The 282,460-nt window shown below is 37.9% G+C and overlaps 6 protein-coding genes across 9 annotated transcripts; 2 read left to right on the top strand and 4 right to left on the bottom strand.

Annotated features, from left to right (window-relative positions):
* The first annotated feature begins 17,062 nt into the window (after positions 1 to 17,062).
* On the top strand, positions 17,063 to 38,057 carry LOC149068569 (lysine-specific demethylase 4A-like). The gene is made up of 3 exons (XM_089250484.1): positions 17,063 to 17,171; positions 24,026 to 24,137; positions 33,582 to 38,057. The coding sequence occupies exon 3, from the start codon at positions 33,610 to 33,612 to the stop codon at positions 36,964 to 36,966; it is 3,357 nt and encodes a 1,118-aa protein (XP_089106610.1). The 5' UTR covers positions 17,063 to 17,171; positions 24,026 to 24,137; positions 33,582 to 33,609; the 3' UTR covers positions 36,967 to 38,057.
* A 29,257-nt stretch (positions 38,058 to 67,314) lies between these two features.
* On the bottom strand, positions 67,315 to 77,225 carry LOC149068568 (uncharacterized). 2 transcript variants are annotated; one of them, XM_089251133.1, is made up of 2 exons: positions 76,977 to 77,225; positions 67,315 to 68,219 (listed from the first exon to the last, which is right to left on the bottom strand). In XM_089251133.1, the coding sequence occupies exons 1-2, from the start codon at positions 77,186 to 77,188 to the stop codon at positions 67,478 to 67,480; spliced, it is 954 nt and encodes a 317-aa protein (XP_089107259.1). In that variant the 5' UTR covers positions 77,189 to 77,225; the 3' UTR covers positions 67,315 to 67,477. The 2 variants fall into 2 exon arrangements, 1 of the variants encoding a protein (XP_089107259.1); XR_016195147.1 differs by lacking the exon at positions 67,315 to 68,219 and adding an exon at positions 68,245 to 70,463 and having other exon boundaries at positions 76,977 to 77,104.
* Positions 77,226 to 81,415: 4,190 nt separating this feature from the next.
* Positions 81,416 to 82,075, bottom strand: LOC149068567 (E3 ubiquitin-protein ligase RNF34-like). Its single transcript, XM_089251149.1, has one exon. The coding sequence runs from the start codon at positions 82,073 to 82,075 to the stop codon at positions 81,416 to 81,418; it is 660 nt and encodes a 219-aa protein (XP_089107275.1).
* A 9,837-nt stretch (positions 82,076 to 91,912) lies between these two features.
* LOC149068566 (uncharacterized) lies at positions 91,913 to 113,240 on the top strand. Its single transcript, XM_089251356.1, has 6 exons — positions 91,913 to 92,003; positions 98,339 to 102,800; positions 102,924 to 103,130; positions 107,310 to 107,533; positions 108,847 to 108,925; positions 111,493 to 113,240. Exons 2-6 carry the CDS (start codon positions 98,340 to 98,342, stop codon positions 111,694 to 111,696), a joined length of 5,175 nt encoding a protein of 1,724 aa, XP_089107482.1. The 5' UTR covers positions 91,913 to 92,003; position 98,339; the 3' UTR covers positions 111,697 to 113,240.
* Positions 113,241 to 119,207: 5,967 nt separating this feature from the next.
* Positions 119,208 to 242,739, bottom strand: LOC149068565 (uncharacterized). 3 transcript variants are annotated; one of them, XM_089251354.1, is made up of 19 exons: positions 239,671 to 242,739; positions 219,976 to 220,060; positions 172,188 to 172,427; positions 171,593 to 171,762; positions 167,699 to 167,862; positions 166,510 to 166,677; positions 160,376 to 160,573; positions 158,295 to 158,518; positions 156,867 to 157,177; positions 148,476 to 149,201; positions 141,705 to 141,756; positions 140,975 to 141,196; positions 140,741 to 140,860; positions 137,928 to 138,098; positions 137,319 to 137,510; positions 132,277 to 132,459; positions 130,630 to 130,733; positions 129,602 to 129,707; positions 119,208 to 122,982 (listed from the first exon to the last, which is right to left on the bottom strand). In XM_089251354.1, exons 1-18 carry the CDS (start codon positions 242,377 to 242,379, stop codon positions 129,612 to 129,614), a joined length of 6,135 nt encoding a protein of 2,044 aa, XP_089107480.1. In that variant the 5' UTR covers positions 242,380 to 242,739; the 3' UTR covers positions 119,208 to 122,982; positions 129,602 to 129,611. The 3 variants fall into 3 exon arrangements, with proteins under 3 accessions (XP_089107480.1, XP_089107479.1, XP_089107481.1); XM_089251353.1 differs by having other exon boundaries at positions 119,208 to 129,707; XM_089251355.1 differs by lacking the exon at positions 160,376 to 160,573 and having other exon boundaries at positions 119,208 to 129,707.
* Positions 242,740 to 255,911: 13,172 nt separating this feature from the next.
* Positions 255,912 to 264,970, bottom strand: LOC149068564 (uncharacterized). The gene is made up of 3 exons (XM_089250767.1): positions 264,890 to 264,970; positions 257,717 to 257,797; positions 255,912 to 257,357 (listed from the first exon to the last, which is right to left on the bottom strand). The coding sequence occupies exons 1-3, from the start codon at positions 264,899 to 264,901 to the stop codon at positions 256,206 to 256,208; spliced, it is 1,245 nt and encodes a 414-aa protein (XP_089106893.1). The 5' UTR covers positions 264,902 to 264,970; the 3' UTR covers positions 255,912 to 256,205.
* Positions 264,971 to 282,460: the final 17,490 nt, after the last annotated feature.

Genomic DNA, 282,460 nt, shown 5'->3' with positions numbered 1-282,460 from the left:
CCATACGTATTGTATACGTGTGCGTTTGGTTTTTTATTACTGACACGACTGGACAAATTTTTTATTAAGCCAGGGCCACACTCTTGGCAAGGCTGTCCCAATACGTTCCAAGATTGGTCATGGCAAGTAGCGTGGCCGCTCCACCATTGGCAATGATCATCAAATGTTGGAGGCTGGAAAGTATTGGAAGGCTGGTCGAACAGAAAGGCCAGCACCTTCCAGCCTCTGCTCCTAGTCAAAGAAGCCGCCTTCCTTTCCGATCTCCCAATTCGTGACGGCCATACATTATTAGAACGCCAACAGTCACAACATAGAAAGTGTTCTGGAAGCAAAGATTCGTGAGGGAACATTGAGCCAGTGTCTAGCTAGCCTATGCTGCTGCTGCTTCTTTGCATCGGAAGAAGGCAAATATTGGAAGAAAAATATAAGCGAATGACTATGGGTCAGGCTTGACTCAGGTGTGGTCCTGGCTTTACACGTGCTTTGGCAACGTAGACCTCAGCAACTTTCATGGCGCAGGGAAGAAACGGAAAGTTTTTCCTGTCAATTGTTTTTCTTGCTCGAAGTAATCTATGCAGGCGATTTTTATTTCTGAATTAATTCTATTTGGGTGCTCTAACCCGTGCTACAAATATGCGGTTGCTTGGATCACCAACGGCAACCCGGCTCCGACGCCATCGCATCCGATGCAACTCGTATTCAATAGCACATAAACAGGCCAATAACGCGGGGAAAAATGCTTTACAGTGCTTCATCGCATCACCACCCCTAACATTTTGTACCCCTTGAGTTTAGAATCATTCTGTGTACGAAGAGGTGAAACGGCAAAGACAACGTGAACTTCAAAGAGCTAAATTCGATTGCATACAGACTGAGGCGAATACATCATCGGTATTGGTGTAATATCCTTTACTGAGCTTCTCAAATATATAGATAACGAAAACCGATTAAAATAAGCAATTTGGTTCATACTGAAGCACCGGATGGATACCGATTTAGCACGGTCTGATTAACTATCCCTAGCGCTAGAATTGTTCACCTGTAGTTGTTGTGGCCTAGGCAGTGGCTGCACTGAACTCTCGAGCACTTAGGATAACCCGTGCAATCTTTGGTCATCGAGTGTGGGCAGTTTAGTCCGTAGTAGTTTGTACCGTGAGTGTGCTCCACCGCGTTTCCCAGCAGATACCCCCTGGTGTCGAGCATGCGACCCCCGAAGAGCGTTTCCTGCTTCCGGAAACCCTTAGGAATGTAACCTAAGTAACCTTCGGCGTGGTCCACGATCAGCGGCTTTTTCAGCTCGTTGTTCTCGCGGTCGTAGAGCACCAGGTCTCCGAGGGGTAGCTCCTTACTCTTGTAAGCGGGTTCGCCGCAGCACCGGTGGCCCTCGAGGCCTGGCTCGTAGTAAACGGAACACGGTTTGCTTGGAACCTCGGATGTTCCCTTGTGCCTGGTCGAAGTGCGCGGACCATGCCGGTACGTGTCTTCCGCGACACCGTAAACGTTGCACCCGGGATTACGGCCCAGACCGGAGTAGCGCGTGGTGTATTCCGAATCCGGAAATGAGGCGTTCGGATCGGTTATGACGCACCTGGAAAACGTACTGGTCGGGCCTCGAGTGAATCTCTTCTCCTCGTCGAGTTCACTTTTGATCCCGGCCGTGGCTAAGCGGTGCATACAATAGTCGGGCTTCAGGTCCGCGTCTCCGCAATACGCACAACAAGCGTACAACATCGTGTCGCCACCTGGTCGAGAGGGATCCGGCAGACACACGCCCGGCCCATCGCCCCGGCAACTGCACCGACGATCTCTCCAAAACCTCTCGCAGAAAGCGTTGCTGTACTCGCTGTTGGGCAGAGCCGAATTCGGGAACATGTGCATACACCGCCTGAAGGTGTCCTTGCAGTCCTGGAACTCACAGGGTGGAGTCCGCACGTTCGGACATGTGGAGGGGGAATACTCGCCGTCTCCTGCCGCCGGCTGTATCCGAGGAGGCGCGTACAGGTGGAAGTCGTTGGCGCAGTCGTCGGGCTTGCTCGGCCACTTCACGTAACCGCCTCTCCTCGGGAAACAGTGGTTAGTGAAGACCCTCGTGTAATCCAGGAGCGGTCTCCGGTCGGAAAGGCTCCAGATCTTGTTGCCAATCCGATTGCATAGTTTACCCCTGTTCCAACTGAAATATGAATCGTACGTCGGGGAAAGGTAGTTATGCGCGCAAAGTCCTGCCATATCGGAAAGAATCTCTCTCTCACCTGAAATTACTGCTAATCGTATTATCAGACGAGTTTTAAATTCTCACTGAGGTGGGGCCCAAAATATGGTGATACGGATTGAATTTACGCACACGCTGCTGCTGCTCATTAACCAAATAATAATGCTATTATGGTACAGTAGCGATCCTCAGGATGCCGTGAGACATTGCCTGAAACAATGCCATCAACAATAGAACCTAGACCAGAGTTTACCAAATCTTTTTTCCTTCCTACTGCCTTCTTCCGAATTTTTTCCCACATCGCTCCCCCCCCCTAACACGAAGTAGTCTATATTTTCACTTCGTTGATCATATTATCCTCCAATTTCGTCCCCCTACCCCAGAAGCAAGAGGGGTTCCAGACCCTTTTCAGCCGTCACCCAAAATCAACTGCAAGGTCACCTTCACGATCCATGGACCCATAATGTCTTAAGAGCATTATGGGTCCCCGGAAAAAAATTATTTTTCCAAGTCCCCCCCCCCCCCCCCCCCCCCCGCCGGCTAGGAATGATTCTTTGTCAATTCACATGCTCAATCTCGAAATCTCAATATTATCAAGAGGGCCCCAGGCCATGCCCGGGTACGCCAATACGTTTTGACGGCACTGCCCACGTGGACTGTTTGTTCTTCGAAATTAATGAAAACCAGTGACGCAATAACTGCATTTATAACAGACTGTTAGTGGTTTCGTACTACTCATCTGGGAAGCCCCTGCGAAAAACATTTGGGTCGTGATCCATAGCTCAAGAATCCACCGATGACTGAACTCACACCGTGGCTTATGTGGTGATATACTGTGTGTGTATGCTGGCAATTAATACACCGTAAAAAGATATTTATTCCACTTATTTGCAGTAAACATTCCAGGAACTTTCCCGATTGCGTGTACATTTTTGAAGAGTGGTAAAGCTTTAATGTTAGAGAGCACTTGATCCACGATAATTGATGTTTTTTCTTTCTTTCAAATCGAGCACAACTCCGGTCTATTGCCATGGGCAATTTACTACCGATTGAGTTGTGCCGGAAGAGCGTGAATTAGTGCAGCCATCTTATATTTCAAATCGTGAGTGAAGTGTAATGACTGAATACTTGTACTGTTTGTAGGGCTGCTGCTCTCTGTGGCGAAACTTTTTGAAGGGAAGATCGGCTCGCATTCACCCCTTGAAATTGGGAACCTCAGAAAACCAACTTCAGCTGACCACGCTAATTGATGCTGCACATTTTTTTTTTTCGAATGGCATGTACATTAAAAAAAAGTGAACAGGAAATAGTTGATGGTTTTTTGCGGTATATCGACAGTGGCGTATTTGCAGGGGGCCTTAGCATGCTATAGCCCAGGGCATCAAGTTTGACCAAGAAAATTACTGTAGCAGAATGAGAGAAGGGCAGAAAAATTTGTATAACCCTTAATAAATCCGTCTCTCTCCAGACAGCCAAGGACTTGGTCAGTGAGTGACCAAAAAAAAGTGACCTAAAAAGCAGGGCCATCTTAAGAGTGTTATGGGCATCCGTGTCGTGACTTTTCTGGCAAGTATCTGGCAAATTTACTTGCTTCCTCCAGAAAATTTCAACCAAATCTCATTTTTGTGACGCTCCCAAGCCATGCCCAGGTGGGCCCATGCGTTAAGACACCACTGCTAAAAAGTTCACAAGCACGTGAATGTACTAAAGAGTGACTTAGAGCGTGTGCAAGCAAGCAAGTGAATGACCAAAAGAGTGGCCTAGAGAGTTTGGAAGCTTCTGAATGACCAAAACAGTCGAGAGCAGTAAACGTGTGCATGATTAAAACGTGACCAATAAGGAAACATGTCAGTGACCAACCAAAAGAGTAAACTAGAGAGTGTGCAAGAGCATGTGAGTGACCAAAAGAATGACTTAGAGATACAGGTATAAGCGGATTTCCTTGGCAACTATGTGCTCAAAAAGGTTGCAGCATGTAGAGGTGATAGCGACTGGTCGGAAATTAAGGGAATTTGAATGAGAACCCTATTTATGAATTGGGATAATCTTATTAATTTTCCAGTCAGAGGACAAGTTAGATGAGTTTAATGAGACGTTGAAGATAATTAATTAAAAGGTAATTAGAAATTTCATCGGCGCAAAATTTCAGAATATGATTTGGAATCCCATCGGGCCCAGTGGAGTAGGGTTTCAATTTTTTTGAAAGATTCAGGAGGCCTACTTTAGTGAAGAAGATAGGATAAGCACATTGAATAATGAATCGGAAAAGGAGTACTGAGAGGGAGTGGAGTCAGACGAAAAACAGAAGAAAAGGCCCGTTTAAATTTTATGGCGATATCAAAGTGAGAAGTCAGATCAATGTTATCAATTTTAAGGGAAGAAGGACCAGCTGATTTAGCGCGAAGAAAATTCCAAAATTTTGAGAGGTTAATTTTAAGGTATTGAGGCAAGGAGTTAGTTAGGATATTTGTTTTCCGGTGAGAGATGAGATCTTTAAAGTTACGTGTGGAGACTAAGATCTTATTTCTGAGAAGGGAGTTATTGAATTTGTGTTTGGAGACATTTCGGCGAATTTTCTTTTTTTAAAAGATAATATCACGATTGATCCAGGGGTTAAAGAGACATTTAGAAGAGGTTATTTTGATAGGAACAAAGGCTTTGCATTTTTCGATAACCGCTTTGAATTTACTCCAGAGAATATGAATATCATTTATACACAAATACAACGCCACAACAGGCAAAATACCCAACGAGGTGGCTGAGAAAAAGATGCCCATAAAAATATGGATGTCATATATTTCAAAAATACAGCAACCCAATTAAAAATGCAATTACAAACAATATATATACATGATAAAATATTATACAATGCCCATAAGAATACTTATTATTGTCTTATTCTAAGTATGGATAACTTCTGGATTTACCCCAACATGTTTATCGTATTTCTTTTTAAACGTGTCAAGTGTGTTACAATTTACTACCTCCGGGGGTAAGCTATTCCATTCATTAACAACCCTATTAGAGAAAAATTCCCTGCGACACCATAACTTCGCGTTGTCCCTTACCAATCGATACTGGTGTCCCCTTGTAAAAGCAGTCGATTGGCGGTGTACTGGAAGTTCATGGTCCATCCTATCCATCCCGTTGAAAATTTTAAACACTTCGATCATATCTTCCCGACACTTGCGTTCACCCAATGGGAATTTGAGGGAGATGATGAAACGAAATCCGGGAAATGGGCGCGAAGGCTTTTTTGCATAAGGGGAAAATCGGCCTTGTTAAAGTTGAGTTTTGTAGCGTGTTTAAAGGAAGGAAGAGTGTGATGGAGGGAAAAAATTTACAAAAGGAATTTTGTGGTCGGAAATGGCATCAAAAACTGAGAAATCGGAAACCGGGATTTTGTTTGAAACAGCAATTAGGTCTAACGTAGAGCTAAAATGGTTTGAGGTTTTTGTTGGTTCTAGAATAGTTTGAACGAGATAAAACTTCAAGAAAAGAAAAAGAACTCTATTATTAATATAGTGGTTACCCGAGAGGGACTCCATTTTGTGCCAGTCAATTCAGGGTAGGTTCCGGTCACCGGCTTTGATTAAAGCCGGGTTTTCCTAGGAGTAGAATTCTGCGCCGTGTGAAGCGTGCTGATAGGTTAAAAACCTGAAATTCAGGTTTTTTACCAATCAGCATTTTCACGCCGTAAATGGCGTATAGAAACCTGCTCCTAGGCGGTGTGAATTATAAAATCTATATAAAATTGATTCCAATTCGACGAAACAGTAAAGATGTGGAGCGGGGGGTAAATAAAGAGAAAATATTGCAAGAGGAGTGCAGCTCGGGTAACGTCACTCGGCACCAATCATTTCAAGATTGGTGTCCAAAGGAATTTCAAGAAGAGGGATGGAGCTATTAAAAACGAGGACAACGCTCCCTCCACGGGAATTTCTATCTTTACGAAACGCAAGGTAGTTAGGTTGTAAGAATTCGAAATTGTTGATATTACTATGTAACCAGATTTCAGTTACAGCAAGAAAATTGGGATTATGAACTAACAATATGGATTCGAAAGAGTGAAGTATTAATAATTCCGATTTTGAAGTGGTTCTTTTGAGGTGCTACAAGGGAATTTGAAGTGGCGAAGTTCGCGGGGCTAGGCCTAAAAGGGCAGTGGAGGAAGATTGATGGAATTAGAAGTGGGGGGGGGGTGAGACTTCAATGACATAGGGAAATCGGGGAAATATCATTAGTGTTGGGATTCCAAATGTGTTTAGTGTTGTTGATAAGGGCAAAAAGTTATAAAATAATTTAACTTTCAAACCAGTATCGCGGAATTTTTGGGAAGCCTTCCAAATCTGTCCCGGCAGTCTGCGGGTCTCCGGCGAGAAATCCTCGGAGATTGAAATGCCACTATTTTTTAATTTGAAGTCGCTTTTAAGGATTTCGGATTTGACTTTGAATTTATTAAATTTAATTATTGAGAGTCTCAATATTAAGTTGGCACGACGAGAGCGGTCCTCGAGATCAATTACTTTGCCGACAAGGGAAGATTTCAATTCAGAGAAGTCCGATGAAAGATCAAAAACCTGTTTTTGGTCTTCGATGGGGAAAAATGTCTCTTCAACCGCACTTAATTGTTGAGTTAAACCGTTTAGTTGGATAGAGTATATACTGAAAGAGTCCTGTGAGAGAAGCGCCAGTTTATTGAGAATAGCTATTTGAGTATCTTGTATATTAAGAAGGATGATAGAATATCGGAGTTATCGGGTGCTTTGGCTGCCTCGGAAAGGGAATTGGATCTGGTTTGTATTTGAGAAGGTGTGAGAGAGCGAATAGCTTTAGGACCAGGATTCGACTCGATATCTCCAGAAAGCAAGAGAATAAGGAACAGGTGGGAAGTGGGAGAGGGCGGGGAAAATTCAATGATGGAACAACCTCTAACAAAAAATAGCGGAGTAGGGTCGATTCAAAACGGGAAAAAAATATAGGCGGAAAATGGTGAACAAAACATAGGTAAATACACATTAAATGATCAGAAGATGGACTCGGGATCGCCGGAAAACTACCGACAATATAAGTGTAAAATAAAAATTACGGTACAGATTATATATAGGAAAAGGACTAACACCTGAATAAAAAGTAAAACAAATAGCATCATAGTAGACGAGAATACGACGGTCCCGCATCCAACGTGGTACAGTAGAGCGACGAATTTATCGGGAAATATGAGATGCATCGGTTGCGTGTAGTTACAGAGACATATCTTACACAAGGGACGGACTTTATTTCACACAACATCCTATATACATGACGAGAAACGAACTGCGCAATAACTAGAATAATCACCTGATGGCGCTTTGAGCGCGTACATCAATCCTCGCTCTGAGGAAGTGGCTTTCTTTTCCCACACATCGGCGGCGACGCCACAGACTATCCCCCCAGTGAGCGAGCGAACGCTAATGTAGGAAATACTAGATTGACATTCACATATTGATGATACAAAATTATAACAAATAATAACCAATGTGCATGTGTGTATAAATACTTGCGACAGCTGAGAATTCAATATTTTGCTAAGACGAATGAAAAATACGAATATATACGATGTTAACATGTTTGCAATGATTTGAAAAAATAAATAATGTAAATTAACACTTATGCGAGAAATGCGAAAATAATATGTACACATATGCGAAAATGTAAAGGCATAACACAAGAATATAAATGGGTGTAAAACATATGCAATCAAAAATACGAAACAAATCGTTCTGGAAAATGAACTCTTCGTCCATAACGAGTTGTTACTGTTTTTTCTGTCGTTGACACTGGACTTTTGGAGTCCTGTTTAGAACTGATCTCATTTGGTAGTTCGGTGACTGCAGGTGGTTCTCTGTCATCCATGGCGAATGCAGGTTTGACTCTGTCAATAGACACTGAGATAGATTTACCATTTACTTTGATTACAAAAACTTTGTCGGTCCTTCGCACTACAGGATATGGTCCAGTGTAGGGTGCGTTTAATGCAGGTCGAACTTTGTCTACGCGTAAGAACACATGAGAACAAGATTTTAAGGAAGGATGAACATAAATCTTGAAAGTATTCTTATGAGATGGAGATACGGGTGATAAACTCCTCATGAGCGAAGACAGCATTGATGCATAGGTAGCGTCTGGTGTAGATTTGGACACCTCATCTGAAAGTAGGTCAGATGGCAATCTAATAGTGGTTCCATACACCAGTTCGGCACAGGTAGCTTGAAGATCCTCCTTGAAAGCGGATCGTAGACCCAGGAGGACTATCGGAAGCGATTCTGACCATTTGGTATTGTCGTGAGCAATGATGGCACTTTTTAGGGTGCGATGAAATCGCTCGACCAGACCATTGGCAATTGGATGATATGCAGTGGTTCGTATGCGATCTGTTCCTAGTAGTGCTGCGAGCTGCTGGAAGAGATGAGATTCAAATTGAGTTCCACGATCTGTGGTCACTGTTGAGGGACACCCAAAACGACTGATCCATGAATCAAAGAATGCTTTGCAGATGGTTTCGGCGCGTATGTCCGGTATCGGTGTTACTTCGGGCCATCTTGTAAATCTGTCTATCATGGTAAGACAGTAGATGTTCCCGTTTGATGGTGGATAAGGGCCTATAATGTCAATGTGCACATGTGAAAAACGAGCGTCGGGAAGTGCGAAGGTGCTCAGAGGTGCTTTTGTGTGCCTCTGGATTTTCGATAGCTGGCATGATTGGCAGCAGCGTACCCAAGCTGTGATGTTTTTGTTCATGTTTGGCCACACATATCGTGAGCAAATGAGGTTTTTTGTTACAGCGATTCCGGGATGCGATAGATTGTGAAGGTGGTCAAAAATCAGCTTTCGATACGAGTCTGGAACGAAAGGTCTGGGTGAGCCAGTTGAAATGTCACACCATAATTCACCATCTGTTAGATGACATGGCTTCAGTTCCAGCTGTAGAGATGTGTTGTTACCCTTCAAAATTTCTTTCAGTTCCGGGTCGCTTGATTGAAATTCCCCGAATTCTTTGAAATTAATGTCCTTAGAACCAGTTATTGCGTCGATTTCGATTCTTGACAGTGCATCTGCGACATAATTTTGAGAGCCTTGGACGTGACGGATATCGGTTGAATACTGGGATATCAAGTCCAAATGACGAAGCTGTCGCGGCGAACATTTGTTTGGATTTTGCTTGAAGGCATAAATTAGGGGCCTCTGATCTGTGTAGATAATGAACTCCCTGCCTTCGAGCATATGCTTGAATTTTTTTATAGATGAATAAATTGCAAATAGTTCTCGGTCGTATGCGGACCATTTGTTTTGACTTTTGGACAATTTCATAGAGAAGAATGCGATGGGTTCCCATTTGTCGGCTAATTGCATGAGAGCACCACCCACTGCGACATCTGAAGCATCTACCCAAACACTTAATTTAGCTCCAGGAAGTGGATGTCTCAGGAGTGTGGCATTTGCCATGGCATCTTTGGCCAAAGTGAACGACTTTGTTGCTTCATCGGTCCACGCGAGTTGGTCGTTGGCACGAGCAGAACGAGGTGATTTTTTATTTTTATGACCTTCGAGAAATTTTATTAACGGATGTAACAAATCGGCAGCTTTCGAAATGAAACGTCGATAAAAATTGTACATACCGAGAAATCTTCGAAGTTGTGTCAAGGTCGTTGGTTGTGGATAATCCAAGATACACTGAACTCGATCTGTCAGAGGTTCGATGCCGCTTGTAGATAGCCGGAATCCAAGGAAGTCGATGGTTTCTTTACCGAAGTTGCACTTGGAGACGTTGACGCAGAGTCCATATTCTTGAAGTCTGTTGAAGAGAGTCTTGAGATGATGGATGTGTTCATCAGGATCTTTTGATGCAATCAGGATGTCGTCGACGAATGCGTAAACTCCAGGAAGTCCTCTGGTCACTTCATCGATGAATCGCTGGAAGGTTGCAGAAGCGTTGCACAATCCGAATTGCATCCTGGTGCTCTCAAACAATCCGAAAGGTGTGCATATTGCTGTTTTGTGGATGTCATCAGGATTTATTGGGATCTGATGATAGGCTTTTATGAGATCCACATGGCTGAAAATTTTAGTACCATGCAGTTCAGCAGTGAAATCAGCAATGCAAGGAATGGGATATTTGTCTTTTAACGTTTGTGCATTTAAAGCACGGAAATCTCCGACCGGTCGAAATTCCAAGGTACCCTTTTTTGGTACCATATGAAGTGGTGAGGCGTAATTACTCCTCGAAGGTCTCAAATGCCCCAGTTGCAGCATGTTGTGAAATTCCGATTTCGCTATTTTTAATCTGTCTGGAGCTAACCTACGAGGTTTCGCCACCACAGGCGGTCCTTTTGTGGATATATGATGGATGGTGTTGTGCTTTACTGGTGCATTTGGATTAGGAAGTTTAGTGATCTCCGGGAATTCAGAAATCAGCTTGTGATACGCCGAGTCACCGGTAATCGTTTTCACCGAATGAATGCACGTTGCGTTTGAGACGCGTCCGGGACGTTTCAATTTCGTTTTCAAGTCACGTAGGAACTTGTTGCGAAGGTCCGGGACTAAGTCGAAATAATGAAGGAAGTCCGCACCCAGTATAGGAGTTGACACATTGGCGATGTAAAATGGCCAGGAAAAATTTCTTCTCAAGCCGAAATCCACGGAAAGAATACGTTGGCCGTACACCTCGATGGATGATGAATTCGCGGCTGCGAACGCTTGAACAGGCCGTTGTTTGCGCTGAGAAAGGCTTGCCGGCAAGATCGAAACATCACTGCCCGTATCAACGAGGAAAGATAGATTTGTTTTCATGTCTTTCACAAACAGGCGACGTGACGTAGATGGCAAAGAGCAAGTCGCCTCTACTCTTTGCTGAGTTCGTTTCCCGAATATTTGCAGGGACATTGCAGACACATTTCTTGGCATCGGTGCCGAATCGTCGATGATACCAACACTCATCACGATTTTTCGATCTGCTACGCTGTCGCGGGTAGCGATTTCGGTACGGGCTACGACTTCGCCCTCGGGAAATCTCGTCGATTCGCAGATGGAGCTTTTCGATTTCCGACAACAAACGTTCCTCGATGGAATTCGCGGAAGAGTTAGAACAGGCACTTACCGCTTGTGGTGCTACGTCCATGACGCGATCGGCGATTTCGGCCGCGTTGTCCAACGTTAGTGGTGTGACTGCAGCCAGGATAGATTGCACAGATGTTGGCAAATGCTGAAGAAACAGTTCCAACATGAGCTCGTCCGGAACGCTGTGTGATTCCGCGCGACGCCGCATGACGCGCAAAAGTTCACTTGGACGACGATCACCGAGTTGCTCCCCAGTGAGAAGTTTCCGTATCTCTTGCTGTGACGATTCACCACTGCGCTTGATTAATTCCGATTTCACGTGTCCGTAGGGATCTGTTGCCGTTGGATTCGTGATGACATCGCGGATGACGGAAGCTGCTTCCGGTGGTAGATGGGCCACTATGTAGTTGAATTTTGTGCGACTGTCCGTTACCGGTTTCGGAATCCCCAGTTCGAAAGTTGATTCGCACATCAAGAACCACAGTGTAGGATCGGCGAAATTGTACGATGGTATCTTTACCGCTGCCACGTCCGCCATGCTTTCGCTTTTTTGCGTGGGCGAGAATGTTCAACAGCACGTGTTGTTTCCGTTGAGATGCGTCCGCTGTTTCTTTTTTTAGATATAATGTCTCAACTGATGATCAGACTTTCCAAGGTCACCAATATCGGGAAATATGAGATGCATCGGTTGCGTGTAGTTACAGAGACATATCTTACACAAGGGACGGACTTTATTTCACACAACATCCTATATACATGACGAGAAACGAACTGCGCAATAACTAGAATAATCACCTGATGGCGCTTTGAGCGCGTACATCAATCCTCGCTCTGAGGAAGTGGCTTTCTTTTCCCACACATCGGCGGCGACGCCACAAATTTATACAAGCAGGGAAACGCCCTTTTAGCGGAGAACGGGTTCCAAGTGACAACAGGTGGCTCAGGAAAAATTAGTGCACACCAATACAAACAATTGTTATCAAAGAATGCATGATACAACGTGAAACGCAAACGCGCTAGCGAGTTTCGAAACTTCCGCTCCGTAAACGTTAAAACGGTATTCCTGTTGAAATTTATCGGGAGAAAAAGAACACCACATGCATGCAAATATAACCTGGGAAGAAGAAGAACCCGTATGCAAATCTGCGTCACGGTGAATAAAAGGCGTGGATGCCAGCCCTGTGAAGTTATTCCAGCGTCGTGCAACCGTTCTAACAGTTGTAACGTACGGAACAATGGCGAACTTTAGTAATTAATACTGAAAAAGCAGACATGCATTTCATTTACGGAGCTGCAAACGGAAGTACCACAGAGGCAGCACGAATGTACGGTGACGTTTTCTCCACACGCGGTTGCCCATTCCGAAAACATTTGCGCGCATCGGCAGCTGTACTGTGCGAAACGGGATCCTTTCTTGCTTCCCGGTCTGATGCAGGTCGTACCAGAACACCAGGTGTGGAAGAAGAGATTTTGGAGATTGTGGCAGATCAGCCAACTACAAGCTCACGAGCTGTGGGAAGTAGCCCTGGTGTGCCACAATCCACAACAGGTGGTTGTAGTTGGCTAATCTGCCACAATCTAGAAAATCTCTTCTTCGACACCTACTGTTCTGGTACGAACTGCATCAGACCGGGAAGCAAGCAAATATATTCACTATATCTCATCGAGAAAAATACAGGAAAAATGCAATTGCGACCCCCTAAATACTGGATATTTAAAATATGAAACTCACGACAAATTTGCTAAATACTGCTAAAATTGTTGAAGGGTGGAGGAAATAAAGAGTTGTTACAAATCGTAAGCCACAATCAATTTCACGAAGAAAAAAACATTCGAATGACTAGGTGAGCATATTTCATTGGGAAAAATATGGGAAACTGGGATACGCGCGCGCAGGTAAAGTACGGGATATCACTCCATAAATTTTGCCATAAGTCGGCAAAATCACCAGTTGTTAAAATAGCTGAAAAATCACCAATGGTAGGCATGGAGCTATGAACACACGCGTATTATTGAAATGCTGCGCTGGGAAAATCACGTTGAACCAGACAAATTATACGTGAGATGAATATTTACAATCTTAATATAGTTTTAAGATGAAACTCTCTTTATTCGGATTTCAGTAAATGTTACAAATTCAAATAATCATCGTTTAAAAAACAGGACAAATGTGTACAAAAAATCGGAACCAAAAATACAGGAATGTCCCGTAACACGGGACATATGTGGTCCATCGAGTTGTTATATGCATTTTACTCGTCCATGGGCTCAGAAAGGTTGGGAAACGCTGGTCTATCGGTTACATTCACTCGAATGCAACCGATTTGTTTTACAAATTTCATAAAGAACTTTTCTAAAACGTTTATAATGTAATGCTTGCCTAAGACATCTTCATAGTTTGTGATCTTTACTAGTCTTCTGTGTAGCCTACGCGCCATACGAAGCGTCAAATCAGAGGTGAAGCAGAAAAATAATTACAAAAATTGAAAAAAAAAATTTAGAAAAAAAAGTTTTTATCCAAATTTTAAACTATGAGAGTACAGGACTCTGAATGATTAGCATAGACAACCGTGATTTTTTGACGAATTTAATCAGGCTGGGAACACAGCAGCTAGTTTTCAGGGTTATTTTACTCGCGCGACTTATAAACCAGAAGGGCGGCGAAACCGGCTCGCCTTTCTAATTAATTAACGATAAGACAACGCGCCTAAATTCATCACCGCCTATTCGCACCCTATTCATCGCATCACATCTCAAACCAAGCAGTTGGTCCTCTATACCAGTGGTTCTTGACTTTTTCTGGCTCGCGGAGTCCTTTCCAGTGTATAATAAATCTCAACACAGCCCTCATGACAATTAGATCTGTTTACAATTTGTGACAAGAGGGGTAGTAACATAGTGCACGCTTGTTTCCGATTCTCGAAATCGGCGCTGTTGCTGATTGGTTAAAAACCTGAATTTCTAGTTTTTTAACCAATCAGTAATGGCGTCGACTTCCAGAGTCAGAAACCAGCGTGTAGGCCTACTATGTCCGTACCCTTAGTATGGAAATCGGTCAACCAGTTATAAGCTGGGGGAAGGGGGGAGGGACTCAGAAAAATCATCACAGGACCCGGGGTCCTATATATTCCAAAAACTCAGCATTAACATTTTATCTAGTTTGCAGTATTATTAGTTTTCCTGCATTTGTGCCGTCTCAACTGTACAATCGAAACTTGAACGGCGCCTAATCGACAACATCAGAATTTTTTTTTGTGGGGCAAAGATAATTTCAATGCCCCCTCCCCCCCATTCAATTATGTATTTTATTACAGTATTTTTTATTCTCACCTAAAATTTGTCACCCTGAAGAAGCAATGATTTCGTGACTTGGCTCCCAACTAGAATTTTACCGAATCTTAGATGAGACTAAACTACAAGTGCATACTTAAATTATTACTTGTAGTTTAGATTTCTAACATCAATGTTTTTCACAAAACGAGGTGACGTAGAAAATAAGGTCATATTGAATTTTCTCACATTATAATAGCTTTAAAACCTGCCTTTAGAGTTACCATACTACTACTACTTAACCGTACATGCACCTCGTACACATTCCCCTACGGAATGTTTCAGGAATTGGTGCACGCTAGAATGCGCGTGTACGTGTTGTGATCGGTTCACAACACGTGTTTGGTTCCAAATGGTAAATATCGACATCGTAAGGGCGTTTGCTGCCATCACAAAATTGTTTTCTTAAATTTTGCTCGAAAAATTTTATAATTTTCGAATGGGCTATAGCAGTTTCCTCATCGTTATATTTTTAAATCGGGGGCGAACTTTCACCCACGAAGAAATAGTACCTCTTAGATTCCTCTATATTTTTGTATTTGAAATAATATTCAATGTTTCTGTCAAATAGTATATATTTGGTAAAATATTTAGCGGGGTTACGGTGTCCTTGAACTAATTAGAATGTTTCCGCTGACTTCTTCACTAAATAATTTAACTTTAATTTGGAATTATGAAAAGATACATTCCATAGCGTTTCTGCCTTTGACCTTGTAACTGATTTACCCACAATTCTCACGTAACATAGATGGTACTTGGAATGCTCATCGCCCATCGAGGGCCAGTTTCGATTTCGCTGATTTAGTTTTCCACTTGATTTCTAATGGTATCTTGTCTTTCTGACGGTGGTAAGGCTCCATTATACTTCATTAGCTACATTATTCCCTCCCATTCTAAAAAAAAGAAAAATGCATCAATAATTAAATTCTGCGTGCGAGTATTCTCTCTTCAAAAAATAATAATATATGTATACAGGGTATCCCTGAACTCACGGGCCAAAAACTTTAAGGGAAGGTAAAATATTCATTAAGAAGCGTTTTTTGTACGGCAATGTAGTGTCGGAAATAAAAAGTGTTGGCGGAAAAATGCGAAATGCTGAGGAAATGGAAACTTTTTATATTTACATGAATATAATTACAGTAGTTACTAAAATGTGCCACTACCAACATCGATACAGGCCTGGCAACGTCTAGTAAGTGAATGGCGTACCCTTTCGAAGATGTGTCTGCACCATTCTTAGCAAGACTTCCATACAATGATGTAAATGAAAAGCTTTTTTTTCATTTCCTCAGCATTTCGTGTTTTTCCGCCAACACTTTTCATTTCCGATCCCAGATTGCTAAACAAAAAAATGCTTGTTTATGTGTATTTTACCTTCCCTTAAAGTTTTTCCCATGAGTTCAAGGACACCCATATAGTATTTATACAGGATGTCCTGCTGGCACGGCGTTTATCTCATCAACCGTCCGTCGTAGAGGTATGAGTCCAGTTTAAAAAATGCGCAACAGGTGTTCAAAAATTACCCTGTACCAGTTTTGAGAGTGAAAACACGGTGTGTAATAATATAATAAAATCTGAATTTTTATACTGTTCCCGTGCGCTCTACCTTCCAACTAGAAAGTTGTCGCCCTGTCTCTCCTGATGCCAACAAAAAAGATTTCATGTTTCCAAGTGCAATATTCACGGAGATATTCGAATTTTTTTTTAAAAATTGAGCAAATTTAGGAAGGAACAGCGTTAAATGTGAGTAAATCGGAAAAGTTCACCTATTTTTTGTGACACAGTATCTATTCTAGATTAACGGACACCATAGGTCGTAAGTTGTTTTATAGATGGCAGCACGAATTCATATATTTTGGGCTACTTTCGAAGATGATTTTGGCTGGAAATCTTTGATTGGTCTGGCAACTCCGCTTAGATTTGTCCACTTCGAATGAAGTTTGTGGCTACTACCCTGCCCTGAGCCAATACCTTCTAGAGCAGGTATCTGCTCTAGAAGGTATTGCCTGAGCCTAGTTTCCAGTGGCTTTTTAACCAAGGGAGATAACGGTTACGAAAACATCACAATTTGCAAGAAAACCAAAGAAAAAATTTTATCAAACATAAAAACATATCGAAATAATTTTTTAATTAAAATTCTTCGCTAATCTATAGTAAAAATTAAATCAACCAAATAAATAACTGAAAGAAAAAGAATTGGAAATGTAGCGAGAAAATTATAGACTACGTTTACATATATGTGCTAAAGACTACATGAAAAATTGAATCAATTTTATTTGAATTTAATTATGAAAGCATAACGACTATTAATTGAAAGTTAAAAATTTTTCTAAAGTTTATTTTGTTTTTTTCCAACCTATTATTGGTTGTTGTGACTTTCACTTTATTTTTTACTCCTTGCAAAAAACCGAAAGGGTTTATGTCGATATCGTGAGAATGATAATTTTTTTTGGCATTGATTGTGAGTAATCTCCTTGAAAATAAATGATATTGTTAAGTCAATTTAATTTCGTGAATTGAAATTGCCGCTATAAAGGTAAGTATTATTTATAAAAAATAGTTGTTATATCCGATTATTTCCTTGCTCGTTTATAACGATTGTATTAATAATGGAAAGTCTGTTCATTCATTTCTCTTCTGGTCGTTGCGTGTGTTGTTGGTAGCGTCTCTTTTTTTTTTTTATATTCCCAATGGAGGTATCCCTTCCTGTATACATTGACAGTTATTTGAATACTAACGCGGTTTTCATCTAAAACTTGTAAACAATATTTGTTTATAAATCTTGTATAGGTATGCGGCGAGTTATTTAAAAAATTGATTGTACGACTTATTGTTTTTAAGTTTGTAAACAAGCGGCGCGCTGTGTTTCAACGTGCTCCATCGAGTTTGTTTACACTTGCTTTCAGATACTTGTGTTCGTGAAGCGCATGTTTCAAATGGAATCATTCATGATCCATGCGTTTATCAGTGTTCTATTTTATGCATTTGTACTCAACCCGTGGCCCGAATGTGGCCCCTCGACCTCAAACCTAATTTTGTGAAAACGGACTTAGCGGTACATTTCGAGATAATTTAACTGACCCTCGGCACAGTTCCAGATCGTGACTCGAGGTATATTTCCGGATCACGTAAGTGACCCCGCGATGCAGTTTCGACGTTACTCGTGTGGCCCGCAGCACATTCTCGGATCACTTAATCAACCCGTTGCTCGCGACGGTGCTCCCCATAAAGCACCCAGGGTGCTCGATGCTCCTATTATGTGTTTGATTTTGTGCTCGCAAGCACTTGATCAACGTCCCAAGTAAACACCTTGTACAAATTGAGTTGAAGGATTGAAATCATCTTGATTTCATGCAGTCGTATGTCAAACTTGCCTGTAAGGGTGCTCTTTTTTTGATGATGGGTACAGGCAGTGCTCTCGACTAAAAAAAGGTTGAAGACCTCTGATTTAAGTGAACCGCAGCATATTCACAGATCACCTGAGTGACCTGTGGCGCAGTTAAAGATCATGAACATGTCATAGTTCCAAATTGTGACTCGTGCTACAGTTCCAGATCACTTAAGTGTCTCACGGTGCAGTTTTCCTCACGCAAGTGTTCTTAAGGGAACCACAGCACATTCACAGATCATTTGAGTGACCTGCGGCACAGTTCCAGAGCACTTGTCCTGCAAAAATTTTTCAAACTAATGAAGTAGTCTGCACTCTCTCTCGTAAAGGTTGAGCCACCTTGCTTTAATGTAAATGTTTAAAGATTAATGTAGTTATCTCTTAATTAATGTATTTTGTTATTAATGGAGGAACAGGTGCTGTATAATCCAGAGATTGGCGATTTCTGGCGCCAAACATGTCCGACGACCCGACCAAAAGTCGCCAAGGCCGTTAGACACTGCGGACGCTGGAAAAAAAATCGCCAGCATGGAAAACAATAATAAAAACCCATTCAAATATGAAAAATATCATGAAACACAAATGAAATATAATAGTATATTTAAATAAACAACGGTCATGCATGGTGTAAAAATAAGCATATTCTACGTAAAAAAAATTAAAGACTATTTCCGGGTATCCAGATTCTTTTAAATAAATAATGGAAATAAAATAAAATAACGAATATTAATAAGAAAAATAAATAAAAAGGATACAGCCCTACCGGTCGACGAAAATGTAATCCTAACGCTCGGAACGAAAAACACTAAATGACTATTCAAACATTTGAAAAGACACGCTAAAAACAACTAACGAAAGGTAATCGCATCGGGAATAATCCAAGACAACGACGCTACTGCACAAAGGGAAAAAACGCTGTTATCCGTTTGAATCGCCCGCGCTTTAAGCGCCATCTATAATGGATGGGTAATGGAAGCTATCGTGGAAAAATCTAGAACAATGACAACCCGGCAAAGCAAGTGAGAGCCCAATCGGCATAACTGAGAGCGCCGGCGCTGGCGACTTATAGCGCCCTTGGCAATCTGGATTATATTGGATTTGGCGGTCTGGATTATTTAATGGACTTTAGTTTGTATATTAACCCAAGATTAATATACAAATTATTATGTATTAATGTGATGAAAATATTACTTAAGACTTTGGATGTGCAATTGTTTCTGTATATCGGCTTGCTTGACGTTTATGTACAGCAGAGGTTCTTAATCAGTGGTCCATGGACCCCGTGCAGAGTCCTTGAACAGGTTTTGAGGGGAGGGGGGTACATGTACTTGCTGGGAAAAATGATTGTTTCTGCATTTGGAACAACTATGACAGTATTTTTCAACCTGTGATCTATCTAAGTTTATAAGGGGTCCTCTGGATGATTTTTTCATTTACTATTGTATGAATGAACACATTTTGTGCTTTGAAATTGATTAATTTATTTTATTTTTAACGGTATGTAAATCAGGAACAGCTATAAAAAAAATCCCTTTTTGGCGATGTGCTGGTAATTTTTTTTCTTTGGTGAAAAAACATCCAAAAGCATGACAAGAAGTCGCCAAGAATGAAACAGAGTCATGCTTTCGGTTGTCTTTCTTGCCAAAGGAAGGGAAAAAAATCTCCAGAACAGCTGTAGTATTTTTTTTTTTTTTTCAGATTTATATTTTCTAGTTCTTTGCTACTTTTCTTCCTGGTCTGCGATGATCATTTTCTTTTGTTTGAATTTTTTTCCACCGGCTATCATTTGCTTTGGTGTCTGTGTTGTCATTTCCTCTTTTGCTATTGGTTATCGTCTGCAGGTGACATCACCTTTAGAGGTTGTTAGTAACAATAGGCTTTAGTATAAAGAGCGTGCGTTTGAATCAAGTTTGTTAGCATTTTATAGTTGTTTTTTTGTTCGTTTATAGGTTATATGGTACATACCATTTTCCTAGCATAACACATTGTTTTTCTTGTTTGAATATCTCATTTCAGATTTGTTTTATCAGGTCGTAATTTTGTATTTTCATTTTTATTAGTTTTTTGCATACCACCCATTTTAATCCCGCATTTGTGTTTTTATTGAACCCAGAGACTGTTTTTGACCAAACCCAGAGCATAGCTGCCAAGTCTTCCGAATTTTCCGGGAATCTCCCAAATTTTAGCTTCATCCCTCGACCTCCCGAATTTTTACGAAAATCACAAAAAATCCCTAGTCATCCCTAAAAAAACTCTACTTCATTTAAAAATAATCCCCGCTTATGAAAACAATCTTTAAGAAATTTCTTGTGGGGCATGAAGCCTCTTTTTTTTTTTTTCCTCTCCTTTCAAAATGACGTCAAACGTCGTACATGGCGAAATTCCCTTTTTAATGAAGTTTTACAAACCCTCTGATGGTAACAAGAAAGTTGTTTGTCTTATCGTGCAGGAAAATAGCTTAGCAGCCAATAGTCCTGGATAATAATTGAAGATTATAGTGACGCACATATGGTCAAAATTTCTTTTGTTGAAGTTATTTACGTGCGATATAACAAAACATGAATATTGATAAGCAAAAACATATTTAATCAATTTTAAAGATACTTATTCCGATGAATTTCCTTTCATCAAACGTTCCAGAAAAGGGCAGACTTTTCCTTTTTACAAGTTGTGTTACGGACATAAACATCGATCATGAAAAGACTGTCATCATCACTCATGTGAAATGGGGAAAAAAAAAAATCAAGCAAGTGTCACAAAAAGTCAGTGTTGTAGTTTTGGGTTGGTAAGATATGGAGTTAGAGATGTGAAGAGTTCAGGGTACATGGGTTCAAACCCGCCCACCTACAAATAGTTTGCCGCTGTGGTGGTCGAGTGGTTACAGTGACGGACTCGCGATGCGAGGATCCAGGTTCGAACCCCACAGTGGTGGTCGGCTGAAGTTGGTTTTCTGTGGTTCCCAACTTCAAGGCGCAAATGCGAGCCGATCTCCCCGTTAAAAAGTCTTGCCACAGAGAGCAACAGTCCTACAACGATAAATCATTCAATCATAACACTTCACTCATAGTTAGAAAAACTGGTGGCAGATGGCAGCTCTACACATAACAAGCATTACAGAGAAACAAAAAACTTCACGTCAGGTTTCACTACACGTACACGCACATTCCCGCATGTACCGATTCGTTGGGGGTTCCGCGGGGGGGGGGGGTGCATGTGTGGTGTAGCAGTAGTAGGTAGGGCTCGGGATCCATGATGTACTTACGTCAGCCACCTCGTTGCGCAATTTGCCTGTTGTGGCGTTGTATTTGTATTTAAAAATAGACGGTTTTTTTTCCCCTTCATCTTCCGATGATTTTGGCGTCATTCACGCAGAATGTTTGTTCACAGCGTTTCTGATTGAACACATTTTTTAGATCACCATTTTGAAGTTTTGGCCTCCCATTTCACTTGTTTTTTGCTTAGGGATTTTATTCCCAAGGGTAAAATCCCTATTTTAATTAGACTTTGGTTTTTCAGTAGGGATTTTATTCCCTACACTTTAACTTTAATTTGTGGAAAATACCTATTTTATTTGGAAAAATCCCTTTCGTATTTATTAGGGAGTGGTTTTATCATAAAATACGGGTTCGCTCAAAAATCGCCCGAATATTCATTTTCAAAAGTTGGCAGCTATGCCAGAGTTCCCCCCTACTGCCCATTGTATTATTTGAAGAGAGTTTGTGGGTTTTTATTACTTTCAATCCTGTATCTTGTCTAAAATGTTTTATTTTAAATGTTGATCCCTTATTTTAGTATAAGAAACTTGTTTTTGGTGTTAATTTTTTTGTTTTAACAGCCATATAGTATTACTATTTCTTTTAGTGATTCATTTCATTGGCAAAAAAGATGTTCAAAAGCATGGCTCCATTTTACTCTTGGCAAACTTCTCGTCATGCTTTCGGGCATTTTTCTCACCAAAGAAAAAAATCTTCAACACATCACGCAAGAGGGATGAATAACAAAAAATTTATCGAACATGGCTGTTAAAACAAAAAAAAAAAAAATGATAAAACGGAAACGACAAAAACAATAACACACAAAGCAACATTCTAGACTAAATGAGGGATCAAGATTAAGAATATAACATATCCTAGACCAGATACTGTATTGAAAATAATAAAAATCCAGACTATTTTGAATGATACAGTGGACCTTTGGTTAATAAGCAGTTCACATGATGTGCAAAAATTTTGAGCAGATTTTGACTGTTAATGAGCGGTTATTTGCATTACGAGCAAAATGTTTTGTGCTTTGATTATTTTCAAGTTATCCCAACTGAGTTAATGGTTTTCACTTTTGTCTATACATGTATTGTGGGTAATATTCTCCCTTGCAGTCTTCAGTAGCGTACCTCATTCGAAAAATGAACGTGTGCGAGCGTGACTGTCTATGATATGAAACGCGTATGTGCACTTGGAGTTGTTTTCAATTCTGCTTGGAGAAAACTGGGCTGATTGCATTATTCAATATAACTTTGATGGGCAAACTACGGTCCACCAAATGTGTTCCAGTAGAAAAGTATCAATACACACAACAGGATCTAGGCTGACCATATTTCTTACATAAAAATACGGAAACAGAAAATCGGGATCCATATGGGATATCACAAATTATCGCCAAAAAAATTGTCAAATGCAAGTAAAATTGTTTACTATTGCTAAAATTGCTGAAAAATCGTCAATGGCGGGAAGTAGAGCTGCAGATGCAATGGACAAAAATTTATAATTCACCAAACAAAATGCATATGTTTGACAAATATGTGACATGAATATGTTTATGTGACATGATAATCTGGCGAGTGACAATGTAGTTTTTAAATTCCGAGAAATCCTAAAATGAAGGCTGAAGCAAGTGTCATTGGATAAGTTCTTTTTCAAAGTCACACAAAACAATGAGTCTATAAATCGTCCTAAACCCCAAAGCAGAATGTTTTGCATTGTTTGGCAACAAACCTTCAGTTGACTGGAAATGTTCTGACGGTAACAATTCTCATAATATTGTTTCTTAAAATTTTTCCCGATTGTTCTGCAGTAGTATTGATTGTTTTGTGACATATGTAGCAGATTTTGGAATGAAGGCTGCAAACGCTTCTCAAAAATTTAAAAAGTTAGATTGTATTTTTCAATTAAAGATATTTGCTCCATCTTATAAAAAAAACCTTTTCTTATGAGTGACAGTCTTGTAGGAGGCCAAACCTATATTTGGTACGGTAGGCACTTTTAAAATGATAATTATGTGATGGCTTTTTCTATTCAATGCCTTTTCTGTTTAGTTTTCATCTTTGGGTATGGTTGCAGTACGTCCCATGTGTACATAATTCAGGATCGTCTACATGGGGTACCTGCTGCTTTGCATAATACAGTTAAATTGTATATCCTTAAATTCTTGGTAGGGGGGGGGGTTCCCCCCGTGCACCCAAATTGAACCTTTTGTGGTCCTCTATTGAGGTGGGGACTCTGTGAGGTATAGGACTACATTAGGAAGCAACTGTGCTTTGTTATTACGCAACCCCTAACGATAATAAGGGTCCCGTGAATTTGGCTTCTCAGCAAAACTAATAAGCTATACAAAAACATCAAAGGGCAAACGTTCAGGGGCCTTCCTCATTGTGGGGGAGGCGATATAAAGTATCAACTGTGTACTAACGAAGTGCCGAAAAAAACCTCTGGGATGCAAAGAGTTAAGGAAAATCAGCAAATTGGCTTTTTGTCATTCCAAATTGTGATTTGGATGAACTAATTAAAAGGACAAAAATGCTTGTCCTTGCATATACTTTGGCTACAGATACCTAACGCTACCAACATACTGTATTTTAAGACTTTCTGGAGGGTATCTAAACTCCATGTTACCCAAGGGAATGTAGGAATTTGATTTGGTTTGTGTATGAAAGATTGGGATTTTCAGTTGCTTAAACATTATTGTTTAAATTCCTAATTTGACTTTTTACTTGTTTTTACTGTTAGGTTTCTGATGGGCATCACCAGTTTTTTACTTTGTTATTTGGATCTGACTTGAATATAGTTGCGTTTCGTTATTGCTGCTGATCTTGAAAAAAAAGCTCTTTTGATGGTTTTGGTATGTATTTTGCAGAAGTAATATTTTTTGTGATGTGAGACATCGCTTGAAATCTTGCCTTGCATGAAGTAATACATGAAATCATGAATGTAAAAATTTAACAGATTTTGCACTAATTCTTATAAGTTATTCTCATCTGATATTGTCATTATGCATTTTCTTCCATCCTTTTTCATTGTTACAATTCATTATTTCTAGTTTACATGGAGGAAAGTGGGCAGTAGCTCAGATTGATCAGACGTCCTCAATTGTGCCAAAGGATAACCCGAGCTTTCATGAGGTCAAAACTTGCTCCGTCTTTGTTGTAAGGTATAGCCCTGTCCCCCGAAGCAGAATATACAAAAAACGGTGACATGTTGCAGAACAATCAATGCTGCTGCAGATTGATCTCGGGAAAAATCTTGAGAAAAGATGGAGAAAAACTCTTTTGTGTACAAAACACTGTTATGGAATAAAAAAGGCTTTCGTGGCCATTGTGTAAATTAGAATTGAGCTTAAAAGTTTTTGGGTCTTTCGACATTTCATTCACACGAGTGGCGAACATTTTCAAGAAATCATTACGTAACGGCAGGCAAAAAGCTACTACTTAAGCCTTCTCCCTGCTTGAGTCACACTGCCTTGTCGGGATTGGTCTGTTGAGCAAGTCTGTTTTCCCCCATTGGCCGAAGTTGTTCCTAAGGGCTCTGGGTAATGCTTGACCACAAAATTCTCTTCACAAACACCCAAGTGTTATTCAACGACATGAGATATTTTCCACGTATTTTTAGAGAAGCTATCAAAATTCAAAAACACAAGAACTGCTTCAACAGAAAGGAATAGAGGATGAAAATCAACAGTGCTTGGTTTCCCATTTTAAAAATGATGAGATTGAAACCCAAGCATTATCCAGAGTCCTTAGGAACAACTTTGGCCAATGGGGAAAACAGACTGACTCAACAGACCAATCCAGACGAGACAGTGCGACTCAAGCAGGGAGAAGGCGTAAGTAGTAAGTCTTTTGCCCGTCGATACGCAATGATTTCTTGAAAATGTTTGCCACTCATGTGAATGAAACGCTGAAAGACGAAAACTGTACTTCACGTCGGCCAAAAAACCTGAAAACTTTTAAGCTTAATTCTAATTTACTGTTATGGAAATTTTTACTGCAGAGCAATTTTCAGTCAGCTAAGGGTTCGTTTCATAACGTCAAAACATTCTGCTTTAGGGGCCCTGTCACAAAGGTATAGCCCCTCTAGACAAAAGACGAGACTTGGCTAAGTCATTTTGTATCACGTAGGATGATTCTATTCTTTTTTTTTAGAAGGAAAAGCTAAATGCTAAAGCTTAGTCACTGATAAGCAATTATTGATGCAAAATCGCTTTATTTGAACACTGTTCCAGCGACCTGAAAAAGGAGATGAAAAATGGTCAGGGAGAATGTAAAATATTTGGCAAAAGTCAGGGGAATATGCAAATCTACATATGAAATTGATTTTGTGTGTGTGTGTGTACGCGTGCGCTCTCTATACATATCTACAATTTTAGATCTGTCATCAAATTTTGCATATATACCAAATGGGACCCGACTTGAATGATAGGCACTTTAAAATTGCGTCAGAGCTGGGCAAATGCCCGAAATGGGCAGAAAACTGTTGGGCAACAATGGTTTCTCTTCCTCAACAATCACTTTAGGAATATTTACTTTGGCTATCGTGGTTCCCTAGCAATGTGTGTCAGATGTGCATATGCCTTTACAAAATGGTTTGTCATTTCAATATTGCCAATGTAATGTATAATAGTTTATTCTGTTATAATGGTTTGCCACATTATCAATCCTCTTACAGAAATTGAAGAAAACCCGGGCAGCACCAGGTATTATAGCTAGTATTTATTTATGAAATATTATTGTATTATTGACCATTCAAAGCCTATACAAGAGGACGCTGTATATTTGTACACATAAGCATAATGCTGCTGCAAAACAATTTAAAGTAAATGACTCTTCTGCATTTCGGAAAGGATGCCTAATTTTTGTTCCTGCTTGCCGTGAAACGATTCTTTCCAAGAAGAGCGTGTTTTATTCCACTGCACTTAAACTATAGAGAGAGAGAGAAGGTCGCAGATTTATTTATTTATTTTGAATCAATTTGCGGATTTTCCTGGAAGTTCCTGTGATCTACTTTGTCCTCAAAAATTGGATTGGGATAATCACGGTCCCTCACACACACACACATCATGCATTCCATCGCGAAACCTATTCGTGATCGTGCTGCTGAAGATGGTTTACAATGGTCTTTCAGCTTTAAAGTGCAAATGTGAGCCAGTGTCCGTTTTCAAAAAAAAAAAAAGGCGCCAATAGAAGCAGCAGAAATTACTGTAGTCGATCGTCATTGCGTCACATCCTGATGTTTCTTAAAATTTTCATTCCGGGAATAAAAAGAGCATGTCCGCCGAATTATGAATGGTAATTTAGAAACTTCGCTGAATAACAAGCATTAAATCGCCAATGCTTCAGAATGAGTGAATTCCCTAAATGAATTGCCAAATAACGAGTGTCAGATCACCAATATCGTCAGATAATGAGTGCTGAATCGCCAAACATTGTGTTGATTCTTCCGAAATTCTCTCCCATTTTGCAACAATTTCTTTCCGAGTATAAAAAAAAAATTGAAAACTTATAGAAAAGTTTAATTCCATTTGAAGTGCTGCTGTTCCAGACAGCAAATAGTGTCCTCAGTAAGCAAAAATCATCTTAAATAGACTGGTGTGAAAACTTTTATGACAGCTGCTCTTTCAAACAAGGTGTCAAAAGCCTGAAAAACAAAAAACAAGCTGATGCAAAGATGTTTGATAACAAAAGACAGTGCAGTTGTTTTATTTTGGAAAGGGGTGGGGGTTAACGAAAATATTCTTAATTTCGCTGCTTCCAATTTATAAATATCTGCTCCGAATCCTGAATTTTGCTGCTCCAAAACTTCTCTGAATCCTGAATTTTGCTGCTCCACCCCTGAGTCATAGTTAGAGCATCTTGTCATGCTGATTGAATTGCTAAATTGGTTCTTTTTCAAAAAATTTAATTTGAAATCATGCATTGAAATGCTATAACACTTGGTCAGTTAATAAGTTGAAATTGTTGTGGCTATTTGAAAAAAAAAATTCGGGTTACAAAAGCTGCAAAAATCTGTTCATATACTCTAATAAAAAATTTATATTTATGCCATTGCTATTTACTGAAGATAATCGGTAGCACTTTTTTGTACAAAAGTATTTGATAAAATAAAAAGAAATGAAATTATTTGATAAAATATAAAAAGCTTTCTACGGCTTGCCAGTTACGTGGCCAAGCCAAATATATTATCAACAAAATTTTTTAACGACTAATTGAAACTTGAATTTTAGGAATGACGATTATTAGAAAGTCCTTATATGCCGATCTAGGTTAAGATCTTTATCATTATTTCGTTTGTTGTGTTTTATTAATTCATTTGCTTTTCTTTATCCCATTGGACATGACACTTTATTTGATTTTATCCCATGTTGTGATTCCATTTTCAAGATATTCTTTTATTTTAGTTTCCAGATTAATAGCACATATGCCTAACAGTTTTCAATAAATTTGCATTATTTCCAATTGTTCAAAAAGATTTAGGGAAAAATATATACTTAATACTGCTTCTTCCCTCCTTTTGTAACAAGATTTCAAAGAAAAACTGCTTTATTATAACGATATTTTATGCATTAAATTGATTGAAAAAAATTTTTTTCTTCGTTATAATAAAAAAATGTTATTAGTATTTGGGGCTTGTGACGAATTTCTGCAGACAGGTTATCAAGTGACTAAGAAACACAATTTTATGTGTGTACTATTCAGTTAGAGTTCAAAGAGAATACAAAATCTTTTAAAGCTGTCAGCAGAGATGTTAAATACAGGAGTTCCCACTTTTCCTACTTTTTGGTAAAATGTCCTACTTTCTGGTTTTGTCTTACTTTTTTTACAAAATCTTGTCAACAAAATCTGTGTAACTTTTTTTTAAATGAAAAGGGAATCACAGATCAAAATATTGTCAAATAATACAAATGTAGTAGATTGCAATTAATGATTCTGCCAAAGCAGAAATTGTATCGTTTTTTGAGGTTATTTGGGGGTATATGTGGTTCATAATTTTTCCTTTGCTTAGTTGGAAGGTTCAAAAACTCATTTTGTGTCAGTGTTTTGAGTAGTGTTTGAGTAGTAGTAGTAAAACTTCTATCTGGATAGAAAAAATGATTGTGTATTTACTACTTAATGGTCTTAGAATATATTGATTATATCGTCGGCATACATGCAAAAGTCGTTAACTCCAGTTTTGATATTTTATCAATTTAAACTTTTGAGTCATTATAAAAAACAATAAAAATTATTTTAACGATTTCTAACTGCTACAGTAGGTTTACTGATCTTTTGATAACTGGAACGTGGTTTGTAGTTGTTCATATCATGAAATAATTTACAGGGACCTCTCGTCCTACTTTTTCTACTTTTTGGTAAAATGTCCTACTTTCTCGGTTTTGTCCTGTTTTCTAGTTTTTGTCCTACTTTTCCTAGTTTTTTACCAAATCCTATTGACAAAATTTGTGTAATTGATTTTAATTGAGCATGGAAATCATTGATATATTGCCAAATATTACAAATGTTGGAGAATGCAATTAATGATTCTGCTAAAACAGAAATTGTATCATTTTTAAGGTTATTTGGAGGGGTTTATGTGGACCATTTGGTCGATTAATTTTTCATTTGCTTAGTTTGAGGGTTCAACAAGTATAGTAGTCATTAAAAACTTCTGTCTGGATGGAAAAATAATTTTGTATTTATTACTTCATGGTCTTGGACACTAACATTCATAATTAAAAATTACTGTGCAAATAGGTGAAACAACAGTTTGTATTTCAAAGCAGTTGGATACATAGACCTATTCTAGGTTTGGTGATTCTGATGCTACCCAATAGCATTCAGTTGTCTTCTGTATTTTTAAGACTTGAAGAGGTATAAACAATATTTACAATGCTCAGCAAAGAGCTAGAAATGGAAGTGCTTCATTTGTCAAAAATGATTATACTGGCATTGAACAGTAAAATGTGAACAAATCCCTTTAAAAAATGATGGACAACACAGTAAAACTATCTGGTTCACCTTGCCTTATTTACATCTTGCTTGTAATCTACACATTTTGCACTGTGCTTTTGAAAGTGACCCCGAAGGAGCGTCATTCTTAAAAAACGTACTTCTTCAAAATTTGCTGTGCATTGTCGAAGAGAGTTGACAAACTCTGCACTTTGGAAGACTCCAAAAAAGAATGTAATATATGTGAGGAGAGACAGAAAAGAATTATCTGTGGTGTGTTGTTGCACTGTTTTGGCCAAAAATTGGTTTTGTAACCAAGTCATTTATAATTTTGGTTTGGCTTGAGTCAATCTTATAGGAAACTGAAATAGTGCTATGAAAAAAATAAGTTAATTCAAAATTAATTTTTTTTAAATTATTTGAATTTTTTGTTTGGAAAAAAAAAGTTTTTTTAGGAATTTTTTTCCATTATGCTATGATTATGTTGTCTAAGGGGGGTTATCCTCCCCCATCCTACTTTTTAGTCCTGCATTTTCTTACTTTTTCTCATTTTTTGAGTGGGAGCCTTGAATTTATTGGAGATTCCTTCCAGTCAACTAGTAGTACGTCAAAAGGTTTTTTGTTGACTTGGTGACATTTGCTTGAACTTTGACAATAACGTAACTAACATTCATCATTCAAAATTATGGTACACAGTCAATCTTATAGGATACTGAAATAGTGATGGGAAATTTTTTTTTCAAAAATAAATTTGTGTTTTTTCCTTCATAAGGCTATGATTATATTGTCGGTAAGATGGTTATATTGTTGGTTATATTGAAATGTAGGAGGGGGTACTCACCATCCTACTTTTTATAATTCTTTGAGTGGAAGCCCTGGAAATACCAAAATGGTAAAGAAGTCATCAAGTCATGGGAAAGTTTAAAAAACAAACTATTTCAGACTGTTTATTAGAAAATGTATACTTTTTCCTAAGAAAGTTCATCAAGCCATGTTGGTATCTGTTGCAATAAGATTCTGCTGTGCATTAGTACAGCCAAACTCAGATATAACAAATTGAAAGAAACCAACAATTTTATTCATTAAATCAGGTAAATTGTTAAATTTGAGTCCGATTTATATACTGTTTATATATTGATCAGGAGCATAAACACGCTCGAAATGGAAAATTTTAAAAGCTACATACTTTAGGGTTGCTACAACTTATTTTTGAAAACAATTGAAAAATATATATAAACTTGAGAATATAAAATCATGATGCTTGAAGAAATTGCTTCATAGAAGTTTGGTATGTCCAACATTTTTATCAAATTCCGTCAAAATTGTCATTTTTTTGCAAACCGGAAAAACATTTTCTGTTTAATTTATACAAAATATTGACACGTCTTTGTATAAATTAAAACCAGGCAAAGTTCTAATTTTTGTGATAATTTTCTGTTTAGATGACTCGCTGTTCTTTGCTTGTCAAAACAGAGTACAAACTCTACTTTAATTTTATTTCTTTAGTGAAATCTAAACATGCAGACAGCAAAATGTTTCATGATATTGGCCACTGAAACCTTCCCAATCTTACACTCCCTAATGGCTTTATTGTCTCGTTTACTGGAAAGAACAGATTCTAGCTCCCTTTTTTTGTCTGTCCCTAAAGAAGAGATGAAGATAAAATTCTGGAAAGCAAAATCTTTGAATTGTGGTTTTGGGTGACAAAAGCAAAAAAATGTAGGATAGTTCAAAAAAATCTTTAAAATCAAAGGTTTTTATTTTTGTCAAAATTTCAGAAAAAAATTGTTAAATTGAGACATTTGGTAAATCAGTTTGTTAGATCAGGTTTTACAGTATATTTAAAATGTTGCCATCAAGGTTCACGAGTTTGAATCCAGCCAAAAGAACATCAGAAAAAGTTCTTTACCTATCGAGCCTGGGGCCACCACCAATAGACGCCGCCTTCATTTCCCACTCAACTCTGTTAGTTGGAAATTTTCATACGGTGATATATGACTGGAGTTGGTATGCAGGGGTGCAAGAGCTGCTCCAATTGCGCCAAACTGCGCCTAAACGGTTCTCTTGCTACATGGTGCGCCAAGGCGCCGAATCCCTGCGCATTTGCGCCAATTCTTGTTTGTGGTTCGCGGAGGTACCGCTAATGCACTGTAGTGCGTCAAATATCCGGAATTTAGGAAAAAGAAGCATGAAAATTTTGTTCAAAGGACGCGTTCTTTCCGAGACACGGAAAAAGATATGGAACGAGAAACTTCAATTTTTTTCACTTCCCACCATCTACCACAATCGCGTTATCTCGTGACCTTGGAAAGTAGTTCTACTGCCTTGAAGTATAAAGTCCTATACTGTTATTGGTTAACTGGCGGGCTATCAAAGTCCCTGAATGAATATGTCGAATTTTCCGATTTCTTCTTCGGGTTATATACTGAAAATAACGGTAATTTCGCGTCTGCCAACCTGCATTCAAAGACAGCATACATCGAAAAGGGGATTGGTTTACTCGTTTAAATTACCGAATTTTTTCGGAGATCGTTGGAAAAAAATAGGATCTGTAAAAACTGTTAAAAAAAATTCAATTCAAATAAAGACACGAATTTTTTCATACTAAAGTAACACATCTATTTATTTCAAATCCTTAAGCTCAAAAACCTTATCAATCGACATACCCGTATCGGCCTCCGTCTTCATCACCATATGATCGGAGTTCACATAATCTTTTTTATACAATCTTACTACGTCATCTGACGCGGTACTTACATTTGCATATCTACTCAATATGGAATTTGATCGAGCAAAAACATGAAAACCAACAAAAACTCCAGCTGAAAAAAATATTCATAGTTTTGTCATCTAGTCACTATGTGGTCGTGTGGTTATCGTCGGCGGTTGCCGATCGTGACAATTTCACATTGCGAAAATCCGGATTTGGTGAACAGGAGCAGCTCGAGGAAAAAAATTTCTACCCTATTTTCTAATCTATTTTTGGCGCTACTGACGACTCTTTTTTTTGGTCAACAAAGCTTTTTTCGCCCTTTCAACTCCATTTGGCACCCCTCCTAGAGCGGCACCCATAGGAGCTTGCTCATTTTACATAACTTCTGTGAGATACCTTTTTTATATTAATGTCCTACCTTTCCAAAACATGTTGGAGAGAATGAAACGTTTGCACCCTTTGTTGTTTTTCGCTGTCCCTCTCGTGCATTGCTGGGATGGTACATTGCTCCCTCACGTATTGCTGGGATGTTGCTCAACATTGTAGCACTATTAATTATGTGTGATGGATGGGTTGCACTACAATGCAAAGAATTACAAGAAGTGAAATCAGTTCAGAGAATAGATAGATATTGGGCAGACATATTCAAACTTTGTAACCTTGAAAGCAGCCCAAAGTTCATAATTTTGCGAGTTTTGGTGAAGGCTGTTTCATCTTTAGCACATGGTAACGCAGACAGTGAAAGAGATCAGTGAAAGAGTTCATTGTTAACAAATAAATAAGTCTGTTCAAACATTGAAAAATTTGTCCATCCAATGCTTTAATGGAATAAGACATACAAAATCTTATGTTCAAGGGCATGAAAAATTTGAAAAAAAATTGTCATTGAGATGCTGAACTTCTGAAAGTGACTTGTGATTAGTAATCTATTAACATGATATTAGGTTGAGAAATTATTTAAGTAAATAAGGTATTTATATTTTTCTTGTTTTTTGCATTTTGATTTTAAATTTAATAATTCCTTTAAATTCTGTGAGAAGCTAATTTTTTTTTCACTGAAACCCTTATTATATTCTGCACACACTTTTTTGCTATATCAGGATGAATAAGATTTTGGTGTTGAAGCAGCAGAAATTCTTGCTGCCTAGGTTTTTAGTATGCATGTTGCTTAATTTGAAAAGAGTCTAATAATTTTTATTCGTCATTTCAGTAATGCATGTTTAGTAGTGACAGATAAGATAATTCAGAAAAAATTTAAATGGATTTTAATTTATGAAGGAAATTTATTTAGAATTATTTGTTTCAACCATTTTTGGCAAAACTTCTGGCATTTCACAGAAAAATTACTTATATTACAGATATAGTTCATTTTTAGTTCTGCTCCATTTTTAAAATTTCTGCTCCAAAAATGAAATTTGATGCTCCAAAATAGATGAGGGGCGCTTGCACCCCTGTATGCTGTAAAGTAGTGTATTTAAAATGTTACATCTTCAATTTTAATTTAATGATGATTCAATGTAGTTCAAAAGCTACAAGTTGTTAAATGAACTGAATTATTTCCAGTAATGTTTGACCAAGCTTATAATCTTGATTGTATGTTGGCTTGATATCATTTGTTTTTCCTCACTAAAATTGTTTATTATCGTTACAGACTTGATATTCAATAGAAGAAGTGCACGATGGCTGGCAATTCGATACCACGAATTCAGGTTTTCAGACCTACGATGGACGAGTTCAGAGATTTCTCTGGATACATTGAAAAGATTGAGTCTATGGGCGCACATAAAGCGGGTTTAGCAAAGATTATACCTCCTGAAGAATGGTGTCCGAGAAAGAGTGGTTATGATGACATAAATCTTGTTATCCCTGCTCCCATACAGCAAATCGTCACCGGGAGGGAGGGACTGTTTAATCAGTATAATATGCAGAAGAAAGCCATGAGCGTGAAGGAATTTCAGAAACTCGCAGAGAGCCCAAAATACAGAACTCCTTCTCACTTCGATTATGAGGATTTGGAACGCAAGTATTGGAGGAACATTGCATATAATCCGCCGATTTATGGAGCTGACATATCTGGTTCGTTGTATGACAAAGATGTCAAGGAATTCAACATCCAGCATCTGAATACCATTCTGGATTTGGTGAAAGAGGATTACGAGATACAGATAGAAGGTGTTAATACAGCATATCTTTATTTTGGGATGTGGAAAACTACATTTGCATGGCACACTGAGGATATGGACCTTTACAGCATTAATTATCTTCATTTCGGTGCTCCGAAATCATGGTATGCAGTTCCGCCAGAGCATGGTCGTCGCTTGGAACGCCTTGCTCAGAATTATTTTCATTCAAGTTATAGTAGTTGCGCAGCGTTTCTGAGGCATAAGATGACAATTATCGCCCCTCATATTCTGAAAAATCATTCTATTCCATATAACAAAATTACTCAAGAGCCAGGTGAATTCATGATCACTTTTCCATTTGGCTATCATGCAGGATTCAATCACGGATACAACTGTGCAGAATCTACAAATTTTGCTCTTCCTCGTTGGGTTGAGTACGGGAAAAGGGCTTCGTCTTGTACTTGTCGCAATGATTGCGTGAAGATATGCATGGATATGTTTGTGCGAAAATTTCAACCGGATCGTTATGAACTTTGGAAAATGGGACGTGATATCGGCCCACACCCTGAGGAGCCTTCTAAAGTATATGCGGCTCCACCTCCAAATAAATTGGAACTTGCTTTAGCAGCTCAGAGGATAGAACAGAAAAAGACCAAAATGGGTGGAGGAGGCTATCAAAAGATAAAACGGCATCCTATATCAAAGCCAAAAAGAACAAAATTTAAAATTAGTTCCGTTGCTAAAGCGGATGAAGAAGATGGTGATACGAAAGAGACAGAAATATATGATGTTGATGATATCAATGCAGAAAATGACAATGCAGATAATTCAAACAGCTGCGATGATATAGAGCAGGATCTGATTAAAATCAGAGGGCATAAAAACAATAGTCTTGTGAAAGAGGACGAGATGTTTGAAGATTATGAATGCAATAAACCAAGAACATGTTATGATGAAGATACAGAAGAGATTATCCTGCCAAATGTAGAAGATGAATCATTAGATTTATCGCCCCCACCATTGATTGCAGCCGAATCACCTGTCAGTGAAATTTCATGCTTGGAATCAGAGACAGCACAAGCATCAGTTTTGGACGAGGAAATACTCAATAAATTTCCAAAATTTAAGGAAGCCATCAATTGTGGAACGCTGAAGTTAACTTGTATTGACCAAAGTTATCGTTCTTCTACTCCAAAGCAAATGAGTGTCATAACTATAGGAATTTGTTCGAATTCTAAAGAAAGCCCACCAAAACTTGTCAGAGAAGGCTCTTCAGGTGCGACATCAGTGAAAGGTGCCGATTCTGCTGGTGGCTGGACTTGCAAGCAGACGCAGGGATTGAAAGTTAAATTTGTGCAGCCAAAACAGTACACAAGTCATCCAACCTTAAAAAGAATGGGAAACATTACAATTGAACCACTCAAGATTCAAAGAAATAAAATGGTCTCAAATGTTGCTTCAGTTGCCAAGGAAGCATCATATTCAAAAATTTCAGAAAGTGACACCAATTCTCTGAACGCTCACATCAAGCAAGTGATTGATAATTCAGAAAAAACTGACATGACAACTGAAACAAAAACAGGTGAATCAAGTGAGATAGATAAGCCTAAAGAACGTAAAAGATATAGAAGGGATTCCAAAGGTTCGTCTAGTAAAGCAGTGAAAGCTGCATCTGACAGCTTGGGTAACTGGGCTTTGCCTATTCTCGAACTATGGCATCATAGGCCTTTTGACTTTGAAGAAGAACAGAAGTTCAACATGCATTGTTCTTCCATCAAGCCTCATTGTTGTATCTGCATGATCTTTAGCCCCATAGAAATAACTAAAAACTACCCAAATCCACCAAATGAATCTGTTCATCGCAGCAAAGTCAATATGCCTGCTTTCTGTTTTGGAAACGGCATAGATAACCAGTGCATTCTTGATCAGAATCCCATGTTGTCCAAAGAAGGTATCTCTACTCTTCTGGTCTGCGAAAGCTGTAAAATATCCGTTCACGCAGCATGCTATGGCGTCACAATGCTTCACATGGGTCCTTGGATGTGCACTCGGTGCTCAAATAATGCTTTAGACGCACAGTGCTGCCTCTGTGTTCTCAGGGGTGGTGCCCTGAAGCCCACAGATGATGGTCGTTGGGCTCATGTGCTGTGTGCAATTATAATCCCAGAAATTTACTTCGAAAACATCATTCTCAAGGAACCCATCAATTTGTCTAAACTTACACCTACGAGATGGAAACTCAAATGCAAATACTGTTTAAAATCGACTCAGAGCCAGGTTCCAGTTGCAGGTGCGTGTATTCAGTGTCTTTCTGGAAAGTGCTACCTACCTTTCCATGTAACTTGTGGATATGTCGCAGGAGTTGTATACGAAGCTAATGACTGGCCTTCTCCTATACACGTCATGTGCACAAAGCACGTGGGGGCTCGTAAGAAACCTCCAAAAAGGATGCTCACCCCAGTCAGTGTCGGCGATAAGGTACTAGCGAAGCATGGGAATCGCAGATGGTACTGGGTTGAAGTGCAAAATACCTACGTACAAGAATTTTACTCAGTCCTCTTTGAGGATAACTCCACGTCTATCAACACTCTACCGGAAGATATCGTATACAGAGAATACACCACAGCGGGAAATCCAGACATCAACGAGAAGATCAGAGTTAAATGGACTGATGGTAAAATCTATAGTGCTCTGTTCAAAGGCTCTCGCTCTTGCGAAATTTATGTCGTGGAGTTTGATGACGGTAAAGTACTTTCCTTGGAGAGGAGTCAAATATATGCACAGGACGAACATATTCCAAGGATGGTTCTCACCAAAATGTCCCATTCATCAGAGAGACACGATCATTTCCAGATTCCCAGCGAAGGGAAACGCAGAAGAATCGCTAATCAAAAATACTGTCAGGATACATGAATGTTTAGATGACTGGATTTTTTTCCTCCTTCATATGCTGAGTTTTCGATTTTTTTTTTCACATCCATCACATTATTCTTGTGAAACTGCCATTTCTCGAGAACGAGATATTCATAATTTCGTGTGTGTAAATTGTGCCATGTTCGTGGCAGGTGAACTTTGTGCACTCAGAGTAAGCTGCTCAGCGTTTTAATGTTAAAGCCAATATTACAGTGTATATAAAAATTATTATGTATGTGTATATATATATGTACGTACGGAGCAGCTCTTTTGAGTGTTTGGAACTCTGGTTAAGCTCCAGCAGATTGTATTTGTATCGAAACTTTGTCAAAATGTTCTTGAATTCATGATATATGTGTTATGTAGTAGTCCTCCCTCTGGTTTTTTTCCTCCTCATATATTGCATTTTTTCATCAATTATTTTTTTTTGTTTGTGTCCTAGTGTGAAAAAAATAGATTTAATTTATATCATGTAAATAAATGGACATAAGAGAGGAAACTTAATTCTTATCAGTACTTGGATAGAATGCTGTAGTTTCATGCATGTTCATTGCTTTAATGTTTCTTGTATCTTACTAAACAATGACATTTTATGGTTTCTGCACTAAGATTATAAAAGACAGTTCAGTAAAATTTAGAATAGTTTTTTTTTTTAATTGAAAGTTGGTGAATGATTATAATTTGATAACATTTTTCCCACTGACACTTTTAAGTAATTTTCATTCGATAATCATTGTCTCTTCATAATTTGGATTGTAAAGTTTTGAAATAGTTTTTATGTGTTCTCGAAGAAAAATTGAATTCTGTACAATATTGCAATCTGGATCGGTGAGTTTAAAATTCTTTGTAGTGGAAAATAGATCCAAAATATTTGTTCTATTCATAACGATATGTTTATTTTGGAAATGACTGTACAGAGTACAGTGCAGTAATATGGATGCAGATTCTTAGTGCTAAACAAAATGCTGAAGTAAATATTGTCAATTTGATGCTTTGCTTAAGAGTTATCTTTCTTTTATAAGTGATTTTTATGTGATACAAGAAGATTTCTTTTTGAGATTTAATTTGTCTAATAAAAAAAATTTGTTGAGAAGTGAGGCTTGAAAATTTGTATATGTTACAGCCAGCGTCCAAAATCTGGCCAGTTCGTGAATGGGTTGACCAAAGCCAGATGTTAAATTTCTAATCTAATCTTTTAATCTAATTTCTCCTTAACTTTAATCAAATGGTTTGATCAATTTGCAAAGTGGCCATACATTAGCCATGACGCATGCTCTTACCTTTAATTGATGCGGAACAGTACCTGCACATAAACGGTGGTGACGATTATCTCTTTTCATGTCTGAATATGCTGGAGTGCATTTCTCTTAAAATTATGAAATTCCGTTTTTTATGCAACAATATTAGCATCTTCAATCACTCGATGGATAGGTTCTTTGAGTAGTTCATTTGTATGGGGTTTACTTCTGCCTACAAAGTTCAGCTGGCAGCTGATCTGGATGACCAAAAGATTTAAACAATTAACAATGGAAGTTTTCCAGAATTTTTGGGAAACTCATTCAGGTGTTCTTGGATTGATGTCGAAAGTTTGACACTTTTCGACATCAATTTTGAGCATGTCCTGTTGAAGATGATTTGCATACTGCAAATATTTTTATAATTCAACTTTTTTAATGCACTGAGTGGCCAATATTATGGACACCTGGCAGTTTTAAGCAAATGGGCTATGGTATCACACCACTCTGCGATTTTGGGTATGTAAACATAATACTTGAACTCACGCTTTCTCCAGTGTAGATTCAGTCACAAATGTTTTTAGGAGACTGAAAAAAAATTTAAGTGAGAAAAAAATGTTTTTGATCAATCCTGTATCATAAAAGCTGCTTATCATTTGTAACTTTTGCAGAATATTTTATTTCGTTTATGCAGTACTTGTGTGTATTTTCGGGAAAATAGCACGTATATTCACAAAGATATAATTGTTTTATAAAAATTCCAATTTTCATAGCATATTTCTTACAACGTGCAGAGTTTTCAACCAGTTTTTACGAAACTTACAGAAAACTTGACACTATACACGAGACACACTGTTAAGAAATTAAAAATGTGCTATCCCAGTATTCAGTGAGATAGGAACATTTTAAATAAATGATTGTTAATTATGCATGCACAGAAAATATCAATTTTATTTTTTCATGATTTTGTTGTCAGATACATAGTGCAACTTATATGAAAATTCCAGCTGAATGTCATGAAAGTTCAAAAAGATGCCTGCGATAAAGTGAGCTGTAATTTGTGACTTTTTGAGAGTATTTGGATGATAAGGGATTTTCCAAAAATTGATATTTTAATTATTTTCTATTATCTGATCATTTCCCTCAGTTTTTTTTCTCCCCATTTTGATAGCATGCAGATTTTATGCTCAAGCATTTCTCATATATAGCATCAGACACATGTCTTCTCTCATTTGCGTAATGCTGTGGGCTTGTTCTCAAAATGAACAAATGACAGAAAATAATCATATTAATTTGTGGAAGATCTCTTATCCAGCTAACCTCAGCAAGTAACTTGAGTTATTGCTCACTGTATCGCAGACATCTTTCTGAATTTTCATGACATTCAGCTGGAATTTTCATATAAGTTGCGCTATATATCTGACAACCAAATTATGAAAAAAGTAAATATTTCCTGTGCATGCGTAAATAAAAATCATTTACTTAAAGTAGTCGTATAGAATATTAGAGTGTTACATTAAAAAAAATTTTATAGCGTGTCACAGAAATATTTTACACTATACATGAAAGTTTCGTAAAAATTTGTTGAACCCTCTGCATGTTATAAGCAAAAAACTCTATGAAAATTAGAATTTTTATGAGAAACGTATCTTTATGAACATAAATGCTATTTTCATGAAAATAAAAGTATTGCACAAAGGAAATAAAATATTCTGTGAAGGCTATAAATCATTTGTAGGTTTTTACGATTCAGAAATGATGAAAAAATTTTTTTCTTTATTAGTTTGTTGATCCTCTAAAAGCATTTGTGGCCGAATCTGCACTGGAAAGTGAGTTCAAGTATTAAACTCACATTCCCGAAATTACAGAACAGCGTGACATCATAGCTCATTTTCTTAAAACTATCAGATATAATAAAGTGGCCACCTCAGTGTAGAAATTGATTTTAGGGCCTGTAGGGAGAGAATCATTCTGTGTATGGGCTGTTGTCATTTTACTAGGATTTTATTTCAAATACATTGAACTTTAAATACCATATCATTTATCAGACATAGCTTATATTACAGTTACTATCATAAGCATCTGGAAATTTATCTGTATTTTTCAAAAACTCTGGGTTATCAATGCTATTCCTATGATCGCTCTATAATTCTCATTGTTCAAAAAATTATGAATCTAAATTTGACATGAACAAATTTCATATTTGTTACATGATCCATTTTTGAATTGTTATTATCAACGGTAAAATTATCAGTGTGAGATCGAATGGAGCCTCACAGAACTTGAATTGCTATGTGAAGAAATGTGTCACATCGTTTTAGAGAAACTTGGAATTTGATGGAAAAATATGTGCATATTAATTGGTAGCCAAATTTCTGTTGTGCCTTTCGATGTATGCATGTATTTTTCTTGTTAATGAAGATTCTTTGACGCATGATTGCAATGATACAGTTCTATATGCTTTTGAAATGAAAATTTATGGATTTTTGTTATTTAGTTTATTAATGAGTTGAATGGAACTCAGACGTTTTTTATTTCGAAAAGTTCAATACTGTAGTTAATAATTTAGTTTTTCTTTTTTTTTTGTTATGTGAGTCAGACTTTTGTTATTTTAAGAATTTGACAAGTCTGTCATTTGCGAAGGTGAACTCTTCTTCCCCCCATGCCTTTATACTTATACAGTAAAACCCCTTTTAACTTAACGATCACCCCTGCTTTATGGCCAAATCAAAATTTCCCGGCAAAAAGCCTATCTAAATAATGTATTTTGAACCCCTGTTTAGCAGACACTATTTTCATCATTTGTTCAATTGGACTGAAACCACTGTGTGGAATACCAATAATTGCAATCTTGGTTCAAATTATGGCGACTAGATGGCATCAAAATTTTTTATATTTGATCAACCTCTTTATACTGTATTTGGCTACTTTTGAATGAAATTTTGGCTTGAAGTTTGTTAACTCTGATGTCAGTTTAGAATCTGAAATTACATGTTGCTGGTGTTGTGCTCATATATTATACATTATTCCATGCTGTTTAATATGGCCACTCCGGTAATCATCACTCTCTATCACTAAAAATAAAAAATTGATGGCATCGAATACAGTGAAAACTTAAAATTGGAGTTCAATACATTTCCCTGTAAGCACAATGACGAGAAGTCATTGGATTTAGTCTCACAAGCTTAAAAGACATTTCAAAGTAGTTGGAACTCTCAACAAAACACACAAAACATAGATTGATCGGTTTTTCCAAAAGATGTAAATTTATTATATAAATTTTGCATATTTCTTTTGTAATTTTAATTGTGTATATTGTGTTTATTTCCTGGCTGTTAGGCCATGGTCTGGGATGTTTACTTGATGTATCTCCCACATCTGTGGCAGGTGTCTTTGGACGTTCAATAACGAGACCAGTAGTAGTTAGCTTTTGGGCCAAGATTATACTATAAAAGTTTGCTAAAAAGATGTTTTACAAAACTTGAAAAACACAACCAACCAGTTGATTGATTACATTTGCTTGAATATAACCGATAAGCGTATTTGTTGTATTTTTCAAGTCTTATAAAAGATTTTTTATAAAACTTTTATAGTGTCATTTTGGCCTATGCAGTATTTATGTATTTTCATCACTTTAAATGTGTGTGTCATACTGACAGAATTTCATTCATATTCAAATGAAGAACCAGTTCAGTTATTGTTAATACTGTATAATACAACAGGAACCCCTCTGATATGGTCATCCCTTTTTATGGACAATTTTTTTCTTCCCATGAATGTTCGCAAAATGGGTTTTATTGTATATACAGTAGAACCTCGATTAACTCAAAAGCCCATTGGCTGAATGGATGTTGCCACTTTAGGTGGCTGGTTCGTAGCTCCTATATCTCCAGAGACTTCTGGGGGGGGACTTTTTAATAAAGCACCATTATGTGTGTGGCATTTTTTTCTTTAAATACTGTAAACTTCTAGTTCCCAAAGCAGAATGCATCAAAAACTAATGTATATCGCGGGAAACAATCTGTGAAAGAACTTTTGCGTTTTCTCGACTATTATGGGAATTATAGAAATCTTGATAAAGATACCAAAGAATAGTTATAAATATCATTTTAGGCTTTAATGGCTGGCCTTCAATGAAATGTACGGTAGGCTCTTGATAATCCAGTCATGCACTAGTCTGGCCCATCCAGTCCTGGTGTTTTTAAGTGGGTTTTCTTCGAGTATAGAAGAGGAAAGAGTGTGCACAGGTGGTCATATTATTTAAATGGGCTTTCCAACTACCATTAATCCAACCATTTTGATAATCCGGCAACCTCTGGTCTGATGTGTGTCAAATTGATCAGAGGCTATTGTATTTTATTTCCTGGCTGTTAGGCCATGGTCTGGGATGTTTACTTGATGTATCTCCCGCATCTGTGGCAGGTGTCTTTGGACGTTCAATAACGAGACCAGTAGTAGTTAGCTTTTACATATATACATGTCTGTGTGAGGTTTGATCAAGTGCAGAACAGCTGTATTGGCTTACTTATTTACTGAACATGGCCAGGCTCTGTCGCTTGCACAATTTAACCACATTGTCCAGAGGGCATGGTTGTGTCTGAAAAAAATTCTGTTCAAAAATTTGATTGGCTGCCTGTAAAGTCTTGGTAATTGCGGTCATTTCCACTCTGGCTCTCATGAAAGTCCTGTCTTGTGTCCCTGCTCTGTCGGAGAAATGGGCCCCAGATGGAATTCCCTTCCATAGTCTCTTCCTAATAACCAATCACCATCAGACTTAACAGGCAGTCAACCAGAGCCAGACGCATCTAACCAAACCAACCAATACAGCTCTTCACCTGATCAAACCTCAGACATATATTTAAGTAACAATTCTGCACTGCATTCTCGTTGTTGAACCTCAGAAGATATTTGCAACAGATATGGGCAAATCTTCAGTAAATAACCCAGACCATGGCCTATGTCTTCCCCCCCAACAGGCAAATATATTTCAATTGAATAAGTTAAAGAAAGTATGTTAAATATAATAGTGAGGTAGGAATTTTTGCAGCAGAACATTTTTAGTCAGCCGAGGGTTAGTTGCTGAACATTCTGCTTTAGGGCACACAAACTCTCGTGGTAACTACTTTTTTTAAATTCACCTGTGTCTCGATACATATTGAGTGTACAGGTGGCACAATACTGACTTATTTCGAAGACTTCTGCTTTGATTTTCTGATGAGAAACAGCTCAGGTTTGTTACCTCCACTGGTGTGTTTATCTCGAAGTTGAGACTCCGGTAGACCATTACTAATCAAGGTTCTACTGGGTATATCTCCATTGCTCAAAAATAACGGCTGTATAGGAGTTCACTTTCATTGAACAAAAAAAAACTGATTCACCATCATATATTCTGTAACATAAGTTACAGCTTCAAAGAGACTATTATGTTTGTAAAGTACACTATATAGGTATCTATTCACACAGTTCCATGTAATCATATCGTTATTACTTTTTATCATTCTGGCGAAAATATTGCAAATTCTATATAGATTATAAAAACACATTGCTAATCTAGTCTTTTGAGATGTATATATTTGTCTTGGTTTTTTATTGTCTTTATTTTATTTTTTATGTTACCTATTTTTGAATGGGACTCATGTAGCGGTCTTGCCCTCCACAGTATTGAAAGTTGGCAGATGAGAGAAGGAATATATTATGTATTACTGTTATATACTATTTTGTAATGATGAAAATTTCTTTTTCGGAATTGAATTCCATTCCTTAATTCAGTTGCTATTACAGCAAAGATAAGCATGCATCTTACCCTCATCTTATTATTACATTAAAAAAAAGTTTTCAATATGAAAGAATCAGTAGGAATGTCTGAAACGATGTGCAGTAGAGTCTCGATAATCTGAGGTGAACGGGACCGAGACCACCTCAAATTATATGAAAAGGGATAGAGAAAACTAATTTTTAAGTGGGTTGGGGAACTTACTATGTGTTTTGTCCTTAATTCATTACACAACTGCCAAGACCCATGTCCTCTTATAAGTGAAACTGACAGGAGCCCGTATGCCCAGTATTAATGATTTTTCTTTTTGTAAATTATAAACTTATTATAGGGAGCCTGTGAAAAGTTCTGACCTGAAAGGCTGGTGAAGAGCCGTGTCTAAGAATCAAGACTCCTTCAGACTTCCTTAACATAGAAATTACTGTATTTTATTAAAAAAATGAGATCAATCTGCCAAAACTCTTTATTGGCAGAAAACAAAGAGGCTTCAAAAAGGGAATTTTGAAGAATCCAACGATCACAGATTATCTGAAACCTTCAAGTTTTGAAATTTGAATTATAAAGACTTTACTGCATTTTGTTTCTGATGTTATTTCAATTCTGCATAATTTTTTTTCAGGCAAAAGAGGAAGTTTTTGTATGTTGAAACAAATCAAGGGCGTAGCCAGGGGGGGGGACTTGGGGGTCTGGTCCCCCCCCCCCGAAATGTGAGAAAATGACCGAAAAAAGGGAAAAAGATGGCCAAATCCATTGTTCTGTCAGTTTGGTCCCCCCCCCCCCGAAATGAAAGTGGTTCCCCCCCCCCCCCCCCGAACGAAATTTCTGGCTACGCCCCTGAAGCAAATGGTTATTTTTTGAGATCAGATGTTAATCACATGGAATAATAGGGTGAATAAAGGTTTTCCCTGTTTCGTGATGAGATTATCCCAGAATTTAAGTGGAAGTCAAACTTCTAGATGTTTCATTCTCGTCTGTGGGTAGACATCAGCATTGTTGGGAGCTGAGTTTCAGTAATCTCCTTGGTTGTCAAGAGGCGATATCAAGAGTTTAGTTTGTGGGCTATGGGTCTATGATTTAGTTGTCTCTTTACGACCAAAGAGATTGAGTTGATTTTGCTCCCATCGAAGATGTTTCTCACAGGTGTGAGCAAAATGTCTGTAAGTTTCAAATTCCTCTACCCTGGAATTATCTCATCATTACACAAATAATTTTTTCTTACATTCAATTTTGAAGAATTCAATGTAGTTTATTTTAATCAATTGCTCGTGTCCATCTCTAAAAATTGTGTTTAACTATTAGCGAGAAACTTTTCAACTTTTGAAAGCACGGCTAAGATTGCACAGTTGCCAGCTGCTACAGAGCGTCCGTAGTTTCTACAGATGGGAGACACTCAATAATATGGAAATCTGTTTAAAAAAATGGGATGTTTGAGTTTCTTGTGGTATTTTACTTATTTTATTCATTTTCTTTTAAATTGCACCCATCTTTACTATAACAATGAATACATAAACACATGTGAGAGAGTTCTAGAGAAGACAAAATCAAAGCCAATCTGTTTTGTCTGTAAAGCCGGGTCTAAACCCACTGCTCTATTCTGCCCAATTGCACAAAAACCTGTTTTGTGTCAAAACCATCCCATAGCTGTGGGCTAAAAACAGGTTTTTGAGTGGTTTATCATGGCAGGTCTGGGCCTTGCTTAATTTGCATAGTGCATGCTTGAGCTCACAAAACTTGTGTCAGAAAGAATGTTTCATCGAAGGTGCCATAGGAGATCTGATACGAAGAAAACAAGGATGGCGGTCTAAGGTTGCTAGATATCCATATGTATGACCTACAAGGACGCATGCAGGTTATGATTGCATTGAATATTCATGAATCATTAAGGAACTATGCAACCTTGGAAAGTTGCTTCGGAAGGAGGCCTCACGTGGCCTGAACCTTCTAGGTCCCAGTGGCAATGAGGTGCTGTATTTAATGAACTTTCAGTTAAATAATTAAAAAAAATTAAGTTTTTAAGTGTTTTTTTTATTTTAGTACTATGGTTATATTGTCCTAGGGCAGGCATCTTTAACCCATTGCTCACGAGCACCACGGTGCTCCCTGAAGTACCCAGAGTGCTCAATGCTCGTGACTGACGATTTTGTACTGACGAGCACTAGATCAATGTTCCAACTAAACATCTTGGAGGAATTGCATTCAAGGATTGAAGTAATCTTAATTTCATGCATTCATACGTAAGAGAATTAACTTTTCTCCTCCTTGCGTGATTAATACTATTTCATATGGGAAGAATTCATTTCGGAATTCTCAATTTACCATAATTTAAAAAATGTTTTCAGGAAACAAAATAAAATGGTTTGATTAGTATCGCCTATTTAAAAAAAAAATTGAGTTTCTCAGTTTATCTAATGAAAACTATTAATCACTGTTAGATTTCTTTGCTCAACCAATGCGACTCTGCCAATATCTTTCAATGAATGTTGACTCATGCTGAATTTTCTCCCGTCACTTTCTCGAAATGTGTAATTTTTCATTTTTGTGTCTCTTAGTAACACAAGATGGCATTGTGATGAAAAGTATAAGATTCTTTTGATCTCTCTTGTTTACTTGAATCTGTATTTTGTTTTTTTTTGGATATTTATTTCACGATGATAAATAACATTTGTGCTTGAATTATTTCAACGATGTCTGCGTAAGAATGAATGTTGATTAATTTTCAAAATATGTTATGTTCGTTAAATTGATTTGTTTATAATTCATTTGTTTTTTTTTCCTTCTCATTTTTTTGTTGTAGAGTTCATTAATGAACGGCATTGCGTGTACGAGATGTTTTTTGCTTATATATATTTTTTTCTTTGTCAAGTTGTAATGTAGAAATATGTATTAAATAACCAATTTTGCCAATGTTTTTTTAGATTAAATGTTCTGTTATGTCACTGTTGGTTTTTTTTTTGTATGAGATTGTCTTTTGAATAATGCATTGGTTGAGGATAAAAATAGTGATGTAGTTCACGCTCATTATAATGACCATATCTTATTGTGACAGTTTCGTTAAAACGATCCCCAAAGCAGAATATGCTGAAATCCCAAACGTATGTCCCAGAACAATCAGTGCTATATCAGAACAATCTGAAAGAATTTTTAAGAAAAGTGTAGAAAACACTACTACAGGAATTTTTACCACACATTTCCAGTCAATTGAAGGTTTTTTGCAGAACAATGCAAAACATTCTGCTATGTGTGTAACTCGATGCAAAAAGTCCCAATTATTTATTTTTTTGTATTCACATCCTTTTTCATCCAGTATAAGAGGATGCGAGATCATTCTAATTTCGGATAGAACTATACATTTTTTACTATTTCTACAGATGTTCTTTGTGCTCCATCGATACTTCTATACCGCTCTCTCATCAGAAGGTATATTTCCTACCATATACTGCTACCTTTTTTCTCCTCCTGGTACAAGTATCATTTGTCGTTGCCATATCCCATGGTTCAAGCCAACCCACTTTCGAAGTTCGATGTGGATCTTCCCAGTCTCTTGGTGCCACCTGGAACTCGTTAGCCAATAAGAGCACGCATAGCTCTCTGCACATCCTCAACCAAGTGTATGCCCCTCTATAGGTATGGTCTCCAAAACCTTACAGCATACTCCAGTGCAAAACAAACTAATCCTTAGAAAAGCAGAAGTAAAAGCGGGTAAAAATTATTCTGGAGCCTAGATTTTTTTGCGATTTGTCCAGCCCTGTAAAGTACTAGCATTTGTCTGATAAAAATTTTGAGATCTGGACCAAGGCTCAACCCATTGCCACTAGCAGCTCCCTTACTCTTGTAGTAATTTACTTGTAGCTTCCCTTGCCCTACAGCAACTTTTTTTTCTACTTATTGAATTGATTTTTTTTTACAAATTTATAATGAACAAGATTTTATATAAATGGTGATCAATATCTGGACTTTCAAACCAAGATTATTCCAAACCGACCTTTTATGATCCTCTGGTGGATTTCTGGATTGTTTCCTTCAAGCCAGAAAGTTATTTCATAGGCATCATCTCCACTAGTGTTTGAGCTGTCACTCATTTGATGTACTCCTGTACAGAACCTGGCATCTCAACTAATTACAACTTTCTTTGAAGATTGATTGTAGCAATGGTATCCTTTCAACTCTCGTCAAACCCAAGGAAAATCATTTATATTCCTGTGTTAAGTTTTAACACTTCGCTGTTGGTACATGAAGGAAACACTTGAATAGAAAAAATTGAAAGTTCTTTATGGTAGGCTTCATCCACAGTTTGTAAATGCGTTTCGCTCGAGTTAGAACTCACTTCAATACGTAGTTGGCAGTCATCACAGCTTCACCCCAAGAGTTTTTCAGTAAGCCTGTATGAATCAGCATACAATGTACCAGTCCTATTTTTCATACAAAGGTTTTTGAGAGCTGGCTGATGCAAAGATATGTTTAGGAAAGAGAAAACTGAACTGCCCTTGCGGGGAATCAAACCCACGTCCTCACTTGCTGGGTGAGCACTAGATACACAGGAGTGTGCAGAGTGGGGATTCAAGGAATGAGTAGTCAAGAGAATTAGACTAAATGGGAAAAGGCAGCAAAATTTGTGTAGCCCCCACAAGTGGCAAAGCCATAATCCCACCTATGGAACTAACTGCCCACAAAATTAGAGCCAACCAAATGCATGTACCCAACTGGGTATGGCCTGGGAACTAAACGTCCATGGAGAAATAGGTGAGGATACTGTATCTGGTATTATAATTTAGACAATTTTTGTAGACAGCGTTTTTGCTCATTTAGGGCATTTGCCCAGTTCTGACAAACTTTTAAAGTAGCCTATCATTCAAGTCAGGTCCCGTTTGGTATATATGCAAAATTGGATGACGATCAATCGAAAATTGTAGATTTTTATAGAGAACATACACAGACAGAAAATCAATTTTATATTTATAAACCTATTACTACATTATTATTAGAGCCCGGAAGTTTAGGCATTAAAATTGTGAAAACAGGCAGGAAAAAAGACACTAAAAATATTCAAAATAGACACTAAAAGGCATTTATAATTAATGGGAGAAGAAAAAAAACTAAAAGTTAAGATATTATGGCTTTGGAAACCGGCTACAAAATTGGTTGCACTCTTTGTCTACTGTTTCAATTATAGTTCACTTGTATAATAATGCAATTATTATAAATTGATTTCATGCTAAAAAAGGTAAATTAGAGTATAAATACAAGTGAAGTATTTGTGGTTCCCCAAAATTGAGTCAATTCCAGGGCCACAGTTCTCAGACATGGAGTCCATAGAGAATATGATTGTGGGGCTCCTTCCAGTTGCGAATAATTCTCATTTATTCATTTATTTTGTTAGTATATTATTTTGAATATTAAAAAAAATGTTAAAGGAATACATAAAAAATTTAACTCGTTTTCTAAAAGTTATATTAATACATTAGCAGGACTCCTTCAAGTGTCGAGCTCAGTGTGGCCACACCTGCCTAAGGCAGACTGCTTAATTCAATGTAATACTGAATGTGTTTCTAAAATAAATAGCCATGGTTGTTTTTGGTGAAAAAAAAATTAGAACAGCATGGGCCCAGGACTCATGAAAACCTCTTGGGAAAGTCATAGGCTAGCTACCAATATACAATGCAGTTCAATACGTGAGCAAGACATGCCATTTGTGGAGAAACAAACTTCTCTGTTTCTCATACATGGGCTGCTGTGTTCATCTGAAACAAAAATATTCATTTCTAACACCATCCGGTACAAGCTAAGTAAATGCAAGGCAGCACCAAGTTTTCTTTCTCAGACATTTTCACCCATTCATTGTTAAATGGGGCTGGATTATTAATATATAATTCAAGTGCGGGGGAGGGAGAACTTGCTGATAATGACTAATATATACTACTGAGCAAAATATTTTAAAAAGCACATTTTGTTTAAGTGTTCTACATAATATGGCCTCTGAAATACACGAACTTAAAAAATTTTAAAATGCATTTATGTCAGAAAAAAATCAATAAAGGCATTTTGCAAAAAAAAACTTGGAAAATAAACAAAAAAAGGACATTTATGGCATTTTGCCTGAACTTCCAGGTTCTAAGATGCAAAATGATTTTGCCCTCTCCTCCCCAGAATATTCTGTAATGAACCACCACTGATAAAATAATTACATAAATAATTGCCGCATATTACTAGGTCTCAGGGTTGGTAAAATAACATTGAAAAAATAGGGGGTTTTTTTTGGTTTATATAAATAGCATTCACATTAAAAACAATAAAATTTCTGAAAAATCATTCAAACTTCTGATAATTAATTGAAATAAAATTACTATTAAAGTAATTAACACTATTTCCCATATTAATCTATAAATATTTATTACTTTTTAATAAAAACTGACTTTTGCAAGTTATTTTTTTTTTGACTCAATGAATTACTTTGTTTGAAAATTCATATTAACCATATATATATAAAAAAAATCGATTTTCTGTGTGTGTACATGTTTTTTGTGAGGCCCTTCTTCGCTTGAAGCCCCCGGGCCGTGCCCGGGTGGGCCCATGCTTTAAGACGGCACTGGACTTGTTTCTTTCACCGAATCCCAGACCTGGATTTTTCGTACCTACCCCCCACCCCCCGAAATGTAAATACTGTGTTTGGTGCAAAATAAAAACTAAACTTCCTATTTCTTGGAACAAGCAGTGCGTAAGCATAGTAGTTAGTCTTTTCGCTTGTATTACGCAAGAAAAATATTTGTTAAAACGTCCTTGCTAGATGCTCAGAACTTCCCAGCATGGCCCACACAGTCAAAGGGCTGATATCCCTGAAGAGACAGAGCCCGGGCCATGTCTGGTCTGACAGATGCTCAGAACTGAATCGCAATAGCATGCATGCATTTTAGTTGATTACTTGAATTTACTTGGGGAATGGAGAGAATCATGGTTCCCCCGAATTCGGGGCCCAGAAGCCTATTTTTCCACCTTACAACAAATTCTCTTTGCAGGAACCCATGAAAAGTCTGGTCTGGGAGTCCTGCTGCAGCATGTGGGAGGCCATGTTGGGGAGGGAGGGGGGGGATACAGGGAATATCTTACGGAAATCTTGCGTTACTAACGTTAAAAAATTAGCATTTCAAGATGAAGGATTTTAATTAAAATATTGTAGATATTTTTCTTCGAATTTTTTAAACCATCTATTTGTGATCACCCGAGGAAGAGCAAGGGCCGTCTTTGTCCCTTTTTGTTTCTTCCCTGCGAGCGATTCTGGAGCCATGGTTTCATTTGAAGCGATATTTTTGCCTTTCGAAATTAAACAGTGCCGAGTAGAGCAGTGATTCCTGAAGAGGTGTGCCGTGAGATAGGTCAGGGCAGGGTGCCGCTATACAGTGTTTCCGAGGTGGAATTCAGTGGCAGCTCCTGGCAGGAAATTTTTTTCAGGATGGGGGGGGGGGGTGCCGAATCAAATATTCATTGTTAGATACAGGTGGTCAATTTTCAAAAACATTATTCTTTTAATTAACTTTGATACCGAATTTATTCTAATTAATTTATTAGATAATTTGTGAAAAAAAAATATTGCTACACAATATCTATATCCACATAAAACTTCTCGCACAAAATCAAGTCTATTTTCAGTCATCTGAATATGTTATACATACACTCATTGCCATAAAAATTTGCGCACCAAGAAATAATTGTGGGATCGAAACGAAAATTGGCCTGAAGGTACATGTAGGGCAGATATGCAAATGATTAGAAATGCAGCGTGATTGCGCATTGTGAAATGCCACTAGAGGGCGTTGAACTTCGTTCTCCTTGGAGTATGAAACAGGTAAGCAGAGCTTGCTGGCGGGGGCGCGGTAGCCCGGTCGATAAGATACTCGCCTAAAGTACCAAAGGATGTTTAGAGGTGTCGCGAGTTCGATACCCGGTTCGTCCTTGTCAGAAAACTTTCCTGACACGGGGGTACAACAAAAATACGGCGACTTGACCGCAGCAAAAAATTGCTACCGCAGGGAGTCTCCCATCGAGGGGTTAGCGCACCAACCTCTTGACGAGTATACAAAACAAGCCTGCCGTTCGGAATCGGCAATAAATTGTAGGTCCCGGTCTAATTAGCACTCGTGTGCAGAAAATGACCGTGGTGCGACAAAAATGATCAAATGATCAGAGCTTGCTGGAGTGTATTTAATCGTTTGCAAAGGAAATGCTGAGGTAGACATGCCGTTACGCCGTCGTCGAAGACCATATGAGCAGTTGTCAGAGTTCGATAGGGGAAGAATCATCGGGATGATGGAAGCTGGGTGGTCAACTAGGCCGTTCTGATTTTACTGTGAGGAGGTGTTGGGACCAGTAGACAGAAGAGACGTCATTTACACGGCGACCAGGTTCAGGACGCCCTCGACAGACCAGTCGTCGAGAAGACCGTCACATCATCCGAAACGCACGCGTAGAGCCAACTGCCTCATTGGCCGCTATCCAGACACAGGCAGCAGCTTCACTACGGGCCCCTGTGTCTTCCCGAACCATCGCAAGGCGCCTGGCTGAAGGACATCTGGTATCGCGGCGCCCATTACGTGTGCTGCCAATGACACCCACCCACCAACGCCTCCGTTTGGAGTGGTGTCGAGCACGACGGGATTGGACTGCAACGGAATGGAACCAGGTCGTCTTCAGCGACGAATCGAAATTCAACTTGAGCAGTGATGACGTTCGTGTGTGGAGGCCCCGTGGTGAACGCTTCAATCCTGCCTTCGCTTTACAGCGACATACCGCTCCCACAGCTGGTGTCATGGTATGGGGTGCCATTGCTTACGATACACGGTCACCCCTAATATTGATCCATGGCACAATGACAGCCCAGCGGTACGTCCATAACATCCTTCAGCCACATGTGTTGCCACTCATGGCAGGGCTCCCAGGAGCCATTTTTCAACAAGACAATGCTAGGACACACACAGCAAGGATGTCACAAGACTGCCTCCGCCACATTACCACCCTTCCCTGGCCTGCTCTATCCCCAGATTTGTCACCAATCGAGCATATCTGGGATCATTTGGGACGGCAAGTTGGACACCCTACGAGGAAGGTCGAACTAGAGGCTCATTTACAGCAACTGTGGAACGAGATGTCCCAGGACATCATACGGAACTTGTATGCCTCAATGCCCGCTCGTATCGCATCGTGCATTCGCGCTAGAGGGGGTCCAACAGAGTACTAAAACTTCTGTTCATCTGTACTTTTTTCTGCAATAAATGATCCTTTTTCTTGTATTTTCTAATCACTTACTTATATCAACGTAGTACTTACATGTGTAAAATTTCGTTTCATTTTGACGACTTCTTCTGGGTGCGCAAATTTTTATGGCAATGAGTGTATATATATATATATATATATATACATAGTATTATTTATATTTTCCTGGAATACAAATGCAATGCAGGAAACAGTTTTGCGTAACAAATGAATGATTGGCTGTTCATACGCTGCAGTACTAAATTTTTTGTGTTTTTAATTTTTTTTTTGTCATGCTTTATGTCATCCACACTCGAATACATTGAATTATCACATACTGAGTATTATCCTATAAGGGGGGTATCTGCGACCACCACAAAGGGTCCGTGGAATACAGAAGTACCCCTTCCTCAAACCAATAGAAATCTCGTCGTTCTTCCATTCACGTTGACTTTTAATTTTGATATTTGTGAAAAAAAGACACAGACAAAATTCCTAATCCCAATGGGAAATGTTTTGTTATGTTCTTTCATGGTCAAACATATGGTTAGCTATTTTCTCAATGCTTCTTCCCACCTCACCATCATCTGTGCATGTTGTCTTTTATTTGGCGGAACTTGCCAGCATACCAAACAAAACCTGCCGTTGCCTTCCAGGCATAACAATCACCATAACCACCCCACTCGAAAATGTCACTGACAGACAAATGTCAGTGTGCTCGTTATGACTAAACAAAAAACCAAAAAGCGGAAGAAAGAAAACTTGCCTAGGCTAATCTCCCAGACCTCTTTCGTATTTTTAGAAGAAAAAAATGTTTTGACTGTGAAACTATCTGTAATAAAACTATATTGGACTGATGATTTTCGGAGAAAACTAATTTCTGTTAGATTGGGAGCGGTAACTTCCCTAAATTACCATATAAGGATCGTTAGAAGTGTCACGAGTTCGATACCCAATTTGTCCTTGTCAGAAACATTCCTGACGAAGGGGGAACAACAGAAACGACCACATGACCACAGAAAAAGATTTCCACTGGATAAGTCCCACACCGAGGGGTTAGCGCACCAGCCTCTCGGTGAGTATAAAAATAGGCTGCCATTCGGAATCGGCAATAAATTGTAGGTCCCAGTCTAATTAGCCCTCGTGTGGAGAAAACAGTGGTGCAACAAATATACGAAATAAAAATATACGGAAAACAAATATACGATAAAACTATACATTTTATCTAGCTGAGAAAACATTTGTGAATTTTCGGAGTCTCTTTACTGATGCGCCAAAGGGACGCTGAACCAATGTTTTGCATGGATGAAAATTTTCTCTTGGCTCCCCCTGCCTAAAATAATGTAAACTGAAGAGCCAAAAAAACTGGTACAGGCATGCGTATGCAAATAAAGAGATATGGAACCAATCAGAGTACGGCGCTGCGGTCGGCAACGCCTATATAACATAACAAGTGTCTGGCACAGTTGTTAGATCGGTTACTGCTGCTACAATGGCAGGTTATCGAGGTGGTGTTATAGTCGGCGCACGAGAGATGGGACATAGCATCTCCGAGGTAGCGATGAAATTTGGATTTTCACGTACGACCATTTCGCGAGTGCACCGTGAATATCGGGAATCCGGTAAAAAATTAAATCTACTACATCGCTGTGGCCGGAAAAAGATCATGCAAGAACGGGACTACTGACGAGAATCATTAAACGTGACAGACGTGCAACCCTTCCGCAAATTGCTGCAGATTTCAATGCTGGGCCATCAACAAGTGTCAGCGTGCAAACCATTCAACGAAACATCATCGATATGGGCTTTCGGAGCCGAAGGCCCACTCTTGTACCCTTGATGAGTGCACGACACAAAGCTTTACGCCTCGCCTGGGCCCGACAACACCGACATTGGACTGTTGAGGACTGGAAACACTGGATGCCTTGCAACGTGCTGTTCAGAAGAGATCTCCACCCCCTCTTACTCCTACGGATTTATGGACAGCCCTGCAGGATTCATGGTGTCAATTACCTCCAGCATTACTTTAGACATTAGTGGAGTCCATGCCACGTCGTGTTGCGGCACTTCTGCGGGCTCGCGGGGCCCTACAAGATATTAGGCAGGTGTACCAGTTTTTTTGGCTCTTCAGTGTATATACACACACAGCAGCTGCTCTCAACTTTTTTTGTGACGCGAGCTCTTTTTAGTACATTATTTCCATGACGGAGCAAGCAAGATGCAAGCAAGCATGTTTCACCGCACACGAGCCTCTTTCTATTTATCAGATTCTCTGATTTATTTTATTGCCCTGGAGCAACCGTGAGCTCCCGAGAAATGCACATGGAACCATTAGGGCTCCGTGGAGCACTGGTTGAGAACAGTTATACAGTGTTTCGACAAAAATATAAACAGGGAAAAAATTAAAATATTTTTTTTTTCAAATACATCTTCAATTTTTTATATCCTTCAGAGAAGGGGGGGCCCCCCCCCGTACATCGGTGGGAGCACCCACGGGTTGAAAATACTTCCGACGCCCCTGCCTGGGTGGGCCCATGCATTAAGACAGAACTGATTCCGGGGCTTGAGCCCTGCCAGCTCCACGCTTGTGGAGGTTACGGTTTCTTTCACAGGCTTCTGTGGTCTACATACTGTGTTTCCCAACCGTCGGGCCGGAGCAACACCTTATATAGCAGAAGGCCTCCGCGCGAAGCTCGTGACGTCACTTAAGTCTCCCATTTCCCTTATAGTGTTGGGATATACCAAGGGCGTAGCCAGAAATAAATTTCGGGGGGGCGGGACCATTTTTTTTAAAACGGACATTTCTGTAAATCTCCCCTACATGACGATATCCATTTTACCATAGACGTACGCTGGGGGAGGGGGGGGGGAGAAGGGGGCCCGTGCTCCCCTCCTCCTCCAAGAATTAAAAAAAATTCAATATCTCTGTAAAAAAAATAAAATATCGGAAGAAAATAGGTTCGTTTTGTATGCTACACTGCTCAAAACAATTAGGGGAGCACTTGGTTTAACAAAATTACGCAAAGATGTATACCGATAAGTAACATAAAATGAATCATCCGTAATTTAAAGCCTAGCAGGAAACGGAAGAAGAAAACTTCATATGCAAATCAAAGTTCATGACGTCAAAAACCAGAAAAAGGAGATAAGGGCAGAAATCGGGATGTTGCAGAAACGTCTGTTTTACTGCCGTAACTGTGAAATTCGATTGCGCAGTATTTTTTTTTTAGACAAGGTGACTTGAGGATGTCTCAACAACGTGATTTACCGGAATCCATGGCATGGCGTGTTATAGGCAGACTGGAATCCGGGCAAACACAACGTAGTGTCGCGGACGCTGTTGGAGTCGCCAGAAGTGTTGTTGCAAGGCTGTGGAATCGATTCCAAGAAACAGGAAATGTTAGACGTCGACCAGGGCAAGGTCGGCCACGCGCCACTACAGCAACTGATGACCGGTATATACGGTTAACAGCCCGTCGAAACAGAACAGAGAATGCTACGCAGCTGCAAAGACGGTTGCTCTTGGCAACAGGACGAAGGGTGTCCAGCCAAACAGTACGTAATCGGCTTCATGAGGGAGGGCTCTATAACCCCGCATTCGTTCGTGAAAGGTCACAATACAGACGAGCTGGTTGGATGGTATGGGGTGGAATCAGCATAAGTGGACGTACGGACCTGCATATCATTCGGAATGGTACTTTGACGGCCCGAAGGTATGCAGACGAGATACTGCGACCTCATGTCATCCCTTACGCTGGAGCCATTGGAGATTCCTTTGTTTTCCAGGATGATAATGCCCGACCGCATAGAGCTCGTCTGGTGGAGAACATGCTTGAACCTGAAACAATACGGCGTATGGAATGGCCAGCGTGCTCTCCTGACCTGAATCCAATCGAGCATGTTTGGGACATGCTCGGACGACGCATTGCTGCGCGACCAAGGCCGCCTGTTACTGTCCGAGACTTGCAGATTGCACTTCTTGAGGAGTGGAACAGTATTCCCCAAAGTCTGATCGATAACCTCATCGCATCCATGGCAAACAGGTGTGCAGCAGTCTTAGCTGTTCGAGGAGACCACACGCCCTATTAAAACTCATGCATCATGTCTAAACAGTACTTTTTTTTATCGTTTACATGTAACCAAATTGTTGCCCTAAATCATCTTTTCATGTTTTTTCCATATTTTCAAAGAATTAAAGCTTAATTCCAAATTTGTTTACGTCTTTTTTCTGTATTGCGCATTGATACGCGTGTACTATCCATTGTATGCCAATACGTGGCTGTCTCGCACGGTTTTCTTCCTTTTTTTGCTTGCTCCCCTAATTGTTTTGAGCAGTGTATATATTTTTAATTTTTTGTCAATTTCGAGGGTTCTGGTCATGGCTGAGTTCAATTAAGCCCAGTGATTTCAGACGAAAAAATGCCACCATACACCAACAGGTCAGATGGAAGCTGAAATGAAGACAGTTATTGCACAAAATGATAGGTGGATCATCATGTGAATTATATGCAAGTTCCGAAGAAGGTTCACAGATCATCAATTCTTCAATGAAGTTTTTATCATACACAAATGTTTCAAAAGTAACTCGTTGTCATTCGGGTGAAATTTTTTTTTTTCATGGTTTTGGTATAAATATGGTTATATGATATAATAGATAGGTGCCAAATAGAGAACAAAAATGGATAAATGGGTGCCATGAATTAGAAGTAAAAAATACAAGATGAATATACAGGTTCCAAGGACTAAATAGGCGCCATGTTACACAAGAATCCATAAAAGAAAAAACATATTTACACACTTTGTACAGTCACTTATTAGTATCTCAAATTTTCCCAATGAAGATGGAAAATTTGTTTTGGCCTTCTATAAATTTTCCTCCGTGCGTTGGATCGAAGCGGAGGAGTTTCATCATAATTGATAATATTTTTTATATGCTGAAATTCAGAGTTATTCATTAGCTCAAATTGGTTTTTATTGAGCTGTTTTATGTTCATATACACCTATATGAGCATTATGGCTTGGAATACCAATGGTATTAAAGGTAAAATTCCAGAACTTAAAAAGGAATTATTTACAAACCAAGTTGATATCTTGCTTTTATCAGAAACGTTCCTCTTACCAAGCCAAAACATCAAAATTAATGGTTATAAAATAATAAGAAATGATCGAATTCATAACAGAGGAGGAGGTACTGCAGTTGCAATAAGAAGTAGTATACCGTTTCAAAAAATACATAGATCTTCCATCATCTTCCCAAATGGAAGCTACAGCGGTCTCAATTCATGTTAATAGAACAAATATGGTATGTGCATTGTATAAACCTCCTCGAAATTCAGTTGATTTTGCATTACTTGATTTTCTTTTTGATACTAATTTGCCAATTATGATTGCTGGTGACTGGAATTGTAAGAATAGACTGTTTTACAGTCGTGGTAGAATATTACGTCAATACTGTTTGAGAAATTTTTTATGTATTCACTCTCTAAAGTGCCTACTCATATCCCGCCTCAAAATAGGCATAGGCCTGATGTAATTGATTTTGGACTGTCAAAAAACATTCTTTATGATGTGAAAACGCATACTAAAGTTATTCTTAATTCTCCACATAATCCTGTGTTTTTCCAAATTAATTTCTTGTGTCCACGTAACAAACACATTATCAAACAAATCAACTGACCAGGGTTCAGGGACATTCTTGATAACGAATCACCTATTACCTTGGTAGACCCAGGTGCGAGGGAGATTGACGATGCTGTAACTCAGCTAACTCATACAATACAAAATGCCCTTCAAGAATCATCAACAGAAATAATTCAATCAGACAATCAATATGGTCTTCCAAGGGACATTTTACAAAAAATCAGACACAAAAATAGAGTTCGTAGCCTCTCGTTCGTAGCAGAAATATAGAAGAAGATCGTATAAAATTACTCTTAACAGACTTACTAGGGAAATAAAAACAGAAGTCACTCATTTTATTAATAACAGATTCACTGATTTTATTGAAAATACATCTGCAGAAAATAATAATATTTGGCGAGCGTGGAAATTATGTAAGAAAAAGGTATTTCCAATATCAATAAAATTCAAGGGGAGAATGGGAGTGTTTTCACTGAGGAACAAATTGCTGAAACTTTCGCATCAGTATTTGAGAGGCAATTCTCCCCTAATCATGTTCAGGACATAGAAACACAAGTTCAACTGCGACGTAGAATAGCAGAGTATATCCGACTCAATAGTGTCAACAGTTCACAACACTTTGAACCAACTGATATTATTGAGGTATCAGACATTATATCGAAGCTGAATGTCAAAAAAGCTTCAATCTTTGATTGTGTTTCTAATGCTGCACTAAAAAATCTTCCCACAGTAATTATTGTCTCACTTTCAAATATATTCAATGCATTACTTCTTGCTAACTATTTTCCAACTTCTTGGAAACACTCAATTGTAAAAACCATACACAAAACAGGTACTGACCGTTTGTTGCCAAATTCTTACAGACTCATTAGCCTTTTATCAAACATTAGCAAGATTTTTAAACGAATTGTTCTAACACGCTTTGATAAAATTATTACTGAACTCAATTTGATAAGACCTGAACAACACGGGTTCACAAAGAATCACTCTTGTGTCACTCAATTAGTAAGAGTAACCGAATACATAACCAATCATTTCAATAATAGAGACTATGTTGCAGCAATCTTTTTAGACATTTGCAAAGTATTTGACAAGTGCGATCATCCAACATTACTTGTCAAACTTATAGACTGTAATGTACCATCTTACATCATTATATTTTCCCACAATTATCTTGTTGGACAGACATTTGAGGTTAAAATTGGCGAAAAAACTTCAAAAAAAATTATACGAGCATCGGTTCCTCAGGGAAGTGTGTTGGGTCCACAGCTTTTCTCACTATATATAAATGATATCCCGGCACCTTCTAATGGAATATTAGCCTTATTTGCTGATGATGGTGTGTGGAAATAGAAGTGCTGTGCATGCAATCAACAATTTACAAGAAACGATTGATGACATAACTGAATGGTGTACTGACTCAGATATTGTTCTTAACCAAGACAAATGCAAGTTTGCTTGGTTTACACACTGCAGAAATGTACCCCTGAATAGAAGAATTCACATCAATAATACTTCACTCAGTCCAGTTTTGAAAGTCAAATATCTCGGCTGCATCCTGGACAAAACTTTATCCTTTACACACCACATTAAAAATGCACGTAACAAGACTAGCAATATCATGGATGCACTTAATAAAATTACTTTCCCTCAGGCAAAACTTTCTATGAAAAATAAAATCTTACTTTTTAAGTCAATTCTTCCCCAACATTAATTTATGCTTCACCAGCATGGGCGCACCAGGGTTTGTTAGAAATGAAAATATTCAAAAGGACCTTGGAATTCCACGTATTTTCACATACATTAAAGAACTTAACAGATCTCAATTTGACAATATGGCAAACTCTGAATACCAACATATACGTGACATTGTTGATTACCATATTGCCCCGACTCTATGTACTTCAGCAAGGAGAAAGGCCTATCGTAGACCTCAACAAATCTTTCATCTCCATTGGGAGAATGAAAGATAATACTTGTGTATATAATACTGATAATTTGGCACCTATTTATCTTTTTGCATATTTACTCACTTCTCATTTTTTATATCTCTTTCGATACATATTCTTGGCACCTATTTAATCTACATTTATCTCTTATCTTCGCACCTATTTAATCATATTTAACCGCATATATATCAAAACTATTAAAAAATTTAAAAAAAAAAATCCACTCTGGCGAACTGAGCTGGTTTGAAGTGTATTTGTGTGACCTGCTATATTGTTGTGAACATCTAATTACATGAAAACTTGTTGAAAGGTGATGGTGGACTGTTTAAGTTTATTTTTTTGAACTTCTCTATTGTTACTTTGACAGAGCTTGCTATAAAAATCGCATACGCATGTACTTGACCACTGTTCAATTACTATTGTATTTAAATTGTTCTCTCCTTAGATAGAAGTGTTGTTTTGGCATTTTATACGACTTAATCCCCGGGCAAAAATTTCTTTGGCAATGACTGACCAGGACTATTTCTCCCAATTTTGTCAATTTTTCTATTTTTTTAACCCTAAGCACACACTCACAGGTTAACACAACAATTTTTCCCTTCTTCATAGGCCCTTCTAGGCCCGTTTGTAATCCCACTGTCAGCCCTCACGGAGCTGGGAATGGGTGTAAAACTTTGATTCTGGTCTGGTCTGGCTTCTCATTGCTAGCGATGGAAAATGGCACGGATTCCCAGCTTTCCAAAATTTGCCACAGTCAGTACACGGCAAAGCCACTTGAATGGTTTTAATGCAGCTCTTAATGAAGCTTTGGTACACGGCGAGGCTTCTTGCAAAAATCACGCCCCCGAGGAGTGAGGTCGCAAGAGAATAACTGGTGAATGGTGACGGAGAGGAGCTGAATTTACACTGACGGCGTTTGGTAGCTGGATAGCCGGGACTTGTTGACGAGATGCGGGCGGAGCTGGTGCCCAGACAAGGCGCTGGGAAATACGTGTGGAACTGCTTTGGTGCCTTAACGAGGCGCCTGGTTGTTGTACCTTATCGCGAAGATCTCCTTCCTCCGCTTCATCTCTACGTCGTGGTTGTGGTGGCTAAACCGAGACATTTTCGACTGACTGGTGCTGTTTGGACTGGTTTGATGTCTCCGACGCTCTGCCGGGAGGTGGGATGCTGGCTCTCTGGGAGATAATTACAGGTGAGTGTCCTCTTTTGTTCTTGCGTTATGGTGAGATTTTGCCCCGCGGATTATGCTAGGAAGGGTGTAGGGCCGCAAAATAATTTTATTACTTTGTATGATAAATTTGTTGAACTTAAGAATAAGGATCGAGAGGCTTTGTTAGTCCTTGGGTGTAATTGACGAGGCCGAGTGTTCCCTGGCTGAAAATTTTGACTCATTAATTGACTTGTTTGACTCATGCATTAATGACATTGAAATTGAGAGGGATAAATGGTTAAATGACTTGATAGATGCATGTAATGTATATTTTGAAGGGGCCAAAAGGAACCCGTGTGCTCATATTCTATCTGAAAAATTTCGTAAACAGTCAGCTTGTGAGCCAAGGGCCCGGTCAAAAAAATGTAGGAATTCAAATGGTGCTGCGTAGTTGTGTATTGGAAAAACCAGGTAAACGAAGCAGGAGTAGAGGGAAGGCTCGGAAAACTAAAAACAAGAGTAAACATAATGTTAGTCCGTCCCCGGGGAGAGAAAATGGTGTGGTGCCTGATGGTATAGACCAGACCATTGCTTTTGAGGTGGACTTTGGGCAAAACCCGGAAGATAACGAAAATGCCGGAGAAAATATAGATACTCATGAGGAGATGGTAGAACAGCAGCAAGATGCCCGGGATGTAAATACAACTGCAAATGGGGACACGGATCCCATTATCTCTGGCCAGCAGGGCGAAGCTGAGGATGATGGGGCAGGGTTTATAGAGGTAATACGCAAGAAAAGGAAAAATAATATTCCCCCCATTGTAATATCAGAATGGGGCTCTAGCTGGCTGAGAGATTTTGCAGAAATGAGAAAAATATGTGAGTTTCCCCCAGAGTCCACTTCAAGCTCGGTTACGATAAAAACTTTCTCCGGGAACGATTACAGAAAAATAACTAAGATGTGCAAGGAAAAAAATTATAAGTTCCATTCGTACCAACTGAACAGCAACAGAAATCTAAAGATAGTTATAAGGGGTCTTTCCCCCCCCCCCCGCAGGTGTCAATGTTGACGATATTGCGGATGACATTATCAGTCAAGGACTGGAGGTGGTAGAGGTCTCTGGTATGCGGAACTATTTTAACAGAGGTCAACCCCTCTCCTTCTATCTGGTTGAATTCACTATTGCAAATAAAGACATTTTTAATATAACAGAAATAGCGGGTATCCCGATTACAATAGAACGATATAAGGGCAATAAAAACACCCTGCAATGTAGAAATTGTCTTCAGCTCGGGCACGCCCTCTACATGTGCCACGAGAAGGCAAGGTGTGCTTTCTGTGCGGGGGCCCATAGTGGTAGGGATTGTCCCAATAAAAGTAATGTGAATCTGAAAAAATGTTTTCTATGTGGTGAGAAACATTGTGGGACCTACGGTGGATGCCCCGTAAAAACGAGTCGACAAAAATGCTAGAATTATTATTCCCTCTCTACCGTCTGCGCTGCGAAATGAGCAGGATATTACAGGCAGGTTGTTCGCAGAGGTAACCAGGGGCATGGCAAATGTTGGTAAATCGGTGCCTCCGGTGAGCCTGGATGTGATGGGCCCTGTGCCCTCCCTGAACTGCTGGAACCAAATACAGAGTGCCCCCCCCCCCGGGAAAATCCCGCCCCCGAAACCAAGCAATACCCAAAAGTAGATCAAATCAGGTTGGGCCCACACCCGCTTGACAGAGGACAATCACTAACGTGTGAAAGTTATGAGAGGGAACTTGACAGGTTTATAAACAGTAAAATAAGTAATGATGTAAATATACCCTGTCAGGGGTGGAGAGAATCTTGGAGAGGGATTGCTCGGAACCTGCTAAACGTCCTATGGTAGAGGTAGAACTCCTTAATACAATGAAGGCGTCTTAGGTAGAGGCGCAGTCTGGTGACGTCACGGGTGATCCGGTTGAGTCGGCTAAAACATTGGAATTCGTCCAGACCAGAATCAAAGTTTCACTCCCATTCCCAGCTCCCTAGGGGCTGACTGTGGGATTACAGACGGGCCTTGAAGGGAAAAATTGTTGTGTTAACCTGTGAGTGTGTGTTTTGTGTAAAAAAAAAGGAGAAAAATTGACAAATTCGAGAGAAATGGTCCTGGTCGGTCATTGCATAAAGAATTTTTGCCCGGGGATTAAGTCGTAATAAAAAATGCCAAAACAACACTTCTATCTAAGAAGAGAACAGTTTAACATACAATAGTAATTGTACAGTGGTCATGTACATGCGTATGCGATTTTTATAGCAAGCTCTGTCAAAACATCAATAGAGAAGTCCAAGAAAAATTAACCTAAACAGTTCACCATCACCAGTCAACAAACAACATGTTATCAGATGTTCACAAAAATATTGCAGGTCACACAAATACACATCAAACCAGCCCAGTTCGCCAGGGTGGATTTTTTTTTTTCAGATTTTTTTAAAAGTTTTGATATAAATGCGATTAAATAGGTGCCAAGATAAGAGATAAATGGAGGTTAAGATAGGTGCCAAGAACGTGTATCAAAAAGATAGCATAAAATGAGTAGTGAGTAAATAGGTGCAATAAGATAAATAGGTGCCAAAAAATAAGAATTAAAAAAAAAAATCTTTTTTTTTGTTTTGTTTATATACACAAGTATTATCTTTCATTCTCCCAATGGAGATGAAAGATTTGTTGAGGTCTACGATAGGCCTTTCTTCTTGCTGAAATTCTTGGAGTCGGGACACGGTCATAATCAACAATGTCACGTATATCTTGGTATTCAGAGTTTGTCATGTTGTCAAATTTAGTTTTGTTAAGTTCTTCAATGTATGTGAAAATATGTGAATTCCAAGGTCCCTTTAAATATTTAGGTTCCTAACAAACCATGGCGCAAATCTCCTGAAAATTCCATTCTGTCCACAATGAAGGATTTTGATATTATTTTTGCTTACATGCGCCCATGCTGATGAAGCATAAATTAATGTTGGGCGAAGAATTGACTTAAAAAGTAGGATTTTATTTTTCATAGAAAGTTTTGCTTGAGGAAAGGTAATTTTATTTAGTGCACCCATGATATTGTTAACTTTGTTACGTGCATTTTTAATGTGGTGTGTAAAGGACAAAGTTTTGTCCAGGATGCAGCCGAGATATTTGACTTGCAAAACGGGACTGAGTGAAGTATTATTGATGTGAATTCTTCTATTCAGGGGTACATTTCTGCAGTGTGTAAACCAAGCAAACTTGCATTTGTCTTGGTTAAGAACAATATCTGAGTCAGTACACCATTCAGTTATGTCATCAATCGTTTCTTGTAAATTGTTGATTGCATGCACAGCACTTCTATTTCCACACACCATCATCAGCAAATAAGGCTAATATTCCATTAGAAGGTGCTGGGATATCATTTATATATAGTGAGAAAAGCTGTGGACCCAACACACTTCCCTGATGAACCGATGCTCGTATAATTTTTTTTGATGAAGTTTTTTCGCCAATTTTAACCTCAAATGTCCGTCCAACAAGGTAATTGTAGAAAAATCCACAGACAGATACACACATTTTACATACATGTATGGACACATACACAGTAGGCAACCCCTCTGGGAGACCAGCAAATAAGACCGGTAGAGCGGCCTAAAAATAGGTGTCGTGGGACCGGCGAACCAGTTTCAGTTCAGTTCAGGCGAGGCTTTTTGGCAAAAACATCGAAATCTCATTTCAATCCTCACAAGACTTTCTCACAGCGAAGAAATGGCTAAGCAACGCCAAGCTACTCACAGAGCCCAAAGAGAAGAGGTCAGACTTTTTCTCGGTAATCCTGAGAGCCCTGGAAAGTAACACCTCGATACAGGACATTCAGCTTGCCCTTAAAAATCTGGGCTACAATCGAGGTTTTCAGGAAAACCAAGACCTGGAGGATTACTCTCCCGAAATCAGAGCGCAACTTTGGTATTCTTAAACTAGAACGCTTACACTATCTCGAAATTTCAGTAGAGAAATTTATCAGAAATTTCCACGCATTTCAATGCCGTCGGTGTTTCCTCTTCTGCGTCAGTGATTATAGATGCATCAAGTGTACGGACATCCACGAGCCCGGAAAATGTAGCGAAATGCGGGGAAAGGACACTCCAACCTGCGTTCTCTGCCTGGGCCCATACCCGGCAAACTACAAAAAATGCCCGGAGTATCTTAAGGTGCTCCACGGCAAAAAGACTAAAACTTCTAGGAAAAAACAGCAGACGTCCACCATCTTGTCCCAAACAGTCATTCCTAGCAAGGAAAAATCAGCACTTTCTTTTCTCCCTAGGTCAGTCACTCTCAAGTTTAAAAGATACCTCGAAGAAAAGAACAAGCGGCCAGCCCTACGGAAACACCCGCCTCACCGCCAGCGCAAACTCCACGGGTCAAGACTCCGTCACAGGCAGAGCCATCCACCGTCCCTCTACACAGGACGCCGAGCCGCCTTAAGAACTTAGGTGGAATTTCCGGACATAACCGGAGCTGACTTTAGAATTCTAACTTTCGCGCGTTTCCTCTATCCACTTTCAAAAAAATTTTAAAAACCACTTCAAAAAACTTCATAATTTAAAAAAAAAAAAAAAAAAAAACTTTTTATTTTATTTAACTAACATTTACTTTGTCTCACTAAATTTCCCTACCATCTAGGATCTTTTCCTCACTTGTCTATTTTTCAGATCATCCTACGCAGTAGAGACGGAACCAGCCAATCCCAGGGCTACACCGAAACGGACCAATCGCAGACGTCCATCCTCTCCGGCTTTCTTCATCACAGCGAAATCTCTTCACTAAAAAGACTAACCCGTTGGGGTTGTGGCGGCATTTTCTCATCTTCCACGAAATTACATTCTAATTTCGTGATGACTTCAGCTATTCAAAATTTGTCGCATTGTTTTCCCATTCTTAACGCACAAAATTTACCTGCAAAAAATTAACTTTAACTCGTAGCGGATTTTTCCCAACCTATGTCGGCCCGTGGGCGTTTCGCTGCCCACAGTTACTCTTTCATCAGCCTGCCAGGCCATCTGTAAGCCGTTGAAATTGCCCTGAGGGCAGGTCTCGGCGAAGCATTCCTCGCATTCCGCAAAACTTGACTTTGATCCGGTTTGTCTATTCTCCTGATGATACCAACCACTAGTGTTGGGGAAACGTTGAGAACTAACTCAAACGGACGACGGTCTTCGAACCCGAAAAAACAATTTTTATCAAATGATGGCCGCAAAAACCTTATCAACTAATTTCTTTTTTGCTTGATTTTCATTGGAACAGAAGCACGTGTTGAATGAAAAATCAAAAATTATTTTTTTTTAATTTATTCGATTTTTATTCAAATTTTTATTTAACATGTATTTTTACTCGTTATGTACAAAATTTTGACGATAGAATAGGTATCTACAATTAAACGCGACATTCACATGCGTATTCGTGATGGCAAGGTGATGCTCGAGATGACTTTGAAATGCATTTTTTTAATGTTACCTAATTTAAATCATAGTCAGTTTTGAACTTCGTGGTACTGTTGCGCCGTACCCTGATATGGATGTGGCGCCTCAAGGTGTTGTGCATCCTGGTGGTGCTGTTCTAGCACGTATTGTACGCCTTGGTGTTGTTGGAGCTGTTCGAATGGGTTTTGAGCGTCTTGGTGCGCGACAATGTATTGTACAACTTCGTGTTGTTGTTCGTTCGGGTGTTGTTGACCTTGGGGTATTTGTTCGATAGGAACGTTATGGTATTGCTGCTGTACGACGTGGTACTGCTGTCCGAGAGGGTGTTGTTGATCTTGGGGTATTTGTTCGATAGGAACGTTATGGTATTGCTGCTGTACGACGTGGTACTGCTGTCCGACAGGATGTTGTTGAATCTCATAATGTTGTTCACCATGCGGTTGCGCACCATCATATTGCTGACCATCAAGATGGTGTCGCGAGTCGTGATGCCCATGATGGTGGTGCTGTCCATGATGGTGGTGCTGTCCATGATGGTGGTGGTGTCCATGATGGTCGTGGTGTCCATGATGGTGGTGGTGTCCATGATGGCAATGGTGGTGTCCATGATGACTGAGCAGTTTGGCTATCAGACCAGAAGCTAGCATCCCCGCCATGCCATTGGCTGCTGCGGAAGACTTTTCAATATCCACCATAACACTACCGAAGAGAAAAACTGCGACAGTGACAGCGAAGAAGGCTTTCCTGGATTTGTTTACCATTATTTTCTGCGTAGGGGGTTTCTTTACAACTCTAAAACAGAAAATATCAATGGTTTTTTTTAATTATAATAATGATTTCGATATTCACGATATTTCTAGTTTCGCTCACGAAAGAGCATTAATGGAAAAAATGCGTTTTCATAAACTTTTGAGTTATGCATGACGGGCATGGAAATGGAAAGGTCGTCGAAGGAGTGCTCTGATGTTTATATATTGTGCCCGTTTCATCTCAATGAATCAATTTCTCCATGTTCAAGGGATCCAACCAGATAATATTCTAAATTACCATTTGTTCATTCACAATATTATTACTGCCGCAGCTGTGGTTCGTTGAACTCGCATGAGAGGATTGGTTTTCAATATTGACAACAATAACGTAGACGTGCTTCATGTACAATGGAGCTGGGCAATGCCGTTTGTAAACAGCAGAGTAAATTACATAACTACCCAACCTAAGAGCACAAATGGACTTTTCCTTCACACTCATTCATATGAGTAGGGACTAGAAAAACAGAAACCATTATGAGCAAACGGCTAAAAGACAACATTGGAAATGGATAAAATGCAAATGTGCTGGAGGTCGTGCAGCACGTCAGTGCCAACGAAGACTCTAGGAGACTCGTGGCATAACTGTCATCACAGAACAGCAGCATGAGGGTGAATGCCCCCAAATAAAGGACGCTTGAGAATGCTCAAGAACATGCAGCACCAGCTTCGTCTGATGTTTTCAATTGCTTTGGTCAGGGAGTGCTCAACCAGATTCACATACAAGTCCTTGCAACTTTAAACCTAATACCCCTGAGATGAATCAACTATTTTTTTCAACATCCACTTCAGAACAGTAAACCACTCTCTATGCACACGCTAGACCAGCCATCTTCAACCTGATTGCTCGAGAATGGTGCTCCCCCGAAGCCCGAAGAGTGCTTAATGCTCACGAACACTTGATTGGCGCTTCATTGGTGTAGAAATTGCATACTAGGACTATAATTATGCAAAGTGGCCATAAGGGTGACTTTCGTTTGATGATGATGGACATAATTCTAGCAATCACGAAAAGTTGAAGAACCCCTGCCCTAGATCAACGATATTGCCATCGAATAGTACAGGTAATCGTTGAAGGCCTATGATTGCCAAGATTTACAGTATCTGGCCTCGTTCAGTCTCCGATTTGACTCTCTATACAGAGCAGGTAGACCTTCAACATGATACTTACATGACACGAAAATTCAATCATCGGCCACTTTCACTTGCAGAATGGAAGACAGAAGGGAGCACTCCTTGAACACAAAACATGCACAACACCGACATCATAAATACGTTAACATAACTTAATACATACGCACATAACACTTTTCAATATTCACCAATTTGTTAGAAATTTCCCAGAGGAGGTTCATGTGCAGAGGCGTCGGAAGTGTTGTTGACCCGTAGGCTATCGACTTGATGTAGGGGATTTTGTTTTCTGAACTAATTCTGGGATTACTCAGACTGGTGCTAAAAAATACTGCGGGTGCTCGAGGGCTAGGGCCGTATTAAGGACAGAGTGATATTTCTGAGTCCCTACCTAGAAAATTCTTGAAAATTTCAACCAAGTTTAATTTTTGTGAGGCCCTTTTTCTCTTGAGGCCCCCGGGCCGAGCCCGGGTGGGCCCATGCCTTAAGACGGCACTGTTCATGCATGGTGTAGTAGTAGTCTCTGATCTTTGCGCAGAGAGGAGATTGTGAAATTTGAGCAGAATAACAGGTAAATATCTGGAAAACGGGATGTGAAAGAGACACCAAACCTTTTACCATAACAATAATTTTGATCTTTCGGATCATCACGGTACTCACCGGCGATTAATCTGCTAATGAAATAAAATAATCCGAGAGATTCTGATTATTTGTGAGCTTTGAATTTTATTTTATTACCACATGATAATAATAAAGAAATGACAGTTTTTTTCTACAAGATTTGTTGATGAGTGACTTTATAATATGTACAAATTTGTCTGCATAATTCAATTGACTATACGATATTTATCGTTAATCTTCATGGTGATGATGATGTCCATGATGACAGTGGTGATGACCCATTTGGCTCAGCATTTTCACTACCAGACCGGAAGCCAGCAATTCAGCGATGCCGTGCCCTTTGTGGTATTGGGCGACTGCGGAGCTTCTCTCAACGTCCACCATCACGCTGCAGAGCAGAACTACTGCGACGGCAAGTGCGAAACAGGTTTTTTTGGTGATGCTTACCATTTTTAATTTGCGTCGTTTTATGTAGGGACTGCAAAATAGTAAGGCAAGTGCAACAGAACATGGTTATTTAACTCTGGAAAAAATCCAACAATAATTATACACAAACATGCGTACCTCCATTAAAAAAAAAAAGATTGACCGCAAGTAACACATAACTTCTCTAAAGTCACGTATTAATTTCCGGTAGGTCCTCAAACATTGGATCATTAATATAATCCAGAGGTTCTTAACTTATAGGTTGCCACCCAAACTTGGCTTGCGATGGCTTCCGAAATGGGTCGTACAAAAAAATCCACTTACAATCGTGTTATAATTGCACTTGTTGCTCCACTGGTGTTTTAATAATTTCGAAACGAAATTTATATTTTGTTGACAAACCGAGGCGGTTTAAAGTTTGTTTCACTGCAAGAAGTTGCTTTGGTTTAAATTGAAGTGATAAAATCATTTTAAATCACTTTATAAATACAGTACTGTACATGGAGCACCAACAGATACCAACCAAGGATTGGGATCACCAAGCTCTCCATTACGAAGAGGTACTGCAAATTTTTAAGAGTAATTTAATCCTTTTTATAATCATCTAAAGCGGAAAAGAACCGATCCCCACACTCAACCAACATTGAATAAACGACAGCACTCCGCAACCGGACTTATCCCGTGGACGAGATCTCTTCCACTCCAGCTTCGTGGCAGAGTCTGGAACAAAGTGTGTGCAACTAATAGTCTGAGCGTGTATCTAGTGTTGCGTCTACTTTTTTTTTAATACTGCCGTCTACATTTCAAATTGTGATTGAAGTGTAATGATTGAATATTTGTACCGTTGAAGGCCTGATGCTCTCTGTGGCGAGACTTTTTAACTGGAAGATCGGCTCGAAGTTGGGAACCACAGACACTCAGCCAACAAGCACACTTTCCGCAATGTCCAATAACATTGTAACAATTTATTTGTACTTTTTTGTTTAGTTTATTTTAACGTTTACATTACCAAAATTGTAAAAGTTGGACGTTGTATAATTTTTTGAAGTTGTAGATTTTTTTCCTATTTACAGTTAGAATCTTTTTCTTCTTTTTTTTAAATTTCGAAATTGTGAGAAGTTAGAATGGAATGTGTATTAGGAATACATACATACATACTTTTTATAATGTATTCCATACTTTTTATAATGTACGACACTTTTTATAATGTACGACACTTTTTATAATGTACGACACTTTTTATAATGTACGACACTTTTCATAGATTCCCTTGTGAAAGTTTTCCGTCCGAAGAGCTGCGAATGTAGTCAGATGAAAGAAACTGGCAATGAACTGAAGAAAGGACTTTCTTCTAACCTCACACATGCCTTCACTATATAGGAAAGCCATTGTGAGAACAGCGCTACATGTACATGGATCATAGTGGCTATTACGGCCCGATTAGGGAATAGTGAATTGAGTACGGATATAGTGAAAAAGGGAGCTTCCTCACCTACTACATAATCTTGCAGATTCATAACGATAGGGAAAAAATGTCTTTTTCAACCTTAGCTTCAAAAGGGTTTGGCGACAGATCCGCACGGCGCATTTCCTCATAGGGGAGAATTTGGACACATTTCCGCACAATCAAGCCCCTTCTTATAAATATCTTCTTTTTTTTTTCCTTTCTCTTTCTACCCCTACTTTCTTTTATTCCCTTCCTTAAGTAGATAGAAATTGTATGGGAATTATATGCACATCACATTGTTAAAGTTCAACTATCTTTCATCACTAGAATGTCGATTTTTTTTTTTTTTGGAATATCTAACTCCAAACTATTTTTTACTCTCAAATTTTACGGGAAAGTTGCTGATGAAAGTTGTGATTATGCATAATCACCCAACCACCTCGATTAATTCGATGAATTTTAATGTGTTTATCACTTTCTGGCGATTATCCATAATTATTAATTGAAGTCAGTGTATTTGACAAATGTAAAAAAATAATTATCACTAATGTTCTCTTCCTTAACCAGTTCATTAGTTTGCGATACGTCCACGACACGTATTTTACTAAAAAATTAAATTAAAATAAGTGTCACCCACGTTGAATGCGTTGAATGCACATTTTAGCCAGGATTGGGTTTTTGACATGACAAGCGTCAAAAACTGGTTTAAACCATCAAAAACTGTCGTAAACCGTCAAAAACCTAAATGAATGCTCTTGGATAATATTTTGAGCACAATAGGTATATAACATGAGGAGAAACTTTTTTTTTTGTATATTAAATTTTATTTTTAAACATTAATTTATCACAATAACTAAAACAAAATATTAATTATAATTTGCAATTTAAAACATTTCGGCATACAAAGTGTCTAGAACAGATAATATGTGATATTTTATGGTCTATTTTATTTAAACTACTGATTAGCCGTGTTCTGTTTATTCATATGTGCGATAGAGCATCAGGGTTAGGTTTTTGACCTCAGAGACTACCTCAGTATTAAAGCAGTCAAAAACTTATTATCAATGCTGTCAAATAGTTTTTTTTAAACCTGATGGATATATTAGTTAACAAAACACTTACTTCTAATGTAGGTTAACATGGACTGTAGCTACTGAGAAAAATTACCTATTTTTTGATGTTTTTAATGATGATTGATGATTGATGATTTGATGTTTTTTCTGATTTGTCCAAAATTTCATCGGAAATAATTTTTTTTTGTGCAGCATCTATTAATACACCAATTCATTCATTCTCACTTAAAACTTTAATGGCATAGACTGTACGAATCCAGATTTTTAAAGAGTATTTTCAATCAAAGCAAAGCTGGAAGGACTTGATACCCAAAGCATTGTTTTGCACATTTAGATACAGCTTCGATTGAAAAAACATTTCATTATGAATGCTAGTAAATATACCGTACCATATCATAGTCAAACTTAGCCATTCTGACTTGACGGAAGGGTTTTGACGTGACAGTTTAAACCGTCAAAAACCTGCCAACCCTGATTTTAGCACATCAGAATTAACTCATAAAATAAATCAATAATTTACAGATTTGAAATCTGAATATTTACCCTGATAAAGAGACATCATTGTTTTTACAAAATATTTAAACCCTTTTTTTTCTTCAAATGAACAGTTTTGTCGCTCCGACCATTTTCTCTGGAATAAATCGTTTGAAGGTGTACGTACTAAAATTTATCACACTTATTGATTCCGTGCGTAACATGAATTTGAATCCTCAACATAAATATTATAACTGAAAATAGTGCGAAGTGAAAATTTTTCACTTTCCCGTCTGAAAAAAAACTCAGAGCTCCAAGTAGAAATAACGGTTAAATAATAACCAAAAATTTGCCAGCAAAATATTTCGTTTATTAATTCGACAATAATTCGGTGCTATAATGAAAAAGCATAAAGAATATTTCGGTTGAAAGAGAGAAACACATTGTTAACAAAATCTGATTAGCTATGAAGTATTGTAATCATTTTTTTATTGGATATTTCTCTTATTTCCCGGTTATACATGATCAAACACATACTAAAATTCCGATGCAAAGTTCACTCCAATTTTTCAATATAAGCTAATTATTCCGAAAATGTTTTAATATCTTTCGTGCTCTCATAATTAAGCATAATGTTTGAAATGCGTTTGTCCAGTTTAGCGTACCTTTTGCATCTCCCCCCCCTTTCCCCCTCCCAAAATCCAGCTCTGCTCGACTCGTGAGGAAGTCACTGTATTTAGATTCCTCTTCCAAACCCAGGATACGCATTCTGATCTTTGGATTTGGTTTACCCATTATGGAATGCAATGAAAGATCATTTCAGTAGCGGCACAATTTCATGTGGATACAGCCCCCTCATAACTTCGGTCCAGGTAGAGGAGAAGAAAAACAGAAAATGAAAGACGAGAAGGGCCTTTGTTTTCGCAAGTGCGGGAATAGACTGTGCGGATTTGTCCTCAAGTTAACCATGTGCGGAAATGCACAAAGCGGAACTGTCTATACATCCTCCAAAATATGCAGAAAGAAAAACTTTAGACAAAAAAAAAAAATTGATAACAAAGTCCCAATAACCATAAACGAATTTTTTCCCCATGTTGTGATATTGGTCCGTTCCGTACTTGGCAAAAGTGATATCATTGTCCGTGATTCTAACAAGCATTTTCTGCCGTATCAAGAAAAATCATCGATTCCCAGTGTCGAAACCGAAAACTTTAAAATCAAAACCTTTCAACATTTGGGTGCTATCATCGGTCGAATTCTTTGAATATAAATACAAGGCTACAACACAGGCAAAATGCCCAACGAGGTGGCTGAGAAAAGATGCCCATAACAAGTATGGATGACATATACATCTAAAATACAGCAAATTAAAAATGCAACTAAAAAACTAGAAATTCGTATTCCGAATCAAAAATCGCAGCTGACTGCCAATCAGTGAACGACGCTCGTTAGTTCGGTTGGATCTATACGGGCTAAGCTGACCCTATTTCCTCAAGAAAAATACGGGATTGGGGGGGATTGCTGAAATAATCTGGCTCCCCAGGTTCCAGCGCCCATGGCCCCCACAAGGGGTGGGCTGACAAGGCTCCAGCCCTGGGGCCCGGGACGATTTTCAGCATTTTTTTGTTTTTTCACGCTATAAATTCATCATAAAGGGTCCCGTGAAAGTGTGGTCGGGGGGCCCGAAAAAGATCCCAGCCTAGGGGCCCTGCTCCAGGATGTGGGGGCCATGCCATCGCCTATATGGATTATGTGATGATTTTATTCGACACTAGTCTCTCCCCAGTGACTAAGAGATCACGGGCCCAGCACTCAGTGATTCTCAACGTGGGCGTTAACGCCCCCTGGGGGCGATGGAATGTTCCAGGGGCCGGTTGAAGCTACGGTTATAACATAGAATCCTATGGGTTAGATTGCGTTGGGAGCGATGTGAGAAAAAAATTTCTGAAGAAAAGACTTTCCGAAAAGCAGGAAAAGTTTGACGAGCCTACACAGTCATGGAAGTGAGCAGTGATATTATAAGCTCTCTCCCAAAAGTCTATACAATAATCAAACACATTATAAATTCTGACACACGTGTGTTAATTAATAAGCATAATTTTTCCATTACTTCGAACGATATCAAACAATCGAACTTCCATTGAAAGAACTTAACTTTGTAGGCAGGCTGCAGCCAGAAATTTCGTTCGGAGGGGGACCAAAATGATAGAACAATAGATATGGCCATCCTTTTCCCTTTTTTTCAGTCATTTTCTCACATTTCGGGGAGGGGGGGGGGGGTCAGACCCCCAAACACCCCCCCCCCTTCCCCCGCTACGGCCTTGTTTGTAGGAGTTGTGGGTCCAAATTATACCATTCCGTTTGTATGGCGTACGTCAAACCGTTTACCGAGCTGAACTGCCGACCATTGGAATAGACTTTATCAGTAATTACACAGACTTTCTATCTTGCTGAGATCTGGACTCATCAGTAGCCAGTCCATTAGAATCACATTTTTTATTTTTAAACAGGTTTCCGCAACGTTGGAAATGTGCATGGGAACATTATCATGCTGAGAAACACTAGTTCTAACCCTTCCCCCTGGTATATATCCAGAAGAATGAAATGATTATCTGGTGTGTCTCTATGTATTTTTGTGTGTATCCGTTCAATGTAGAGGCCGCCCATATCATCCTCAAATCGGAAATCGGTTCCACAAATGAACATCACCTGGGTAGACACAAAGCCTCCCAGAAGTACCTCCTAGTAGTATCTAGGAGGCTTTAGGACTTCCCGAACGTGAATAGGTGTCTTACTGGCTAAAGCGCGATAAATTATGCTTTTGCAATGATTTCCATCCTTTGAAAAATATTCAGTAGGCTTACTTTGCAACTTCGATCTCAAAATTTTGTTAATCTCGTCCACAGTAATCTACGTTGCCGCTTTTGCCGTCCTGTAAACATAAGATTTTCTCGCACTTTATTCCGTCTTTACTGCGTTTATAAGTTTCAAGCCTTCACGATCACGCGTTATGATGAATTTGCGTATATTCGCTAGGTTACACGAACTTGTGGGACACGTAATTTTAATAAATTAAGGATTGTAAATAAAATTTTTATAATTTTATGAAAAATGCTCTTTATACTATGGAAAAAATGTTTTTCATTTTCTGTGAGAAAAATTGTATTTCATTATACCACGTGCTACAAAAGTTATACAGAGAAAACAAGAGTCTATAAACTTTTGAGCCTCACTGTAGTATTGAAACCTCTAATTGTTCAGTTGGTCGACTAAATCGCTTTAATAATGCGAAACTCAATGAAAAACTATCTTCGAGACTTATCTGCTGTGACAAAAATCAATTTTCATGACTAGATTTCTGTTCATTCAATGACATCAGAACGAAACGATCCAAAAACCGTTTCAATGCATATAATATAAAAGCAATAAAAATGGAAATTCGCTTATAACGTTAAGTTAGAAGTCCGTTATAACGACAATTTTTCCTCGTGATTATGAGAACTATAGTTGTAACGGATTCTTGCTGTATAATACAATGACAAAAAATAATGGAACAGTATCACTGACGTACCTTAAGGAGAAGTTAATTGTTTGTCCTTTCGGGTTGGTGGAAATGTGGATTGTGATTGAAATCCGAGCCGAGATGGTTTTTATATATGTTAGACGCAGATGGAAATTAATCGGAGAGAGACTTTCCTCGATCGGGTTCACTTGTTCCGTTGCAGAGAATAAGTAAAGAGTATTAGTCACGCTCGGGCAACCGATCTCACATCCCGACATCATAATCCGCGGAATGCATTGATTATTGTTATTCCATAACACACTTGCAACTGCTATAATCCTCCACTTTCTAATTCCTCGGGAAGAAGAAAAATTAATACGTAAAGGCGCATGTATGTGATGTAATTTGCCTTATTAATTTCCGGAAGTACTTCCGGAAAGGAAGTTGTCACCCAATTTATTGTGTCTTTCCTATTTTCTTCTGAAAATCCGTTTGAAGCTGGGACGTCTCTGTAAGAAATTGGTTGCACGCGTATCGCGTTTCTCTTCCTCGATGTCGTCATGATTGTATTATCCAAGCCTTTTTTTCAGGCCCTGGTGTCACAAAGAAATTGTGTGGGTTACTTTTTCTCTCACTGTAGAATTATTTTTTTCTTTTGGCTTCAGAGGAGTTGAGCCCGAACTTGAAGGATTGTGTAAGTTTTGAGTTAGAAATGTGGTGAGGATGAACTTTGGGGACTTTCATCAGCACTTGAATTTCAACTTTCAGGAGGTTTTTTAAGGATGGATTACAGGAGAAAATGCTTCCTGAAAAAATGTGATTTATTGCATAAAATTTAGAAATAAAATTCTGGAAAAATTTGTATGTGAATATGAATATACCCTGCATCAACTTGGCTGAAAAAATTTGAACGAAGTGAATTATTTCTTCACGAAAAAATAAATAAAAATTGAAGATTTGATGGCATTTATGTTTTTAAGGTATTTTTTGTATATCAAAACTGCAAAAATATTTTGAAAATTCCAAAAAACGAATGCTCGGGTCTGAGAGGGTTAGAGGTACGTGAATTTCGCAAATAAAAAAATCTAAATTTTGCATTTATTCACGAAAATAAAAAAAAAAACCATTTCAAATCAAAAATTTTGCATTTGTTTGCTAAAAACGACACAATTATTTTAATTATAATTACGACTGTTAATTATGACAATGTTTAATTATGGCATGTTCTTAATTTAAATTAATGGCTGCCCTTGAAAAGTTCAAGTACCAATATGTTTTTTACATTTGAAGTCGTTTAAGTAGAGCCCAGATTATATGCACTATAAGTGCTGCAATATGCTCTAAAACTATGCGCTTAAAAATGCCGAAATATGTATAAAACCCCTCAGAATATGCACTTAAAAATGCCGAAAAATGCTTAAAAAAACCCCTTAGAATATGCACTTAAAAATGACAAAATATGCATAAAAATCCTCAGAATAATCACTAAAAAATCCTGAAAAAGTTAACAATTTCGTCCCACCTGGGGGCTATTTCCTGAAGTTAAGAGAGGCTACTAATGTTTCTACTTCAGCGCCACACACCACAGTGCGTGAAATAAGGAAAGCAGGGTCGTGTCTCCAGTGGTGTAGATGGTAGCATGCTTGCCCGGTATGCAAGAGGGCCTGGGTTCGTGTGCCGTCGGAGACAAGATGACTTTTCTTTCCGAGTTTACTTCAGCATAATATCCAGAAAATAAATGTTTCCTTGACTCCAGCAATAATTTTAAGTGCAGATAGAGAATTCCGCATGAGAGGATTATATATTCTATAAACCAGTGTTTCCCAACCGGTGCGATATGGGCTAAGGGGTGCCGCGGGATATTATGGAGATAAATCAAAAAAATATTACGGTCCACTTATATAGGGTCTTAAAATAAACAAAGTTGAATTAATTACTCTGATGCATGGCAGACTAATCGGATAAGTCGCCATCAGGTGGCAGTTTCAGCAATGTGAGACTTGGCCCGAGCTAAATCTGTCTTTAGGTCTATGCACGACCCCACTCAGTGCACACAAGCTCTGAGGAAAGAGGATTCGTTGGCTATCTGGTTTAATGATCTAGGGCGCTCACGCGGCAAGTGAGACGACATGGGTTCGATTCCCCGCACAAGGCCAGTTTTCTTTCTTAGCTTTATCTTCGTCAGTATCGTGTTGTTGGTCTGCCTGCTCTCTGCGGAGAGATTTTTTCAAATGGGAACCCGGCTTGCATTCGCACTTCGAAGCTGGAAAACCACAGAAAACCAACTTCAGCCGACCACCACTGTGCCGTCAATGAGGTTCGAACCTGTGGATCCTCAGGACGAGAGTCCAGGACGATGCCCCCCCCCCCCTACGACCGCACAGCGGCCAGGGAATAGATTGCAAGACCTTGAGGACAATTTATGTTTCGTAGCCAACTATAAGGCCTGATTTAAAGTATCTGTGCTCTAAGCATCAATCACAAGTTTCCCTTTAATGATTTAATCGAACAAAACTCTACTGATGTATTTTCACTCAGTGAATTTTTGTTGTAGTTCACTGTATTCTGTATTCAAGGAAGGGTGTCTCAAGTTTTTAATGTTATTTCCAAGGGTGCCGCGAAATTCAAAAGGTTGAGAAACACTGCTATAAACCTTGAGAGAGTTCCTTGTACGAGAGGGAGTTCGAGTAACACGAGAACAGAAGGTGCAAACATTTCATTGTCTTCAACAACCCGATGTTTTGAAAAGGTGTGGGACAATTTATATATAACCCTGATTTTGTTCTCAAAGATATTTCAGTGATTTTAGTTTATATATTGGAGCTGCTGATTGCGAATCTAGCATTGGTTTTGCCGAATTGGCTCTAGTTTTTGGGATAATGCATACTCTCATCAATGTAATTTGTATGCTGCTTCATGGCCCCCTAGACTGGGATCTTTTTTGAGCCTCCAGATCAGACTTTTACGGGGCCTCCTATATTGAATTTAAAGGGGGGGAAAACATGATGAGAATTATCCAGGGCTACAACGCTGTCAGCCCCACCTTTGTGGGGGGCCATGACTGCTAATGTATTTAACATGAGGCCTTTTGGATCACGTGATATTTTCCTCTTTCTTGAGGGACATACAAACCGTAGACAAGGTAACCAATATGGCGACTCATGAAAGACGCAAATCTAAATTAAAAAACGTAGAAATGAATCTTTTTTTCCTTTTTTGATGGGAGCTAGATATTTCGAAATTTTTTTTTGAAGTTGAAGTTATTGATCTGCCTGTTTTTGCTTCAAAAAATGTTTAATTGAAGCTGCGTAATTTCTTCAATGTAATTTAGGGGTCCATAAATAATTTCGAAACATCATAAACTATATGGATTGATGCAATTGGATAATATAAGACAATACGGAGACATTAATTTTCATTTTTGCGTTTGAGAAGATGTAAATAAAAAGTTGAAATCAATGTTATTGCCTGAATATCCATCTCAAAAGTAGGGGTCCGGTGAATTGTTTTATATATTAAATGTTCTGGGCTTCGTATCTCTAAGCGAACTTGATATTTCGAAAATCCAAAAAAATTCAATTCAAATTTCAAAATTATTGATGGGGTTTTAAAATAATTAATGGGGTTTTGAAAAATTTCCGCATTTCTACGCTAAAATCGGCAGTTTTAACATTGATTTCTATGGGGGATCATCCTGTGGCTGTCCCTCAAAGTGATGCTGATGATGATTATGACGTCTATTCATTGAGAAATTTGATTTTCATTTTATCCAAGAAACTAGAGCCAATCTGACAAAACCAATGCCAGATTCGGAATCAGCTGCCCCAATGTGCCTTAAAATCACTGAAATATCTTTGAGAACACAGAAAAAAACATTTTTTTTTTCAGCAGTGTAATAGGTATTTCACAAAAGTTATGTAAGAGATATGAGCGTGCTCCTAGTACAAATTTTTCCCTTTGACTGTCGTTAAGAGCAAACAGTTCTATGTGAGCCTCCCTCTTCACCTATGGAGGAACGGCTCGTGAACCATGCGGTCGCATTGGGTGCCGCTCTAGGAGTGGCACCAAATTCGAATTGAAAGAGCAAAAGAAAAGCTTTATCAACCAAAAAAAAGTCCCGCGAGTCATTTAAGCGATCCGTGAATATGCCACGGCTCCCTTTAGTGATCTGTACAAATGTGCCGCTTGGTTCACTTTTAAAAAATTGAGTTTGAGGTCGCAAACCACATATCAGATAACTCCCGAGAGCCACATTTAACCCACGGGTTATTAGTTGATAATATCTGGGATATATAAAAATCCTGAAAAAAAAGTTTGAAAAAAGGGACACTAATTTTCTGACAAATTTGATTACTCGAAGACATTTGATGTGAATTTTGACAATTTACAATTTTAATCTTGATATATTACATTCTCATGGAGTGGGATTTCGACGTGGATAAATTCTAATAAATGTCCATAACGAAATGCAATCGGATTGCTGAGCGGAGAGGGATGGTGCGGGCGCATCACGATTTGTAGATGCGCACCAATCGGTCGACGCGCCTGTCGCACATCGGACAGTTTGCGAACGAGCGGGCGCATGAGGTGCAGCTGATCAGGTGTCCGCATTGCAGTAGGACACAGTCGATGAAGTTCTCGTAGCAAATCTTGCACCTGTCGGTGTCGTCGTCGACGACCTCGTTCCCCGGCTGTCCGTCGGAGGGACCCATGAAGAAATCGGGCTTGTTGTCGTTCAGTGCCGCTTCTGCCTTCCTCACTAGGTCCGACTTATCCGTGCAGTCGGACACGTCCACGCCGTACTTGAGCAGGATGGCCTTCAGCACGGTGACCTCAAACTGGGAGACCTCTTTCTGGAGGTATTTATAGTGCCTGAGAAGGGCGTCGACGTTACGAGGGCCGTATGTCCCTTGCCCGAAAACCATGGAGTTCATGATCATCTGGACGACGTCTTCTTTCCTCTTGCGTCCGTAGACGGCCAGCTCGTGGACGTCCATACAGGTCGAAAGTTCTTTCATCCCGATTTTGGCGAGCACCGCTTCGTTGAGATGCAGGGTGCCGTACAGGAGGCAGGAATCGCCGTTCTCGTGTAGCTCGTCTTTTGCCCTGTACGCCGTGCAGAATGGATGCCTGCAGATGGTGGTGGAGGTGTTTTTATCGCCGTCCATGTTTCTGTTCCCGATTTCGGTGAGATTCCCGGAGATTACGCTGTACTTTATTCGGCAGGTGCACTAGCAGCGTTCGGATCCGTCTATTTCCGTTAGGTTTGGTTTTTCGAATGAACCGTCTCCTCGAGGAATCGCGTTGATTAGGAAGGATACGCGCGCTGGATGATGCGAGGAAATCGATGGTCGAGCCTCTATAACTGCTTTCTTGCTCGGATCCTGTACGAGTTTCTAAACAGGTGTTCCGAGGAACCTCAGGATTTTGCGAGATCTAGCCAAGAAGAAAAAAGGGGGTGGATTGATAGAGGTGAATTTACGGTTTTTCCCGCCTGCGGGCTACATAAATTTTGTCGCCCTTCTCCCGTTCTAGTTTAATTTTCTGGACCATTCATTCTTCAAATTTGCAACAATGAACTATAGCCCACTTATCCCCACCCCTGTCTTAAAGGCACTCTTTTGGTCACTCATATACTTGCCCGTTTTCTTGATCACTCACTGACCTGATCTCTGGATCTCTAGGTCACTCACTCTTTTGGTCATTCACATGCTTTCTCGCTGTTTTGATCGCTCACGTGCTTACAGACTGTTTTGATCGCTCACGTGCTTACAGACTGTTTTGATCGCTCACGTGCTTACAGACTGTTTTGATTGCTCACAAGCTCGTACATGCTCTAGGACAGCGGTTCTCAACCATTTTTAACGGCGTCACCCGGCGCCATTGTATTCAACTAGTGTCATGACTGAGCTGATCCTATATCTTTCAGAAAAATACGAAAATTCGGGATCCCAAAATTAAGGAAAACTGTCAAATGTAGCCAAAAACGATGCCACAAGTAAACAAAACTGTCAATTGTGACGGAAATCTCTGAAAAATTACCAATTGGTGGGAAATGAAGCGTGTGCTACTGCAGATCGTAGCAGTGGAAGTATATATGTAAAAAAAAGCTTTCCTGGTAAACACGTGTGATGATAAATATTTCTAGTCATAATTTTCATCATTACACTTGATGGTAGCATTGAAAACTCAGACATCACCGTATGCTAACTAGCTTGTGCTAGTTAAAATAGAAATAGAGGGAATGTTTAAAATTATTATTTTCAGATATATTTAAAATTTGATAGTTTGGAGTATTTTAATTTGTTAGTTTTGGATTTAACTATTTAGAACTGTAGGTCAGGCGCCGATAGCAGGCGACAGTAACCGATATACTATAGTACAGCAAACAAATAATTGAATAATAGGAACGTAAATAAGAATGGTTGTTTCTATGGATGGTAGACATGTTTCTTGAGGGTTTAAAGTAAGTGGTGTCATGAAAGAAGCTTTTTCCAAGCGGGTGGGAACATAGTCCCAATTAAAAGAAATACAATCACAGGCCGATGTAAGTAGATGGGGCAATCTCCATTCATTAGGGAATCTTTTAGTTACCGTCACAAAGCGTCTAGTCGGTTGTACTTCAGGGTGCCCTAGGCAAAAGGGATCGTCCGAGGAGTGTTTTCTTGGAGAAAAAGCGGGGAATCGTAGAAAATAAAGGGGACCAACGAATGAATAGATAAATATCAAGATTGAGAATAGATGACGGCCATTTAAGTAGAAGTAGAATCCCTTTATTTAGGGGGTTGCAATTAGAGATGAAGGGCAAACGATGATAAAGATGAAGGGACTGGGACGTCCGTAATGAAATCTTAAATGGAAGAGAAAATCTGGATACAGAGAGTGAGAGAGAAATTGAGCTCTGGAGAAGAGAAGCAAACATGAGCAGTGAAGCCAGAAAATATAATCAGGACCGAAGGGTGTGAAGCTCGGGTAATCGAGGATCGAGACGCAATGCTGCGATGGGCTACTAAGTGGAGAAGGGTCTCTCAATGGCGAGTGATGCATGGATTATATTCTCTCTCCCATATGTGAATTATAGTGTAGGTTCTAGTAATTAATTGTTTTGGGGGCGAACTGAGGTGTAATGAAAAATCACGGGTCATATAATGTTCAGGGCCAAGAACTTAAATGTTTTGGGAGACAATAGAAGAATTTGTTAAGTATTTTTGACCGGAGTTGTATTAATTTCTTTTAATAAGGATGGTAATATGAGAAATACAAATAGCATTAATTCAATTAACTACAGTGTAAATAAACTAATTAACTTCCAACATCTCGTGTATGACTACTTTGCGTAAACTTTGCCTGGGTTATACTTTATATATACACAACGCAACGCAATTGAAATCAGGGAACGGTATTCGCTTACGTACTTACGAGAACGGTCTCAGACCCGAACGGGCTGACACGTACACGCACTCAAACTGTTAGGTACACGTACTTCCGGCACAACTCACTAGGTAGTAAATTGCCCATTGCGATAGACTGGAGTTGTGCCATAGGCGGAGATAGACTTGGAAGTCTGGGGGGGGGGGCACGATGATGATGTCTATACATATATACATTAGATCAGTCGACTCCACCTTTGGCGCTAGTGTGGGGGGTGGGGCAATGCCCCCACGCCCCCCCCCCCGTATCTCTGCTCATGAGTTGTGCTCGATTTAAAACAAAGAAGGTCGTAATTTTTTCAATATATTTTTGATATAGACTCGCTACAATACCCGCCGCTGTCTGGGTTTTCTTCAAATACTGGGAGGATTGAAAAAGTGGCAAACCATTGTAAAGGAATAGACTTTTATGCATATAATATTGGCAACATTAAAGAAGTGACAAACTATTGTTACGCATGTCTGAAACGCATTGTTAGAGAATCACGGAAACTGGAGTAAACATTCCAAAAGTCGTCGTTGAGGCACAGGAACCATTGTTGCCTGACAGTTTTTCACCCATTTTGGGCATTTGCCCAGCACTGACAAACTTTTAAAGTAGCCTATCGTTTAAGTCGGGCCCCTTTTCGTATATCTGCGAAATTTGGCGACGATCGGTCTGAAATTGTAGATTTGTACAGAGAACACACACACAGAAAATCAATTTTATATGCATAGAAAGTGCGGAAAATAATTTTAATCCTTAATTTTTTAGTAAAGAATTAAAAACTTACGTAGGCTTGTTGGAAGCAGGGCCGAAACTAGAAACAATAATTTACTGTTGCCCGGAGCCAGTATCAATTTTGGCACTCTCCCCCCCCCCCCCCCACTTTCCACGTAATCTTCAACGGAAAAAGAGTAGGCTAAGTTCTATGCCCTTCCTGGTCCAGAACCGGGGGCAGACGCAACCCCACGCCCTCCCTTGGTTAAAAGTACGGGAAAAACGGGAACTTTTTTTTTTCGTTTAAAAAAAATAAGGACGGACAAAATTACGCAAAAATACGGGGATGTCCCCGAGAAATACGGGTCACGTGGTTTCTCGCGAATGAGAATAAATTCGATACGTCACGTCTCGTGACATCAGAAGTCTCTATGTCTCAACTTTTTCAACGATTATATAAACAGGGTGCATAGCAAACGGGGGTTTGGCATTTCACTTGGCGAACCATTGATCATAGAGGTATACTTCCAGTCAGAAAAAGTTTCCAAATAACGTATAGTACTCAGATATGTCATTCATGTTTCAAGGAGTTGTATAGTTATTAAAATAAAAAAAATTAACTTTTTATACAGTCCTCGTGCACCCCAAAACCCAATAATAAAGTTGTTGCCCTGTCTCTCCTGATGCCAAAAATAAGAAAAAATTCAATGCTTCCAAGTGCAATATTCACTGGAATATTCGAAAAACGGACGAAAGGTGGCAAAAAAAAGCTGTAAAAAAACCCCCTGGAAAAACCGTTCCACTCGCATTTGACGCTTTTTTCCTTCCAAATTTCAACCGTTTTTTAAATTCAAATGTCTCAGTGAATATTGCACTTGGAAACATGGATTTTTTTTTTGTTGAGAGACAGGACAACAACTTTCTAATTGTGGTTTTGGGGCACACGGGTACTGTAAAAAAAGAATTAATTTTTTTTATTTTAGTAACTACACAACCCCTTACATGAATGACATATCTGAGTACTACACGTTATTTGGATTGGATACTTTTTCTAATTGGAAGTATACCTCTAGGATCAACTATTCACCAGTAAAATACCACCCTCCCCGCTGTTTGCTATGCACCCTGCATATAGGTCTATCCCGGTGATTCCCAACGTGGGGCCCACGCCCCATAAGGGGGCAATTTGAGTTTTTCTATGAGGGCTTGGAACCTCCATTTTTTCGTATTAGTTCATATTTTTAATTTTAAACAATTTCTTGATGATTTCTTTCTTTTATTTTTCTCTTTCAGTGGGAGGGATTTGACTGAGGGTTCTTGGTGTTTTGGCTTCCTCAGAAAGTTTTTGCCAGTTAGGGGCCGTTCAAGTATTACGTAAGCAAATTTTTAGCCATTTTTGACCCCCCCCCCTTGTCAGAAAAATTTCGTCATCAGCTCTGCCCCTCTGAATCCTAACTCATATTTTCATAAGGGGTGGTTGATGACGTAAGCATTATCCAAACTCCTCCCCCCCCCTTGTCATCAAAAGTCAGCAAATCGGAAACCCCCTCCTCCCCCATCGATGATGACGTAATACTTGAACGGCCCCTTAGATAAAGTCCACGGACCCCCCGTGTCAATAAAATGAAGAAAAATGAGTTTAATTGTTTTTTCATCCAAGCTCACGGACCCCCTGAAGTCTCTCCGAGGACCCCTGATTAAGAACCACTGCTTTTAACTAATTAAAAGTAGACAGAAATGTGGAGGGAGCAAAGACCTTGAGGTGGCAAAGCAAAAAATTATGGTCCTTACATATGGGGGAAAAAACTTTGTTATGGAACTATGAAGCTTCACCAGGGGGAAGGGTTCCCCTTGCAAGAGCACGGAGAGAGGCATTAGGATTTTAGAGATGCTTTGGTGAGGCATAGCCTAAAAAAGGTTGGAAATCACTGGTCTATATCCTATACAGACACCCAAGGCTTCTATAACACAGGCTGTCCCAAATTGTTTTCGCAGCGGATATCTCAGCAACCGTTGACTTAGAAACATACTTTCAAGTACAAGAAGATTTCAAATGACGTGCGGTTACTCAAAATGTCTTAAATTTTCCGAGGGGGTTGTATACATGAAAAATTAAGAAACAAACTTTTTATATAGACCCTGTACGTGTGGTAAAACTTCCATTTATTGAAATGTAGATCCCACTGTGTGAAAAATCATTTGCAAAAATTTTCATATTTTGTTAATGCAATATTTATCAAGATATTAAATATATGAAATCCCTATGTTTTGGCAACTTATAACTGTGTTGGCAAGTTTTCATTGACAAAAAATTGTCATTTCTAGTGACTATATGAACAGATATTTATTTTGGCTCACAATAAACAGCAGTTGCATCATTTTCTGACAATATTTTGACACAGAATTTTTACTACTTTGAATTTGATTTATGTTTCATAATTTGTAAACCACACCCTCAATCGTTGGAGGCAAATGCCGAAAACTTCAAAGTCAAATATCTAAGTTAATATTGCATTTAAAAATATCCAGTTTTTGGTAAATGGCTTTTCATAGCGGGATCTACATTTCAGTGATTGGAAGGTGTGAAGCGCACAGTCTACATAAAAAAGTTATTTTTTCTATTTTTTTATGCATACGATCCCTTGAAAAATGTAAGACATTTCGATTAACCGCACGTCATTTGAAAACTTTTTGTAAGTAAAAGTGTGTTTTTATAAAGGCAGCGGTTGCAGAGATATCCACTGTGCAAACAGTTATGGGACAATCCTGTATAACTAAGGGGTATTTCAAGGGGCTCTAGGTACACCAGCCTTGCAGTGCCGTCTTAAGGCATGGGCCCACCCGGGAAGACCGGGGCCTCAGGAGAAGAGGGACCTCACAAAAATGAGATCCGGTTGAAATTTTCTAGAATTTGCAAGGTAACGCCTCAGAAAAACCACTTGGTCCGGGGGCCCACGATGCTCTTAAGGCGGCCCTGCGGTCTTGAGAACCTTAACGTATGGTGCCTCATAAAAATTGAATCTGGCCAAAATTTTCGATTGCAAGCATGCAAATTGAAAACAAATTTATTAGCTACAGACTGAAGGTAAATCTCATATCTTTCATTTTTGTCATCATCTCGAAGCAAATAAACGTTATTTGTAACACGATTTGGATTTGTTTTGGAATTAGCTCGAATAGGGCACTCCTATTCGAGCTAATTAGGCTTTTTTTTCTTCACGCATCATTGCTAAAAATGTAATTATGTTGTTATTTTATTCTCGAGATTTTGTTACCAACTCAGTAGACTTGGTAGGTTTAGACTGAGAGTTTTTTTTGAACCCAATCTAAAGTCTATCCCCCGATCGCACATTACCAGAATTTACTTCAACACAGAAACGCCCGAATATGACGTCCCTTCCGGCACCGACTGCCACGCAATCCAAAAGCTCATCAATTAACAATTACCAAAGCCTCCTAGATACTCCTAGGAGCAAAGCTGCATTAATGTAGCATGTTAATCAGTATGTTACGGGACATCGATGCTGATCTCGATGTATTTTCTCTTTTGAAATCGCTCTCTTTGTTAACTCCCCAGTATGTGTTCGGCCTAAGAGTATCTTTCAAGCGGCTTTGCCTAGGAGGCTTTACAATTACTCACCTGGCCCGTCCGCATAATTCGCAAGTGCACCGCCATTCCCCGATTTTTTTCGTAATTTTTTCCACACAGCCAATCACGTTGCTTCAGCCTCTAAGATAATTCGCGTAACTCGACGATATCTTCTTTTCGTATCGGATCGCCGAACAGCGGTGCAAATCAAAACTATGCAATCGCGCTATATTCAATGCAATATATATATATAAACGATTTTATTGTTTAAACCAACAAATTTATACACTGAGAGCACGAACTGAAATATTCCAATAGCTAAAGGTGGATCGCGAAAATCTTTGCAAATTTCAGTAAAATATATCTCCAATTTATCAATGCATTTTTCGATAGCGAGAATCAACAGAAAAATTATAGTATATATATATATAATGTTTATAGTCGTAAACACAGCTATAAAATATTCGAAATCGGAACTTCGGAAGAGAAAAGGTAACTACATTTTTTAGAGAACATTATTGACCTCCATGCTTTTGTTATAATATTTAACTGATTTATTACATATACTTGTATTTTATGAGTTGCAAAATATATCGAAAAATATATTGCATCAGCAAAGAAAATTAAAAGGTTTCAATCATTTTCGGGTGAGGAGTGGAAAAAAAAAATATGTGTGTGTATAACTTCCAACACTGGATTTGAACCTTATGGTCTTCAGGCAGGGCCGGACTTAAGGGGGTGCGAAAGGTGCGGTCACACCGGGCCGCAAAATTTCAGGGCTACAATTCTTCCAAAAGAAACCCTTTTCTTTCTCAGCAGATGTTTTGGAAATTTTTTATTAAAATTTAATTTTCTCCCCCATCAAACTATTATTGATTGTGAAAGGAGGCTTTCAGTTAGGAATCCCCTATAATATCATTTTTAGTTTTATTAGGTATGGCATCAGCGTATTTCAAACAGGAAAAGAGTGTATGCAGGTGGTCACATTCTTTACCCCTGAAAAAAGTCTGGCTTTTCTTTCTAACTTTACTTAAAGTTCATTAAGTTATTATTTTAGTTGTTGCCTTACGGATATCTGGCTCCCTTCTCTGGGAAATGTGCGGAAGACGGGTTCACTGTAAGTTCGTCCGACGAGATGTTAGCCGGAGGACGTCGTCGATGAAAGCCCAAGGCGAGCCGTCTTGTGGGGCATCGTCATCGGATGGTCGTCCCTGGTGGATGGCTCCTAGCCATAGGCGGAGATTGACTTGGAAGTCTGGGGGGGGGGGCAAGGTCATTATTGCTGGGGGGAGCACGATGATGATGTCAATTCATCTATACGTATATACATTAGATCAGTAGACTCCACGTTTGACTCTGCCCCCCCCCTTTTCCCCCCATTCTCCTAGCAGTGTTCACCGATGTTGGATGCGGATGGAGAGAGTTGGCCACGTCGTCACATGAGAGTTGGTAAGGTGGTGGCCCCTTGTAGATCGCTTCTAGCAGTGTTGACTGATGTTGGATGGAGAGAGGAAGACTCGGAAGAGCCGTCATGAGAGGTGGTGGCCCAGGAGCATCGTCTTCTATGATCTGGCAGGGTAGAGGTTGACGTTCCTTAGTATGGAAAACATTGCATGCCCCCCCCCCCCCCTCCCGCATGTTCTCGAAAGGAGACTCGTCTTTTGCGTCTCTCTACTCCGAGTAGTTTAGGGAAAAAGCCTCGTTTTCGACATCTTCTTCAAGAACTTCCCAGTTTCGACCCAAAATCCAGGTTTGATTGGTCGAGGAAGTGTCACGTGACAGCAGCGTCAGGCTTTCACTCTTTTTTTTCGGCAAAACCCTGTGAAAAAGATGACTCTCTTGGGAGGGGAGGGAGCGAGAACAAAATGGCCAATATACATAGGGTGACCATACTTCCCGTATTTCCCGGGACAGTCCCGGTATTTTCTCTTTTTTTGGCCGTCCCGACTTTTTGGCAAAAGTGTCCCGGTTTTTCCCGTATTTCACACGACGCCTACTTGAATTTTTATTCTTTATTGAAGTCGAAGATTGAAATTATTTTTCAACTCATAAATTATGTTATGATACATCTATATATGAGAATATTAATCTCCCACATTTGCCTTAGTTTGGTAAACTTTTTTTTTCGTGGAATACATTTTAATCCACTTCAATTTGCAGTAATGCATCATTTCCCGCCATTGTGATTTATCCGTAATTTCAACAATATTTGGCAACTTTGTTTGGTTTTGGCGTCGTTTTTGGCAATTATTGGCGATGTCCCGTATTTTCCCGTATTTGAAATCCCAATGTCCCGTATTTATCTCGAGGAAATATGGTCAGCCTAAATATACATTTCTAAACATGATTTTGCAAAAATCTGAAATTTTTGTGCTCCCTCACGTGGTATTTTGTGGAAGAGCCACAATCTAGGGGCCAAAGAGCCGCATAAGGCTCGCGAGTCGCGGTTTGCCGACCACTGTCTATGGGGATCATCCAGTGTATGTCCCTCAGGAGTGATGCTGATGATGGTTATGACGTCTATTCGAAAAGCCTCATTGAGGAATTTCTCAAGCTTTCAAGTAGATGGCAGGACAACTAATGCAAACAAGTTTTAAGCTCAAAAACTGATCGTTTAAATTAATAAGAAAAAATCCAATAAAATTTCCAAGGGTTATTTAGTTGGCTACGAAACATAAATTGTCCTCAAGGTCTTGCAATCTATTCCCTGGCCGCTGTGCGGTCGTAGTGGGCATCGTACTGGACTCTCGTCCTGAGGATCCAGGTTCGAACCCCGTTGACGGCACAGTGGTGGTCGGCTGAAGTTGGTTTTCTGCGGTTTTCCAGCTTCGAAGTGCGAATGCAAGCCGGGTTCCCATTTGAAAAAGTCTCTCCGCAGAGAGCAGCCACTTGAAAATATGAAAACTTAAGAAATTGGAACAAAAATTATATGTAAAATCAACGTGACCATACATCCTTCATTTTACGGGACAGTGTCATTCAAATAATTTACTGGCCATCGTTTTCGTGATTATACTCTTTTTTTTGTAATTTTTTCAGTGAAAATTATTTAATATTATTAAATGAAGAATTAACTATCAAAACAAGAATCATTTTTTAACAAAATGAGTTTTCTGCAAATAAATATGGTCAATCGATGTGATATAGAAATTGCTTTTTTCTCATTTGGCAACAAAAAACTTTGCTGAACTGAAACTAAAACTAATCTCTGTCTTATCATGTTGTTTGTGGTACCTGTTGCTAGAGATGTACGTCGCGTTGTGGGTTTGATTCAAAGCCGCTTGTAAGTTAATGCAGCTTTGGTTTGATTCGGCATCAAGCTGCTCATGATTCCGCTCCTGTCAATGAAAAGCTGGAAAATCAACTCCCATTAGCAAGTAATTATAATTATTTGTAGTCTTTGTTGAATTATCTTTTCATTGTTATAATGATCCCAGATGGCACCATACAATATAATGTACTTATCACGCAGTCCCTTACCAGTGATTCTCAACCTGGGGCCATATGGTCTTCTCTTTCGGCCCTGGGATATTCTAAGGGGATGCCAAGGGTGAAAATCAGATGAAAGTAGAGAGTCGCAGCAAGCGGTGAGGTGAAAGTGGGGTGCTACAGAGAACTGATGTGAACAAATATAGCATTCAAGTGAAGTGTGTTGGAATAAAATATGACCACCTTTCAATCCCAAAGCTGTCCGTAAAACCAGGCCATCTTCACCAATGGGACCCATGACCTCATATCAGGGCCAGATCCGTCTTAAGAGAATCATGGGGGGGCTCCAGGCCAAGTGATTTTTCTGAGGTTCTACCTGGCCACTTCTCGAAAAATTCAACTACTTCTCGTTTTTCTGAGGCTCCTCTCCTCTTGAGGCCCGGGCAGGCCCATGCATTAAAACAGCACTGATTGGGGTCTACCCGATGAGATCTAATACAAATGCAAACATGTAAGCTTTTACTTCCAGCTATGTATAGGACTTCAAGAAAATAGCTTTTCCTTAGAACCCATGATGGTGAGCCAGCTGTGCATAAAACTTCGGAACAGCTGTCGTATGGTCCGCCACTTGGCGACTCGCCGCCAAGGCTGTCAGACACTATGGACACTGGAAAAAAAAAATCATCACCGTGCAAAACATAATAGAAATCACCAAGCATAAATATAGAAAAATATATCGGTGAAAAAAAATTACATCTGGACCATTTTTTAAATAATAAACAGATCCATGCATTAAAACTAAAACCCGGACCCTTTTTTAATAAACGGATCCGGGCATGAAAAATTCTGTAGGCTCATTTTAAATAATAAACCGATAAGACAGAAGGCATGGCAATGGATGAATAAGTAATAAATAGAACGAATTAATAAAACGGTATGATACAACCTGACCAGATAATAATCCAAATGACTTGGTTTACAGAAGGGAGGAATAATAATCCAAGAGACACGATGGAAATGGAACAACAGCTGTTTTGAATTTTTGAAAAAACTCTGTGAACAAAAGAAAAATCCTGTTTGGCGAAGCCAGCGCCATCTGGTATCACTCAGCAAAAACTGAAAAGATGTTAAAAAATACGGCAACTCGGGGCCCCATTATGACGGTCTTGGCGACTTATCGCGAGAAAAAAGTCGCCAAAGTCGTGGCGGACCATACTGCATCTGTTCCGAGGGGGGCTTGGAATGGAAAAGGTTAGGAAACACTCAGCCCACTATAAATGAATTTATAGTGTGAAAAAAATGGTAGGGGTCCCCGTGGCTGGAGCCCTGCTATTCCATCCATTATAGGGGGCCCATGACTTCAGCCCAGGGTGGCTTCAGTGAATGAAGTCAGTACTTTACATAATGCCATATGGGACCTTGAATCTGCATTGGTAAGTGAGGCTTCTGCGTATAAGTGGAGATAGACTTGAAAGTGTGGGAGGAGGAGTTGCATGATGATGTCAATTCGTATATATACATACATATTAGATCAGTCAGCTCTCCCATATATTAACCATGTTTTTGCCCAGTGATTTCAGAAGGCTCCCAAATTGAAATATGGGTAAATTCTGAATATATACAGTAAACAACTGTTTGTCAACAATTTTTTTTTTATTGCTAGACTCGATTTGGGGCTATTTACTAAGGATATAAGACGAGACTAAAAATATATGTTTTAGCGCCAGAAAGGGTGATGTTGTTGGCATTATTGGTATAAGTGCCACTTGAAATAACATATATGTTTTCTTATCTTAACAATAAAATCTGCGGATTGAACTTCTGGATGTGGCAGTAGTGTTCATTATTGTAGACGAGCATCTTACCACTGTGCCAGTCGTGGGGGCCCCCTACCCCAATGTCATTCGGGCCAGATCAATTTTCACCTCAAAATCACTTTACAGATACACCTCTATTTTTCAGAAAGGATTTTGAGTCACTTCATGCAAAATGAGTGACTGACGTGAGGGAAAATGCATTTAAAAAGAAAAAACCTAAGACTTGAGGGGTTTCAGTGCATTCAATAAGACTAAAAACCAAACAGTTTGGACATTCTAAGAACTTATCGTTACCATTTGTGTATGTGTGTGTGTGTGAGAGAGAGATAGAGAAATGACCTAACTATTGCATAGCTCACAACTTTTTTTCGCTATGGCTCATGAACTTTACTAGTACTACTAAACCACACATGCACCTTGTTTACATTCCTCTTCGGAACTTCTAACAAATTGGTGCATTTTGGAATGTGCATGCATGTGTTGTGAATGTAACATGAAGTTTTTTTCTGTGTAATGCTTGTTATGCATCATGCTGCCATCAGTTTTTCTAACTATGAGTGAAGATCACGAACTTCACTGCATATTGTAGCCTACATCGTGTAAAACAAGAGATATGTTCAGTTCAGGGTTGGCAGGTTTTTGACGGTTTAAACCGCAGTTTAAACTGACATTTCAAAAACCCTCCGTCAAAAACCTTTGTCGAAAACCTTAAATATTGTTTTTCGATATAAAAATTCCTATTGGAAAATGCACACGTCAATTACATGTAATGTTTAAAGTGATTGCGTTATACAAAGAGTACATATTTAATATCATTCTAAAATAATTTTCTACTCTCTACAGAATTATTTTGGACAAAATGTTTTTTTTTCTTATAAAATATACAATTTGAATAAAGCATAGCATAAACACTGAAGGGAAAACTATGGAATGATTGGACATTCTCTGATTCAAGATGATTCTTGATCTTCCAAAATTTCTTTAACCGCTTACATATGTGTGTAAATATAAGCATCTGGTGGACTCTTTTTACAACAGATAAGTGTTTAAAAAAGTTTATTACATCATATATGCAATGTTAATTCCTGTTATTATTAAATTATCTGGATAATCACTGCGATACTCTTATTGTGCATAACATTGAAATATATCTAGCGATCAAAATACTTAATTGTAGAACTAAAATGTCATTTAATTTAGCAACACTAGCTTGTACATGAAGCTTAAGAAACTCCTGTAACTTATCCTTAATCAAACTTGACTATTCTTACTTTTGCACTATGATATGGTATACTTATAATGCAATGGTTTTCCAACTGAAGCTGTATTTGATTTTAAATGTGCAAAACAAATGCTTTGGGCATCAAGTCCTGTCGGTTCTGCTTTGGTTGAAAATACTCTTTAAAACTCTGTGAATTTATACACCCTGAGCTCTAAGAAATTTTTAGATGAAAATAAATGAGTTTAATTAGTGCATTAACAGATTCTGTGTGAGAATTTTTACATGGAATAAAATTTTGGGCAGATCAAAAAATTTAAAATATCAAAATAGATTCTCAGTAATTACAATTCCGAATATAAAACCCTTTAATCTACATAAAAGTAAGCGTTTTTTATTTATTTATCATATCTATCAGGTTACAAAAAACTATTTGACAACATTGACAAGTTTTTTACTGTTTTAATACTGATTTATAGTTTCTGAAGTCTAAAACCTAACTCTGTGATGTCCCTATCATACATATTTTGAATAAGCAGCTCTATTCCGCTTAGAAAATTGAACACGGGTAGCCAGTAGCTTAGATAAGTGAACCACAAAACTATATTTTATATGTTCTAGACTCTTATGTTGAAAAATTCAAAATTGCAAATTATAATTAATATATTTTTTTAATTATTGTAATAAATTAGTGTTTAAAACTAAAACATTGTATATTCAAAAAAGTAAGTTTTTCATCATGTTATATACCTGCTGTGTTCAAAACATTATCAAAAAGCATTAATTTAGGTTTTTGACAGTTTAAACCAGTTTTTGGTAGTTTTTGACAGTTTAAACCAGTTTTTGATGCTTGTCATGTCAAAAACTGACGTCAAAAAGCCGACCCTGGTTCAGTTTAAATACAAATCCCAAGACCACAACAGGCGAATTGCCCAAAGAGGTGGCTGAAAACAATGTGGATGTTAAATATATCTAAAATACAGCAACCCACACACAATACAAAAACATGTATCTTGAAAATAGTTAGTACAATGCACTTCCATAAAACGTATTATGGTTGTCTTACCATCAATACCAGGATTTACTGCTTGAAAAAAATTATATCCCCTAAATTTTTTTCTCCGTACTATTTATTTCGCATGGATTTTACCAGTCATACAATATGGTATATCGGTATGGGTTGGTGATTATGACTCAAATATAAATATAATAAGAAACACTCTGAGAAAAGTTGTGAATAATATATCTGAAAAAATAAATATAATCCAGGACTGTCATAATGATTATAGATTTGACATCAATAAACTCTATCTTTACAAAATATTATTCTTTATTCAGAAAAATCCCAATTGGTTCAAAATTAAACACCAGCAGAGACAAACCAGACAACACGGAATTCAATGCGCCATAACTAAACCAAACAAAACCATCATACAAAAACAATTCATATACATAGCACCTAAAGAATATAATAGATTGAATGACGAAATAAAAACAGAAAAATCACTACACAGATTCAAAAAACTACTCATAAACAAAATCAACACAATTGAATAATAATCCCTTATACATGCATCTTTTTTTCTCTCTTTACGAATGTAATGTGAGGACTGAATATTATATCTTAATTATATACACCATTGGTCTGTTGTCAACCCCAATATATACTACACTATCAATATGCCCTGGACGAATTATGTAATCCCTTGGGCTAATATATAAATGGTAATATATATGTTTTTTGTATATTGCGTCTGTAGGCCTATTATATGTTGTACATATATGTGTGTGTGTAATAATAAATTTCAAAGGTTGCCCTTATCAATTTCTTGTCAATTTCTTAGCTAAGTATGGATAGCTTCCCTTGATTTATCCCTCTATGTCTGTTGCACTTCTTTTTAAATGTGCCAATTGTGTTAGAACTCATGACCCCCCAGAGGTAAGCTATTTCATTTAATGACAAACCTATTAGAGGGAAAACTCCCTGCAACACAGCAACCTGGAATTGTCCCTTACTAAACGATACTGGTGACCCCTTATTGAAGCTTGTCTGGAAAATTCACTTCCATGCTATTCATTGCCAAGAAAATTCAGACCAACAATTCACTGAATGGGACAAAATTCACTGGCAACAGTTCAACATGAGTGAATGATCGAGTGAGTGGGTGAGTGAATCATTTACTCACTAGGTTGCCCACTCACTAACTACGATATCATTCAGTGAGTCAATCACTCAGTATTCTTCACTCTGACTGACTCGTGTCAAACTATTATCTGTGAATTTTATCAGCAGTGAATTTTCCGTCGATGAATTGTTAGTCTGTGAATTTTCCTAGCGATGAACTTTCTAGTAATGAATTGCATGGTGGTGAGTTTTCCTTAAATTTTGTTGAAGCAGTTGATTGATGGTGTATTAATAACTTGCGGTCCATCCTATCTATCCCTTTAAAAAATGTAACACCTCCATCATATCTTTCCCACACCTGCGTTTTTCCAATGTAAACATGCTCAAGAAATCAAGTCTTCCTTCATAGCTCAAGCCTTGTGTGCCAATAAGAGCAACACGTAGCTCTTCTCAGCACCTCCTCAACCTAAATACCCCTAATACCTATGTCCCTCTACGTACACTCCCCATGTCCCTCTGTAGACCTTATGGCATACTCCAGTCCAGGATAAACTAAGAAATTTTTCATCTTCCTTTAAATTCTCTTTCACCCAGTTGTGAGGTTGTTTGTCTCAGCCTTCGGTCAGTATTCGTCTTTCTTACAGTGCCTTTCAGTGTCTTATGAAAATGACTAAAATTTTGGTCAAAATCACACACACACACACACACACACACACACACACACACACACACACACACACACACACATTCGATCCTTTCAATTAACTCCCATAGAAACCTGTGGGGAAAATCATGTTTCAGCTAACAAATGTGATTCTGGAATGAATTGTCTTTATTAGCCAAGGTATCACTGTACATATAAAATCAGGGATGTTGATAGAAAAAATATGAATAAATATGTTTAATATAACCAAAAAAAAAAAAAAAAAAATGGAGGAGGAAAAGTTGTCCCCACAGTTTGCTTGAAATTTGAAAGATCAGGTGCTTCCAGAAACAAGTTGATGAAGAGGTCTTTTTACCAAACTTTGCGTCATATTTAAGTCATAACTAACTTCAATTATGCTGTATTTTTTTTAATTTAATTACATGTGTTTACTGTATTTTTGTTTTTTTTCATTCAAGGATGAATCGAAATAATAATTCAGGGTCTCGTGGTCGATGGAATCATGGAAATAGAGGTGGCTATGGTCCAAGAAACAACAACTTCCAAGAAAGGCGCAGGCAGTGTAATAATTTTCAAAATAATAACAACAATATTTCCACCAGTGAACATTTTGAGGCATGTCAGGATCAGATATTGAATGATGATTGGAGCAACATCACTTCACAGCCGATGTATGAGACAGACCAGACAAACGTTCCTAAAACCAACCCACAGTATGTGCAGAACAGGGGTCGTCCTGCTAACCGAAGAGGTGGCCGCGGTTACAAGAGGAAACCATTCCGACAGAAATCATCAGATGATCATTCGTCTGGTTCTGGTGTTTCTGCAAAAAGCAATTTTTTCTCCTTTAAAGGTTCGAAAAACAGCAGTACAAATGGGAGTCGTGACAGACTCGATTTGGACTGTGGCGATTCTGACAGCGAAAGCATCTCCTCCTCGAGGAGTTCTCAAAGTTGGAGGTCATCTAACACAAGCGAAACTTTCGAGCGAGAACAGAATCACAATAGGAATGAATTCCTAAGGAATGACATAACCCAAACCAGCGGCAACAAGGTATCTGAGATGAATTATTTTTTGACTAATTATCTGAATAGGTTGCAGTCCATAACCCCCAAGGAACTAATCAGAGATTACAGGGAACAAATCAATGAGAAAGCTGAGAATTGCTTTCACAAGTGCGAGAGTGCTCTTGAGAAGGCTTCAGAACATATCCGCAATAATGAGGGCAGAACAAGATTGGTGTGGGAAGCGCACCTGGATGTAATCAAGAGACAACAAGAGACATTCGATAAGTTTATGTCCAACCTAAAATCAGACTTTGTTGATATGTACAAACTTGACGTGGAAACCATTGCGGCGAAATGCAAAGAAATTTTGGGAGCAGTGAATAAAGAGTGTATGTTATTCAAACTATCACTGCCAGCTTATGCTTTCAAGCAGCAGATCATGAATTCCTTGAAAGAACATCAAGTGACAATATTATTGGCAGATGCGTGCTATTCCGCAAGTATTGCCATTCCGTTGTTCTTGGATGGCATGAGTAGCGAAGGTGTTATAGTATCTTGCGAGCCTACTGACGCAATGGCCATCGGTTTTGCACAATCTCTCAAGAAAAGGTTGATTTATTCTAAAATTAATGGAGCGCAAGACATCGTCGCTTATGAGACGTCCAAATCAAGCAGTAGAATTGGGGTTTCGAAAATTCTGTTCACGACCACCCATAATCTGTTCGAAACGAGTTTGAAGGATCCAGACTTCACTTTGTATTCCTGCATAGTCTTCCATTATGATCTCAGGCGCAACGTGGAAACAGACTTTCTGCTTGAATCGTTTAGATCGTGCCTTGGCAAGAGGGAGTCCTGGAAGATAGTCTTTATAGTGCAGCCCGGAATCGGGACAGATAACTTGCAATCTTATTTCTCCAAAACAGCCACTGTCAATGTGGTTACCACTCCAAACTTGATTTTACCTGTGCGCACATTCTGGAAGAAGAGCTCATATTCAGCGGATAGCGACTATCTGAAGGAAACGGCAGACACTGTAACTGCGATTCACAAGCTCAATGGTTCAGGGGACACCCTGGTGTTTTTACCAGATGAACAAGATATCAAGGTATTATCTTGTCACTTGTCATCGGTTTTTGAAGAGCATCAGTGGTATGATATCAGATGCATCGAGCTATACAAGAATAAGGTAGATGAGTCTTCGTTGGTGTCTTTGCTCAATGTAGTGGTAGAAAAACAAGGAATCCAGAAGAGAAAGATCATATTGGCCACGGCGTGGGCAGAACTGATGCCTCTCCCAACAGTATCTTTTATAGTAGACACAGGTGTTGCTAAAGACAACTGTTACGATTCAGAAAAGTTGGTTGAGGTGTTCAAAAGCAGATTAATCTCCTCAGGCAGAGCCAAGATTCGGAAACTGTGCGCTGGGCGGTACCACGAGGGCATGTGTTACCGGCTGTACAACAAGAGGAATTATGCAAAGCACATGATCAAACAGGAGTCTCCTCATCTTCTCGTCAAGAGTCCCTACAACATCATGATGCAGATGTTTCGATACAGACCTGAATATCCCATGGAAGTTGAATTTGTCGAGTCTATACCTTGTGACGTCAGAGACAGGGCCCTAGAAATGCTGAAGAGTTCCGGTGCAGTTAAGGACAGCAAGCTTTCCGCTATGGGGAAGCAGATGGTGCAGCTCCCCTATGTACCAACCTACTCCAAAATCATAGTCATGGGCACCCAGTGGGGATTTGCATTTGATGCTATCGTTGTTGTTGCTTTTTTCATGGTGAACAAGCCAATTTTCATAGCCAGCAGCGACAAAGACCGAGAGAGAAGAATCGAAGCCATGAAAATACAGCTATTGGCTTGTGACAGTGACACGTTCACGTTTCTGAACATTTATTGGTTGTGGATGGAGAACAACTACAACCGATCCTGGTGCCACAACCATTGCATCAACTTCCCTACGATGAAAGAAGTAAAGAATAAAGTTGGTGAAATATTACAGGATGTGCGCGACCACCTGGAAGAGGATGTCCATCCCGAAGCTGCATACAAAAAAGAATCTGAGCGTTTAGTCTTGCAAGAGCTCTTGTTCGAATGCTTCAAGGATAACCTGTGTGTGTACAACGGACATTACCGAACTGGCTACCAATTATTAAAGAACTCATGCATGACGTTTTTTCACCCATCCTCGCCGGTAATACAGAGGGGGGAGATGCCAAAGTTTGTCGTGTTCGACTCTCTGCACACGTCCTCAAGGAATTACATGATGGGTGTCACAGCTATCCCAGAATCTGTGATTGAAAAGGCCAAGGAGATGGGTAGCATCGATGAAAAGCTCTTAGACGTACTTCAGCCGAAACTCTGCCCGTCTGTCATCGAACCTGTCTCTGTGATGCTCATCAAGCATATTCTGCTTAAAGAAAACATAGAAGAAAATATCAGGAAGGCTGTGAAGTGTAATTTTGTTGTCGTTGAGCCATCTGTCGATGAAGGGAAAATAACATTCTTTACTTTACTGGAGATGAGGGACAAGGTGAGAACATACATCCATGATGTTCTAGAAAACATGAAAAAACATCTCCTTTTGGAAGAGGAAAATCAACCGCTGGAGCTGAGTAAAGGTGACTCCCGCGTTTCGTTTGAGATCACTTGGAAGAAAGGTGGTTCTGTCACTTGCGTGAAACTCACAGACAAGAATAAGATGAAAGCCACTGCATCCAGAGGTGAAGAGGATCCCGCCGAAAGTCGGAGTAAAAGTGCAGTGCAGTGCAGCGTCAAAATTACTTGGCCACGTCGTAAGAGCAAGGGCTATGGCTTCGTGTCTTTTAAACCAGACGATTTCATTACAGGACGTCGTCTGGCCATGAGGTCATTGTATGTGAAAGAATCGCAGGCAGAAGTACAACTGAACAAGAACGAAGGGCACCAGTTGTACGTATCTGGTCTTGGCCCCTGTGTCACTGAAGAGGATTTGAAAGAGGCCGTCGAAAAATGTCTTTGTGGCATTGTAACAGAGGAAGTGAGAATAATATATGACAAGCCTTTTGTTACAACTTTCGAAGAACTCGAGGATTACAAAAAACAACTGGTTTCACAGTGTTGCAAGTACGTCGATGGAAATAACTTCTCTATTTCGGTTCCATCACCTGAAAAGACGGAGAAAATAATGACGGCTTTCATCCATGTCACAAATTCACACGATGCAGAATACCTATCACAAAAACTAAATGGCTTTCACATTGGAGAAATTCCCGTTTATAAACCATTACCAGTATACAAATCTGTTATATTATGCAGCACAGATGTTTTCAAAGTGCTTGGACAGAGATTCGAGGAGGACTTGATGAAGCTCGAACAAGATATTGGCAGGAATGCAGAGTTGGAGTGCACCGGCGAGTTTTTTCATTTCAATGCTAATGCTCTTGAGGGAGTGGACAATATGGCCAGTTTGGAACTGCTGACCAATAACAGCGACATCATGAATCTTCTGCAAGGCACTGTGCATAAATTACTGGAAGGCGAAGTTGTTACATGTCGCATGATTGATGGACTCCACAAACTTTTCACGCACGGTGGCCATCTGTGGTTGAGAGCTCTCGAGAAGAACGAAGGTGTGCATATAATCGATGAGTACAAATCAAAGACGCTGAGGATATATGGAGCACCACACGCTTGTGACAGAGCCCACACCAGGATACGGAACTTCATTCAAGACATCGAGAATGAGATCGTCAAGGTGAAGAAACTGGGAGGAAGAAGAAATGCTCGGGGTCTCTTGAAGAGCATCATTAAAAAGTATGGCATCAATTTATCATCTCTCATAGAGCGGTACAAATTGAGGAATGCAGAAATGAACATAAGATCGTCAGAGTTGACTCTCCATGGTCGCTCAGAATGCATCGATAAGGTAAGAGAATTTATACTTTGAAGGAAAAAAAATTGACTTGTAAATGAGCTAAACATAACTGCGTCATTGATTCATTGTCTAATGTTGCTTACTGTTTTGTCCGCTCCCCTCATAATTTGGCAGGCATCACAAGCGTTAGACAAGTTGTATTCAGAGTGTTCATCTGAGGCAATGGAGTATCAGTCATTCTCTGAAGAATGCTGCTCGACGTGTGGAGTTCCGCCATCCCAACTGTCCCTGCGCCTGGAACACTGTGGTCACCTGTACTGTGCAGAATGCCTTAATCTACTAGTGTTGAACACACAGTTTCCAATCAAGTGCTGTGCGGAGGTATAAACTTGTTTCTTCCTATGTTATGATGATGAATGTGATATTTTATCAATGCTCATTAAGAGCCACTTAAAAAGTGTGCGGCAAGTGCGGTTACACCAGGTGCCCCCCCGCCTTGCCCCCCCCCCCCCCCACTGAAAAAACAGATTTTTGCACAGTTTCTGAAAGACCTACATGTAAACTAAACGAACATATATTCAATAAGAGCAGAAAAAATCCTCTAAAGTGTTACCATTTCTTTCAGAATATCTGGATTTAATAGCGAGCTATAAGTGCTGAAAGATTGGCAAAGTTCTAAATTGAATTGTTGCCGAAATTTTTAACTGCACATTCTGTATGCAAACACCCTTCTGCAACGACCCTGCATACTGTCATGCACCTACTAATAAGTTAACACTATACAGGCCATTTTGCATCATTAGTTTATATTATTTCAGTTAGTTACTAGATACAATATCAGAGTCAACATTGAATCCCTCTTCAGGCACACATGTGCTCTCTCTCCATAATAATGACCACTGGCCTCTGTAGCTTTTACCGTGTATTAGAGGGTTCTTTCAATAGGAAGGAGATTCACAATAAGGAAAGTATTAAATCATATAACAATTAACTGATGTTTAATTCATCTATGTAAGGAGGATGATTCTGCATGACTGTCTTCGTCTACAACAAGGCGCACACATATACGTATAAACAGACAGTAAAAGGAGAAAAAAAAGAGAGGAACTGAAACTAAAGAGTGTGGGTGGCCTCTTCCTGGAACGTCGTCGGGGGAGAGAGGCCCCTTCTGGGTGGTTTATCCTTCATCCTCCCTGGTGTTTTGCAGCGAAATCTTCAAAACAGCTTCAACCCAGTTCAAGACCAATCTTTCAGGAGCTTTGAGTGCCCGACCGAATCTGGATGTTGGTCTTGCGTCAACGGTGTTGTCCATGGGAAGATCAGGATCTGAAAAAGATCTGTCACTACAAGAGAACAAATTAGAAGGTGCATTGTCGTGCATTTCCAATGGAAAAATTCTTTGTATTGGACGCACAAATGTTCCGGATTGAGACTTCACTATGACAGTTCTCAATTTTCTATCTCTCCCCGGAATCAGCTGAGTGATTCTCGCCAAAGACCAATCCATTCTTTTTTTGGAATCGTCCCCAACTAGGACGACATCCCCCACTTTCAACTGGGTTGGTGATAGTTTCGTCTTTCTTTGAATTAGTAGACCCAAATATTCTTTACAAAACTGCTATCGTAAATCGTTTGACACTTTCTGTCGGTATCAGACTCTCTTTCTGAGGCTAGTAGCTTCGCACTCATCAACGTCTTGCACTCGTAAACCATATTTTGGTTTAGAAACATTGCGGGAGTTATGGGGGTCAAATCTTCAGTACTTTCCGACACATAAGTAAGGGGTCTTGAATTGATGGCTGACTCACAGTCACACAACACTGTTGACAGCTCTTCTAGAGAAAGAACAGTTCTTCTCAAGGTTCGCCTGAGCAATTCTTTCAGTGTGCATACTAGCCTTTCCCACCAGCCACCCCACCATGCTGCTGTGGGAGGATTGAATTTCCAGCTAATACGTTGTGTGGAAGAGTATTTAGCTATTTTCACCCAGTCTGTTTCACTGAAACTATTGTCAGTACCCCTGAAGTTGGTACCATTATCAGAATATATTACCCGCGGTCATCCCCTCCTTGCTATGAATCGTCGCAGTGACAGAAGGAAAGCATCGGTCAATAGAGCAGAAACTAACTCCAGATGTACAGCTTTTTATATTGCACATGTAAACAAAACTATCCAGGCCTTTTCCTCCTCCTAACATACAAGGGTCCTGCCTAATCCACACCCACAACTTCGAATACCGAAGCATCCTGTACCCTATCCAATGGAAGTGATACGGGATCACTGTTAAGTGATTTAGCCTGAAATCGTTTACGTCTAATGCAATCTTTCAAGACACTTCTTCTGAACCTACGACCTCTGAATATCCAGAATTTTTCTCTTAGACTACTTAGAAGAATTTGGGTCCCTCCATGGCAGTTTTCTCTATGGTAATATCCAATTAGTCGATGAGTAAATAGACATTTATCAGGTAACAAGTTAGGCGATATGAATGAGGGTTTGTCTACGCGTTCAGTTATTCGAGTCCTCATTCATATGATACCTTCCTCATCTGTGAATGTATTAAGAACAGAAATATCCTGAGGGACAGGAAAGTATTGTGTCTGTACAATTCTTATATATCAGTGTTTTTTCTGCCGTTTCAATTTCATCAACAGAAAGTTCTCTTCTCAACTTGGATGAGTTTTTCCTCTTGAAATTGAAAATGAAACGCAGGATCCAAGCCATCGAACAGATAATCGATTGATAATTTGAAAATCTCACCGAATACCATGGAACTTCCTTCACTGAAAAATTGAGATTACACAATTTCACCTTCCTTCTCTCTGAGTCCACTTGTGTCATTTGACAAGCTATTTCATTTGCTGGCCAGATCTCGAGAGACTCCAGCAGCCAAGAGGGCCCCTTCCACCGTAATGAGCTTTTTAATTGAGCAGGGGAACAACCTCGTGATAACAGATCAGCAGGATTTAACTCTCCTGGAATATGTCTCCAACACCTAGGATCTGTCAGTTCATGAATTTCCTTAACTCTATTGGCCACAAAAGTCGACCAATTTCATGTTCTTTTATCCACCATAGTGCTACCATCGAATCACACCAGAAAGTAATTTTAAGATCAGGCATGTCTAAAGCTTCTCTAATGGAACTTGCTAAACGAGCACATATGCAACATGCCATCAATTCCAGACAGGGAATGGTTAATTGCTTCAAGGGGGGACACCCTTGATTTTGCTCGTAGCAGAATAACTTTAATGCCCATTGTTGTTTCCAATCTTACGAAAATGCATGCTGCGTAAGCAGTTTTACAGGCATCGACAAAAACATGAAATTCGGAATTTTTTCTGATATCTATATAACGAGGTATTTCAATATCTTTCAAGCAGGCAAGTCCGTTCGACCACTCTGAAAATGTTTTCTCAATGTGGTCAGGCAAGGGAACATCCCAGTTATACAAATACAAATACAAATACAACGCCACAACAGGCAAATTGCCCAACGAGGTGGCTGAGTTAAGAACATCATGGATCCCGAGCCCCTACTGCTACCCACACATGCACCCCCCCCGCCCCCCCCCCCCCCCGCGGAACCCCACCAACGAATCGGTACATGCGGGGATGTGCGTGTACGTGTAGTGCTACCTGACGTAAAGTTTTGTTTCTGTGTAATGCTTGTTATGTGTAGTGCTGTCATCTGCCCCCAGTTTTACAAACTATGAGTGAAGTGTTATGGTTGAATGATTTATCGTTGTAGGACTGTTGCTCTCTGTGGCGAGACTTTTTAACGGGGAGATCGGCTCGCATTTGCGCCTTGAAGTTGGGAACCACAGAAAACCAACTTCAGCCGACCACCACTGTGGGGTTCGAACCCGGATCCTCGCATCACGAGTCCGGCACTATAACCACTCGACCACCACAGCGGTGGTTCAATTTCATTTTCCATGTATCTTGCACCAAAATTTTGGGTTTTATTGTGGTAGGACACAAAAGACCAATTGGATCGAAAATCTTGTGTGGTGGTAAGCTGAAGTGGTTTTCTGTGGTTCCCAACTTCAAAATGCAAATGCGAGTGAATCTCTCTTAAAAAGTCTCACCACAGATAGCAACAGGCCTACAAACAGTACAAATATTGTCATTACACTTCACTTCTGAAATATAGATGGCAGCACTGAAAAAATCATACATAACACTGGATATGCACTCAGACTGTTAAATACACACACCTGAGTTGTGCTCAGTTTGTTCTTTCTTTGTTCTCAAAGACATAAAAAAAAATTGTTATCTCTGAAAGCTAGATGAGACTAAAGAAAAATGACAACTTGACCAGAGTGGCGAGTTCGCAAGCTTTCACTGTAAAAGTTGGGTGTACATGCGTTTTTCTCAAAAATTTTCTGTTATTGTAATTCCAATTTAATAACCATAAAATTGAAAAATTTTAAACACTAATCCCAATTTTTTTTCATTTCCATGGGAACTTGGGATTTGTAAATCCCTCTATGTGTATAAAATATGTTCATCATCCTTATAATGTATGTTTTTGATTCATTTCATGTTCGTCCCACCAGGACTGTGACAAAGATTTGATTCTGGAAGACATACGCAAAGCTCTTGAGAACGATGATAAAGAAATCAACAAGATTCTGGAGAAAGCGGTTACAGATTTCATCGTGAAGAACAAGGATCACATGATGTATTGTCCAGCTCCAGACTGTCCCATGTTTTTTGATTTCAGGACCGTTGCCCAAGATAAGTGGCACTGTCCACTGTGTCTCAATGACATTTGCATCAGGTGAGTTTTTTCACCCTCATGCACACAAATTACTATATAATGCTGTACATCCCGTTTCAGGATGTAATCTTCTTCATTGCACCTCTTTCCAATACATGTAGTCCATCACAAACTGCTATTTCAATAACTTTTGCATGATTCTTCATATTTTTTATGAAGACTTTGATTTACCCTGCACTCTGTCATATAGCAACCAATTTAAAATCATATCACGAATGATACATCTCCTTCAAATAGACATCTTGATGGGCTTCACTGTGAAAGCATGCCAGCTCCACAGGCAGCTGCTCTCTTCCAGTACATGATATGTTAGGAGCATTTTCCTAGTATCAAAAATATACAGGTTAGAGTAAAAACAGTAAAACTTCCCTATCAAATATGACTCTAGTTCTCTTGGTTTGCTTTAAACTCAATAGGGATATGATATATGTGTGTGCGTGTACAGAAACCTTGTCCTGAACGTCATGGGGGTCTACCATTTCCCCATCCTCCTCTGTTCTCAGGAGGAACTCACTCAGCATTTCACGACTGATCAACCTCAATTTTTAAATTCACATATTAAAATGCACTTACATGCAAAAAAAAACTGTAAATTCACTGCAGATAGTTGTATGGAATATAGATGTTACGTCAGAAGAAAAATATGAATGAAATGAGGTATGATTTCTTTAAATTCTCGAAATTTTTGACCTCGATCAATCACAATTGTTGATTGAGTAATATCACATTCCAGAAAATCAAATAATTTTAACTGACCATTGCTAAAATTATTTACACATTGTAATAATCAAAGGCGGGAAGAGGCGAACATAATTTAAATTATTCCTCGGTCTTCAGGAATCAAGGTACAAATTGCCATTTCGTTGATCTATTATGCAGAATTATCACAAAAAAATTAAATTTATGCTGAAATATGTTAATTAAACGTCAAAATTCATATAGAAAAGGAATTACTCACTGCTAGAGCTAGGATTTTTTTGCTCTAAAAACTTCTAAAAAATGCCTTTATGCTCTTAAAAAACTGTAAATATACGAAAACTAAATGATTTTTCACAGAAATCTATAAAGAATGGTGTTTCAGCTAACAAATGTGATTCCGGAATGAATTGTCTTTGTTAGTTGAGTGAGGTATCACTGTACTCCTCTTTATGTCTGCAAATAAGACTAAATAATAACTAGCGTAATGACATCAATCACGTGATTCTATCCTCCATGGCCCCTCAAAAAATCTAAAAAATTACCGAATGAATGAGAAATTATGTTTTTCTGCACACTTCATGGGTGAGTAATGTATATATATTTTCTGTTCTCAGGTGTAACGTTGTGTTCCATCACGGCTTGTCCTGCGACATGTTTCAAGGCTCGAAAAATGATCCAGATTATTCTTATAGAGTAAGTATGTCCAATATTTCTGTAATTTGCAGGAAATACACAAGAAATTGCTAGTTAGTGTTTTCAGCAAAAAAAGAAAAAGTATTTAATTTTAAATGATGAGAATGAAATAAAATTTAGATAAAGTTTGTTTAATCGTTTATCTTGTTGCTGAATTTGGTTGGAAACTAGATTCTTCTGATTTTTTGTATCTTGATAGAAATGTCCCTAAAAATCCTCAAATTGTGCTTTGCTTGAATGGAAAATCCCTAAACAAAATACTCTTTCAGTCCTTGCAATTCCAAGCTGACCGTTTTCTCAGGGAAAATATGGGAGGATTTCAAGTATTGAAAATCACCAAATGTCGTCAAATATGATGTGAAAAGTGTAGAAAAATCGACAATGGCTGAAAATGAAATGCTAATGCAAATCAGAGTAGGTTGAAATGAATTCAACTGAAAAAAACCCCATTTAATGCAACAAGAAGTACAATATTCACGTTTAAAAGTCGTAATTTTTGTTTATAAGTTGGCAAAATTTAATCCTTGATTTCAGCAAAGGATGAAAGAAATACAAGTAGGATTCGTTGAAAATTGGAGAAAAATGGGACATTTTTGTTTTATGAAAAAAATCGGGACTTCGAAAAACTTGGGAACATCTTGGAAAAATGATTTATATGGTCACCCTATGCAATCCCAACAAATTCCCCAGTTTTCCCTTTTATTTGTATGACATGCTTTCTTTGGTGTGAAGTACAGTATATTGCTTGTGATAAACTACAGATTTCTTAAGTCTGGGAATTGGCACCTATGCAAACTGTAAAGAGCCTGGAAATTCTTCCATGCCAATCTTCTGGTGTAAAAATGTTAAGAGAGTGTTATTTCCCAAGTCTATTATCTATTATGTGTTATTAAGACTTTTATTCTTTCTCTTTACTGAGAATTTCCTGATTTCGGGTTTATGTTTGAAAGGCCCAGAATTTGACCATTTCGATACTCTTTCCTCAAGAGACTTACTGAAAGGTAAAATCAGCATGTCACAGTCTATCACTTTACTGGAAGTAGACTCGCGTTTAAATGTAACGTCTGACACAAGACTTTCAAATGCCACTCTTCATACTTGACTGCATGTCATTGAATAGCTGCTTTTGAGAATGGGAACTTTGGGGGATAAAAATTAGGGAGATTTTCACGTAGATTCTAATTTTGTATGAAAACAAGTATGTGTGTGGGATTTTTCTTACATTTCAATTCCTTACCAAAATCAACGATTAAAATTACTTTCATTATTATTATTTTATTTTTAAACATAATCCTCATGTATTCCCAAGAGATCTGTATGATCTGTCCAGGGAATTTGTTAATGTTAGTAAACATCCATGCCTGAACCAGGATTCGAACCCAGACCTGCACAGTCAGAAGCTAGCTCCTTAACCACTCAAATGCCAGGCTGAGAATATGTATTTACTTATATTTATTCATATTATTTATATATATATATATATATATATATATATATATATTCTATACTTATTAAATAGATAATGACAATTATGGCTGAATTTATAAATACAGTCGAATCCCATTTTAACGAATACCGTTATAGCAAAAATCTTATTTTAACGAACACTTTTTAATTCCCCAAATAAGGTTACATGGGAACAATGCTAGGTAACCTGGAATTCCTTTATAACAAAATTTCATTTTAACGAAGTGATTTCTCTGGTCTCTTGGCGTTCGTTATAATGGGATCTAACTGTATTCGTCTCAATAATATTCATCATGAATAGGGTCACCATGTATCTGGTATTTCCTTTTTACGTAATTTTGGCCATCCCGACTTTTTTATCGTCAAAATGGCCTGTTTTTTCATGTATTTTTGATGAAAAGCCAATTTGAATTTTTATTGACTGAAATCCCAATTAACTTCGAAATCCCAGGTATGAAATTATCTTCTTAACTCATAAATTATGTTACAACTATTAATGAGGACATTCATCTCACACATTTGTTACGCTCTAAACGTTTTATTTCATAGAATTCATTTTAAAGTACTGCAATTTGCAGTATTGCTTCATTTTCTGCAATTGGCGATTTTTCAGTAATTTTTACTAATAGTTAGTTGACAACTTTCCCAAAAAATGATGTTAAAAGTAAGCAATGTCCCGTATTTTCTTGTATTTGAAAACTTGATTTCTTGTACTTTTCTCAAGGAAATATGTTCAGCCCTAGTCATGAACAATTATTTTTATGAACTTAATTTAAGTCCACTGCGATTCTCATTAGCTCTTCATTTCCCGCCATTTAGCTATTGTTCAGATTTCTGTCATAATTAATGGTTTTGTTCTCCTTTGGCATCATTTTTGGCGACAATAGGCAATTGCTGTGTTTTGAGACTGCAAAATATCCTCTTTCCCCGGTAAATAAGGTCAGCTAAGTCACCTCTCTTTTACAAACGAAGCATTCTGTCCTGCCAGTGACTGCAAAAGAGAGGTTTTACTGTATTAAAGTGTTTATGATGTAATTTTTAAAATGTTTTTTTTCTTTTCACGCCACTAAATGAATGACTTTGCGAATTATGTATTTCAGGTCTGGTTGCAGGACACAAAGGCCAACAGCACGCAGTGTCCTACATGTAAAACAGCCATAGAAAAGACTGAAGGGTGCAATCACATGACCTGTAGTAACTGCCGCGCTCATTTCTGTTGGCTTTGCAATAAAGCGTTCCCTAATGGAGATCTAGTATACAGACACCAGTCTCACTGCCCCAGAAGGCCAAATTTACACAGATAATCATTTCTATATGATTGATGAAAACTTAATAACCCTGATTCCTTGTCAGAAAAATATATATATATGCAGTTGACGTTCGTTTTTTTAACAAACCAATACGTATGTGAAAAATCGTTCGTAAATGGGAAAGACATGTAAAGAAATAGTGTATTGTTCCAAACCAGAAAATTAGTTTGTGAAACTTGTAGTTCGTTAATTGGGGGTTCTGATAATTGAGCATTGAGTGTACATATCAGTATTAGTTAAAATATTTGTATATGGGTTTCTTTTTTTTTTCGATATTCGCTTTCGCATGTCAAATTTCTCTGATACATGATGGAAAATTATGTTTGTATCAAGACTTCATTTTTATTCTTGTAAATTTTGTAATTTTAAGATTATATGTACCTATCAATTAATTGTCTGGGCACGTGTATATAAAACACCTGCTGAGACATACTTTTAGAAAATATGTCGGCTTTATTATATCCCCCTCCCCCCCTCCCAAAGCAATGTTTCTTACCCCATGGCTTCCCTTTCAGACCACATTTTCCTTCTTGTGCCCCCTCCTATCCTCCAGGGATGAGACTCTTCATACTTATTGATATACTAGCTGTAATATCCGACACTGCCCGGGTTTTCTTCAATGAGGCTTTTTGGATCACATTATATCTTTCTTTTAAGGACATGCAAACCATGTCTAAGTTAACCAATATGGCGACTTCCTGTGTGACTCATGAAATAAACAAATCTAGATTTAAAGAAACGTAGAAATGAATTTATATATATTTTTCCTTTTTTAAGGTATCCAACTACGTTGAAAACGTAATTTTGGAAAAAAAATATAGATTTTCATTTTTTTTATTTTATTTTTTATAAAAGTCCTATTTGTTGTGATTCTAAAACAGTCCTTGTTTTGTTTATATGACACTTGAAATCAAAGTTACGTTCACTTTAGTGCTGCGTTTTTACATACAACTAATACCCAAATGAAGACTAAACGTGTTTTGCGAAGAATGTTATTTTTGACATTTTACTTGAGTTTGTGACATGATTTGTAAAAATTGATTCATTGCATCCTTACGAAATTTTAATGTGATATTTCGCTATACATTGTTGAGGTTATGAACCAAAATCTAAGGTCTATCACATATAATTTTTGAATTACAGTGTTTTATAGACAAAATGTAGGATGAAATTTCAAAAACTTCAACCGTACTTAAACATATTTTGGTGTAACTTAGGAACATATCATGCAATCCTTTAAATTTTGGTTCATGACCTGCAACATTACTAGCTAAATGTACTGTGAAAATTGAAAAACATTTCATTATAACAAATTTTTTTGTAATCGTGTTTTGAGTATCACATGAATTTTGCATAAAATTTGGCATAAAAACACTTTTTCATAGAAAATGTCATAGGTAGACCAAAATTTATCACTGTTTTCACCATTTTGAGACACTCTCTATCAAAAAATGTTATTAAAGTTCACTCCAGTACTATTTTGAAGAAAAGTTACAAGAAAGGTAGTCGGATACCTTAAGGGTTGCTAAGTATTTCGATCCCCCCCCCCCCCCCGTTTTTCAAGTTATACATCTGCCTATATCAGCTTCCAAAAATGCTTAATTAAAGCTGTGGAATTTTTTCAATGTACTTTTTATGGGCCCATAATTAATTTTAAACTATCCTAACCCACATGAATTTAGGCAGTTGAATATTAAAAGACATCATGGAGACATTAATTTTCATGACAAATAAAAAGTTGAAATAAATGTTATTGCATGGATATCCAACTCAAAAGTAGGTCTGGCTAATTACTTCATGGTTAATCTCCTGGGCTTCATATATCTCTAAGCAGACTCAATATTTCAAAAATCGAGAATTCAATACAGTTTTTAAAATTATTGATGTGACAGGAAAAAAAACCCCCACACCAAATTTCCGCATTAAAATCGGCAATTTTAACACTGATTTCTATGAGGATCACCATTTTTCTGACCCTCAGGAAATATGCGATGGTGATTATGACGTCTATTCAAAAAGCCTCATTAGAGGGAGTATTGATAATGTGGCAAACTATTATAACGTCATAAACTATTATACATATACTGGCAGCGTTAGAGAAGTGACAAACCATTGTAAAGGTGTCTGAATTGCATTGCTAGGGAACCACAGTAATGAAAGTAAATGATCGGAAAGTGATTGTTGAAGCCCAAAAACTATTGTTACCCGACAGTTTTTTGCCCATTTGGGCATTTCCCCTGCTCTGACGAAATTTTAAATTAGCCTATCGTTCAAGTCGGGTCCCATTTAGTATATATGCAAAAATTGGTTGACGATCAATCTAAAATTGTAGATTTGTATAGAGAACATACACACACCCTATTGGAGGGGAGGGTAGTTCTATGCAGGATCGTCTCAGGCTATGTATGTACTCAGTTGGAGGTGATATCTTATATACTTTCACTCAAAAATCATGAAACCAGATCCCATCATATAGGCTTCCCCCGGGTCATGCCGAGATAGGTCCTATGAATTAGGATGGCCAAGGGAAGCTTGATTTCCTCATGTCCAATTTTTTTTCCATAGCGCCTTTTGTTGCCCTAAAAATCACCCCCTTTTAGTTGATGCTTTCTGCGGCTGCATAGTTCACAGGATTCAAGATCCGGCCCTGTTGCTGGTGCTGCATCTGTGTATTTTATAGTGAAGATGGTAAATTAGGCATTTACCACCTTCATTTCAAAATATGGCAGACAGATGGCAACACCAGTATAACATAGAACCAGCATAATTCCGACAACATTGATGCAACACGTTCCAGTATGTATGGTTAAGTAGTAGTCAATTGGGGTAAAAAACATGTGGTGAATCGCCACAGAAGATTCACCACAACGCCAATTTCGACAGAAAGTTGCTTTGGCAACCCTGGAGAAGAAAGGAGAATCTTTCCCCTTTGTGTGGTTGGAGAGTCAGAGCGAGGTGAACAAACCCCACTAGAAACATGTAAAGATGTCCTTTACGAATATATAGTAGTTATTGTCAATTAATTGCCCCAACACTAATTTAATTATAATGAATAAAAGTGATTGGTTACTGTTGAAATGATGAGTGTTCGATTGAGAAGGCAATAACCATCAGGGGCTAATATATCGCCTCAAACACGTGTCCTTTTGGTAAAAAAATTAAGATGAAAAACTGCAGGTATTTCTGTTATTAAGGGGGAACATTTTTTTGTTATCATTGTCTTCATGAAATATGACTCTGGCTTTTGTGACTGATCCCTAAAGAAAAATTCAGTATTCCCGTTCAAACTGATGTTGTGTGTAGTGCAATTTGAATGTTTTAATAGCATGCCTGTCCATCAAACAAAATAACTACCAGGACTATATTTTTTATTTTTTTTTTGTAGGGCTGGAAAATTAAGAATAGGAGAAGGGTGATGTCATTTGTACAGCCCACAAAAGGGAAAATCCTGTAACCTCCAAATGTTGAGCTTATGAACTTAAGATTTCATTCAACAGTCTGGATCTCGATCCTTTCATTCCAATTCCTCCTCCAATGACGCAGTTGCATTGAAATCAGCACACTCTGAGTATGTTTTAATATAATAGTTCCATGGTGCCACAAGGGAGCGAACAGGGCCCCCGGGACATTTCACAGTTTTTGTTTCTGGAATTCAGAAGATAGCACTTCTTGGACGCACATAACAAGCAATTCTTCAGAATCAAACTTCACGTTAGATAACAGAACATGCAGGGTAGTCATAAAATAACTTTTCCGATGTTCGAGCCCCTAGTGGCAACAAAAGTTCAAATCTTAAAGGAAGAGAAAGAAAAATTAGCCCTTCTGGAATTTAGTAGACCTAAATTTTGCACTGACTTGAGTGTCCAAACAATAACACTATTAAATCTACAAGGTTTTCCTTTCCTAAATATTTAGCTGTTCTTAATTACTTTTTGGGTGCCGATTCCAGATCTGACCTTAAAAAAATGGCCATCGCATCTACTTTTTTTTTGTTATATGGCATTTAATTTTGAATGTCTTCGTATTTAGGCTTATGTGTGAAATGATACTAGATAATCATATTTCTATTTTTTGAAATCTAAAACTTATGGAATGGCAACTGATTTTATCTCTAAGTCTGGATTTTTTTTAATTGAAAGAGATACACACACTACTACTAAACCATACATGCACTTCATTCCTCTGTGGAACTTGTAACAAATTGGTACATGTTGGAATGTGTGTGTACGTATAGTGAACTTTCTGTGTAATGCTTGTTGTATGTGTAGTGCTGCCATCTACAATCAATTTTTTAAACTATGAGTTTTTTCTCAACTCATTGTGATTGAAGTGTAATGAATAAATAATTATACCATTGCAGAGAGCCTGTTGCTCTCTGCAGCGAGACTTTTTAACGGAAGATAGGCTTGTATTCTTGCCTCGAAGTTGGGAACTGCAGAAAACCAATTTCAGCCGAATACACACACACACTATATGTTTATGTTACAATCCCTTAATCAAAAAGTGGAACTAAGTAAATGCCGCAGATACGTTATGTTCCCAATAAATTTGCTACCACCACTTCACGTTAAATTGAGGTGTACACAGGGGGGTTCTGTGCCTCCTCTCAAAATGATCAAACATTAACACTAGAACCGCAACATTTTCGGTATACCTAGAACTGCGGATTGGGTCAAATTGACTCAAACTGTGAAAGAATGGTGTTTCATAGCGAAAACAGGAATTTATTTTCGGTTTCTGGGTTTTCCCCCTACTCTTATTCAACGTTGTTTAATTGTGTATTCATAACGGAAAACTATATTTGTTTATGAATACAAAATGGTCTTCAAAATTAGCTAAAAATGATGTAATTCAGTAAAAATAAGATTTAGTATACATTATTTACTCTATTCAGTCCAAAAACACTTCAGTAATCCCATAATATGACAAAGATGTAAAATGAGCGTGTCAAATTGAATATGAAAAAGTCTCTAATATGATTCTGTCGAATAAGTATTGATTTCTTACTGAAAAGTGGAATTTATTATGAGCAGTTTGGAGCAATTTTTTTTTTTCATTATTCTTGCACATTCATCGTATGTTAAAGTTGCACAACCCATGCAAAAATTAACAGTTTTGTTTCCACATTTTTATGTTACCTGACATATCAGACTCGTTTTTAAAAAAAATTACTATTATTATTATTATTATTATTTTGATCGCTCGCAAACAGTTACATGATCAAGAGCGCACGAACGTTTCCTTTTGCGCAAGGGCAACACGTATGATGAACGTAGCTCTTCAATACGATTTTAGAGGAACTGCTTTCAAAAAATAGTTCTGACCTCTATACAAAATCCAGGAATATTTTCATAGTGAGATCCAGGATGTTGTAGAAAACGTCTGTGATGCCACCTTCACCGAATATTTTCTGGACATTTGATCGCTTGATGACTTTGGTGAATTGTAGTGTGAAATAGTTTCTGTGTGTGTGTGTGGAAGCTTTTTGTGGCTACTACTGCCAATATCAAGTGCCAGATAAAGCGTGCTGAGTAATGAAAAACTTATAATGTTCTTTCCTTGATAAATTATAATTGTGGCATCTCATTGTGTTCCATACAACACTGTAGTTTCACTATATTTATTGCGTCAGATATTACTCTTCAATTTCGTCTCACTGTCTCTACTAAGCTCGTATTTTTTGGCTTTTATCATTTGAGCCAGCTTCAGTGTAGTGAAAAAAAGCATTTCTGCCTTTGTTCTCGAATGGCTTGATCAGTTGCATCACTATGTGCTCTGAAAGAGGGAGATTCGTTGGATGCTGATACTTCCCAAGGTTTGGAAATCCGTGCAAAACGTATTTGGTGCAAGCCAGAATTTTATTCTTTTTCTGTGACATCGTTTGCCTACAGAAATTTCAACTACACGTTTTTTTTAGAGTTAAACTTTTACTCTCCCGAAATCTTCATTGAGTCCCGTCAGAATTCCAAGTATTCAAGTTTACAAAGAAAAAAAAATATTTAGCTCTACTTGTCATTCCTAAATTGAAAAAAAAGATAATCTGCTGAGACAATGAATTGGCCTTGGCCATGAAAGACCTTTATTCTTCACTATCTTCATGTACAAATACTTTTTAGAAAGGGTAACCACTTTCAAGAAAATTCTATACCCCTTTTTTCCTATAGAATAGTACGTTGGGTCAAAATGACCCAAACCGCGGTTCTGGGTATATGTACTTATAGCTCTGAAACATGAAATGTGAAGATAATAAAATTTTCGTGAATTAATATTCATATGATATCATGAAAAGTCACGAAATTTTTTTAATATCTGCGCCTAAGTTTTCGAGATAAATGAAAACGAAGTTTGATTTGGGTCAAATTGACCCACTCCGCGGTTCTAGTGTTAAAAATGCTATTAAATATTTTATCGAAAATAAAATATTGAAAGCCTGAATACAAAAGACTAATGAAATATCTTTATCAGCTATTTATATCGATTCCTGTTGAGAAATTTTTTTGAAGGTTAATAACTAAAACTTTATCTGGAACAAAATCCTTTCGTGAACCCTTTTAAATCAATTCAGCATACGCCCCTGGGGCTGATGGGAAACGTTATGAAGGCATAACGTTTTTATACGAAGGCAAAAAGGTATTTATAGCTCCACTAACAATAAAACTATCGAGTGATTTTGTTTTCACATATAACTCGTTGCATGCCAATCATTCATATCTCCAATAAAGGGCTTTTAGGGAATCACTAATAGAAAAATTACCAACAGCTTATTCAAGACCTGCTCTCTTCGTACAAAAACCTTGGATATCGAATGTCTCCAAAAATCCATTTCAATTTTAACCTGGGAGCAGTCAGTGACAAACGAGAGGAAAGCTTCCACCAAGAAATTTAAACTATGGAGGAGGCAGATGAGATCCTTCAATATTGAGTGATTACTATTGGTCTCTGCAGAAAGAAATGAATTACTTTTGCAAAATATTGAAAAAATGTGTACGAATTTAGTTTCGTGTATACATATATGTACTCTATATATATGAATATTATGTGTATGAGACAAAAAAATATTTTTTGCTATTTCATGTATAACGATGCATACATATGATAAAATAACTATCGTGATAAATGTTTTACAATTTGTTATTAATAGTACAGAGTATGCCAATTATCTCCACTTTCAAGCAGTGCCGTTCTTAACGCATGGGTCCACCCAGGCACCTCAAGAGAAGAGGGGGCCTCAGAAAAATGAAAAGTAGTTGAATTTTTCGAGAATTTGCCAGGTAGGGCTTTAGAAAAATCACTTGGTCTGGAGACCCATGATGCTCTTAAGATGTACAAGATTTTCATCGTGTGCATATGTATTTGAAAAAATGACTGACGCATACAGAAAAAACTGTACGTGACAGAGATTTTTTACAATCATATTTGAATTCTGCAACCCAAAATTAGTCTAGAAAAACTTATTCCACTCGTGTTATAAAAAGAAGTTAAATTTTTTTTGTTGACCGGTGTAATCGGTTATTGGTGTATATCGATTAATTTTTCCACTGAAAATGGCGAATAGAAAAGAATCATCAAGCAATAATCACACTGCTGAGATTTATTTTATTATGGAAGAATGAATACAGATAGAACCTCTTTACTTGATGTTTCCTTCGAAGTGACTACCCTGAGCAATAATGTATTTTTGCCGTTGTTCATACAAAGATGTAAGGATTGCAAAGCAAAGTTGTTTATTTTTGTCACATCCTGCAGTGTCTTCATTACTACTCGCTGCACTTTCTTTGGAACCTGAAAATCATTGCCCCTTAAGCAAATTATTTATCCGCGGAAAAGATCACACAGAGCAAGATCAGGGGAATAAGCTGGTTGTGGAGGTATCGGAATGTGATGTTTCGAAATGTAATCTGACACCAGGAGAGACCGGTGACTCCTTAAACATCTGCATGATTCAATGAGATGCAAGCAACCTGATCTTTGGAAGGCCAAGTCGTGGGTACTCCATCATGATAATGTGCACAGGTTCCCTCCTAGTGTCAAATTACTCGGTGAAACATCACATTCCAATACTTCCACAACCAGCTTATTCCCCTTGATCTTTTTTCATGTGACTTTTTCATTGGATAAATAATTTGCATGCGGGACAACAATTTTCAGGTTCCGAAGAAATGCAGTGAGCAGCGACAAAGGCACTGGAGGATGAGGCAGAAGGAGGCTTGCAATCCACATTTGCATCTTTGTATGAACAATGGCAAAAATTCATAATTGCACAGGGTTGTTATGTCAAATAAATAGGTTCTATCTGTATTCAATCTTTTTCACTTCCAGATTCTATCACATACAAGACAAAAATTATTCTTTGATTATTTATATAAGGACTATTACGATTACGGACTGATTATCTGTGGATGATGCTATATGATCACAATTTGTACGATTATTTATTGCATATATATGTATATCATTGTTATTTTCACATAAATTAATAAATTTCCGGATGCACCCATCCCCCGGGAAAGCTTTGATATCTCTCTGAGATGGGAAGCGGGGTGTGTCCGGTCCTTCAATGTATTCAATCTTTCATAAATAACTCTTGGAACTTTTCGAACGTAGTGGTATAAGGAACAAATCAAGCTTTAAGTAAGGGTATTTTAAATTTTTTTTCACATTTGAAATTGTATGCAGTTCATTGATTTATGCAACTATCGGACAATCGACTACTTATACTCATTGTGTATTAAAGAATTCATCTGTACATTGTTTCATAGACGAAGTTTTTGTTTCAGAAAGGAAAAAAAAAAGACTAGAAACAATTTGTTAAAACCCGAATAAATTTTGTATCAAGTTTTTTTTCCGATGATTTTTGAAAATAAAGCGAAAAAATTTTTCGTTGAGATTTTTTATTAAGAGAGATTTTTTTTTTCAACCGAAAAAAAAAAAAAACTATTAAAAGCAAAAACAATTTTTTGAAAAAAATTATAAATAATAAAAAAAGGGCAGCAAAAGAGAGAGAGAGAGAAAAAACTCGGCAGTAAAAAAAAACGGTACATTCAAAATTTCATTTTTACAGTCCCTTTCGATGAACCAGCGACAAATACACACAAAAACAACATATAAAGGCATGGTAAATAAATGGAAGTAGTTGTACATATAAAAAAAAATATATGAAAAAACTTTACCACGCATAATCATGGCGTTAAAAAAAAACAATACATATATAAATAACAGTATCGCAGACTGTTCTACAATAATCGTCAAATTATACATATGTATATATAATAATCTTAATATAATACAAGTTAATACCTTTGATAGCACCAAAAAAACAAAAAACTTATGCCTTTGGCTTTTTCTTCCTTCGTGAAGCTACTGCTTTTTTAAAAATGGCGTTATCGCAAACAAAACCAATCAGCGATCAAAAATTAAAAGTAAATAATATGTAATGGTCATTTTGCAATCCTGTTTTAATGGCAGAATATCAACTGTGTTTTTGGTTTATGGAAACTTAGCTGCCCCGACATTTTGCCCCCAACAGTGTTTCGTCTTTGTTGCATTTCAACCCCAAATAGTGCCAAGTGAGTGACCTCCTAACCAGATCATGGTCTGCTGCTCTGTCTCAATGAAGAGGGCCCCGATTCGAGTAGTGGTAAGATGCTCGTCTCGACCACAGTGAAGGTTGCTGCCATAGTCCCGGGTTTCAACCCAAAGGAGGATATAGATATTTTCCCTAATGAACTTGAGGATATCACAATAGACAGCGCCTTCATTTCCAACCCATCTCATTAATGATAGTAAATTGCAATATAGCGATATGGCCAGAGTTGGTGTTTGGTGAAGTAATTATCTCAATAAAGAGATTTTAACCGGTGATCGAAAACGACCTGAGCCATGCTGGAACGTGTGCATGTATGTGTTGTGAACCTAATGTGAAGTCTGTTTCTGTATAGTACTGCCATCAATTTTTCTAACTAGTGGATGAGTGACCGTATCACAAAGCTGTAGAAAACCCCCAGTGAAAGCCTATATGAACCAGCTCTCTCTTAGTCAGTCAGTCACTCACTCACTTGTTTACTCATATACTTGGTCACTCATACAATCATTTACTTTGTCACTCACCCCCCCCCCCACTTGATACCTCATGTAGTCATTTACTTGGTCACTCACTCAATACCTCATTCATTTATTCACTCATATAGTCATTCTCTTGGTCAGTCACTTGATACCTCATACGGTCACTCACTCGTGACTATATGATGTGGTGGTGGTAAGATGTTCGTCTACCACCGTGAAGGTTGCTGTCACAGTCCCCAGGTTCAAACCCAAGGGAGGATATAGAGAAGATATTTTCCCTAACAAGCTTGAGGCTACCACCTCATAATAGCGCCTTCATTTCCAACCCATCACATTAATGGCAGTAAATTACAATATAGCAATATGGCCAGAGTTGGTGTTTGGTGGAGTAGTCACTCACTTGGCCCTGTCAGGGCGAAACGTCCCTCACCTCGAGTTGTTAAGAGGTGAAATGTCTGAGGCGAAATTTTTAGGACCCAAACTAATTTCAACACATTTACTCACAAAAAAAAAAAGATGAAGCAAAGATAGGAAAACACTGGGATTGATTGACGGAGCACTGGGAACAATATTAACAGGCGTCAATAGCGGAAGTCGATGCAGGCTGTTCCATGAACTTGGACATATTGAAAAAAAATCGCCAAATTGAAAGACCAGGGTGTGGTTAGCATCCTTACACCTGTCCAAGAGAGCTCGATTTTTTTGGACACTGGGAACCAAATAGTTAAAATTATCACTGATAGATGGCACCATGTAACAAAATACACAAAAAGCATTGTAAGAATACAGAAAGGTCAAACGGAGATTTCATGAAGCTGGTGTCTTGGGAGAAAGATTGTCCTTGGAGAAGTGGGCCGTGGCTATCAGTGGAACATAATGAGGGGTATCGATGCAAATGGATGCTCTCTCATCATGTCTGCCTAAAATCTATCTACCTTGTCTGAGCTGAAAAATGTCATTATGCCGCTAGATCTCTACTATAGACTATGACATGCCATATGCAAGTATAAATGGTTTTCACACACAATATTTTGCAGGATTTTCTCATATATGGTGACAGACAAATAAAAAATTTGTGGTTGTTTTTGGATTCACAGGTAAAGGCTTGCTACATATCCAGATCAGTCATCTTCAGTCCATGGTGCCCCTCGAAGCATTCGATGCTGGAGTCCGATTTCATGCTCACAGGCAATTGATAAACGCTTCAATTAAACACCCCTGTAAAAAATTGCAATTAAGGATTACAATTATGCATATTTCGGACATAATTACATCAAAGCTGCAGTTAGGGGTTCTTTTCGTTTGATGATGGGCAGTGCTCACGACTCGAAAAAGGATCAGAACTCTTGATCTAGATGCTTTTTGTGTAATTGGTCAATGCAACGCCACCTATCGATGAAAGTTTTAACTAATTTTTTTCTTGTATCTGGGAAAAAAGTTTCTATTAATAAGTCTAATGAAGTAAACTGCAATCCGGTACGTAAATTTCTTGATTTTTTTTTAATCAATTCAAATTTATAGGACAGCCTATGTTTTCGACAACCATCTCTTTCATGGATAATGCAAGAAGTTACAATTTCAATTTAAAAAAGAAAAAGGCGCCAGGCTGAATAAATCTATTTACGTCAAATCCGCCAATTAAACACATTGGATTTATACATTCGTTCATTCAAGAAAGTTATTAAATAGAGATCGAGATGATAATATAAGGGTTGATCAAATGAAACGGGAGAAACAGAATGGAATGACACAAGAGTTTATTTTGAACGCAATCCTCAAAGTTACACAAGCACTCGTCTCGCTGTTTCACCAAGCCATTAATACCCTGCTTGTAAAAGTCCTTTGGCTGAGATTGGAACCCATTTTGAACATGGTCCATGACTTCGCTGTGTGAGTAAAAACTATGACCCTTCAATGCTTTCCCAGTGGACCACAAATGCAAAAGTCACATGGCTATATGGCGGGCAACACAGTCCACCGAAACTTCAACAGTATTTTCTGTCTAAGAGCAGCCGTACATGGCTGTGTGTTATTATGTAGAACAGAATGCAAACCGAGCACGACCAGGCTCTGATGCTTACACGATATAAGCTCAATGCCCAGGAGGGTGTGGTAGCGTCGGAGAAAATTCTGAGTAACAAGGAAAAAATAATAATTGGGGTCCCTATAATGAGATCTAAAAGAAACCCTATAGTCATGTATGTGCATTCATACAGTTAAAAAAAAAAACATCTGCGAAGTCAGACATATAACGAAAAGAATCTAATTATGCAATGAGTTTGGGGGCCCCTATTTTAGGATACCCAGAGATATAGGTACCATTGACAGTATGCATTCAAATACGAGATTCAAAGTAACATGTTCTAATACAAACATATACCCAAAAGTGTGAGACTGCACAAAACAAATAAGTAAAAATACAAAATAAATAGGGGGTCTGTCATGGGACCTAACAGGCTCCCCGAGTCATGTACATTCAAATATAATTTCAAAAACCATGTGGAAGGTCAGGCATAATGAAAATTATAAGGTTGCATTGTTATGCAGCAAAACCACTCCTTCCCCATGCAAAATGTGATAATTCATGAAAAATTTTAGGAACTTTTATACGTATGATAATATTGCAACAACAAATTCAAGAAAACTTGAATAGATATAAAAATGGACTAAAAAAGACTAAAAAATGGGTGAAACTGGAACATTTTTCGAAACAGTAGGGAATGAGAAGAAAAACGGAACTGTCACGGAAAATGTAAGGCATATATATATGGTCACCCCATGCTAAGACTAATTTTTAAGCTGTTTTTAAAATCACCCCGTCTAACAGTGAGCTCTAGATCCGCTCCAGCGGACAATGGGCCAGGCCATTTGGCCTTGATTGCTGCATGAAAACGGCGGAAGGTGTTGCAGTACTGAACAGTGTTGATTGTTTCAATGCGATCCAGGAACTCAAGCAGAAGCAGTCCTTCGTGATAAAAAAAACACATCAACATGATGCAGCAACCAAGGAAAAACAACGGCCTCACCCGTTGTCCTCTCTGGAGTGGTTTTCTTGCTTGACAATGCCTGGTCAAATATGGCTGTTCTTGCAAAGAACATGTTGGCGAAGTTTTGGTGGACAGTGTGTGGGGGAACACTCAATGTGTAGTCCAAATCTATCACCCTCAGACTTTCATGTTTGTGGTCTGCTGAAAAAGGCATTGAAGGGTCACAGTTCACAACATTTGAAACTGGTTCCTATCTGAGTCAAAGGACCTCTACAAGCAGAGTATTTACCGCTCGTGTAACTTTAGGGCAGGGCTTGATAAATCAGAAAAAACATTTAGGCACCTGAAAAATTTCATAGGCGCCGGGAACTTTTTTAATCAACAAAATTTGCCCAAAATAGTTCATTCTTTGACTTGTTCTGGAATTAGGAGTCCATTTCTATGCTAGCAGACACACTGACATAGTTTCCGATGATTTTGTACTGTCCCAAGACGTCAATTCAGCTATAAGACATTAAAAAAAAACATTAGGCACCAATGTCGATTTTTTTTAGTTGCCATGGTGACCTGAGATTCATCCAGCCTTGCTTTAGAGATCACATTTGAAATAAACTATGTCATTTTGTTCTGTGGTTCCTATTCCGTTTTCAATTAATCAACCCTTATACAGGCACGGGGACATCAAAAGAATTGTTAGAATGGGATTCTAATACACATTTCCAAAAAAATAGTGAATATTTGGCTCGTAAATTAGCGAAAAATCATTCTGGAGACCCGGAGTAAACAGAATAATTATAAATAAGAAGAAATGTCGAATATGAATATAATCACTGATAATTTGCCTACATTTCATAATTATTATTTGGCTTCAATTCAACTAAAAATTCAGCGTTTTTTTTTATACAAAGCAAGAAGGATCAATCAATCGAAGTGATTAATTACATGTATTTATATTTTGATTGATTTTGTTTGGAGATATATATATAAATAGGAATGGTTCGTCGCTGGAGAACAGAAGACACTTATTTTTTCCCCTGTAAGCTCGTATAAACTGTAGGCGATATTGTAGAAACGGGGGAAAAGAAAATCATTTTTATATGAATAAGCGGAAACCACTTTATGCAAGTTTGAACGAGTGTTATAAATTCACAATTTTCGGTGCCATCATTAATGCCGTTGAACTAATGCCATTGCCAACATCTCTTCCCGCTTAGTCTGGAAATGTGTTTTTGTAGGTGTGACGACACTTCTTCGGCAGTCTGCAGCGCATTACAAACATGAATGCAGCACCAGTAGAAGCTTCCAGTTGATAACAGTTGCAAAGAAATATTTTGCAAAACATTTCATTTACATCTATAGTAGCAGAGACGAAGTGCTCTCATTGGTTGTTGTCTACAGACACAGCCGAAGTAAAGGATGGTCATGCAAGCGTTCCAGTGAAAAAATAGCTTTGTGGCTCTCAAAAACTGGTTTTATTATTCTTCCAGTGTCTGTTGGCACCCTGGCTCATGCCAGCTTTACACTGGCACCCAAGAATGACTATCAAACTACTATTTCATGATTAAAAAAAGTCATTCAATATTAAATTTTGATAATAGTGAAGTGAATAAGTGCAAGTGTGCCCTTCCCCCCCCCCCAGACCATTGCTCAACAATATCTATATGCAGAGAACCATAGGGGAAGAGCTGTCAGGCTACAGGACTGCTTATCCACCCAGGGCCAGAACTAGATATTCTTTCTGCCGGAGCAAGCATGCATTTTACCCACCCAGTGTAGTTTTGAATAATTGATTAAAGGAAGAATTTTGCATCCCCTTTGGTTTAACGCACCCAGGACACCAGATCTACCTGCACACTCCACCCCTATTGGCATAAGGGTGGGGAGGGGGTTGTCTGTCAAAACCCTAGGCCTGATGGTTCAATGTCTGAATATCGGGTGTTTTTTGTCTTGGGCAGAGCTTTAAGCTATATATATATTACTTTTTCAAGAAGGCAAAAAATGGAATAAAAGCATTTTTGTCTTGTTTTACGGCCTGGTGCAGTCATATCTGATAAAGTCCGGCCCTGCTCAGAACTCTTTATTCAAGGACACGAAGATGTTGCTCATGGGATACCAAAAATTTCAATATTCACTATGACCAATCAGAAGAAGCAGAGTCTGACTGGCTGATAAAGGACACACTGTGACAGGGTTGGGTTTTTCCTGGAAAAAAAATGGAAAAAACCAGGTAAAAATGGCAAAGATGGGGGAAAAAAATTGAAAACAATGTTATATTATGGATGTTATGTAATTATCAATCATCACAACTACAATTTTGATAAATATAGTTTTCCACTATTTATTTTCTTCCATATTTCTATTAATATTATTGAAGTCAATCTCAATAATATTAATAGTATCAATTGCAGGAGCTTTTCGTGCAAGGTGATGTGTACTGTTGACTCCTGTTATAAAAAAACTCCAAGAGACCAGAGAAATCACTTCGTTGTAACGAAATTTCATTATGAAGGAATCCCAGGGGTTTTTGCACTGTTCCTATGTAAACTTATCTGGGTGGATTAGAAAAGTGTTCGTTAAAACAAGATTTTTGCTATAACAGTATTCGACTAGATTTTGAGCAAAACCATTTGAGCATGGTTTTCAACAAGCTCAACGAAGGTTTTAACAACTGGCTGTTGCGAAGATATATTTTTGAATCGAGAGAAAATTCAGCGGCCCCTGTGCGGAATCGAACCCATGTCCTTTCACTTTCCGGGTGAACACACTAGACTACAGAGGCACCGAATCTCTCAATCTTTCCTTGGAGCTCATGTACACTGAAAGGGACCGTACATGGACAGCCGGACCAGACTCAGGCCAAGCTCACAACTGCTGATGCTGCCACCAGATGGTGACTTATACAAGGATGACGTCACTCTCCGCTACCATACGAAGGTTTTAAAAACTGGCCGTTGTGAGCTTGGCCTGAGTCTGGTCCGGCTGTCCATGTACGGTCCCTTTCAGTGTGCCCGAGTGGCGCAGTGGTAAAGATGCTCGTCTTTCACTATGTAGGTTATCATCAAGGTCCATGGATTCGAATCCGGGCATAGAACATTCGAAGCAAGTTCTTTACCTACCGAGCCTAGGGCAACCACCGACGGATGGAGCCTTCATCTCCCACTCAACTCCACTGGTTGGAAATTACCGTATGGCGATATATGAGCGGAGTTGGTGTGCGGTGTAGTAGGTCCCTTTCAGTGTACACGAGCTCCAAGGAAAGATTGAGAGATTCGGTGCCTCTGTAGTCTAGTGGTCTAGGGCGTTCACCCGGAAAGTGAAAGGACGTGGGTTCGATTCCCCACAGGGGCCGCTGAATTTTCTCTCTTTCCAAAATACATCTTCGCAACAGCCAGTTGTTAAAACCTTCGTAAAATAGCTATTGCAAATTTTTGCTTTTAATTTAAGAGATGCCAAACAAAAATAATTTACAAATATCTTAACAAAGGTTGAAAATTAAAATACTGTGAGCTTAGCCAATGAGCTAATGAGGGTGATCTATTTTTAACATATTACCTATTTAATACTTTGGAATGCAACTTTTTGTGGCACTAACGTCATTGACCCTTATCAAAACCAATGAAATGAGAAGGAATTTTCTACTCTTTCACTTTGGTGATAAAGCTCATATCAATTCATGTTGTTGAATTTCATTAAGAAAACACTTGCTTTTTATTAAGAACTTGTACAAGCAACTCATTTTTATTCATATTTACCGTATTTCTAAACCTTTTGTCTAGTTGAAAGGAAAACAGCAGATTCCAGAGGTAAAAAAATAAAAAATATATAGTTTTAAATGTTTCACATTTGTGAAGTAAGTTAAAATTCCCAGAACTTGCTTCATGAAAGTAAAATTTCAAATTTTTAATTTTTTTCAATTTTTGCCTCTGGCAAAAATATGGCAAAAACTATTTTTAGCGAGGCGGTTTTTTCCCATGGATTTTACCATGGTTTTTCTCACTATGGCAAAAACTTACCAACCCTGCACTGTGATCATTGGTCGGTCAGTTGTAGAAAAGTCTTGGATTTCTGGCTAAAAAAATCATCAAATTTAGTATCAAGTTTACGACCAAGCATTGGTATTGTGGAAAGTTTGAGCAAAATAAATTCATACACATGACTGACTGCCTTTTGCCTCAAGAGCTTCCAATTGACAACGGCCACTGAAAACCTTTATCAATTGGTGTATAATGCATTAATTATCATTTAGCGGAAGTAAAAATTGTTTTCTCCTTCACTCTAATATAAGAAAAAAAAAACTCTGATGATAATAAAACTTTGAGGTTGCAAAGAAAATAGCTGTTGCACCTTTAAAAGGACGAATCAGGTTAGGTTTGAGGGATAATCACCAAACATCTTATAAGTCTAACTTGCTACAAATAATATGATGACCAGCAAAAATTTGATTCATATAAATCTAGGCTTGTTCGTCACCTCTGAGAATTTTTTAATTTTTTCAAAAATAACCGCAAAATATTTCGTCTTTCATTGAAAATATTAATTACATAAATTTTCAAGGTAAATAACGCAATGTAAGGAAAAACTCGTCAAACTTGCATAAAGTCTTACACATAGCACATGTTCCAATGTAATTATTACTTGTCAGAAAGCATAATTTGAAAAGGACAGATGAAATAGGGGTCCTCGTGAAAAAAATAAGAAATTTCCTCGAAGAAAATTATTTGACATGATGCCGTATTGCTTTCTGAAATTAATGATGGGAAATACAATTTATATCATACACAGTTCATAATATGGCTTTTTTCCTTTTTGAACGAATAAATCTGGTTTGTAGAGTAATTTACATAATTTACTTTCACAACATTATCTGAAACGATGAATGAATGCCTTAAGGCTGTTAACAGCAGCTTCTAAATTTTGTCTGTCATTGTCCAGAGACGTTTTATGCTGCAATAATTCCTGAAAAAAAAAGAAGACAAAATCAGATTAAATAAATATGCAAGATATACAGAAAACTGGACGTTTGTAATGAAATATATCCTCTCCCTTGTCAATACAATACATATAGATAACTGGCCGCATGAAAAGATATTGATTATGAAGGAATTTAAGAACCTTAACAAAATGAAAAAAATGAAATCACTTCAGATACGTCATTCATGTTGTTGTATAGTTGTTAGAATGAAAAAAATTGACTTTTTATACGAAAACCCTTATCCTCAAAAACCTAATTAGAGAAAGTTGTTGTCCCTGTCTCTCCTGAGGCCAACAAAGAAAGCTTCATGTTTCTAAGTGCAATACTTGACTTCAAAAAATTGCTAAAAAGAAGAGAAAGAACAACATAATGAGCTTGCACACGTTAGTGTTTATTAAGATTTTTTTCCTTATTTTCCGCAAGTTTTGAATTCAAATATCTCAACAAATATTTCGCTTAGAAATGTGGAATTTTTTTCTGTTGGCTCCAAGACAGATGTGGCAACAACTTTCTAATTGGGTTTTAAGCATAGGGTGTACAAATAAAAAGTTAACTTTTTTATGTAAATAACTATACAACTCCTTGCAATATGAATGACTTACCTGAGGTCCAAATGTTATTGAGGTACTTTTTCTAATCGGAAGTATGCCTCTAGGATCAAGTTTGCCTATAAAATGTGGCGGGGGGGGGGGGGACTTAGGCATTCACCTTGTACATAACAGATGTAACCATTTGAGTTTCCGTTATTTCTCATGGGGAAGTTTGATTTGACAAATGAGTGTTTTTGATTATGAACACTTTCATGGAACGAATTATGCTCATAAGCTGAAGCTCCACTATACATTCTGCTGAGATTTATGCATTTGTATTAAGAATTTCAATTAATAAAACAAAAAAAAAACTCACTGTAGTTTTTTGACCAAGGCACGCAATCTGAGCACCAAGTTCCTGGTTACAATCCCTAAGTCTATGGCACCTGTCAGCTAGGAAATCTCTCTCTACAGCTTGCTCTGAAAAATATTATCGGAAAATAAAAATTAATGCAATTATAAAATAGTATAATAAATCCTACGAACAAGAAGCAATGCTCTATTGTGAAAGTGAGAGAAACAATGATGTTTAACGATTATCAAAAAATATATTTGAAGAAAATATTTTCTGGATATTATGCAGGAGACAAATCACTTTTCTTTCCAAATATTAGTTTCAGCATAACATCCAGAATATTCAATTTCTCAGTATATTTCGGGCAAAAAATACCATTTCTTTGATAATTTCAGTAGTAAAATCATTTTCAGGCATGTAAGGGATAAGGCACCTTGATAACCGGGTGGACTCCTCTTCCTCCATGTCAGAGTGGCAAAACCAGTTTTTTTTTGTTCAAAAAGCCATGTTTAATCATTTAAAAAAAGGGGTAGGAAACAATGATTGGCTGTAGTGATAACACTAATGTAAAACTTCTCACAAAGGTGATAGATAAGTCAGCCCTTCCTTTGCTTTCTTCTTTCAAACTGAGCACAACTCAGGTCTATCACCATCTATGGGTGATTTACTACCTAGTGAGCTCTGCCGGAAGTGTAACTGTGTGTGTGTACCTAACAGTCTGAGTGTGTATGTAGTGTTGTGTTTGATTTTTTCAGTGCTGACATCTATATTTCAGAAGTGAAGTGAGTTATATGTTATGAATGAATTACATTTGTACTGTTTGTAGGTCTGTTGCTCTCTGTGGCAAGACTTTTTAAAGGGGAGATCGGCTTGCATTCGCACCTTGAAGTTGGGAACCACAGAAAACCAACTTCAACCGACCACCACTGTGGAGACGGTGAGGCTCGAACCCAGGACCTCACGACGTGAGTCCGTCACTATGACCACCACAGCAGCGATAAGTCAGCCTGCTAGTTAAGGGTTGATTAATTAAAATTAGTAAGGGCAGATAAATTATGGGACCTACATACAGATATAGCTGATTCTGAACATGACTTTTTATTATATGTCTCTCAATAAGAGGTTAGAGAGCTTGGAGTGGGAATTAATACAGTATTCACGATTTAAAGCAAGGATGTTCAACCTTTAGGAGAGTACGGGCCACTCCATTGGTTCGGGTCCATTTCAAGCTGTTTGAGTGATGTGGAACAGTGAACAGTACCATGGGTAGCTGAAGTGCTCTGGAATTATACTGTGGGACACTAAAGAGTGATTTGTACTCGTAAATAAGCCACTGATCCGTTAAGCGACATGGAAATGAGTACACAGGGTCACTTAAATGATGTAGAAGTGCATCGTGGGTCACTTGAGTAATCTGTAAATGTGCTGCTTAGTTAATTTTTACAAGATTAGGTTTGAGGTTTCTGGCTACATCAGATGAATCTGAGGTGCCACGGGATAAGCACGTATGATTAAAAGACAATAATTTCAATGACGAATTCAAAATTTAAAACTTTTGTTTTGAATACCCAATATACAGGTAAATTGATTGAAGAAGAAAGAAACAGAAGAAAAGAAAAAACATAGAAGTGAACAACTAACAATTTTTAAAACAAAAATAATAATTACCCGAAATGTGGTAATCGTAAGATTCCATTATGGCCTCAATGCCAGGCCAGCTGAAAATGAATCGCTGACTTCCCTCAAAATTTCCACTGCTCCTGCTGCTACCAGATGCATCAGGTGGAACGGGCAAAGAAATCGGCAATCGAAGCTCATTATTAGTATTATTGCTTGTAAGCATTTTTTGACCTGCACGAGAAACAAAAAGTAATTACACCGAGGAAAAATACAGTAAAAAAATAAATAAAAATTCAAAGCATTCAGTGCAAGTGATAATCATGAATAATATCGACAATGAAAAATTTAAGATTCGAGAAATAACTCTAGTAAAAAAAAATTTACCTAAAAATTTGAAGGAGTATTTTCACTCCTCAACAAAATTTGGAGGAGTGACATTGAATTCTGATACGTGTATAAGCATCTATATGCGTATTGGCAAACCCTGTATATGTTCCAAGGAGGGAATACTCATCTGCTTTCATAGCTTAGAGCAGTGTTTTCGAAAATAGGAAATTTCATCCACTGTGGGGGGGATGGAATGGTCCGGGGACTGGGAAGCGTTAAAAGCTTCTGGTTATAACATAGAATCCTATGGGTTGGTTCAAGTTGGGGGACGATAGGAAAAAAATTTCTGAAGAAGGGGTGATGGAACAAACAGTTTGTGAACCTCTGGCTTAGGAGAGACTGGGTTGTGAGTCCCCATGAGAGGGCAGAGATAAATTTTCCTTTCCTAAACATCAATGTCTCCACACAGCCAGTCTATTTGATCATTTCACTAGTAAAATCATTTTCAGGCATGTGAGGGCTAAGGCACCTTGATAACCGAGTGGACTCATCGTCCTCCATGTCAGAGTGACAAAACCAGTTTTTTTGTTCAAAGCAACGTTTAATCATTTTAAAAAAACCGGGATAAGAAACGATGATTGGCTATAGTGATAACACCGATGTCAAACTTCTCACAAAGATGGTAGATAAGTCAGCCTGCTACGTAGTAAGGGCTGATTAAACTTGGACCTATGTATAGTGTATAGCTGAATTTACAGACAAAAGTCTGTCCTTTTTGAAGTTTAGACATTTTCTCGAATTTCTAGAAAAATACTGGGTGAATCCATCCTTCTGAAATTTTGGTCACATATACCCTATATTTTTAGTGAACATTTAGTTAGGAGTGCATTTAGGGGACTGACAAAAAAACTAAATGAGAAATTTTTTTTTTTTTATTGCAAAACAACACACACAAATACATGAATAAAAATAACATGCAAAATAAAGAAAATGGAACAAAAACAAAGCATACACTCTGCAGCTCTTAGGGACCCATTCGGTCCATCAAAGAGCTTAATGAAATTTTCTGTTATCAATAAGCACCAGTAATTATATATTATGTATAACACTGTAAATAAATTTCAGACTTTTTTTCCTTGTTTTAATTTAATTAAAAACTTGTCTCTTGAGCACTTATTTTATACTTTCGATGAATGCTCGAAATTTGAGATAAAATTTGCAAATGTAAAAATTTCTTCCTTGAGATGTTTATTAATTTTTACGTTGTGGATAATTTTTTTCTGAACTTGTTACAAATGGTTGGTCTCATGTAATTTATACTTTTTTGTATAAGGTATTATGTATTTTTGTATATTCTTTTATTTAACGTATAACATTAAATAAAAGAAACTATACCTATTTGAAGGTCTATTGTTATTTATAAGAAAAAAATTATGATTTTTTTACCATGAAAATTACCAATTTATACACATAGACTTGCCTCAGTTCAAGTATTGAAACTTCTGATTTAAGTAGGTTTGAATTATTAAATGTAAAAATTTTACATTTTATATGATTGCACATGTTATTTAAATTTTTGATGTTACTGGTAAGCACCTCCCCCACACTGTTATTGCATAAGTTACTCTTGATCGGGCGGATCCATACATGGAAGCCTGCCTTAAGGAATTCTAAACTCTTATGATGTTTTTCAATCTGTATAATACTATCATTTGTTTTCTAATTTTACTACAAACATTGTTTTTGTGACTATTCCACTTCAGATCGTTCTGTATAATAACTCCTAAATATGTATATTCTCTCACTCTTTCTATAAGATTGCAAGAACAACTTCGGGAGGAACATTCACAAGTGTGCAATTTTATTGATATTGGGTTTCAGGTTTTACATCTCTAGTTTTTAGACACATGAATTTTGTTTATTCAATGCCTGGGAGCAATTTGTTTTTTGTCAGCCACATGTAAATCAGTTTAAGATCATCTTCAAATTTAGTAATCCAATGGCAAATATTTTCATCTTTGACATACAAAACAGTATCATCCGCAAAAGACACAATCGTACCATGCAATTTTGCAATTTTAGACGGCATAAATCATTAATGTAGATTAGAAAAAGAGTGGGCCAGAGTACTGTTTCCTGAGGTATTACTTTTTTTATTTCTAGATAATAGCTATTTTCATTCATTATACTAACTCTGTGTTCGCCCATAGCAATACATTTCAGACCATTGTAAAGGCTCACCATGGATTCAAGTTTTCTCCTTTATTTAATAGTAGAGTTAAATCTACGTTATAAAGGGCTCTTTTCAAATCAATAAAAACTGATAGAGTAACTATTGTCGTTTAACCTTTGATTTAGGTATTCATTCACTTTTGCGATTGTCATTTTAGTGCTTTTTCCTGTTTGAAATACATATTGATTCTTGGCAAAGTAGTCTATGTGTTTTAAATAATTAATTTTATTTTTATACTTTTTCAACTAGTTTTGAAAAATAAGGAGTACTAACATTGATCCGTAGTTTGATAAAAGGTTTTTGTCCCCTTTTTAAAAAATCAGGTACAAATTAGGTACTTTAAGTTCTGGATAAAAAATTATTAATCAGGTACAATAACAGGTTATTATGATATTTGGCTATGATTTTGATCATTTTTACTGTTATGCCATCATATCCTGTCGCTTTATGTTCATTCAGTTCAGAGATTATTTTGTGTAGATCGTTATTTCCAGTGCTGGAAATCATCATTGAAGATATCGATGCATTACCTTCAAAGTTTAAAAAAAAAGCTCCTACATTGGACTGCTCAGTGCTCACTATCTAAATTTTGAAGTATAAAATCTGTATTAAAGGTTTCAGCCATTTGTTTACAATTTGCTTTATATGGCAAGGTAACTTTTTTTGTTATTTGTTATTGTTTGATTTATAAACTATCATTGTTTACGAAAATCATTACTACAATTTTTCCTGAAGTATTCATTTTTCACTATTTTAATCTTTTGCTTCAGAGCTTTGTCACAATTTTTATACGTATCTTCATAATCTTCAATGTGGGGGCATTCTTTATGTTTTTTGTATAGTTTTTCTTTAATATCAAATTTGTCTATTAAATGTTTATTTATCCAATTTTTATCATTTTTGAGCTTTATTTGTTTCTGTTTCTCATAGGTTTCTATTCAAAGTAATAATATCATGAAAACGTTTATATTTATTACATATATAATTTTCTTCACATATATTATTATAGTTTATATTTATGACAAATTTCTCGAATTCCTTGTAATTTTTTTTTTTTTTTCGAGGTATATTTATTTCAGTTTTTTCATAGATGTACCCTAGTTTTGCAAAGTGATCAGTTATTTTAGTATCAATACACAATAAATTTTTGATATGTATTCATTTTTGTGCTATAGTAAACATGATCTATACAAGTGCCACCACTTCCAGATTCTCTGGTGATCTGATTTATTAATGGGTTTAATCCATTTATATACACTTTATCTTTGTAGTAATTTATATCAGTGCTATCAGCTAGTGTATTTATATTACAGTCTCCAGTTAATACCATGAATTAAGTTAATCATAACTTTTTGATAATGAAAATCAACCCTGTATCAGAAAAAGCTGCAAATGACTTGTAACTTAAAAAAAATATATTGTACAAACTTTGTGCAATACTTCTGTACATTTATGTGAGAATAGTACAAATACTCATGAAAATATAAATGTTTTCTATGAAAATTCCAGTTTTCATAGCATGATTTTTGCTTATAACATGCAGAGTTTTCAACAAATTTTCTTGAAATTCACAGAAAACATGACACTATATGTGAGGCATAGGCTACTGCATAAAAATTTTAAAATGTGACAAATCCTTATTCGATGAGATATGAATATTTTCAGTAAACTATTATTAATTGTGCATGTGCAAGAAATGTAAATTTTGTTTTTATAATTTGATTGCCAAATATAGTGCAACTTATATAAAAATTCCAGTTGAATGTCGTGAAAATTCAGAAAGATATATGCGATATTGTGAGCTAAAATTTCGAAATAAACTAATAAGAAATTTTCCACAAATTAGTATAGTTATTTTCTGTTATTTTATTATTTAGAGAATAAGCCCATAGCATTATGCAAATGAGCAAAGAAGCATGTCTGATGCTATGTAAGAGAAGTATTTTAGCACAATAGGAGTGAATGATGTCAAAATAAACATGGAAATGGTAAGTACTAATGTAAGGTATATGTGACCAAAATATTTTAGAATGATTGTGTATTCTCTAAAAATTCGAGAAAATGTCTAGACTACAAAAAAAATAGACTTTTAGAAAAATAGTATATATTGAAATTGACTGGTTCATGGGGGTAATCAAAATTTCACATGAAAACATTCATTCCTGACAAATGACTAAAAGTTGCTGTAGGACTGGATTTCCCCTAAACGCCAGTAGATTGCAGTATGGCTGTCATATTGTGTGGGCCCACCCAGGTTTAGCTCGGGTTTCTCGAGTACATAAGGGCTTCATGATAATTAAATTTGGTACATTGATTTTTGAGAGTAAGCATGTACATTTTTTTTTAAGTATGCAATCCTTTTTGCTGTCCACACACTAGAATTATAAAAACCAAACCAATAAACAGGTCATTGGCTATGAATGTATATGATTATTTTATGAGCAACAAACTATTGGTCAATTTTATAGAAAAATGCATAGGATAAACTCTAGGGTATGTGATGAGCGAAGCCATGAAAATGATTACATACCTAATTGCATTTGAGTAGCTTGCAGAACAGACTCATGGAATTCTTGTGCAAAGGACTTGTCGAGAAACTTCACTCTTGGATCTTGAGAAGAAACAACCGACTTGGCAGAGCTGGGAGCAGAACATTGCTCCACTGAAACTGGTGTTTCAACCTTTTCTGATGGTATTAGAGGTGGAGGTGCCGAGGAATGAGCTAAAAGATAGAAATAAATTCATTCAAACAATTTTGATTAACTCTGTACTCAGATGGCAAAATGTTGTCACTTTGGCTATTACAATTATTGCTATTTACTATTACAATTATTGCTATTTCTTCTTTTTCCCACATGATTCTGCTCCCTCAACAATTCATAAGGTTTTTTAAATGGCAAAATTTTAGCTTTACAATGTCCAGCAGTATTATATGATGAAGAGATCGATTTGACTCTCAAAAATTACAATACATAAATTCTTACAAACAATGATATTGATTGGTGTTAAGGTTGGTGAAAATAAAAAATTCCCTTCCCTAAAAATAGAATCAAGATTGTTTCATAGTTTTACTGTTCTTATTTCAAAACAAACCATTAACCTCATAATCTCAGATGTAATACAACAATAAATTACTCACTAGACTTGATCGTGGACTGCAAAAGCTTTGAAAATGGCAATGACTCTACTGGTTTCAGGCTTGGGACATTCTTTCGAGGAACAAAGTTGTCGCTAGAAATCAGTCCATTCATTTGGCTCCTTGGCTTCTTTGCATTGCTGCTAAAATTCATGCCACCAAGGAGAGTTCGGCCTGTTCAAATAAGAATGTCAGAAAAAGTTGATAAATTGGAAAAATACAAGTAATATATGAGAATATAATAACAGGTAAGACAACTAGTATCCTATAAATCAGAGTTTCTGAACTCCAGGATCCTTTTCTTCTTAACAACAAAAATGTATGAATAATTATTGTCAATGTGATTCAATTCTTTACTTTTATTGATATTTTCTCTTTTAAAAAAAATTCAAATAAACCTGCAGAGACCACAAGAAACCTCAAAAGATGGCAGTAATGACACTTGCTTTTATAAGAAAAAAAAAAGTGTCACTACGGTCTTGTTTAAGTAAGACACCCGCAACAATGGCATCAAGATATGCATGACTAAATATGTTCCTCATAATTTTTAATTATTGTTATTGCTTTATTATAAATGTTAATTATAATTCAATAATATGTATCCTTCACTTCAAGCAACCTTGTAGCAACAGGACGTGGGAATTGACCCAACTATATGTATCTTTCGTCATCACCACGCATCATAAAAATGTCTGGTACTGTCACAAACCTTCAGAAAAAACCCTGAATCAAAACGTTGGGCCTTTATAACACAAGGCTGATATTTATGGTCATGTTTGAAGAAAATGGGAAACGTAACACAGATACCAGAAGAGATAATATCGGGGGGAAAAGATCTGAAATGCCCAGAGACAGAGTTTTCAATTTCTGAAGTCTATTGCTGGCATAAAAATCAGGAAAAGAACATTTGCAGAGTGTTTACCACATACCCAAAGGAAAATTCTGTGACTTTCCCTTGACTTATTTGGTGACATAATTGGCAATTTAACACTCATTAATTGGCGGAATAGCTCTTTTGCTCACAAAATGAAACATTTTGTCGGGATTTGGTACAATAACAATCAGCAATATAAATCCTGATTATTTCTGCAGCTCACTGTTGTCACTTGTTTTTTCTTTTGAAACAGAAACTGATTCGTATTCGTGCCTCAGTCATGCACACATCTTCAGTTAATTACCACCACAAGATAGCAGGTGTTAGGTGGAATCATAAATGGAATGCAATACATGTGGTAACAAAATAGTTTTAATTCAACATATTTTAAATGTTAGTTAAACTACAGACATTAAGGCTGCATCACCACAGCTAATGAAATGTGTTGATAAATCTGTGGCATACGTATTTATACGTGAATCCCAGTATGTACAACAGCAATATATATACATGCATTAGCATGTGCAATGTAGTCTGATGTCTCAGACCACAACGACAGGTGTCTATAGGGCTGTTGTGATGGGAAGCCTGTCAAGGGGCCATGATTTTCAGCAATAAACTGATCAGGAACTTGTCTGAAAATTATTGGAAAATATCTGAAAATTGAGTCACAAAAAAAATTGGTGACCTTCTTTCTTATTTCATGACTTTTTCTTAACTTCTGTAACCCATTTCTCATTTTGTAACATTCCATGATGGTAGACACCTTGAGTTGGAAGTTATGGCTGAGACCAATGTGTGACAAATACAGTCAAATCCCATTATAATGACCTCCAAGAGATTGGAGAAATCACTTCATTACACCAAAATTATTATTTTAAAGGAATGCCAGGTTTTTGCATTGTAAACTTATCTGTGGAATTAGTGGAGAAGTGTTCATTAAAACCAGATTTTCGCTATAACAGTATTCTCTTAACTGTAAAGAAAAAGGTGCTTATGCAATCGTAAGAGTTAGGAGAACAGCAAGTAAAATTTGTCAATTGAATACTGTGCAAAACATCTAGTTTCTTGACGTGAATACGTCTTTCAAATCATCTGATGAGACTGGGAGCATTTGCAAAAATGTTGCGTGTCTGTTTTTTAAACGCTCATGTCTCAGGAAGTATGCAATGCAGGTCAAAAGCAATATGGTACTATCCGATGCACATATCACAAAGGTAAATTCAATGATATTAATTCGGTTTTAATATCTCTTCCCATCTGCGCACCAGGCCCACCGTCCTGATTCACAGTGAAATTGTTTTCAGCTTGTATTAGACTCTGGATGATAAATATGTTTCACAAAATTAACATTAAATCTCGGTATGTTGAAAATGAATAAAATTGATTTGTATCTCAAGAAGTACACAACACAAATCAAAAGCAATGGTATCGTCAAATGCACATTGCAAATAATGCATATTCCAATTATATCATTCCTGTTTAAATATCTCTTCCCACCTAGGCACCAGACTTACTGCCTTGATCCGTAATTTATAGCTTGTAAAAACAAAAAATTCAAGAACTGTCCCGAGCCCCCCAGGCTGGAGCCCTGTCAGCCCCACGCCTGTGGGGAGGGCATGAAGTCAGTACCTACCATGCAAGGCAACGCGCAAAAATGTATTCACATCAAATCTGGCGGCCGTGTCTATGATACAGCCTACCCCAATTTTTTAAGACCAATAATGCAGAGCAAAACTATTGAAAGCCCATACAGTGATGTCCCTGTTCAAAATGTCCCAATTCTTTTTCCTGTCAACCTCCACAGACTACTACGATTTCACAGCATGACAAATATCTGTCTTAAATATTGATAGCAGTGAGACCAACTAAAAATCAGAACACAAATGTTTCAACAGAACTACAGCACTGTAAACAAATAAAAGAGGACTCTCTGACTTACGTTTCTTATGATGATATTCATACAGTTCCTCATTATGAGCTATATCATCACTGTTCTCGTCCGGCGTCTGTTGCACCTTGTTTTCCAACTCAGTCATTGCTTTTGATTCCATGGAAGGATCTATACAGAGAAAACCAGTATTATGATCTGGAGACTGTTAATTCTAATTCCATGTTTTAAAAAATTACACGGGAGAATGAACAAAGGATTTCCCAACTTCTTCAAAATACAAACCTGATGCAGAACTGAACGATTTTTGTTTCAACCCGAACATTTTCATGAACTCTAATTTCTTAGGCAAGACATCTTCACAAGCAAGCCTCTTAGAAATTTCTGCAAGGCGTTTTGTATCACATAAGATGATGTTGATGCTTCTTGTTGCTTCTTCCTCTGCAGTTTTCGTACCAAGATCATGCAGCATCTTTTTCCTTCTAACAAACTTTTTCAACTCCAAAGCTAGAAACAGTTTTTAGCATTGTAAAAAATATGCAGACAGACCAAATGCTAACTTACAATGAACTAAAAAAAATTAATCAAATGTGTCTGTAGAACACTAACAACACCAAACATGGAAATGCTTAAAAAGTTTGTAATTATGTATGACAAGTTTCATTATTACTACTACTTAAATGTTCTTCTGTAAGTTTCTAATGAATTGGTACATGCCTGAATGTGTGTTGTGAATTTATGTGTGACCCTGATGCATTTATATTCAGACTTATGCTTTTTTTGTGTTATATTGGTGCTGCCATCTGTCTTCATATTTTGGGGTTAAAATCACAAAAATGCCTCAATTTTCATGTTATGTAAGCATAGGCATATTATTATCATTATTATGTGCTTATTATCCAAGTTATTGGAAATATTGGGAAGGCTGAGAATTATTGGGGGGTGAGGGGCTCAAAACCTAATATTGGAAACTGAGTACAAAGCTCGATTAGAGGGCAAAATTTAAAAGACTTACTCTGCTTCTTTAGACATGTAACCAGACCCAACTTTGCAATAAATTCCAGCTTCTGCAATTACAAAGAAATACATCAAAGTAATCTTAAATGATTCATAATATATAATAATAAATAATCTTAAAATGCTGTATCAAAAACAAAAAAAAAGATAATTAAAGTAATTATAAAGTACACTATAAATTGAGCCTTTTCATTCAGACCCGCTTATAGCATGAGTGTAGATTTTTGGTGCAATGTTGCTTGCACAGTCAACGCTGCTTATTAGAATCACGGGCCCGATACCATAATATGGGGGAAATTTGTTTTAGTCATCAGGACTTCAGATAATGCAAATTTTTTTCTGTTGAAAGTTTTTTTTTGTATTCTGAAGCTTAAGTTTAACCAAACTTAATTTTTTTTCCTGTAAGTTATCGCTATCAGGCTGCAAGACTATGTAAGGAGGCTAGAAGGTGTTCTTCCCCTTTCCCTCTGGTGAAAAACATTTCCATATTTAATGTTGTATAATCAGTCCATAGTATATTCGCTATGATCCATATACTCATGGAGCTGCTTTTACAATGGCCTTACTATAGTGAAGGGAAACATATGATGAAAAAACACCATCCTTCAGTTCTTGATCAGTTCTTTCAATTGACCAGACTCAACTTCTTTTTCTGAGAGACTATCCCCCAAAAAAATCATAATTTATGATTTACGGTACATTAGACAGTTTCGTTCTAACGCCTCACACGGCTGATTAACAAAAATGCAAAATTTTAGCTTAAAAAAGGGTCCTATTTTAGAATAGAAAAATTACTATTGACCATTTTGCACCCAATTATGTGGGAAAAGAAAAACAGTTGTCCAGTTTTACCAATACCCATTCACTGCACTTGTGAACAGGACTTTTTTGAATATAGTTATCAGAAACCTTATATCCTGATGTGATCACATTAAGCAGTGTGGATTGTACTGAAATTCTGTCGCTTTTAGTGACCAAGTTTTTCTCCAAACATATTTTGCATTTAATGAAGAAACTAAAAGATGGAACTTAGGAAAAAAGATACAGAAAATAAGATAAAATGAAAATTACATGCAAGGAGAACAACATAAATGTTTGCATTTTTTCAGAATCCTCTCACTACACAATAAAACTTCATATTATGAGTAACTTGGTTCATGAGTGCAAATATTTGATTGCAAAAGACAAGCAAAAATTCTGAAAGTTTTTAAACAGATTTTGACTTTATAAACAAGATATTTGTCACAATATGAGTAGACTAAGACTCATAGATAAGCAAGATAACTTTGCAAATTCATCTTGTCTGTCAAGCGTTACATATGATCACAACTTTTCTTTCTTTCAAATCAAGCACAACTCTAGTCTATTGTCATGGGCAATTTATTACTGGTTGAAATGTCCTCGAAGTGTGTGTGGATAAATAACAGTTTAAAGGCATATGTGGTGTTGTGCCTTGAATTTTCAGTGTTGCCAACTATAGTTTTCATAATTGTGAGTGAAGTGTAATGATTGAATATTTGTACTGTTGTAGGTACATACACATACACTCATATACCCTAGATGTGGGGGCAAGTTCAAACAACCTCTGGGGTAAGTTGACGTGGTATGATGGTTATAATAGGATCTGAGGAATAAACATAAGTTAGTAACTACAAAACTTTTATTTCAACACCAAAATGCAGGGGAAAAAATGATGTGCATATTAAGTACTCAATATTTTGAAAGAGAAAACGATTATAAAAAGTTACGAAAAACCAAAAAGAACAAGGATATCATCATTCACAGCTTCGTGTCTAACAAGAAAGTAAGTCACTTGAACTGGTGGTTATAATTTTCACACAATTTTGTTGCGGTTATACAAAATAGGTAAGTTGGCATACGCCGCATTCTCTATGACAGTGTTTCTCAACCGCCAGGCCAAGACCCCAATATTTGATCCTGACATTAGTTAAACTGGGCCGTGGTTCACAGTTCCATTTTTACACATTTATTTCCTGTTAGTCATGTGTGTGTCCGGGCCTTCCACTCACAAAAAAGAAATCAATCAGGCAGCAGGCTTCTGAAGGTTGAGAACCATCACTCTATACAAACTTGTACCAACATGACTCTTTAGACCAGTGTTTCCCAAACTTTTTAAAGCAGGGCCCCCTTTTGACCAAAAAATTTATCTCCAACCCCTACATAGGATGATCATATGTCCCAATTTTCTGAGATATTATGATTTTTTTCCAGTAAATGAGCTGTCCTGAAACCACTTTTCAGAATGCTTGATTTGGTTTCAATTAGAGGATATTGAATTAATAAATATTGACTTTTAACAGTATTCAATATTTTTAAAAATATTATATAGAAATGTAGCAACGTGTATGTTCCTTGATTTTTGTATACAAAGTGATTAAGAAAGATTCATCTGATTTCAAAATGATTCTACACTTGAAATAGACCAGTAACAAAAATTGTTCACAAGAAGTTGACATTTTCCCCTTATAATTCACATAATTATATTACTTATCACACATTCTGTGTTTTTAATTTTTAAGACATATACAATTTTGAAATCAGGTGATTCTCTCTGAGTCACCCTGTATGAGTATTAACTTGATATATTAATTGTAAAATTAGAAAAAATTGCATTGTATGATACATGGTAATTAGTTGAGCTGAGTAAAGGCAATAAATACTCTCCATCACAAAACGTCTCAACATATTTGTGGGATTGACAGAAAAAAGTACTTTTGAGTGAAAAAAAAAACTTTCCTGACAGGAAATCAGGAAACTTGCTACTTACTATCCTATCCTTCCTCTCCGGGAGCTCCCATCACACTGAAACTATAATGGAAGATGCAACACCCTCAAGTGGTTTGACAGTGGCAATACCAGTACTCATGCTCTCTGTAGTAGAAAGGAGAAGCTGTATGTCAACTTGCCTTTTATGTCAACTCCTCTTAGTTAGCCCCTCGCCCGAGTAACACAGTAGTAAGATGCTCGTCTTCCACTATGAAGGTTTCAGTCAGGATTGATGGGTTTAAATCCAGCCAAAAGAACATCAGAAAAAGTTCTTTACCTATCGATCCTGGGGCGACCACCGATAGATGGCACCTTCATTACCTACCCAACTCCACTAGTTGGAAATAGCCATTTGGCGATGTATGATTGAAGTTGGTATGCTGTAAAATAGTCTCTCCCCCAACTTGTTTATTGCAGCTTCAGTCCAGGTTGTGTGTAACATGAGGGGCCCGCCAGTTGCTGATATTGCTATGGGAAGTCCCCAGATCGCTGGCAGTAACTCCATGGGGGGATCATCATCAAACTCAGTAAATTGTGATAAAAGAATTGTGCAATATAAGTTTTAATTATACATGTTTTGCAAAAATAATTGTAAATGAAAATGCAATATATTTACCTTCCTGCCATCAGTGAGCCAAGGACCATTTTGCGCTCAATCATTTTATGAGATTTTCAATGTACAATAGACTTAGTATTGTAGACCCAGGCCAGGTCTCCAATGTTTACATTTTCTGTGTTGCCAATTTCCATATGTCAAAGTAACATAACAGTATTTTATTCCATATAAATATGCAAATGAGATATTGTTTCTTAAAAGGTTTATGTTAATTTCAGTACTGTAAATTTTCAGTTCCGATTCGTTTATATGATAGTGTATGATGAAGAATTTCTCCATATATACCAGCAACATGCTGAGTAACGTCACATTTGATTGCATCAAAGTTGATAACTGAAGCGTATCGTCCAGCTTCGTTCCATGCAAGGGTTTGCTCTCTTTCTGTTGTCATGAGCTGATGATCCAGTTTCTTGCTGCGATGCCGTCGGAGTAGTACAGTTTCTTCTCCTGTTGGTCGACTCTAATCGTCCAGTCATCTGCATGTGAAAGTACGGCAGGATGCCGTCTAATCGAGGATGAAACATTGCTGATAGATTTTTGAATGTGTTTGCGTCCTTCCTGGACTTGCTAGTGCAGATTCTTGCTGAACTTGTGCCATTGGGGGGGGGGGGTGATTCGGACTCTTGGACTGTTCTTCCATTATAGAAGTTATGATGGGTACCCTGTTGGACCGATTCAGTTAGAACGTTTCAATAACATTGTGATATTTTCTAATATTAACGCTTTAAAGAAAAATTTGTTACATATAGAAGTGGATGAGGTGACCTATCATTGTTTACTAATAAAAGAAGAGCATTGAAGAAAGCGATAAGGGATAGTGAAAAGGAAGTTGAATCTAGGTTAGCAAATAACATTGGCTAAGACCCGAAATCATTTTTTAGATAATGTCAATAATGGATGTAAGGGGACAGTTGGCCCCTCTCAATAGGAGGGTCTAGGGTAGAGAGCAATGTAGGCATGTGTAATGCTTTCAATGACATTTTTGCATTGGTTTTTAATGGAGTTAATAATATTCAATGTACGGGTATTGCATGGGGTAATAAAATCCTCAACGATATTCAAATGGAAGACGTGCAGGTCCTAAATCTTCTAAAAAATGTATGTGCAAGCAAAGCACCAGGAACAGATGATATCTATCCCAGGGTCCTGCGGGAATGCGCTAATAAATTGTTGGGGTCAGTCACACAGATATACCGGAGCAGTGTTGCTGAGGGTATCGTCCCAAGGGATTGGAAACTTGCTAATGTTGTTCCAATATTTAAGAAGGGTAGTAGAGAAGCTGTGTCCAATTATCTTCCAGTGAGTTTGACGAGCTTCCTCTCAAAAAATTTTGGAAATTATTATCAAAAGGCAATTGGTGAAGTGGATAGACGAGAATAATGTATTGTCAGACAATCAGCATGGATTCAGGAAGGGGAAATCATGTGTGACACTAACCTCCTTTGCTTCTATTACATGACGGAGGCTTTGGGTAAGGCAAGAATGTAGATGTTGTTTACCTTGATTTCCAGATGGAATTCAATCGGGTGCAACATGGTAAACTCTTGAAGCGTTTACACGAGATTGGGGGCAACGTGCTGAATTGGATAGAATAGTGGCTAAGATATAGGTCACAATGAGTTATGGTGAAAGGCTAATTCTCCGGTTGGACAGACGTCACAAGTGGAGTTCCTCAGGGAAGTGTCCTTGGCCCTATACTTTTTTCACTTTTTATCGATAAACTCGATCAGGGTATCGATGGGATTACTAGCAAATTCGCAGATGATGTGAAGCTAATGGGGGCAATCGGGGATGAAAGCGACAGGGAGTTTCTCCAGACCAACTTAAACAGGATTGCAGCATGGGCAAATGAATGGAGCATGACGTTTAGCATTGATAAGTGCATGGTCGCTCATTTTGGTTCGAACAAGCCACGGTTCTCTTACGAGTTGAATGGTGTCACTATCCTGGATGCAACTGGGGTCACCGATTTGGGAATTCTCATTGACGAGCGGATTAGGTTCTCTGAACATTGTTCAGCGGTGGTCAAAAAAGCTAATAGAATGCTTGGTCTCATTTTCAAAAAAGTCTCTTCGCGTTCTCCTAAAGTCATTCTTCCGCTTTTTCGAGGCTTAGGTCGTCCTGGACTGGAGTATGCTGTAAGGTTTTGGAGACCATACCTACAGAGGGACATAGACTTGGTTGAAGGGGTGCAGAGAAGAGCTACGCATGTCCTTATTGGCACACAGGGCTTGAGTTATGAAGAGAGACTTCATTTTTTGAATATGTTTACATTGGATGAACGCAGGTGTCGAGGAGATATGATCGAAGTTTCAAAATTTTCAATGGGGTGGATAGGATGGACCATGAATTTTTAGTACACCGCCAATCGACTGCTTTTAGAAGGGGACACCAGTATCAATTGGTAAGTGCCCGAGTGGAATGGTGGTAAGATGCTCGTCTACCATCGTGAAGGTTGTTGTCAGGGTCCCGGGTTCGAACCCAAGGGAGGATATAGATAAGATATTTTCCCTAACGAACTCGAGGCGACCACCGATAGACAGCGCCTTTACTTTCAAACCATCTCACTAATGGCAGTAAATTGCAATATAGCGATATGGCCAGAGTTGGTGTTTGGTGAAGTAGTACTGATTGGTAAGGGGCAATGCGAGGCTATGGTTGTCGTAGGGAATTTTTCTCTAATATACTTTTTAATAAGTGGAATAGCTTACCCCCAGGGGTAGTAAATTGTAACACAACTGACATGTTTAAAAAAGAAATACGATAAATATGTTGGGGTAAATCGAGAAGCTATCCATACTAAGGCAACCATAAATATTTTTTATAGGCATTGTATTATATTTTATCATGTGTATATTGTCCTCAGGTTTTATTATTACATTTTTAATCGGATTGCTGCATTTTTGAAATATAATGGCATCTATATTTGTAATGGCCATCTTTTACTCAGCCGCCTCGTTGGGCATTTTGTCTGTTGTGGTGTTGTATTTGTACATTTTTTAAAACCTAAAAACTGTTTAACGAGTTTAGAAAATTTATATTGTTAATAAATGATTTAAGTGGGAAAAACATCTTTTATTGTTGTCATTCGTTTGAATCAATCATGGGAAACACTAAAAGTAGTCCCGGTATGCAAATGGAATGGTGCACTTGCGCGGATATTATACATAATTTTTTTTAAAGCATTATTACACGGAATAAAACACTGATTTGAATGAATGGTTTGTAATTGCATAATAGGTCATAATTTAAGACAATTGAAGTGAGGTGCCACCTTTTTGGATACATAATTGTACGAAACATAGAAACTATACATCTTACAATCTTTTATTTGAAAGGTTCTAAATATCTGTTTCAAATGCTTACCTCAGAAGTGTTCTCTGATTGCTTTGGTGGAACTTTAGTGATTATTAGGAACTCTTTTAGCTTTTGTTCTTCTTCGGAATCAGAATCAGAATCAGACAATTCATAATCAGGGTCACCTGTCAAAGCTCGTCTTTTTGCTAGCCTGGCCTCTCGTTGGTCCAGCTTGCTAATAAGGTTCTCCACAACCATATCTTCTGGTGGGTGAATGTATTTCTCTATGACAGAAGGTGTGATGTGATTTTGTAACAGAGCACGAGTTATCGAAGAATCTTTTGATATCAACTGCTGAGGCGGACTTGGAGTCATATTTCCAGTCTTCCCACCAAAATTAGGATGAGCCTTATTCTGAGGATGATCGTCATTGTTCGTGTAGGTTTTCTGTGCTTTCTCACCATAAATTTGACCAACCGGGGAATCACGCGATGGAACCAAAACATTTTTAGCCTGCACTCTGTATTCGCCCCTCTTGCTCGGAATGTTGCTGTGCATCTCTCGCATCTGCTTCTGAATGGAAAGTTTTGGTGGCAGAACTCTCTGACTATTGACAGAGACCCCGTTGATATGAGTAGCTGAATCTGAATACTGTGATGCACTGGTCTTCGAATGCACGTTCTCCCGACCCATGAAGTGACTTACTGATTTGGAATATGCAGGCACAGGTAAACTTTTGTTGTGGATGTCTTCAAGGTTTGGGATATTTTTCTGAGCTTTGTATTCATTGCTACCCTGAAAAAGACATTAATGCATCAATTATAAACTGAAAATTACAAATATCCTAGTTATATATAAAAAAAAGTGAGAAAAAGCAACACACATGTTTGTGCGCACAGGGTCTGATAGGATTATAATAGAAAAGACAGACAATTTTTGGGCCCCTTAAAATTTATGGACACTGGGCAGATTTTGCCCATGCAAGAAACAGGTACTGTATACAGACATAGAGATGAAGGCGAATCCGGGTAATTTTTGTCAGGGATGGACAAACATAATTTTACAAAGTACAGATGACTGGATACCAAGCGAAGATAACTGGAAACAAAAGTCACATTTTTCTGTGGAGAATTGAACCACCAACCTCATACTTTTCTGGGCGCGTGCTCTACTATTAAGATACAGAGGACAGACATTTTCTTTCCTAAGAAACTGTGTTCCTTTGGGCTGAACTGGAATGCGCAATAGACAGCCTCTTAACTCAGCAACAGCTCATAATGGATTTAGCCTTCAGATGGCGACATAGAATGAAACGATGAGAACCTCTCCACTAATTATAGAAAGTACAGATAACTGGATACTAAGAGAAGATAATTAGGATTCGTATAATTAGTGGAGAGGTTCATCATTTCATTCTAAATATAATTTTACTACAAAGGTTTCAAAAGCTGGCTGATGTGATAAATCCAGGCAAGAAAATTCAACTGATTTTGCAGGAAATCAAACCCATGTCCTCTCACTTGCCAGATGAACGCCTTAGACCACTAGACTACAAAGGCAACAAATCTTCTCTCCTTAGAGCTTGTGTGTGCTGAATGGGGTGTATATGGACAGCCAGACCTAACTCAGGCCAAAGCTCACATTGCTCCCAGATGGTGACTTATCTGAAGATGATGTCTGCTACTATGATGAAGGTTTCGACAGCTGGCTGATGCGAAGATAAATCAGAGAAAGAAAATTCAACTGCGTTCATCAGCTAGCTGTCTAGCACTTAACTAGTCTTTCAATGCTGACTTTCTAACCTATTTAGTTCACTGATTGGCAAAAGGCATCCAGAGACAACACATTGAGCCAAAGATAATGCTTTGTGTCTGCTCAGTTGTCAGAATCGCAACTGGAATGATACTTCCTAAACTTGACTTTGAGGATTGGGTTTTGGAAAATAGCTGGGCCAATCCCAGCTATTCTATAGTGGAGGCAGTGTCTGATCGTTCAATGTGTAAGATAGAATAGAAATTATAAAGTTGCTTGTTATTACGGCTGGGAATTGATTAAAATTTTTAACAAGTTAATCAAAAATATTTAATCAATTAATCAATTGATAAATCAAATTTTAATTGAATATTTTTTGCAACCATAGAATATTAATTGATACTATGAAGTATATTTTATTCATTCGACACACATATTCGACAGATGTAAACAAATATAGGAATAGACTGAGTTATAGAATTGAGACTGAGTTTTAATACACTGGTGAAATAAATTAAGAGAATTTGCATATTTTTTCGAATTTCATGAACTGAACTGAATGTAAAACCACTGCTTCTAGACAAAAATGCAAATCTTGTACGTCAAATACGTAAGCGTATACGTGTGTGTAGGAGCCAGTAGAGAAACAGGCTTTATAAGCGCGTGTAAGTTAAGACGCATTTCGTTCGCTAGCACACCTCGGCGAATTTCTTGGTGTTATTTTGCAGCAATCGGTAAATTTCGAATTGTAACAGTAAAAATGAGTAACCACCAACGTTTAGATGATGAAATGAGGTAGCGAATTGTGGGGAGGCTAGAAGCAGGCCAATCTCATGTCCAGATTTGTAGAGAGTTCAATTTAACGCCCAGCGTTGTGTGTAACTTATGGAAACAGTTCCAGGATACCAGATCCATCGAGAGAAAGCCTGGGCAAGGTCGTCCAAGAGCCACGACGGCCAGAGAAGATCGCCATTTGTCGATTATAGCGCAGCATAACAGGAGTGCTACAGCTTCTCAGCTCTCCCGTGACTTGTATGCAGCCACAGGAACCCGTGTATCAAGGGTGACTGTTTCCAAAAGACTTCATGAGAGAGGGTTGTTTGCAAGAATACCTGCTGTTTGTGTCCCGCTCACTTCTACGGACTGGAGAATCCGTTTATCATGGTGCAGAGAGCATAGGGATTGGAGTATGGATCAATGGGCGACCGTTCTCTTCACTGATGAGTCCCGGTTCAGCCTAAGCACCGATTCTTGCCGTACATTCATATGGAGAGAACCAGGGGCCCGCTACCTACCCTCCAATGTTCGCGAAATCGACCATTATGGCGGAGGAGGTTTAATGGTCTGGGCAGGCATCATGTTGGATGGCCGCACACCTCTCCATGTCTTTGAAAGAGGCACAGTGACTGGTGTGAGGTATAGGGGTGAGGTCTTGGAGCCCTATGTTCACCTTTTCAGGGGTGCAGTTGGCCCTGAGTTCATTTTAATGGATGATAACGCGAGGCCACATAGAGCTCTTCTGCTCGACGATTTTCTAGAGAGTGAGGATATTCGCCGGATGGATTAGCCAGCCAGATCTCCAGAACTTAACCCTATAGAGCATGTCTGGGACGATCTGGGGAGGGCAATTGCAACCTGCACCCCCCCCCCTCCGGGAACCATCCAGGGAATGAAAACAGCGTTGCTGAACGAGTGGGACCAATTGCCACAGGAAATGATAAACTGCCTTATTTCAAGTATGAAATCACGCTGCGAGACCTGTATATCTGTAAGAGAGGACCATACCATCTATTAACACATTTTTTTGTTTATTCTGCAACCACTGTTTCATACCTTCCGACTCCAACGAGTGTTACACACGATCTCATGCGCGTGTGTATATTACACTTATTGAATGGTTATTTGTTTTGTATTGTATCAATGTATGTACATATCAAATTTCATTAAAATCGGTACAGTAGTTCTAGAGATAATCGACGAAGTTTGCAAATTCTCTTAATTTCTTACACCAGTGTATGCTGAACCTATTTTGTAAAAATCTGGAATTTCTTCACTTCGATCTTGTTTTTTCAAAAAAAATTGGTTATTTTGATCTAGTCACTGATTTTGAAACCAATTTCGATATCACTTGTTTTCCTTATGCTTCCAAGAATACCAAAAACTACTTATTATACCACTGCTCATAGTAGAGACAATAAATTTTGATCTTGTCTTCTGGCAAACTCAATTTGAAACAGAAGTCATCAGTTTTTGTTGAATCAACTTATATTCCCTCCCCAATGCCAAAAAATTTAATCAAAATATTGATTCAAATATTTTTAAAAATATGGTCCCATATCCAAAATGTTATACGTGTATGGGCCATAATTTTAGACATCTAATCGTTTTTGCTAAACAAATCAAGTTACAAAAAAGTTTTTACACAAATTTTTATCTGATTAACTGAACCAAAATTTTTGATATGATACACTATTGATCGATTAATCGGACCAGCCCTAAATGTTATACAGTAAAATCTCTCTTAACGGACACCTCTAAGATGTGGTTACCCCTCTTTTATGGCCAAATAATAATTTCCCTTTATATAATATATGCATGAATTTCAAACCCCCAAACTAATGGTCACCCCATTTTAAACAGATGATTGTTTTTCTTTGTCCCACCGGTGTCTGCAAAAGAGAGGTTTTACTGCGTATAGGTCTACTTCATCTAAGCACTTAATTTTCTGAAAATTCAATTTTTTGAACATGAGCACCAGGATTGCAGTGATTTAAATAAACTGATTTCTTTTTTAAAAATCACTGATTTAAATCAATTTATTTCAGATATGAAAAAATTATCTGCTTTAATCAAATAAAATTATTTATGCAGCTTTAAAAGGTGATTTAAATGATTTTAATTATTATTATACTATTTTTAAATATTATTTATAGTATTAAAATATATATTAATATATATTTTTTAAATACCAGAGATGAGATTGTCGTACTGATTTAGCTGACAAATGGTTGCTCAAGATTCACAATAGTGATGTTATGGGATGTAAAGCTGACAGAAAATCAAACAGTTTGCATGGCAATCGATGGATGTATGAAAATCCATAATGAACCAATTGTGTGTGTGTTATCAAACAGTATAGTAAAGTCATTCATGTTGATACAACATGGCGAACTCTTGAAGCGTTTACACGAGATTGGAATTGGGGCAACTTGCTGAATTGGATAGAATCGTGGTTAAGAGATAGGTCGCAACGAGTTATGGTGAATGGGGAATTTTCTGGTTGGACAGACGTCACAAGTGGAGTTCCTCAGGGAAGTGTCCTTGGCCCTATACTTTTTTCACTTTTTATCAATAAACTCGATCAGGGTATCGATGGAATTACTAGCAAATTCGCAGATGATGTGAAGCTAATGGGGGTAATCGGGAATGAAAGCGACGGGGAGTTTCTCCAGACCAACTTAAACAGGATTGCAGCATGGGCAAATGAATGGAGCATGACGTTTAGCGTTGATAAGTGCATGGTCGCTCATTTTGGTTCGAACAACCCACGGTTCTCTTACGAGTTAAATGGTGTCACTATCCTGGATGCAACTAGGGTCACCGATTTGGGAATTCTCATTGACGAGCAGATTAGGTTCTCTGAACATTGTTCAGCGGTGGTCAAAAAAACGAATAAAATGCTTGGTCTCATTTTCGAAAAAGTCTCTTCGCGTTCTCCTAAAGTCATTCTTCCGCTTTTTCGAGGCTTAGGTTGTCCTGGACTGGAGTATGCTGTAAGGTTTTGGAGACCATACCTACAGAGGGACATAGACTTGGTTGAAGGGGTGCAGAGAAGAGCTACGCATGTCCTCATTGGCACACAGGGCTTGAGTTATGAAGAGAGACTTCATTTTTTGAATATGTTTACATTGGATGAACGCAGGAGTCGAGGAGATATGATCGAAGTGTTTAAAATTTTCAATGGGATAGATAGGATGGACCATGAATTTTTAGTACACCGCCAATCGACTGCTTTTACAAGGGGACACCAGTATCAATTGGTGAGTGACAATGCAAGGTTATGGTGTCGCAGGGAATTTTTCTCTAATAGGGTTGTTAATAAATGGAATAGCTTACCCCCGGAGGTAGTAAATTGTAACACAATTGACACGTTTAAAAAGAAATACGATAAACATGTTGGGGTAAATCGAGAAGCTATCCATTCTTAGAATAAGACAACCATAAGTATTCTTTATGGACATTGTATAATATTTTATCATGTGTACATATTGTTTATAATTTGTGTTAATTGCATTTTTAATTGGGTTGCTGTATTTTTGAAATATATGACATTCATATTTTTATGGGCATCTTTTTATCAGCCACCTCGTTGGGCATTTTGCCTGTTGTGGCGTTGTATTTGTATTTGATACTATTGATACATCTGGCTCATCGCATACTGGAAATTATTTAGCAAATTTGGTTTTTAGTTCAGTGAAATCATCAGAAGAAAACTTCAAATGTAAAATATCATGTTTTGTTACAGACAATATATAACTGCAAATATGGTTTCTTCCAGAAAGATTCTGGATGAAGAGCTTGGCTTTTCGGGATTTACATATGGGTGCAGTGCCACATTTTAAACCTGCTAGCCAAAGATTTAGTTAAAACTGATGTAACAAAGCATGTTAGAGTATATTTAAATATTTTCGCAATCATCATCTCTCGAAAGCATGGTATCATACAGAAGGTGGAAGTGCATTGATACTTCCTGTAGAGGCACGATGGAATAGTTATTGTCATTCTCTTGAATCTTATGTTAAAATTGGCCAGTTGTTACCAAAGTTTGAAGACCACAGATCTCGAATAGATAGTGACATCTCCAGTAAAATCGTAAATGTTGGTTTAAAAAGAAATGTCAAGGACACAATTGTGATTCTGAAATCGATAGCCAAAACTAGATTTTGTACAAAAGAAAAACTGCTCCATAGCTGAATGGGTATTCCTAACTAGCATGGAAAAGGCTGCGATTAAAGATAAAAGAAGCATCAAACAATAAAAAGGTCTTGTCTTCAGCATATAAAAATAGATATGAGAAATCATATTAATAGATGCACATTTTGTTGCATTTATTCTAAGCTCATCAGTGTTAATTTCTAATATGGGAATTGATGTCACAAAAGAAGAGAGAAATAAGGGTCTTGAATTTATCAAACAAAACTGTGACTCTATGTTCCTGGCAATTACATTAAAATTTTTGGGGAAGTTGGAACCATTTCATGCCAAAATTTTTTAATTTTTTACCCTGAGGTTGTTGATACAATGTCTGATTTTGAGTGGCAGAATAGTTTTTATAATGTGGGGTAAAGATATAGTATATGCTATATCTATATACCTATATGTTATTTTTGAACCTGCTAACCACAGCCAAAGTATCGATTGCCTGTGCTAAAAGGATTTTTTTAAACATTTGGTGTAGTTCATTCAAATATTTTTTAAATAGTTGTTATTTTTATGAATTAAAATTTCTTTAATTGTATATTCTACGAAAATATAGATCAATGACTAGTGTGTTAGCAATATATACATTTAAATATATATTTTGTTAAAAAATTCAATAAAGTAAAAAAAAATCTGATTTAAATTTAAAAAAAAAATTTTTTTTTAATCAAAAAAAATTAACAACCCTGATGAGAACAGATTCAATATTTTATCCGATTCAATATTTAATCATGTAAACTACACAGGGAATTTTCAAATTCTTTTTTTGGAAAAGAAGGATTCTCAGACGTGCCAACTTTTAGAATCTAGAAATCCGGAGATTCTCAAAAGAGGGGGGGGGGGGGGTACCCCCATAGACGAATCAAAAAATTTCAAAATTTTCTTTATTTTTTTTATTTTCATCTATTAAAAAAAGTTCCAACCCCCCATCCAGGCAGGTTCTGCATTGTCCCTGAGCAGAATATAATTCAATGTCAGTCTTTCCATGCAGAATAGAGAGATCACATCTACATACTGTTCATAAAATATAAGTGTTTCTGAAACATTGAATTAAAGGAAACAGTGTTTCCTTTCATGAATGATAATCAATTTCAGTGATTGGTAATCTTGGATATACAAACTCTTAAAAGCAGTTTTATATTTTCTTTCTGACGACATATTTAATCAAACAAAACAATTAAAAACCTCAAAATACAGAGCTTCTGACAAAAAAAACTTATTGTGTTTATGGCATGGTCGTTAATGGAATACAATAATGATTATACAGGAATTTCGGCAACCAAGGTCATCTCCCTTATAAATGATTGCCGATAAACGTTAAGTAAACAGTCAAATCTTTGCCAGTTGCTTAAATGTGATCACCAATATTTTTTTATGGCTGCTTGATGGAAATGACCACAGCTGCCCTCTATGGGTGTTTTCCCTAATGATGACGGTAGTCATTGGCGTCATGAAAACATGAAAGCTAGCGGGAAAATATAATTTTCTGCCAAAATCCGGAGAAATCTTAACAAATCTGGAGAGCAGGAGGAAGAGTGTCTGAGTCTCCCGCCTAAATCTGGAGAGTTGGCTGGTCTGTATTCTCATCACACAAAACATTATCACATGTCCTCGACAAGGATGGGTTTAGTAAAATTGGACTCTCATCACACACAGGACTAAATAACACATAGTAATAAGAACATGAAATAAAATCAGTTTAAAACGAGCTGCTGAAAAAATTATTACTTCAGAAATCAGGGGTGGGGGAGGTGGTGGATGAGACATATTGTGACTTCTACTGTCTGTGCTATTCTCAAAAGAACTTTTATGCCGTAATCCTGGATGACTATGACTATAAGCATGAGGACTGCCTCCACTATTTGGATGGAATTTCCCTTGCCACGTCCCAGCATCTTCTAACGGCTGTGCTGGTGGTGCAGAATGCTTCACTAAGTTTAGAGGAGCTGATACTGTTGATGACGACACAGGGGATGACTGCTTTCTGAGGAGCATGTCTTGATGACTACTTCCATATGAAACAGATCCTGAACGACTTCCTGTGAAAAACAAGATGCCAAAGGTGAATTTCCTTCTAATCTAAAAAAATAAAGTTTTTATTTCATTGATCAGTTATTATTAATGATTAATTAACAGACTAATCACGCTTTCTAGTGGTCAAATATCTAAATACATATCATTTGAGAGATATACAAGTGTTTTAGATTATGAGCACATTTACATAAGGAATTATGCTCTCAAACCTAAGTGCCACTGTACTGCAAATGCGTCTCACTAACTCTCAGGATGAAAGAGAAGTTCTTGGAGCAAAAGGCTGCTGTCCATATCCGAGAAAATCATCATTATACGATATTTATTACTATAGGTGGAATAAATTAAAGCTATAAGAAGTGTACATGGACCAATGGACCAGAGAGTAACATTGTTATACAAGCGATTATTGTTATACAGGATTTTCACTGTACGAGGAAAAAGATATGAAGAGAGAATGATAGTTCATGTGAATAATCATCAATAACTTCACTAATTATATGATAAAAAATTTCAGTGCAACACAACTATCAGCAAAAAGATATTTTCTGGATATCATGCTGAGGTGAACTCTGCAAGAAAAGTCATGTAGCTTTCACCAGGACTCAAACCCAGGTCCTCTTGCAAACCAGGCAAGCATGCTACCATCTACACCAATGGAGGGGCTACTAAAGCCTCTATTTCTGCGCCTCATTCAACAGTGTGTGAAATAGGGAAAACAGGGTCATGTCTCCAGTGATGTAGATGCTGGCCCAACTTGCAAGAGGGCCTGGGATTGAGTCCCAGCGGAGTGGCTGAGACCAGATGACTTTTCCCTCCGAGTTTATCTCCTTATAATATCCAGAAAATATGTTTCCTTGATATCTTGGGCTGAGAAAAATGCTCTTCATCTCTTTATAACTATCAGCATTTAAATAAATTAAGGTACGGGTTCCCTCAAACTGTGTGCCACCAACCTTTGTCAAAAGCGCCATGGAGGGTGGCCCTGATAAAGATTTTTTGAAGGTACTCTTTGTTAAACTGCTCTAAGGAGCCGTGAATAAGCATTGATTGGAGAAAGGGGTGCCACAGGTGGAAAAAGTTTGAGAAACCCTGAGTTAAGGTATTGACAAAGACGATACTGACCTATATCACTGTGTGGAGAGTCTGTCCTATTGACTTGAAGCGGAACTGGACTAAAAATTTTATACATTTTGTTTTCAACTAGATTTTCACTCAATCCTCTATCTCTATGCTGCTGCTGCTCTCTTTCCCTCAGAACATGCTGCTCTCTATCAATCTCGGCCTCCACATGCCTTTCCCTTGTTCGCATCAACTCACTTTCTCGTAAATTGTCCTCTGACTTAGATCTATAAATACAGAATTAACATAACACTTTTAAACAAAAAAAAACTTTATGGATAATAATGAATATTATCATTAAGAACATGGATTGAACACAATTTTGTTAAAATCCCAATTTAAAAAAATTCATGATGAAGTATAAATTCAATATAATTCGCAATCAGTATTTCCCTAAATGAGCAATACCATGCCCTGAACTGTACTGGAACAAATTTAAAAAGGCAGGGCGGTAGAAGCTATGGATACAATATTGGCTGGCTTGAAGACTGAGAGGGGGAAAGCACTAAGAATATTGTAGTGAATATTTTTAGAGACTGCGATAGAGCACAAGGTTCTCAACCTGGAGCCTTGCAGTCCTGAGATATTCTAAGGGAACCACAGATTAGTTTTAAGCCGACCTTACAGAGCTGCAAAAAAAAAAATTACTGATGTGGAGAGTTAAAGCTCTCAAGCAAAATATGGTAGGAAAAAGTGGAACTATTTTCATAATCCAGCCGAATTCTCCATGGAACTAGGGGCCTTTGCACCACATGAATCCAACTTGGTTCATCCCATGGCCTGGGGTGCTGGGTCTACATGATGAAATCTGGTAATATGATTTTTGAGAATGAGCTGTTCTTTCCAATTAAGTATTGAGCCTCAAACATCATTCGGACCAGGAGACTCATGATATTGAGATGGCCTTGCATAGAATTCCCAACCCAAAGAGAGAGGTTCACTGAATTCTAGCCAAGGGTAGGAGAATGACCATCATTTATAACAAAAATGTTTTACTATAAATTTACTCAAAAGTTTAATTCAACTGGGAGATCATGCTTCTGAATGATAAGATGGAAGGGGGGGGGGATATGGTCCTATTTGGGCCATGGGAGAAGAGGGTTAGGAAACACTGCTCTAGCACATGGAAAACACACAGCAGCATGTTATTTAATCACTTTAATGATGCATGCCAAATACTTTATTCTTATATCTGTTGAGCATTGTATATTAAGAAAGCATTTAATCTAACAATCTGACAATGACACATTCAGACAATGATAAAACCGTCATAAAATCTAATAAATATGATCATGCCTGTGTATCCCCCATTACTTGTATCTAGTCAATTTTTTCTTTTTTTTGATGCGAATATGTCTTTTAAATCCTCTGACAATACTGGACGCACCCTCAAAAAGTTGCATAACAAAATGCTTTAAACACACATCTCAGGAAAGTATTCAGAATATATCAGTCTTCTTGATGTCTGCAGGTAACTACAATGATGTTGATACCTCTTCAATTCTGAGCATCTGGCTCACTTTCATCACAAAATTGTTTCCCGCTATATATCTTAGAAAGTTCTCAACACAAATACAAACCAACTCATCATTGAGCTGAAATTCTTTGAGGGTTTAGTTTCAATGATAAGATTCCTGCAAGTGATTCCTGATTCCTGCAGTGATAAGATTCCATTTCGGGGGAGAGGGGGGATTTAGTTTCGGTTGTAGAGAGTATTGCCGCTAGTTAAGATCGGCTAGTTGAAGGAGAGAGAGATGGTTATTCCAAATAATCTTTCTTAAGTTCTTTCAAAAATTCAGATATTAAAATAATAATAATAATTTCAATTTTAAGATATATAGTAAAACATTTGAATTTGAAACTTTCATGTCAAATTTCATCAAGTCTGTGTATCTAACATGCGATTAAAGGCACAAAGGACATATTCGTGTCAAAACTTACAGCCGTATCTATGACGGCCTTACATTAATTTCCCCCCCCCCTCTAAAGATATTTCATGACTTTTGCTGTTTCAAGAGGGATGAAATCAACTGAAATGAACAAACACCACATATACAAAATAAAGACATCATCCCTGTTCTTACCTTTCTGCAGACAATGCAGGACTGCGTGAAGAAGGTAATGATTGTGTTAGCAACTCGGGAGGATATCTACCGCCAGAGTAAAATGGCAGGCCTGGGTAAGGAAGCATGCTAGATGATGACGGAGGTGGATAAGGCACTACAGCTGGAGGGCGGATCATGGAATATCTTTGATGATCAACATATACTGATTCGTCTAACCTACATGCAACATACACATAAACACACATGAGGGAAGGAAAAAAAAAACAAGAGAGGGAAAACCAAAAGTGGAAATGATCAAAAGTAAAACCAAATTCTACCCTTTGGGTGATTAAAGTTATGTACATAAGAGAAGAATCTATGGAGAATTATTTGGAAACACATAATTCTGTAATAAAAACTTAGTCTAGTTTTTAGCTCAGAAGGAAAAAATGCCAAAATAAACAACATGCAAAAAATCATGCATCTGTTTTATTTGTTTAAGGTTGCAAGCAAAAATCATTGAAAAATGGAAAGTTTTGATACATATTCATTCACACAAACACACAAGCATTCATTCATGCAATTTCAAGCATATCTTAAACTAAAAACAAATACAAGACACTCATATAGCATAAACTGGAATTTCAGAGCTCTGCATCTGTAGAATTATATGTATACAACTATTACTACTAAACCACACATGCACTTCGTCTATATTCCTTTGCAGAACTTCTAATGAATTGGTACATGTTGGAATGTGCATGTACGTGTCGTGAACCTCAAGTGGAAGTTTGTTCTGTGTAATGCTTGTTGTGTAGTGCTGCCATCCATCATCAGTTTTTCTAACTATGAGTGAAGTGTAATGATTGACTAATGATACCGCAATAGGCCTACTGCTCTCTCTGGCAAGACTTTTTAATAGGGAGATCAGCTCGCGTTTGTGTCTTGAAGTAATAATATATATATATTATACAGTTGGGACCCCCTTCATAATGAAGAATAACCATCTCAGCAGAAATGCCGACACATCTCACCTATTGTGTATGCTTTGTATTTCAGTAATTACAAGATATATTGTACATAATTATACTATTGAACAATTTAATGATGAACTTAGAATATATCTGAACAAATTTAAAAACTCGGATATGGTAATTATGGGCAACATGAATATGAACCTATTCAATGATAATGACATATATATTAATGAATATTTGAAGTTACTCTGTTTAAATGGTTTTTTTCATTTGAAAAATGTGTTACAAGAATCAGAATTACTGATTCAACTGTTGTTGACCACGTTTTTTACCGTTCGCTGAAAAATAATTTTCAGTGTAAAATGGGCATATATGATGCAAAAATTACTGATCATCATCTACTAATTGGTTACATAAGAAAAAGTTTGCCATATAATAATGATAACAATTCAAATTATACAGAAAAAACTTAGATAAATTATGAATCATTTGGATGATTTATTAGAGGTGTTGATTTCACGCGGGTTATCGATGAAATCGATGCAAATCAGGCCTATATACGTTTTATTCACATCCTTAAATTAAACTCAAACTTATTTATAAAAAAAAATTGTTAAAGATAGAAATAGGGCAAAGCTTAATGAATGGATTATGGATGACCTAATTAAAATGATAGATATTACGGAAAAATTATACATGAAGCATTGCAAAAATCCATTCAGACATGATTATGAAATCAAATATAAACAATATAATATTATGACATGAATGTCGCTCTCCACTTGTTAATACAAGATATACAGAAGACTGGATGTTGTGAAGATATTTATTATTTGAGATGTTAATTTTTTAAGGAAGGAAAAAACTCATCTCCCGGTAGAGGCAGAGATGAGTTTTTTCCTTCCTTAAAAAATTAACATCTCAAATAATAAATATCTTCACAACATCCAGTCTTCTGTATATCTTGAATATAATATTAATTTAAAGAAATTAATCAAAAAATAGAAAGATGATTATTTTAGAAAAAAGTTTATCAATTTGGGATCAAATAAAAGAAAACAGTGGAAATTTACAAACCATTTTTTAAACAAGAAAATTATGAAATTACCCAATTGTGTGATAATCAAAACAAACTAGCTAATGATTTTAATGATAATTTCAAAAATCGAGTGAAGGATACTGAAGTAAACAATCAAATAAATAACTTTGTAAATAACAAAAGTTCTCATCTCAATTCAATTGTTCTTCATGAAATTGACTTACTGCAGATTGATAGCTTAATTAACTCAATTAATATTAATAAGCCATCAGGAAGTGATAGCTTGATACCAAGATTATACTATTGAAGTTTACTATTAAAATTACTTATCATCACCACCCATCACTAATAACCCATTTGATTAATAAATCTCTAGATACTGGAATATTTTATAATGAACTAAAAAAGTTGATTGTTACGTCTATATACAAGAAAGGTAACAAAGATGACATGAATAATTACAGACCAATTTTGATTTTACCTATTATGTCGAAATTATTAGAGAAATGGGTACAACAACAATTTAATAGTTATTTACACACCATTGCCTACTACTCACATCATCAATTTGGTTTCATCGAAAAAAAGGAATACTGAAATGGATATGATTAAATTAATGGATTATATACAAAATAAAATAAATAAAAACAAAAAAGTAGCAGCTGTATTTATAGATATTAGTAAAGCGTTTGATACGGCAAACTGGGATATCTTATTGGAAAAACTAAAAATATTGGAATAAGAGGGTTCCTGCTCGATTGGTTCAGATCTTTTATAACAAATAGAAGACAGACCATTAAAGTAGGAAATGGGATAAGTCGGGTAAGGGCAATAGATACAGGCGTACTTCAGGGATCGGTCCTGGGCCCAATACTTTTTTCTATTTACATTAATGAAATTCATAATATCAATATTTATGGTCAACTTGTTTCATTCGCAGATGATACAGTTCTGGTTTCCTCCGCTGAAACAACTGATAAAAAATTTGGAAAAAGATATCTATGCAATAAATAAAAGAATTCAAAATCTTCGACTTAGGCAAAATGCTAACGAAACTAAATGGGTTCTTTTCAACTTAACAGGGGTGGGAAGTGACTAAGTACATTTCGGAGCAGCTTTGGAGCAGCAAAATTCAGGATTTGGAGCAGTTTTGGAGCAGCAAATTCGGGATTTGGAGCAGCAAAATATGAGATTCGGAGCAGATATTTATAAATTGGAACAGTGAAATTAACAAGAATATTTTCGTTAACCCTCAACCCTTTTCAAAATAAACTGCACTGTATTTTGTTAACAAACATCTTTTCGTCAGCTTGATTTTTGTGTTTTAGGCTTTTGACACCTTGTTTGAAAGAGGGGCTATCATAAAATTTTTTGCACCCGTCTATTTAAGATGATTTTTGCTGCCTTGAACAGCAGCACTTCAAATGAGCTAAAAAAATTTTATAAGTTTTTAATTTTTTTATACTTGGAAAGAAATTGTTGCAAAATGGGAGACAATTTCGGAACAATCAACTCGATGTTTGGCGATTCAGCACTCATTATCTGGCGAGATTGACGATTTAACGCTCGTTATTCGGCAAAATTAGCGATTTAACGCTCGTTATTCGGCAAAGTTTCTAAACTAACATCCGTAATTCGGCGGACATGCGCTTTTTACTCCCGGAATGAAATTTTTTTTCACGAAACATCGGGATTTAACACAATGACAATTGCTTCCAGTGACGACTTTTTTTTTTAAACGAAAACACTCGAATTTGCACTTTAAAGCTGAGAGGCATTGCAAGCCATCTTCAGTTCCACGATCACTGACAATATTGGGGTTTCGCGATGGAAAGCCCGATCAGGGGCCAATAGTTTAAGTATAGTGGAATAAAACACGCTCTTCTCTCTCGTAAAGAAACGTTTCGTGGCTAGCAGGAACAAAATTTTTTTGGCGTCCTTTCCGAAATTCCGGGCATACTGAAGCAAAATTCGCTATTTGGCACAGAAAAATGCGAAAATACGCTATTGGAGCAGGAGGGCGCAAGATATTAGTTTTGGCGCAGTGCGGCGCAATTGGCGCAGAGTTCCCACCCCTGACTTAACAAACTCAAGCACACAGACAGATTTCCCGAAATTTCATGAATGTAACGACTTTCCTTCAAATACTATATGTAACTGTTCATACATTGAAAGAGTACAGCATTATAAATATTTTGGAATTATTATTTCAGCTAACCTAAAATGGAAAGATCATACTGATCAAATTATCAATAAATTACGAGCAATTACAGCAAGGACGTATAAATTGAAGGCTATCATTTCATATCAAAGTTTGAAAGAAGTGTTTTTACATGGGTGTTCCCACATATTTTATATGGACTACAAGTTTGGGGGAGAACATATAAAACATAGTTTCCCAAACTTTTTGTTCCATCGCCCCCTTCTTCATGATTTTTTTTTTTCTCTCATCGACTCAAGCGTACCCATAGGATCCTATGTTATAATCATAGCTTCTATCGCCCCCCTGGACCATTCCATCGCCCACTTTGGGAAAAACACTGATATGAAACTTCAATCTATAGTATGTATAATCTTTATGACTGTCTTCAACGTGACATTCTACAAACCAACAGTTCTTCACATAATAGAGTATCATAAATCCAATTTAATAAACATCAACTTTATCTGTATAAAGTTTTACTATTCATGTATAAGAATCCTGATTGGTATTCCAGAGTGAATATACAAAGAAGCACCATGAGATCAAAATATCTATATCATATACCATTACCTAAAAAAACAATTTTCAAAAAATCAATATGTTTTCTTACTCCAAGAATATGTAGAGAATTTGATGATATTATTGGACAGCAGCAATCATTGTATATGTTTAAAAAGGTTATAAAAGATCGTATACTGGAAATAACAGATATTGAGCGGTTCATCTCATTCTATGGTTAATGAAATTGTAAATTTTAAGTAGTAAAATTTGTTTATATGCTTGTTGTAGAAAAATATATTTGTAATCAACATATCAGACTATAGTGTAAAATTTAATAGCAATATATTTGGTGTGACTTGCCTGGAGCAATTGTAGTAAAATATACCTTTGTATGTTGCCCTTTATATGTAATTTATTAATACGACCCATGGAAGGTTATTTATATCCCTTTGGGTCAAAAAGTGTTCGTTTATAAATTTTTTTTTTTGTCTGTTTTGTCCATTGTGCTTATTTGTTCAATAAAAAAAATATATCTCACCTCCTTAAAAACCTCTTATTTAGGCAATGACAACCCAGAGGGGTGTTTTTTCCCAGTCGAAAAGGTTTTCCATTGCCCCCCCAAAACCTGTTGATCAACCGCTGGGGTAAGAAAAAAATATGCACACAGTATAAATGACAGAGAAATATAGAGTAAGGTTCACGAAATATAGAGTATTTCTCTTCCATGTTTTTTTTCAATATTTTTGGAGTTGGGTGGAGCAGTATCACTTGCAAAAATCAAAAAAATATATTATTCTTTTATTCAGCCTTTATCTCATCAACTGTTCATTGTAGAGATATGGTTCTAATTTAAAAAATGCTCAAAATGTGTTCAATAATAACTCTGTACCAGTTTCAAGAGTGAAAATACAGCGTCAAAACATTAAAAAATTCTTAATTTTTATATGATCCCTCTGTCCTCTAACTCATTTTGACTGATTTTTTTATGACCAAAGATTTTTAATATTTTACAATAAGCCTAAAATAATAAGGGAAGAGGGGAATCAAAATTCATAAGAGTGAGATTCAATGTTTATGGAACTGAAAATAAATAGTACACAATGGCAAAATATTTCAAAGGCTTGAACTACACGTACAACAGAATTCCGAAAAAAAAAATATTGGAATTAATGAAAGAATATCAATGATACAAAGAACTATGAAATACACATGGACAATCCATAACTTTGGAAGAGAATATGTACATTTGAAAATTAGTTGAATTTCAACAATTAGTTCCCCACCCCCTCAATTATAGGTCTCGTTCTTTCATGGAGTAATTCAAAAAAATTTTCATAAAAATTCACAATTTATATTTTGCAAACTGCATTCATCTTTGAATTTACATTTACCCTCCTCAGGGAAACTGCAAATCAACCTTTAAAGATTCTAAATACATATATGTATTGACTACCTGTATGGGTGTGTGAGACCAGAAGGTGGACGATACGCTGGATGAGGTGAATATGAAGTAGCAGGTGAAGACCTTTCTAGCATCTGAGGTGGTGCAGCACTTGATGCAGGTTCTTCTGATGAACGATATGGCTGAAAGCCACGAGATGCACTACGCTCCTCTCTAGTGCTGAAACAAGAACCAGTTTACTTTTTATAAGGCCATGTATAACAAAAAATGAAAAGCAATTGATACAAAAGTTTTAAAAAAAATCACATACAGTAATAGATTCTACAAGAACTGAAATGTTCACTGAAAAAATAAACATCTGATGGAAATGAAAAAAAATCATTTGTGTCACAAAAATGATTATTTTTCAAACAAAAAAATAAGTCAGAGAAAAAAGATCCTGTGTATAGCAGTTCCATCAAGAGAGAAATATATATTTTATATATATTTTTCTAATAAATGTGATAAATCGGTCACTATGCATACTTATCAATCGTCTTAGTAAGTTTGATAAAATTATCACTTTTACTGGCGACATTGGTAAATTTAATAAATACTGAAAACACTATCACTTTTACAAGCGATTATGCATATTGACCAAGTGTGGCAGGTAAATTTGATAAATACTTGAAATTTATTGCCTTTATCTCTGATTATGCATAATACCCTAATGTAATTTGTGAATTTGAAAAATATGAAAAAATTCCAAATGGGCCTAGTATGTGTGACGAATTTTGTCATAGATCCCGATATAGTAATAACAAATGTTGAGATCGTAACCCAATATGATGGTAACAAATTTTGTAATGGTATCCTGATATAATGATACAATACAATTACGAATTATAATGTATAGCATATCGTATAGTACAATTTATCATGTTTACCAATGGCATCATGCTCTGGCATTATGCATAATCACCATAAAAGTGATAAATTTAGGGAAATTTATCAAACTTAAAATGCTTGGCGACTACGCATAATATAACCAGTTATTATGTATAATAACCAGATTTATCACTTTACCATAACATGTATATCAACAAACTAGTGGGAATGGGTGACGCACACCCACCATATTGGCATAATAACATAATCCAATGCTTAGATTTGGCATCACAAACTGCATGATCATATAACATGATAAGTTTGAGTATTTTAGTTTCGCAAATTTCATATGATAACAACTGAATCTAATTACCCGAGCTGCGACATGTAAAGTGGAGAAGATTTCCTTTCCATAGCATCATTCCTGCGATCATCATGGGTAGCAATGCTTCTCTGATATTCCGCACGGAAATTCATAGCTTCAGATCCATGCGAGCTGCTGCCACTAGACACTGACGAATATCTGTTATCATTGGACTAAATATAAAATGAATGAAAAATAATTTTTATAACGCAATATTAGATTATAACTATTACCACAATACATACATAGTAATGGGGGTTAAAGCTTGTCCGTCATAATGAAATTCTGGTTTATAACACATAATTCTTATAGGGGTGTAATGCTACAGGGTGTACATCAATGAAAGTACAGTAGTTAGCTGTAAAAAGTGATTATTATACAACAAATAAAAAACAGCCTTCAACATAGGTTGAATTGAAAAGATGTGTACATATACACTGTATTAATCTTAATTTTTCTAGCCGGTGAGCGGTATGAGTCAGCAGCGCATCCATATTTTATGCAAAACAAAACAATCAATGTTCAATCACTTGCTTGTAAATGCTTTTCAAATGAGTTAATACTTTTTGGATACTTAGAACTAGTTTGAAACTTGTCAGATAAAAATTTTAAAATTTGCCTAGCTGTCTGTTATAAGTTGGATTCGTCATAGTGAGGTTCTACTGTATATTCAAAAGTTCATTGCCATTTTCTTAAAAATAAAAAACATTAATAATAATAATTATATTGACATCACATACGTACATCAGTCATAGTTTGATGAAATCATTAATTGAAACTTTCTTACACATTACCATACACGCCAACCTTGGAAACAAGCCTTTCAGTAGTGGCGATGTTCATTGACGGGGGAATCGCCCAAAAAAATTTCTCATGGTTTTTTTAAAAATTCAAATCAATTTTCTTCAACTTTAGAAAAAATTGTGAATCTACATCAAACTAGCAGTAATACCTGGCACTGTTCGGATTTTCTTCATATACTGAGAGCATTAAAAAAGTGAAGAAACATTATTTGCAAACCAAGGTAACCAAAGTAGACATTCCAAAAGTCATTGTTGCTGGACAATTTTTTGACCCTACCTGGCATTTGTCCAACTCTATAAAGTAGCCTGTCATTTCAGTTGGGGTCTGTTTGGTACACAAACAAAATTTTGCAAAAATCAGTATGAAATTGTAGATTTGTACAGAGAATATACACACAGGAAATCATTTTTATATACTATACATAGATGTCGAGTTTTTCATTTTGCAACGTCATCTGTGAGTGAAATTGTGAAAATTTTGAACTTTCTTTTATTTATCAAAAAGAACTCTGAGCCGTGATAAGTTATTTTAGTGCAAATCACACCTTTTTATGTCAATTTGCTGATTTGTTATTAATTTTATATTTATGCTTTGGAGATGTGGTCTTTGTGTGATATCATTTTCCACTCGATAAGATTATGAAATTCAAAGAAATTTCTAAAAAAAACGGATTACGGTAGTTTTCATGATTTACCATAGTTCTGTACTTTATAGTAGACATCTATTCTGTAGAAACTACAGAAATTCTATAGTAGTTGGCAAGTATGCATAAGTCATTTCCAAGTCTTTACTGGCTCTACCGGCCACAGACAGTTTCACATGCAAACAGGAAAAACGACCAGAGATGGATGAAATGGGGGGGTATGGGTACACACAAGATTATTGTGAAAGGGCAGGGAGGAAGGATTATCATCTCTCGCCAGGGGAGGGACCAAAAAAAAAACAAGTATAGACTCCCCATCAATTGGACTCCAACCACAAAGCAGAAAGTTTTGATTGTTTTGCAATGAGCCCTTGGCTGACTCAAAATGTTCTGCGGTAAAAATTTCCATAGCAGTGTTTTCTACACTTTTCTTAAATTTTTCCAGATTGTCCTGCAGTAGCACTGATTGGTCTGTGACATACGCCGCAGATTTCAGCATATTCCACTTTAAGGGAGTTCAAAAGATCCATTTAAGCTTTGCAATAAAACTCACTTTTGTTTGTAATAATACAATATAGTAGGAACTGAATAGTGAGAAGGGAACAGGGGTTAGGTGAGCAATAAAAGTTTGTACAAGTCCATTTCAGAAACCAAAATGGGTTATTTTTTGCTTGTTCAATGCCAATGTTATTATTTTTGACAAAAAAACCATTAATTTCTAGCTCTTTGCAGAGCTTTGTGAACATTGTTTATGCATCTACAAGCCCTAAAAATACAGAAGACAATGCTATTGGGTAGCATCAGAATCACAAAACCTAGAAGAGGCTTATGTATCCAACTGCTTTGTTATGTAAAAAATGTTGTTTCACCCATGCACAAAATGTGCATGATAATTTTGAATGATGAATGTTAGTTATTATATAATGAATAGCCTAGGACCTATTAGATAATGAAAAAGTAAAACCAAAATTATTTTTTTCTATCCAGATAGAAGTTTTTAACGACTACACAAAAACATTGACACGAAATGAGTTTTTGAACCCTCAGACTAAGCAAAATAAAAATTAATAAACCAAATGGTGCACATACACCCCCCCCCCCAAAATAACCTGAAAAAATTATACAGCATCTGCTTTGGTAGAATCATTAATTGCAATCTACTCCTTTTCAATTAAAAAAGTTAAACAAATTTTGTTGACAAGATTTGGTGAAAAAGTACGACAAGTGGGGGCCCCAATTCCATAAATAATTTAAATTGAATTTCTCAAATCAAATTAATGGACAAACAGTTTGCTTTAAAAAAATTCCCATTGACTTTATAAAGGCTCACGATTTTTTCAAATAGAGATTTTCACAAGAGCAAAATAACTACAAAATGCAACTTTTGGGAAAAAAAAAACTACTTCAGTATTTGACTGCCCATAGTCCTCCGTTTATGGATAAAAACTAAGCTAATTTAGTCATAACAGTGACATTTTTTACACTACGCTTTGCAGAGATACCAGAGCCAGGAGTGCTTGAGCACCCACAGTACTTTATAGCATGGGTTTGAGAAACACCAGAATTCATTCTGAAATCAAAATTTCTACATAATGCAGGGGTTCTTAATCTTTTTTACCTGTGACCCTATCACAACCAACAGCACAATCGGTTTTGCAATCTATGGGGGTCTATTTTGAATTCAAAACGTTTATTAAATGTTCCAAAATAACAAAATGTTTGGTTTTTAACATTTTTCGAACCAGTCAGTTGTACAAAAGTGATAACAGGCATAATGGATGGGCTAACAGAGCCAAAGTTAGGGCCCTGAATCAAACAGGGGCTCCTAATTATTGAAAGCTTTCACATACCCTGAAATGATTTTTTTCACAAATACTGAATCTCTATATTAATTCTGGAATTACTTCTTTGAATTATTGTAAATTACTTATTTTCATTAATTTTCAATTATTTCGCTCATTAAAATTTTGGCATTTCTTTTCCATTAATTCTGGAATTTTTTTTCTTAATTTTTGGATAATTTGTAGATAATGTTTTTAGTTTGATCATAATTTTCAACATTTCTGTGCATTTTGTAATGACATCATGCCTTTTTGGACGCCGACTTCCTCCCTCTCCCAAAAAAATCATTGCTCAAGACTCCTAAAATATGTCAGATCTCGGTCCAGCAGCCAAAATCATTAATGTGCCCCAGAAATCAGTGCCAGCCACATGTGGATTTATAACCCAATGGTATGTAAATTTATGTGACCATCTCAGAAGCCCCTAAGACCCATGTTTGGGTTATGGCCCATAGGTTAATACGCTTCAGACACATCTGGAGCCCTGATTAAACAAGCATTTGAATGGTAAACTGAAATGGGGAGAATACTTTCATATCCGAAACCAGAAATGAACCTTTTTACAAATTGATTTCAATTTATGACGTAACTTTGACATTCTTCAATATATGTTACCTTTCTTTTATCAAAAGAATATGGTCCATGTCCCTGTGAAGCAGTAGCAACTGGAGGCTGTAGAGATGGAGAGGATGATTCACGACTGTTGCTGTTCACATAAGCAGGAACATGTTTACCAAATGATGACTGATGATTCAGAGATGATTGGATGGGAGATGCTCCTCGCTCTGAAATTGATGAAGAAGTTTTTTTTTCTTGTGAATATTTAGTGTCATGATTTATTTGTTAAAAAACAACAATACCTTCATACTTCATATGCTTGAATAAATGTAAGGAAAAATTTTGAAATCAACTAAAAGTTTTTTAACACCACTCACAAAAAAAATTGTTAATTGAATAATTAAATTATAGTGTTGTGTGTATATATATATATCTTCTCTCTCTCTCTCCCCTCTTTCTCTCTCTCTTCTCATTTATTTTAAAAACATTCCAAAGAAAATGGACAGAAAAACATGAGAAAATTGTGATTCTTCTTACTGATAAATTAAAATTTGTAGAGCTTTCATTGATTCCATAATGACAAAAAGACCATTCTTATGAACTTATTTTAAGAAAAATAAACGTCAGCGTGGTTACAAATTTTCAATCTTACCTGTGACAGGATCGATGGCTTGCTTAGCAAGTTTCCTAAGTGCAGCTGCAAAACTTGACGTTCTTGAAGATGAACTGAGTGCCAACGAATTGCTTTCATAATGTGAGCTATCGTAGGATGCTCCAGCGAGATGTGAAGCATGAGAATGGACCGGATTTGCTACAGCACGACTCAATGGCTTCGAATTGTAGAGTGTTTGCACTGGTACATGAGGTGGTGGCTTTGGACCATGAGGCAACCCTGTTTCAAGAGAAAATGAACAAATTAAATTTTCTGCAAACTATACTTGATCACCAAGCATAAACTATAAGAAAAGGGGTAAAACCATTGGACTGCAAAGGGGTTCCATCCAGCAGCAGAAGGTGTTCAAATGGTAAAGAGTATCAATCCACACAACAGGATAAGAACCCTAGTTTTAGTCATCTCACATATCTGGCCCACAGACTGAAAGTATCCTGATGGACTCTCATAACAAGGACCTAGTTTCAAACCCAGCAGGTAACACAGTGATAGTCAGCGGAAGTTAGTTGTCTGAGTTTTTCAATTTTGAGGCGGGAACACGAGTTGGTCTAGTATTAAAGAAGTTTCTCTAAAGAGAGCAGGCACACCTATACCATGATACTTATACAAATACAAGGCCACAACAGGCAAAATGGCTAATGAGGTGGTTGAGAAAAAGATGCCCATAACAAATATGGATGTCATATACTTCTAAAATACAGCAACCCAATTAAAAATGCAATTACAAACAATATATATACATGATGGAATATTATACACAATGCCCGTAAAGAATATATATACTTATGGTTGTCGAATTCTAAGTATGGATGGCTTCTCAATTAACCCCAATATGTGTTTATCATATTTCTATGTAAATGTGTGAACCTGAACAAAAAAATTTTGACATATGCTACTTCTATATTCACTTCTAATATGGAAGACAGGTGGCAGCACTTCACAAACACAAAAACCACATTTTTTTTTTTTTTAATAATTTTTTTTTCTTTTTTTAATAACGTGATCCTCACGTATTCCCAAGGGATCAGCATGATCCGTCCAAGGAATTTGTGACATTATATTTTACTGCCAAAGCTTGAAATTAGCCAGTTTGCAAACTAACATCCTATGGTTAGACTCAATCCAATCTAACCCACAGGATGCTATGTTATACCCATAGCTTCTACTGCACCCCCCCCCCTTTCCCGAAATATTCTATCGCCCACATTGGGATCACTGGTTTAGTTGATAGAATAGTTCTGGGTTCAATTGATTCCTGGTGGAGATAGAGAGAAACGACACTTTTTTCCCCCAACCCACACAGGTATAGGGCTAATGTCTTAATATCTCCAAAGGGAAGGGGCAGAGCCTGAGCCTTGTCTGGTCTGACAGAATGGTTTAGCCAAGGCACAGATCCATGAGGAGAGCAAAAGTAATCATTAAAGTGATCTCTCACAGTCTTCCCTATGCATGCTACAACTGCTTTTCTATCAATAAAAATGGTGTTCATTATTGTATGTTTCCTAAAAACAGTCAATTACACAGTGGAGCAAGTCTACTACAGGGGTCTAGTACAGGAGTGAAGAGCAAGGAAGAAAAAGAAAAAAGTGAAGCAGGATAGGGAAAGGTAATAAACTGTCTTTGTCCCACACAAACCAATGGTCCAAACCAACCTCTGCCAACTTTATTTTCTTACAGATGGAATCTCTATTGACATCACCCTCACCCCCCCCCCCCTACCACAACCCATCTGCTTCTTTGAACATCATCACACTCTACAGAAAGAATTTTGAGGAAAGAAAAAGCATTTCACTTTTTGTGATAAATTTCCTTTTCTTCGCAAAAATTCACTTCCCTGGGAAGAAGTTTCACTTCAAAATGCTGTTATGTGTGGGAAATAAAAACCGAGATGTTTTGCGTTTCCATTCGCTCCGTTAGACCAAACGGGACATAAGGGTCATCGCAGTTACAACAGGGATATCATATTGGATATAGTTATAAATCGGTTACTGTTATCAGAAACACGACGTGATAATATAAAGCGGTGTGATAATATAATAATCAGTTATCGAATTAATTGAAACGTTAAGCATATAATGAGTTGAGTCAGGCTTCTGATCACCTGAAAGCTTTATTTATAATTTAGCCATCACAAAAGGTTTCAGATCAATTCTCGTTCGGAACTGATTCCATTGTCGATCACAATTCAGACGCACAACAAACCCATTTTTCCTGAAAGAGTGAGGTAAAGAGGTCGGGCACCTATTATTAGCGATTCCCGGGAAAGGATATAATGATTTAAAAAAAAAAAAATGCACCCATTCCCAGACACAAAAGAGAGGGAGCTGAGTTCCGCTTGAATGCTAGTCCGATACTCAACCCGGGATTTCTCGCATCGAAAACGTTCTCTCTGTTTGAACTGTTGCACTCACAAAACCCATATAGCCATGCGCGACTTTCCGCTAGAATAAGTTGATGCTATTTCGCCCTTCAAAGTAATACTAGCATAGGAGAAAGTAACGGACCAGTGCTTCTTCACAGTACATTGTGCGCACAAGCACACATCCAGATTCATTCTTTGAAAAAAAAAAAATAACGTCCTGATGCAGATTTTGAAATGCTCGGAAAAATTCGCAATCGGCATTCAAACGAGGGGGGGGGGGGGGGGTGCTGAAGCGCCATGAAAATTTGTCATTGTTTTATAATCAGCAATGACCAGATGACCCATCCGATTCACTGGTATCTATATTTTGGTTCCAGCAGGTGAAGACTTTGTTTGAAGACGGGAAACGGAAATTAGATCAAGAATTCGGCAATGTCCATCAAACATCATCGATACTTCGGTGGTTTCGTGATATCTGATGATTGTATGTTGATCCTACCAAGAGATTGTGGAGTCGAGCTAAAAAAAAACGCTGATCAATTGCAAACCGGCTGTCATCGTCTCTACAATAGCTACGATGGAATCCATGGTTGAGGTCCAATTCAGATCTGTGCCGGAGACATCAATTCAGTGAGCATAAAATCTAAAGCATAAAATTCATGGTAAAGGCCAAAGATGGCCACAGTACGATATTAGCACGCGTTTTCTCATACTGTCCAAGCAAATGCACATTTAAGAGTCAGGTCCTAATTTTTTTAAACAACTTTCAGGATGTTCTAAGTTTTTTAAGCAAAGATGAAAAAGTAATTTAGCATTTTAGGACGCATTCAATATATTTTATGCAAATTTTTTGCAAAAGATATGCTCAAGAAGAACCTCTTAGAAAAGGAAAATGCAAAAATTATAACTTTACTATTAATTTAAGCTTTCCACAATTTGGGCATTTCATGAACTGCTCTTGTAAATTTCTGGGGTGTTACTAATTAATATTATTAATTAAATTATAAATTAATATGGGAAAGCGCGAAGCTTGACCTGGAGGTTGATTTTAATTCTGAAAATTATCTCGAAAATTAGAGATGACCCCCCCCCCCCCCTCGAAAAAAAACCAAACGCTGTGACGTACGTTGTAGAGAATCTGAAAGAATTTTACATAATTTAGAAAACACCTTTATGGAAGCTTCACCGCAGAAATTTTGGCAGCCGAGGCTCGTATCAGAACATTTTAATCATTTTTGTCGCACCACGGTTATTTTTTGCATCGATCTCGCGACACCTCTAAACACCCTTTGGTACTTTAGGCGAGTATTTTATCGACCTGGGCTACCTACCGCGCCCAGCTCGTTGCAGAAACAATGCAAAATATTCTACTTTGAAAGAGGTGAAATAACGAAAATCTGTTCAATATGAGGATGTAGATGAGACAAATGGAAGATAAAACGCTGTAATCCAACTACCAGAGGTCACTAATGAACAAACTTTGATATTACAGGGTTCCCAGCAGAATCTGCTTCATCATTTCCCCCACCAACGAACCTCCGGAAGAAAGAAATATATACATAATTCAAAATCTTAATCTTCAGTTTTGCATTCGTTTTGCATTTCCGTTTTCCGAGTTCCCCCCCCCCCTCCCTTCACAGAACGTTTCTCTGACTTTTCTCAAATATTAGCATATTTCCCTGACTTTTGCTTTACATTTTTTCTGACCATTTTTCATTTCCCTCACTTTTCTGGTCAATGGGAACCCAGCATTATGTTGATAATGCCAACATTTAGTTGCCAACAAAGTTTTTTTTAATTATTATTATTATCGAAGAACATGATTTTAATGAGACTAGAATAGCTTTATAACTGGATAATAGCCTTTGCTACCAATTCTTAATTTTAATGAATTGTTATACGAGTATTAATATTTGATCAATCGCCATCTTACGTAATTTTGATGATTTACTTTTTTACATACACTCATGTCCATAAATTAAGGATAATTCAGAATCACACGGAAATCGAAATCTAAAGTAAAAATTTCACCTGTAGAATTATCACACACATCTGATATGCAAGAATGATATGCAAATTTCAGGAAGCCACCAGATGATGCCGATAGTACGTCACAATGACGAGAGTGTAAGAGGGGGGTATATAAGGAATGGTGGCAAAGAAGTAAAATTGTTCACAAGAGTTCTGTAAGGCGCTCAGTGCCATAAGCGAATAGTTATGACACAGAAGACGCATGTGGATGATTTTTCACGTGGTAGAATTATCGGCCGCCTGGAATGTGGGCGTACTCAGATGGAAGTATCCGAGGAACTTGGAATTGCCCAAAGTGTCATCTCTAGGCTTTGGCAACGATTCCAAGGTAACGGAAATGTCAGTAGACGTTACAGTACAGGTCGCCCCCGAGTTACAACGCCGAATTAAGACCGGTATTCGGCAGTAACTGCCAAAAGAAGCAGAAGGAGCACAGCATCCGACCTGTCTCGTCAGCTATCTGCAGCCACGGGTACCACAGTTTCAAGGCAATCACCAGAACCATCCCATCATTATTTGACTCCGAAAAATCACCAGTAAAAACTATGAAGATCATTCATATGTGGAGTCCAGTGTTAGAATTGAAAAATAAAAGTCCTACTGGTCCGCAGACATCATGAGTGGTTCGCCAAACGAAATCTGCTCTGAAATATAATAGTTCATTTTTTCCTAAATATATTTCATGCACACACAAGTATTACTCCATTACTCCTAAATATATTGCAAGTAATATATTACTTGCAGACGTGCCAACTTTTGGGATCCAGAAATCAGGAGATTCTTCCGAGGGTTACCCTCCCCGGCACTCAGACTCGATCAAAAAAAAATTTCACAAAAATTTTTTTTGATCGATAAAGAATAAGTTCCATTCCTCCCCCCCCCCCCAAGGCAGGTTCTGGATTGCCCCTGAGAAAATATAAATTCCATGTCAGTCTTTCCATGCAGACTAGAGAAATCACATCTATATACTGTTCATAAAACATAAGTGTTTCCTTTCATGGATGATATCAGTGATTGATAATCTTGGGTATATGAACTCTTAAAAGCTTTATATGAACTCTTAAAAGCTTTATATGGAGCACTTAAAGTTTTAAATTTTCTTTCTGAAATTAAAAAAAACTTCAAAATACAAAGTCTACTGACGAAAAAACTTGTGTTTACCGCATGGCTGTTAATTGAATACAATAATGATTATACAGGGATTTCGGCAACCAAGGGCTTTCCCCTGATAAATGATTGCCGATGCCAATCGGTATCGGTGATTCTCTCACAGGAGATTCTTCCGAAATCGATGCATCATCGCGGGGGGGGGGGGGGTAAATTTCGCTACTGTTCCGCGGACGATCACAATATTTTTCTCGGCGGGCCGCTTGTTTAATCAGTGGTGTTGGACCAGCGGACCACCAATGATTTTGAACGCTGTTAGAGTGAATTCACGAAATTTATTTATAACGTTTAATCAATTCACTAAAATTTACCTTGTCCATGTTGTGAATTCAACAAACTTTAAATGATTTCGTCTAACGCGAATGAATGACACCGGCCGTGAAAAAACCTTCCCTTCATTTTTCTATGCGAATTTTTATTGCAGGGTTCTCAGACAAACCTGCTTTTGATCATTTCCGTGACTTTTTCCTGACCGAAATTCGAAAATTTCCCCGACCTGCCTAGACGAAAACTCTGGGAAAAGGAAATATAATTCAAAATCTTAACCTCCAAAATTCCGATTTTTTGCTTTCGGGGTCGCCCCCCCCCCCCTCCCTTCACAGAACTTTTCCCTGACTTTTAACAAATATTTTACATTCCATTTTTTTATTTCCCTGATTTTCCTCTGATATATCTCGTCACGGGGAACTTTGTATTAACCGATAATTGGTTGAATAAGTTTTATTTAATTAGAATGAAATTTATGAAGGACCTTATCTTCTCTTACACTATCAAAAATACAGGGGTTGGACAAAATAATATAAACACCTGTGAAATGAGACAAAATCTTTATTAATAGGCTGTTGGCCCTTCTTTTGCATTAATTACAGCTTGTATCCGTCGCGGGATGGACAAATGCAAGTCATGCACCACAGTCACGGGGATACGTAGCCACTCCTCCTGCAAAAAGGTCACTAATTCAGAACTTGTCTTTGGAGGTGGAAACCTACTGCGCAGTTTGGCCTCCAAAATACCACACAAAGGTTCAATTATATTAAGATCAGGGAACTGAGCGGGCCACACGAGGTGCTGCAGTTCATCAAGCCAGTCTCCGACAATTCCAGCACTGTAAACGGGCGAATTACATCTTGGAACACAGGTCGAGAATCAGGGAACTAATATTGCACCATTGGATGAAGATGTTAGGCCAGAATACTGACATAAACCGATGCTTTAACCCACCCATCCAGGACAACAAGTGGGCCGATACCACGGTGAGACATGACGCCCCACAGCATCACTGATCCTCCTCTATGCTTAAGGAAGGAGACAGTCAACATCATAAGCTTGTGCTGGCGTTCTCCAAACGTAAACACGTCCGTTAGTCTGGAATAATATGAACGACGATTCGTCTGACCAGATGACATTCTCCCATTGTCGTTGTGTCCAAGTCTTGTGTTCGTGACACCATGTTCGTCGTTTCAAGGCATTGCATGGTGTCACCAATGATTTTGGAACTGTCGCTTTACCTTGTATGTTTGCTGCATGCAGTTCACGGCGGATAGTTTTTGTCGATACACCTTCCTGTAGATGTGTGTTCATCTCAGATGTTATCTGGGATGCTGTTATCTTGTGCTTTCTGGCCACACACACACAATCCGCTTCAAAACCCTTCTGGGTCTATCAGTCATCTTCGACTTTCGGCCACTGTTATGCTTGGTAGATGATGTCTTTCCCTGTTTGCTATAGGATGCCATTACCATCGACACAGTACTTCTCCCGACACCAACAAGCGTGGCCGTTTTCATTACTGTGGACCCGGCAAGACGGGCTCCAACAATCATGTCTTTTCGAAATCTGTGGGGGTCAGCCATAACGAAGTTTTAACGCCCCAATATTTATTATTTACAATAATAATAATAACCCCAGAAGGCATGAAATGCACTTATACTGGAAGAAAAGAAAAAAAAATAAAATAAATAATAATAATAATAATAGTCAGTACGGGAAGCACTTCGCATACGGAGCCAGGTCGAAATCCCCAATATTGGAAGCAAATCTTGCGTAGGAGGCACATACAAGTTCTGATGGAAGACTGTTCCATATTCTTGCCACACGGCATCTATATCCGTGGAAAAAACAATCCCTTCTAGCCACTGGAATTCTTATTTGGAAGCGATGCCTACGTAGGTTAACTCGCCTGTCTATGATCTCAAAGAAAGGCTCTCTCGATGGTAGATAAACATTTTGGTGGACTAGTTTGTAGCACATCTTCAGATCCGCAGCGATTCTACGCCATTCCAGCGAGTGTAAACCCAGAAATTGAAGTCTCTGGCAATAAGATAGACCGCTCATGCCAGGTATTCGTTTAGTAAACGACCTCTGTGGCTTTTCGAGGAGCTGTATGTCCTTGATTTTGTATGCTTTTGTATGTCCTTGAATATGCATCGCATCCGAACGCTATCACTGCTATGACTAGACCAAAGCTGCATTAAGAGTCCTTTCAAGCGGCTTTGGACTAGACTGATGTATGCACATTCTCGCCCGCTAAGTGGAACTCTTCCACAACACTAGAGGGCGGGAGTATACGACAGGTTCCCTCCAGTGTTGTTTTTTTCACAGGTGTTCATATTATTCTGTCCAACCCCTGTACTTTGATTATGAATGTATTTGTTACACTATGGTTAATTGACACAACTACAAAAGAGGCAGCTGAATTCGATAATGATGCTCAAACCACATGATTATAGAAACACTCTGAGTAGTATGATTAATTTCATAGACGACAAGGATAAACAAATAGAGAATAATATCGAATAAGTTGCGATAAAGATTGAATCTCTATGATAATTTCGAACAGTAGAGTTCACGACCATTTATATGAATTGCACGTGATTTGTATGAAATTTTTATTCGGTGTTACGAGTTCAATCAGTTTCAGACTTATTCCATTTTATGCTTTGAGACACGTACTTCATTTATTGCTGCTTCCACGGTGTATGTGTCCAAGATGCGTCCGAGTGTTCAATGTACAGATATTACATAAAGCAACGTTTCTCAAACCAAGGACCAGTAAAATGTCTTAACAAATTTAGCACACCACTAGCTTACAGCACATGGGCCTATTTCCAGAAGAACGAAGGGTGGCCTCTTTTAGAGAGGTTATACTCTTTTACTGATATTAATTCCCAAATTGTTATCAAAACATTCGAAGAGTTCACGTTTAATTTCATGAAGTTTTGAGAAAATTCCGTAGTTACAATACACCCATAGTAAGAAGAAATAAGGCAAACAGAAATTTCAATATCAATTAATTAATATCTATGTGGACAGTATTTGTTCGCAAAATCGTACGCGACTTACGCGGATATCGTCGGTTCTACTAATCGCGTGATTTCTTGGTATTGCTGTACACGTGCATTTGAAGAGAAAAAAAAAAAGATGGCACAGAAGTCAAGACAGACTTCTTAGAAAACGCTAGCGGACAATAAAGTCTGAGCGATATCAGAAAAGGGAGCCAGGAGGGGGCAACCTTTGACACACCCGTTGAAGCCAAATACAGTATCAAGTCATAACCCAGCGGCAGGTGGTGGCTACCTAAACGATGAGCCCTTCGGCTCAATTTCCACAGATGTCGACCGTCGTACGCCTTTTAATTCATGTGATACTAAATAATCATTACAAAAAAAACAGAAAAAACAAAAGTTAAAGGCCATTGGAAAAACATAGTGATAAAGAGACACGAATATATAATAAATAAGGTTAAGTAGAGATAGAAAAAAGGGTGGAAGGAGCAAAAAAAAAAAAAAAAAGAGCCACATGAATCGCAGGTGATCGTCTATCAGTGAAGGGCTTCAAACCGCTCAAAAAAAAACTAGTCTACGAACGGCGGCGTTATTCCTGGATGGAGCAAACGCTACTATCATCAGCACTAAAAGTCAGTTATCTCATCAGCCGGGGTACGACATTACGTACTCCGATACACTAGTATAACGCAGGAAGATTTCAAAACCAACAACACCACCTGCCCCAATTCGTCGTAAGCGATGTTTGATATTCCACAGGTGATTTCGGAAAAAAAGAAAAGAAAAACCTGCCGATCGCTTGGATCGTAAAAAAAATGAGTTTTTTTCTCTCTCTGTCTATTTTTATTATGTATGAAGAGAAAATGAATTTTTATCTCCTCCTTTCGATCATATGAAAAATTGCATAGAGTCAAATTTCGCTACAGTGAAATCTCGCTACAACGGTATTTTTTCGTCTTGTTTGGAATCATCTATAGTCCAATGTTAAACTCCTCTAGATACAACGATATTCTTTACTACGGCAAATCCCTCTTTAACGATATTTTAAGGAGATTTTTGGAAACCCGATATACACAACATTTTTTTTAAATTTTGCTCAAATTCGTTTTGAATCTTATTTTAACCTCGTCACTTATTTTCGTTCTTCTGAAGGAGTCTAAATATCATTAGTAATTTGCACCACAGAATCACCGAAAGCGCTAAGGAAGTTATTGTTATCACTACTTTCTGTGCAAGACACAAAAGTGCAATAACAACTGTAAAGAAGCAATACATCTAACTGAATTTTATTAATAAGCCAATCAATTACAATTTTCCGCGGAGAATAAATGCATAAAAGAACATTTTATGGTAGTACTAACAAAGCCAATTCATAATTGAATTTTAAATTGGGTTTCTGTTTTTTAGAAATAGATATTTGTTGTGGGCATCTTTTTTCTCAGTTACCTTGTTGGGCATTTTGCCTGTTGTGGCCTTGTGCCGCTGTGGTGGTTGAGTGGTTATAGTGACGGACTCGCGATGCGAGGATCCGGGTTCGAACCCCACAGTGGTGGTCGGCTGAAATTGGTTTTCTGTGGTTTCCAACTTCAAGGCGCGAATGCGAGCCGATCTCCCCGTTAAAAAGTCTCGCCACAGAGAGCAACAGGCCTACAACGTTACAAATATTTAATCATTACACTTCACTCGCAATTTGAAGTATAGATGGCAGCACTGAAATATCATACACAATACTAGCTACACACTCAGACTGTTAGGTGCACTCACTTTGTTCCAGACTCTGCCACGAAGCTGGGCTGGAAGAGATCTCGGCAACGGGATAAGTCCGGCGGCAGAAACCCTGGCGTTCATTCATTCATGTTGTGGCCTTGTATTTATTTGCAAAAGATACCGCAAAGAAATATGACGGTCCAATCAGATGCTTAACGACGCGGTTATTTCACTGAAATATGGATAATGAAGAAACAAACAGAAGTTGTACTACCACCCACATGAGACAAATGGTCTGCGTATACAGTGGTGTTTTTCGATAAGCCGTAGATATGCGATCGCAAATCGCATGTCTACGGCCGCCTTATGAGAAGAATGCTTGAACGAGCATGCTTCTAACTACAGACAGACATGAGTGCTGACCTAACTACAGTGGAGCCCACGGATAACGGACACTACCCAAAAATTTGTCCGCTAACGAGGAGTGTCCGTTGATGGATAGTATAATACATTGAGTCCCTTTAACGTAATTAAAAACGGGAGGTGTCAAGTATGGGAGATTCCACTGCACTGAGCAGGACCAATCAATATTCTCTGTTCGACGCGACGCCCTCCACAAAATTTGATGACAACCCTGGTATGAGAATTCGCGACTCGCACTTCGAGAACCACTGGTACACAGAGATGCAAAACACGCCTTTTTGAAATCTGAATTATTGATAAAAATTCGAGTAAGCGTTCTGTGGCCCAAACATATTCCCTGATATTTGCTCTGGAGTGAATTCCACAGGTCAACTAAAATAAAAGACAAGGCTTTTGAAGAGATAACGACATGGATAAAACCATCCATGGGGCAGGACTATCTTAAGAATTGTGATCCCCAGGAGCGATGCCCTGACCAAAACTCCTGAAGAAAGAAATATAATTCAACATCTTAACCTTCCAAAATGTTTATCGAGTTTCGGTCCCCCCCCCCCTCCCACCACAGAATTTTCCCCGGAATTTTTCCAAATATCTTACACACATTTTCCCTGACTTCTAACCATTTTCCATTTCTCCCCATCTTTCTATGGTTTTCGAGGTCGCTGGGAACAATGCACTTGTCATTTTTTATGAAATTAAAAAAAAATATTTTTTTTTTAAAAATGGCAATCTATCAATGGCAATTCTATCAATGTATTGAGCTAAAATTCCGAAATTTTCTTCGAAAAAAAAAACACCACGCAAGTGAAAGCAAAAGTGCCGAAAATGTGTCGTTGTATCGCAGATCGTTGTATTTCATTGACATTACAAAAGCAAGGTTCGTTAACATTATTCTCTATGGAAATTTAGCCGAGACCAACGCTATAGCTGAGGTGTCATGATAACCGAGTTTTGACTGAAACTTTAGAGATTTCAAGCATTACAAAAAAATATGTACAGTACCTATCAATTTTTTTTTTAAGTGAAATCATTTCGTACACATGATTGAACATCAAAACGTTTTTTTCTTCTTGCCTTAACTGAACAATTCTACACATTTAAAAATTCGTACCACAAATATTTCACCGTTTTTCCTGAAATTACTCGACTTAAAGAGCGGCGATATCACCATCATACGAACACGTTCTCCTTTATTTAAAAGGTTTTGCAAAAAAAAAAAATACTACATATTACACGCGAGTGAGCGTAACAGCCGCCATATAAAGCTACTTACAGCAGACGTAGAATCCAATCTGGTTTATAGCATTCAAGGTTGAAGCAGCCAAAAAAATCATTAACCCTGCACGACCCCGAAGCGGCCAATTACAAAACTAAAGCACATCATGAATCGATACGCGTGTCACGGAATTCCGTAGTGTTTTTTGTTGTTTTTCTTTTCCAGATCGGTCTCAACAAAAGCTACTGGACAATTCACCACGCCATTACGTACGTATATAAATACACCCTATTCATGTTCCACCCACTCTTCCATCCAAACAAAATACGACAGACTGGACGTGGACTCATTTAGTAGACTCAGACATATTAATACAGAAAGAATAGCGTGTCAGTGGATCGTTACAGCGATCCCACATGAAGACGGGACTAGACATTTCCCCGAAGGAAAAGGGGGTCATTATATATTATTCCCTCCCGATTTTTCATCATTAGTTTATTTAGAAATTCGCTGCTCCATGAACAAAAATGGATCAGATTTTTTTTATTGTTCTTTTATTTGTCCTGTATGAAGTTTACGAAATGAAAACCACGCAGCTTCTTAACCTAACTGTATTAAACACAGATTTAATTTTCAGAAAAATGTGATTGAGCAGTAGGTGTAATACGAAACAGTTATTTTTATGACATGCCTACCAAGATTGGTCGATTTTTGAACCCCCCACATAATATGAAGAACATATTCCCTCCTCCCACTCCTTTGTGATGAAGCCTCCTTTGCTGCTATGATCACGCGACTAAGGCTTAGCGAAAAGGTAAAAAAAAAATGTCGTTTATCTTGATTTCCAGAAGGTATTCGATCGGGTCCAATCCAACATGGTAAACTTTTACATGAGATTTTGGGGCGTCAACTTGGATAAAATTGTGGTTGAGAGATAGGTCATAATGGGTTACGGTGAACGGGGAATTTTCTGATTGGACAGGTGTGAAGAGCGGTGTACCTGAAGGAAATGTCATTGGGCTCATACTTTTCCCTTTTTTTCGTTAAACTCGATCAAGGTATCGACGGGAATGTTGACAAATTCACAGATGACGTGAAGGAAATGGAGGTAGTCTGGAATTTAAGCGACAGGGAGATGCTCCATACAAACTTGAATATGATTGCAGCATGGGCTAATGAATGGAGCATGACTTATAGTGTTGATAAGTACATGGTCGCTCATTTTGCTTCGAACAGCCCTCGTTTCACTTGTTGAATGGTATCGCTATCCCGGATGCAACTAGGGTCACCGATTTGATAATTCTCATTGACGAGCAGCTTGGGTTTTCTGAACATTGTTCAGCGGTGAAAAGAATGCTCGGTTGGAAAAAAAAAAGAAAAAGCCCCGCCAGCCACCAAAACTACGGGTTGGTGGGGAGGGGAGTTTGTGTATTCAAAAATTCATAACGTTATTACAGAGGGCACATTGTTCAGAAGGGAATGCTGGAAAAATATGAACAACCCAAATGAAAATTCAAGATTGATGAGAATTAGAAATTTATAAAAGAAATATATATATAATTCCAGAATAATAAAAAATTTCCTCAGTGAAAGATCACTCATATAAGAATGAGTGAAAATATTGGACGAATTAATGAAAGAAATAATTGCGAAAATTGGAAATTAATGAGAGAAATAATTCTACAACTAATAAAAATTCAGAATTTGTGGGGAAAACAATTCCAGAATTTGTGAGTGTTTTCAATAACTTGAGGCCCCTTTTTGATCCAGGGCCCTAGCTCATGCCCCGTTCGCCCACCTGATAACACCGGGGTCTTCAACGTATGGCCCGCCGGCGAGATTTGGCCCTCAGAGTTTTTTGCCGTGGCCCGCCGGCCAGTTTTAGAAAATGGCAAAAAAACACTGAAGACGAAAAACGCCTTCATGAAAAATAATTTCAAAGAAATGCTGCGATTTCGAAATTAACAAAAGAAATAGTTTTAAAATAAATAAAAGAAATAATTTCGAAATCAATGAACAAAATAATTTCTGAATTATTTTTTCACAATTGAATATCGTAAAGTTATTTCGTACGACATCGCGTGCTTCACTTCTGGAAGCCAGTGTATATAAACGTGTATTAAACGAACAACAGACAGAAGCCGCGAGCAATCACATAATTAAACACCCGAACGACGGAAAAGATGGGGTTCGCGGATACGTTTCAAGCCAAAGAATGGAAAAGAACTTATTACTGGCTACCGAAACGTGTGCGCAGAGGAAAAGGAGATTGAAGAGGTCAAAGGTGAAAACGGTGAAAAGGTGTCGGAGGTTAGACGGATATGAAAAGGGAGAAGAAAAAAAAGCACATAAAGCTCGCAGGTACGTTTTTTCCATTTAATACAGTATACATGTGTACTTGTATAATTGGGGGGGGGGGGCAAAAAAGGCCTCCCGATCTAAAAAACACCAGCAGTAGCAGCAGCCGCCGCGTGCTGCACACCCCACCTTCACCGCCAGAAAGGAAATCGTCACCGGCGGAAAAAAGTTATGCAGTTAGTGAGTGCATGAAGACAAGCCGATGGAGGAAAACAGCTAAAGTATGGAATTGCAAGAGAAGAGGCGAAAAAAGCATACACGTTATGATAACCTTCCCCCAGGAACGACGACGCATGCGGCAGATGTTAGGCACTCCAGCAACAGGAAGTCGCGAAGAGCAGGAGGTTGGGGGTGAGCGTTTTTGGACTACAAAAACTAGGCACCGGTAGAAGTGTATTTACACCAGAGGATGGGAAGTGGGACCTACAAGAGGCATGGCCACTAGGATAAAATATCCACACACACACCCCTCCCAGTCTGTTGTGAAGTGCGCCTGCCGGTGTCACACATACATAACACCCGCCAGGTGAAGAAGAATTATAACACAAGTAACCCACAGATATTGCAAACTTAATGTATCTCCCACTACTTTTCTTAGTACAATTATGTAAAATGGCACTGAAGTGAACTTAATTAATATATTTTGTGATAGAAAGTGCCTCGAAATGCTGAAAACAAAATAAATTTTGGACTACCTGTCATTTTGTATGAAAAAGTCATTTTATGTCAAATTTTAATCAAACTTCATGTAATATTCCAAACGCAAGATTGCGAAAAATTCTAAGAATGAAACGTTTTGTTATTTTCACTGTGTTTTTTCCCAGACTACTTGTATGTAAAACCACAACACTAAAGTGGACATAACTTCGATTCTAAGCGTCATACTCACAAACAAGGCGTGTTTGGAATCACTAGAAATAGCACTTTCATGAAAAGTGAAAAAATGAAAATCGATATTTTCTTACAAAATGACGTTTTAAACGTGGTCGGATACCTTTAACGAAGGGCCGTAACTTGGATTTTTATGCTCCCACAACTTTAAAAATTCATAATTTTTTTAAAACGGTGTTCTTTACTCCCGCCTAAAACTGCCGCCCAGGGCAGTTGCCTTTCCCCCCCCCCCAATTTTGGCCTTCCCTTAACGACACGTTCCGTAAGATATGAATATGAGGCTAAAATATTGAGTATTTTACACTAAACTCAATACAACTATCTTCAATTTGCATGAACAACTTAAGAGGAGCTGACAACCACAATAAAGGGTGGATAAAACATCGTTCAGCCGACAACAAGTGTACGAAAATGATTCGGTTCCAGCCCAACTCCGGGAGTCTCCAAGTGAGCCACTGCAAATGAAACGGGTCCAGTAAAAGAAGAGCGTCTTTTTTCAGCAAGAAAGAAATAGATATAAAGCTCATACAAATGAAATGAACAAATTCGATTTCAATACAAACACCACAGCTGCAACTTACAAAAGAGGTCGCGGAGTTCGCTTTCTTACGATCTAGATCCCAACCCAGGGTAAAAGTCGATACACGATGAAGAGGAAGGCTGGTGTCAGGGGCGTACTGCCGAAAAATACTAGGGCCATAAAACGGGATTGAGGTACACAATGAAAGTCATTGTATTTTGTTTAGCAAAGCCGCGATTTGAAATTAACGTTTGGTGATAAGGACAATAAAGTTTCGTGAAATATTTCGCTTGCGGATGCAAATTGGTTAAAAAAATGACGAGACGAACACCTTGCACACACAATATTTGAAGAATAAGTATACGTCACACATAATTGTTATGGTATTATCACTACCCAATGAAAATACACCAACAATGCAAGACTGAAGAATTAAATCGACGTCTCAGTTCAAAAACGTAACAACTCAAAATTCTATGTTTTGAGATATATGTGCCTTTTTAAGATTCACTTTGTACAAAACTGAAATGGGAAACCAACCCAGATTTAATTACAATATAAGCAGAGTTGCGCCAGTTGCTGCTGTTTTGCAATATGTAGAGGCATTTCCCACCGCTCTCATGGCGTGCATAACTCAAAAACGCAATTTTCTGTTGCCTTTCTTGAACCAAGTAGTCGATATGTATACAATTATTTGGTCAAAAAAGGACACGGTAGATCTAGTTGTCTCAGCACATTTTGGAAGTATACCTACGTTGTTTATTTTCTATGTATTCAATTTATAGTAGTTCAGCTGAGCTAAATCGCATCTGCGATTGGTCGTACCGACTCTATGTATAGTGCTATCTTTACAACACTTTTACATAATGCAATGCATTATTTACATTGCAACTGAGATCCCTCCTCGCCATAATAGTGACCCTTAAAGCACCTTCCCAATATGATAAAGATACAAGTTACAGTGGGACCTCTTGATAACGGACAACATGGGACTGAAAGTTTTGCGGAAGTGTGCGTTAATATATAGCAAGATACATTGAGGACTCGTTTTACAGACTTCAAAAAAAGTCCGTTAACGGGAAGGTTCCACTGTAAAATACTGTAATTATGTTTCAGGAAATAACCTTTTAGTCCTGGAATCACCCAAGGACCACCAAAGATTAAGGGCAAGGGTGAATTAAGTAGTTTCATTGGCATATAGGAATTGATGTTCGCTTGCTTTTTTTTTCGCAATGTCCATATGGAAAAATCGTGAAATATCATGTTCTCCACAAAGAATCTTTTTTTCACTCCCACTCTCCCGGAACTAGTAGAAGTAACGAAAAAGATCATTCTGATATAATGATAGGTACCAAGATTTCAGACAACAATTTTAATCTAATATTCCATACCTGTTAAGTTAATGCTTAGAACAAAGAGCGACACACTTCATGTGAAACTGCGTTATCATATTACTACAAGGTAGACCGAATAAAAATGAATAGTTAAGGATTATATTATAATTTGGTAAAAGAGGCGATTTAAAGCTCGGGATTTAACAGAAATGACCTGCGCTCAGGGGGCAGGAATCATGCTGCGGTGCGCATAAACAAAAAAAAGTCAGAGGAAGTCGGTCTGCCTCAGAACCATCATGGAGAAAAGCCGAGTCCATTCCTCCGGGGAAAATGGAAGGACTTGGAGGGTTGCATTTTTACACACATCCATTTAAATTTTACTGTATTTCTGAATAGAAGGCAATGGAGGTCGAAGGATGAACGCAAAAGATTTTATACCCGCTGGTTGTATAACTTTGAAAAACGCCACTTGCATCAACCTAACATTGATCTTTATTCATTATTACTTCATATTGTACCCATATAGTGTATAAGCTAATCGTGCAAAAAAAAAAACTGATTCTATCGAAATCCACTGAAGTTTTCAAGTTTAAAGGTCGTAGTTTTCAGGTAGGCGGTAGGCCTACTTTATTACAAATACAAATGCTACAACAGACAAAATGCACAACGAGATGGCTGAAAACAGATGCCCATAGATATGGATGTCGATCGGATAATCGCGGCCCTACTGTACCTCTATAGCTATACTGTAGTTTGGTTTAATCGTTTGATCATTCTTGTCGCATCCTGGTCATTTTCTATACACAAGGGATAATTAGACCGAGACCTACTGTTTATTACCGAATCCGACGGCAGCGTTCAACATTATTTTTCCATGTGCAGTATCTTGCTGAGGTGTTGATGCGCTGACCCCTCGGTGGAAGACTTCCTGTGGTCATTTTATCGCCGTTTCTGTTGTATCTCCGCGTCTTACGGGGAACAACGCCCCCCACCCCTCCCGGCGTCAAAGGTAAAGTCTAATGTATTTACATATATATGAATTGACATCATCATCATACCCCCCACCCAGACTTTCAAGTCTACGCAGGAAAGATTCTGACTATAGTTCGTTTCAGGTTAACTTTGCAGTGGAGAGAAAGGTAGAGAGTGTACTCCTTCGCCGCAAAATAAAGTTCCCATAAATCGGAGTTTTATGATCATCATTTATACAGAATATTTCAATTTTTTTAATGATTTTGTGAAAAAAAAGGAAAAATATCGTTTTGAACCGATGTTTCTTCGTTTGAAATTTTTAAATTAGAAAAAATATTGGTTACCATTATCCAAAAATCTATAGCAACCACAACGACATTTTCGCGGTATCCTAGAAATCGTCCATACCTTATAGAGGCCGCGCATCGATACATTGGTTAAGAGGTTTTTGTTGCCATAGCAACGAGTGATGGGGTTCCCTCGTAGCTTCCTCTTCACTGCAAAGTTAACCTGAAACGGACTATAGGACGTATCGGATACTGAACTCGCGACGCCTCTGGACACCCTCTGGTACTGTAGACAAGTATCTTATCGACCTGGACAAGTCACTAATGTAAATGCACATAGTATACTTAACTTATACAGTGAAACGCCTTTATAAAAAGTACACCGGGATCAAAAAGTAACAATCATTATACAGGCGATTGTCGTTTAGAGCAGCGTTTCTTAACCTTGTTTTGCCTGTGGCCCCCTTAGAAGCATTTTTTTTTCTCGTGGCTCCCCTGTCTTACCCAGAGTCTTCGACCCTCATCTAAAGGCAAGGTCCTTTATACGTATTGAATTGATTTTTTCTCAGTGAATTTAAACTGAACGAAAATTTTGCAAAGAAGATTGGCCCCCACAGACCACTGGCCTAGAATTTATTGAGCTCCCCAATAGTCCGAGTTCTATTCAGGACCGTCTCAACATCATGGGCCCCTTAGGCAAAGTGATACTATGGTAGTCCCATACGTAGCTGGAAATAAACAGCCTACATATTTCCTACTTATTTTCAAAATTTATTGTACTATACAAAATATCATGAGGGGTGGGGTCACTTATGGACATGAGACCCCGGGCATGACCTCTCACAAGAGTGGGACTGACAGAGCTGCAGCCCAGGACCTGATATGGTTTTCATCATTTTTGTTTTTTCACTCTATAATTTAATATGGGGGAGGGGTTCTGTGAAAAATCTAGCCGGGGGTCTGCGAAAAACCCCATCCTAGGGAACATGCTGTAAAATGTAGGCGGTGAGGCCCAGGTGGGTTCATGCCTTAAGACGGCCCTAGTTTTATGGGTGGTTTTGTTGGATTCTGTAAGTGCATAGTCACTAATATAAAAGCTTTATTTCTTCACACCTTAATTTTTCTTCTCAGCTCTCTGCAGCCCTCCAAACCACATGTCATGGCCCCTTTCACTATTTTCTTCCGTGGCCCCTTTAAAGTATCCCAGTACCACTAGGGTGCCATATGGCCCCGGTTGAGAACCACTGGTTTAGAGCATTGTTTGACAAACCAAAAGCGCCAGCTCACTATGGCAACTACAAAAACGGCACTGGAGCCTAAAATTTTCTATACGTGATTACTAAATCAGTCTTCCAACATGAAAAGTGGTCATTAAGTTTTCTTGAAAAATCGAAAAAACATTCAGGACTGTTTTTCTTGGGACTCGTGGTTTGACTCTAAAGAAGTTTGTATAGCACCAAAATTTTTTCTCGATTTGTCGAGTCCTGGTTTGAAGGTTATCGTTATGAAGAATTTTATTTTTGCATTTCGAAAAAAAAATTTGGATGAAGAATAGTAATCTAGGTAAAATTTAATCGAAAATAGAAATACACTCGTAATTCTTAGTTTATAATACAGCTAATATTAACATCATACTAAAATAAAATTACAGTAAAATAAATTATTAGAAACCACAATGAAATTACAAAACAATAGTTGAAAAAAATCAATTTTGCACTCCGAATTTTTTTCTCATACCAAAACCACTCAATTAATAATCTTTGCCTCTTTTAAGCTCGGTTCGAACCTGCGGTGCACGTATTCCCAGAAATAAGTAGTTATAGCATGGAGGTTAAGCAGGTAGATACGTTACGATGATTTAGAGCAGCGGTTCTCAACCTTTTTTTACCCGCGGAGCCCCGCGCGTAGGCCTATTTTTTATTTATTCATCAAAGTTAGACTTACAAATAAAAAGTTGAAATCAATGTTATTGCCTGGATATCCAACTCAAAAGAAAAAGTGTCTGGATAATTACTTCATATTTAATCTCCTGGGCTTCGTATGCCTAAGCGAACTGAATATATTTCAAAAATCGAGAATTCAATACAATTTTTAAAATTATTGATGTGGCGGAAACCACACTAAATTTCCGCATTTCTACAGTAAAATCGGCAATTTTAACGCTGATTTCTATGGGGATCATCCTTTGCCTTACCCTCAAAGTGATGCTGATAATGGCGTCTATCCAAAAAGCTCTCATTACTGGGAGGATTGGAAAAAATGGCAAACCATTATAAAGGCACAAACTATTATACATACATTTGCAACATTAAAGAAGTGACAAACCATTGTAAAGGCATATACATGTCTGAAACGTACTGCTAGGAAACCACGGTAACCAAACTAAACGTTCCGAAAGTGATTGTTGAGGCCCAAAAACCATTGTTGCCCGACAGTTTTTTGCCCGTTTGGGGCATTTGCCCTGCTCTAACGAAATTTTAAAGTAGCCTATCGTTCAAGTCGGGTCCCATTTGGCATATATGCAAAATTTGGCGACGATCGATCCAAAATGGTAGATTTGTATAGAGAACATACATACACACACACACAGACAGACAGAAAATCAATTTTATATATATACTAGCTATAATACCCGGCGTTGCCCGGGTTTTCTTCAATGAGGCTTTTTTGGATCACGTGATATCTCCCTCTTTCTTTGAGGGACATGCAAACCGTGTCTAAGTTAACCAATATGACGACTTCCTGCGCGACTTCATGATATAAACAAATCTAGATTTAAAGGAACATAGAAACGAATATATATATTTTTCTTTTTTAAGGGGTGCTAGGTATTTCTATCCCCCCCCCCCCGAACTTTAAGTTCTCCATCTGCCTGTTTCAGCTTTCAAAAATGCTTAATTGAAGCTGTGGAATTTCTTCGATGTACTTTACGGGCCCATAATTAATTTTAAAACATCCTAAACTATGAATTTATGCAGTTGAATATCAAAAGACACTACGGAGACATTAATTTTCGCTTGAGAAGATATAAATAAAAAGTTGAAATCAATGTTATTGCATGAATGTCCAACTCAAAAGTAGGTCCGGCTAATTACTTCATATTTGATCTCCTGGGCTTCGTATATCTCTAATCAAACTCAATATTTCAGAAATCTAGAATTCAACACAATTTTTAAAATTATGTATGTGACAGAAAACTCCACAAAATTTCAGCATTTCTACAGTAAAATCGGCAATTTTAACACTGATTTCTATGAGGTTCACCCTTTTCCTGACCCTCAAAGCGATGCTGATGATGATTATGGCGTCTATTCCTCATTACTGGGAAGATTGAAAATGTGGCAAACCATTATAAAGGCACAAACTATTATACATATACGTACAGCATTGAAGAAATGACAAACCATTGTAAAGGCATATACACGTCTTAAACGCATTGCTAGGGAACCACGGTAACCAAAGTAAACGTTCGGAAAGTGATTGTTGAGGCCCAAAAACCATTGTTGCCGTACAGTTTTTTGCCCATTTGGGGCATTTGCCCTGGTCTGACGAAATTTTAAAGTAGCCTATCGTTCAAGTCGGGTCCCATTTGGTATATATGCAAAATTTGGCGACGATCGATCTAAAATTGTAGATTTGTATAGAGAACATACACACACACAGACACACACACAGAAAATCAATTTTATATATATAGATAGACTAGCTGATACCCGGCGACGTTGCCCGCCCCGTAAAAAATTTATATATGTGTGGCTTATTAATTATTTCTTAATCAAAAAAAATTCTGCATCAAGTAAGAGAAAATTACTTTTATTTTTAAATATTTTAATTAAAATCTTCAGGCAATCGCTGGTGGATACACAATATTTTTTCTTTTTCCATCTGGTGTGTACAAATTTTTGGGATTACGAACAGGCGACGAAAAGCTGTCCGTGAGAAATACAGGGCTCAAGTAGGTTGATACCTGCCACTGCTAACAACTGGCCTTGCGCTTTGTTGATTGTCATGGCAAAAGCTAAACCAATCGGGAACTGTAATCGCTTGAAAGTGAATGGCATTTCTTCGGTGATAATTGGGATACGTGGAGTGAAGACATTTTTCTTTGTCACATCCAGTTAGAATCGTTGCTTCAATGATGCAATTGTGCAATTTCTTCACGCAGAGTCTGGTGCCATTGCAGAGTCTCGGTGGGTCCAAATTTCTTAAAAGCATTATAGGTGCTTCGACTTTGAGGGTAAAATTGTGTGGTGGCACACCCGGAATATCCAAAGGAGTTCAGAAATTCTGCAGGATACAGAACTAAATGTCTGTGCCGTGTCTGTGACAGTGTCAACCGATTTGTAAGATGTGGAGTCTCCTGGAATAATTTTTAGGATTTTTTCGTTGATCTTGTTCACACTGTCATTCTTCGGTGCCAGAATCGCTCTCAGAAAGCCACTCATGGTTTTGGTCATTTTGTTGAATGTTTGGGAAGACTTTGTCTGCAAGTTCTTGAACTGAGTTTAACAACTGGCAAAATCCATTTGGGAACGTAATCGGCCCAGTGCTTGGGTCTACTGGTTGGTCAACTGATGTGAAAATTATAGCAGTGCTGAGTCATTTTGCAGTTGAACTCGCATGTTGGTGGATAATGATAATTTTTTAACTTCGTGCCAGAGTGTTGATGATTCGAGGTAAGCATTGAGTTCATCAGTTGGCGTTGAACATTTTTATTCCCAGTTTTGTCAGCGTAGTTGTTGTTCTCTGTTGTTAGCGACGTCATACGTCCTGCTTGTGCAGCGAATATTATTCAAACGCCTTTTACGCATTTTTTAAATTGTAACTATACCTATACGATGGGCGGTTGATGAGATAAAGGTCGCATTAGCACACCCTGTATACAGGCAAGCAAAAATACCCGGCGCTTCCCGGGTTTATTTACTGGGAGGATTGGAAATGTGACAAACCGTTATAAATGAATAAACTGTTACAATAATAGAATTAAAGGTGTGGCAAACCATTGTAAAGGCATACATTCACGTCTGAAACGCATTGTTGGAAACCACGGTAACCAAAGTAAACGTTCCGAAAGTAATTGTTGAGGCCCCAAAACCATTGTTGCCCGACAGTTTTTTGCCCATTTCGGGCATTTGCCCAGCTCTGACGAACTTTTAAGGTAGCCTACGGTTCAATCCCGGACCTGTTTGGTATAAATGCAAAATCTGGCGACGATCGGTCTAAAACTGTAGATTTGTATAAAGAGCATACATACATACTTTCACATTTATATATAAGATAGATTTTTTTTTTTTCAAATTTACTGGTTTTTTTTATTTTTCTCGAGCGGCCGCGGAGACCCTGGGAGTTCACACGGAGGAACGCGGAGCACCGGTTGAGAACCGCTGATTTAGAGGAACGCAAAAAATTGGTGATGGGGAAAAACAAAAACAGTGAGCCTTTCATGCCGGGCACTCCCCGTCAGCGGACACTATTATGAATTACACTGACGGCACTCAATGTATTCTACTATCCATCAACGGACACTCCTCGTTAACTGACAAAATTTTCGGTCCCTTGAGTGTCTGCTATCAAGATGTTCTACTATATTTAGTAATAACGAATTCAAAGCGTTAATTGTGACAAGATACGCAAGTATTGGTACTTGGTATCACGCGGTCTGAAACAGATCCTGCGGTTAACATTCATTTGCCAAGTCATTGCACTCAGTGGATGCCAATCTGTTCCTAGAACCTGTGCTAATCAAGACCACAAATCGTACGCGTGCCTCTCTCTGTCCAACACATGAATATAAACCATAGGTGCCAATTCCCAGACTTGAAAAATCCGTAGTTTATGACGTGATCAGATAAAACATGAAGTATAAATAAAGGGAGGAAAACAGGAGATTTTTTTGAAATTGCAAGAAAAACCAAATGACCCGTTTTTCCGGGACGTTACTGTATTTTTCGCCGTCATGATTTTTTTTTTTTTGAAAATGTTTTTTCAACGAAGCCTATTTGAATTTGTTATCCTCCACTGAAATCAAGTAAAAATTATTTTGCCAACTTACGGAAGAAAACTTATGACTACAAAAAGGAATATCTCACATATTTGTCATATAATTAACGTTTTTTCCCATAGAATTCATTTTAATCCCCCTGTGATTTGCAGTAGCATTTCATTTCAAGCCATTAGTAATTTCAGCAATAATTAACAACTTTGCGCGCTTTTGGCATAATATTTGGCAGCAAATGCGTACTTGAAATCTTAATATCTCCCATATTTTTCTGAGGAAAACATGGTCAGCCTGAGATTGCACAGAGTATTTTTTTTAAGGATTTTTCATTCAAACGAAACATAGTTGAGGGATATTTCTATAAAGATACATAAAATCGGAAGAATCTGATTTCCGACCGGAAGATGTTAATGACGCTAAAAAATCTGAAGGCTTCCGGATGAATCGGTAGCATTGGCACATTATATTATGTGCGCTTGTCTCACTCATTTTCGTCTCTTTCTTCGTTTTTTTCCATTGCCAGATATCACAAATGAATTCTGTGATTGTCCTCCATTTAAAAAAAAAATATCGCAGTGTGTTTCATGTCTTTTAATTTTTCTTTAAAAATCATTATTTCAATTATTATTATAATTTGAATATCATATCACTTAGAATTATTGTATGGGTTTGAAATTTGTAATTCCGATGTGGTCTATTATTACAAGATTGACATCAGCAGATAGGTCCTCATTTGCAACCAAAAATTGCTTACCGAGGAAATACAACTGTTCACTATGAATTATAATATCTCGTGGAGGGGGGTACTTGATTTATCACTTGGAAAACTTCGTTACATGGCAAAATATTACGTAGAATAGCAAATGGCACCATGGGCGACTGAGCAGGGTCACAACTGGATACAGTAATGCCCCGGAGTTACGTGATAGGTGGGACAAACGATAACCGTTGGTCCTACTCATAGAGTAATATCTAAGATAGTAATAATAGTACATATCTAAAGATAGTATATACCTTTAGTCTATAGTCCTACTAGTAAGTATAGGTACGATTTTGTACATAAAAACATAAATACTAGTTAATTGGGACCAAAATTTTGGAAAATGTCTATCTTTTTTTAAAAATTACAATAATAATTGGTTATTCCTGCACAACGCACTAAATGGAAAGTGAAAATTTATTTTGAAAATGAAATCTTCATGAAATCTAAGTTGTCTCGTGAGCAAAATCAGATCCTTAAAAAAAATAAAACCTTGGTTTCGGAGGCAAGAAAAATTTTCACTCATGAGTTGATATTAAAGTAACAGTTGTAGACCCGGTGAGTTATCGTTGGTGAGGGTTAATGAATTTTTCACGGCTGGCAATAATGTTGGACTTACCAAGCCTTGGAATAAATTTCTAAAAATCACGGCAAAGTTTTCATCTTCAACCACTTCTCCAGCTTATACCGTAGACAAAATGTTCTCAAACTTTTGCAGCCGGGGCAGATCTGCCAGCTCTCCCTCCCCCACCTAATTGTAGACCTAACTTTAAAAGTTTGAAGAAATTACCACCACGAACAGTGCCGTGTGTTCTAGTCAATAGCCCGGTTAAAACTGATTGAAAATTGAGAAAATGCCGAGCTGTACTATGTAACGTTTAGTTCATAGTTTCTCAAACTTTTTATTCTATCACCCTTTCTCTTCTTCATAAAAATTTCTTTTTCACCGCCCCTCTCCCAAATCAAACCCACCTATTAGATCCTATACTCAGAGGCGGATTTAACGGCAGGAGCACCGGGGGCGCGCCCGGAGCCCTCCACTTCTAAAGGGGGGGGGCCGAAAAACCAAAACTTCACACTTTTTTCTAATTTAAGGGGCCCAATATCTCCTTTTGGGCCCGACTTCAATCCGCCACTGCCTATACTAGACCCGTAGCTGCTACCGCTCCTCCCCTCGACCATTCCATCGCCCACTTTGAGAAACGCTGGTTTAGTTCTTTGTCGTACGAAAACCGCACACAACAAACATGTTTATGTTCTAATTTTTTTTTTTTACTTGACTAGAATCCACGATCACTTCCACAAACTTATTATTTTTCTCGTTCTTGTTAAATGTTATGCATACAAATATCCGAACCCATATACACAGTATATTATCCCCATCAGAGTCATTGATTGGATATTTTTCTTTTGCCGGCAATACAAAAATACAAAGAATGCTGCTATAAATCGAGTAAATAAATGTTATAAAAATATATTTCGAGAGTAAATTCGTCTCTTACCAGATTTCAGGAACATGACGGCATCTAGTTTAGCTCTAGCAATGCACTAAAACATTATCCGAGCTCAAGAACCATACACTGTACATATTCCAAGAGAACCTCGCCTCACACCAACACGAATCATTACTTCATTGCACAAAGAAGAAGAAAAACATCGATTTCTTCTGTTAAATCGGAATCACGACACCATGCGAAGAAAATAAAAAAAGGCACACTTCAAAATTGAGAGAAACGTGCGGTACGGTACCAAGCAATATCCACGAGAGCACCACCAACCACTCGATCACAAAACACAATACATAATAGCGGTTAGTCATCAAAGCATCACCGAAGGTCGCTGGAACATATCACTGACACAAAATTTGACTTTTTTTTAATGCATCACTTCCAGGGATTTGGCATTATTTTCGACGATTCATGGCACAATATTATGGATGTTGATGGAATAAGTGAGAAACATGTTGAACCTTCGTCACTATCGCACGTACACGCACACACACACGCGCGCAACAGGCTTTGCTGACTTTTCTCTTTTTTTTCCACTCCCACTTCAAAGAAGACTTCACGCTACCTTAAACACCTCGTAAAATGAAATACAAAAACAGGACGCATATTCCAAAATATCGCCACAGCTCACGGCAGATTCAAACGATAAAAATCATTAGATATATAGATATAAAACAAGTACACTAGGCTTTTTAGGGGGGGGGGGAATAACGTGCCAAGCGAAGCATGGACACAAAAATATAAAACAACAAAAAAATCCCCAGGTATTCATTCACATAACGCATCCGCTGGTGAGAAAAATCACTGCACTGCTCACTACACACACTACACAACTGATTGATGACGGCTGCTTGTTCGTCTAAAAGTATTCACATTTTTAAAAAAATCGATTTCGATCGTAAATCCAGATAAACGAATTTTGAATGTCACCGGGACGAGAGATGATTCAAGCCGGTCTAGAAACTAGGAGAAATTGAAAAAAAAAGACACAGCCATGATAATGCATTTAAATGGATTCAAAGTAAACAAAAACCGCGGCGAGATTTCGTCTTGGCACCGCGAGAACAAAAAAGAAAGCTACATGGTAGTAGATGCACACACACAAGCAGCAGCAGCACACCAACCTCGAGGCGATCTCCGCTCTGTGCTAGTGAATCAAATGCAAGGGAATGGGATGGTTGGCTGGCTGGTGTGTGTTGCTTTGCTTGCTACTACTCCTCTATGTGTGTGAGTTTGCGCGAAAAAAAAAACCCCATTATTATTATTATTTTATTTTCTCCACCGTTGAACAGCTGCTGGTCTCGGAGTCCCCCGCAGGGCATGCCATGTGCAAAGATTCGGGGTGAAGGTAGTAGTAGCGTATACTGTACTATGTATCATCAAGGGGAGGGGGGGGGGTCTCTACTACATACAGCAGTAGAATTGAATGTGGTGGGGGGAAGGAGGAAAGAAAGATTCAAGATATTCCTACTAGTATGTACTTTATGAATGGGAAGGTTGAAACACGGTTACGACGCGTTCGGAAGAAAAAAAGATCACCTACGAATGTTGATGTTTAATGCATGAATTAACATTAAAGTCTATTTTCTTCAGGATTTTCCGTTCGAAAACCATCAATCGATGTAGTGATTTCAAAAGGACTTCTAATGCGTTTATACCCGTGAAGTAAATAGTATTCTATGTAATTGATAGACTCGTCTTATCATCACCAGAATAGTTCCATAATTTCCTGAGTACAATCCGCAGGTGACAATTTCGCTACTTTGAGAAAAAATACCATCGTATAATCCGCAGCGACGTATAATTGCTATGTGAAAATTTCATTCATCAATAATGAAATCTTAAGAAATCGAAGGGATTTATTTTATTGTTCATTGGGTATTTATTAATGACTAAAGTCAATTCCCGTTCTAACGAACAACGTCACGCCGAAAATCTAGTTTTAATAAAAACTTTCCTGATTCCCCCAGATAAGTTCACATAGGAACAATGTAAAAATCTGGAATCCCTTATAACGAAGTGATTTCTCTGGTCTCTTGAATATAACGGGATTCGACTGTATTATTGTTTCGCATACTTTCAAGAGTCAAGAAAATTGCCCTATTTGTGTTACTGTTTAGGACCCATAGAAGGATTATATCTCTCTGGGTGAAACAGCGTTTGTTTTGCAGTTTTTTGGTTTTTTTTGTAGTTGTCTTTTTGTCTTTCCGTCTTGTATGCTTTTGTGATATGTTTCGCCAAATAAATAAAATAAATAAATGTTTCGTCACGTTTTTGTGGGGAAAATGTAAATTTCTACTACAATTGAATTGTCAGGTTTTAAAAGGCAATAAGTGCGAAAATCAATTTTTTGAGAAATCGAAAAAAAACTATATAAGTGGTAGGGTTTTCATTCAATAACCACCAAATTTTTTGGTCCTATGTCTGCCACTGGGGCATAGATACAATATAACCATAAGACATAGTTAATCTTATGTCTATGCACTGACGACTGGTTTTTGTTTCTTTTTTACCGCTCTCGTGTAGCGCGTAGCTTGGAAATACTATAGAGCAGCGTTTCTCAACATTTCTGAAACAAGGACCAGTAAAATGCCCGAAATAATTGCACAGACCAACTTCCCCTAATACGGGTCATTCCTATAAGTTTCGTTGTTCCGATTTTTTTTTACACATTTGTCCCGTTTTTTCAACGATACTTATTTAAATTTGGAATATTTACTAAAGTCGTGAAACACAGCGTTTTCATAATATAAATTATATTATGATAATTATGGCAAATATTTATAAATTTTTTGTCAGGTTCAACATATTTTTTGCAATTTTTCACCAATTTTAATAACGATTGGTGATTGCGCCTACTTTTAGCAATTGTTTGATGACAATCAGTGATGTCTTGTATATATGGATTATTATTTAAGATTTCAGTTTACCCTACTTTTTTTTAATGAAATATGGTCATCAGATCATTTGAATATTTTTTCGAGAAATACATTTTTGTTTACTGCGATTTGTAGCACAGCTCTAGCTCTTTATTTCCCCCACGCTTTAGCTATTTTAGCAATAATTAACATAGTGCATTTTAAGGCGATAAATTGAATTTTTTGGCAAAATTTAGTGATATTCCGTGTTTAAGATCGCAATTTCCTGCATTTTCTTCAATGATGTATAGTGAACCTAAATATGAAAGCATAACTTTTATTTTAGCCAATATTGATATTACTAATGTCAATATTACAACGGTAGAATAATTTTTCATTCAGAGTTAGAATTAAATTATCAAGTCTGCCTCTGAGCCACCTACGCCATCGTCGCGGACCATAATATGGGACATTTCGAAAGTATTAACGGGTTGAGAAACACTGCTTTACAGTACAAAAAAATAATTTCGCCACTTTTGGTCTTCATTCCCTTCTTAAGCCTATCGGTTCAATTGTTTACCCACATTTATACGCCATCTATAAAAAAAAGGATTGAAAAATAATGATTTTTAATCAATTTTGCAATCGAAAATATTTATGTCTACTCCGAATTTCTCAGGGAAAAAACTGCAGATAAGACGCAGTGGTAGCCCTATATAATCCACACAAGGAACTACGAAGAACTACTTCACTATCTTTTTTTATACATCAAAAACATTAGGATTATTCACAAGAATCAACTCATGATTTATACCTTTAAATATGGAACACAAGTTTAAAAAAATTTAATTTAACCCTCAAACTGTTCACATCGTCAGAAAAACTGTGGATCTGATGTTTTAAGTCTTGATGAAATTGAGAAAAAAAATAACAATCGTGACTTTTCTTGAAAAATTAAGTAATTGGATTTGAGAAATATCGATTTCTTAATAAATATTCTTTCAACTGCTTTGCCTTTAAATAAAAAAAAATTAAATCGGTACAATGGGAATAATAAATAGATACAGAACTTTTTTGCGTGCTAAAAGTGTTTAATAAAACCTACAACTCTTAGCAGCGTATAGGCTACTACAGTGGAATTCCGTTTTAACGAACACTTTTTCAATCCACCAAATAAGTTTACATAGGAACAATGCTAGGTAACTGGAATTCCTTAGTAACGAAATTTCGTTTTCACGAAGTGATTCCTCCGGTCTCTTGGCGTTCGTTATAACGGGATTCGACTGCACTACTAAACCATATATCCACCTCGTAAAAATTCCTCTCAAAAATTTCTAACGAATTGGTGCACGTCAAAAAGTTTTGCGTGTGTAAATATTGTTTGACTCTAACGTATTTATGAAGTCAGAGTCATGCGTAGTTCATGTTCGATAAGTACTGCCATCTCTCTTCGATACAGGAAATGAAAATGGCAGCCGCCTGATTTTCGTGTTTAAGTAAGTATCGTGTTGAAGGTCACAGATCTATTGGTAACTGAAAAATTCGATATTTTTTCTTTTATGTGAACGAATAATTTCTACGGTTTTCTAGTAATTTTTCAGGGATGGCAAATGGGTGAATTATCATAGTCGAATTTCGTCTCATTTTTCTTTTCTTTTAATGCTGATAGTTTATTGCATTTCACTTCCTCCCCCTCCCCCCCCCCCCCAGAAAGCCTAGAATTTTTATCCCTTTCGGACGCTCTTCGTGAGGCACCCCGAATTAAATGTCGATAATTTCTTTCTTTTTTTTTTCAGAGTTGTTTTATGTATCACCAACAACCCGAACTTCTGCGGAATGAAATTTTTATTTCATTATAACAGCCATCTCCAAGTTTCTTCCCTGATAGCTGATAAAATTCACCTTTTTCCGGATTTAGAGACATGAATGATGAATACTGATAGTAAGGGGAATAGAACAGAAAATACAGCACAGTCCAACTCGGTTATAGCGACTTCGCTTATAACGACACTCGGCTTTAACATCAATAATTGACGGTCGTAGCTGGTTCTCATAGAAAATAATTGTTATTAACCTTGCTTTTAACGTGAACGAAAACACAACGACCTCGGATATAAAACGACACATTTTTCGTCTTTTCAGCTTCCGTTTCTATGGTATTTTCTTAAACAAATTCCGAAAATTAGAGCTGATTACATTCAGGAAATGTTTGTCTGTCATTCTATTAATACCTATACCGATTTAAAAAAAAATTATTATTTAGCCCGATGTTCCGATGCGCGTACACTGATATGATCATTTCCGTATTTTCCCATATATAACTTCACTCTGTCCTATTTTCTTCATAAAAATGGCCCCGTCTTTTTTGTTTTTTCACTGAAGCTTATTTTAATTTATAATATTTACTAAAATCAGGGACGAAGATAATTTGCATAATTTATAAATTGTTCTATAATGCATTTGATTATGAATGGATACAAATATTCATGAAAAAAATGCGTCATGTTAAATATTTTTTTCTCGTGGACAAATTTTCATTCACTGCAAACTTGATGTAGCACTTTATCAGTGCCAAGGCTGTCTATGCGCAATTTCGCTGACAATTGGCGAGAACTGGTGATTTCCCATGTTTATGATCCGGATTCCCCGCATTTTTCTCGGTAAATTATGGTCGCCCTAATCGTAATGAAATTTTAAGTATATAATATTTCCAGTAAGAGGTTTTCGATAAATATAACATTTGTGATAGCATCTGATTATATTTTTTGTAGTCAAACTCGGTTATTACGACCTTGTTCATAACGACATCTCGGCTATAACATGAATAATTGGTAGTCGCAGCTAATTCCAGTAGAGAACAATGTTTATGAACCTTGATAAAAACGTCGTTCAAAACACGATGACCTCAGATATAATGGAACATTTTCCATTGCTTTTGCTACCATTTTCATGGCGTTTTTCCCAAGAAATTCTCAGAATCAGAGCTCATCACGTTCAGGGAATGTCTGTCTGTTATTCTTTGATACCTAACGAATATTTATAAACATAAAAGACCCGTAAACGGGACAAATTTCCTTCTTTTGCCCCCACAAAAAAAATCTGTTTTTTATAAAAATGTCCAGTTTTCCTGTTTTCTCAACGAAGCTTATCTGTATTTACTGGGGAAAAAAGAAATAGTTGGTAATTTCGCTGAGTACATTTTTGGTAAGAGAGTGATTTACCCCGTTTATGATCTCAATTTCCCGCATTTTTTAAAATAAAATATCGTCGCTCTAATGAAATTTCAACTTCATGCATATAAATTTGATTGTATCCGATTAAATGTTTCCTACTTTAAAGGTCTGGAAAACGTCAACCTCGGTTGTAACGACAGCTCGGCTATAACGGCAAAATTTCACGGAATCTTCGATGTCGTTATAACCGAGTTTGACTGCACCATTCTTTTTTTTTAAGCACTCGGTTCACAAAAACAATAAATGTAATTCCAAAATTTTTTGAAATAACGAGAAACGTGCGGATAAATATACATTATAAGCTGACGTAAAAAAAGTAACAAATTCAAACTGAGTTATTTCCTTTTTTTTTTTTTTTGATATATTTTCCTCTGACCTCAAGTCAGCGCTTTTCCGGTGACTGAAAATACACTGACCCATCCAACCTCTAAGTTAAATGAACCGCAAGACCAGCAGCAGGAGAATAAAAACGAAAGTCTATTAGAAAAAAAAAGACTGGTGAAAGCATATACAAGCATTTACAGTCATACTAAAAAAATATATAAAAATCCCTCAATCATTTGATTATGGAAAGCGTTTAACCGTAAAAAAAAAACACCCGAAGAATAATATGTATTCGTATAAGGCGAGTAAAAAAAACCTTAAAGTCAAGAAAAAAGGGAAAAAAAGAATTTTTTTTAATCTGCGCCAGAGGTATATACCTTTATTTTTCTCACGCAGAGGTTTCGAGAACACAATGGGAGACCCCCCCATTCCACCCAATGGCCTCTCAACTCTGACCTCTCTCACGATTCTTGTGTCAATAACGGAGCTCAAAAAGATGAAGAGTTTGGGCAAGAAATTGGCAGGAAGAATAAGTAAAAGTAAGAAAATGAATTGAAAAATATTCTATTTTTATTACATAAGGATTTTTTTTTAATTTTATTTTTTTAAATCAGAGTGACTAAATGAAATGAATATAATCACAAGAGTAATCTATAACAAATGTCTTCAAACAAGGTGAAGATCTTCAACCACAGTCAATTACACTGGTGAAATAAATTAAGAGAATTTGCATATTTTTATCGAATTTCATGAAAAGAACTGAACTGAATGTAAAACCACTGCTTCTAGACAAAAATGCAAATCTTGTACGTCAAATACGTAAGCGTACACGTGTGTGTAGGCGGAGCCAGTAGAGAAACAGGCTTTATAAGCGCGCGTAAGTTAAGACGCATTTCGTTCGCTAGCACAACTCGGCGAATTTCTTGGTGTTATTTTGCAGCAATCGGTTAATTTCAAATTGTAACTGTAAAAATGAGTAACCACCAACGTTTAGATGATGGATTGCTGAACGAGTGGGACCAATTGCCACAGGAAATGATAAACTGCCTTATTTCAAGTATGAAATCACGCTGCGAGACCTGTATATCTGTAAGAGGGGACCATACCCCCTATTAACCCATTTTTTTGTTTATTCTGCAACCGCGGTTTCATACCTTCCGACTCCAACGAGTGTTACACACGATCTCATGCGCGTGTGTATATTACACTTATTGAATGGTTATTTGTTTTGTATTGTATCAATGTATGTACATATCAAATATCATTAAAATCGGTACAGTAGAAATATTCCCCTTCTTCAGAAATATTTTTCTCTCATCGCCCCTCAATTTAACTGAACCCATAGGATCCTATGCTAAACTTGGAGCTTCTATCGCCCCCTGGATCATTCCATCACCCACCAGGGGGCGATATTGCCCACTTTGGGAAACACTGCACATAAGTGGAATTCGCGAAAGTCGGGGGGAAATTTTGCATACAAATACATTAAAAAGTAGAAAATTGGAATCAATATTCCTGGAAAACACTAGTCTTTTCGAAAAAAATTGCAATCAACATGTAGGCTTTCCTACACAAAAATTCCCATGAATATTTTTAAATTGCTCCAAAACATATCCAAGGTCAGATATAGCGCAATATTTAGTAGACCTTTGGTCCATCAAAAGAAATAAGCTTGCGTTAAAGCAGGGTAATTTTTTTATTAGTTTTTGGTTCTTCGTGTATCTTCGTCAAGTGTCGAAATTAGTTAAAGTGGCAGTTGAGTGACTGGAGCATTGTTAATAAATTTTAAATGGCATAATTTTGAACTCAACGAATTAAATGGTGACCAAAAATGAACTGATTTTTCAAAATCTGTGGTCAAGTTTACATCTTCAGCTACTTCCCTAGTTTCTACTTTTAGCACTTAAAAAATCAGCTCAGATTGACTATTTGTGGTTTTCTGATCGAACGGACAATATATTTTTACTTGATTATAACATTATAAAAAAATATTGTTTCCAATTCAACTATAATCCCATAACGCTTATACTGGATTCAAGAAATAGGCATTTTTCACAGAAAATCGCGTAAATCGGGGTAGTGTGAGTAGGGGTATGACTGTACACAATAACCGATTTATCACATTTACCGCAACATATATATATTTAAAAAAATAATCACAAATACTAATTAGAATATAGAGGAATACATTTTCTTCAAAACTTAAACTATCAAGATGACGATTCGTGATTCACTTGGATTCATGAATAATAAAAATAAACATCATAATTATTCATTTTATACAATTTTTTTGCCAATACAGAATTTGGAAAAACACTAAATTCATAAAATATTTTTTCCCCTATTTTTCTCAATCAGCCTGTCGAAAATGAAGGGGGAGGTGATGTAGAAGTACAGGCAAAGAGAACAAATGGGCGTTATCACGTAACAAAAGTATTGTCTGCTGCCAATGATTACGGGGGACATCATTTCAAAAACATCTGCCTCCTATTTTTAGTAAATGTCAGTTATCATCAGTTCTTCCACTCACACAACACTGTAGGGTCCGTGTAGCTCCCCCCCCCCTCCCAGCACACACACACACAACGTGAGTAAAAGTGGCGTATCTCCGCACTAGACAGAGACAGCAGATGGTCTCTTGAAGGTTCTTGTGCGACCTCTGACCTGCTGCACTTGCACTGGATTGTGGTCCACACTTCCGGAGACAACTTGGAAAGGAAGAACGCTGATTGCGTTGGCGTCAGTTGAATGCAGTATTTGGGGCGTAGGGCCCTTTTTGCCTTCCGTTGCATTCAGGGGAGGGGGATGGCAATGAAAGCAACAACTTTGCACCACATAATAATACCTCGGGGGGAAAATGATGGGGGAAAATTTATGTAAACTGTTTTTACATTATCACAGTCTATAAATATGAGGGTAAACAGCAAATCGTAGAATTTTTTTTTGCTTCCGAAAATGATGAATTCTTCCCAACATTGTTTTCATACATCCCTAATATCTTTAGTTAGTACGTACTAATTTAATACCCAATTAAAACTGAAAATTACTCAATTTTTTTAAAATAAAGAAATCGTGATCACGAAAAAGAAAATGTTCTTGCACTAGTTCATTGGTTCTCAAACTGTAATCAGCGATTGCCTTTAACCCGTGGGTCTCTTTGAATAGTCTAGATCGAGTGGACAACTTCTCACTATTCAAGGACGAACTTCTCGCTGTTCAAGGGCCAACTTCTCGCTGTTCAAGGGCCAACATAACGGTCAGCTGCAGCACATTGCGGGTCGCAGGACAACACTCCGGTGTATAAACAACAGCAGTAAAATTGCCCAGGAAACTCGCAGATTTGTGTCCGCCATAAGTAATATGGTGAAAACGGGCAATTTAGTCATTAAAATCTTACCCTCAGACTCCACTCCTTCATAAACTGATACATATTCATTGTTTTTCTGGTTAACAGCAAATAGATGGCAAATGCATCAAAAATTACTGGGGAAAAAATTATTGGAATAATTTTGGAAAATTAGTCCATTCAATATCAATTTTTACATAACATTTTTTCTACATTTTTCTGCAATTATTTTTATCCGTTACTCCTGATTTGGCAACCGATGGGGTCGCACGGGTCAAATAGATGAGCAAGGAACTGATTCAAGCAATGTTAAAAAAATGCTCTTCACACAATTCTTAATGAAATTCATTTCAGAATTAAGATCTATAACACACACCAGATACAAATATTTATATACCATTAAGCTCTTCAATGCCAACATAATAAATACTGTAGGCCTAAATATTGTGTTATCAACAGATTTTTCACTAAATTCGATTTGCTATTTTCTCGTTCTCGAATATTTTTCCTTTCCATTTCCAATTTCATGAAAGTTTCGTTATACTGTATATATAATAAAATTGTGTTTTTATTCTATTCATTTTTTTTTTTTTTGCACTGATTATCTGTATCTTGTGGTGTCCCTTTACTTTTATTCATTTGTTCATTACAAGGTGGGTGGCCTGGTAGCTCTGGTGATGTTTTTAAGAAAATAAACCAATTTAAATAGGTGAGTAAGACTTCGGGTCACATAAATTCTGATAATTTAAAAAACAATTATAAAATTTTTTTATCATCGCATGCCAAGCAAGCTGTTGCAGTAAAAGTCCGTTATAATGAGTATGGCTTATAACGACGATCTTTATATAACAAGTGATTTGCAGGTAAATTGTCAAATAGATAATGTTACAAAAAACATCCGCTTATAAAAAGAAGTCTATTATAACGACAATTTTCCTCGTGATTGTGAGTTGTCGTTATAACGGACTTCTACTGTATTCCTCTTTTATTTGCCTCTATAACCATACCAAACTTGTTGCAGTGGATCCCACTTATAATGTTTTTCAAAAATCCGTCGTGGAAAAAACACTTTGTAAAAGGGAAAACTCCATGAGTATTAGTAGAAGTTGGGACCACGAAAATAAGTCATGCTACGCTGAAAACAGTTCTAGTGGGTACGTTATAAGAGGGATCGACTGTATTAGCCTTTATCGTTGTTTCTTCTTCACAGTATAAGCTCGAACCAGACAAAAATATGCAAGAAAGCAAAATACGGATAATAAGTAATCGATTATTTAAAAAAAAAGGGGGGGGGGGTAATAAAAATAATACATGATGTTAAGAACAAAATAACTTTAATATTTTTCACATATCTGAAAAAAGCTTTTTCAAGTATTTAGGTTAGAAAAAAAAACGGTCAAAAATGACCTCATAATAAGCATTATTAGGCGGGACGATACATTTTTCATAGGCCTGGATGAAATCCAAAAAAAAGATGTAGACGGCCACCACTTGCAAGACGCAATTGCCAGCAATTTTTTCTCTTTTTCACTTCGTTCCCAATCAAACAGCAATAAATAATTTCTTTAGAAGGTTGCCTTCGAATGCCGATAATACTGCACTTGCGGGGAAAAAAGTAAAAATAATAAAAAAAAAGTCCCTTGGCAAACTTTCTATGCCCATATATTTCAAACTGACTTTTCTACCCACCTTGACAGAATTGATAAGGGAGAAAATAGAAGCGAAGGGCACAGCTAAGTTCAAACGCTACATCTTTTACGATTCTTTCGGCATGAAGCCAGAGCGAAATAAAAGTCTCTTGATCTGCTTTTGTATTTTATATGGTCACGCTGTGGCATCGATAGCCAAAAATGCAATCTACCACACTCTTCGTGAATGACAGACCCAAAACTCTGGAGAAAATATTTCTTTAATAAGTGTTGCATACTTCAAATAAAGCTTAAAATATCGCAGAACCAAAATAACGAACAAATATTATAATAGTACAATGAAATCTCGATTTCACGATACTCTGCGGACCACGGAAAAAAAAAATCTTTGTAGAGGGGTGATCATTATATCCAGTGTTAGCATTATCATCAGACATCGTCAAATTTATGGTTTTGGGGTCTTGTTGGCATTTCTTCTCAACCGACGCTGTTAATACCACCATAAAACGCATTTATAAGTCTGTACTCAGATGGCGATATGTCATAAGGCACTTTCCTCAAAATTGAGTTCACATTCTGGAATCTCGTTCTTCAAAATTTTGGAAGGTGGTAAAATTCCATCTTTCTCTTTCAGTTTATGAGGAAACAACGGAGGCAAATTGTAATGTATAAGTCAAAAGCCATAATATCGCATTTTGGTGAAATACTGTTTACAAATTTGCCATCTTTGCGAAATTTTGAAAAAGTGACTAAAAACATTTTCCCATCTGAGCACAGAAGTGTTTTATTCGCAGAAAAAAATTCACATTAATTAGTTGATGAATAAAATTCAGTTGGTTGTTTCACCGCTGCAAAGTCGTTGGCAGCACAATGCTTTCGTATACCTCAAAGAAAGCAGTTTCACGGCAACTTCTCCCAACAAATGAGGGCAGAGAGTATACCAAATACCGATGCTATTAAATATTAAACATTCTCAAAAGAAAAAAACTGCTGAGGAATTTGAAAATATATTGAAGGTGATTTTTAGTGAAATACAAAAAAAAAAGAAAGTTTTAGCAGTTTCAAAATTTTCTCAAAAATATATATCATTATAGAGTGGTTTATCGTAGTAAAGGATATCGTTGTATCGAGAGAAGTTTAACATCAGACTATACAATTCCAAACAAAGTATGAAAAAAAAAATCATTGCAGAGGGATTTATCGTTGTAGCAAGGGTTCACTTTATAATGGGGGATGTTTTTTTAATAAAAATCGAAACAAAAAACAGACCATTAAAACTGTTTCAGAGACAAGGACAAACACATACAAGTAGCAAGACTAATCGGCTACATCACGCACGAGAGAGCAGCAGCCAGCTGAATGAACTAGTCCAGAACAAACAATAGAACAGTAACAAGATCAAACGTGTTAACTACCTACTCTCCCCCATTCGTGTTGACCCAGACCTTGAACTACAATGGTGATTAGTCAGATTTCAAACGAAAATACTCACTTGAGGTCACGGAAATATGCAAAAATCATACATTTAATTAACTCACATGCACTTACATTTTCAAAATTAGAGAATCCGGATTTAAAAACTAGTAGAAATAAACGCGATGATCGACCATTGACCGAAAGCGGAAAAACAAATATTACTAAGAAAGTTTTAAAAAAAATTCGATGAAGATAAACGAAAAAATCTCCGTCGAGTGAATAGCGAGAGCGAGGTAAATGGCCTCAAAAGACCGAAATGATTCGTTATCAGCGAAATTCAGCGAAGTCAAGACCGGAACTAGAGGGGGGATGGGGCAAAGGGGGGAACTTTCCAGGGCTGAAAACTTTGAGGGACGGCAAATATCAGGAAAAGCGCAAAAATATACCGTAACAAAATCATCCAATTTTATACAGTCGGCATAATAATCTTTTTCTCTCCCCCCCCCCCCCCCAAATTCACAGAAATCCTAGTTAAGCCAACGATTACCAATGTGCCGGGAAATCAGAATTAACATATTTTCTTGCATGCAATGCGCAGATTCGAATTTCAATACTTTGAGGGGGAAAATGTCATTGTATAATCAGCACATGCGAATTTGATTTAGGATTAATGAAATCGTTAGGAATGGAAAGGGTTGTTGGTTACTTTTTGTAACAATAATGTCATTTCTTCCCTTGCATCTCTTTACGTCATCTATAAATCTTTGAAAAAAATTATTTATTTATTTCAGCTCGAGATTGCTTGTTGGGCCGCACGCGATTCACAGGTTCGGCATCTTTTCTTAATGAGAACTCGCCCAGATCGGCTAGGCAAGTTATTTCAAATTATACAATCCCTTTTCTAGAGTGCTGAGAGTAATAAAAGTTTGGGAAATTGCTCAACTAAACTAAGACGTGCTCATAGAAAAAGATTGAGAGTTAAAAATGGATAAATAAAAAGCGCCTAATATCATTTGTTCGCCGTTACCGAGGAAGAAAAAAGAACACCATAATTTAAAGCTATAATGCAAAGACAGGAAAAATTCATTTTAAAGGTCTCCCGAGCCCTCCATCTTTTTATACAAAGAAGCAACACTTCATGGAATGAGGCTAGACTAAAACGACTGTGAACAAATACGGAGCACAATCCCCCCCACCAAACACTTTTTCTTTTTAAATCTCTCTCTCTCTCTCTCTCATATCTTCAAACAACTTGCATTGAAATAACATAATACATTTACTCTATGACAAGACATGGTCGTAAAGTTTTTTTCTCTCACACTTTCCGTAAAGAACCGATCTAAAATCCGAACCAACCTTTCCTCTAACAAACATTCCAGCGAGCTAAAATAAACAGCTGAAAACTTGAAAATATTTTTCCCTCGTCATCTCCGCGATATTCAATTGACCTCAATGCTGTGCAAATCGCGAGGCTCTGCTAACTTGCCTCTGTGTATTTATTTACTTTTTTACTCTGAGGAATTTTTCAACTGAAAACCTCAATTAACCGAATTCCCGTTTCAGCATGCACCAAGAAAACTAGAGAAATGATTTCATGAGACATTATAGACCTTGGAGCGATCGATGTATCAATTCCGTTTTCTACCCGCATTTAGACGCAGGTTGCTGAAATTCTCGATTAATACTAAAGAACCATGCATGCATCTTGTGAACATTCATTTGAAGAGCTTGGTACCAGAAGATATTGTGGATGTATTTACGAAAACCAATATCAATGCTTGAGGTGTTCATCTTATATGTTTAAAATGCTGCCATCTATCTTTCTAAACTTACTTTCTTTCAAACCGATCACAACTCAGGTCCATCGCCATCTATGGGCAATTTACTACCTAGTGAGTTGTGCCGGAAGTATAAGTGTGTGTACCTATCTTTCTAAACTGGAAGTGGCAGTGACAAATGCTTCAATTTTTGTGTTGTGGGTCCGCCTTCTTTTCGTGCGGAGAGATACTTCATTTGAGTTGGAATTTTTTTTTTACAGCTCTTATTTATTAATTAAATGGCCAGGAACAAGTAGAATTAAGAATACTGCATTCTCTCCTAAAGAATACAATATGGCGTCATAAGGAATCTGGCTTTAGCTGCAGCCGAACCCCGCTATAGCGAAGGCAAATTTTAACAAACCTCAAGGTGCGACGAACGAAATTTTCATTCCCATTTCAATCGGATAGAGCCGAATTTTCGGTCTATTGAAGTTCCTTATAAAATAGTCAGGGTTTGACTTAACGCTGTTCAAAAATAGGAAGTCATTATTCTCAATGCGTAATTATACAAGTGAAAACTTAAGTACCCGACTGTACTTCAGTAGATTTTAATACGGCGTTGAAAGGATTAAATCCGATTTCCCTGACATCAGTCATCCCCAAAATCATTGCACACCGCAAGCAATTAAAAAAAGAAGAAAAATCAACCACATTATTTACATCTGCAAGCCACATGGCAGCTGGCGCACGACGGAATTCGCGACATCTGTTCATGGCCAAATTATTTCCAAATGCGTGTTTTTCCTCCAAAAGAGAAGAAAACTTATTTTAAAATCATAAAAGTACACACACAAGCACTCCCTCTTCAGATCGTATAGGAATGAATATGCTATATAGTCAAATAAACACCAGTAACCAACGACCAATTCCTTTTGGTTCCGCAGCATAAATCAAACGATGTAAATCAAGCACGGCCATGTGGTATGAGACGAAAATAAAACGAGCTCCACTGATAATCAACAGTGGCGATTCCCATGACAGATATATGTCTATGGACGTCGAGAAACCACAGGAAATGAAGCTCAACAGTCAACAACAAAAAAAACGAAATATCACCAGTAGTGTCAATAAATTGCACATTCTACAGGGAACATGTGAGAATGAGTTAAAAGAATGATGTCCGCGTTTCAAAGACCCGCTAACAATTTTTCTCTCATCATCCCCCCACCCCCGATTTGTTTTCATCTTTTTTCTCCACATTTTCGTGAATGCAGTGGGGAAACCAATTGAAGATGTTCACTTTTCTAAATATGTATGAAGCATTTTGAAACTGAAAAATATGGGATACCGGTCTAAATATGGACTAGCTGTTGACTCTGAACTATAGTCTGTTTCAGGTTAACTTTGCAGTGAAGAGAAAGGTAGAGAGTGTATTCCTTCGCCGTAAAATATAGTTCTCATATATCGGAAGTTTAAGATGAACCTTTATACAGAATATTTCAATTTTTTATATGATTTTGAAAAAATACTGAAAAAACATCGTTTTGAACCGATGTTTACTTGTTTAAAATTTTTAAATAATAAAAAATATTGGTTACCATTATCAAAAAACCATAGCAACGGCGACGACACTCTGGCGCGATATCCTAGAAATTTTCCCCGCCAATATCACTCGTTTTTTCCACTACACAATTGTATACTGTATATTTATATTTTTTTCGTTATTTGGTAGAATTTTCCATAACGATACAATTTTTCATCGTTTTACATGCAGTTATAGGCTTACATAAAAACGAATATTCAATCAGTTTATTTTCTCCCAAAAATAGGCTCAGTGAGTTCAGATATTCACCTATAGATTACAAGAAGTGTTTTTCTTCCACGAGAGCACCGATATTGTTATGAGAGGCCCTCTATGGGTACAGAAGTTTTGGTTTTATGTCCTCCTTTTTTTTAATTATTTATTTTTTGCCATGTTTATGGGATAGTTTTAGTTTCCGATCACGGAGAGTGTTGACAGAGTCGCGACTTCCACCAGGTAGTGCTTCCACTCACACGAACGGACGCCATCTTCCACCCACCTGTTTCTCCTCATGCCCCTTGCCTTTAGCGTCTCTTGAGATACAATAAATGAGTGGGGGGGGGGGGGTCCACAGTGGTTTGGGCTTTCATCTTTTATGTGACAGTTGTGTCTTTATTTCCACCAGAGATAGCCACGCACCACATCAACCGTAACAAAAGACTAAAGCTGTCGTGAAAACAAGTGGCATCGACGTATACCGTTCGGGGAAGGGGGGAGGTCAAGCGACGAAAATTTCGGCAAGAAAAGTGAGTAAAAAAATTCTAAACTTTTCCGTATCATTATTATTATTTGCTGCTATTCCTGCATTTACACGTGAAAACAGAGTTAATCTGCTTCTTCTTATTTTTTTTTTTTTTTATTGGCTTCAAAAATTTTATTTAACATTAATTTTTTCCATATAAATTGAAGAAAAAATTAAAAATCCTCAAGTTTTTGAGAGCCATGGTTAATATACAGTATTTCAACTACAGTCGTTGCTTTTATAATATTGTTTGGATTTTTTTTTGTAAATAAATTTCAGCTGAGGTAAGGGAAATATTGCGGAAAAATATGACTGTTTTTTGAAATTGTTAGTATTACTTACGGCACATCAATGAAGAGTAAGTGACACGCTGATAGAAGATAATTATTTTTTCTAAATTTTAAAACACTTTCTAATCAAAAAACAAAACAAATGATTTCAAAAACCTCACTTTAATTTCTGAAAGTATCGGCAATGGTTTTCTTTTAATTCTATAATTATTACTAATTTAACGGTGCAATTACGTTACACGTAAAAAATATTTTTCCCAGTGAGATTGGCGAGATTCGGCCATACCTTACCGAGGCCGCGCATCGATACATTGGTTAAGAGGCTTTCGTTCCCATAGCAACGAGTGATGCGGTTCCCTCGTAGCTTCCCCTTCACTGCAAAGTTAACCTGAAACGGACTATAGTAGAAGGTCGTGCTACTGGTGAGGAGGGCAGGAAAGTATCACATTATGGTGAGGAAGAAAGTCTTGAACAGTTGAGTCATCACTGTTGTCTATGTAGGAAGCAGCCGCCATTTTTGTTTCAATAAATCACGTAGTTTCATTTAAATGCGGTAAAACACTCACACCCCCCCCCCACCCATCCCCCACGAGAAAATCCAGCGCTCGTTAATGTATCCGGAAGGTAATAAGCAGGTTCGACTGTAGTTCGTTCACTTGGTGGGTTAAAATTTTCTCTATGGAGACACATAAATACATGTATATGTTTTATCAAAGCGCATATTTTGAATCTAAACAAAGTTCGGTGAAAAAATGACATCAGATGGGTGATTTTCTTTCACACAGAAATGTCTGAAAAGACTCGATAACCGCTGGTAGTGATATATTTTAATGTGCTGCGTCGTAAGTATATACGATTTCGCAATTCTATCATCAAAAAGAAACTTTCTGGATGTAAATGCTGAAATAATCTTTGAAAAAGTGAAGTCTGCTGTCTCCCCTGGGTAAATCGAACGATGTTTCCATTTAGAAACCCGGGCAAACGCATTAGCTTGTTCACCCCATAGTCACAACTACATGTATTTCTTTCTTTATGGAAAAATAACAATCTCTCTCACTCTTCAATTTTATATCATATTTTTTATGAAGTTACAGTTTTTCTTCAAAAATTTCATAAACGTCTCGGAAAAAAAAAAAAATTCTAAGCACATCTTTTCAATCGTCAAACTTGTGAAGTATTTCTCAAAGATGAAAGCGATCAACGAGGTACCGTTTTTAAACTTTAATGTGCACTCGTGTACAAAAGTTAAGCATAATGTACAAACCATCACTTTGGACGTGCGTACGCGGGATCGACTTTTTGGAGAAGAAACAAACTTTGGGAATGAGAGCACAAGAATCTCTTCCAGAGAAATTTTAAGTTACTATCCTTCAAAGACATTTTAAATTAACAGAAATTAAGATGACATGCACAAAGTTGTTTTCTTTGATATTTTAATTTTTTTTCACAAAATTATTCAACACAAAATGTTTTCAATTTCCAAACGTCTGGAAGGTGGGGGAGAAAGAGCACGTGTCCCTCCCTACGTACCCCCTATGACCATAGTGTGATAGGCAACGGAACCTGGGAGCTGAGGCTAATCAAGGCCTCCCCCCCCCCCATAAATTTTGTGAGGGGCTGATCTCCCTCAATAATAATGAATATAAAATGCAACGCACCTCTCCCCCTCCTACATAAAGGCAGGAGTCCCGTATATACGGGCGACTGACAACTTTCAGCACCCCCCCCCCCTTCAGTGTTTTCTTCCTGTCGGCGCCTCTGACTAATGTTTCCCAAAGTGAGCAGCATCGCCCTCTGCGGGAGGATAATAGTTATGGATTCAATATAGGATATCGCTCAGGAGAGGGGCGATGAGGGAAAAAATTCTGGGGTTGTGGAGGCGATGATCTGCACAAACAATGCTTATGCTTAACTTTTGGACATCAGCGTATTGAGCAAAAAAATGTCAAATTCAAACACAGTGGTCACTAACAAAATACATTAGAAGGAATGTTCATGACAGCCGCTCATTTGATCATTTTTGTCGCACCACGGTAATTTTTTTGCACACGAGGGCTAATTAGACTGGGGCCTACAATTTATTGCCGATTCCGAACGGCAGCCTTTTTTTATACTCATTGAGAAGTTGGTGCGCTAACCCCTCGATGTGGGACTCCCTGCGGAAGTAATCTTTTTCTGTGGTCATGTCGCTGTTTCTGTTGTACCCGTCAGGAACGCTTCTGACAAGGACGAACCGGGTATCGAACTCGCGACACCTCTGAACATACTCTGGTACTACAGAGCCGCCCCCTTGAGGGATGTGCGATAATTCCCCGCATTCAAAGTGGTTTCGCGCTCGTGGTAATGGAATGGAAAATTTTGATTTTTAAATTAAACGATATTATAAAACAAGGTTTCCGGGCTTCGACTATAGAAATGTTTGTGCGAATCTGTGCATAATTTGAAGAATCAGTGAAAAATTATTCATACAGTAAGCCCCCCCCCCCTTTTCAGAGACCGACCTAGACATGACCAAGGCTCTGAGAAAAGCATAAATTAGGACCTCTTTGTGACTGGTGGGACAAAGATCTTTGGTTTGTCAGCGAATATATATTGCCCAAATTTAGGAACCCTGGGCAAGTGCCTCTCTTGCGGAAATCGGACCCTGTCCCTTTTTTTCGCACAGGGTCCCACATCTAGTAAGAGCAACCCTTGTTTACACGTTACATTGTATGGATTAGTAGCACTGTAGTAATTGCTAACAACGAATTTAACGACAACACGAAATTTTTCTTTTCGGATCGCTCAAATTTTTCTATGATGAATTTTTCGATAAAACAACTGCGTTGTACGGGGGAACAGTACATAATCTACAATTTATTTAATTCTAGTCCTGAGTCGGTGCTGCCACCTGTAGGAAAAAATATTTAGATCAAATACTTTTCAATGCGACTACGTCTTCCACACATACTATACGCCAGGGCCGTAGCTAGCCATCCCTGTGCAAGAATTTGAATTTAGGCCCCATTCTGAGCCCCCCCCCCAAGTGGGCCCTGTGCGGGTGCACCTGTTGCACCTGCCTAGTTACGGCCCTGCTATACGCAGTTGTTAACCTGTAATGTGTCATGGCCCCATCCTTAAGCAGGGTCCTAGGGCTAGGCCAAGGCTTCCAGGAGTCTTTATTTAGATCTGTAGCTCATTTTGCATCAAAAATTAATACATCTCCAGGCTTCCCCTTGTAGCAGCCACGAGCTCAGTGATGTCAACTAAGCGATGTCGCTCCCGGGGGGGGGGGGGCGGTACTGGAACTAACCATGTGTGACAGTAAAAGCTACAAGTACAATCACGCTCTTCCTCCCCTCCTGCACATCCTCGAATAGCGACCCTAGGATGGGACCTTTTGCGGGCACCCAGACCAGACTTTTCACGGGCCTCCTCTATGTTGAATTGATAGCATGAAAAATGGGCATAGCCATGGATAGAATGTAGGCTCCTGTGGGTTCATTTAAGAAGGAGCCGAAAAATCTGAAAAAGGGCGTTAAGACGAATAAGTGCAGGATACTCTACAGAGAAGCCGTTACTGACCACCTTAATCAATATGCAGAAACAAGAGTAAAACGGCATGGAAACAATTTTCTCGAAAACAATCAAATATCATAATTCTACTAAACTTTTTTTTTCGGAATGAGTAACGACACAGATAAAATCAATAAGCAGATGAAAAGAAAAAAAAGGAAGAAATGAAAAAAAAAAGATCAATCAAATCAAACCTTGACTTTCAAACTCGGTGGACGGTAGAGATCTTCGACCTTCTTTGTTATTGTTGTCTTCGGCTGTTTGAGATGACAGACGTTCCTTTACAAGAAAATAAACAAACAAAATGAATAAAAATGTATCAAACATATAATACAGTAAAATTATTATTCACTGGTCGATAAAAATAGGAAGGTAGTACGTTTTTACAAAAAAAAAAAAAAATTCAACGACTTCCACGCGAGAGTGTAGTGCAGTAATAAGTCTGCTATAACGAGAACTTACAATCATCACGACGGAAACTGTCTTTAAAACGAACTTCTTGTTATTAAGGAATTACATTTTTTTTTTCCAGTGAGGTTATAAACTGTAAATTTTCTTGCAATATCTGCATTATAATTTCATTTCGTTCTAATATTAGAAAATGAACAGGACTGTAGAGTCGTGGAATTGATTTATAGTCTCTCAGCAGAGTTGATTGATTCCCCAAGATGTTTTTCTGCATGGAATTTCATATTCTCAAAACGATTCAGCCGACCGAACGCGCAATAAATTCTCACATCACAATTACAGTATATCGCTGCTCAATTTCATGTCTGTATGAACTCGTTAACATTTTTCCATTAAGGAGTCTCTTCCACCCAGTTTTTTCAGCCGTTTGGAAAAACGAATTTAAATTGCCTTTACTTAACCGTGCATGCACCTTGAACACATTCCTCTGAGGAATTTCTAACGAATCGGTACATGCCGGACGGAATGTGTGTGCTGAGTGTAGGTGTGACCTTAACGTATTTATGCTGTCAGAATAGTGCCTGCTTCGTGTTCCTACCGGTGTTGCCATCTGTCTTCCATAAGTGAAGAGGGTAAATGTTTGAATTTTCATGTTACGTGAGTATCGAGTTGAAGGTCTACCTGCTCCTGAAGGCAGACCTTCCACACGATACTTAAGACTGATAACTTCAACTTGAGAACCTGAATTGATAAACATGATAACGACTTGAAACAATAAGCTCCGGCAGTCACCGTCGCTTATCCTGTCTACCTATATAGTGGGAAAGCTTAAAAATAGAAAGGGGGTATAAAAACGGATTTTTCTGCGTCAACTTTATAGAGGTTAATCAGAGTAAATTGTTTTATAAGTTCATAAGTAGCATGTGCGATGATAGAAATGCATGAAGTGGTAGTAAAATCCCCCCTTTCGGTTGGTCGTCCACTGGAAGCTACAACGAGCGTAAACAAGTCGCGGAGAACAAGGCGCATGTATGCTCAAGACCGCTACAGTAGTCTTACGCAAACACGCTACTTGTTTTCACTCGCTGTGGCTTCCAGTGGACGACCCGCCTTAGTTCAATTGTTGAAGGCAGAGGAAAAAAATTGGTCTTTCTCTGGAGAATTTCGTAGATGTTACAGCGAGAGCTTCATAATTTCAACTCGTCAAAACAGAATATCTTTTTGTATTTTTCACATTAGATCTTTGGGGAAATCACTCACAAATATAACGTTATAACTAGCGAGATTATAGTTGTAACCCGTACTCGTTACATCGGACTTTTACTGTACTTACAACATTACTACTTCACCAAACACCAACTCTGGCCATATCGCTATAGTGCAATTTACTGCCATTAGTGAGATGGGTTGGAAGTGAAGGCGCTGTCTATCGGTGGTCGCCTCGAGTTCGTTAGGGAAAATATCTTATCTCGTTGGTAAATGTGCTGCTGTCCCGGAAGCACTATTATGGACCCTTGTTTCCCTCGAGGTTTTTTTTTTTTTTGCGTAATCAATGATGAATGAAAATTAAATGAAATTAGTTTTCCATATTTAATTGGCAGAACTGTTTTATTATGAAATTTCGAACTACCAAAACATATTCTTTTAGCTTTGAATCCTGTGGACGATGCCATCAACACGCAGTCGCAAGTTAGAACGGAATGCATTTGGCTCGTTGTAACGATACAAAGTGGATAACTTGATAACCAAACTAAGGGTTAAAATTACTAGACGCGAGCCCAGTACGAAAATATTCACGGGTTCCTTCGTGGGGAAAATTTATTTTTCGTTATTTTATATATGTTTTTCCAAATATTCATAACATTTTCATTCAGCGCAGCCACCCTTGTCTTGCCATATAATTTTTTTTAATTACAGTGATATTTTCTAGTACTCGGTGCAGGTGCACCTGTCGCACACCTTTATGGGTGGCTCTACTCAAACTTGAACACATAATCACAATATGATGTCATTTGATTTGTCTAAACACTCCCTTTCTCGATATTTTAGAGCCAATTTTTTCAACTTCACGCCCATGGATTGTAATTGCAATAATAAACTGAAGAGCCAAAAAACTGGTACAGGCAAGAGATATGGAACCAATTAGAGTACGGCGCTGCGGTCGGCAACGCCTATATAACACAACAAGTGTCTGGTATAATTGTTAGATCGGTTGATGCTGCTACAATGGCAGGTTATCGAGATTTAAGTGAGTTTGAACGTGGTGTTATAGTCGGCGCACGAGAGATGGGACATAGCATCTCCGAGGTAGCGATGAAATTTGTATTTTCACGTACGACCATTTCACGTGTGCAGTTGGCGTGATATGGGACCCCTGATACGTCTAGATACGACTCTGACAGGTGACAGGTAGGTAAGCATCCTGTCTGATCGCCTGCACCCATTCATGTCCATTGTGAATTCCGACGGACTTGGACAATTTCAGCAGGACAATGCGACACCCCACACGTCCAGAATTGCTACAAAGTGGCTCCAGGAACACTCTTCTGACTTTACACACTTCCGCTGGCCACCTAAATCCCCAGACATGAACATTATTGAACATATCTGGGATGCCTTGCAAAGTGCTGTTCAGAAGAGATCTCCACCCCCTCTTACTCCTACGGATTTATGGACAGCCCTGCAGGATTCATGGTGTCAATTACCTCCAGCACTACTTCAGACATTAGTCGAGTCCATGCCACGTCATGTTCCGGCACTTCTGCGTGCTCGCGGGGGCCCTACACGATATTAGGCAGGTGTACCAGTTTTTTTGGCTCTTCAGTGTATTTCTATCGTATTGTAAGTTTGCAATTCAACACTGAACTGAACAAAACGTGCAAAGCCAGCATCTCCTATAGATAAGATCTTATGGTGTTGACAATGCCCAAGTTATATCACCAACAAGCAGTTTTTTTGCAGCGCAATTCGTCACTGAAATTTACTCTGACTGACACACACACACACACACACGGGCGTCAAATAATTTTTTATTTGGACGTTTTCATTTTTGGAGAATCTATTACAACCCCCGTAGTTCAGTGACTCACACTTTGGTAGCCACTGCTCTACGAAATCTCTAAGGAAAAACTTTTGAATAGAAAGGGCCCGTGAAAAATCTTGACCTGGAGCTTTGATAAATCCGATCCCACCCTATTGGCTGCAGGATGTGGGGACATAGCCAGAGGCGTACGCAGGGAAGGGCACAAGAGGTTTCCCAAGATGATCAAAAATTTTAAATATTTTCAAATACCTTTAAAAAAACTATAATTTTGAAAGAAAATACCTTTATGTGCTATCCTAATTGATTTTTGTTAATTTAAAATGTTTTTTGAAGGTTAGTAACTGAATATCCTCGGGAAGAAACTCCTTGTGCCACCTCTCCCTCTAAAGGTCAATCCAGCGTACGCCTCTGGATATATCGTGTGGCCATTTAGAATGAAAACAAATAGCAAGAACGGTATGAGCTCTGACAGGAACCATTCACAAAATCATGGTGAAATACGTGAATAATAAATAGACCCATGAATGAAAAAAAAAAAAACTTATATTTTTATAGGGAAAAACGTCGTGCTCAGGTCATCATTTGGATGACATCCAAATGACCTGATGCCAGGCACGTCTTTGTTGATGGATGTTATCCAAATGATCATCACTCCATCAGCTGAATTGTAATTTACAATCAGTGAGAGAAACTATACGTCATTCAATTTTTAAACCTGTTCAATCCATTTTTTTTCCGTAGGAGATCAGTCACTTTATTTGGAACTATAAAACCGATAAATAACCTGAATTATCTGAAAAAATGTCAAAATCTAATGCAGTAGATAACAATGAAACATGTTTCTACTGGAAATGACGTTTTCTAGATCAAGGAATACAAAGTAAATTTCTTTCCCTCTTTAAAAAATCGGAACTAAGTAACTATTATAGTTACTTAGAAACTATTTAATTCGGTTGAATGACCTTCACAAAGACAGGCACGTCTTTGTTGATGGAAAAATAAGTGCAGCATTTTTATCTGCAGGTATGACGTTTGATGGTCATCAATGAGATACCCTTGCCACCAAGACGATAAAAAATTTGAAAATATTTTTGCAAAAAAAAAATTAAATGCCGGAAGAAAACATCTTTATGTATTACCTTAATCCATTTCTGTTTATTTGAGATGCTTTTTTTTTTTGAAGGTTAGTAACTCAAATTTTTCTCTGGAAGAGATTCCTCATGCCCCTGTCTCAAAAATCGATCCCACATACATCCCTGCCTATACATCTCCAGCAGAACCGTTTCCATTATTATTTCATCATTAATTAACATGCAGGGTTGTCAGAAAAATCTGGTATCACCAAAACTCAAAAATTTACTTACTTTCCCTAATCAAAACTCCTAAATAAATAAATATAATTCAAAGTCTTAACCTTCCATAAATGTTTTTCGAGTTTCAGTTGCTTCCCTATGATTTGAATAATTGAGCTACTGACATATAAAGGCAAAACATTCAAGATGCTGATGAATGTAAGGCGGAAAAATCAATAAAAAATAAGTAAATAATTTTATAAAATGTATACACATCTCATATTTCCCTAATTCTTTCCTTCTAATTTCCCCGGACTTTTCAGGTCACCGGAAACCCTGAATATGACATTGAATTCACAAACACACTCCTTGCAGGCGAAACCTCTCAAAAAAAAACAGTGATTGCGTACATAAAAACATTGAGGACATTGTCCCTGCTTGTGAAGGAACGTTCAAAATTCCCTCCATCCCCTCATAACCCTATCAGGCCCTGGTGCCACAAAAATGTGGGGGTTACTTTTTCTCTCACTGTAGAATTTTTTCTTTTGACCTCAGGGGAGTTGAGCCCTGACTTGAAGGATTGTGTAAGTTTTGAGTTAGAAATATGGTGAATATGATCTTTGGGGGATTTCATCAGAGGGCAGCATTTCAAGTTGAATTTTCAGGGGTTTTTTAAGATGGCTTCGAGGAAAAGTGTGATTTATTACAAAAAATTTAGCAATAAAATTCTGGAAAAATTGCAAGTGAAGATAAATATACCCTGCATTATCTCGGCTGAAAAATTTTGAATGAAGTAAATTATTTTTTCATAAAAGAAAATCTAAAATTTGAAATAAAATTTGAAAAAATAACGATTTTCTGACATTTATGTTTTTAATGAATTTTTGAGTGTCAAAAAAGCAGAAACATTTTGATCATTTTTGTCACACCACGATCATTTTTTGCACACGAAGACCGGAACTTACAATTTATTGCCGATTCCGAACGGCAGCCTTTTTTATACTCACCGAGAGGCTGATGAGCTAATCCTTCGATATGGGACTCCCTGCGGAAGCAACTTTTTCTCAGGTCATGTCGCCATTTCTGTTGTACCCCTGCGTAAGTAAAGTTTTCTCACAAGGACAAACTGGATATTGAACTCGCGACACCTTTGAACATCTTTGTGAGTAGCTTATCGACCTGGGCAACCACGCCCAAAAACATTTTGAAAATTTCAAAAAATGAATACTCGGGTCTGAAAGGGTTATAGACATTCTCGAAGTTTCAAAGCTTTCTGATAAATACTTCCGGCTTCAGACTGCCCAGAGCAAAAAAGCTTCGATAGTAGACAAATCTTAAAAGGAAATTGCTGCTTATCTTCCACACATTATAATTCAAAGTGGGTGAAAAAAAACTATGCCTAAGGTTTATCATCAATAACTATTACCCTTCAACCGGCAGTAGCAGAAATCATTGAAACCCTTGTAAAATGCATAGCTTCTTTCGTGAAGTAGGCTTTCTTCCTATATTTTCAGCAGGTGCAAAGCAGTGGGATGGGGAAGATAGGGAAAATGTATTCCACTGAAAAATTAGCTTCACAATAAGGTATTCGGGATTGTCGTTGCTAAAATAAAAGGCATTTAAGAAGGCGAGATATCTCGTTAATGCAGTTGAGAAGGTTAGTCTACTTAATTTATTACGATATAACGTGAATTCAGAATTCATTCCCGGCAAAATCTGCTCTCAATCATTTGCCTCACTTTCCCCAAAATATAAATCAAGAATTCTTTTCCAAATTTCGAATTTGGAAAAGGTAATTTTGTAATTTCCGTTTTTACCCCATTCGGGGAATTTTCCCTGGCTTTTATTAAATATTTGCATTTCCCTGATTTTTGCCAAATATTTCACATTTTTCCTGACTTTCTCTGACCATTTTGCATTTTCCAGGTCACACGGAACCCTGCGGAAAAACCAAATTCAAGTAAGCCGTAACATTAGCCACTGTGAGGTCGTGTAATCATAGTGACAGACTTGCATCGCAGGGACTCAAGTTCGAACAACACTGTTGGCATAGTAAGTTTTCTGTGGTTCCCAACTTCGAGGCACGATCGCGAGCCGATCTTCCCAATGAAAAGTTTCACTCTAGAGCAACAAGCCTACAACGATACAAATATTCAACCATTACACTTTGCTTACAGTCGAAAGAATAGATGGTTGCACTAAGAAATTTCCGCACAACACGCACTCAAATTGTTAGGTACGCATGCACACTTCCGGTACAACTCATTCAGTTGTAGAGTGCACCATGGCGATATACCGGAGTTGTGCTGGGTTTGAAAGAAAGTCATAACATTACCAGAAATTATATGTAGCTATATTATATAGCTACAAATGTGGTTCTTCCAAAAAAGTAAAAAAAAAACACGCATCACTTCAATACGTGTATATTATTTAATCCACCTCACAGTCCGTCACAAAAAAGACAGGGCACTGTGGTGTTCTACGTACATTATACCGTGTTACAAAACTTTTTTTTCTTCTTGTTGCTGAATATTAAATCATATAAATTATTACAAGCTTGCCACGTGGGTTAACGTTCATTTAATGGAAGAAAAATTCCCATCATCGAGTCACGGCATTCCATCCATTTTTCTTTTTTTCACCCTGCTTTCAAATGCCCCGCTTCTTTTTCTCTAAAAACATAGGAGTAAGCGGGTCGATGCTGAAGGTGATAATACACGTTCGGAAAAAAGAACTAGAGTAGAGGCCGTGTGAGTGAGAGCAATCAACTGCAAGTACTCACTACTGCACTAGAAAACGACATATCATTACAAAATAAAAGCGGTCGGTCAACGGTACCCCCATCAAAAACCTCCCTAGAGGGCATTTCCACTACTTTCACTCAGCTAATGGTCTGCTATATAGCGGCTAGAATTCTAGAAACCGGATGGGAAAGGAGAAAAAAAAAGCACCAAACGTGAAAGCCTCTGCCAGCAACAGCAAGTTTCCATCAGCCGTCACTGTCTTTCTTCTGTTCTGCCAGTCGTATTGTATATTCACGGCATTATTACGACTTAAGAGTCGACGTTTATAACCAAAGTTAACAATAAATAATACGGAGGAAACTCAATTCTGATCTAGCACAATTCACCTAACACTTCTGAACACTTTCTTACATTTATTCTCACACGCATGTAACATCAGCATTGGTGAATACTATTCTATGATAGGGAGCGGGCTTTGAATTAAGACCACCCCTCCCCCTATTAGGGTAAAAAAACGCAAGGTTAGTAGGCGAATATATGATGTATAGATTTGGGGACCCAGAAATCCTCGACTTCCCCCCCCCCCGAACATTTGCTACCATCTCCGTAATACAGGACTTGAAAAATCCTAGGCGCCAAGTCACCATGACTATAAAATCGTATTGGCGCATAAAATTTTCGGCATGTGGTTGCTAAATTGTGGTCTATGAATGACCCAAACTTTTCTGAATTCATGACACATTCTCATGAATTCAGAAAATTTTGAAAGTACTGACGGTACTTTAAAACATCCCTTACATACGTTGTTGGGTATTGGTATTTCGAAGTATAAAGGCTGTATAGCTACAAATATCAGATGACAGCACAGGTGTGGGGCCAGAGCCGTAACTAGGTTTTTTTGCCACAAATTTGATAATTTTATAACGTTGTTCTTTGTTCCCACCTAAAACTGCCCCCCCCCCCTAAATTTTGCCACCCGGGACAGTTGCCCTTTCTAGTTACGGCCCTTGTTGTGTGCGGGATTATTAATTTTTTAAATATATTATGTTAATTAACCACTGAAATTCAGTCGCATGCTTCGCCCCTGTAAAACACTACTTTTATAAAATGTTCCATAACAAATGTGCATAAAAATTTATGGCTTTCTTAGGGGTAAAATAACTGAATACTCATTAGTATGCATTATTAATTGTAAATTAATTTTAAAAATGTCTTACATTCTTTTTTCTTTAAGCGTATAGTGCTGACGAATTTTCAAAAGTATCAGGTTAATTAAGTAGTTGTATACTAAATATATTTTGAAAAAAAAATTATATATATAATATATATTTTAGGCGTTTATTTACAACTAAAATGACGTACTAAACATTTTCCTGATAATTATTTCACTTTTTCATAATGCGGTAGTGAAAGGATATAAAATCCCGGAGAAGTCGACAAAACATTATTTAGGACAATATTTCTAGGACATCTATTTAGGACAGTGATTAAAATCATTCTTGGTTCCTAAGAAACTTTGCCGGAGCCTAATTTTTTTTTCGATTTGTCAAGCCCTGCCGTAATACCAATAGAAATATTGGGTTTGAGCACTTGCCAATATTTCCAATAACTTTACCCCAATGCCACTTATTGCCCATGCGGAAATCCGGCATAGCCAATAATGATTGGACTTGCTCTGAATATGTCACTTGGTTCATTGAAGACGATGGCTTTTTCTTTTCTAATAAATTTGATTTTCTTCTTTAAAAGCTCAAGTTTTATCTTGTTCTGACACGTGCAGAGCTTGAAAGAAAATAAATTTTTCAACAATGAATTTAACTTTTTTTTTAAACTACCAATCAAATGCCAAAAATTTCGAGTCAATCCATTAATTGGTTTTTTTCACAATAAAAGAGAAAAAAAATTAATCACCGTGTAAAGTATTCAATTAAGAAAACTTAACGCAGTTTTTGGAGCTTGTCCATAACTTCCCCAAAATTTCTGAAATTTCGTAGAAATATTGTATTTATACAGCATGCGTCATTAAACAGAACTTGAAGTGTGGATATCTGACCGTTTGTTGAAATTTTACGAACTTCCAAATTTGAAAAGAAAGAAAAAAAAAAGATAAATTTTTAAAATCTGAGATCAAAATATTTTTAACCCTTAAATGCATAGCTTTCCATACGTGCAAGTGGTCCTTCACACATTCATTACCGCAGCCAGTTTGAAGATAAAAATTCAGAATTTTCTTTGCACATAAAGTGAGGTCATATTCTTCCGATTTTATATTTTGAATTTGCTGGTAGATGCGCCAATTAACGACAACAACTCTGTTACAAAGCATGGATGACGATTTGCCAAATTTGTTAAAACGTTTCACTTGTATATATCTTTTTTTACCTTGAAGTTTGCAACCCGAATTTTTTTTTTTTCTTACTACAGTTTGAATCACACAAAGAAGGTAGTTATATATTTGGAATGTAATATTACAATACATTTATTTTATGGGCGATTTTTGAGGCGCTTTAAGACCTTGTATAACCAGTACAATTCGAGATAGTTTTATTCAAATGATTTTTTAGACTTTCTATAGGTATCAGTAACTATGAAAAAATTATCCGCTCGAAAAAAAGCACATGCATTTGAGGGGTGAAGAAAAATTACTAATTTGGAGGTTCATTTTACTGATGTATGTCGAATAAACATTTCTGCAAAATTTTAGCATTTTTAGTGTAGTATTTTTTTTTTTTTTTAATCTTATACGGATGAACTGCAAAAACTTCGGAAATTCGATCTGAGAAAATCGTGTTTAAAGTTTCTTTCTTGAATACTTTTACATTGACATTCGTGTTTTTTTTCCCCGCCTTGAAAGAACCATTGACTTAAACCCTTAGTTTCAAAAACATTTTTGTTCATCGCCCCTCCTCTTACAGAACGATCCCTACACTGCAGGGCTTGACAAATCCCAGGTCGTCAAGGCAGCTAGAAAATCTGTATTGGCACCCAAAAGTTTCTGCATGTGACTCCTACTACTAAGCCACACATGCACTTCGCCTATATTCCTCTATGGAATTCCTAACGAATGAGTACTGTACGTGACTGCTGAATTGAAGTCTATGAACGACACAAAATTTTTCTGATTTCATGACAGTGTATCTTTTAACATAAGAAAAGGATATAAAGCCCCGGAAAAGTAAAAAAAAAAACATTATTTAAACCGGGATTACACTATAAAAGTTTGATAAAAGATATTTTACAACCAATAAGCCTGTTGGTTGCATTCGCGCGAATGTAACCGATATGTTTATTGGTTGCATTTTTCTAGTTTTGCAAAAGAACTTTTTTATGACTTTTGTGGTGTAATCCCGGCTTTAGGATCATTTTTCTTGAGATTAAAATCATTCTTAGCTCCTAAGAAATTTGGCTGGCACCTAAATGTTTTTTTTCGATTTGTCAAGTCCTGCTATATTGTATCCGCAACCATTATCACCCTGCGGTATACATTCCATCGATACGCTATATTTGGGAAACACTGATTTAACCCCGACTGGCACAATTTTTTTTTCCCACTTGATTCGCAATCAAGAAAAATACTTTTTGAAGTCATTCACAAAAAAATGAATTTTTGAAGACCCAGAGGTAATGACAGCTCTTATAGTTTGGTAAGGCATGGAGACGTGAAACATTTAATTGAACAGGAGCGTCTAAAATACTAAAACACCATAAACATTTTCTAGCCCTCATCGTTAAAGAATTTATAGAAAAACATCTTTGTCATTGAAGAACTAAGAATTCTTATAAAGGAACGATTATACTCAAACAGTAATACCTATCATCTTCACAAGAGAATTTCTTCTCTATAATAAAAATTGAGAGGGAAAAAAAAGGATTGTTCGTGCATATCTAATACTTTTTCCCACCGGGTACTATTTTCACACAAGAACAAAAATAGCAGGTATGCATATAATATAATATGTTCTACCTAATGCATAAAGAAGTCATCAATGGAGTGACTTTTTGTTTGTCCTCCAATTTTAACTGTCCTCCCGGACAGCGGAATAGCATTCGCATTCTAATTTAATGGGGCAACTCCCAATTACAGTAAGGAGCAAGGAGGCAGAGAGGGTGCGTGTGTGTGTGTGATGGTGGTGGTTTCGCATCTGTGCCTTTCTACAACGACTGCTGAAACGTGACCAGCAAATAGTATTCTAGGTCGACACCATTCCGCCGACGGAGAGGCCGGCCTTGACTCACACAACCAGTCATAAATGCACGACCTGTTCAAAGTAACTTTCTCTGGTGAATTGAAAAACTCTTCACGTGGTTACACCAAAATCAATGCTGTCCTTAAAAAAATTGGCTCGCGCTGTTACCCTTTCTCTTGAACTGACGCACGAAAACCCTTTGCAGTGTTCGTTTCTATTTAATCCTCAAGAGTTTGATGACAAATCCGAAGGTTTTCGTTCATTTTAAATTACTAACTATTTCATACTCAATTACTCTCCACGCTTGTTTGTATAAAATTTCATTTTCACTCAGGGCCGTAGCATGCCTTCTCGGGGCCCCGGGGGCAGGGCCGTCTTAAGAGTGTCATGGGCCCCCGGGCCAATTGATTTTTCTGAGGCCCTACCAAACAACTTCTCGAAAATTTCAACCAGATCTCATTTTTGTGAGGCTCTCTTCTCTTGAGGCCCGGGTGGGCCCATGCCTTAAAACGACACCGCCCGGGGCAGACTTTTTTTTTTGAGGCTCCTTTATTATGCAAAATAAGTTTACGTTACGGTAAATGTGATAAATCGGTTAGTATGCATAACAATTAGTTGTTATGCATACTTACCAACAGTCTTGGTAAGCTTCATCAATTTATCACTTTTCCTGGCGAATATGCATAATATCCAAGCGTCGTTGGTAAATTAGATAAATACTTGAAATTCATCACCATTATCTGTGATTATGCACAATACCCTAGTGTAATCGATGAATTTGATAAATATGAAAAAAATTCCAAATGAGTCTAATATATGTGAAATATAATAATTTAATTCATAGGGCTACCTGGAAGGACGGTATGTCCCTTGGAGGCCCAATATGATCATTATGTTCATGTCTTGTCCTTTCTATGTGTTTTTTTTTTTTTTTTTTGTCTTTTATATGTATTTTGTGTTCGTTTTTGCAAAAAAACAGTAAGACCTCGATATAATGACAACAAATTTAACAATCGTACCCCTATATACAATACATGTATGAATTATCATGTATAGTATATCATATAGTACGATTTATCATGTATAGTATATTATATAGTACGATTTATCATGTATGATTTACCTAAATGTTCGGCAATAATGAAGAATAACTGGTTTATTATGTATAATAACCGCATTTATTACATTTACAGCAACATATATATACATATTTGTGGGGGGGACCCGGTTGCCCCAGTCTAGTCACGGGCCTGTTTTCACTGTCTCATTATGAATACTTTTTCACTGTGTGTGTGTGATCACCGCATTCCCCAATTCCAAATTATGAGCCAGCCAAATTTCTTACGTTGCTTTTTGCGACAGAACCTGGGTGTCTCGCGTTTTCTCCAGTCAAATGTCTTCAAAACGCTCCATAATTATTATTTTTTCAACTTTTCTGAGACATAATGACCTCATCCTATGTTGGTAGACATGCTGACACGACTTTCGAAATATTTGTGCGGTCCTCAAAGTTCATTTGATACAGGCTGGGAAGTTAAAGGGCTGTGAGAGTTCTCCGGGTGGTATGACCTTGATACCAGTTGTTCAACACTCTGCAAAGGGTCTAACATTGTTGTGCTGAAATATAGCATTTATTTATTTATTTTATTATATACAAAACTTGTGCAACGCCAGTAGGCTCTAACTCCACAGGTGCACCATTTTTTCATTCATCATAAGAACTAGCGCCTAGGATCTAACAAGCCCCAAAATACGGTAATTTTTTTTTATGTTCTACTGTAAATTAGATTGCGCATTCGTGCAAGCATGATCATGTTTCACCACCTCCAACTTATGTTATTAAAATCAAATTTATTTTCAAACTTGAGAATTATTTCAAATGCTTCAATAGAAACCGCAATAAACCTGTCGGTTGTCAATAAGCTAATAACCCTATCGGTTACATTCACTTGAATGTGATCGATGCGCTTATTGGCTGCATTTTTCAAAAATTTTTACAGTGTAATCCCGGCCTAAGAACCGCGATGCACACTTTGAGAAATACTGCATAAAGGTATACACAGAACTGCACCTGGCGATTAAAAACACACACACACACAATGGGAACAAACCACAATGTTCGCAGCGACCTGGAAAGCCATGGAAATTAAAAATGGTCAGGGCAAATGTAAAATATTTGGCAAAAGCCACGGAAATATGCGAATATTTGATAAAAATCAGGACAAAATTCTGAAGAGGGAAAAAAACTGAAGCTGGGAAAAATATTTTAGAAGATTTTTTGAATTATACATATATTCAAAAAATCTTAACCTTAAGAATTTCGGTCAGGAAAAGTCAGGTCAAGCAGATTTTGACCCAGCTGGGGACACTGAAATATAAAAATACGTGATTTTAAAATTATTTTCCTTCAATTTTTCGGAACTTTTCTTCAGATGTATATTTCCGAGTTTGGCCTTAAAAAGGTCAGGGACTTCTATTTTAAGCAATACATGGAGGAATTCAAGCAAGCCACAAACAGCAGGTCTCTCTTTTCCACATACAGCAAAGCAAAAAAGGAAGGAAGGAAGAGAAGTCTGCTGCACAACATAACTTCAGAAAGGGGCTCCAAGAGGTTATAAGGGAAGTCCACATTGAAAACACACGCACACACACACACACACTTGGTTGGGGCTCACAGAAAGGGGCCAATCTAGGGTACTAGTGTGGTTCCAAAAAGAAAAAACACCAGGAAAACAGGGAACTTGTTGAGAAGTGTGAGGCCAAAATTTCCAGCTGATACAAATGCCTGGCAGTTAAAAGGAATTAAAAGCACAGCTCAACGGAACTATGCTCCATGATTCGGGCCCTTTTTAACTAAAGTGTTAACTCTAATGGGCTTTACGGCCATGCAAACTGATTTATGGAAAATTCACCAGCAACAATTCACCACCAGACGCGATTCCCTAATTCACCAACAAACAATTTAATGACAAACTTCGTCACCAGTGAGTGAATGCCGATGTGATTGAGAAATTTCCCTTTGTGACTATGAGTGATTTCCTCACCTGCTCACCCACTCACTTGCTCATGTGTTCATTCCCTCGCTCACCTGCTCACTCACTCGTTTATTCATCCACTCACACTTGCTCAGTCATCAACTCAACTCATTTACATGCCCCCCCCCCTCACCAACTCCCTGACTCACTTGATCAATCACACACTTGCTTACTTACTCACCTGCTCATCCACGCACTCTCTGTCACTGTCGATGAATTAATTGCTTGTCTCTGTCCGTGAATTTTCCGACGGTGAATTATTGGTGATGAATTTCTCTCCGATTCTGCAGACTTTTCTGTTGCGCCCACAAATAATGAGCGAAAATAGTCACTAAGTAAGCCTCAGTCTTTTTGTGTCGTTTATTATGACTGTGACATTATATGGAATTTTGCAAATCACTTCATTTTCACGTCAACTACTTGAGAGAAAAAAATGAGGAAAGGGTCTCTCACATTCACACTACGCGGTGATTGTGACCGCTTTTCAAACTGATCGCTATTCGTAATCATTTTTCTAAATTTTAACACTTTCTTCCAGGACTTCTCTTAATTCGCCGAAACGAAGCTTTTGGAGCAAAAACAAAAATTTTACGTCATTCCGTTGATTTAGGTGGGAAGGAAATTCCGGTAGTTTTTTCTAATGTTAATCAGATCAGTTTTTCCAACTAAGTGGGCAATATCACCTGGGAAAGGCGGTAGTATGGTAGTCCTGGGAGGTGGTAGTATTTATTTCTATAACATAGCAATCCTACGTGTGTTGGCTTGAATTTGGGGCGATGAGAAAAAAAATTCTGAAGGAGGGAGGCGAGGAAACAGAGTTTGGGAACAGCGAAGTAGACAATTTTCTTTGTCTAGTATGTTCCAGTTAATAAATAAATTGATAGGCTACTCATAGAATTGATGCACATAAAAGACATCGTTATCCACTGCAATCGTAATTGAGTCGTCGTTTCGATCCTAGTTTTCTGAACTAAAACTCTAAAAGTGTAAAAACTTTACACTTTACTCCCTCAAAGTGTAGATTCGTGTAGAACGCCATCTCCATGGATTAGGGCTTGACAAATCGAGAAAAAAATCTCGGCGTCGCCCCAGTATTCCAGGAGCCAAGCGTATTTATTTTGCCCGAGCTATAAATAGAAGGGGAAAAGTGTGGCAAAATTGGCATAGTAATAACATATAAAATTTTAGACGCCAATATCAATTTTTTAGTCGCCATGGTGACCTGGGATTTTTCAAGCCTTGTCATAAACCAGGACAAATCCAAAAAAAATTTCTGCCCCAGAAAAATTTCTCAGGCACGCCTAGTTTAGGACTTTATGTTGGAAGACATACCATTGAACAACCAAGACATATATTGAACCTCCCACATAAGCTAACTGAAATATTTCAAATACACCAATTGTAATGAAGGCCACAAACGAATACACACGCAGAAACAGATATCAGTTTTGGCACCCTTCCGCTATGACAGAGATTGACAAATCCTAGGCAGGCTGCCATGGCGACTACAAATTTATGTTGGCGCTTTAAATATTTCTGTGTATGGTTACTAAATTGGTTTTAGAGATCAACACAAAATTTTCAGACTTTGTGTCAACCTGTGTATCACGATGAAAAAGGGTGAATGGATAAGCTCGGGAAAAGATAGAGAAATTGTTTTGGACCATTTTTCTCGAGGATTTTTTTTTTTTTTTTTGGCTCCTAAAAGATTTAGTTGTGACTAAATTGTTTTTGAATCTGTCAAGCCCTGGACACAATGCCCATTTTGCCACTCTTCTCCCCTTCTATTTCAATTTTCTTGACCGCCAATTCCCAAAATTTGAAACTCCTCCAAACTTGTTGCTCTAAAGAAGCATCTGTTTCTTCTATGATTACAATCAAACAGTTTGTACTAGTGTATACGATAAATGCCCCATTTTTCAGGCCTATTTTAAAAACTCTCTTCAGTCATAAGGCTCATCCAATTTCAAGGTATGAAGGTGAACCACTCTCATAACTGAAGAATCTCTCCACAGAGAGAAGGCAGGCCTACAACAGTATACTTACATAACATGAAAATTCAAGCATTTACCATCTTCACTTCAAAATATGAAAGACAGATGTCAGCAATAAACACTGAGAACATAAATATGTTGGGACCATGCATATACACACACTAAACGTTCTTTCATGTACGAATTTGTTAGAAATTCAGCAGAGGAATATATATAGCAGGGCTTGACAAATCAGTAAAATACAGTAAAATCCCTGAGATGGTGGTCACCCCTCTTTTAAGGATGATTTTTTTTTTTTTTTGCCCCGTCGGTGTTCACAAAAGAGGTTTTATTGTATTTAATCACCAGATAAATGTCTTGTGAGAGAGCAAAGCACAATTTTCCCCAAGGAAAACAATTCTAAATAATAGACAGTTTTTTTTTTCTCTGCCTAAGAAGCAAACAGTTATTTTCTGGATATTACACTGAGGTGAACACGGAAAGAAAAGTCATCTCATCTCTGCCAGGACTCAAACCTAGGCCTTCTTGCAACCTCTCTACCGAAGTTATACTTAAGAGAGGATATTAATGGCTCTACTTCAGCGCCTCACCCCACAGTGCATGAAATAAAGAAGGCAGGGTCGTGCCTCCAGTGGTATAGATGGTAGCATGCTTGCCCGGTATGCAAGAGGGTCTGGGTTTGAGTCCTGGCAGAGGCAAGATGATTTTTGTTTCAGAGTTCGGCATAATATGCAGAAAAAAGTGTTTCCTTGAATTCTAAATAATGCTTTTTTCTACTTTTCCAGGAATTATTAGCTTGTTCTCATGATGAAAGGCACTACAACGAAACTGGAAAATTTTATATCATCCAAAGGCTTCAATTTAGCAATCACTCAATAATACAATTGAGTCATAAGGTCAATTATATTAAGCGAGTTCACTAGCTACTCCCTGTACCGAATTCGCTCTGTGTAATAATGTTGTCTAGTAAATTCTCCACCCACCCTGCTAGTGTGAAAACAGTTAAAGGGAGGGCAACTTTTCTCATTAGAATTTCTGCTGTCTCTTGGCACTTGTTTTGGCTCACAACAAAGGAGAAAGATGACAAAAAAAAAAATTCGATTTAGCACATAGTTAGCAATTGTACTGGTCACGTAAATAACAGGGCTTAACTACTTCATCAAACGCCAACTCTGTTCATATAGCTATATTGCAATTTACTGCCATTAATGGTAAGAGTTGGAAATGAAAGCACTGCCTATTGGTGGTCGTCTCAAGTTCGTTAGGGAAAATATCTTACTATTTCCTCCCTCGGGTTCAAACCCAGGACTGTGACGGCAACCTTCATGGTGGTAGATGAGCATCTTACCACCACGCCACTTCGGGTGTATTAATGCTCGAATGCATATCGAGCAAAAAAAAATCTGATTCGTTTAGCAGCGAAACAGGGCTTCACTGTTTCCAAATCGCCATGGCGGCTAAAAAAATTGGGATCAATGCCCAAAACTTTATATGTGAAGTTTCTAAATTTAAGTCTGACAACAGCAAAATTTTTCTTAGATTTATATCAGCACATCTACTGATTTGAAAGAGGGTCAATGTACCTTGGAAACATTCAAAGAAATATTTTTGACATGTTTTTTTCGGGGCAGGAATTTTTTTTTTTTCCAGTCAAAATTATACTGGAGCTTTTTTTAGCAATTTGTAAAGTCTTGGAATGCAATTGAAATGCAGAGGCTAAATGAAATATTTCGCTCACAAGCCACTTTACTCACTGGAGAATAGTTAATAAACTCGATGAATTTAATTGACCCTATAGATCAGGAGAGCGAAACTTTTTCAGGATGTGAGCCAGATATGCTGTGATTCTGCCACTCGCTATTCAGAAACTTGTGTACATAGGGTAACTATATACGACCTCAGACATTCTCGTAATTTGGTCATCCCCACAACTTTTTCATAAAATGTCTTTTTTTCCTCTCTTATTTTCAATCAGGATTAGCCCACTTGAGTTTTTGAAATCAAGAATTATTAAGATTATTTTCATGACATAAATTAACACCTTTGACAATTTGTTTGGCTGTAATTGGCAACTTCACTTGTCTTTGACAATTTATTCGGTTGTAATTGGCAACTTTACTTACCTTTGACTATTTTTTCGTCAGAAGTTGGTAACTCCTATGCCTTTGACAACTTTTTGGCTGTAATCAGCAAATTTTCTTACCTTTCACAATTTATTCAGTTGTAATTGGCACATTTACATGCTTTTGATAATTTTTTGCTATAATTGGCAACTTTACATGCCTTTGATCTCTTTTTTTGCCATAATTGGCGGTATCTCGTATGGATCCCAATTTACTCTATGTTCATGAAAGAAATATGATCAGATTAGGCATTAATCATGTTGTACATATTGATACTTATCTATTGGCATTGATGGTAGAACCTCAGGCTGAGGTTATTTCAACCCCCCCCCCCCAAATAACCAATGAAGACACACAATTCAAAGTGAACTTCTCTCCCCATATGCAGAACGACTGCCAACTTTCTGCCCCCCCCCCCAATGTTTTCTTCGTGTCTGTACCTGTCTATTGGAATAACTTTCTTTGGACGGATGGAACGTCGTGGCTGGCTGCATTTAGCTGGAGATCATGCATGCCTGCTGTCGATTGAAAAAGTTTTAGCCATCTCTTCACAAACATAAAAGTCTCCCTTCATTCTATATCAACAAATCGTGACCTTCATTCTATGGGTCACACCATCAGCACTGGGCTTCAAATTACATCCTTGCACTCGTTTTGGATATTAATAACACATGCAATCAATAACTCATGTAAGGGGTCATTCAAGTATTGCATCAACATCGAGGGGGATTTCGGATTTGCTGACTTTTGATGACAAGGGAGAGGGGGGTTTGAAGGTTGCTTATAAGTCATCAACCACCCGTTTTTGAAGATCTGAAATATTGTAAGCTGCTGACGAAATTTTGCTGGCAGGGGGGTCAGTGTTTTGCTGACTTCTGCTGACAAGGGAAGGGGGTTCAAAAATGGCTGAAAATCTGCTTACGTAATACTTGAATGGCCCCTAACAGAAAAATTCTCGTCTCACGCCACTATGATTCCCTTTTCGCACCACCAGGGGGTGAATGCACTTCCGGTCAAGAATGACTATTCTACATGTACATTCAAAAACAGGAAAAATACTTACTGGTCTCAAGCTGTTGGCATCTTTCTCTTCTACTGTGGGGGTCACGTATTTATACTTCCGCATAGATGGAGGGAATTTCAAGCGTTCATAATCCTTGAGTTGTGCCATCAATGACTCGAAGCAAGACATGCAAACGACAACACATTCGCCATTGACCAAAGTTAATGCTCCGAGCGGCCTGGGATGATTAATGAGAAATGGAAAGTCCCTGAGGGATAATGAACAAGCACGCCGTCGAACGGTCATCACACTACAGATGTAACATACGTAGTTGTAGGTATTATATTTCCTCTGCCACCTGTTCAGATCATCGGGACACTGGGATGCTTCGTACGCGAGGTACTGTGACACCAACGAGTGATAACATAATATACAGACTAGAGCTGTGCCGTCATCCGATAGTCTCTCCGCACCATTCGGAACAGGATGCTTGGACAGAAATGGAAAGAACGGAGCATTCCCATATGAACGAGACTGGACAACATACACTGGGGTTGAAACACTGGTTTCACCACAGACGTAACAGATGATGTTCATCATCAGGGGTTTTCCGAACATCACATCGAATGGACCACAGATGCGCATGTTACTGTCGTCCCTCACCACCCGATTTCCCCCTTTACTATGCACTGAGGAGGCCGTAGAAGTCTGAGCATTGGAAGTAACACTGTTAGATATCACCAAGGTATTAACCGTAGTAAGCAACGGTTCCGAATCCTTCACGTTTTTCATGACGTTCACGTTAACCTCTGGAGACGAGACCTGAATCCGGAGGACAGAATTGGCGCTGTTAGGGGTATCATCGACAGCTTCAACTTTAACGTCTTTTGCAGCAACAGGTGGGAGTACACGATACTGTCTTTGAGCGTGAGGCACACGAGTTTCCTCGTAGAAATCCCATTGGTTTTTCAATAAGGAATGGCACCAATTACAAGAGAGGACACGACCAGACGAATCAATTCTCTTATGATCCTCTAGCTTCAGATAGCTCCTGATGAATGGGAAATACATGATACCTGGCTTAGGAAGAGTTTCGATGATTTGCATATTATCTTCAGAAAGGTGACGAGAGCATAGACAACAGGTGTTATAAATACTTTGTTTTTGTTTTGTCGGGGTAGATGATGATGAAATATTGCTGTGCGAAACTTGCGAACTATAATTCGAATGATCCGATCTCGCTATTTTGTATTGCCTTTGATTAATAGGTATTTTAGCATTCTCGAAAGCATCCCATTGGAACTTCAAGCTCTTATGGCAATCGTGACAAACTTTAACACATCCATCTTCACTGAGAGATTCCGCAGAAGCAGGTTTCGATAATGTGGTGAGGAATGGAAAGTACATTTCCTTGTTCGAAAATGCATATACAGGAATGAGAGATTCAGAACTCTTCTCACACAAGTAACAAGAACTTTTCTGGCTGTGAGTCTGCTGCTTGGCAGCATTACCTTTCAAATGCTGGCGGAGAACGCTGAAATCCTCAGATGACGAATTACTCAATATTTTATACTTCCGTTGATCTTCCTGAACGGCAGACATTTCAAAAACTCTCAGCTGGCGAGACAGGGACTTGTAACACAACGAACACACTTTGGCTTTGTTATTCAATAATGGCTCCGAACCAGGATGGGGTGGTACATGTGCGAGGAACGAAAAGTATGGATCCCCTTCACCTTCAGGAGAAGCATGAATAACACGCTGAACAGATGTTTGAGCTACCATGCCACACGTAAAGCAAACGAACGAGTTATCAGCATTTTCCGTCTTACCAGAAAATGCCACCGTAGAAGTGGACGCCGGTAACAAAGATGATGGCAATGGTTTGACGTCATAGGAACGCTCATTGTGAGGAACATTTTGCCGCTGATACACATCCCACTGCTGCAGTAGACTCCTGTAACAGTTATCACAAGCTCGAACCCGACCAGTGTCATCCACCGCTCTAGCATTGGCTGGTTTCGGATGAACGGCAAGACTAGGAAAGAACGGACAGTTTGGTATCGGCTTCATGAAAATGTTACACAAGTTCCTGGACAGAGCACCACAAACATAACATGCTTCCATATTCAATGGAGGAGGAGGAGATGAGGACGACGACTGAGAAGAGGTCCTACTAGGCATGGTCAAGTCCAAAGCGTTGCTGATGCAATTATTGCTGTTGGAGCTTTCTAGTCTCTCGCCCCTAGAGGAAACTGTAGACACATTCGAGTCTCTAGATTCTGATCTTTCCACGGATTTGAGATTTCTCTTGTTTTCCACATAGGATGCTTGAAACACAGATTTGCCCTGTCGCTGCTGCTGCTTCTGGCGGGGCTCGTGTGGCTGTTCGTAGATGTGAGAAGAATCGAACAAGGATTCGTAATCTTGCTGCAAGTTCATTTCCATGCCGGCGAATGGTCCATTGTCCAAACGCTTCAGCCAATAGATGCGCTTGCTGTAAGGTGTCTTGTTTCTCTCGTAGGACTCCCACTGCTGGGTGAGGAATGTATAGCACAGCGAGCACACCAGCACCCGGCCGTCGAGGGTGATGGGCTCGGCACCGTCGGGCGACACGTGGTGCTCCAGGAACGGGAAGAACGGCCTATTGTCGCCGTAGGACTTGGAGAAGATCGGGTAATCGGCTCTCGAACCCGCGCACACGTAACAAGCGGACACCGACGGAGGTTCCTGTTTGACGAGCATGTTCCTGAGGGTCTCTGAAGTCATGCTGGCGGATCCGAAGCACGTAAACAACAAAACACACACAACCAGGGGATCAGAAGCTGCTTCGAATATCCGTCGAGAATAAATCCGTGATCGTCGAGTCGGGATTGAATATCAACGGGCTATCGGGCAGCCCACACCGGTGCTTCTCCCTAGGCATTATAACAATGTATAATCGGATCCGGGCCACAAACAACAGATACTCGATCACGGCGCGCTCCCAGAGGCATCGTGACGTGATCGAATGTCAGACGAGCACCTGTGTGACAGCTCAGTGACCATTTACTAGTTGCATCCGCACTTGGATGTAAACAAAACATGCTTTTGTTATCACAAACAAACAAGCGACAATAACAACGGCGCCTTCTTCTTCTTCTTCTTCTTCAATTATACAGGGCTTTATGCCTTCGGGCCATCCCCTGTTAGAGAAAGAAACTTCCACAAGAGCATAGAATATGTTATAAAAATGTACTAACGAAAGAGCTTTCAACAATCACAGAACACATAGAAATTTCAGCAATTTCCATTCTTCCTTCTTCTTCAGAAGGGTATGAAAAAAAGAAAAAAAAAAAAAAACACAAACCAGACGAAACAAACGCAGATGGAGATGTTATATGAGATGGAGAAGAAGTCTTCAGGCTTAGGGGACGATGCTAAGCCGCTTTAAAATGATATGATGACATGGAGTCCCTGGATGAGTGTGTGGTAACAAAAAATGAAACCAAACAACCAAGGTAGAAAAGGACAAAAAACCAAACGAGAGAAAGAAAGAGGGGGAGAGAAAAAAAACAAGAAATAAAAACTCAAGAAAATCGTTGACTAAGGGTAACAAACCTCTCAAAGCAACAGATAATGTTCTCAGGTCTGCCTGAACAGAACTCGGACCAACACCTAACTGGTGGAGAAAGAGAATTAAAAGTTGAGAACCGAACCTGGGAGAACCTAATACAAGAAAACAAAAAGTGAGAGGAAGTTTCAGGAATCTTGCATTGTAGACAGAGAGGGTTAGCCATTTTCTTAATACGATGTAGGTATTCGTTCAAGGGAGCTCTATTGCAAATAAGTTTGTAAAATAAACATTCCAACCTTCTATTCGAAAACAAAGGGGAGAAGTTCTGGCAGCAGTTATAGAAGGAGCTAAACTCAGGAATAGATAAGAAAAGAGCATTGCGAATATTTTCCTTGAAGTGGCGATAGTAAAGAGACCGAATGTCCTCTACATAAAGGCTAGAAGGTAGAAGATCAACAGTAGTAGAAGCTACAGTACGAACATGATTGTCAATAGTTTCATTAATGGCAATGCCCGAATGACTTGGGACCCAGATTAGTGATATGCTGTTAACCAAAGAACTAGTATGAACCAGTTGAGCATACAGTAGGTGAGTCACCGTAGATGAATGAATAGAGAAATTGTCGAGAGCCATGATGACTGATTTGGAATCCGTAAATATGAATATTGAAGAATTAGACGATTGAATGAAGGATCTGAGACCTAAAGTAATAGCAAGGGCCTCCGCAGTGAAAACTGAGGAGTCTTTATTAATGAACCAAGACTTGATAACTTTTGTAACCAAACAGAAAGCTCCACAAACCACTTGAGATGATTTAGACGCATCCGTAGCAATTACATGAGCATTCAGCGGCAGAGACTCAATGTACTCTTGGAATATTGTTTGATAAGGGATGGTAGACTTAGTTTTTTGAAAGTTAAGACCCTCCGATATGAAATAGATATTTGAGGGTATCCACGGCCAAAAAGAATAAATTGGACGCAGCATGGACCTGTGGGAAAAACCAATGGTATTATTGAACTGTGATATTTTCCTAGCCAAAGATGGCGAGAGGCGACAAAAACCCGAATCTATATGGTTAGAGTGACCCTGCGTGGGAGAGGCTGTGGCAGAAATACAAGATAACCCAATCCTGAAGAGAATGGAATCCTGAAAGGAGGGTAGGGCGAGAATGGTTCTGAGTTTATCTATGCGAGTTGACGTAGGGAGGCCTAAGATAGATCTCATCGAGGAGTTATAGATTGTGTTTATCTTGGTGAGAGAAGATTTGGCTGCATTAAACCAGGCCACAGCTCCGTAACCAATGGTACCTCCAATGATGCTCATTAGCACAGGTTTGAGGAACTTGCAAGGAATATTTCTTGATGAGTGAGAGATGGAGCGACAAATGTTTAAATATAGAGTGCCCTTAGAACGTAGAGATGATAATTGTTTTTTCCAGGTGAGAGTACAATCCAGGTGAACACCCAGAACTTTCAAGTACGGATCAAACGGAATGGATTCGCCATTAATGTTGAAAGAAGGAAAGTATGGAGGTCGTCTCCGTGAAAAAATAGAAAAACGAGATTTGGAAAGAGAGATGCACAATCCACTATTTTCAGCCCATCTGAGAATGTTAGGCAAGGTGTTCATCAATCTGAACTCAGCATACTTCCCATCTAACGCATTCATCTGAAGGAAAATATCATCAGCATACATAAAAAACTTAATGTCAGAATTAATATATGAGGTTATATCTAATGTGAACAGGGTGAAAAGTACTGGGGAGAGGGTAGAACCCTGTAAAAGACCGCAGTTGGGAGCAAAGGCACCAGATATGGAACCCCTCCAATGAATGACATGTTTACGGTTCGAGAGATAATTAAAGAGCCAAGTTAAAAATTTACCATGAAAGCCCAAGCGGGCTAATTTGGCAATGAGCAAATCATGCCTCACAGAATCATAAGCAGCTCTCAAATCTAGAGCAATAATGTAGCTAGTATAGCCCCTTTGGAGGGCATATGAAATAGAGGACACCATATCTTTCATGCAAATCTCAGCACCAGTTTTTGGTCGAAAACCATAAAAATTTTTTGGAAAGAGCTCAAATCGTAATGCAATCCAGGTGATCCTAAAAAGAATGATTCTCTCAAAGATTTTGCTAATAGTGTTTATAAGGGTCAGAGGACGAAAGTTCTTCGGATCAGTAGTTGGTTTTCCTGACTTTGGAATAAAAATAATACGTCCTTCTTTAAAAGACGGCGGCACCAGCGATGAAGACCAAAGGGTATTAAAAGCATTCAGAAATTCAATCCCCTTATTTGGAAGGAGTTTGTACACCTTCAATGGAACACCATCTGGACCAGGGGTAGTTGAACGACCAGAACAAATGGCTCTACGAATTTCCGTGGGAGTGAACGGTGCATCCATCTGAGCCTGGAACTCACGAGGAGGACCATAAAAAGTAACGGTTTGAGATCGGCCAGGTGAAGAGAAGTGGTAAAATTTTAAAAGTTGGATCTGTACGAGAGGCTCGACATAACTATTATTAGCAATCTTGAAAATATGCCGGGAATCATCCCAAGTTTTCGCCACGATATAACGGTGTCTACGCAAGACAGAAAAGAGAACTGAGGGCTGAGTAAAAGGATGAAGTTCTTGAGCCAGAGTCTTCAATCGTAGAATGCGAAGGTGGCGACGAAAAACCGAAGCTAATTTTTTATATTTAATCCAGTTGGCCTGAGAGGGCACACGGCGAAATAAGCGGAAAGCCCGTTTTTTTTCGATAAGAGCAATACGCCCTTCTTTATCCAACTTAAGCCAAGGTTGTTTCTTCCGGTACACAGAGTACCTAGCTGAGTTAACAATGGAAACAACATGATTGTAGATACTGTCGAAATCGTTAGTAGCGGGGATGACAGAGAGACCTGCCATTACTGCTGACCATTTAATGTAACGGAATTCCTGAGATATGAATTGTTTATTCAAAGAGACGGAAATTTTAATTGGCAAATGATCACTATTGAATAAGGATTCACAGGGAGTCCAGATAATATATCTATAAAGACCTGGACTACAGAAACATAAGTCGATATAAGATTGTGAGTCCTTGCTATAAAAGGTGGGGCAAAATGGAGGAACTAGACAAAGGTTATGATTAAGATACCAATTAAATAACATAGTACCTGCAGGAGATACAATATGTCCTCCCCAGTTTGGATGATGACTGTTGGAATCTCCGATTATGATGAAATTCCCAGAGATGTATGAGAAAATATTGTCAATAGCAGCGATATTGAAAACACCTGGAGGACGATAAAAATTTACAACATACATAGAAAAATTATTTAGAAAAACTTGAACAATCATAATTTCAAAAAAGGGGTCCGAAATTTTCCATATCAAAGATGAGGAAAGAGATGAATTTACCGCGGTCACTAAACCACCACCTGGGAGAAGTCGATCATTTCTAAAAATCTGAAAACCAGCAAGAAAAAAATGGTCCTTCGGTTCCAGAAAAGTCTCCTGTAAACATAACATATCATAGTTTAAACAAAAATTTCTGATAAAGGTTGACTTGGACTTGATGCCTCGGACATTCCATTGAAGAACTCTAAAATTCATATTATTCATAGTATTTTTTTTTTTTGGAAAGGATTAACTAGAAAAATATATTGAACTGAAGAGAGGGAAAAAGCATCAAATTCACAGAAAAAAAAAAAACAACACTTATTTTTGGGAGAGAAAAAGGAAATATCAAGTGAGAAAAACACAATAGGAAAGGGAGGGGAAAAAAAATCAAACGAAGCTCGATTTGATCACAAAAATAAGAATACTGAACTCTTGTCAGCTCTAAATGAGGTAAAGAAAAACCATTATCAAACTCGATAACAGAGAGAAAGGAAAAAAGATCAAACGAGGAACAAACTTTAAACGAGAGGGGAAAAAAAAGGGGGGGGGAGACAAAAATGAAATTAAGTGAAAAACTAGGTTCCAACATTTGAGGCCAAGTCATTTTTCAGTCTCTTAGCTAATCGTCTTTGTTTAACCCTTTCCGCAGGAGAAGTATAGAATTTATTCGATTCAGGATCTTGAGAAAAGTCACTATCATCATTATGCTCAGGGGGCAAAGGTTGATTGAAGATAGCAGTCGAAGGACCAGAAGTGTCCATATTTACATTCGAATTAAGTGGCGGTATTATATTCACCTTATGTACAGCTAGGTTAACCGAATTGACTATTTCGGGAATAAGCGCTCTAATAGAGTCATTCAGCGATTCCTGAAGACTTATTTTCAGATCTTTAAGTACAATTTCTTTGATGGCAGATACTTCCGCTTGGACCAGGGAACTGATCTCAGCCTTGAGGGCACTGAAGTCAGATGACATGGAAATGCTGGTCCGAGCAGCATATGAAGAGGAATTCATTTTACATCTTTCTCGAGCGATGTTTATTGGAACATGATGTTCGGCTTTATAGTGATATGCTTTTGACTCCAAGACATAAGCAGGGCACTGACGATCAGAGGCAAGATGAGTGGAAGCCTTACAGTTAATGCAGGAGATAGGGTTTTGGCAGGTTTCATGGTTATGATTTTGGCCGCATCGTTTGCAGATCTGAGATGATACTCTACAAAACTTTGAGCGGTGAAAGTAGCTCCAGCAGCGAAGGCATTGATTAGGACGCTCAATAAATTTACGTGGTCGAAATATCAAGAACCATAACTTTATTTCCAGCGGAATGTTCCTACCAAGAATCGTTACCAGAACAGTTTGTAAAGGAATTCTTTCTTTTATAAATCTTCGAATACCGATGACCTGTAACCCCTCCGATTGCAGTTCTTCCGCAATTTCCATTACTGCAATATCACACGGAATATTTAGTAAAAATTTGGAGGTAATCGAATCCTTCAAAAGGACCGATTTAACGGGAATGTTCAAAATCATATCTATTTTTTTTATCTCTTTCGCAGTGTGAATATTTTCCGTAGAGATTAACAGCTCACTTGAGCGTGTGAATCGAATCTCCGAGATGTGTTTAGGAACAGAGATTTTTGAGCAGATATCCTTTTTCAGGCACAAAGGCCTGGATCTGGGAATAATTTCTGCACCCGAAAACTTGAAAGTTAGCAAAATGCGAGGGGACTCACCAAAACCGTCCAAGATGTCTTCATCAGATAATAAAGTATTCCAATTATGACTTGTAGACGAGACTTTGTCTGCACTGCCCGCTGGCTGTGTATCTATTTCAACAGCCATAGCTGCACATTTGAAGGAGTCAAACTAGACCCCGGAAACGGGCAGAGCCCTAACCAAGAGCCTTGATCCTTCACTTCAGGAAATTAAATAAAATTACTCCTACGAATATAATAAATAAAGAAAACTGTACTTAAAGAGGGAAACACTAGTAAAAAATTAAATAAAGGGTAAGGCACAAACGCAGAGCGAGAGGGGCGTAACACCAACCACGCTGCTTCCTTCAACAACGGCGCCATCTTTCACTAAACAAGGGAGATGTTGCGAGGATAGTTTTCTTCAAAAGAACTTCCTTTACCCATCGAAATCCCCATTGTTCACAGGAATGGAAAGGAAAAAAAAAAAAACTTGCCTGGCAGCTGAGTGGTTAACACACCAGCCTTTGGCCATGAAAATCCGGGTTCGAATCTCACTTGGGCATAGAAATGTCTTTTCAGCCGTTTGAAATAGACTCTGGTGGATGGTTTCTGTTCTAATGAACCTGGTGGACGCAAAACGACCGTTAACTCATGGTCACAAAGTCTACATAATTAGAAAGAAGAGACATTTAAAAGGAATAAATAATTGGCGTAAGGTGGCGTTTTTACGGGGGGGGGCAAGCTAAGCGCGCTATATATGGTTAAGAGAATTAGAATAGGAAAAGGTTGGTAAAGAGCCATAAATTCGCTTTTGTCTCCCATGGATCGAGATACGGGTGCGGCAAGCGCCGATCCAGACCATCCAGAGGGGGGCGATGATAGCGATCTTCCTAGAGATGAATAATTTTAGAGAAACTAGTCCATATAATACGGGGTGATCCAATGGACCTACACAATAAGTCGATTTTCTTAAGGTCCCTACACACGCTCAGTTATACCTGCGCAGTTATGCCTGTACAGTCCAACTGTGCAGGCATAACTGAGCGTGTGTAGGGGCCGTCAGTTGACCTGCGCAGGCGACCTGAAGGGAATGGTTTTTCGATTCGGTATAACTGTACAGTTATGCCTGCGCAGGTATAACTGAGCGTGTGTATGGGCCATCAGGTATAACTGTGCAGTTATTTTTTCCCGCTTTCTTATATTCGCCCTACTTTCTTCCCTCTTCTTTTTTCACTGATAATGTAATAGAACAATAATAACTGAATAACATGTTTTGGAGAGGGATTCCATTTAATTAGAAGAAAATCTTCTAATGGCCTAATTTTCACGATATTTTCTTACAATTTCATATCGAATAAAAAAATCGAAATAAAATTTTAGAAATATTTCGACCATCGTTAAAAATCGCAATTTTGTTTCTGAAATCACTCTTTTCAATAAATTTGCCCGAAATTATGCACCGAAACACACAAACTCTATATTCAAATAATGTGCTATGACTATTAATTGTTTACTGATTATTTAGAGATTTTAGGGGCCCCGCGACATCGGATTATTTTAGTATTCTTTCACATGTACTTCCTTTAGAAATCAAGCAGGTGTTTATACGATTTAGTTAATGTTTGCAATTGTTTGCAATTTCAAACGCAGGATTCCTACTCCTTTTTTGACCGAAAACCAGCAAGCATCAACAGGACAAAAATCACTGCAATTTATTATTTTCTTTTACATGTAATTCTTAATGAATCTCATTGAATTTGTTTTTTGGACACATCTCATCAGATTGCAACGAATTTCAATTTTCAGCTCAAACATTGAAAGAAAAAAATTCAGATGAAATTACGCTAGTTAAGCGTAAGAAAACAATCGAAAAATTCTTTGAGAGAGATATACGATTGATAATATAATTATATCATCGAGTAATACTATTAATATACATTAATATACATTATTAGTCAATTTCTAATTGAGTTGAATTAATCGTAAGAGGTCGCGTGAAAATGCAGTTTTCTTTCAAGGAAAAACACTACGTAAGTTATCGTAAAAATTTTCAAGTCAAAAAAATTATTTTTTTTAAATCGACGCTATCGCGAAAAGAAAATACTATCATACGATGCTGAAGGAGCATGTATTCCCATCTGTATATTCAGAGGAGAAATGATGCTTGTTTTCGAAGATACAGTCGACGCTCGTTATGACAACTTCACGTTATAGCGACAAAGACTGGTAGGGTAAGTCCCAAATGTTTTACGTTTTACTTATATAACGACCGTCCCAATCAGGCCCGACCACACCCCCAAGTCTCCCCCTCGCTACGACCTTGCTCCAAATATAACGTCGATTCTCGACGGGACGAAGGTGTCGTTATATGGAGCGTCGATTGTAATACCAAAATTTATCTTTTATTGCCTATATTGTCATAATCACTGTAGATATGGATAGCATTCTTGATAAGCATGAGTAGGCAGTAGTGCCTTTTACTTAAGTCATGATAATCGGTCATTATGAGAGGTATATATTTACAAAGGCTTCCTTGGTAAAATGGTCTGAGTTTTCGAAAACTGATGTTTTCCTCTCGTCCCCCCATCACCCCCTTGTGTCCATTCATAGCCTGAATAGTCCTACTTTGGGAAACACCAATTTCAACACTCCACCAGAGCCTAGTTCAGAGTTCAGTTTAGTTTTCACGACTCGAGGTTTATAATGACGAGCGATCTTCGAAACGGGCAGCGCGAATGTTTGGAAGAATTCATTGAAATGTATAGGAATAAGAAATGCTTGTGGCAGGTGAAAACTAAAGATTATCATAACAAAATTAAGAAAGATGATAGTTATAAGAGATTGGTGTGGAAAATGAGAGAAATAGATCCTCTAGCGAACAGAGACAGTTAAAAAAATAAACAGTTTGAGAAGCAATTCCCGAAAGGAATTGAAAAAAAAAAGCTTTGAGTAGAGGTATCTTGATCCATTCTGAGAAAATTATGCCAATCTTTTGGTGCAAATCTCAATTCCTGTAATAATTTAACGTGCGAATATTGTTGCCTTTTTTTTAAACCAATCTTTGTACCACGTTACCCGTTTTTTTCTTCTTTTTTTTTGAGTTAATAACTTTCAGTGCCGTAACCAATATAACTACACCCAAAGCATCATCTGTGGAAATCATACTAGAAAATTCAGAACTTTATAGACTATGAAAAAATCCGAACTGATCAAAAGACCGCGAAGACAGAGATCGAAGAATGAAAATATCCCCACAGATTGCCTAGAACCGGTTCCAGAAGCTTCGCCTGCACAGGTATAACTGAATGGTGTGGATGCATCGAACCGTTCAGTTATGCCTGCGCAGTTATGCCTGTACAGGTATAACTGTGCAGGCATAACTGAACGTGTGTAGGCCCCTTTAAGGTCCCTACACACGCTCAGTTATACCTGCGCAGTTATGCCTGTACAGTCCAACTGTGCAGGCATAACTGAGCGTGTGTAGGGGCCGTCAGTTGACCTGCGCAGGCGACCTGAAGGGAATGGTTTTTCGATTCGGTATAACTGTACAGTTATGCCTGCGCAGGTATAACTGAGCGTGTGTATGGGCCATCAGGTATAACTGTGCAGTTATTTTTTCCCGATTTCTTATATTCGCCCTACTTTCTTCCCTCTTCTTTTTTCACTGATAATGTAATAGAACAATAATAACTGAATAACATGTTTTGGAGAGGGATTCCATTTAATTAGAAGAAAATCTTCTAATGGCCTAATTTTCACGATATTTTCTTACAATTTCATATCGAATAAAAAAATCGAAATAAAATTTTAGAAATATTTCGACCATTGTTAAAATTCGCAATTTTGTTTCTGAAATCACTCTTTTCAATAAATTTGCCCGAAATTATGCACCGAAATACACAAACTCTGTATTCAAATAATGTGCTATGACTATTAATTGTTTATTGATTATTTAGAGAAGAGGTTTTTAACCAGGGTTCTTGGAGATTTTAGAGGACCCGTATATAACGTCAGATTATTTTAGTATTCTTTCGCATGTAGTTCCTTTAGAAATCAAGATTCCTAGAAATCAAGCAGGTGTTTATACGAGTCAGTTAATGTTTGCAATTGTTTGCGATTTCAAACGCCGGATTCCCACTCCTTTCTTGACCGAAAACCAGCAAGCATCAACGGGACAAAAATCACTCACGGGAAAATAATAAATTTATTATTTTCTTTTACATGTAATTCTTAATGAATCTCATTGAATTTGTTTTTTGAGCACATCTCGTCAGATTGCAACGAATTTCAACTTTCAGCTCAAACATTGAAAGAAAAAATTCAGATGAAATTGCGCTAGTTTTAAACGTAAGAAAACAATCGCAAAATTCTGAGAGAGAGAGAGAGAGAGAGATACGATTGATAATATAATTATATCATATATTGAGTAATACTATTAATATACATACCATAAGTCAATTTCGAATTGACTTGAATTAATCTTAAGAGGTCGCGCGAAAAATGCATTGTTTTCTTTCAAAGAAAAACACTACGTGAGTTACCATAAAAATTTTCCAAGTCAAATTTTTTTTTTTTTTTTTAAATCGACGCTATCGCGGGAAAAAAATTCTATCAAACGATGCTGGAGGAGCATGTATCCCTTATCCGTATATTCAGAGGAGAAACGATGCTTGTTTTCGTAGACAGTTGACGCTCGTAACAACAACCTCACGTTATAGCGATCATTCACCAATCTTTGCACCACGTTACCCGTTTTTTTCTTTTTTTTGAGTCAATAACTTTCAGTGCCATAACCAATCCAACTACACCCAAAGCATCATCTGTGGAAATCATACTAGAAAATTCCGAACTTTATAGACTATGAAAAAATTCGAACTGATCAAAAGACCGCGAAGACAGAGATCGAAGAACGAAAATATCCCCACAGATTGCCTAGAACCGGTTCCAGAAGCTTCGCCTGCACAGGTATAACTGAATGGTGTGGATGCATCGAACCGTTCAGTTATGCCTGCTCAGTTATGCCTGTACAGGTATAACTGTGCAGGCATAACTGAACGTGTGTAGGCCCCTTTACACACCGCCCTAGATTCACTTGCCTCCGCTTCATTCACAGCTGTAGATGTCTGCCTTCGCGCCAATCGGAGCTGAAGATATCCGTCCCGGCTCCATTCACAGCTGAGGATGTCTGCCTCGGCTTCATTCGCAGATGAAAATTCCTACCCTCCCCCCTCCTCTATTTTCAGCTGAACATGTCTGCCTTCGCTCCAATCGAAGCTGGAAGTATTTGCCTCGGTTTTATTCGTAGCTGAATGTCTGCCTCGGCTTCGTAGCTGAAAATATGAGCCTTCGCTCAGATGCTTATCCGGAGGGAGAGGCAGTAAAAATTACCACCCCTCCTGAGAATCAAATAATATGGGAAAATTTGTCTGTCCCGTAAAATACGATTTGACGAACGAACTCATGCACAATTCGCCCCTCCCGTCGCAACCTCCTGGATCCCTACCTAGGGGAGAAGGGCATGGGACCACAATGCTCCCTCCCTACATCAAATATTTTTACGGGTATACGCAATATATATATATATATATGTGCATTCGTGCCCCCTCCCCCAGACTTTCAAGTCTATCTCCGCCTATGTTCTACTTAGATATCGAGGGGCTGGTCAGGGATTGACTACAAGAGTGACCTAGAGCGTGTCCGAGCATATCAATGATATGGCCAGAGTCGCAACTTGCTCCTTCTACATACACGGTGGCGCAAAAATAAGCGCATGCCCGGCTGGAAAAGCGTCTAGTTGCATCCCTGGACACGACCCCAAGGGTGGGGCTGAAAGGATTCCATCCTGGGGTTCCGAAACGATTTTTACCATTTTTGTTGCTTTTTTAAACTATAAATTCACTAGAAGAGCCCGTGAAAAGTTTGGTCTGGGGCATGGTAAAGATCTTAGTCTAGGGGCACTACCAGGATGTGGGGATCGTGGTGAGTAACACTGTACCATCTTAACGAATGGGCCCACCTCGGCACATTCCCCCGGGACCTAAAGGGAAGAGGGGGACTCACGGGGGGCCCGAGACAATTTTAAACATTTTTTTTTCATGCTATAAATACAGTATAGAAGGGCCCGTGAAAAGTCTGGTCCGGGGGGTCCCGCCAAAGATCCCAGCCTAGGGGGTCCCGATCTAGTATGTAGGGCTGTGTGTTCTGTACTATGTCTATTTGTGTAAGAAACCATTCTTTTTGTGCCGCTGATAGTAATTGTATTACTATGCCACTGATCAGAACCATCTGGAACCATGGAACCATCTTAACCAGGAGTTCGCGGATCCTATAAGAGTCCTAAGTTTCAGGGAGTCCATGAGCTTTAATAAGAAAGCAATTATTTTGAGATTTTTTACAATACTATATGCTTAAAATTCTGTAAAGTGGTCCTTGCCTTCAATATATTGCATGGGCGGAGGTACGGAGGGGGGAAGGGGGCCCAGCGTCAAAGGTGGAGTCGACTGATCTAAGTATTATATGTATATATGAATAAAAATCATCCCATCGTGCCCCACCCCCCCCCCCAGACTTCCAAGTCTATCTCCTCCTATGATATATTGCCAAAGGGGAAGGGAATCCCTGGCTTTGGTTTTATTGGCTCAAAGGGTCCATGCTACACAAAAAGTTAAAAATCCCTGATCTAGAACCAGTGGCGTCGGAAATGTTATGGTCCTTTGGGTGCTTGTCTTGAGCTTTATGCAAGATATTTTAATTTTTCTGAATTTATTCTTGGAGTGCTCGGGCCCGTACTAAAAATATTGTGGGTACTCAGAGCATCCACAGCAATCCGGCTCTGACGATGCTTTCTAGAGCCATAATAAGCAAATCTTGGTGCTATAGAGGCACAAATAACTAGAGTCAAACCACGACTTAGACGAAATTATTCACCCGTTGTGTGTGATATTAGTAACATACTAGTTATTAGTAATATTACTAATATCCATGCGAGTTCAAATAAAATTATACCTTCATACTTAGGTTCACCATACCCATACGTCACGAATGCAGGAAATTATGATCCTAAATTCAGAGAATATCACTAGATTTTATCAAAAATTGCAATTTATTGTGGCAGCTTTGCTGAATTATGCATTACTTTCTGGATGGATCTAAAAATAAATTGTTCCGTTTGAATTTCGTGAAGATTTAACTAATAATGAACGAAGAAATATTTAAAAATCTGTCGTTACTCGATAAAAATTCAATGTGGGAGATGCTTAGAGGAGAAATAAGGTATATTTTTACTTATACTTATATTATAAGTATATTATAACTTATATTTCTTCTCAATGGGGAGATGTCTATAAGGTTAGTTTTAAATATGTTGAATCCCATTTCTTCATCCATATCCCATTTCTGATAGACGTTTCTAAATAATAAGAAAGAAAATGGAAACATTTTCTTCTTTCTAATTCTCATTTTGAAACATCCCATTTGAAGGGGAATTTCAGTCCCAGAAAACTGGATTTTTCAAAAACACGAGAGAGAGAGAGTTCATGATAAATTGCCAATAATGGTTCGAGGGATAAAGGATGTAATCCATCCACCATGTATTGAAATTATTCATTACAATGTTCGAAAAAGAAATCAGAGCGATCCAAATCAGTATATTAAATAAATAATACAGTTTATTCTAAAAATAAAATAAACCTTTAAACGACATCAAGACGTATATATAAACATAAGTTAGAACATTCATAGATACAGTACTTAAAATACTTTGTATAAAGGACTTTCATTTCCACAATAAATACACGATGATCACTCATACATAACAAATGAAGTTGTTTCGATTCACATTGCAACATTTTATAAATTCTCCGCAAACGGGCAGGTAAAGCTGGTTTCACGTGATACAAATTTAAAATTAGAAAATTGTTCTGACTACGAATAATGCGAGGTTATCATTATTGAATCGATTCAGCGAGGTTGAGGGTTCTCGCCAGCGATACGGGACTGATTGGTGCAGATTCAAGAGGATATGGTGATCCGAGTGAAATCCTGAAGGCGTGGGTCAAGGGGTTTACATGTTGAATTTCAGCTAAATCGTTAGCAACACTGACATCTACTGGTGAGAGATCATCTAATGATGATGCACCGAGAAGTAGTGTTGCATGAGAAAAGGGTTTTGAGGCTTCAGCTGCTGCGTTTATAGACGCAACGTCGGCTGCAGAATCGATGATTTGGACGTTGGGTACGGTTGCTTGGACCGATGCCAGTGGCAAAATTCGAGCGGAATGGGAAACTATGGGTTTCACTGCTACGGTTGCATCTGAGATCAATACCGGGGGTACTACAGGACCGACGTCTGCGACCGATGCGGGCGGCACTACTGGAAGCACAGGGCTTGCTGGTTCGTTTATAGAAAGAGGTGCTTTGGAAAGGCTACCTGGTATCAGAACAGTGCCATGACTAAGAGGAACTGCTGGTGCGGTTACGGGTACCTGAGGAGCCAAACTGGGAGCCAGAGGAGCACTGCTCGGTATCAAGATAGTGCCATGGCTTGGAGGTATGAGTGGGGCGTTGTGGACAATTGGCACTGGAGAATCAGCAACTACAGCTTGACTGTTCGGTAAGAGTACGGTACCATGACTGAACGGGGAAACTACTGGTGCGGGGGCTTCAGCGATTACGACTGCTTCAGCGACGGGAACATTGACATGAGGTGGGGCAGCTGAATCGTACAAAGAACCAGAGTGATCTCGATGAATTGAAGGTGGCACATCATGAGCATGAACCGGACCGGCGGAAGGGTAAGACTTCTCTACAACTTCGTACGGCACCGAAGCCAAGTATTTCTTCTCTGGTACGTGTCCGTAGTTCAGGGAGCTGACTGCACCTGCATCTTTCTGGTTGTTCACGCCAGGTTCATTGGAATGAACAACTACCCTGAAACCAAGGCTGTCCGCAACGTAATCGACTCTTCGAGATCTTCCGTCGACGTCCGTCAATGTATACGACCCTTTCTTGTTACCGTATTCGTCTCCGACCTCGTGGCGTCCATTCGAGGCACCGAACTGGTCCACAACGTCGTATCGAAACTCGTAGTTTCCATGAGCCTGTATAACACAGAAAAAAATAGTTTGGTTTACAACATATCGATGTTAGAAAACGTTTTCATTTCGACTCATACTTGCCCATAAATCATGCTGATATTTTGCTGAGCGCTCAAGAAGAGGAAGAGTAAAAAGTAGAGCTGAACAGTAGAGAAAGCCAAACTGAAAAGCTTGGTGCAATGCAAGGATTTATACCCTGTGTAATTAGGGGAAAATCGAAAAGAAGAGTTAAAGAACAGTATATTATTTATGAAACTTAAAATGAGTCTGAAACTTTGATTAGACAGTAGATTTGAATAAGAAACAGCTTCATGCAGAAAGGAATTATACCTTTTCTGTCTTCAGTTTCGTTCATTACTTACATCTTGATTTCTCGAACTTGAACTGCTTCCCCCGTGTAAACTGGCTGCCTGTGCATTAGCCACAGCAATGATCAGCAAGATCTGAGAAATAATAAGCAAAATTAGCAATTTTTATTTTTGGACTAGCATTTTCTTCTCTGCGGTTCATCTTCGTTCATGAAGTATGTACTTCACACGAATCCAGAGGTGGGCGATAGCCCCTATCAAGAACCAGAAATGGAAAATTACGGTTCTGTCCCGTAAAATACGGGGCGTATATTCGCCTGTTTATCCCACTAATTCCCTCTCCCCGACATATAGCTCTGGTGCCACGCCTACTTCATACTTAAGGAAACTATAAATTTGCCATCTCTGTTGACATTCTTTTGTTGCAATTTTAGTAATTATGTGTTAGCAATTCCCCCCCCCCCATAATTATTTCGTGACTATTTGAGATGTCCTGTACTTTTTCGTATTTATCATCTCAATTTCCGTATTTTTTTTCAATGACATATTATCAGCTTATGACTAAATTGGCGTTAATTGAAGAGTTTCCTGAAATTTTCGCCAAGCTTCATGATATAATTTGTTCCATATGAACCCCTTCTTTACTTTTTTCTTAATATCATGTCTTCATTATGCCTAATATTTTCTCTTTGTATTTTCATCAATTTTGCATTAGTCAGTAATTTTTTTTTTTCGTATAATGTTTTGGCGATCTCAGAAAAATATTTTTGGTCAGCTTTTAAAACCAATCAATCCATCCCTTACCATTGGTGCTTTTCAGTATCAATTCTGTAGTACTTTAGTTTACGCATACGCACGCACGCGCGCACACACACACACACACTGCCCCCTAAAATGGCACAATTAGTTCTATGAAGAATAAAAAGTTTGAGACGGGTAAATTCATGTTGGTGCACGTCCAATTTTGCCTCTATATTTCTAGCCGCATGTGTGTGTCAAAGTTCTTATCAGAAGTACTTGAAAATTTTGAGTTAACTTCTTTTTTTTTTCTTGTTCTATACACCTTGAAAATCAATGCAAAAATTTAAAAATTTTAAGATTGAAATGTTAAAAAATGAAGTTTTTCGTCTTTTATACAAATACAAATACAACACCACAACAGGCCCAACGAGGTGGCTGAGAAAAAGATGCCCATAAAAATATGGATGCCATATATTTCAAAAATACAGCAACCCAATTAAAAATGCAATTAACACAAATTATAATCAATATATTCACATGATAAAATACTATACAATGCCCATAAAGAATACTTATGGTTGTGTTATTCTAAGTATGGATAGCTTCTCGATTTACCCCAACATGTTTATCGTATTTCTTTTTAAACGTGTCAATTGTGTAACAATTTACTACCTCCGGGGGTAAGCTATTCCATTTATTAACAACCCTATTAGAGAAAAATTCCCCGAGACACCATAACCTAGAATTGTCCCTCACTAATCGATACTGACGTCTCCTTGTAAAAGCAGTCGATTGGCGGTGTACTAAAAGTTCATGGTCCATCTTATCCATCCCATTGAAAATTTTGAACACTTCGATCATATCTCCTCGAAACCTGCGTTCATCCAATGTAAACATATTCAAAAAATGAAGTCTTTCTTCATAACTCAAGCCCCGTGTGCCAATAAGAACACGCGTAGCTCTTCTCTGCACCCCTAATAAGGGGTATTTTTTGAAGTGGTACAAATAATTGCCAATGGGACTTTGAAGCACACATTTGGTTATTTAACGCAAGATGAAACGAATAACTCTATACTCTGAGTAGCTTTTCAGTTTTTTTTTCCTATGGTCCTATGTCTAAAAATATACCTCTACGTAATTTTGAAAACTTTTATGAATGTAAACTATTGCATTTGATGGCTGTGTAAACAGTTTTGTTTAATAATATTATGAAACTCTGAAACATATTGTATTATATTTTGTGCATTGTAATTGATACACTAGAGCAGGCTTCTTCAACTCGTTGCTCGCGAGCACCACGGTGCTCCATGAAGCACCCAGAGTGCTCGATGTTCGTGTCCGATTTCGTGCTCGCGAGCACTTGATCAACTTTTCATAATTAAACACCTTGCACAAATTGCGTTCAAAGACTGAAATCATCCTGATTGCATGCATTCAGTTCGTATACCAAACTTGCCTTCGGGGTGCTCTTCTTTTTATGATGGGTACAAACAGTGCTCGCGAGTAGAAAAAGGTTGACGACTTCTGCACTAGAGAAACATTTTTGAAAACCCTGGGAAAAGAGGAAGGCGAAGTTCAGACAAAAAAAAGGACACCAGCACATCCCCATTAGCAAGTTCTAGTAGCAAAAAAAACGAAAGAGTTTAGCGTATTCGGTTTCAAAAGACCTTCGTTTGCAAAACAGGGGTGCCACTGGTCTATCTATGCTTGCAACAGAGGCTGGTGTGAAGTATGTGCCAAAGAAAACATTCAAAGCCAGCCACACTGGAAGTGTGAAATTCGCAATGTATTTCTATGTTTGAATGGAAAAAAATGATTTCGTGTCTTCCACGGAAAATAAAAAATTTGAATCATAAGTGCAATCACAGTATTCACGCAACATTTTTTGCCAAATTTTTCAGATATTTTCATCACATATGTCTCAATTGTACTTTAGAGCAGTGGTTCTCAACCGGGATACTGGGATACTTCAAGGGGGCCACGGAAGAAAATTTAGAAAGGGGCCATGACAGGTGGTTTGGAGGGCTGCAGAGAGCTGAGAAGAAAAATTAAGATGTGAAGAAATAAAGCTTTTATATTAGAGGCTTACAGATTCCAACAAAATCACCCACAAAACCAAGGCCGTCTTAGGGCATGGATCCACCCGGGCCTCACCCCTACATTTTGCAGCATGTTCCCTAGGATGGGGTTTTTCGCGAGCCCCCGGCTAGATTTTTCACAGACCCCTCCTCTGTATTAAATTAATAGTGTGAAAAACAAAAAAATGATGAAAACCATATCAGGCCCCGGGCTGCAGCTCTGTCAGTCGCATTCTTGCAAGGGGTCATGCCCGGGGGTCTCATGTCTATAAGTGACCCCACCTTATATTTTGTATAGTACAATAAATTTTGAAAATAAGTAGGAAATATGTAGGCTGTTTAAGTATGGGACTACCATAGTATCACTTTGCCTACGGGTGCCCATGATATTGACGGTCCTGGATAGAACTAGGATTAGTGGGAAGCTCAGTAAATTCTAGGCCAGTGGTCTGGAGGCCAATCTTATTTGCAAAATTTTCGTTCAGTATAAATTCACTGAAAAAATCAATTCAATACGTATAAAGGATCTTGCTTCTAAATGAGGGTCGAAAACTATGGGTAAAACAGGGGAGCCACGAGAAAAAAGTATGGTTCAAAGGGGGGGGGGGGGGCCACGGACAAAAAAGGTTATGAAACGCTGCTTTAGAGTACCAATTATATTAATTAGCCATAATTATCGACAGATTAAAAACAAAGTTCCTATCATGATACATTCATTTTTGTGTACACTTATAATATAAAGAAAAAATAATAGTGGTGATATATCATGAAAATATTTAATAATTTTTGGGGCATAAAAAGGGTTAAAAAAGATCAATCAATACGGGATAAGCTCAAAATGGCTGTTTGGAATTATTAACTGAAAACTTAAGAAACGATTTTTTTATAGGTTTTGCTGGAATCCAATGGTAAATAAATTTTAATGAACAAAATTTTGTATATGGCATCCAATTAGTTGTCAGATGTGAAAGAAAATACATTGATATGCAACGGAAACAAAATTGAATATTTTAGAAATGTTCTTAGAACGATATTTTAGAAACTCCAGTGGTTTTTCCCCTTCAAATCCGAATGTAAGTGGAAAAATTAGACATTCCAAAAATGTTTAAAAAGTATTTTAAGTTTTGCTCGTCTTGCGAGAATCGCTCGTAACCCCCTTGAGAGCAATGATATGGCAAACACTTGAATCTATTAACTGATTTAGAACAATACTCCATATATTGCTATTATTTATATCAAACGCATATTCCTATATTACTTCGGAGGGAAGGTAAAGAACACCGTCTCTCCTTCTGTTACCAAACTTTGATCAAAAGCTGAGTCCGCTCACTTGATCTGACAGGTTGTGGGGAGGGGCCGATAGAAAACATGTTCTTAGGTGAAGCGGCGTTACAAACGTGTTTTCGGTATTGCCAAAATAAGAGGTTTCTAAGAAATTCAAGACATCATGTTAGGCGACACATCTCGTCGTTGCCGTTTTGAAAGGGTTAATTTAAAACTACTTGGTTGTTGGTAGATCTCTAGGCATTACATAAATACGGTAGGACAGTGTGACTCCGAAAACATCGAATAAATTTTCTAATTAGTGCAGCTCAATAACTTCTTTCTGTTCTTTCAAACCGAGCACTCCCGTCTATCGCCATGGGCAATTTACTACCGAGTGAGTTGTGCCGAGTTGTGAGTGTGTGTGTAGTGTACCTAACAGTCTGAGTGCGTATATAGCGTTGTGTCCAATTTTTCAGTGCTGCCACCTATATTTCAGATCAGTAATTTACCACTACTAAACCACATGTACCTCGTCCATATTCCTCTGCAGAATTTCTAACGAATTGGTACATGTTGGGATGTACATGTCTGTATTATGAATCTAACGTGAAGCTTGTTTCTGTATAATGCCTGTTATAGTGCTGCCATCTACCATATATTTTTTGAACTATGAGTGAAGTTTAATGTTTGAAGATTTTTATCGTTGTAGGTCTGTTGCTCTCTGCGGCGAGACTTTTCAATGGGGGAGATCGACTTGCATTCGCACTTTGAAGTTGGGAACCACAGAAAACTAACTTCAACCGACCACCACTGCGGCGACGGTGGTGTTCGAACCCGGGACCTCGCGATGCAAGTTCGTCACTATGACCATCCGACCACCACAGCGGCCCCTAGTAAATAGGGTAAAAAGGGGATAACCCCCTAAAATAAAATAGAGTAATATTTCTTTTACTAGGAGCCCCTATTGAAATAAATGACATACCTATGTGTTAAATTGGCAAGTTATTGGGATACTTTTGTACTTGTATGTTTCTCTTAACCGGTTGAGAAGAAAAAAGGCTTGGGTAAGGACTTCTTGGACATGCTTTATGATGAGGTTTGTTGACGGTTAGCTCTTTAATAATAGTTATTGAGGAGTTACTAGTTTAATAGTTATAATACTAGTTACTTGTTTAATTTCCAGCTAGGACTTTGTTGGGCAATTACGATGGATTACGTACTCAATGCATTTTAATCTATTTAATTTTTTACGGCCCTTAATATTTTGCGGCCCTTATGGTGTTACTGCATCCTTCGCAACTGCCCAAGTCCGATCATGGAACGTGAATCAGCTATGACTCCGTAACTTATGCACTTCTTTTCAGACACCAACTGCGCGGAAAATTATAAGTAACTGGTCGTAGATTTTCAATTAGTGACAGAATTAATTTTATGAGGATCAGCTTTGATAGTCCTATAATTGATAAATTTGACGCTGAATCTAATGGAATGTCTTAACGGGAGGGAGGGGGGGGGGGTGATAAGAAAAACATTTTCTGACAAAAAAGGCGGTAAAAGACAAATATAAGATTGGGCGAAGCTCTGCGCTGGTTCTCATCATTATCAACAGCCACAGAAGCGTTAGGGCAGATTCAGATGATGATTGATAATATTAAAAATTCGTTTATTAATTATGACTTTATTTTTAAGAGGATTATGTGAATAACTATTACAGGAAGCTATTTTGCGAGTTCTTTCCTAACAACGAGAAATAATAATTTTACACTGAAATAAGTAAATCCAGTTATAATTTTTGGACAGGTAAATTTTTGAAGATTTGTCCAGCCCTGTTACCAAGACGTTTTTGTTTCGGAAAATCTTTCGCAGTTTTTGTTGAAGTTGGTTTTCTGTGGTTCCCAACTTGTAGGCGCAAATGCGAGCCAATCTCCCCGTTAAAAAGTCTCGTCACAGAGAGCAACAGGTCTACAAACAGTACAAGTATACAGTCATTGCCCTTCATTCACTTCTCTTCTGAAATATAGATGTCAGCACTGAAAAATCAAACACAACACTAGATACGCACTCAGACTGTTCGGTACACACACTTACACTTCCGGTACAACTTACATGGTAGTAAATTGTCCATGGCAATAGACCTGAGTTGTGCTTGGTTTGAAAAAAAAAGCCCCCTTTCTAAGGGTGCAGCTAGAAATGGACCATTTTTGGCGCGGAGCAGCTAGAACGGCCCATTACACTATTACTTAGTTCAAGGGTGCTCGACCTTTGGAAGAGTTCGGGACACTTCACTGATCGGAAAATGGGTAGCGGGCCACTCAATTACGTGATCTGGAACACAACGCAGGTCACTCAAGTGATCTGTAAACGGACCGCTTTCGTGTTCTGGAACTGTGCCGTGAGTCAATCAAATGATCTGGAAAATGTGCTTCGGGCCACTTGAGGAACCTGAGACCGCGCAGCAAGTCACTTAATTTCCCTGGAAATTCTCTCCAGGTGCCCCTTGAATTATTTGGAACTGAACCGCACGTTACTCGAATGATGTAAATTTGTCACTGATCACTGAACTGCACCCCGTGTCACTTAAATGATGTGAAACTGCACCCTGTGCCACTTAACTGAAGGTAGAACTGCACCCTGTGCCACTTAAATGAAGGTAGAACTGCATCCTGTGCCACTTAAATGAAGGTAGAACTGCACCCTGTGCCACTTAAATGAAGGTAGAACTGCACCCTGTGCCACTTAAATGAAGGTAGAACTGCACCGCGCTGGTAATGTAAAAGATCTGTTCAATTCATGTGCCACTTACTTTATTTTTATAAAATTAAGTTTGAAGTCACGGGCTGTATTAGATGACTTTGAGGGCCACATTTGGTAGTAAATTGGCCTTGGGTTGAGCATGTAGTAGTTCATCAAAGGTTTGAAACCCACAAAGTAGTTTGTAGTAGAATATTACCTGCAAGCAACTTGCGAAAGGAAACAAAAAAATTCCTTCTCAATATAACTTTAACTACTTGGAAAATAAGAAAATTTAATTGAGTAGAATTTTCAAGTGTGTTTATAAAGAAACTTTCTATAGAGTTAAGAAACAGACTTGAGGATAAGCCATGAAATAATTTTATAGGGACAGCTAAAAACATACTCTTACCTGCTTCAGCATTTTATTTAATCCAACAGAACCGTCGCTGTACACAACCTCACCAGATTAGTGTTTACAATATTTGATCATCAATGAAGGTGTGAAGCAACTTAAATACCTTTTTTTTGTTTGTTCTTATTGATACTACGCTCGACCTTGCGTTCGACCTATGCGTGGAAAATGATACATAGTAAATAACCCATTCATATTCGTAAGGGAGCATTTTGATTGGGCCTCGATCAATCTAAAATGAAAGGAAGGGTCAATCGTTGGTGATGGGAGAAGAGAAAAAAAGCGAGTGAACAAAATTACTGTCTTTTAGAAAGTCGGTTATTAATGTGTGTGAATGTAAGAAGAAGAAAAAAAAATCAAGGTGAAGTATCAGAGCACGAATAAACAAGGAAATGCTTCGAGATAGAAAATGACTTTCCCGCTCGTTCTTCTTGTGGTGGCTATTATATTGAACTTGAGTTTTCGGTCCACTGAAGGACGTTCAACCGCATCGCTCACTTTTCCATCACATACTTTCACCCTTACTTGATTTTTTTTCCCTTCAATTAATTGACGTATATCCTAATTGTAATTGCTTGATTATCTACCGTCCGTCGAAAATTTCAAGAACGCATTTGTATTTGATTCTTATCTGTGTTACTAATTATAAATATTTTGAATGGGGAAATGAAATAATGAAAATAGGTTCGTGCTTGAATTCCAAGAGATTGTTCTCAATGTTCTGATGATTTTATTACTCGTTGAAATTTCTTTTCGATAAATAAATATAGAAAGTATCACAAATAATTATTGGAAATCTGATGAATATAGGGAAAATTATATGAAATGTGTACGACATGATTATGAATGGAATCGAGTCGGGGGTTCAGTGGGTGCTCGAACACCCACAGTATTCTGTACCACCGGTTTGAGCACCTCCAGAATTCATTCAGGAATAAAAATCTAATATATAAAGCTCAAGCCGAACACCCAAAGGTGCATAAAACTTCCGACGCCGCTGATTCAATATGTCTGCTGCGATGACTCATTTTACCCTTTCTGCCCTGGTAATTCCGAGTGGAATCACGAACGATTTTGGCTTTCGTTGCCCATTCTCCGTGGGGACCGACACCAGTTTAGCATTGCATGATGCAGTTACATTAGTGCAGTTGTATATAGTGCTACCATATGCATAAGTAAATAGCAGATGGCAGCACTATAACAAGCATTAAACAGAAACAAACTTCACGTTACGTTCACAACACGTACATGCACATTTGAACATGTACCAACTCGTTAGGAGTTCTGCAGAGGAATATGGATGAGGTGCATGTGTGGTTTAGTAGTAGTAGATGCATTATGTACCGACAGTTTAAAGAAGTGGTTTACTGTATGTATCTCTGTGCGGTCGTGTGGACATCGTGCTGGACAATTACCTCCTGGATGTTAGGCGCGAATCTAGAGCTCGCTGTTGGGATGGGCGATTTTTTTTTTTTTTTTTTTTTTTTAACATTGTGGATAGGGTGACCAGACGTCCCGTATTTTCCGGGACATCACCGTCCTTCACAAAGTTCCGGATCGGGAAAACGGACCCTTCACAAAGTTCTGTATCTGGAAAACGAACCCTTTCGGATCGGGCTCTTCCTAAAATACAATTCATAATTCGGCATTTCATTTCTTTTGTTACTAATTATCTAGCTAATTTTGCTTTCCACAAAATTACTTGTTGTTCACAAAATTAATTACCCTTTCCACAAAAATAAGGAAAATTTTCACAAAAACCGGACCCTCAAAAAAGTCTGCACAGACACCCCCCCCCCCTCCGATCATATGAATGTTCAAGGATTTCCTAGCTTTATTTAAAAATATAGAAGACAAATGGGAGAGCACCAGTAAGAACACGAACAAGCATAACTCGGACAACATGCGTATGCAAACACTTACACACCACGTTCTAGCATGCAGCGGTTCATCAGACATTCCGGAGGTGTACAAGGTTTCATGTACGGTTAAGAAGCAGTAATATATGGTTTACTGTTCCGTCGTGATAATTTGTATCGTGTTCTGACCCAGCCACGCCCTCCGGGGCAATGTGCTTAAATTGCGCAAGCGACAGAGCCTGTCCGTGTTCAGTAAGTAAGTAAGTTGTATCATAACTAAGTTGTTTCGCAAGTAAGTTTCATCGTGAACGGAAATGAACTTCATTCCAAGCAAAACTTTAACAAAGAGATTAAACGTTTTTTCCATATGCCCCTGGGTTGATATGCAGTTGCACGTGTCATTCTGACAGGCTGTGACACTTTAGCAGGTATTTATTGCGTATTTGAATATCACACCAATATTTACAGTATTTTTATTTCTTATATGATCAAAGAATGGTACTCATAAATAATATTTTTTGAATTCAAAATATGTTCAATGGTGCCTATTACCATGGTTTCATAATTTCAACGTTGAAATGTATTTGTATTTTTCGGAAAAATGTTTGATATTCATGTTTAATTTGACCTAAAAACGAAATGAATTGATAGAAAAGAATTTTCAATTATATCCAAAAACTTCAGGTAATTTTAATTTAAAAAATCTTGGAGCGTCGTTAGTTTCTTATTCACATACACTGCTGGCCACCCAAATTGCAACACCAAGAAAGACAAGAGATATCGCAACAATATTTATTTTGTAGATAACATGTTGACCAAGCATCAAATGATTAAATTTATAGACTTCTGTGAAGTGTGGTTCCTGCCAAAATCAGTAGCCAGAGTAGCCGCCATTGTTGGAGATCACCGCTGCCACACGCCTCGGCATTGATTCAAAGAGACTTTGGATGTGTTCTTGGGGTACAGCAGACCAAGCAGCTTCCACGCGTTGCCAAAGTTGATCTGGTGTGGCAGCTGGGGATGTAATCTGGGTCAATCGTTGAGCAACCATGGACCACATGTTTTCTATCGGCGAAAGATCCGGAGAGCGAGCTGGCCAGGGAAGCAATTCAATCTGGCGATTGACGAAGAACCTTTGGACAATGCGTGCCACGTGTGGTCGCGCATTATCCTGTTGAAATATGGCTGTGGGCAAGCCATGAAGCTAAGGAAGGACAACTGGCTCCAACACCTCGGAGATGTAGCGCTGGCTTTTTAAAGTACCGGCAATGCGTACTAGAGGAGTGCGAGATTGATATCCAATACCGCCCCATACCATAATACCCGGTGCAGGACCAGTGTGGCGGTGCATAACGCAGCTGTTCAGCATCCTCTCTCCACGGTGTCTCCAGACTCGAATCCGACCATCGTGGTGTTGCAGACAGAAGCGTGACTCGTCAGTAAAGACAATTTCATTCCATTGTGCCGTCCACATCCTTCTTTCATCGCACCATTGGCGGTGGAGACGTCTGTGGTTCAGCGTCAAGGGTAGACGAAGCAATGGACGTCTTACGGACAGACCACTCTGCTGTAAACGGCGTCGAATGGTACGCGCAGACACTGGATTATGCGGTACAGACTGAATGTGCTGTGCTATGGTTCGTGATGTGGCTGAGCGATCCGTCACTGCCATACGCACAATACGCCTGTCATCACGTGAAGTGGTGCACTGAGGTGGATGCGATCGAACACGTCGGTCCGTCGTACCCTCCTGCATCCAACGATCACATATCCGCATTACAGTTGTTTGGTTTCGTCCAACACGACTACCGATTTCCTTGAAAGATAATCCACAATCTCGGTAGGCCACTATCCTTCCTCTGTCGAACTCGGATACTTGATCAAAAGATGATCGCTGTTTTCTACGAGGCATAATTGATCGTTTTTTTGAAAAAACCACAAGAAAAACACAATTGCCGTACTTCAAATCGTCGAAATCTCCAAGTCTTAAATAGCGCTTTGAAGTGGCGCCACAGGCGCGCGTGATGTGCGTCTGCGCTGAAATTCTAATCATTTGCATATCTCACCTCCGCTAATGCATGTTGTAAATTTCATATTATTTGCATGCTTCCTTCAGGGTGTTGCATTTACGGTGGCCAGCAGTGTAATTTCTTAAATGCTTCTCATTGCCAGCCTAATATATTCGACCATTTTATTTCATGGAAGCTTGTGATTCACGTGAAACGGTGTTATATTAATTTTTTTATGGCTATTTTTTTTATTAGCCTAAAAAAATGTTTCATGTTTATTTTTTTTTTCTAAGCGTTATATATGAACTCGTGATGATGAGTAAGGTACTGAAAAGTTCGTTTTAAGAGTAACTAGTAGAGATCATCAACATTTATAATTTTGTAACTAATTAGTACGAGACGGGTAAACGTTATAAATTATATATGCGCTCACGTTATACAATACATCATACCAAAACTATATTTTTCTGTGTTTTTAAATGACTAGTAAGATGATATTTAGTTGTGCATATGTTAAAACCCAAGACACTAATACTCTAATTTCTAAAAGAAAATTAAAATATCGAAATAAAAACTTATATGGAGGGCTCAGAAGCCAATCAGTGTGTATAAGTTGATAAACATTAAAAATGAGAAAAAGGGATCTTTTTTTACTCCGTGGTCAGTATAAATAAAACCAGACGAGCCTCCACGTTAATATTCCTAGGGAACTACTAACAGCTAGGAGGAGTAATCAGTATAAATACAAAACACAAACACAATGGCCAGAACAAACACATACAAACACAATGGCACAACAGGCAAAATGGCAGACGAGGTGGCTGAAAAAAGGTCATAAAAATATGGACGTCAAATGTAATCAAAATACAGCAACCCAATATAAAAGCATATATCACGAAAGAAAAAATAATAATTAATACTGTCCTTAAAAAATATTTACGGTTGTCTTATGTAAGTATGGATACTTCTCGATTTGCCCTTACTCTTTTGTTTATCGTATTTCTTTTTAAACGTGTCAATTGTGTTAGAATTTACTACCCCCGCGGTAAGCTATTCTATTTATTCACAATCCTATTAGAGAAAAATTCCCTGCGATACTATAACCTGAAGTTGTCCATTACCAATCGATAATGGTATTGCATTGTCGAAGCATTCGATTGACGACGCATTAATTTAATTACTAGTTCATCCCATCCATCCCGTTGAAACTTTTAAACACTTCGATCTTGTCCCCCCACCGACACCCGCGTTCTTCCAATGTAAATATTTCTCTCTCCATAGCTGAAACCTTGTCAACCTTGTCTGAAACCAACAAGAGCACACGTAGCTCTTCTCTGTATCCCCTCAACCAAGTCTATGTCCTTCTGTAGGTATAGTCTCCAAAACTTTGCGACATACTTCAGCCTAGGTCGAACTAAAACACTGCAAAAGTGGAGGAATCACTTTAAGAGAACGTGAAGACAGTTCTTAAGAATGAGATCGACTATTCTGTTTGATTTTTTTGACCACCGATGAACAATGTTCAGAAAACCTAAATCGCTCGTCGATGAGAATTCCCAAATCGGTGACCCTCCGCGATAGTATTACCATTCAAATCGTAAGTGAAACGTGGGCTGCTCGAACCAAAATGAGTGACCATACACTTGTCCATGACAAAAGATATGCTCCATTCATTTGCCCACGCTCCAATCCTGTTTAGATTGGTCTGGAGCAATTCCCTCTTGCTTCGATTTTCGACTATCCCCAATAGCTTCATCTGCGAATTTGCTAGCAATCCCATCGATATCCTGATCGCGTTTATCGATAAAAAGTGAAAAAAGTATGGGGCCAAGGGCACTTCCTTGAGGAACTCCACTTGTTACGCCTGTCTAATCAGAGAATTTCCCGTTCACCATAACCCGTTGTGGCTCAACCCCGATTTTATCCAATTATTGCCCCCAATAATAAGTGGCACTATCTACTGTAGCAATTTAAAGAAAACTTTGGCAACTGAAAGTTTTAACAATGAAGAGGCACTTGGAGTACAAAAATCATTTTTAGGAAATGGACTTACACTCAAAGGCATATGCAGAATGTTCTCAAGGGGAGTTTACGTTTCTTCCTGGAAAATAAAACTATAATCTCGGCTTGAGGGGGGTTAGAACCCCAAACCCCCCTCCCCTTTGCGTACGTCAATGCTTACAATGGTTGGCTTCTGAGCCATCTATATGCTATTTTAGCAAATTTCTGTAACTCAATATTTCTCTGAAAGATATGCCTTGTGCCTCCCCACCCAAAACCGTTTGTTTTCCCCTAAAGGTCAATCTTGAGTACTCCCCTGACAAATGTGCGGGATAGTTTTCACAAATTAGCACTACAATGGAATACGTTTTTCAAGAAAGAACCAAATTTTATTAAAGGAAAATACAGAGTTCTCGAAAGTTTCAATTTTATATTTGAATTATGAGAATATACAGTGAAACCTCGCTACAATGATACTCGATATAACGATAAATCACTATAAAATGATATTCTCCAAATCCTGTTTGAACTCACCTATAATCTAATGCTAAATCCTTTCGATACAACGATATACTTTACTTTAAAGTATAGGATTTGGAATCACTACAAAACGATGTGTTTTTTGTTTTTTTTTATACTTCACTCTAAATATCCTCCAATATATTTTTAAACTCGTCACATATTTTAGTTCTTCCGCAGACGTCTAATAATATCGGTCTTTGGCACCACCGGATCACCGAGTGTTGATGAATGTTTTTGTGTCGCTACTTTTTTGTGATACACCATAGTATGTTGCGGTAAACCTCTTTACAGGGACAATACATCCAAATGAATTTTGTTTCTCAACGAATGAATTAAAAAATTTTTATGGCCAATAAATACTAAAAAGTGCATGTTTTGGTGGTGCTGACAATGCAAATTCAGGCCGGAATTACACAATAAAAGTTTGATAAAAAAAATCTTTTACAAAACTTGAAAAAAAAAATAACCAATAAGCCTATTGGTTACATTCGCTCCAATGTAGAAAACATGCCAACAGCAGCACTAGTTTGATGGCACAAGAAAATAATGTTGCCTCTCGATACAGCAATAATCCCTCAACAACGACATTTTTTCTTGTTTTCACAGAACATCGTTATATATAGGTTTCACCTTAATTCTACTACAAAGGGAGAATCATACTTTGTCTTACAGCAAAACTCCCGAATTTACATATTTTTTTTATTATCATCAGCAAAAAATGTTTTCGATATGACATTTGTTTTGAACTGACCGTCACCCTTGCAAAGTCTTTGGAAACACTGCTCTCAGTATCTGAGTAACCATATAACGAAAGCGTAATTATACAGAAAAAATTCAGTAGTAATAAACAACAGACAGAAAAAAGGAAAAGTTAATAAAATTTTACAAAGTCCATAAACGTTAACGCTTTGCTTCAATCAGAATGAAACTATTATTGATTTTAAAAAAAAGTCATCCATTTATTTCCTCGTTACAAAGAATCGTAAAAATGACCTTTACGGTCTAGATATCCATAATGACCTTGCTTTAATTAATCTTGAGTTCAGAAAATGAGGAATAATAGGTTTGTGCGCATGCGCGTTAAGAAAAACATACGTTCAGACATTAAGCTACTTTTTTTACACATTTATTTCATTATCCTGGCCATTACAAACGGTAGGACGTATGAAGGTCATTAAAAATGAAGAAAACCAACGCCTATTGCTTTCCATCTGGCTCTTTGCTTTTTTTTTACTTCTTTCGCATTCTTACCTCTTTCTTGTTTTCTTCCTGAATTAATGAATACACATTCAGCTCTATCTCGTGTTTCTTTCACTTTTTTTTTCTTCTAAAGAAAAACATAATTTTCTTACTTCTCCTACACGTAAATATTTTCTCGTCATTGCTTTTGTCCGAAAAAAAAAAAGCTTTCATACCACGAGTGAAATATTTGATCGATGGATCGATCAATTTCAATGACAAATCAAACGCGATGAGTCACGCACATGACAAAGTGTACCTGTCATTGCGAGTTGTTTTTATATCTGAAGAATCTAATCAATCATTATTCTATTAATAAAGTAGTTATCGTTGTACGAGAAGGAAACTTGATCGATTGACAATAGCTCGTCTCAGGTATAAACTATTTGCTTGATTTAGAACACGGGTTTCCATCTGGGGTGCCGTGAAAGCTTTTTTCGGGGGGTTCCGCATGATCAAACGCCACGAAACCCTTAAAAATCCCGTAACCCAGAGAGCTTTCAAAGAAAATTTTCTTGTTACTGATATTCGCGCAGCTGTTCTTTGTTTTGAATTTTAACGAGATTAATTTCAATCGAGAACTACAACAGTTGTCTTTTTCAGGGAATTGTACATTTGATAGCATGAGTTTGACATAGCATCAATGAACAATAATGTTTTTTATACGTAATATAATACGTACTACTGTAGTTTGTAACTATTTTCAATATTTTATAGAAGGCGTATTTTTGCTCATGAAATTTTAATTTTTATCCGTTTATTGGTTATAGAAAAAATTAATTGAGAAAAGCACAATTTTTCCATAATGAATAAGTTTACAAAATATGGACGTTTAGAGTCTGAGAATGCTTCCGTATACATAGTTTTTGCTGCTCAGAAAAAAGTTCCCTATATTGTGTAAGGTGGCATGTTATTTTTTCATTTCGCTCAGGCATCGAAATTCTGCGCGCAGAGTACAGGTCTGTACAGACGAAATAAAAAACAATATAGCCCCCCTCTGGGAAAAAAAGTCAGAGGCCCACCAAATCACCGGGCAAATTAAAATGTGTGCTAATTAATGCCAGGAGCTTGGGTAATAAAAAAGATTTTTTAGAAACTATTGATAGTTGTAGAGGGCCTAGATCTTATATCCATTACAGAATCATGGGCAAACGATAGAGATGAATCTTTCTTACACATCTCAGGATACGATACTTTTGAGAAATAGATCTGATAGGAAAGGGGGTAGAGTGTTGATACACGTGAAATCATGTTTGAAGGCTAGAGGGTGTAACGTGCAGAGAAGTAATATTGAAACTATATGGGTTGAGCTAGAAAACAAAAGACATCATAAACTTATTGTTAGGGTTAGTTACAATCCCCCGAATAGGGATCCAAACTACTTCGCCAAATTTCATGATGAAATTTCCTACATGTGTAAGCGTAAGAGGGTTATCATACTATATACGATTTCAATTACCCAGGTATTGATTGGGAGAACCTTTCATCTAGAGATCAGTATGAAAGAGACTTTCTTAAGTTTGTGCTCGAAAATTTTTTGTATCAGTATGTATCAGAAGCCACTAGGGGTACTGATATTTTGGATTTAGTTCTTACTAGTTCCGAGGATCTTGTTGAACGTGTTTCGGTGGAAGACGATGAGTTTTCTTCCAGTGATCATCGTGTAGTCAGTTTTCACTGTAACTTTTCTTTGGGTAAAGTTGATAACAAAAGACTGGTTCCTTTTTTTCGTAGAACTAACTTTGATGTTTTGAGAGGAAGGTTAGCGGAAGTTCAAAGGCCGGTTGGAATCAGTAGGGGTTGTAAGCTCGGTGGAAGACTAAGCGATCCATCTCTAAGGATATGCTCCTTTAATCTGTTGTAGTAGTAGTCGTTAATCCGCTCAGTCGAGTAGGTCCCAACCCATGAGGGCCCAACTCAAACTCAGCGCAAAAAACAGTTCTACCACTTTAGTGGGACTACTTACAATTTAAGTTAATCCAACACTTCTTAACTACTCTCGTAGTTTGTACCAGATCGTAATCTGGTTATCTTCTTTTGAAGGGTTTTGCAAGTAGCTGCTGTGCACATATGACTCACGTCTCAATTTCTTTTACTATTCTTGTTTTGTTCTCCACAATTGGCGCAACTGACATCAGCTGAACAATCTGCCAACACATGTCCCTCCTTACCGCACCGCTTGCATCTGCTTTGACCCCCACAGTTCCTTGCCAAATGACCAATTCTCCAGCACTTAAAGCACTGTAAAATACGAATATACTCTTTCACACTATATCGTCGCCATCCGTGATGAAATCCCCTCTTAAATGTCAATGTCTGGAACATTCGCGGTTCCACTTGTAAAATCCAATTGCAGTTACCCTTAATGTTATATTTCGATATAACTCTAATTCTTAGATCTTGATCTTCTTGTAATTCCTGTAACGCTTCGATATCTCCTTGAGATGGGAAGCGGGGTGTGTCCGGTCCTTCAATGTAATTCCTGTAATTGCGCTCACGAGTTCTCTCTCAGTAACTTCTTTATCTACTTGGTAGATTATTACCTTCGGGTCCTTTCCGACCATCTTTTCTACTCTATTTTTGTATTTTTTAGCAAGGTCTTCCTCTTTAAACCGCTCTATAATTTTATTTACTTCTCTTGATTTTTCAGTCTCTACTATTACAGCTCTTTTTTTAGTGATCCAATGAGATCCCGCACTTTTATTTTACTTAAACTAGGATTAAAAACCTTTTTAAGTTCTTTGAGGAACTCTTTTTCACATGGAATCGAAGTGATAGTTACAAATACAACGCCACAACAGGCAAATTGCCCAACGAGGTGGCTGACTTAAGAACATCATGGATCCCCGAGCCATTTTTTGCTGTCTTTTTAAACTCTGTTAACACTTCGGTCAATTTATTTTTAAGATAAACTTTTATTGTCTTTGAGATATGTCCCATCCATTGAACCTCTTCTTCCAATTTCTGTGCACCTTTTTTAATGCTGCTAAGGACATCTTAGGACTACGTCCCTCACAACCAGCCATTTCAATCACGAGTGTCGTCGATTAATAACAAAATCGACTAGTGCGCCACCCTCTCCGTTGGTCGACCAAAAGGTCGTCCGGCCCAAACCACGAGGAGGTAGGGAAAGATGTCCTACGGTGTTTCAAAACCAAATGTTTTATAGTCTATTTATTCACACAAATTAATTTTCACTAATATCAGTTTTCCTATCTGTAACCACACTATACCGCTTTTATCTGAAACACTGTGGCGCTTGGGCCTGGTGGTAAGTCAATGGGAAAAATTTAGTACGAAGCTACCCTTTGTTCGAAAAAGGCGTGTTTGTACATCGCACCCTCTATGGTTCACAGATAGTGTGCGTACCCTTTATCTTGAAAAGAAAAGAGCATTCATAGAGTATAAAAGTGGTCGAGGTTACCTATCATTGTTTACCGATAAAAGAAGAGCGTTGAAGAAAGCGATAAGGGATAGTAAAAAGGAAGTTGACTCTAGGTTGGCAGATTACATTGGCTCTGACCCAAAATAATTTTTTAGATGCGTCAATAATGGATGTAAGGGGTCATTCAAGTATTACGTCAGCATCGAGGGGGGGGGTTCGGATTTGCTGACTTTTGATGACGAGGGGGGGGGGTTTGAAGGTTGCTTACGTCATCAACCCCCCCCCCCCCCCATTTGAAGATATGAAATATTCTAAGCTGCTGACGGGGGGAGGTCAATGTTTTGCTGACATTTGCTGACAAGAGGGGAGGGGGGTAAAAAATGGCTGAAAATCTGCTTACGTAATACTTGAATGGCCCCCTCTCGATAGGAGGGTCTAGGTTAGAGAGCAATGTAGGCATGTGTTGTGCTTTCAATGACTTTTTCACGTCGGTTTTTAATGGAGATAATGATATTCAATATACGGGTGTTGCATGGGGTAATAAAATCCTCAACAATATTCAAGTTGAAGACGCGGAAGTCCTAAATTTTCTAAAAAATGTATATGGCAAGCAAAGCACCAGGAACAGATGATATCTATCCCAGGGTCCTCAAGAAACGCGCTAATGAAGTGTTGGGGTCAGTCGCACAGATATACAGGAGCAGTGTTGCTGAGAGGGTATCGTCTCAAGGGATTGGAAACTTGCTAATGTTGTTAAAGGTAAACAAGATCTACATTCTTGCCCTTACCCAAAGCCTTAGTCACGTGATCATAGAAGCAAAGAAGGTTAGTCACATATGACTTCCCCTTCCTGAACCCATGCTGATCGGGTCCAACATGGTAAACTCTTGAAGTTTACACGAGATAGGGGGCAACTTGTTGAATTGGATAGAATCGTGGTTAAGATGTAGGTCACAACGAGTTACGTTGAACGGCTAATTCTCTAGTTGGACAGGCGTCACAAGTGGAGTTCCTCAAGGAAGTGTTCTTGGCTCCATACTTTTTTCACTTTTTATCGATATTCGAGCAACCCACGGTTCTCTTACGGGTTGAATGGTCACTATCCCGAATGCAACTAGGGTCATCGATTTGGGAATTCTCATTGACGAGCCGCTTAGGTTTTCTGAACTTTGTTCAGCGGTCATAAAAAAAGCGAATAGAATACTCGGTTTTATTTTCAAAAAGGTATCTTCTCGTTTTCCTAAAGTCATTCTTCTGCTTTTCCGAGGCTTAGTTCGTCCTGGACTGGAGTACGCTATAAGGTTTTGGAGATCATACCTACAGAGGGACATGGATTTGGTTGAAGATGCGCAGAGAAGAGTTACGCGTGTCCTTATTGGCACACGGGGCTTGAGTTATGCAAACACCAAACATGGCCCCTCTCTGTTCCTTGTGGGATATAAGCTACCTTGCGGCTGGGCTAAGGGCTTGAGTTATGAAGAGAGACTTAATTTTTTGAATATATTTACATTATGTGAACGGGACAGGTGTTGGGGAGATATGATCGAAGTGTGCAAAATTCTCAACGGGGTGGACCATGAATTATTAGTACACCGTCATTCGACTGCTTTTACAAGGAGACACCAGTATCGATTGGTAAGGGACAATGCGAGGTTACCGTGTCGCAGGAAATTTTTCTCTAATAGGGTTGTTAATAAATGGAATAGCTTACCCCCCGGAAGTAGTAAATTCTATTACATTTGACACATTTAAAAAGAAATATGATAAACATGTTGGGGTAAATCGAGAAGCTATCCATACTTAGAATTATGTATCCATATAATTAGACAACCATAAGTATTCCTTATGGGCATTTTATAATATTTCATCATGTATATATATTGTTTGTAATTGAATTTTTAATTGGGTTGCTGTATTTTTGAAATATATGACATCCATATTTGTTATGGGCATTTTTCTTGTTGTAGCGTTGTATTTGTATATTTTTCATGTAGGAATAATTTTTTTTTCTTACCCCCGCAAGCATCTGCTCATTATGCCCGCTAAGGTTGAGATCTTTGATGGGACCTCCTCTATATTGAATTTAGTGTAAAAAAACAACAAAAATTATGAGATTTGTCCCGGATCCCCGGGCTAGAGCCCTGCTCTTGTAGGGGGGTCATGGTGCTTGCTTTAAACCATTGAGAATAGATGCTTGATTTCGTACTTAAGAGACCAATACAGATGATCGCCCCATGATTCAATGATTATCATGATTATTTCAGTACAGGAAGCTTATATGCCTCCCAATAGTCTGACAGGACTCCAACCACGTGACTCCCAACCATGAGTTCAACCGGCCTGGCACGGAGACACGGCCTCACATCCCGTAGTAGTTCCCTAGGCTGTGGTTTTTGGTGAGCCCCCCTTCCAGTTCAGAGCCTTCACCGTCCCCTGTATCATGAGTGTGAAAAAATGAAGCAAATCATCGCCGACTGGAGCCCTGCCAGGCCCAAGCCCCTTTGTGGGGACCATGATGAGACTTTGGTTGAATGGGGGTTCCATGATAAGATCTGGCTCGATGTGTGCGATTAATAACAATAAATATGTACATTAAGAGGTGGTGGCGAAGCCCTTTTTCACTTTGCCCTTGTGCTATGATGCTATTGAGACGGCAGTGGGGACACTTTTTTGGATAAATATTCAAAAATTTGTTTTGGTTCCGTAGCAGGGCCGTCTAAAGAGCATTAAGGGCAGCCGGGCATAGTGATATTTTTGAGGTCCTACCTGGCTATAAATGCTTGTCCGCAACACTTTACACGCTTACTTTCGGAAATTTTACTAGATCCCATTTTTATGAGCTCCCCGCTCTTGAGGCCCCGGGCCGTTCCAGGGTAGGCCTATGCGTTAAGACGCCACTATTCCTTAGATAAACCTCATATCACCAAGGGTTCCTCAAGAAACTACGTTAGAAACCCCTGAGATAGAGAGTGATAGGGACTAGGTAAGTGAACGACCCAAAGAATGACCTAGAGCGTGCTCAAGCATGTTACTGACAAAAAAAAAAAGGTTCTTAGAGCGTATGTAAGCATGGGAGTGACCTAGAGAATTGCAAAGCATGTTAATAACCAAAAGTGTCCTAGGGCATGTGAGACCAAAATAGTGCCCTGGAGAGTGTGTAGGCATGGAAATGACGAAAAAGAATGACTCAGAGCAGGACCGCAACTAGATGCTTTGTCAGCCTGGGCAAGCAGGCATTTTGGCGCCCTAATGTTGAAGGATAGGTTAATGGGTGAAATTTGCTCTTGCCCCCCCCCCCACCTAGTTACGGCCCTGACTCAGAAACACAGATATATTTACAAAAGTGAGGGCCTACTGCACAGTAGTCACAGAAAGTGACATAACACACACGTCAGTCATTTTCTTAAGTTTCGATTACAATCGATCGCATTAGATATGAAAATGATAAGATATGATTGACAAATGATATATAAATTTCTCTGCTTTGACGCATTTCTGAACGTTTAATTTTTTTTCAATTCTGAATGATTTGATAAAAAAAAAAAGGAAAATGAAACAAACTTCTTTGAAATTTATGAATAATTCATGTGAAGTAACATGTTTGGCGTGGCTCTGAGGAACGATTTGCACTTTTCACTAGGATGCGAACAAAGGAAATCAAAACAAAATGAGAACACATATGTAATTACGAATTCAAGGTTGACTTGTAATAGAAATCATTATCTTTCAAGTAAGGAAGTTCTAAAAAATTCAAATCACCGTTCACATGCGAGTGGTATAATAATATCAGGATATGAATAATTACGATGCCGTCCATTTATTTCATTACTTTTAGTACGTACTGCTTCGAGACAGTAGCACATGATGATAGAAAAACCAGATGTTTTTACTTCAATATGTAAAGCAGATGAACTATTAAGATAAATTTGTAGTACACCACGGATAGAAAAAATATGCGTACATACAAAGATTAGTTATATTTATAATGGCGTGGAAGTCAGAGACGGATTTCTGGTTTTGGGGGCTGTGTGTGTGTGAGGACTACAAAATTTTACAGCCATTCTAGTCAAATTCTTTACCACTCACTCCTCAAATTACCCGTCCTGGACTATCGCCTCTTGGTCCGCCCCTGTCTTCAAGACACTTTCTGGGTCACCGTTTTGTTCGCTCACTGATCTGGTCTGTTTTCTAGGTCATTCTTTTTGCTCACTCTCGTGCTGGTACTGTTTTGGGCACTCGTATGCGTGCATACGTTCTAGGCCCTTCTTGGCCACATTCATGTTTATACAATCTCTAGGTCACTGGACTGGTCCCTCGCTGAGTAGGTCATTCCTTTGGTGATTCACGATTGCTCACTGTTTTAGTTATTCCCGTTTGCACACATTCTACGTTACTCTTTTGGTCACTCATATGCTTTCAAATTCTATAGCTCACTCATCGACCTATACCCTCGCCTCTAGGTCACTGTTTTGATCCCTTACGTGCTTACACGCGCATTTTGGCGTTTCCTTGTAACAATGAATGAGAGGTTAAAGGAAGAAATTTGCGCCCCTCTGGTCCGGTAGAATGAGACTACAGATTGCTACGCGTTCTACTTAACCACGCATGCATCGCGTACACATTTCTATGTGGAATTTACAACGAATCGGCAAATCCAGGAAGGTGTTGCATGTGTACACGCATAGCCAAACATATTTATGTTGTTAGAGTTATGCCTACTCCGTGTTCTTGTTGGTGGTCATCTGTATGGCAACAATGAGATGGGATAGACTTGCGGCGGCTCACCAAAAAATGTGTCCAACAGTCGCCAAGTGCGGAAACGCCGCGAGTCGATGTTTGTGACTCTACACACCGGAGCAGAATGCTGATTCAATGTTGTGTTGTCAAAAGCCCGTTCACATGTGCAATAAAATATCGCGGGAAGTTTCCGGTAACGGGGATTTTCACTACAAACCATTCACATGACGTTTAGTTTATGCCGGTAATTCCCCTCTTTTTTCCGGAAGTTGTCACTAGTTACGTGGGTTGAACGGAAGTGCTTGATTCAAGACGGCTGACGAACGAGCTTACAGTAGTTTTCGCGGCGCAAAGGATTATGGGAGAGAAGGTCGGTGTCAACCACCAATCCACCCCATGGAGGAAAGAATATACATTATAACCTCCTTGAATCCACCCGAAGATGGGCTTTTCTCCCACCTTTTTTTTCCCTATGAGAGGAAAAAGTTACCATGCCGGTAATTATCACCAAAGCGACCCCCAATCTTATACATGTGAACGGGGCTATTGATATGTAAAAAGCTGATGGTATCAGACTAAACGAAGTCGCGGATTTTCAATTTCGAGTCTTTTGCCAAGCGTTTTTCGATTGACTCGACCTTTCATATGCGTCGTTACGGACACGTAACTAACAATCTTGTGGAAATTTATGCCGTTAACGCCACTAAGGAAACTTAATTTCCGTTGTTCGTGATCACGTGTATAACCAGATGGGATATACATGCATAAATGAAGGTAAACAAAAATAAGCATATAACATTGAAGGTACCAGATTTTGTCTTCAACTTGATGTACGTCCGATGCGACGAGGACAAATTATCACAAGGCCAAGGGTAAAAACTTATTAAGGGCGTGCCTTCTCTTCCAAAGAAAACATCCAGTTGTTCTTTGTAGACAAAGACAAATTATGATTTAAATACTAAATGTGTGTATACATTTGTGACTTTGGCTTACGTCCAAACATTCAAGTGAAAAAAGAAACTGCATGGCCGAAAGGTACGTTTATACGTCGCAGAATCTCCATGATTCCTGACCATTCCAAGTTCATACGGAGACATGTCTGAGATGTAGGAACAAGTCTTTCCTTTTTCTCTTATGTTTCGGCAGACTTCTCAAGGACGTATTTGTATTATCTGGCTATTATAATACATATACTTGCAATCGACCTTACATTAGGCTGTCGATTTATTCTCGTCCGACCATCAAATCTTTTCGTCAAAATTGTCAGTTTTTATCTTTTTTTTTTATTTCGAAGAGGACTTACGATTAATTTGGGCGTCTTTATCAGTTGTGATAAACAGGGCCGCAATTAAATGCTTGGCAAGACCGCATTTCGGCACCCCCTTGTAATGTTGAAGGAAATGGTGAAATTTGCGCCCTCCTCCTCTGGTCCGGTGTATGGGGCCTGCCTTCTCTTCCCTAGTTGCAAAAATTAAATGGTCTGAAATCCTGTCCTTGGCTGAATCAACTATGGTCAGACTTCTCCACAGCTGTTGTTGGTATCCTAAAAAATCTGAATGGCAATTTGTGTGTTCGATCCCCAATCATTTTCCTCAAGTCACATGATGGATAAGAAGAATGGTGTTCGAATAATTCTTAAAGACGTTGGTACTACACCGGAACCATGACATCAGGTATTATTGGGCAAGAGAATGTGTACATGCACTCGAAAAAATTCTGATATGCTCACACACGTTACCACTTCTCTTAAAAACATGCCTCATATTTGCAATGCCTCTCCAGTATTCTGATCCATGCTGTTTAGAGAGTCGTCCAA

The sequence above is a fragment of the Pholcus phalangioides genome, unplaced genomic scaffold (genome assembly GCF_987345545.1).
Source record: "Pholcus phalangioides strain wild (caught in Gottingen) unplaced genomic scaffold, Ppha-v1.0 ptg000024l_1, whole genome shotgun sequence".
NCBI lineage: Eukaryota > Metazoa > Arthropoda > Arachnida > Araneae > Pholcidae > Pholcus > Pholcus phalangioides.
This window is presented reverse-complemented; position numbering and strand designations above follow the sequence as displayed.

Excerpts from the sequence above, each read along its gene's own strand:
- LOC149068569 (XM_089250484.1), top strand. The coding sequence starts at position 33,610 with ATGGCTGGCAATTCGATACCACGAATTCAGGTTTTCAGACCTACGATG.
- LOC149068568 (XM_089251133.1), bottom strand. The coding sequence starts at position 77,188 with ATGATGTCGGGATGTGAGATCGGTTGCCCGAGCGTGACTAATACTCTT. Across the intron at positions 68,220-76,976 it reads ACAATTAACTTCTCCTTAAG|AGTTGTAAAGAAACCCCCTA; the intron begins GTACGTCAGTGA and ends TTTCTGTTTTAG.
- LOC149068567 (XM_089251149.1), bottom strand. The coding sequence starts at position 82,075 with ATGGACGGCGATAAAAACACCTCCACCACCATCTGCAGGCATCCATTC.
- LOC149068566 (XM_089251356.1), top strand. The coding sequence starts at position 98,340 with ATGAATCGAAATAATAATTCAGGGTCTCGTGGTCGATGGAATCATGGA. Across the intron at positions 102,801-102,923 it reads GCTCAGAATGCATCGATAAG|GCATCACAAGCGTTAGACAA; the intron begins GTAAGAGAATTT and ends ATAATTTGGCAG. Across the intron at positions 107,534-108,846 it reads CTCAATGACATTTGCATCAG|GTGTAACGTTGTGTTCCATC; the intron begins GTGAGTTTTTTC and ends TTCTGTTCTCAG.
- LOC149068565 (XM_089251353.1), bottom strand. The coding sequence starts at position 242,379 with ATGACTTCAGAGACCCTCAGGAACATGCTCGTCAAACAGGAACCTCCG. Across the intron at positions 158,519-160,375 it reads CCTGCATTGTCTGCAGAAAG|ATCTAAGTCAGAGGACAATT; the intron begins GTAAGAACAGGG and ends CTGTATTTATAG. Across the intron at positions 137,511-137,927 it reads GCAGTCCACGATCAAGTCTA|CTCATTCCTCGGCACCTCCA; the intron begins GTGAGTAATTTA and ends TCTATCTTTTAG.
- LOC149068564 (XM_089250767.1), bottom strand. Across the intron at positions 257,358-257,716 it reads CAAGTTCGAGAAATCAAGAT|GCTCATGGAAACTACGAGTT; the intron begins GTAAGTAATGAA and ends TGTGTTATACAG.